General features: G+C 42.7%; 1 protein-coding gene, 3 long non-coding RNA genes, 1 other non-coding gene and 1 pseudogene across 9 annotated transcripts in view; 4 read left to right on the top strand and 2 right to left on the bottom strand.

Moving 5' to 3' along the window:
- The first annotated feature begins 14,860 nt into the window (after positions 1-14,860).
- LOC139036016 (uncharacterized) lies at positions 14,861-18,580 on the top strand. Its single transcript, XR_011488700.1, has 2 exons — positions 14,861-14,912; positions 15,574-18,580. It is a non-coding gene; the product is annotated as an uncharacterized lncRNA (long non-coding RNA).
- Positions 18,581-31,225: 12,645 nt separating this feature from the next.
- On the top strand, positions 31,226-31,332 carry LOC139036146 (U6 spliceosomal RNA). Its single transcript, XR_011488878.1, has one exon. It is a non-coding gene; the product is annotated as a U6 spliceosomal RNA (small nuclear RNA).
- A 56,066-nt stretch (positions 31,333-87,398) lies between these two features.
- On the bottom strand, positions 87,399-255,860 carry LOC139036015 (uncharacterized). 3 transcript variants are annotated; one of them, XR_011488694.1, is made up of 6 exons: positions 253,286-255,860; positions 244,541-244,783; positions 201,991-202,124; positions 198,037-198,127; positions 89,707-89,820; positions 87,399-87,578 (listed from the first exon to the last, which is right to left on the bottom strand). It is a non-coding gene; the product is annotated as an uncharacterized lncRNA (long non-coding RNA). The 3 variants fall into 3 exon arrangements; XR_011488695.1 differs by lacking the exons at positions 87,399-87,578; positions 89,707-89,820 and adding an exon at positions 187,469-187,718 and having other exon boundaries at positions 253,286-255,859; XR_011488696.1 differs by lacking the exons at positions 87,399-87,578; positions 89,707-89,820 and adding an exon at positions 187,743-189,114 and having other exon boundaries at positions 253,286-255,859.
- Positions 189,947-190,980, top strand: LOC139035942 (eukaryotic translation initiation factor 2A pseudogene; annotated as a pseudogene).
- Positions 222,291-243,117, bottom strand: LOC110140484 (uncharacterized). 3 transcript variants are annotated; one of them, XR_011488698.1, is made up of 4 exons: positions 241,907-243,117; positions 229,856-230,040; positions 228,723-228,960; positions 222,291-224,038 (listed from the first exon to the last, which is right to left on the bottom strand). It is a non-coding gene; the product is annotated as an uncharacterized lncRNA (long non-coding RNA). The 3 variants fall into 3 exon arrangements; XR_011488699.1 differs by lacking the exon at positions 222,291-224,038 and adding an exon at positions 229,269-229,315 and having other exon boundaries at positions 227,768-228,960; XR_011488697.1 differs by lacking the exon at positions 222,291-224,038 and having other exon boundaries at positions 227,768-228,960.
- Positions 255,861-265,819: 9,959 nt separating the features above from the next.
- Positions 265,820-288,358, top strand: part of TMEM72 (transmembrane protein 72) — a 24,175-nt gene continuing 1,636 nt past the window's right edge. The window contains exons 1-5 of the mRNA XM_020898919.2: positions 265,820-266,269; positions 280,609-280,675; positions 282,378-282,449; positions 283,970-284,109; positions 285,544-288,358. The exon at positions 285,544-288,358 is cut by the window's right edge and continues 1,636 nt beyond it. Coding sequence (XP_020754578.2) covers positions 266,200-266,269; positions 280,609-280,675; positions 282,378-282,449; positions 283,970-284,109; positions 285,544-286,022 — 828 coding nt within the window. The 5' untranslated portion in view covers positions 265,820-266,199 and the 3' untranslated portion in view covers positions 286,023-288,358. The remainder of the gene's footprint in view (positions 266,270-280,608; positions 280,676-282,377; positions 282,450-283,969; positions 284,110-285,543) is intronic.

Here is a 288,358-nt window from a genome sequence, read left to right as displayed (position 1 = left end):
CCCTTGTCTCTATCATTTGCCTTTTATTTCTAACATTAAAAAAATGTTGGATGAAGATTGAGCAGGCAAGCTCATCAAATGTGTGTGGGGAAAGACACAAAGTTTATAAAGGATATTAATGAGTTGCCTCCAACAAAAAAATATAGGAATGTTTTTATCTAGTTGTCTTCTTGCCAAAGAGTAAATTTATGTTCATGGTAACATTTAAACAATTTTAAACTTATACAATATCTCATTCCAGATACTCTAATCATAGCTGTCTTGAAACAGCAATTATTAATGGCTTCTTGTATACTCTTCCATAAAACTTTATGCAAATGCAAAGGTGTAAAGGCATATGTATATGTGTGTATATTTAAATCTATATTTTTCTACACAAATAAGAGCAAATTTATATAATTCTTTGTTTTTATTTTTCTGTTTTGGTCAATAAGTGCCATTTTTATACATCAGAGAAGGAAGTGGAATTTGACCCAAGAATATGGATTTACAATGTCCCCAAAGGCTTCCCTGGTGTTTCAGATGGTAAAGAGTCTGCCTACAGTGCAGGAGACCCAGGTTCGACCCTGGGTTAGAAGATGCCCTGGAGAGGGAAATGGCAACCCACTCCAGTATTCTTGCCTACAGAAGTCCATGGACAGAGGAGCTTGGTGGGCTACAGTCCACAGAGTCGCGAAGCGTTGGACATGACTGAGCGACTAACTAACATCCACAAAAGGGAAGGACTGGAGAAGAGCCAGCTAGCAGCTTTCTCCGTGACTTGGGGTTTGGTACAGCTATAGAGGGCTCAACTTGGTATGTTATGTATTACAACAGCTGTGGCACTGGTGTTTTAAATGCATCTGTGACCTTAAAATTGGATTAACAAAATGATGGCATCTGAACAGAGAAAGTAATTATTCAAATCTCACACTTGAGGAAGAAATAAATTGGAACTTAGAGCAAGAGTAACCAGGATGGCAGAAGGGACTGAAATCATGTCAAATGAGCTCTGAGTGACGAGCTGAAAAACTGTATCAACTAAACAACAACATCCCACCACCACCACCACCACCACTAGATATCCATGAGACAGATGATGAGAGTCCATTTATCATTTTTATTTTATTTTGGTTAAGGTAAGAGGGGTCTTGATGGCTACATGAAGGTGGATGGGAGAGGGAGCATCTTACACAGGATCTGTTGTGTGGATTTAAGATCACTGAGAGGGGGCTCCACCAAGGCCACTCAATGTGGAGGTGGGTACTACCACCAACCTCACCCAGTGGTGGGTCCCCTGGCTCTGAAGGTATTCACGTGTAAAGATAGTCATGTGAAAGAAAATCATGACATGATATTTCTCAGTCTCTGATTTCAATAAAACTCCTGCTCTATTGGACTGGTTGCTTCCCAGAAAAAGTTGTATAGAAATTTCAAGTTTAGAAACACTAGCTTCAAACAAGTTAAGCTGTATCTTTACTGCAGACTTTCCCAGGAAGGAGCTAAGAATGCACTATATCACAGATTGATTAGACAACGTAACATTTTTAAAAGCATGGGTGTCCACCCTTGTACAATATAACAGAGACTGAACACTTTCAGTGTTCTAGCCCACAGTTTGGGAAACACTGCTCCAGCACAAGGAGGCATCCTTGAATGATCATCTGGGTCTTTCTTTTTTTTTTTCATCTGGGTCTTTCTAAGCCTGCAACTGTGACTTCAGTTGAGTATGTGTCTACAAGACAAGCGAAGTCACGTGGTGGACCTCACAAATCAGGAACAGCAGACATTAGGTGTGTGCTTCCCTGTGTCACAGGCATGCTGACATGCTTCATGAATATTATCTCATCTCACACTCAAAACAAGCCTAAGAGGTGGGTGCCTGTGATCAGATTCATTGTACTCTTCCTCTTGAAGGAACAGAGAGGTCTCACAGGATGCCCCAAGGCACACAGCTAGGAACTTGAATCCAGGCTGAGTGCTTTGGACAGTGTGCTATTAACTGAGAGGAGACATCAGGCACTAAAATTAAAAAAAAAAATAGGAGCAGCTGTGAAGTATATATCTTCCTGGGAGAATGCATGATCCAGTCTAACTGGAGGACTTTGGCTTCCAAAAAATAAAGACATAGAATGTGTGAGTCTGTGGGAGGAAGGGAGGGCAGAGCAGGTGAATTCTCAGAACAGAGAGCTGCCTGTTCAATCAATTTGCAGCTTCAACATATCATCATAGACCTGCCACAGCGTCTGCTGTTCCACCGTTTGAAGTAGATTTATTTGATAAAGATAGACTAAATCTCGGAATATCATTTCATATTATTGAAAATTACCTAAGAGGGAGCATCAGTCATTTCTATGCTGGCAGAAATTACCCTTTGCATCACTGTGTTTATGATTTCTAGCTGAGAGTGGAGGTTGGGAGGAAACATGAAGAGAAAGTCAGAATATGTTTTATTTGAAAGCCCACCAGGAGTTCCATGTGGCCTGTACTGGTCATCAGGAGAGGCGGCCAGGAGATAAATGTCTTATCAGCCCAAGGGAACTTCCAGATGCTGTGGGGTTCTAGAAAAATGGGGTGGCGTGCTCCCCAACACCTCCAGCCTGTCCGCTTGCATCTAGCTCTCTTTCACTGGGTGCATCTCCCAAATCCAGCACGTTCAGGTGTAGGGGAACAGGGACAGATCTGCTCACCATGTGCCCACATGTTCTGCCTCAGAGATTTCAGAAGGATGACCAGCAAGATAAGATGAACTGGGGCAGGGGGTAGGTGTGTCCCCTAGGAGGGCAGCACATGGTAGAAGCCCCAACCATGGCTCTCCCCCACCCCCACCACGGCATACTCTCCACACCTGCATCCTGGGCCTCAAAGTGATGCCAGCTCCAAGGACCAGTCTAATGATGTCTCAAGTTAGGCATTTTGCCTTAGGCCTGCTTGTATTAATACCAGACTTTGCTTGAGAGCCAAGAAAATATAGATTAGCTTTACCTTCCTCATGGCAACCAGTGTTTATCTTAAAGATGGGAGGGGAAAATCTGGAACATGCTTCTCTTCTCATGCTTTGGGAAAGCATTGGTGCCATTAAACATTCCCAGACTTTCGATCCTCCCAGCCCCTCACCCCATGCACATAGCTCAAAGCTCGGGGAAGGGGCACCATCCTGCCAGCCTTCTGAGAGATATATCTCTCCGAGCTCAGGAGGGACCAGCTAGGCTGCGGCCAGCCTCAGCACAGAGCTTTTCACTTGAACAGGAACTGTCAGGATGTGTGAATGAAATACAGAGCAGCACTCCGAAAGGCTTGCAGAGATTTATGGCATATTTCAGACCACAGAATCTTGCAAAGTAAGATCCGAAAGCCTGTCTGAGCGAAGCAGGAGAACTGGCCATCATAGGCGGCTCATCGGGAGCTATGATTAATTTTGCCTTCCTCCACATCAGTTCTTAAGTCTCCTGGGTGATCTCTGTTACTGGGGGTCCTCAAGCCCTTTGTCCTCCTTCCCCAGGTCTGGTCCTTCAGGTAGCAGGGTGACTGAGTGAGAACACAGCTGACTTCTAGGCAGAGGGCTCTTGAAAGGCCACAGCACACTCACCATGATCTGGTGAAGCCAGAGGGAGCAGTCGAGGGATTGCAGACATGGCCAAGCCCTGAGGATAGATGGCTTCTTGTCCTACAGATCATGAGGGCTATGGGTGGAGATGCCCTCAGGCTTACTTGAAGAGAAAACTTTCTGGACTCCAGAGGCGGGGATTTTCTGCAGTGGCCCAAGGATGGGCTAGTCACAGTCTCATTTAGAGGGCTCACTTCATTTCCCTTTTTCACTTTCATCCTTTCAGGAGTGTACAATAGAGTTTTTCAGTCTCCACAAGAAGAGATGATGCTACCAGAGACCCAATGCAGATACGAGAATCCAGCCATCTTCCAAACCAATTTATAAATATAAAACAATGTCTAAAACAGTCTTCTAGCCATGTTTTCCAAAGCACAATTTTTTTCATAAATATCTATTATTTATTAATGTTAACAAAGTAATGAGTTTTTTTATTTAAAATGAATAAATATTTTAAAATTTTTCAGTTTCAGGTGCTAATATGGTAAATGTTGATCAATATAACCCACATAAACAAAAATTATTTGGCTCCTCAAGAATTTTTAAGCATATAAAGTAATCCTGAGAGTAAGAGTGAATTGAAGTGAAAGTTGCTCAGTCGTGTCCAACTCTTTGAGACCCCATGGACTATATAGTCCATGGAATTCTCCAGGCCAAAATACTGGAGTGGATAACCTTTCCCTTCTCCTGCGGATCTTCCCAACCCAGGGATAAAACCCAGGTCTCCCACGTTGCAGGCAGATTCTTTACCAGCTGAGCCACAAGGGAAGCCCAAAAATACTGGAGTAGACAGCCTATCCCTTCTCCAGCAGATCTTTCAGACCCAGGAATTGAACTGGGGTCACCTGCATTGCAGGCTGATTCTTTACCAACTGAGCTATTAGGGAAGCCCATAAAGAGAGTTTCCCAAGTGGAAATGCCAGAGATTGAACCCGGGGCCTCATGCACGCTTAGCATGTGCTCTTCCACTGAGCTACACCCCCTGACATAAGAAGATTCTGAGAACCAAATGTAAGAAGTCTGAGAACCATCAAAGGTGGATGGGGCTGAACTGGAGAAGACTAGATCAGAGAATGTTCCACACAAAATAGTGTGGGTAGGGAAAGGCTCTCATGGGGTCACTTGATAAGAACCAGAAGTTTTCAAATGTTTCTAAACCACCTGGGGGTGGGGGACAGGAGGCAAAAGGCCCTGAAGACAAACGATCTTCTTCCCTGCAAAGGGCTCATTAAATGTGAAATAAGAATGGGCTAGAAGGCTCCCTTTTTTTTGTTGTTAATCAGCAGTCCCTGAGCAGAAGAAAGATGAGATCGTCAAACTTCGCTGGCGCCCCCTGGGGGAAGATGTGAGCATACCACTATCTTTTACTGGGTTCCTTGCCCTGACTTGAGATTCCTCATGGTGGTGAGGCCTTAGGGGTACTGAAGAAGGAAGCCATAAGCCCAAGAGATCCACTGTTCTGTAACAAATGTCCCCAAAACTTGCAGTTAAGATAACAACCATTTTATTACATCTCATGACGTTATGAGTCAGGAATTTGGTCAGAGCTTAGCTGGTAATTCTACTTCACATGGTGTTGACTGAGTTCCCTTGGTGGTCCTCAGTTGGTGGCTGGGCTGTCCAAAAAGTCCAAATGTCTTTACTCACATGCCTGGTGCCCACAAGGGGACAGATGGAAGGGTGAGTCCAGCTGGGTCCCTCCCCTACTTCAGCAGTGTATGGATTTCTTCCATGTCACGTGAGCCAGGGCTCTCAGAACTGGCATGTGTCACCCACATGTGTCAACCACTCTGTCACCACTCTGTTAGTCAGGGTAGACACAGACTAGTCCACATTCTAGGGGAGAGTACAAAGGGCCTCCTCTTGAAAAGAAGCGTGTCAGAGAATGTACAGGCATCCTGAATCAGCCACAGCCACCTTCACATCTCTCATTTACTTATTCATGTAGGACTTACTGAGTCCTCACAATATATAAGGTTCCGAGCTACATGATAGGGAAAGGGGTAAGATAACACTAATATTTATAGCTTATGTGCCAGTCACTAAACTAAGGGCTTTACTATGTTGACCCATTTCATTCTTGCATTAACCTATTTTATGATAAAGAAACTGAAGTTCAGAGAAGTTGCTCAAGATAAAAGGTAAAACTCAAAATGGACCCAGTTTGTCTTGACTTCAAAGCCTGTGTTCTTACCCCTGTGCTAGAGGGTCTTGAGTGTCTAATTTGACACAAGTCCTGCCTCAAGAAGCTCATTTTTTGTGAGCAAAGTAAGGTATATAGACAAATAACCACAATAAGGTAGTAAGTGATAAACCAACAGCTACAACAGTGTTCAATTTGGCCTGTCATGGGAGAAAGAGATTACTGTTTGTTGTAAAAATAAGAGGTTTTATAGAGAATAGTTCACACATCTATTTCTGAGTAAAAAATGAACTTAGTGGCTTAAAACACCATCTGATTATCACTTACCATTCCATTAGTTGACCTGGAAGTTTTCCTGTTCAGGTGGTATTGACTGACAGCCTGGGAAGCGTGGCTGGGAGGTCAGCTAGGGCTGTCAGCTCAGCTCCTGGATTCCTCAGTCACTCCTCAGTTCTCCCTGTGGCCGCTTAGGTTGCTTCGTGGCACACTGGCTGGATTTTAGGAGGAGCAAAGCAAAGCTATCAGACCGAATAAGTGTCATCCCCAGAACTGGACAGAATCACTTGTGTTTCATTCTATTGGTCAGAGCAGTTACAAGCCCAGTCATGTGACAATGTGCATGGGAACTTCACGAGGGTCTGGACTTCAGAAGGTGTGTTTCACTGGTGTCATTGAAGCAATAGTCTATTAAGAATAAAGAATGTAAACTGATATTTGAATGACGGTAGTATCCTTTTCTCCTGTTTTTATTTTGCCTCCCACTATGGTTGTTTCCATTTTAACTATTTGTCATGTAAGTGTAAAAAAATAAACAGTAATGTGTTTTAATACTAGAAAAATGTGAAAATATAGATACCATAATGAAGACAAGCGGGGTTTTGACAGGAAGCAATGGGACCATTTGAGTCTTCTCTCTTTGTCAAGAAAGAGCAGACCAGAGGGAGAGACATGAACAAAGGAGGGGAAGTGAGGTGGTTTTTCATAGAAAAACCAGTGAGTTTGTCCATTGAGAAGGAAGCAAAGAGAGATAAGAGAACAGGGAGATCCAGCCTTGAAACACCAGTAAATATAAACCTTTGTCTTTTCCTGGTATCCCGGGCTGATTTCCTGATTTCAGGTAGCTCCTCTCTATATGATGGCTCAGAAGCCAGAAACAGTCCATCTCATGATGTTGCCATCTTCAACTCAAGGCCTCCGAGATGCTGCCGAAAGGGAAAAGCTAGGTCACTGGACTGTGCAGTAGGTTTTACCACTAGGTGTGCATGTGGGCAGGATCACTGTTTTCTTTGACTGGAGTAGAGTTAGCATCCTATCTTGTGAGGTTGCTCCTATCATGGTCCTCTGGCTGAGGAGAGCTGGCTTTTGTTGGGGTGTGTTTTGTCTGTGACCATTGGTACTTCTAGGTAACTGGCTTCTTCAGCCCCATGTTTGGAAAACCTGAAGAACTAACCACAATGTGGTCCTTGGTTCCCAGGTTTCTTAGGTGGTCTTCCTACTCTCTATTTTATAGTCCACCTAACATTTGTTTTCTATATAAGGTCTGATGTTTCTAGTTTTACTTAGCAGGAGGAATATGTACTTATAGTAAAGTACTTTATCTTTCCACAAGAGGAAGTCTCTTATACCTTTTAAATATGGTTAATACTTACATATATAAATATTCCCTTTGTTCATAAATAACTAGTAGCATAATATACACTCTGTCTTGCCCATCTAGCTTTGTTCACTTCAAAGTAGATGTTGGACAACACACAATGCAATATGTAGAGTTGTTCCTCACTTCTAATTACTTCAGATTACTCCATTGTGTGGGTGAACCCAAAGCTTCTCATTGACAGCCATGTGTGTCCATTTTAGTCTTTTTGTGTGAAAAATAGTTCCACAGCGAATACCCTATACCTACACTTACATCTTTTCATACTTCTACTCTCTTGGGATAAATTACCAAAACATACGTAAGTTCACTACTTCTTCATAGTATAACGTTTGAGGTTTGTAACTGACATATTGGGAAGGTTTTGGATTTTAGTCTTAATAGAAACACGAATTGGCACAGGCAATTTATTTTCATGTACTCTAGGCCAAGTTAAATTATCCCTCTAGAGTTCAGTTTTCTCAAATTTATTATAATAATAACTACCATTGTGCATGTCTGTTAAATTCTGAAGACTGTTTTAATTGCTTTATTTATTTCACAACAGTATAAGATTGAAACTCATTTTATAGTCAGTGATTAGAAAGATTTAGAAAGGCTAAGAAAGTAAAGGACAAACTCTGGGTGCAAGTTCAAGCGTGGCTGGTGAAGAAACTCAGGATTTTCCCCTGATCTTTGCCTTCTGTGTTAAAAAAGGAAATAGTACTGCTTGTCTCTCAGGGTGTTACAAGGATCAAATGAGGTATTAGCTATGAAAAGATTTTTAAACCATGACTTGTAAAGTACACATTCATCATGATAATTTCTTACTTTCCTTGAAAACACTTTGGACACCAGTGTCTATTCTCACTACAACATTTAGTAATCTTCCCATAGAGCAATCTCTCATGCAGGTGGTTAAAATCACTTATTTCCTGACTCCATGAATCACTTTCTTTTTAGAGATGGTACTCTACACATTTTCTCTTCTCCCCGAGGACGTTGCCCTGTTCACTTCAAAGCCCCTGTGTTCTGAATGACGCATTATCTCCCTGGAGGTCTTGTCATGGCAATGTGACATCCATGTGAGACCTTTCCCATGTCAACTTACAAGAGCCAAAACCACTTGGGTGAAGTTCAAGGGTGCTTAAGGAAAAGGAAAAGAATATGGGTATGGGTGATGATGCTGTCTTCCAGGCTGATATGAATTAGGAGTGGGAGCGGGATTCTGGAGGATTTTTTGGTCTTTGTTCATTCTTTAGCAATGGTGCATCAAGTGTGTATCTTTACCCACCATCAATTAACCAGGGGAAACAATTATTGTTACTGGAGATAAAATAAAGCTGGTCCAAACATGAATCAAATTAATACTAATTCTCTGTTAAGTATTTATAACTTAATGATTGTTCTTCAGATGCTATTTTCAACTGTAAGAAAAATAACAAGCACAACAATTCAAGCCCACAAAACATGACATGTTGCAGATGAAAAATGGGCAAAAGGTCAGTCTCAATTAAAACAATCTGTTATTGTTTTCTGGTGTTCAGCTAAGCCCTTTATTTTTCAAATGTTAAACTGAAACACACATAGCATGAGTTTGGCACTCGGCAGCCTGCTCTCCTCACTCTAAAGCCCTGCAGATGGTCTGGTGAACAAGGGTTTTTCGAGTTCTTCCCTCCTCATTCACTCCTTTTCTGCCAAAAGGCTTAAACATTATGTTACTACTGAAGAGGATGCAACACAAGCAAATTGATGCTTTTCCTTTTTAAACTATGGCTGCTGTTCCCCTTTTCTGTATTGCATGGACCCTGCCATGTGCAGAAGGGACCACTCAGTCTGGACCAAGTCCAGGTATCTTATCAAGATAAAAATATTTTTTTTTTGCTAATTATTTAACATTTCCACCTTTTCCCCACTCCTGCCTCATTCCCATGACATTCTAATGAAACAGAAGACACACAAAATGGTGGCACTTGTGTGGTTCCAGAAAAGTTCAGTAGTTCCAGAAAAATGTTACTTTTCTATAATGTCCTATTATCATTTTTTTAAATGGGCAATCAGCCCCTTGTCCAGTCAATTAAGAACTGATTGTATTTGCAAATATTGATTACTCCCTTATATATGAAGCAAGGGGCTTCCCTGGTGCTCAGACAGTAAAGAATTCACCTGCAATGCAAATCGATCCCTGGTTTGGGAAGATCCCCTGGAGGAGGGCATGGCAACCCACTCCAGTATTTTTGCCTGGATAATCCCCATGGATAGAGGAAGGTGGCAGGCTATGTCCATGGGGTCACAAAGAGTCTGACACGACCGAGCAACTTAGCACAGCACACCACACAGTGCATATGAAGCAGGGTGCCCTGCTATGGTCTTTGCTTTGTTTACCTTTATGTTGTTGTTATTATTGTATATTTTCTTTTCTCTTTTAGTGGGTGTAGAACTCATAGGATTTGGGAGAAAATGCCAGTTTAAATCTGAAAGTCTTTTTCAGTTTTTTCCAGATAGTTTTTAGTTTTTTAAACACTTTCGGTTAGAGGACTGAGACTCAAGAGACCGTAGGAAGGGACAATGGCCTGAAGTTCACTTGATGCTAAAAGAACCAATATGTACAAGAATGGACTTAGGAGGGCATGTGTGAACTTTGATGGTGGCTTTGCAAGCAGCACTGATCTAAGACTTGGGGATGCCTATGGTCCATGATACAGGGAGACAGGCAGATGGACGGTGGGTGGCCAGCAAATACTGTGGAGGACCATGGAGGGTGGTAGGTACTGAGAAGAGGAATATACAGGGTCAGAGTCACTCATTGCAAAGGAGATCCCCGCTATTACACAAATCTTGAGCACGATTTTTTCAAGAGCTAGAAAAACATGTGTCAAATTGCGGCAGAGACTATTAGGAATGGAAGTAGAGAAGGCCAGGGTCTGCTGGAGGTGCTGCTGAGGAAGCTGACGAATTGCACAACTTTACAGAGGTTGGAGGTGAGGTCTGCTGGGCAGAGATAAGCACCCTCAGCCCTGGGTCCTCTTGAGGGATCCCAAGGAAGGAACCTCAGGGGAGCTGAGGTCCTACAGGAGCGGGGGCTGCCTCACAGCTCTCAAGGCGAACGTGACCCAATTTGCACACAGGGGTGGTGAGGCCTGGAATGTTCTCATTACCTATTTAATCCAGTTCTCAGAAACCCCCACAGGGTGGGTATTAACAACTCTATTTTAGAGATGAGTAAACGGACAACCAGAGAAGTTGATCAGTTTTCCCAAAGTCACAGACCTAGCAGGTGGTGAAGCTCAGGTTCAAATCTATTTTAATGAACAGTGTGAGGTTTTCCTCTTCCGCTCAGCCTTTCATGGGGAGAAAAGCAGGGGGAGAGACACAGAAATAGCAATGAATGCCCTGAGGTAGGTTGGACGAAGCTTTCCGTATTGTCAAAAGCAAGGTCCCTTACTTTATAGAGTATTTAATCTAAAAGAGCTGGAAGACCAAACTTCACCTCCCCCCCCACACCAGTTTCCCCATGGAAAACACTGGAAAAAAATAGATTATACAATCTTAGTGGGAGGCAGGTGAGCACAAATATTCTGGAGTTCATGGTGGAAGAAATAGGGGTGCAGTGTGTGGGCATATGCTCAGTTTTGTCTGACTCTTGAGACTCCATGAACTGTAGCCCGCCACACTCCTCTGTCCATGAAATTTTCCAAGCAAGAATACTGGAGTGAATTGCCATTCCCTTATCTAAGGGATCTTCCAGACCCAGGGATTGAATCCACACTTTTGCATCTCCTGCATTGGCAGACAGATTCTTTACCACTAGCGCCACCTGGAAAGCACTAAGGGTGAAGAGTAAAGAGAAGATGTATCTCCTGCCCACCATTGAATAGCTCTGTGATCTGATAAAGAAAACAGTTTAACATCCTCTAGGGGCTCTGTGTATTTATGACAGTCCAATCGTGATATTTTCTCACTGCGGCCAATGCCCTTCCAGGTACCACATAGAGACAAGTTGGGAGCTGCCATTTGAGACACTGAATGGCAGTTTCTCAGTATCCTCTGAGCCCAATGGAGCTGAGGAACTTTCCATCACTGAATGGCCCCAGCAAGAACAATGAATTTTCAGACTTTCACTGGGAGGAACTGTGAGCTTTAAACTAGGTCCATTCAGCACAAAGAGTGGGTTGACGGCGAGAATGGCTTGTTTTCTTTCAGAACATGACTCATGCTGAGTTTGTCCTCACCTGCAACTCAGAAGGAGCACCTGATGGTACTGATCTGCAGGAGAGGGGACTTTCTGAGCAGTTCCTCTCTTCCTGAGGTCAGAGGACCACGGCAAATCAACAGTCAGAAAGAAAGAAGTGAGTCCCTGTTGCCTATCCTGCTGAGCTCTACGGAATGAGAGGCAATTCATTAAGAAAAGGAAGAACAGTTTTAACTTTGTCTTCTGAACCTCACATGAATTTATGGTCCTTCTTACACAGACCCTTCTTTCACTAGCATCCATCCCATAGGGATGTAAGCTTCTCTGATTCCCTCCCTCTGCTTCTGCATAGAATGGGAAAAGGAAACATGGGGCATCCTCCCTTCAGTGAAGGAGGGAGGGACAACTCAGCTCCTGTGTTTACACATAAATAGCAGGAGGTTTGGCAGGGGCTGGGCTAACGCATATGCCCCCTTCAGGATCCTTGCCAAGCCCTGTGCCTTTCTGGGAAGGCTGGAGGGCACCCATTGCGCCTGCTGTTGTGACGGTTTCTGGGGACAGACTGTACCTCCTACCTTTCCTCCCACGACAGATTGTCTCCCCTTTCTTCCCAAATCAGGGTTAATTCAAACAAATTTTAGACCTTGAAATCAGACTCAGGACAGCCATGATGTACCTATTTAGAAAGGGGGATATTACAGGAAAATGTCATTCTAAACACGGTTTTTTAGCCTAGACTGAAATTCTTTCCAGATGCCTGCACACAGCTTGGCAGAGGCTTGTAGGAGCTCTTTTCATATGCACCCGTGGACTCTAACTCTAGCTTGCTCTCAGTGTAGACTGCCCCAAGGGGGGCATCACTCATGTGTGTGTGTGTGTGTTTGTGTCTGTGTGTGCGCATGCGCGCATGCATGCAAAATGCGGGTTCACTGGCATGCAACTGCTCAGACTGGGATCTCACTTGGGTTTCTAGCCTGTCTTACACAACCCTCTGCTCCAGTCTCCTCACTCGTGAAATAAGTCAGTGTGCTGGGTTCATGGTCTCTGGACCACTCTGGGGTGCTGATCTACAAGTAACTTGTTCCCTGCTGAATGCTGTAACCAGGGTTTGTGCTAGACTATTCAGAAAGTCCCCAAAGGCATGTCCCCTAATGAAATGCATCTCTCCAGCCCCATGTGCATCACCCCATGTGAGCTTAGCACCCCTGGACTGATGAGGCACGCCTGGATGGAGGCTCTGATGTGTCACTCTGGAAGTTCCTCGTAAGTGTCCTGTGCTCACCATGCCTCCTTCCCTGATGGTGTCTTTCTTGGCCCCACTGCCCCCTGTACTAATTGCACCAGCATCCTCTAGGACAAACCTTATGTCTGGTTAGCCCCAAACATCTGGCCTTGGTGGTCTGTGCAGGCCTAGGATCCCTTGGAACAGAGCATTCAGACTGGCCACCATGTGCCCTGTTAGACTTCTGTGGGTATTGATGGGTGTGCCAAGTTTATGAAAGGCTGGCTGTAGAATGCTCAGAACCAAGAGTCTGGTCAAGACTCCTTAGAGAGGTGATGACACCCAGAATTATGATATTTTCTGGACAAGTCCTGGACTTATGTGAGACTGGATCTGGCAAACTCCCCAGCAGGCTCAATCAAGTGGCCATAGACTCTGGGGAAAACTGTATCCTGTCTGAGCCATACTCAGGATCCTATCCCAGCCTAGCATCCCTTCCTCTGCAAAGTTCATGCCCAGGACAAGGGCATACCAGTTCAGAAGGAGCACAATTCATTGTTCCTCTGTAAGCATTTATTCCTGCTGGAACTCGGCTGTCTTATCAAAGAAAAACCAGAGATAGATACATCAACCATATCGAAATCTTTAATTACTGTGTTTTATGAGTTCAGCTGCTAGTTACGTCCTGGCTCTAAAAAATTACACTGGAATAACCAAGTGACTATACCCCAGGTCCCCCTTTAAGACTTCAGGCTTCCTATTGATTTCAAATGTTCAAAGCAGCCAAACTCATTGCCACAGATGTTGGCAGTGGCTATCAGGAGGGACTCACCCATCAAGCTAGCCATACCATGCTGTGCAGCTCACCTTGGGGTCCCTGAGGTCACCTCGGGGCCAGTTTTGCCCAGGGCTTGGGACTTTCCACTATCCCACCATTATTATTCCATTTTATTTTCCGTATTTCTCTGTCCCTTCTTAAGGGCAGAATTCTGCTTTGCATCTTTGAATCCCTGGTGACTTGCATGATATTCAGTTTATAGTAGATGTTCAATAAATGCTTTTGAATGCATGGATAAACAGATGGTGGTTATTACTTTGCCGAAAAGGCTAAGAGCTTGAAACTGCTTGTTTAAGGCTATTGCAATCATTATGGGCTTTATTCTTGCTTGGGCCAGGAAATAGGCATTTGATCCTGAACCTTGAACATTCAGCTCCTCTTTATTCACGCATCAGTACCCATGGATGTAGAATGAGATCACTGGGATAAAGAATGCTTCTGAGTCCCAAAAACCTGCTATTCTGGGCTCCATGTCAAATGATCTCAACTCTGTCCGACCAGAAAATACATTTCACCTCATTTCTGTGGTAGGAAATCACCTGACTTTCCTGTCTGCCTCTTTGGAAGACTTCATGATTTGAGGCAGTTAAGAACATCTGCCTGGAGTGAGCCAGACTTGAGCAAGGAGCCCCTATGCATGTAGTCATCTGTGACTCGATTGTCTTCAGCAACAGGCCTTTCATTCTGCGGCCTTGTACACACACCAGGCAGCACCACAGCCACTGCACTATAGACACATTCACCGGCATCTGTAGGATGGAGCCTCCATTCGCAAATCACTGAATCTGGCATCCTGGCTCCTTGCCTGAAAGGAAAAGTCTAACTTTGCCAAATCCTATTTTGGTGACTTGATCTGCAGAGCTTCAGGTCATGAAAGAAAGAGTGGCAAGCCAGCCCAGCACTCTGGACCCTCTGTGTGGGAATGCAGGCAGAAGGTCAGGGAGGAGGGGAGCCTGGCTGCCTCCACAGGGGCCGTGAGCCATACCATCTTCTGTAGGTGAGTCATCCTATGCAGTTAGCAAAGTTCAAAGACACTGTGACCTTAGGATTTCCAGGAAGATAGTGATCAATTTCAATTCTTGTTCTATTCTGTTGATAAATGGATACACAAATATTGGTTCTATTTCTCTGGAAAACCTTGCCTAATACACAAGGTAGGGGTAAGCAAAGTGTGTTTAATCATTCACCCATCAAAGGCACCATCTTGACTGTCTCCAGCCTTTACCTATTATAACTAAAAGTGCTATGAACATTTAGGTACAGGTGTTCACAGGCACACATCTTTTCACTTCTCAAGGGTAAGTGACCAACAGTGTAATTTCTAGGTTGTGCGGTAGTTGCATGTTTAGTTTTGTAAGAAATTTTCATACTCTTTCCAGAGTGGCTGTACATTTTACCTTCCTGACAACACCAAATGAGTGAATGAATTCCTCTACACCCTTTCCAGTATTAGGAGACTTCTAATTTTTTTTTTTTAATTTTAGCTGGGACTATAAATATATAGTCATATCTCATTTTGTTTTTATTTGATTTTTTCCTAATAGCTACTGCTGTTGTGTATCTTTTCCTGTGCTTATTTACCATCTATATATCCTCTTTCAGTGAATGTAAATTTCTCTTTTGTCCATTACATAACTAGATTTTTTTTTTTTTTTTTGCTGTTGCATTTTGAAGATTCTTTCTATATTCTAGATATGAGTACTTTTTCAGACATCTGATTTGGAAATATTTTCTTCCTATTTTAGTTGTCTTTTCATACTCCCAACAGTGTATTTTACAGAGAAAATATTTCAAATTTTTATTCAGTTCAGTACATCAAATTTTCCTATCATGAACTGTGCTTTTAGTGTCAAGTGTAGGAACTCTTCATCTAGTGATAGTTCCAGAATGGGTTCCAAATAGGAAAAGGAATACAACAAGGCTGTATATTGTCACCCTGCTTATTTAACTTATACGCAGTGTACATCATGAGAAACGTTGGGCTGGATGAAGCACAAGCTGGAATCAAGATTGCTGGGAGAAATATCAGTAACCTCAGATATGCAGATGACACCACCCTTATGGCAGAAAGTGAAGAAGAACTAAAGAGCCTCTTGATGAAAGTGAAAAAGAAGAGTGAAAAAGTTGGCTTAAATCTCAACATTCAAAAAACTAAGATCATGGCATCTGGTCCCATTACTTCATGGCAAATAGATGGGGAAACAATGGAAACAGTGACAGACTATTTTTGGGGGGCTCCAAAATCACTGCAGATGGTGACTACAGCCATGAAATTAAAAGATACTCACTCCCTAGAAGGAAAGTTATGATCAACACAGACAGCATATTAAAAAGCAGAGACATTACTTTGCCAACGAAGTTCTGTCTAGTTAAGGCTATGGTTTTTCCAGTGGTCATGTATGGATGTGCTGCTGCTGCTGCTGCTAAATCACATCAGTCGCGTCAGTCATGTCCAACTCTGTGCAACCCCATAGATGGCAGCCCACCAGGCTGCTCCATCCCTGGGATTCTCCAGGCAAGAAAACTGGAGTGGGTTGCCATTTCCTACTCCAGTATGGATGTGAGAGTTGGACTATAAAGAAAGATGAACACCGAAGAATTGATGCTTTTGAACTGTGGTGTTGGAGGAGACTCCTGAGGGTCCTTTGGACTGCAAGGAGATCCAACCAGTCCATCGTAAAGGAGATCAGTCCTGAGTGTTCATTGGAAGGACTGATGCTGAAGCTGAAACTCCAATACTTTGGCCACCTGATGCAAAGAGCTGACTCGTTGGAAAAGACCCTGATGCTGGGAAAGATTGAAGGCGGGAGGAGAAGGGGATGACAGAGGATGAGATGGTTGGATGGCATCACCGAGTCGATGGACATCAGTTTGGTTAAACCTCGGGAGTTGGTGATGGACAGGGAGGCCTGGCATGCTACAGCCCATGGGGTTGCAAAGAATCGGACATGACTGAATGACCGGACTGAACTGAACTGGAGTTCCAGAATAATTTCTCCCATGCTTCTTTCTAAAGGTTCTACACTTTCAAATTTAACATTAATCTGTTATCCATTTCAAATTAATTTTTCTGTAAAGTGTGAGTACTGTGTTGAAGTTTATTTATTTTTGTTGATGGATTCCAATTCTTCTAGCATCATGTGTTGAAAAGGCTATTCTTCCTCTATTGACTTGCTCTGGCAACTTGGCAAATCAGTTAGGGATATGTGTGTTGGTCTCATTGATTTAGTGCCTTGTATCTACCAGTACCATGCTCTCTAGATTACTGTAGTTCTAGAGTAAGCCTTAGCATAGAGGGCCTATTTCCATTTTGCTTTTCTTAGCTTGATCTTTTTTTAGTACTGTGCCTTTACGTTTAAATTTTAGAATAATATTGTCTATCAGTACAAAAAGAAAAACTTCATGGGATCTCTATACTAATTGCACTTAATCTATAGATCAATTTGGGAAGAACTGACAATTTTCTGTTGGGTTGACAGTCATAAGATTCTCTGCTACTGTGTCGTTCCTCTGGCCCTGGGGTCCCCAACCAGTACACCATCCTACTTCCATCTCTATGGTCCTCCTTTGTTTGTCTCTTGTGTTTATTTCCAGGGTTTATAGTTGTATTTAAGAGGCAGTGGGCAGAGAGAGAGACATGAATCTACCCCATCTTTTAAGCAGAATGATAAGGTTAGATATGTTTGTGTAAACAAAAGGCAGTAGTCTGGAATCAATCGAGTCTGCATTCAGTACCACCCTTCCTTCTTACTCAACTCAGGGTATTTGTGGAAGCCTCCCTAAGTGTGTTTCCAATCTGTGAAGTGTGGAGCCTGGGAGGTTCTACTTTGTAGTATCTTTGTGGAGAATAAATGGAATCATGGGTCTAAAGTCCTCAGTGCAGTGACTGACATGCCAGTTATTGTTCACACAATTGGTGATTCTAGAAAGATATGGGAGGAAAAGATTGGAGCAGGATTAGATTCAGAACAGAGATACGATGAGGAAAACTTGTAATTGTCCAAGCAGAAATGATGAATGCCTGAATCAAGCCAATGATGGCAGGGCATTTCTTCCTGTAAACGTCACATGCTGGGAATACCAGCTTGGTCAAATCACATTTGCAGGATTCTTAGACAATCAAAAACTCTAAGCACACATTCCTCCCTTGTATAAAAGCATAGCACTTGGGACAAATGCTCAGGAAATTCCAGAATCCTTAACATTTTATGACAAGCCTCTCTGAGAGCTCTGTGGGGGCAGATGAGCTGGAATCCAGAACTGAGATTTAGGTTGGGCCTCCTTAGAACTACAACTAATAAGTGGCCATGTTATGAGGCCACAGTTGTCCCAGATCCTTCAGAACTTGGTGTTGAAAGCCAGCCTGTCACCAACTCTTAGGGGCTGTCAGGGTAGGAGCAGACCCTTCCCAGATGAAGACTGAAGACTGGAGAGAGTAGTCTTGCAATGCTAGTTCTGTTTCCTTCAGGGAATAAACTTTTTTGAGAATTTTCATTGAGATCTGTGCTGAGTCACTTCCTGTCCCTAACCTTAACCAGAGCAATCTGGTGCACTTGATTGGAGTCATGGCCTGGGTTCACAAACCACTCACTAGTTGTGTGACTCTGAGCAAATCACATCATCTTTCTGAACATCAGTTTTGCACCTTTAAATTGAGAGTGCTAGTATATAGATGGAACCACATGATATCTGACCTTATAATATTGGCTTTTTTGCCATGGCAGCTATTCAGTGCTACGCGTGTGATAAACTGATATAGAACTGTCCATTTACACTAATGTCATGCTAATGTCAACTTCCTGGTTGTCAGCTTCCTGGTTTTGATATTGTCCTATAGTTACATAAGATGTACCCATTGTGGGAAGCTGAGTAAAGGGTACAGGGGACCTCTGTGTACTCTTTGAAACTTCCTGTGACTACATAATTATGTCAAAATAAAAGTTTTTTAAAAGTTAAGAAAATGGCAGTGATGGTGTTCCCTTAGTAATTGGTGTGAAGATTGGACATGATAACAAATGTAAAATTGTTGTGTAAGCTAAAAGGCAGTGTGTATTCAGGTATGTTTCCTCTCTACCCCAGTCCTGGGGTATGTGTGTGTGTGTGTGTGTGTGTGTGTGTGTGTGTGTGAATGCATTCAGAAGCTGGACAGCTGAATATCTACTTTGGGTACTCTTTCCTGGAGAGACCTGATCTCCAGGTTAATAAAGGAAAGAGAATCAGAGGCAGGGTGGGGTTAGACCCTGCACCGAAGCTTTACCAAAGCACAGTCCCGCAAAGATTTAAGTGCAGTGACATTTTCTTTTTCAAGTATGTGGGTGCTGCAGTCAAAACACATACCCTTGCAGCAGCAATGGATTTTGAAGTCAGACCTGAGCTCTATTCCCCTCTTTCTCACTTTTCAGCTATCTGTCTTGGGACTTATCACTCAGCTTCCTCCTCAGTTTAGGGACCACATGCAGTGATGAGAGTGGCGTGCCCAGCACAACATCCAACCCAGAGTAATAAACATTTATATCCTTGGTGTCCTACTGGCTCCTTCCATTAGCACATGGGGTGATAGGCTGGGTTACAAATTTACAAAGAAACTCTGCTTCCAGGGAAAACAATTTGGCCTGAGCTCCAGGAGTGTCTTAATTCCCGGAGACAACTGGCAAAGCTGTCCATGTGGACAGACATCAAGAGATCTGGCACATTCTGTGATTATGAGGGAGTTGTTCTGCAAACCGGAGTGGCTGAATTTTGCCATGTGGTTAGAATGATTAAGACTGGTTTGAGCAAGGCAAAGCCACAGATTTTTTACAAGAGCAGGTCTTCTGGTCCTAAACAGCCTCAGAGTGAGAAGGGCTTGTGTGTGGTTGGGGCACGCAGCCTGTATCCCTGACACTGCTGCTTTCCAATTCTGTGGCTGTGGGGGATTAGCAACATCTGATTTGGCACGGGGCCTAGACCTCTGGCACTGAATGTGTTGATCGCAGAATTGTATCATAAGAAGGCTGGATGGATGCTCAGCTCCTTCCTTGCAGAGGAGGGGAAATGAGGCTAGAGAGAGGAATAATTAGTCCAAGGCTGTGAAGTGCAGGCCAGAGCCAGGGCTGCCTGGCTCACTCCAACACCAGGCTTCCTTCCATTGTAGAACAAGGGCTTTGCTCAAAACGGTGGGCTTACTGTGACACACCCAGGCCCCTGGACTGCCAGTGGGCCCAGCTGCAGCTGAGTCTGAGCTGGCCCTGAAGTGAACCACCAATCCCAGCTTTTTTCGGTCTACGCCTGGAAAGCCAAGGGGAGAGCGAAGCTAACTCCCAGCATCCAGGAAGAGGAGAGGAGTGGGGAAGATGGCGTTGTCTCCTGGCTCAGTGAGGGCCCCACCCTCTGGGCTTCACCCCCCCTTCCAGGGCGGTGGCCGTAACTCCACAGGCTCCCACACAAGCACCATGTAGATGCTCGTCTTCCCTCTTCAGAGGCCCTTCACTGACGAAACTCTCTCTCCTCCTCATCAAGGCTGGGTTGATGGTGGTTTAGTCACTAAGTTGTGTCCAACTCTTTGAAACCTCTTGGACTGTAGCCCACCAGGCTCCTCCATCCATGGAATTCCTCAAGCAAGAATACTGGAGTGGGTTGCCATTCCCTTCTCCAGGTGATCTCCCTGATCCGGGAATCGAACCTGGGTCTACCACATTGCAGGTAGATTCTTTGCCATCTGAGCCACCAGGGAAGACCAAGCCTGGGTTAAGTCCCTCTTTTTTGTGCTTTCACAGCTCTCTGGACATGGCAGGGGCAATGTCTCCCTCAGTGACTTAGTCTGAGAAGAAAAGATTGCGTTGCTGCTTTCTATACGTTCCATACTCGAAAAGTATCTGGCTCCTGGCAGTCATGTGACAGGTGTTTGTCAAAAAAGGTTAGTGGGCTGCAGACCTTCCCAGTTAGGCTCCAAGTCTTGAATGCTTCAACAAGTAGGATTTGGGGATCTTCTTCATGAGCCTGTGGCCCAGAGCCTCTGTGCCTGGCACTCCGGCTGAAAGAAGCTAACCTACACAGACACAGCTAGCTCCCTGGGGTCTCAGTGCATAGGATATCCCGATTAAGACTAGAACAAGGGGCGGCGGGAGCCGGGCCCAGAGGCGCCGGGACGGGCCGCGGGCCCTCAGGACGAGGTGAAGATGCTGGAAGCAGATCTGGTTTCAAAAATGCTTCGGGCTGTTCTGCAATCTCAAAAGAATGGAATAGCATTATCCCGGCTCCAAGGAGAGTACAGATCCCTAACTGGAGACTGGATTCCTTTCAAGCAATTGGGCTATCCTACACTAGAAGCCTATCTGAGAAGTGTGCCAGCAGTTATCAGGATAGAGACTAGTAGGTCTGGAGAGATAACCTGCTATGCCGTGGCCTGCACAGAAACTGCAAGAATTGCTCAGCTTGTGGCTCGACAGAGGAGTTCTAAAAGGAAAACTGGTCGGCAAGTTAATTGTCAGATGAGAGTAAAGAAAACCATGCCGTTTTTTCTAGATGGAAAACCAAAAGCAACCCTCAGACAACCAGGATTTTCTTCAGATTTTTCTGTCAGCAAAAAACCTAATTCAACACTATTAAGAAACAAAGGAAACTCTCTTGGAGTTAAATCTGATGCTGAAATGCTGCCTTACACATTACAAACAGCTATTGGAAATGAAGTATTCAAAGATGTTCCAGTGCAGAGTCATGTGACCATGTCTACCAACAGCAGGTATTTCAGCTTTGTCTGGCTAAAAGGAGAAGTGTGGGGAACCTAGGATAATAAGTCTTAAACATGTGTGTTCAGGTGAAGAAGGAAATACTTTGTTTTGTGCAATGTACACATATGAGTAGAGAAATGCATCGTTACTAGTTTCTCCACTTTTCCTGGCTGCCTAAACATCATTTTCTGAATGTCTCCATTTTGTATTTGCTGTGCATTGTTGGTAGTCTCTGCTTGTAGTGTTCATTTTAGATCTCACAAATTGTTCTGAGATGCTACTTCGCATAACTTAGTTTGGCTGAAGATCTCTCTCCCAATTAGTTTTGTAAGTTTTAAATAAAATCTCATTGATTTGTGTGCTCTATTGTGTTCCAATAATCATATCCATAATGCAGTAGCATTACACACCCATGCATCAGAATACTGAACTGGAAGTAATACCACATCCTTAAAGTTTTTGTTTGGATGCTGCCATTCATTGGCCAGGTGAAATAACTGAAATTATTTCATCTACTGGGGCTGTGGTATCCTCATTTGCCCAATAAAAATGTTAACTCAGTGATCTCACAGTTCCTTTCTGGCTTTGAATTTTATGGTTTCATGAGGTAATTCAGGTGAGCAAACTACAACATATGGACCAAGTCTGGCCCATTGACTGTTTTCATAAATAAAGTTTTATTGGAACACAGCTACATTCCTTTGTTTATATATTCTCTGTGGTTGCTTTTATACACCTGCAGAGTTGAGTAGTTGTGCATAGACAGTATGGCCTGCAAAGCCTAAAATATCTATTGTTAGACCCGTCACATCAAAAGCTTGCCATCTCCTGGTGTAGATGAGTCAGTGTCACGTTCTTCCATCCTATTTGTACCTATACAGAACAAATTTTTTGTATCATTTTCCTTTACATCAATGCTCAAAGATTCCATTTTGTATAAAAGATAGTTCCCCTCCCCCTAAGTGATCCCTCCACACTAGAATATTTAGAAAGAAAGAATATTTTTAAGTAGGCAAAAGGGTATTAGTTTTTTATATTTTAGTATTTTTTAATAAAGCAACCTTTAAATATTTTTCAAAAAAAAAAAAAAAAAAGACTAGAACAAGAGAGGGAACCCAAACCTCTGGACGACGACGCCTCTCATGCCAGTTCACTGGCAGCTGCCTTGCTCATGGCCCTTGAGGGGAAAGAAGCCTGAGGTGGGCTCATCCACAGCAGGGAGCCACAGAGAGACACCTGATGTGAGCATACAGTGAAAGACCCACGAGGAGTGATTCCAGGGCAGCCCGGGGTAGAAGGTAACCCTCCATGTTGCAGTTACCATATGAGGCAGGCCTTTTGGGGGTGGGAGCCTCACTGGTGCTTATGCAGGCTCTGGGGCCCCTTGGGTCAGAGAACCAACACTGTGTGTAGCATCATCCAGAGATAGCCCTTGACCTCACCACGGATGCACACATGCCCTGTTGCTCCCCAGACCCAGGATTCTTTCTTTTTTTTTTTTTAACTTTTTATTTTGTATTGGATTATTCAAGGAGATCCAACAAGTCCATCCTAAAGGAGATCAGTCCTGGGTGTTCATTGGAAGGACTGATGCTGAAGCTGAAACTCCAATACTTTGGCCATCTAATGAGAAGAGTTGACTCATTGGAAAAGACCCTCATACCGGGAGGGATTGGGGGCAGGAGGAGAAGGGGATGACAGAGGATGAGATGGCTGGATGGCATCACTGACTCGATGGGCATGAGTTTGAGTAAACTCCAGGAGTTTGTGATGGACAGGGAGGCTGGCGTGCTGCGATTCATGGGGTCGCAAAGAGTCGGACATGACTGAGCGACTGAACTGAACTGATTGCTGATTAACAATATTGTGATAGTTTCAGGTGGACATTGAAGGGATTCAGCCATACATAGACAAGTATCCATTCCCCCCTAAACTCCTTTCCCATCTAGGCTGCCACATAACATTGAGCAGAATTCCCTGTGCTATACAGTAGGTCTTTGTTGGTTACCCATTTTAAATATAGCAGTGTGTACATGTGTCCATCCCAAGCTCCCTGACTATCCCTTCCCCCTGGCAACTGTAAACTAGACCCAGGAGTCTTGAACTTCATCTCCCAAGTGCTCTCTGGCCTCATGTTGTTTGCATGTTCAAGTCCAGGCTCTGGTCTATCCTCTACCTGGTCCCATTGACCTCCTGGACACAACTTCTGTCACATTCTCCTTTCTACATCCAAATCCACCACCAGGCTCAATAGTTGCTGTGTTCTTTCAGGCCCCAGGTCTTTGTTCCAGGGTCCCACTGCCTGAAGGAGACACCCCTTTTTACTCTGCTCAGTTAAACCCTCCTCTTCATTCTTAATGACCCAGAACAATGTCACCTCCACACAAACTCTTCTGCAACATCCCATTGGAATGAAATCTCCCTTTTCTGGCATGCAAACAGTACTTCTGTGTTCATTTTATAACACAATACTTCATGCTGTGTTAGTTAGATGGTTATAACAGTCTATGAGCTCCCTGATACCAGCTGAGATCCATTCTCTCCTCCTTATTCCTGATAACTTGGCTTGAAGTGTGGCTCAGAATCAGGGCACAGCAGGTGAGTAAACATGTGAGTGATTGTAAGGATAAATGAGAAAGATGAAAAGTCTGTTTGGTTATTGGAGGCACCATGGGGAATCTTTGCAGGCCGGAAGACTTTTGTAGGGATTTCTGGGCATGGTATCCAAGATAACATGGTATCCAAATAGCTGGTAATTGTCTCTATGGAAACTTCCAGGGACACCAGTGACTGGTGGAAGTCCTGGAGGAAGGAAGCAAGAACTGGGGCGGGAGGTGGGAGTGGGAATGGGATCCTATTACTGCTTCTCAGAGTGGCAGCACTGTGAAGTGCCCATCCATGTCTGGGGTATAGAAAGATAGGCGGCTAGGCAGTCTTGGGCTTCTTTTCCATGGCTTAAAGAAGTTCAGAAGAGGGGGGTTCAGGATGAGGAACACATGTACACCCATGGCGGATTCAAGTCAATGTATGGCAAAACCAATACAATGTTGTAAAGTAAAATAAATAAATTAATTATTTTTTTAAAGAAATTTTCATTTGTTTTTAATACCTTTTTTTTTCTTTTCCTGAGAAAAAAAAATATGGATTAAAGCATTGTTGATTCCCCTGGAGCCCTGCAGTCAGCATCTGTGGTCCACACCCTAATTTGATGGCTGTGCAGGGAGGTGGTCCCCACAGCTTCATGATCCCCACACTTTTTCTGGGCTGCAAAAATATGCGGACTTGACCTAGTTTCAGAATCAGTTATAGACCTACTAGCAAGGACAAAAATGCATGATGATGTGGTTACAAGGACTTGGAGATCAAACAAGAGTTCCCGGTACAGTTTGAGGAAGGCAAAAGGAGCCAGATACAGAAGTAATGGAATGAAGTTTTGTGCTGGGTGACCCCAGGCCAGTCACTTAGCCACTCTGAGATTTACATTTTTATTTTTCCTGTAAAAAGGCATCCTATTTCACCTAATAATCATGTGAATCCCTGCCCGAGTTCCTCCCAGGATTGTGAAAGAGCAAAATCAATGTGAAACAAGATGCTCTCTTAAACAGGGAGAGCTCTGCAAATGTGAGTCATCCTTAGTTAGACATGGCAAGGCTGCTATGAAACTGTGAGGTTTGGCCTAAACATTAAATTCTGGAATTCTCTTTCTAAAACTTAACTTTAAAGCAGATGGAAACACAATTTTTTTTTTTTTTAGTGAAGGAATAAAGCCCCCCAAATGGAGAAAGCATGCCTGCCTGCTTATCTGGGAGTGCCTGTTGGAAATCTACAGGCATCCTGTCGATTTTGAATATAAATCTGAGTCGTTCCTGCACTTTCCTTGTTTAGCTAATTCAATTTTGAAGTAGATTTTGTTTAGACAGTGATTATCCATTTGCTCATTTAATTTAGGCTCTCCTGCTTTTCCTTTGTGGGAAACTTAAGGAACCTTCTCCTGTGCAGACACCCTGAGCACCTCTGGGTTCAGCCAGCTTATGGGAAGTCGGGAAGCTGTGGTCTCCATGAGAGCCCCCAGTACTATAGTTAACAGGGAAGCTGCAGTGAGTGTGGGGTTGCCAAGCAGATTCTGGAGTGACATTTTCAGGAAAGAAGAGAAAACCTAGTCTCTGAGCACATATGTTTATGTAGACAGATCCTACAAAAAATCTTTACCAAGGTCTGGAGAGAAGCCTCTTGAAAGTCCCTTGGACTGCAAGGAGATCAAACCAGTCAATCCAAAAGGAAATCAACCCTTAATATTCATTGGAAGGACTGATGCTGAAACTGAAGCTCTAATAGTTTGGCCACCTGATGTGAAGAGCTGACTCATTAGAAAAGACCCAAAAGCTGGAAAAGACTGAAGGCAGGAGGAGAAGGGGATGACAGAGGATGAGATGATTGGATGGCACACCAACTCCATGGACATGAGTTTGAGCAAACTCTGGGAGATGATGAAGAACAGGGAAGCCTGGCATGCTGCGGTTCATGCCAGAGTTGGACTGGCATGGATTTGGACACAACTGAGTGACTGAACAACACAGGTATGATGCAGAACCTGCTGGGGCTGGATCACCACACTGACCCCTGCATGGTTCAGCTGTGTGGGGTCAGCTCATAGCCCCCTTCCTGTGTCCTGGAGGAGAAGGATCTCTTGTGACTACTTAGGCAGGGTTTTCTATAATGAACATTTTGATTCCCCACCAGACATTCAGGTTTCTGAAGCTTTGTCCATCAGAGCTCCATTTCTTTGGCAGGGAAAGTTCTAATTTCATCTGTTCTCACCTTTGTCCTGGATCTATCAAATAGTCTAGCATTCCATAATTATATAACTGGTCTTCAACTAACTCTAAAGTTATGTATAACTTGCTTCTTTGCCCCACAAAAGTTTTCTGGCATTTTCAATATCTGTGTCTCTGAGCATCAACTGATAAAAATGTGGTCACAGCCTAGGGCCTTGGTCACAATAGTTCTCTACTCATTAATTTATTTCCTCTTTTTCTTTATTCTACAGAAATTATTGAGTATTTCTATGTTCCATGCCCTACTTTAGGCACTGGATCTTCAACAATGAACCAAATGAGCAAAAAGTTGAACCAGGTGGAGCTCACATTCTGGAGAGGACAGGCAGACCACAGACAAGTAAAATATGCTGGATGTCAAAGAGTGAGAAGTGATATGGAGGAAATACAGCAAAGAAAGGGAGAAGGGAGTGTCTGGAGTAGGGTTTGCTGTGTTAGGAAGGGTGGTTAGTGAAGGCTTTCCTGAGAAGTTGATATTCAAACAAAGGCCTAGATAAGAGAAAGCAGCCCATGCAGGCATCCAGATGGGCTAATTCATTGTCACTCCAGGGACCCATTTAACAATGTTTCTCTGTACTAGACATTGCTCAATGCAAATGGGATCAGAGAGGACCAATCTGGAGCCTGGAGGCCTCTTCTGTCTCACGCATAAAAGGCCACAGCTTGGGATCACATGATGATCACGTGGTTTGGCAGATGCTCAAAGCAGGACTGATCCACACTCAGAGATGATTCTTGGGCAGCACTTTTTAAGTTTCCAGAGCTATAGAGGAGTTCCGGGGCAGGAATAAGGTATCTGCAAAGCTCTGAGGACATTCCAGCAGGACTCAAAATTCTCAGTTATTCCATGGGGAGCCAGCTCCATTACCAAGCAGCACAAGTTACCAAAGCCTCCTTCTCTTGCCTAATGCTATTCTATCCCTCAGATGAGGAGAGGTTGCGTCACCAAGTCAGGCTGAGGGTCTGGGATGAGCAGTGCCAGGATGGGAACATACAAGGTTGGCTGGCTCTGGATGGGCTCTTTGGGGACAAAACTAAGACACTGACTTAGTCCTCTTGAAAACTGGAGCTATTTACATGTACCTATGGCTCCCTTCGGAGAAGGCAATGGCAGCCCACTCCAGTACTCTTGCCTGGAAAATCCCATGAATAGAGGAGCCTGGTAGGCTGCAGCCCATGGGGTCGTGAAGAGTTGGACACGACTGAGTGACTTCCTTGTCACTTTTCACTTTTGTGCATTGGAGAAGGAAATGGCAACCCACTCCAGTACTCTTGCCTGGAGAATCCCAGCGACAGGGGAGCCTGGTGGGCTGCCGTCTATGTGGTCGCAGAGTCGGACACGACTGAAGTGATTTAGCAGCATGGGTGCCTTGAAACAGCAGGATGTTAGGAATGAAGGCACTCAAGGAACCAGTTATAGTCTCCCTTAAATTTTTATTCATCAGCATCACTGACCCAAACAGCATCATCATATATGTAAATAATTTGGAGGGAAACTAACTGGAGAAAGTTTAATGAATACTTTCACTGGAGCAAAAGTCTCTCATAAAATGGGGAGTTAAACTTTGAAAAAGCCACTGTGAGAGTGCTGTTTGGAGCAGACATTCTTAATGCTGTCAGCATCTCCTGTGTTCAGCGGGTTGGGTGGAGATGCCCCTCCTTACACTTCGCCCACCAGCATCTCTGGTACCCAGGGACTGGGTGCTCACTTCTCCTGCTGGCAGAGCAGACAGACCAGGGGAGGTGAGATCTCATGCTCCCAGCGCAGCCCTCAACTTTCCCATTGGTCTAGGTGTGTCCTCAGTCTTTCTCAAAGGTTCCCAGCTGGGTGAATCCCAAATTGTTCACATGAATCACTTGCTCCCTAATTGGGCCTTCCTTGGCTTGGCTTCTCTCCCTGTCCTCCTCCCCTACTCCTACTCAGGCATCCTGGGGTCAGATCTCAAATACCTTGTGTGCGTTCTTGTGTGCTAGTCCCTTTAGTTGTATTTGACTCTTTGCAACCCCACGGACTGTAGCCCATCAGGCTCCTCTGTCCATGGGGATTCTCCAGGCAAGAATACTGGAGTGGGTTGCTATGCCCTCCTCCAGGGGATCTTCCCAACCTAGGGATTGAACCCGCATCCCTTATGTCTCCTGCATTGGCAGGCTGGTTCTTTACCACTAGTGCCACACCTGGGAATCCCAGGGAAGCCCTACCTGCAGCCAAATCCTCAACTCGGGGTCTGTTTTCAGAAACCTCAAACAAGAATGGCAACCATTTCTGTATTATAAAGTTGTGTTCCTGAGAAACAAATGCCACAAGATTCATATATGATTCGTAAGAAAGCCAAGAAGTCACACTAACATTACTGAGAAATAAAAAGTGATAAATCCACATCCATCACTTTTTGCTGTATTTTGTGATAATCTCAGACATATCTCATGATTTTCAAGTGCCTGCTATAGATGCAAAAAATCTTAATGAAGAAACAAAAATAACAACTCAAATCCTATATGAAATTGATCACTCACTAGGATCAAGTACCATGTGTCCCAAGAACAAAAGGTTAATATTAAGATGTAAAAAAATGCAGCCAAAAAGACGCTGAAGTAATTTGATGAAAATCAACATTCACTTTTTTATTCTAAAACAAAAACTAGGGGGGGAAAATGAGTGATTTTTTGGCCATGCACTCTAGTAAACATTATCTTTGTACAGATGAATTATATGTAATTATAGTTATTTTGTAAAAACACAAAAAGAGAACAAGCTAGATGCCTATCATATTATGATTTGCTTTGTCTTGGGGTCTGTTAAATAAGATATGAATTATAAATAAGAAGATACTTTTGGAAAACTGTATTCAAAGTTGACCATTTTAGGACAGCATGTGAATAAACTCAAGATGATCAAATCTCAGAGAATAAGAATTTAATAAGGTGGCCCAAATTTTTTTACAATGATAACCTTTCCACACACAAGCAGTTCTTAATTAGGAAATACAGCACAAATGGAGATGTTATTTGCATATCAAAGAACTCAAAATCTCTAGTGGTGAGTCTGATAAAATAGGTGTAGGATCTAAGTAATGAAAACATTTCCCCAGAGATGTAAAAGAAGGTTTAGGTAAATGCAGAATCTTCACAGGTGTCAGAAGCTTAGGACATCTCTTCCCAACTGACTCCTCATTTCCATGTAATTCCCGTTAAGGTGTTGATAGAAAATTCATTGGAAGAAGCAATGCTTATAAAACGTCCATTTCTGTTATGAAGACAGAGTCTCATTGAAGAAAAGTATCCAGCTCAGACGGTCTATACTGGGAGAGTCAAGCAGACGTCTAGAAACGCAGAGACTTGACCATACTCAGCAGGAGCAGCTGGCGGTGGGGTTGGGAGAACACACCAGTGGAAGGAGAAAGGTGTGGGGGAGATGTTGCATTCAGTGTCAGGGATCACTTGGCTCTTGGAATAAAAATAAATCTTGGAAAGAAGAGAGGTAGTTTGTCCAGTTGCTTTTTTTCAATTTTTATTTTATATTGGAGTGCAGTTGATTTACAAAGTAAATAGTCGATTTTGTATTAGGTTCAGGAGTCCAGCAAACTGATTCAGTTATACAAACATATGTAGCTCTTCTTTTTCAAATTCTTTTCTCATTTAGTTATTACAGAATATAGAGCAGCGTTCCCTGTGCTATACAGTAGGTCCTTGATGATTATCTTTTTTAAATATAGCAGTGTGTATATATTCATCCCAAATTCCTGATCTATCTCTATGCCTACCCCATCCCTGTTCTCTAAGTCTGTGAGTCTGTTTCTGTTTTGTGAATAAGTTAATTCATGTCATAGTTTTAAGATTCCACATATAAACAATATCATATATTTGTCTTATTCTGTCTGACTTACTTCACTTAGTGTGATAATCTCCAGGTCCATCTTCTTTTGAGATGGAAGGAAAGGCAGAACTTAGGGACACAGGTGGCAGAGGCCCTATCATCACTCAGCCTCCGTTGTCTATACTTTTATTTTTTAATAATTCAAGTTATACATGAACATGTGCTTGAAACCTCCAAGCAATATAAATGAAATACAAGTTCCCCTTGATCACATTACCATCCTAGTTTCCTGTCCAGAGATGGTCAATTCTTTTAATCTTGTTTTTAATCTTGCGTCTTTTGTTTCTATCTATAAATAAACATTGACTGTAGAAATATACAATTTTTGCTGTGTATTTCTTTAATTTTCTTCTTTTGAATGAGATCACACTGTACATATTGTTCTGCAGCTTGCATTTTTCTTCTTAATGTAATGGGAATAATTCACCTTAGCACCTTCAGAACCATCTTCTTATTCAACTGCTGCATAATATTCTGTGGTAGACATATGTCAAAGTCATTCAACCATTTCTCATCCACAGGGAGATAGGTTGTTTTCAGTCATTTGAAATTACAACCACTCTGTAAAGGATATTTTTGTGTATATCTCTGTGTGTAGGTTTTTTTTTTCTTTTTTTTTTCTGGAGAGTTAACTGGAGGCTACAGTTTTCTCAGGCAAGGGGGAGGTTGGAGCCACAGGGTGTGGTCAGGGAGAGAAGGGGGGTTGAGTGAAGAAGGTTTGGATTTGGTTGGTGGAAACAGGAGCAGTGGGTGCACAGGCAAGGCAGGTGGGAGGGGTGCTGAGCTTAGACACTCCTGGGCTCATCCTCGCCAGAACCAGGGTGCCAGGGTAACATGTTGTTGGGAGCAGAGGTTGGTATGGCTCCCTATTGGAACCACCCCTTAGTCCTGAGAACTTGATGGGGGTTCACACTCCCTGATGCAGCTTGGACCTCTTGAATCAGAAATTCTGGGGGTAAGGTCTGGCCATGCAGCCCTTAACCCAGCCCTCTGGGGGATTTAAATGCACTCTAAAGTCTATGAGCCACTGTTTAGGGATCTCCATGGCTTTCAAATCTACTTCTGCTTTATTGACTATGCCAAAGCCTTTGTGTGAACCACAATAAATTGTGGAAAATTCTTAAAGAGATGGGACTACCAGACCACCTGACCTGCCTCCTGAGAAATCTGTATGGAGGTTAAGAAGCAACAGTGTGCTCGCTTCGGCAGCACATATACTAAAATTGGAATGATACAGAGAAGATTAGCATGGCCCCTGCACAAGGATGACACGCAAATTCTTGAAGCGTTCCATATTTTTTCTAAATGTAAGACCAGAAACTATAAAACTCCTAGAGGAGAACATAGGCAAAACACTCTCCGACATAAATCACAGCAGGATCCTCTATGACCCATATCCCAGAATATTAGAAACAAAAGCAAAAATAAACAAATGGGACCTAATGAAACTTAAAAGCTTTTGCACAACAAAGGAAACTATAAGCAAGGTGAAAAGACAGCCCTCAGATCGGGAGAAAATAATAGCGAACGAAGCAACAGACAAAGGATTAATCTCAAAAATATACAAGCAACTCCTCCAGCTCAACTCCAGAAAAATAAATGACCCAATCAAAAAATGGGCCAAAGAACTAAACAGACATTTCTCCAAGGAAGACATACAGATGGCACAAAAACACATGAAAAGATGCTCAACATCACTCATTATCAGAGAAATGCAAATCAAAACCTCAATAAGGTACCATTACACGCCAGTCAGAATGGCTTCAAACCAAAAGTCTACAAGCAATAAATGCTGGAGAGGGTGTGGAGAAAAGGGAACCCTCTTACACTGTTGGTGGGAATGCAAATTAGTACAGCCACTCTGGAGAACAGTGTGGAGATTTCTTAAAAAGCTGGAAATAGAACTGCCATATGACCCAGCAATCCCACTTCTGGGCATACACACCAAGGAATCCAGATCTGAAAGAGACACGTGCACCCCAATGTTCATCGCAGCACTGTTTATAATAGCCAGGACATGGAAGCAAACTAGATGCCCATCAGCAGACAAATGGATAAGGAAACTGTGGTATAGATACACCATGGAATATTACTCAGCCATTAAAAAGAATTCATTTGAATCAGTTCTAATGAGATGGATGAAACTGGAGCCCATTATACAGAGCGAAGTAAGCCAGAAAGATAAAGACCATTACAGTATACTAACACATATATATGGAATTTAGAAAAGATGGTAATGATAACCCTATATGCAAAATAGAAAAAGAGACTCAGATGTATAGAACAGACTTGTGGACTCTGGGAGAAGGCGAGAGTGGGATGTTTCAAGAGAACAGCATCGAAACATGTATATTATCTAGGGTGAAACAGATCACCAGCCCAGGTTGGATGCATGAGACAAGTGCTCAGGCCTGGTGCACTGGGAAGACCCAGAGGGATCGGGTGGAGAGGGAGGTGGGAGGGGGGACTGGGATGGGGAATACATGTAAATCCATGGCTAATTCATTTCCATGTATGACAAAAACCACTGCAATGTTGTAAAGTAATTAGCCTCCAACTAATAAAAATAAATGGAAAAAAACAAAAAAGAAGCAACAGTTAGAACTGGACATGAAACAGCAGACTGGTCTCAGTCAGGAAAGGAGTACATCAATGCTATATATTGTCACCCTTCTTATTTAACTTATATGCAGAGTACATCATGAGAAATGCTGGGCTGGATGAAGCACAAGCTGGAAGCAAGATTGCCAATAACCAATAATAATTCTCAATCAAGACTGAGAAATATCAATAACCTCAGATGACATCACCCTTATGGCAGAAGGCAAAAAAAGAACTAAAGAGGCTCTTGATGAAAGTGAAATAGGAGAGTGAAAAAGTTGGCTTAAAACTCAACATTCAGAAAACTAAGATCATGGCATCTGGTCCCATCACTTCATGGCAAATAGATGGGGAAACAATGGAAATAGTGACAGACTATCTTTTTGGGCTCCAAAATCACTGCAGATGGTGACTTCAGCCATGAAATTAAAAGACACTTGATTCTTGGAAGAAAAGTTATGACCAACCTAGACAGCATATTAAAAAGCAGAGATGTTACTTTGCCAACAAAGGTTCATCTAGTCATAGCTATGGTTTCTCCAATAGTCATGTATGGATGTGAGAGCTGGACTATCAAGAAAGCTGAGCAGTGAAGAATTGATGCTTTTGAACTATGGTGTTGGAGAAGACTCTTGAGAGTCCCTTGGAGTGCAAGGAGATCCAACCAGTCAATCTTAAAGAAAATCAGTCCTGAATGTTCATTGGCAGGATTGATGTTGAAGCTGAAGCTCCAATACTTTGGCCACATGATGTGAAGAACTGACTCATTTAGAAAGACCCTGATGCTGGGAAGATTGAAGATGGGAGGAGAAGGGGACAACACAGGATGAGATAGTTGGATGGCATCATGAACTCAATGGACATGAGTTTGAGTAAACTCTGGGAGTTGGTGATGGACAGGGAGGCCTGGCGTGCTGCAGTCCATGGGGTTGCAAAGAGTCAGACAAGACTGAACAACTAAACTGTAAATCCATGGCTGATTCATGTCCATGTGTGACAAGACCCACTGTAGTATTGTGGAGTGATTAGCCTCCAACTAATAAAGATGAATGAAAAATAAAAAATAAAAAAATAAAAAAACAAAACTGAAACTGAAATGACTCTCACAGCACCCAGGAAGCCCCGCAACACAGCCCTCTGAACCCTGTGATCATTCCTTTCTCCAGATACCCTTCCCCAACCTGCTCATTTTCTTACATGTTCCATTGTTTGGGATTCACCAAAAACTGCTCACACATATTTTCTCAGTTGTCATTGTGACATTTTCAGGAGGGCATAATTATCCCCAGCTGGAGTCCTAAGACATTAAGCAACTGCCCAAGATGACACAGCTAGTTAGTAAGGGCAGGGCTGGACCCACTTCTGGCTGATGGTCCGCCATTTCACATGGGTACTCAAAGCCCAGCCTCAGCCTAATTCATATAGCCCAGTCCTTCATCCTCCCCCCCAACATTCTCTGTTTACATCCAAGCTAGGCAAAGATGGCAAAGGCCCTGATCTCTTTCCCCATCCCACTGCAGAACTGCAAAGAAACTTTTATTTCTCCAAGTGATTCTTAACTATTCTCTCTACTAAATCTACAATAATTACTTACAACACTTTGATGGGAGACTTCTGGGTGAATTTAACTTAATCTCTTCTCTCTTTCTCCTTTGCTGTGCCCCCACCTCACACGTGGTCGGCTCTCTGGACCAGTGTCAGAACAACACCTAGAAGGCTGAGTCCTTTCTAGTGTTGGGGGCAGTGTGGGGACATGGTGACCATCATTGTGTTGGTCAGTATGGGCTGCTTCTTTCTCAGGATGGTCAGGCTGAGCTGAGGCTGCCCAGAGGACATGTCTCTCAACTCTTTAGATTCACCGTTAAGCCTATTGGTATGGAGAGGCTGGGGAGTGGAGTGACAATTTTATACAGAGCCTCTCTTCTCTCAACACCCCACCACCACTTCTGCCTGGCTTTTCTAAGGAAGAATCAGTTCTATAATGATGGCTCATTCTCTTTTAACTCTCTACGAGGAAAAGGGATTGACTGGTACCAGGGACCACTGATGGGTGTCTCCCCTCCCCTCCCCTCTTTGCCATCCTCTGTCCATCCATTCTTACCACTGGAGGCCCAGCTCACCTGGTTTCCAAGCCCTGCACTCTAAGGCCTGGGTATGAAGGACCAAAACTATCCCCTGTTTTGTGTTTCCTGACAGACTAGGGGCACCGCTCCCAGAGCCCTCCCCATAACAGGGCTCTGGGGTGAGGAGCACCTTAAGATGCACAGACAGCGCATGGAGCAGACCATGTCATCCACAAGAGATGGATCTTACAAGCTGCCGTCAAGGCCAGAGCGGGCAGACACTGTCCAGGCATCTCCTGATGGCTGTTTCCTTAGGAAGCTGTAATTGCCGAGCGGCAGCCCTTTCCGTCTGCTCTGAGACGTCTGGTAATCCCTGGATGAACATTTTTCTGGCGCTCCTGTGGAGCATCGCTCTTCCCCTGCTCAGTACAGATGGTTGCGGCCGATGGCTAGAGATAAGCAGGTAACAAATCACCTGCTGTAAACACGTACAAAAATAAGCATAAAGGAGGGAGCATAATAATGTTTATCATCTTCTTACAAAAACACACCAAGGGCCGTGGATGAGGTCCAGGTTTAAATAAAGTGACACCAAAAAGCGTCCTAGGTTCTATACAGTGTGGGGAGCTGCCACGGGGCCAGAGGACTTGGGCCCACATGGGAGGACCAGTGTGCTGTTTCTCTGGCTAAGCTGATCATCTGGGATGGACAGGCATCCAGACTCTTAGACCGCCAGTGCAGGCAGGCCCACAGGTGGGTGTCCTACTGAGCTATACTCTTTCCAGACAGAGAGCAAGCAGGTCTTTGGGAAAATGAAATTACCTGTGTAGCTGACTCATCCATCCAGATACAAGAAGTGATATTTACACAGATACATTGAGGACCACGGTGTAAGGAACATCTGTAATTTCACAGCCAGAGCCCAGGATGGTTACCTGTGCCTCTGGCAAGACAAATAGAGGTTGGTAACCATGGCCTTCTGATTACTGTCCTGGATGTCAAAAGGAAGCCCTCTTAGATGCCTCTTAAAAATATATATATTTGCATATATATATATACATGCGCTTTAAAAATCATCAAAAACAGCACAAGAGGCAAGAGATATTCCACAGGCAGGTGAATCAAAGTTCTTACTGATTTGAACTATCAGAAACAAAAATGAGTTATTTGAATTTAATTTAAAAGGAAGAAAAAGAGTGGTTGGCCATTGGGATGAAATTTTTAAATATTTATGTGATTTTTTTGGCAATTGCTCTGGTTTGTCCTTAATATCCTGCCTGGTACATCTTCTGTTCGTAGACCATGAAAGAAGAGCCTCTTCTCACTCATTCCAAAGAGGTTTCCAGAGCTTCTCCAGGCATTTCCAAAGTGCTAATGTTTTTCTAAAGAGATAAAACTGGGTGGTCTGGAGGGAAAGTTAAGCTCCAGTTTACATTACTCCCCAGGGTGCAAACAACAGCCTCTACTACCTTCTCTTCCTCTCCTCCTTGGCGTTCAGCTAAAGGCACTCCAGTCAGTCACTTTCATATTTTCTCCAGACTGTGGGATGTTTCCCCTAATGGAATTGAGCTATTTTCTTGTGGGTGAAGCTAAAATTTAACTCAGTTGCCTATAGAATTCCAATGGTTTAATTCAGGCGACTGTTGGAGTAAAGAGAACATGTGAAAACAGAGTCCTGGAGACAGCCCATTTACACTGATCAAAAAATAAACTCAGAGAGGTGAGCCCTGTGCAGGGCTAAGCGTACTCCAGGGACGGACTCCACACTCAGCACATTGTGTGTGGCACTAGGTTTTAGTGTTAAAATGTTAGGTGTATTAGACCTTGTCACCAGAAGGGTTCTGAGATGCTGCTGTTTATTTTGGTTCCTACATTTCAATTAAAAAACAATGCATTGTCCCAGTCAGTCGCTTGTTTAATCATGAGATTATGGGCCATCATAAAACCTTCATTGCTCTCATATTTCTTCTTGGCAGAGTAGAGAAAAGTTAATTTGGGATTAGGTCCAGAAGCATTTGACCAAGCCTTCCTGCCATTTATTATTCCAAAGGCTCTGACAGTGCTAATGAATGTCTGAAGTTGTGTATCATTTTATAAACTCACAGCTCCCCAAGTTGGTGCCAATTAAATCTCCAACGAAGGACAGTTGAGGGCCCATCCGAATAAGAGGTAGTGATCCTTTTTAACAACTTACCAAAGGCTTGGCCTGAACTGAACGCAGCAGTGTGAGACTCAAGGGGGAGGAATCAGCTCCTTCAGGGCCCCTGCTGAGTTCTGCAAGGGTTTCTGCTACTGGAGACAACATCCATCTGAGCTGTAGTTAAGGAGATGCAGGCGGCGGTGGTGATGGGGTGCATCTAGCCCCAGGCAGCCACAGAGAGAGAGTAGATACTGACACATTCCCATGTGTTGGCTGGGAGCTCAGGTTTGGAACTGTCTTCCTAGAAATTGGGGGTGGGGGGCAGATTAGATATACATAAAAACTAGATGATAAAGTAAGCTCTAAGGTCAGCTGGGCACATCCATTTTGGAAGAAGTGATCTATCTCCATAGGAACAATTAGTGAAGCTGATAGGGACAGTTTGCATTGTGTTTTAAAAATGGGACAGTGCATTGTGTTTTAATTTGAAATGTCAGCTGTGGGCAGGTGGATGATCTGTCACTCAGCTAACTCACCTGAAGAGTTATAGGTGCAGTTATAGGTCTGCACCCACAGGAATAAATTGGGATTTATTCCTTGCTTTTTAGTTCCTTTCTGTTAAAGTAACAGTCTCAGACTTCATCTTCCCATTCAGACACCAAAGGGCAGACCACAACTGTGTCTTGAAAGACTACCAGGGAAAGGAAGATCTGGGTGGGAGGGAGGCATTCTGCTCCAGAATGGTGTGCAGGGACCATCTCCCCATCTCCTAAAGGGTTAACAGTCAACACCTCTTACAGCCTCACGCCTCAACACAATAACTCTCTCTGGCTTTAGGATGGAATGCAAGTTGACTAAAAGTCAAAGTTGAGTTGAACAGTCTGATTCTCCCACAAATATTTGCACAAGTCCCACACAGAGATGGGGGCTGCAGGGACAGGGGGTAGTGAAAGGTGAAGAAAGCCAGGTTTCACACAGCACAGCTGGGTCATTAACAAAGGAAGAAAGAGGGTCAACCATTGGAGCCACCAATGGAGAGTAAGAAATATTAGAGGCTGTATTTCTCAGGATGTGGTCTGTCCTGATTCCCCATCCCTCAGTCCCTGCGAGTTTGGGGAGTTCCAACAGTACATAGAGGACTAGGTAAAGATGAGGCATGTACTAACAGGTGGGAGCAGCTCTCTAACTGACTCAAAATTCAATATCAGGTTTGCCGTTCTGTTTTCTTGTGGGTACAGTTTTTTTGTTTCTGAGTGGATAACAGACAGTGAGAGAAGGTTCCAGAATACCATCTTTCCTCCTCTGGAGAAGACTTTGCTTTGTTTCTAGATGCAAAAAATAACAAACAAACAAACAAAACAGGCTGACAAATGTGCTGCCAGATCTCATCACATTGGCTGGTTTGGAGGACAGTTTCCCCAGGTTCTGGCAGTCAGTTGGCTGTCTTTTCATCTTGAATCAGTGAGTTTCTATCATTTTATGATTTGCTTTCATGGGCATTTTGTTGGGGAATTGAAAGAGATTGTTTCAAGCCCTTCTTACCAGATAACAGTTGAAATTGGAACCTCATACATGCAATTGCAAAACAACGTGGCCAACTTGAACTTCTATAATCCATAGAAGCATAATTCAGTGGCCAATTGCCTAAGTGGTGCACCACCAGGCCGTCCCTGCTCTCTGTCATCCCCCACCTTGTGTTTTACTACTTCTCCCAGCATGACTTTTACGCTGCATCCAGACAACTCATTATTGCTCCCCGTGCTTTCCACACTCCCTCAACTTTGGGCCCTTGTACCTGTTGGCTGTTCCTTCTGGAAGGAGCTTTTCCACTCCATCTCCATCCCTCTATACAGCACCCATAGGAATGTCTCACACCATATACCACACTTGATACTTTTCTCCAGTTTCCAGTCCCTGCTTCAGCCTGGTTGTTTATGTGTGGATCATTCACATCGTATGGATGTTTAGCCATGAACACAGTTCCTGGGTCCAGATCATGCTCTTAGAACCTACCAGGACCCACAATGCAGAATTTTCCATGTAAGACATTCAGCTAATCTTTACTAATTAAAGGAATGAAAGCATTCCATAGAGCAAAATGACTAAACCCCATTAGATTTCTTTGAAACATGTGCTGGAGCGTTTTTAACCCACCCAGTTTTATTCTATTTCATACTCTCCCATCCCTTACCTCAATATGTGGCTTCTCATGTGTATAGACTGTGGGATGGGGGGGCAGGGTTGGAAAAAAAAATCAAATCTGTATATTTCCCTTTTACAGTGTGTGAGACATACACACCCATCATAAGTATAAAGAATGGTGGATTCTACTGAGCAACTGAATATATGTAATGAGCCCCTGCTAGCATTTATATTTGAGCTTCATCTGTTTTCCTGGGTTGAGCAAAAAAGATGAGAAAAGCAAAAAAAAAAAAAAAAAAAAATGAAAGTGTTAGTCACACAGTAGTGTCTGACTCTTTGCAACCCCATAGAATGTATCCCACCAGGCTTCTCTGTCCATGGGATTCTTGGCAGGAAAACTGGAGTGGATTGTCATTCCCATCTTCAGAGGATCTTCCCGACCCAGAGATTGAACCTGGGTCTCCTGCATTGCAGGCAGATTCTGGAAAGTGCTATTAGTTGAGGGGGACATTTTATAATTAACCAAAAGAGGTTATTTTATAGTGCATCAAGTTTAAAAAGGAAAAAAAAAGATCATATACTTCTAAAGTGTACTTCAAAAGATCTTAAGGGTAGTGTATTAGTCAGGATTCTCCAGAGATATAGAAGCAATAGTGTGGATAGATACGAAGATAGAGATATACAAATACATTTATCTATCCATCCATGGGTCTACATAGAGAGAGGGACAGAGAGGGAGACACAGAGACAGAGAGACAGAGAGAGAGAGACAGAGACAGCAACACAGAGCAAGAGAGATTGACTGGTTTTAAGAAACTGGCTTATGTGATTGTGGAGGCGGGCAAGTAACAAATTTGCAGGGCAAGCTGGAGATCCAGGGAAGAGCTGATGTTGAAACTTGAGTCCAAAGGCAGTCTGGAGGCAGAGTTCCCACTTTCTTAGGAAGTCAGTCTTTTTTTCTTTAACTGATTGGATGAGCCTTCCCCTGCTTCCTGCCCATTACAGATGGTAAACTGCTTTACTCAGAGTCTACTGACCTAAATATTAATCTTATCTAAAGAATACCTTCATAACAACATCCAGATTGGTGTTTGACCAACTATCATGGCACTGTGGCCTATAAAATTTAGCACATAATATTAGCCATCATAGGTAATATAGGTTCATATATTATTATATATATATATATATATATATATATATATATATATATATTTGGGGGGGGATTACTTTACTTGAAAAAAGAAACTCCAGGTACACTGTGGAATTCTCAGATAATTCTCTGTTAATATCACTGGTCTCCACAGAAAGATTTAAAACTATAAAAATGGGAAACCTGGGTCCTGTCAGTAGCGATAAAAATTCCTGTGGAATGCCATTGAGAGATCAGACATTTTTGTTGTCTGTGTACCTGCTTCCCAGAGGAGATCACCTTTGTCACTGCAGCCCTCAGGCCTTAGGGGAGGGAGCCTGGAATATTCAGGAAGGAGACTTTCCCCCAGGTTAATGACCCACAAGCCACATCTGAACCAGGGCATTCACCCTGAAGAGTGTGTGCAGAGGGGCTGATCTGGGAAGAAAGGTGTAAACCATGCCAGATGCAGACTTGAAAGTTGTCAGAGATGGCAGGATGTGCTTTAAATTTCACCAGGCTATTAGTGGAGGAGAGAGGTCCAGTTTGTGCTATGAGGCTCAGAAGGCAGAAGGTGTGAAAACCATGGAGGACGGTGATGTATCTCAAGCCAACACAGAGCACTTTGAGCTCTCAGCTGTGGCGCACACTTTCCCCGCTGCTTAGGCTGCTGGACCACCTGTGGGCTGTGACAGCAGAAGGCAAGGCCACGTGGTCCTTGAGATCCCTTCCCCATTATGTGACCTGAATGTGGTGGTCTGGATAAAGAATCAGAAACAAACGTGGGAGGTGTTTCTAATGAAAGATAGAGCCAATTTCATAGATGTTGGAGAGTTGGAAGGTCAATTCCAGTTTGGACATGCTAAGTGTGAGGGCTAAAATGCCATCCAAGGGGTATTGTTCTATAACCCAGTGCAGATGAGGCTTTGGAAGGGAAGTGGGAAGGTGGGGTTAGATTAGTTTCGTGGTCATTTCTCAGAGGACAGTGGGTTAGAAGGTGGATCAGATATTGCGGAGGCTGTGTTATAAGGTGATGAGGGAGAGCAGAGAGCCAAGAATCCTACCATACTTCCTAGGGGTGAAGATTGTGGGTCCCCATCCAAATATCACCTGACCTATATCCCAGTAGCGGAGACCTTATGAGAGCTCACTGGAAGATGTGCTAAAAGTGGTGCCATCTTGGTGCACCTTAGGAGACAAAGAAAGAAAGAGGGAAGAAAGGAGCAAAGAGAGAAGGCTTGAGAGAAAGAAAGAGGAATGGAGAACCATTTGACTCTTTCATATATACATATATATATATATATATATATATATATATACACACACTTATATATAGCTAATTAAGAAATATATTGACTATTTTCCAAAAATTTGAACACTTTATAAATGTATAATCTTACTAGCTATCCTTCACCTCTGTTTTCTTCTCCTTTGACTTTCCTGGGGTTTAAAGCCACAGACAGGGCTGGGTGACCATCTCTATATGGCAGCTTGGCTTTGCTTGTAGGATGAAGACAGAGTCTCACAAGCTGATGGAGGGAGATGGTGAGTTCTGGGCCAGTTGGTGTGTGCCCTTCCTTTGAGCCCTGGGAACTCTGAGAATAATGAGTTACTTCTTCCCAGGACTATTATTTATTGCATCTTCAGAACAGATTTATGAATGTGTCACTTGCTTAAAAGTTGTCTTTTCGTAACAAAAGAGCAGACATGTCCTGTGTCAGCACTATCAAACTATGGGAAAATGTTCAAAGGAAAAAGATGCTTATGGTTATATCCTAGAACTTTGATTAATAGAAAGATACATATTAAATGAACACTCATGAACTTCCAGGCTCTAATATTCACACTTTTGCAGGTGTGGAAAATGAGGCCAACAGACTGGAAGTGATGTGTCCACAGTTATGTTGCATGGCCAGGTCATCACTCAGTCCTATGTTTTCTGATGTTAAGGATAATATTTATTGCTGCTGCTGCTATTGCTGTTTAGTTACTAAGTCTGACTCTTTGGGACCCCCTGGACTATAGCTCACCAGGCTCCTCTGTCTATGGTATTTCTCAGGCAAGAATACTGGGATGGGTTGCCATTTCCTTCTACAGGGGATCTTTTCAACTCAGGGATTAAACCCATGTCTCCTGCTTGATAGGCAGATTCTTTATCACTGAGCCACCTGGGAAATTCATAATACTTATTATTCCTGTAATAATAGCATATTATGCTCATAATCCAGTAAGGGCCAAGCTCCATAATGTATGCAAAGTTCAAAGGCAATGGCATAGAATTCATGTTGAGTGTTGAAAGATGGAGTGGAAAACACAGGGTCAGTCTGGGAGAGCATGGCTTTTACTCAGTGCCAGGTTCTCCTAGCTTCTTCCTTTCACACTCAATAAAAGATGACCTCCCTCAAACAGATGTGATTCCTGTTAGGAATCAGGTGATATTTTGGTGATTTTGATATTTGATATTTTCTTATAATGAAACCCAGGAATGCTTAAACACTAACCCAAAGCATAACAATGCCTCTCTGTGAAATTCTAGAGGGCAATACACGCTCAAAGCAGTACAATCAGTAGTATGTAGGCTGATAAGCCCCCACAGAGGACTGTCCGGAAAACTAAGCCACAGCCAGTGGTGCAGTATTTCCTCCCCTTTAAGCCCAAAGAGTGTCTGCAGCTGACTCCTGAACGCAAAGCCTGAAACAGTCATGAGAACGGTGAGTGTGACTGAGAGGAAAGTGAGGAGGGGTCTGCTGGAAATTCTGAGTAATGACATGTGGACTAGCCTATAGTTAGGGGAACCTGGGGTGAGAGGAGGGGCAAAGGGCAAGGTGGGGAAGAAGACAGGGAGTCAGGGAGGTGAGAGAGTGTACAGACTGCAAGAGGCATATGGCGAGTGGGGAATGGGGCTTGGCCAAGAGCAAATCAGAATTGAAATATTACTGATATTAGGCCCTTGAAAAGAACACAAGGAAAAGGAAAAATTTGAGAATCTCAAGAGGAGGTAATTAAGTTCTAATTGAAGGCAGATTCACCTATTTGCACACATTAGGGCCAGAAGTCCAGCCCCTACAACTCTTTGTAGGAGGTGGGGGAGGGGAGATTCAAGAGCGAAGAGATATATATATATACCTATGACTGATTCATGTTGTTGTATGGCAGGAACCAACATAATATCTTAAGGCAATTATCCTCCAATTAAATATAAATTTTTACAAAATAAAATTAAAAATAAGACTTGGTTGCTTGTGAAAGGCAAAGAAGAAAGGCATGAAATTTCCTCTTCCTCCAGCAGTGGTCACAGGAGAGCAGCCTCCTCTTAAGTTGCACCAGTGGGTCCACCCCTGCTACCCAGCATCTCTCCTCTGTGCTTGCTTGCTGGAAGGTCTCACCTGCTTAGATTGCTCTTTTACACACACACCCCTCCATGGAAAGGGAAATGAGGGAATCAGTACCAGATGTGCACATGCACGATGGATGGATGTGTTGGGATGCTTACTTGTCTCTGCTCACCTCATAACACAGCTGCTCCTTTCCTTCAGGGCTAGCCATCTGTGGCTCGGTGACAGTGGACTGGTTCTGCACTGTCAGCTTTGCTTCCGTCTATGTGAGTTACGTGTTCCATCGCCTGGCTGAGTTTTGCCCTCAGTTGACTGTGGAAGGGCACCAGCCCTCTAGAGAAGTGTGTTAAAGAGAGATGCCCTCAGATACTGTCTGAGGAGGAAGGATTGGTCATTAGAAATGTGGGAAGCATGAGAGATGATAATTAGAACATAGCTTATTCCCTGTATTTCAGAAATTGGCAACAATTTGTTAAGACCTCGTCATCCCTGTGTATTTAAATTTGGCAATTCAAAGCTTTCTTTGAAAATAATTTTCTGGGAATGGAGAGTATTGAAGTTTAGAGTTGGAAGGAAGTAGAATAATTAACTTATGAGAGAGAAAAGGAAGAAAGAGATTATCTGGTGTGATTAGCCTTTTCCAGCTCTCTCCCCTATTGTACAGACGAAGAAATAGAAGGTCAAAATTATAGTTTTTACATATAAATTCAGGAAAAATCCATTACAAATAAAATGTTTATACACACTATATCTAATTTTTCATTTTTGAAAGACTGTCAGTTTTATTAATAATTTAAAAAGTAACTTACGTGAGTGTACACAGATCTTTTCCAGAAATTCCCCCAATTTATTCTGTTATGAAATGTGACTGTCTCAATATTCACAATCTATTCCTAGTTGGGCCACTAGGTCATAATGTAATTCTGTGATTTTTTTTTCTCATTTATATTCATCCTCCAGTAATCATGAGGATGAATATAAAAGAAAAAATTCACAGAATTCATCCTCACGATTATTGTGCTTCCCTCATAGCTCAGTTGGTGAAGAATCCACCTGCAATGCAGGAGACCCCAGTTTGATCCCTGGGTCGGAAAGATCCCCTGGAGAAGGGATAGGCTACCCACTCAAGTATGCTTAGGCTTCCCTTGTGGCTCAGCTGGTGAAGAATCTGTCTGCAATGTGGGAGACCTGGGTTCTATCCCTGGGTTGGGAAGATCCCCTGGAGAAGGGAAAGGCTACCCACTCCAGTATGGCCTGGAGAATTCCACAGACTGTACTGTCCAAAGGGTCACAAAGAGTCAGACACAACTGAGCGACTTTCACTTTTCACTTTCACAATTATTATTTTTCTATGGATAATTATCTACGACTCAAAAGAACAGAAAAGTATCTTATGTTCATGATTTGGAAAACTTGGTATTATTAGTGTATCATTAATACCCAAAGTGATCTACAGATTCAGTGCAATCTCTATAAAAACCCCAATGATATTTTTTGCTTAACTAGAAAAAGCCATCCTATAATTCATGTGAAGTCTCAAGGGACCCTGAATAGCCAATACAGTAGTGAAAAAGAAGAACAAATTTGGAGGTCTCACACTTCCTAATTTACAGATGTAGTACAGAGCTAGGGTAACCAAAATAGTATGGTACTGACATAAAGACAGATATATAAACCAATGGAATAGAATAGATAGCATAGAAATAAACCCTTACACATATGGTCAAATACTTTTCAAGTAGGGTGTCAAGCCCATGTAATGGAGAAAGGACTGTCTTTTCAAGAAACGGTGCTAGGAAAATTGAATATATATTTATAAAAAATAAAGTTGGGTTCTTATATTATATAGTTAACTCAAAATAAATCAAAGACCTAAACACAAAAGCTAAAACTATAGCAATCCTAGAAAACATAGAGAAAAATTATGACTTTGGCTTTAGCCATGATTTCTTGGATACAACAACAAAAGTACAGGCAAAAAAAGAATAAGTAGATAAGCTGAACTTCCTCAAAACTGAAAACTTTTATGCAACAAAGGACACTATCAGCAGAGTGAAAAGGAAACCCACAGAATAGGACAAATATTCATAATCATACATCTGATAAGGAGTTAATATCCAAAATATCCAAAGAACACCTACAACTCAACAACAAATAGAAAAACAGCCCAATTTTAAAATGAGCTGATGGCTTTAATAGATATTTCTCTAAAGAAGATATACAAATAGCCAACAAGAACAAGAAAAGATACTCAATATCATTAGTCTAGGTAAGTGCAAATCAAAACTACAATGAGATGCCACATCACGCCTACTAAAATGGCTATTTAGAAAACAGACAATAATAGCAAGTGGATGTGAAGAAATTGTAACACCTATACATTGTTGGAGGGACTGTAAAATGGTGCAGCCACCACAGGAGACAGTTTAGTAGTTCCTCAAAAAACTAAGCAGAATTTCTCTACGACCAAGTAAATTCTCTCCTAGAAATATACCCAAAAGAACTGAAATAGGATTCAAACAGATGCTTATACACCAATGTTTATTATAGCATTATGTTCAATATCCAAAAGGTGAACAACCATAGCAGCCATCAAGAGATAAATCAATAATCATATATATGCAATGGAATATTATTCAGTTATAAAAACTGAAATTCTGACATGTGATATATGCATGAACTTTGAAACATAATGCTAATTGAAATAAGCCTTATAAAAGGACAAGTATTATCATATGCTTCCCTCCATATAAAATAAAAAAAATTTATACGGATAGAAAGCAAATTAGAGGTTATCAGGGGCTGAGTAGAAGAAGGGAGGGGAGAATTACTGCCTAATAGAGTTTCTGCTTTGGGGTGATAAAAAATTTGGGAGAATATATGGTGGTGCTAACTATAAAACACTGTGTAATGCCTCTGAGTTATGTAATTAAAAGTGGTTTAGATAGCAAATTTTAGGTTATATATGTTTTACTATAATATCAACAAATTTAAAATGCATTCTCAATAATAAGTGGGCTCCTCTTTTGAAAGAAATTATGCCACAAGGAACACTGTGTTTTGCCTCTACACTCTTCTGCCTACTAATGGTGTAAACTTGGGCAAGCTATTCACCCTTTCTGGACATCAGATGCAATTTGGGTTTAATGATGATTTATAGAGGATTAAACATACAAGTATTCAATAGGTTTTATTAATATGTATGATGTGTTGTCTGCAGAGAGTCCTCTTACTAACATATAAAGAAGGAATAAAGTATGATGATAACAAACTTCCAATTTCTGTTTTTCTGTTTTAGACTTTTTTTTTCTTCTTCTTTTTAATTTGAAGCCCTTTTTCCCCTGGCCAAATGCACACATAACCCAGCTTACACTGGAAGGGTTTTATTGTCAAGATAATTTTTTCCTTATTGGCAATACATTAATTTCCACTGCTATTCTGAGGGCCCATTCCATTTCTCCATGTCTCCAAAGTGGCCCCAGAGCATTAGCCTGTCCTTGTCCCTCTTAGGGGCAATGAAGGAATTCTTTCCTGCAGTGTTACTGGTGAAGATTTATTTCAAGTTTCTGAAGGGAGGTCAGGTAAATCGACCTCCAATATACCCTTCAGCCATGAGATTCAATGATTCTTGGATTCTAAAACCTACTGAAGGAATGAGATATGATCCACTTCTCTTTGCATCTGTCCCCCAATAAAACGAACAGGACAGGGGCCCCAGGTGATTTCAAATCTCCTTTACAGGATAATGGAATTCAGGTTTTTGTAGATACTGATCTTTATGACTCTTCTTTATGCAGCTTAAGAAGGTCTGACCTATTATTTGGACCAAAAATCTCCCCTGAACCACGTCCCTTCTGATTTACATCCAGTTCAGACACATGGTGCTCCTTCTTAACTATATTCTGCTGGGGAGAGAAAGGAAATATGAACTGTGACAAGCTGCAAATGCCTTCCATTAGACTTGCCAGACTTGAGAAAGGCACGCAGGACTTTGTGTGGCCCTAATTACTGTGTTCCTTCCACCCTCCTGGTTTCTGGAAGAGCCCTGGGTGTAACCGGCAGCAGGTAGGCAGTGTCTTCCTGCAACCCCTTTCCCCACAGCCCCACAGTGCCCAGTGTAGAATCACCAGGGCACCCTGTCCACACTCAGACCTGACTCAGTACTTTCTGCTCTTTTGACTTCTCCCAGATAGAGTCTCTCAGGTCCCTCAAATACAACCTACCTGCACAACCCTTCGGAACTTGGTCTCCCACTTACTAGGTCTTCCCTGTCTTTTATTAGCTCCTCTGATTTCATTCTGGTCCCTTCAAAACTATTCTCCACACAGCTTCATAGTACTAATTGGAAAATTCAAATCATATTATGTTCACTGCTTTTGTTAAAATAGAATTCTTACTTAAAATGATGCAAAGTATTTGCCTGGTGCCATCAAAGCAAAATATATAAAACCAGATATATTTCACTTGTATTCTGTCTAAGACTTTCTCTTTTATGTTCACAGGTGAAACTGGTCTGTGAAATCCTCCACCTTTTGTGGTTCTTACCCAGCTTATTAAGGTAATGTGAGAAATATTTCCTCTTTATCTACTTTTCTTGAACATTTTTTGTAAGATTGGAATCAAAATTTGTTCTCCTCTTTTCTTCTTCCTTGTTTTCTTCATAAGAAGTTTTTTTTAGTAAACATTTGATTTAAACCTTTTTTAATCTTATTCATAATTTGCTTAGTAAACATGTTTCTCTATGAACTTGATTATTTAAATTTAGATGTTTCTGTACTTATTAGGATACACATATGACTATTTTAATTAGAATTAATTAACTTAAATATTCAGTTCCTTACTCACACTCAATAGCCACATGTAGTTAGTGGCTTCCATACTGGAAAGTACAAACATAGACTATTTCCATCATCACAAAGTTCTATGGACAGCACTGGTGTAGAATATCCTTTTGTCAGGTATTTTCACAGCTGGCCTTTTTTTTTTTACCCACTGTATCCTAGCACACATCTCCATCAGTAAGTCCACAACCTCTACAATGCCATCACTGTATTTTATTTTATTCATAGACCTACCACTTTCCAAATGAATCTTATTTATCTGTCTTCCCCTGTTATTGATATATATAGTTCATAAGAACAAGGACTTCTCTGACTTTTTTTTACCGCTGAATCCTCAGAGTATAGAAGAGTGCCTTGGAGAGAGGAGTTGTTCAAAAACTATATATTAAGTGAAGTAGATTGAATGATAAGGGAACTCCATTGATGGCAAGTTAAGATTTTTACATTAAAAAAGACATAAATTTATACATAATAGTATCTTATCTTTTTAATCTATAGTGTCCCTTATTTTATTCTAAATAGTTTTCATCTGCGCCTTTTCATTCTCTCTTACTTATGTCATATTTGTCAGGCACACCAGAAGTTTGCTTATTTCATTGATATCTTTCAAGAAAAAACAACTTTGACCTGACTAATGATCGCTATTGTATATTTGCTTTCTCTGTCATTAATATCTTCTCTTACTTTAATATTTCCTTCTTTTTGCCATCTTTGGGTCTATTCTGTTAATCTTGTGCTAACTTCTTTTTCTTTTAACTTAGTTCAATAATGTAAGCTTTTTCTACTTTCTAATATAAGTAAAAATATTTAGATCTCTTTTGATGTAATGTTTCAGCTAAATACCATACATTTAGATAGGCTATACTTTCATTTTCACTATTTAAGTATTTTTAAGAATGTTCATGTCTCCTTTGGTGTATGAGGTAGTTACAGGATTGGCTTTTGTTTAATTGGTTTTTGTTTTATTTTTAGTGGTTTATTTATTATTATTATTCCAAAATATATGAGGCTGGTTTTAGTTACCTTACATCTTGGTGAGGAAAATCTTTTCTGCATGTTACAAATTCTTTGGAATTTGTTAAAACTTGCTTTAAAGCTTGATACTTGGTCAATTAAAGCACATATATACCATGTGTTCTTGAGCAGAATGTTTGTTTAATTATTGGGGACAGTGTTCCATATGTGTCCATTAAATTTTTAATTTGGAATTTATTGTTTTTCCTCACCAAAAGTGAGGCTGGGGTGACCCTCATAGAAAAGGAAAAAAAACAGGAAAAAGACAGTCCCTTCTCTTCTAACCTTGGGCTCTTCCTCTAGCGCCATCTGGTGGCAGAGTTTAACAGGGGGTGGTTGGCCAAGAAGAAATGGAGTTTTAGGGTCCATCCCAGTCATCAGAAAACCTAGTAAAGGAAGCTGAGTTCAGAGCAGAGAAATGATGTCTTAATAACTGGCATACATGCTATGGAATTAAGATTATGATTTGTTTACTTGTGTATGTCTGGTGTTCCAAAATATTTCTGCAAATAGCAGCGAACCATGAGAAATTCATCATGGTGGATAAAATCGTTCATCTGGATTTGTAAGAACAACACTAGAGGGAAATAAAAGCAGTGATTCGATAATTCTTTTGAAAATTTAGTCTTTCCTGTGTCTTACCTTTTCAAATACCTCTGTCAGCTCATTTACCTCTGAAGTGTTTCTTATTCAGCAGTAAAAAACCTTTATGTAATGAAATAAAAAGAATTTTTACTAGATGGAAAAGTCTCCAACATAGTTTTAATTTATCCATATGGTCCATATCATTGTATCCACACTGTGTTTCTCAAGCCTCATTGATGTCATTGATCATAGCTGTTCACAGCCTAACTAAAGAGGCTACCACCATACTTTGTGGGCTATAACAAGGCATGGCTCATTTATACTCTGGAACAACATGCTAAGCATGTGGAGGCTGCACAAACAAAATATAACCTACTTCAGGGGACTTATAATTTGACAAAAGAGGAAAGACATGCAAAGTTAACTGTAATAGAAATATTCAATCATTTTTCAAGACACTATTACATTTCCACATTCCTTCAGTCCAAGATGCTAGTATAGTGAGTAGCGGGGCTTCCCTGGTGGTTCAGATGGTAAAGAATCCATCTGCAATACAGGAGTCCCAGGTTCAATCCCTGGGTCAGGAAGATCCCCTGGAGAAGGGAATCACTACCCACTCCAATATTCTTGCCTGAGAATTCCATGGACAGAGTCCTAGAGTTATCCAACTCTCTCCCTGGCTCATAGCCAATCAGTATCAGATGCAATTTATTTTCACTGCAGTGTCTCTAGGAATTCCCACTTTTTTTCTTCCCAATACCTCTTTTATAGGACCTCACCAACCCAAGCTCCCGTCACTGTCCAGTTTGGCTTTCCTTTTCAGCCTTATCTCTTGTGCTTTCCTACATCTACCCGCATGCTGCTTATTTGCATTCCTTGGACCTTGTTTCTGCTGCCTCCTATCCTTTACCACTGTGACCAGAGAAAGAAAGAATGATTACTCATTTACACATATTTTGGGGGAAAAGCACTTTTAGGAAACTATTCCCAGGGAATGCTCACATTTGAAAGGGATTCATCCTGATTACCTTATCCAGTATTACAATTTGGATGTCAAAAATGATTAAAAAAGACATTTGAAAGAGTTCATTTTTCCATTGTCTGGAAAAAAAGTACTGAGTCTTTATTACTCACAATTCACAAAATAAATACCCATGTATTTCACAAATGCTTCTTTGGAAATTTTATAATGCTTCCAAGCACACTTATGTAATTTGCAGGGTCTACTGGCTCAGAGGTAAAGAATCTGCCTGTAATGCAGGAGACCTGGGTTCAATCTCTGGGTCAGGAATATCCCCTGGAGGAGGGCATGACAACCCACTCCAGTATTCTTGCTTGGGGAATCCCATGGACAAAGGAACCTGGTGGGCTGCAGTCCACAGTGTAGCACTGAGTCGAACATGACCGAAGTGACTAAGAGGCAGCAGAGCAAAATAAAAATGTAAGACCCCTACTTTCAAAAAAATCTTTAAACTTTCAAGAAGGCAAAATTTGGGCATTCCAGTTCCTGAGCTCAGAGCCTTCCACAACTGCACAGGTTATATGCCCAGGAACCCAGCCCTGGCCCTTCCTTTATATGCTTGACTTTATTCCATGGGAATTATAAGAAATATGAGCTAAGTGCAAGACTTAAATACATGAACTATGTTACTATGAAGCCCTTGATGTTTCCAATAGAGGCAGACAATCCTCTTGGTTAAGAGGACAGCACCTAGAACAAGATTGTGTGCATCTGACCCTAATGCCACCTCTTACTAGCAGGTTACTTAGCTTTTCTGCAGCTCAAGTTCCTCATTTGTAAAGTTGGGATAATAAGAGCCCCTCACCATGGGAATTAGTCCTGAATGTTCATTGGAAGGACTGATGCTGAAGCTGAAACTCCAATACTTTGGCCACCTGATGCAAAGAACTGACTCATTAGAAAAGACCCTGATGATGGGAAGGATTGAGGGCAGGAGGAGAAGGGGATGACAGAGGATGAGATGGTTGGATGGCATCACCAACTCGCTGGACATGAGTTTGAGCAAGCTCCAGGAGTTGGTGATGGACCGGGAAGCCAGGCTTGCTGCAGTCCATGGGGTTGCAAAGAGTCAGACATGAGTGAGCCACAGAACTGAACTGAACTGATGGGATTCTTATAAGGATTTAATGATTTAATACAAGTAGTGTGCTGAGGACAATTCCTGGGATGTAGAATGCTCTATAAAATTTGGGCTATTAAAATCAGAAAACGTCTGCTTTTACTTTAGCTAAATACTTTCAATATGTAGCAACATTTTATTACAAAGCTTGAAGTACCAATTAGAAAAATCAAGCAAATTACAAAGTAGCACAAATTCCACTTAGGGCACTAGGATCAGGCATGAAAAAGAAACAAGTAAACTTTGATCCCAAGTCTAAAATAAGTAATTAATCGGTTGATTGATTTCATTATTCTTTCTTTTTAAAGCATTCACTTTTGCCTACTGATTACCAAAGAGTTGGAAAGGCATGAATGAACAGAGCAGAATCCCAACTGTTAGAATACAATGTGCAACACCACAAGGAAAGTAAGCAAATACCACTCAGAATGCTCAAAGGAAAGCACTTGGCTTAGTCCTAGATGATAGTATAATGGATAGAATCTGAGACGTCTTTTTAAAGATGATTGTTAAACTATCTCTAAAAAGATGAACTGACATCTCCCAGGTAGATTCATTCAGGGTATAGAGTATATTCAAAAGACTAAAACATAGACAGAAGTCACAGGAAGTTTAATGGCGTATAGGGAAGGGGTGGGCAGTGAGACAAGTCACACTTGACAAAGTGACTGCTTGGAAGGCAATGATTTCTCCTTGTTTGAACAGCATCATGACGCACTGGGATCTTGTCCAGTGACTATGATCCCACTCTGTTCCTCTACCCAACTGATCCATAGGCAGATGCCTGATTCAAGCTGTGTTGAGAAAAAGTGCTCTTTTTTGTTGATTTGATTTTATTTTTGCAATAGAGGAGATACTTTGCACTGGAATGCATGCTAAAATGTTAAGTCACTTCAGTCGTGTCCGACTCTTTGCGATCCTATGAACTGTAGCCTGCCAGGCTCCTCTGTCCATGAGGATTCTCCAGGCAAGAATACCAGAGTGGGTTGCCATGCCCTCTTCCAGGGGATCTTCCCAATCCAGGGATCCAACCCTTGCCTCCTGCATTGCAGGTAGATTCTTTACCGCTGAGCCACTGCTAGACCCAGTATCAAATAGAATTTAGAATTGAAAGGCTGTTTTAATCTCTGCTATTATAATATAACAACTAAATTCAGGAATCTATCCCTTGGTAGACTGTATATGATACTTTCTATTTAATCACAGAACTTAAACAGAAATTTTGGCATTAATGGTAAGAAGGGATTTTTGTTTGATAGGTATTTGCATTAGAGAAGGTAAGATTTTTTTCCCATCAACTATCAACTATTTGACTCTAAATCTACACTGAGTATTTCACTTCAAAAAAAAGTAAATCTATTTTTTAAAAAATAAGGGGGAAAAAAAGGAAAAGAAAAAATGCATGGAAGAGATCCAATCTTCTTGCAAAAGATAGATGACTTCTTGTGTTGATTTCTACCCTTGTTCTCAACTCCCTGAGAGCTTCCACGCTGGATTCAGCACACCACTACCCCACCTCTACCCCGCCAACTCAGTTTTCTGTGGATGATTTGATAAAAGCCTGCATATTGAGTTTTGGCATGATTTCCAATCCATTTTGTGGTGATCTCTGTTGGTGGAATTTTGTCAAACACTGCTTTCAGAATAAAGCAGAACACCAGGATCAGGGAAGAAAGGAAGGGGATGTGGGTCCATGTAACATAAGTCATCTTGCCTATCAGTATCTGAGAGCACATGACTTGGGTGAATTGTGGGTGTTGAGTTCTTGTCATTGTGGTCACCAAAGACCTCTGGCAAAGTTGGCAGTGCCAAGCCCTTGCTGATGTCAGGTTTTGTACTCCCTGGAAACCGTAGATGAGCTGGCAACTGCTGTTTCCTATCAGATCAATTTGGAGATTAGTTGGGAAAAGTCCATTTTGGGGTGACCTAACGCTGGTCATGCCAAATGCCTGTGAGATTAAATAGCTGCACAGATATCTGTCAATATATACACACTAGATAAGGATCATTTATGTATAAACACAAATCAGCTTTCAATTATCTTTGACAGAGTTGTGGCACAGTTAATAAAAATTACTTAGGTTCACATTTGGACTGAATATAGGTAGGTAGACTCCTGCGTTCATGGAGAACAAAGCTTGCTCTTGGTAGCCAACACTTACTTCCCAGCTTTACCATCTAAACTTCTCTGTGCTTCAATTTCTTCATCTGTAGAAAAGAGGTAATCATATTTATCCTCTCTATTTCATATGGGACTTTGGCAGTTCAAATCATTGAAGGGAAACTTTGAATTTTAAACCCAATTTATTTTCTCTTTTATAGTTTGTACTTTTGTGTTCTATCCAAGGAATATTCACCTAAAACAAAATAACAAATATTTTCTCTAGGTTTTACTTCTAGAATCTTGTGTCTTAGGTTTTATCTTTAGGTCTATGGTCCATTTCAAAGTGATTTCTGTGTGTGGTTCAAGGGAAGAATGGAAAGTTTTGTTTCATTTAATTTTTTTTGAACCAGGTTGGTCTTTTATTCTAACATAGTTTGCTAAAATATTACCATTTCTCAATTAATTTCTCTGAATATTTTTGGAAATCAATTGACTATTCTGTTTTATCAATCTATTTGTTCATCTTACACCAGTTCTACATTGTCTTGATGACTTGAGCCTTACAATAAGTCTTAAAACTGGGTAATGTGTCCTTCAACTTGGCTCGTTAAAGAAAACATTGCTAAGAAAATGAACAAACAAGCCACAGAGAGGAGAAAATATCTGCAAAGCTAACGTGATCAAGGACTTAGGTGCGTGTGTTAGTCACTCAGTCGTGTCCAACTCTTCATGAGTCAATGGACTGTAGATTGCCAGGCTCATCTGTACTTGGAATTTTCCAGGCAAGAATATTGGAGTGGGTTGTCATTCCCTTCTCCAAGGGAATGACCAACTCAGGCATTGAACCTGGGTTTCTTGCGTTGGAGGCAGATTCTTTACTCTATGGGCCACCCGGGAAACCCAAGAACATTGGAGTAGGTAGCCTTTCCCTTCTTCAGAGGATCTTCCCAACCCAGGAATTGAACTGGAATCTCCTGCCTTGCAGGCAGATTCTTTACCCACCAAGCTACAGGGAATACTGTGGTAGTGATTGCACAACTGCAAATATTTGTCAAAACTCACAGAACTATACCTAAAAAGACTGATGGTACATGGAAATTAAACCTTAATAACCTGATTTTTTAAAAAATCATTAAGTAGTTGACCTGAATGCCCTACCACATAAAAGCACTTGTTCCAGCTTCAGAATTTCCTACCTCCCTTTGAAGAAGGAAGAGCCAAAATTTCCTGTGTGGCAAGTGTGACTGTGATCTTAGGCAAGGCTATATGATCCCTACTCTTTGTGTTTTAAAACATTGGACTTTACCTTATTAATAATGTTTAGAGCACTCGTAGATATATCTGTCTTATCTATCTGTCCATCTACCTATGGAATCATGATGGCTTGTAAATGGGTGAAACCATTTTAGAAAACAGTTCCTCTTTAACCAATAAAGTTGAATATTTACCTATGCCCACAATTTTACTTATTTATATGTCCTTAAACAAAACTTTCACACAAGAGGTTCATAGCAAGACTACACGCAGAAATTCTGAAAACAATCCAAAGGCTTATCAGGAGGAGAGTGCATGAATAAACGCTGGTGCATTTACACAATGAAATGTAAACAAACTAAAGAGACGTGCTATGATATGAATAAACTTTAGAAAGACAATTAAACGTGAACATAAACCTGGGAGATTATATATGGCATCATGTCTTTTAATAAAGTGAAAATAAATTAAATACAAAATACAATTTTAAGGAATGCAGAGGGATGAAAACTAGGAAGAAAACAAGGAAATCATGGAAACAATGCACCAGCAGAGGCGGCAACAGCAGAGCCAGCGAGTGCAGACGCCTGCTTCCTGCTCAGACTGGTTCCCGCAGCAGTGGTGCCAGCAACACTGGGGTCATGGGCTCTGCACATTTTGCATTTGCTTCTCCAGTTTTTTTTAATTAGAAATGGCCTCATGCAGCTTCTAATATCTGGGTTAACTCACTTTTCTCCTTTGGCTACTGTATTTCCTCCATCATATTTGTAACCTTTCGATATGTGTGCTCAGTTGTGTCCAACTTTGGCTGTAACCCTCCAGGCTCCTCTGCCCATGAAATTTTCCAGGCAAGAATGCTGGAGTGGGTTGCCATTTCCTACTCCAGAGGATCTTCCTGACCCAGGGATTGAACCCAGGTCTCTAGGGTCTCCAGAATTACCAGGCAGATTCTCTACCAGTAGCACCACCCTAGTCTCTGTATTAAATCCTATCCTCAGAAGCAACCTAAGTAAATTTTTACTTTCTGGATAAGACATCCACTTTCTGGACTCCACACAGTGGATGTAAAAGGACATCAGGAAAATTCTAGCCGAAAGAAACCTGCTGCAGAAAAAGGGGCTTTAAGTAAAAAATAATTGTTATAGCACCCAGAGAGTCACTGCTGCTGCTGCCAAGTCACTTCGGTCGTGTCCGACTCTGTGTGACCCCATAGACGTCAGCCCACCAGGCTCCCCCATCCCTGGGATTCTCCAGGCAAGAACACTGGAGTGGGCTGCCATCTCCTTCTCCAATGCATGAAAGTGAAGTTGCTCAGTTGTATCCTGCTCTTAGCGACCCCCATGGACCACAGCCTACCAGACTCCTCCATCCATGGGATTTTCCAGGCAAGAGTACTGGAGTGGGGTGCCATTGCCTTCTCCGAGAGAGTCACTACAAAGTGATAAAATATTCAAGAGTCAAATTGCTATAAGAATTTTAAGTGTATCTACACCTAGTATAATACTCTCAGAATATGCAAAGTCAATTTGGTAGAATTTGAGGGAGATTTGAAAATCATCAAAGTATTATGATTAGGAACTTCAAAATACTTCTCTTGATTATAGATATGTCAGGAAGATAAAAACTAGCAAGGACATTGAAAATGTAAACAATTCAATTAAATTTGTGTCCAGCACTTAAAGAAAACAGATTATTCTCAAGTACACAAGGAACATTACAAAATTTGATCAGGCAATAGGTCATAAAGAGGTCTTGATAAATATCAGGTGTATGTATTATATAGTTCATATTTGTCGATTGTAGTAAGTTGAGCAAATATCTAAACTTATCTAAACTTAAGGCCTTGCATATTTAGAAAACTTTCAAAAACATTACTAATAGTTTATGATTTAAGTAATAAATTATAATGAAAATTTTAAATTTCTAGAGTTAGACAACAATAGTATCATCAGCATTCAGAGTAGTGCTATGAAGAAAATTTGGGCCTCTAAATACTTACAAAAGAAAAAGAGAAAGGCTAACATTTAAATGCCTAAAATCACAAAATTAGAAAAATGACAACAGGATGATCTACAAAAAAGGTGCTATAGCAAAGATGAATGTGGTCAAGCTGTGTCATAGGTAAAACAAAGCAAAATCAAAGCAAAAAACTAAAAAATAGACAAATATCTATCGTGACAATAAAGGGAAAACAAAAAACAAATAATATTTTGAACGTGAAAGAAGACATAAATCATTTTAAATAGAGATTTAAAATATGATAGATGCCAACAAATTTAAAAACAGAGAAAAACGAAAAAAAAAACTTAACAAAACTGACACTAACAGAATTGAAGCAACAGTTATAAATCTTCTGAAAAAGAAAAACAACATAGGCTTAAATTGTTTTATCAGTGTTTGCATATGCTTAGTCGATCAGTCATGTCTGACAATTTAAATAAAATTTAAATTGTATTTAAATTTTAAATACTACCTATTGACCACCAACAAATACTAGAAAATCTAATTTAAAAGACACTGATATTGAAAATGGTAGAGAGTATCAGAACTTAATAATAATCCTAACAAAAGCATGTAAGTTTCTGCAGGAAGATTTAAGTGGCCTAAGAGATGTTTTAAGTGGCCTAAAGATGGATCGACTAAATGAAGAAGGTTGCTGTGGCCATAGAAACAAAACAAATTGTTAAAATGTCAATTATCTAAAAGTCAATCTATTGATTCAGTATAATTTCAACTCAAATCCCAGCAGGGTTGTTCTTAAAACTTGACAAGCTTGATCCTGAGATGCGTTTGGGAGAATAAAGTTCCAAGAATAACCAGACTACTTCAAAAGAAGAGCAGAGAAAGGAAACCTTTAACCCAAATATTAACCCATAATAATTAAGACAATGTAGTACTGACCCCAAAGTATATCATCTAAGAGAAAAAATAAAGAGCTCAGAGACAGTTGTGCACACATAAGGAACTTTAGTGAGATATACAGTGTACCAGATCAATAGGGGAAAGAAAGGAGTATGCAAAATGATTATCCAAGTAGTTTAAGCTATTGTCAGCTGAGCCCTTTATTTAATGGGGGGAGTGGATTTTTCTAGCGCAGTATTCATTAATTATTTAAAACACAGGTTATTTCTTAAGAAATTCAAGAGTCAGGTTTGCAATTTGCTTACAGATGGACTCAGAAAATCTCCTTAAGAGATGAGAGGAGCCGCAGCTGTTGAGGAGTATTTGTTGCTAAACCCTTGAGTGCAGGGCAGCTCCCCAGTGATGGAGCCTGACACTCCCATTCACAGGACAATGTGCTCTTCCATGTAGCCCTTTCCAGCAAGCTGTGACCCTGGACAGAAGGTCTCTATCGAGTTTCCCCAGATGGGTGATGCCTGCAGTTTATCCTGCCCCTCCTCTATCAGCTGTATTCTGCTATGGCATCAACTGGAAGGAGAAGCACCATCACAGCTCGGACAGGAAGTTCACATCTAGCTTCAGGCCAAGGACCCTGGGCCGAGCTCACCTTGCAAAGACTCTGAAGTGATTGTACTCCTCCTTTGGGGATGGTGAGGTCTGCAACCACAACCAACATCTCCTCACAGAAATCATAATGGAACACAGGTCCTCCTGCATTAGTTCATTCACTCATTCACCCACGATTCACTATCAGTCATTCAATAAATGTTCATTGAGTCTTGCCACTTACTGTGTTCCAAATGTGGCAAATGGAGGCGTTATACCATAATACGGAACTTCGCTTCTCCTAATTCATCAAACCAAGAAGTAGAAAACTAATTGAATTTCCGTGGAAGCCGCTGAAGGCACCAGGGATTCTCCCTGTGCCAAACTCTCCAAAATCATGTGATCTGAGTGGGAGTGACTCGGAGGGCAAGGATACTACCGCTTAGCACACGAGTTCCATAGCACTGAGTAACTACCTTCAGGGAACCAGGGAAAGTCTAATCACCTGCCCTCCTCCCTCAACCAGGAAAATACGGGGCAGGAGGTGCCAGGCCAAAATATCTTTTGATGCTCAGAAAAATTCTTTCTAGAGCTATTTATGTGCATGTGTGCCTGTGGGTCTGGGTTTAATAAAATCCTGTACAACAGCCAAACTATCAAAATGTTTAGGAACCCACAAGTATGTGGCTTACCTCCTAGAGTTTTTCATGTCATCAACAATTGAGATGTTAGAATCACCCAGCTAATGTGAGAGACAGCCGTGGTACAACAGGGCGGGCCCTGATGTGGCATCAGAATGCTGGGTATTACAGAGCTTCCCAATTGCCATGGTTCCCCAAAGGGCCCCCTAAACCCTGTGGTTCTCATGTTCTTCCAAAAAGGGCCATTTCCAGGGTGCTGAACAGGCCCACACATCCTAGTACCTTGTTCTTTAAACTCTAAATGCATTTACTCCATCCACTGATTCGAGTAAATAGAAGACATAGAAGTGGTGGTGGAGGGAACTGCCTTTCCCACTCCCTCCCATGCATCTTCCTAGATGATATTATGTCTTCTGGGCCACAGTCATGGTCATCCATTCTGTGTGAGCTCATTTATCTCAGTTAGTCCTTTCTGGCAGCCCATGTGTCTTCTGGTGCCTCATCTCTTTTCCGAGATTCTACTTGCAATTCCATTTTTTTCCTACCATACTTACTCTTTCATGAAGCTCCTCTTTTTTATGCTCCCTTTTTAAGGGAGCAGTTGGCCTTACAGGTAAAATGACAGAAAATTTTATTCACTTCAGTTAGCGGCTGGAGAAGCACAGTGCAGAACCCAGACTTCTGAGGAGCCCACTGCAGGACAGAAAGTGGAGAGTAAAGTGGGGCTGTCACAGGACTCAAGGGAAGGAAGAAAGGCAGTTATTCTGCAACTGTCTGAATTTAAATTTTCAGGGAAAAGGTGAGATGTCTAAATAGGACTTTAGTGAAGGTTTTCTGTCTGTTATGCTGTGTAAAACCTGTGCTGTGTCTTCCAGATAATTTAGGATAAAAAGCTGGATCCATTCTCTTGGTTTAAGGGAATACACAGATGTTTCTTTAGTGAAGACATAGATGCCAAAGGCATCTTTTTATTTCCTTCTCTTTTCTTTTTCCCTCCCTCCTTTCCTCCCTCCCTTCCTTCCATTCCTTTGCAGTTCCATGTAGGATGACTAAATTTTTTATATTCCTAAGAACAAAGCAGTCAAAAGTCGAACTCGAAGTGATATAGCTCGGATCCCTTCTAATGCAAGACCCAGTGTCTTGGAAGACCAGACACTTAAACAGTTGTTTCAAATAGTAGCTCTGCACCTAGATTACTCTGTATTTTTGGATAACTCATTCAACTTTTCTAAGCCTCTATTCCTTCACTTGTTAAGTGAGGCACTCTAACAATGGTCCATTAGATTATCATTGTAAGGGCTGAATAATAAAATACATATATATTTTTAAAATGACAGGGTGATTACATCTTAAGTGACTCTTATAATTCATTTCAGTGCCTTTTCTTGAATCCTCTGATTTAAATTTGCAGAACACCTATTTGAAAACGGCCAGTGACGGCAATATTTTATTCCAGCTTGAATGAATCCGTGTCTGCACATGGGCCCTGGGCCTCCCTGCTCAGCCTTGGCTCTCAGCACTGCTGGTATGTTGCTGTGTGTCACAGTGATCAATGCAAGGAGGAGAGTGCACTGATCCTGGTGTGGAGGCAGGGAGTTCTGCCAAAGCCATCTGCTCAGAGAAGTCAGAGGCCACAGACAGAGAAATGTGGTTTTAATTTTTTGAGCTAAGAAGTTTTATAAAATAATTTTCCCCATTTTTTGATGTGAGGCCTGAAGGAAAATAATAATAAAACAAAACTGGAGGAGAGAAGGTTATTTGCCAAATGACATCTTCCCTATTCTTTCTGCATCTATTCCTAGAAAAAAGAATTTGAAGAGTACAGGAAAAGTGTTGGCAGTGTACCAGACCTCTTTGTTTTGCTCCTCATCATTGTGAAAGCAAATTTGTTTTTGGAGCATGAGAGGCTAACGCCCCCACCTCACTGCTGTCTTCAAACAGTGAGTAAAGATAATGATGGTGACATTTATTAGGTGCTTATTGCATGCAGGCACAATGAGCACCTTGCCAGAATGATGGTGTTCAATCCCTGCAACAATCCTAGGAGGCTGGCACAGAGAGAGGACACCCAGGCCCAGGGTGTAAGTGGTAGAGCCGAGGAGATTAAGAGGTCTTTCTTATTCCTGAGTGCACATTCTTTTTTTTTTTTTTCCCATTTATTTTTATTAGTTGGAGGCTAATTACTTTACAATATTGTAGTGGGTTTTGTCATACATTGACATGAATCAGCCATGGATTTACATGTATTCCCCATCCCAATCCTCCCTCCCACCTCCCTCTCTACCCAATCCCTCTGGGTCTTCCCAAAGCACCAGGCCCGAACACTTGTCTCATGCATCCAACCTGGGGTGGTGATCTGTTTCACTATAGATAATATACATGTTTCGATGCTGTTCTCTCGAAACATCCCACCCTCGCCTTCTCCCACAGAGTCCAGTGAGTGCACATTCTTAAGCACAATGCTGCCTTTCTGATTTGGGAATTACAAACTAAGCTTAAATCCTCAGACTGGAAGTTTGAAATGCTCATCTCAGAACCACAGATACACAGAATTGTATGCCTACTCATATTGCCCCAGTCCTTTGAAAATCATGATGTTTTTTCTTCTTTTTATAAAAGTAAACATTTCATTTATTTATTTGCGTTTATTTTCTGGCTGCACTGGGTCTTTGTAGCTTTGTGTGGGCGTTCTCTAGTTGCAGTGAGCAGCGGCTACAGTTGTTGTGATGCATGGGCTTCTCACTGCGGGGCTTCTGTTGTTGCAGAGCACAGACTCTAGGGCACATGGTCTCAGCAGGTGCAGCTCGCAGGCTAGGTCTTGGGCTCAGTAGTTGTGGCACATGGACTTAATCACTGCATGGCATGTGGAGTCTTCCTGGACCAGGAATCAAATCTATGTCACCTACAATGGCAGGTGAATTTCTATCCACCGTGCCACCGAGGAAGTCCCCACAATGTTTAAGAATGGAAAGCCAAGGCAATGGAAACCCCTCTGAATTTTTTGTTTTAAAGAAGAAAAATAAATTTTCACAGAAAATCCAGTAGTATCCCTTTCTTTGATGTTATTTTATTGCTCTTCTTGGTTTTTGGAAGAATGAACTAGGAAGTAAAAGTGTTTTGCTGGGGAGAGGATTTGTTACAGATCTAAGCTCATTGAAATAGTCCAGTGAGGACCAGAAGTCCCTCTGCAAAAAGAGTTGCCTGCCACTGCACCTAGTCTGCTAATTGCTCTGACCAATTATGAAAAGGGATATTTCACGGATTTGTGTTGGTAAAAGCCCCAATGAAGAATGTTCATGGAAACTCTCCTCACCAGTCTCGTTTCACTGACAGATGGCCTTTCTTCCTTCTCTGCATAGTGCATCCTGGCAGATGCCCATAGGAGGTAAGTACTGCCTGGAAGCACCCCCTCTTCACCACTTGTCTCTGCTCCTCCACCAATTCTGTATGTGCTTTCCAAGACTCTGCTGTCTTTTCCCCCACACTTATTTTTGCCAGTTGTATTTGTTATTTTAATTACAGACTCTAACATTTTGTAAATTGATGAAGTATGAGGATGATAAAATACATATGTGAAAAGAGTTGTTTTGGTGAAAATTATCACATTTATCAAATCTAAGACACTTGTTGAGTTTAGGTCACTATTTTATGTATAATTTAGAATGAAAGAATATTGACAATTAAACCATGCTATACTATTGATTATACACTATTCCTGTTTCAGAGAATTTTAAATGTGGGAAAAAAATTTTTTAATTAAAAAAATTTTAATGTATATTTTATATTTGTATATATATGGGCTTCCCTTGTGACTCAGATGGTAAAGAATCTGGTGCAATGTGGGAGACCCAGGTTCGAACCCTGGATTAGGAATATTCCCTGGAGAATGGCATGGCAACCCACTCTAGTATTTTTGCTTAGAGAATTCCACAGACAGAGGAGCCTTGCAGGCTAGAGTCCATGGGATTGCAAAGAGTCAGACACAACTAAGTGATTACACTTTCACTTTCACAATATGTGATTGTGAGTACACAATCACATATTCCAATTTTATCTCAATTACACAAATTAAGTTAGCATGTAGGAAATTTGAATGAAATAATATGGTAAAAATAGTAGAGAATCAAAATCTCTATAAAGGAAGTAAACCTAAAGCATGAGACTTCAATATTCATTAGTGTTTTATCTTCAGTTTTGATTGACACTAGATGCTTGCAAGTTTTGAAACAAGCTTATTAAGATTTGTACATTCAGTTAGTACAAATGACTTGTTAGTCATTTACATAACGTATACTAGAGATTTGTCACAAGTTAGGTTGCAGTGTTGAAGGAAAGAAGTTCCTTCTTGTAATTAGAAAGGATCCCTTAAACTGCACTCAGCTTAAGACATCCAATTTGCAAGAGATTAAAACCATTATAATAATGTGGCTTCAAGGAAAGTAGGTTTGATAAGGAAAATAACCTAAGTTTCTATTTCCCATTTAATGTGAATTAGAATTCATAAAATATGATAAGTTAAATAATTTGGAAAAACTCTACAATGAACAGACAATTGTGACCAAATATACAGATGACTATTCACAAACACTGTGTGCATATATATATATGCACACACATATATACCATAGGCGACACATATAAGAATACTTATTACAGAAATTGGAACCAACATAATGCTCATAAACAGAAAAGAGGATGAACAAAATTTGGAATAATCATGTAATAGAATATTACACAGCAGTCAAAACTGATAAGAGTGAAAACAAAAGTTTGGATGAAGCTAAATAATATTAAATGATAAAAATGCTTCAAAATTACAGCATAATGTTCTTCTTAAAATTATAAGTAATTAAAACAAAACTACACATTTAGTTTTTGAAATACACATTATGTAATAAGACCAAATAAATAGGAAATTAGTTAAGAAAGACATGATATTCAGAATGGTGGTTAACCTGGGTTAAAGGGAGCAAGGAGTTGGGAAAAGGGAGAAAATATGGCTTGATGTAGTTTAAATCCAAAATGTTTGTTCTTCTTAAAGGGTGGTTAGTTCCTGGGTGTATTATATTATAATTAAAGGATTAATTGAATAAAGGAAAGCCATGCATTATGGTGATGTGTTAGGAACCAGGGATTAACCATTTCTGTGCAACTGAGGTCCAAGGAAATAATATGTGAGCCAAGTGGATTTCTAAGTGCTAGCATTTGAAAATTATAATAAAAATTTATGTTGTATGTTATTAATTTATGTGATATTTAAAAATACTTTTTGGATGCAGTTGCTTGTTGGACATATGTGTTATAAATATCTCCTCCTACTCTAAAACTTGACTTTTAAAAACAAAATCTCTTAAATCTTAATATAGATTGACTTATCATTTCTTTTCTTTCATGGTCAGTGGTGTTTGTGTTATTTTTAGGGGGGAAGAGACCCAATACCTTTCTTTATGCCAAGCTCTCAAATACATTTTATATTCTCCTCAAGTAGCTTTATGGTTTTACACTTCACATTTAGATCCAAAATCTATCTGGAATTTACATTTTTGTTAGGTGAAAATAGTGGTCTAGTTCCATTATTTTTTGCCTACTAATATGTTGTTAACTGAGTACCTTTTAATGACAAGACCATCATTTCTTTCAATAAACTGCACTATTACTTTTGTCACTGAAGCGTGAGTTTGATTTTGCATGCTCTGTGACATTTTGTTGGTCAGTTTGTCTTTTTTGCACCATTAATAGATTTATAATATCTTGTGATATCTGATAGGGTAAGTTCTCCAATTTGACTTGTCTTCTCTAAGATTGTTGTGCATATTCCAGATTCTTCAGATTTTTGTATGAATTTTACAATCACACATGTATATGATTGTAATTCATATATATATATGTACAATCATATATGTCTACATTGTATAGACCAAGCTTGCATACTGTGAATAGTTCACTTAGTCATAGTTCACTTAGTCATAATGTAGTATTATTTTTACATATTATAGTATTTGATTTGCTAACATTTATTGAAGGACTTATGCATGTATGCTTATGAAGTGATTAGTCTGTAGTTTTCCTAACTTACAATGTCCTTGTCAGGTTTCCAGATCAATATTTTGCTGACCCCATAAAAAGACCTGCTGGTCTTACCCTCCCTTCTTTACAGAGCTTCTCTTTCATTTGCTCCTGTTGACCCTGCGGTGCTCAATTTGGATCTTACTCCTAGTATTTTCTCCTCAGTTCAAGTTTCACCCCTGAACAAGGGTTTCTCTGGTGGCTCAGAGCGTAAAGTGTCTGTCTGCCATGCAAGAAACCCGGATTCAATTCCTGAGTCAGGAAGATCCCCTGGAGAAGGAAATGGCAACCCAGTCCAGTACTCTTGCCTGGAAAATCCCATGGACAGAGAAGCCTAGTAGGCTCACAAAAGTTGGATATGACTGAACGATTTCACTTTTCACTTTCTTTCAAGTTTCATCCCAGAAATGAGCCTCTTTTGGTTGTCTTGAGAATCAACAGGGCCCAGAACCCTCCACAAACCATTTGACACTATTATGGCCCCGGTACTCATCCTCAGGTTAAAGCCTGCAAAAGACCCTTCCAGTGATGTCTGGTGGCTTCATAATAACCTAGATGATCAGCTGTAACTCTTTATACTTTAGAGATTCTCTACTTATAAATGTGGCCTTCCCTGATGGGTCAGTGGTAAAGAAGCCACCTGCCAGTGCAGGAGAAGTGGGCTTGATTGCTGGGTCAGGAAGATCCCCTAGAGAAGGAAATGGCAACCCACTCCAGTATTTTCCTGGGAAATCCCAAGGACAGGGGAGGCTGGAGGGTTACAGTCCATGGGGTCACAAAGAGTCAGACACGACTTAGAGACTAAAAAAACAACAACAACTTATCAGTGTAGCCAAATACCCCTTTGCCCTCCCTCCACTATCTCCTATGACATTTTAAGACCATGAAAATCTTGTTACAACTGACGGTTTGTCTCCACCCACTTATACTTTGATATGTATCAGGATATCTTGTCACTGAGTATTAGACTTAAAATTGTTTGAGACATTTTGACTTTTGTATCCTGGGTGACCCCAATGACTATTTGGAGGGGTGATCCAACACATGGAACTCTCAATGTCTTAACCTTAACCAGTCGTCTTGCTGCTCAGCTGTATCCAACTTCAGACGTCCATACCAATGGAAAAATCTGACAAACATATAAAAAAATGCCTCATGGCTGAAATCTTAAATTCAGTGTCACATTTGTATCCTTCTTACTCTCCTTCTCCCACACTCTTATTATAACTATTGTTTAAATTCACAGAGAACCCAAGGTTGTTTTTCTCTCCATGTTCTCGCAGTTAGACTTTCTCTTTCTTTCTTTTTCTCTCTCTCCCTCCCCTCAGCTTACACCAGGGCTACAGATCATGATTAGACTGGAAATTCCATGAGAGGCATAGCCATCCATTTCCCCCAATAGTGCACATGAAGTTGGACACGTTTTAAACTCTCAGTAAATATCTATTGAATGGCTAGCACAATCTCACAACTGTAGACCAAAATCACCATAACATGTTCTGTTTTATTCAGTGCCTTGCATTTTGATTGTAACTTGTTTTGTTTGCTTTTGACATATTTCTTCTCTTATTCTCAGTAGTTATTTCAAACTTCTAGTTTCAAATTAAATCTCTTACCAACCACTCATTCTCAAGCAATGTTATTCATTATTTTATTCATTGATTCAACAAATCAGATGCCAGAAACTCTTATATTAGGAGCTCAATAGTGAGCCAAAGAAGACATGGTTCAAGCTCTTGTGGAGCCTATAGTTTAATGGAGGACACAAACATTAATCAAATAATTCGGTGAAAATTATAATTAGGATACATTCTCTGAAGAAGAGGGACTTGGTTCTGTAACACCAATAATAAAGCAAGCTAACCTAGGTAGGAGCATTCCAGAAAGCTTCCTACAGAATACCGTTTGGATGGCACTCCAGTGGGTGTGTTGGAATTAACTAGAGAGAGGCAGGTGAGTAGTGGACAGACTCCTGCCCAAGTGAAATACCACTTTCAAAGCCCTGATGGCTTCCTTCTATGTCTCTTGACTACACAGATTAAAATATACAAATCCAAGGATGCTAGTGTTCTGGCCTCTGGCATCCCAATTCCTCACTTTCCTAATGTACCCATTGGTCTCTCATGACCATGTTAATAAAAATCTGCTCTAAGAGATAGAATTCCTCTCCAAGCCCCTTTGGCTCATCCAGTCCCTCCAGTGACTTCACCACACTTTTTCCCCCAGATGTCTAGATTAGATAAACATATTTGATTTTGTACTTCTTCAAGCCTCAGTTTTCCTACTTATCACATGAGCGGTTTAGATTCTGGGATCTCTAGGCCATTCTCAGTCCCAGCAGCTTCTGAAAGGAGTTCCCTTCAGCTGATAGAGGACAGTGGCATGTACACAGTGTTTTGCAGAGAAAGGAAGCCCGCTGTCCTGATGCAGGCCTGCCCCGCCCGTTGCCCTGTATCTCTGGGTCTCCACTGTGTCTACATTCCCACAGCCCCTGGCGACAGCTTTTCTCTTCTATAAGTACAGGATGAATCAGGTGTCGACAGAAATCTGCCGAGTATTTGCCCTTTTGGACAGTGGGAAATGAAAGCAGTCCCCTGGATAAAGCTTACTAAACTGAGGGACAGACTGGAGCCAGGCTTTAGGAGTCAGGCAAGGGAAGGGGTCAAGAGACCCTTCCCCCAGGGGCCTAGAAAAACACATCCAGGGCTGGTCCTGTCTCAGTTTCCGTGGTTTTCACCATCAATCCCCTGGTTAAAACACCCCAGAACACGTTAAAACAAACAACGCTGTTACCAGGTATCATTAGCCTGAAACAAAAGCAAAGCAGCTACTGCTATCTGTTAATTGATTCCAGAAGTTAAGCATTGTACGCTCTTATCCTAAGGATTTAGGGCAAGGTCAGAGGCAGCTGGGAATATACTTTCTTTTTGGAACAGTAAGTCTTAACGTAGGGGAAACTCTCTTAATTTCAAATGTACAAGTTCTTCTCTCCCAAGTTCCTTTTTATGTCATCACTTCCCCTCCCCCATGGACATCCCGCCCTAAGGAACATGGCTCCCACCCCACTTTTCTCCTCCAAGTTGGTCCTTGCTCCTCACCTTGCTCTCATTTCCTCTCCCTCTCTTAGTGGTCCTCTCTATCTCTCTCCCTAACCCGATTCATGCCTTCAACCACTTCTCAGACCTCATCTCTGCTGGTCATCTCTCCTCCACTTTCTTTCCCATCACATTTTGCTTATTATGCAGGGAGAAGGCCCAGCATTTTGTGTACTACTTCCCTGTTTACACATCTGTCCCCCCCACCAGACTTTGAGCTTGCCAAGGGTAGGAATCACATTGCGTGTTTTTCAACAGCATATAGGGCAGGACCCAAGATGTAGCGGTCATCGATGAATATTTGCAGAATTAAATCATTCTTACTCAACCCTTCAGCCTGGGAAATGGTTCAGGAGCAGCTGCTCCCTTATTATATGGATGATGTTTTGGAAAAGATCAGCCAACTGGCCTGTTCCTCTGCATCTGGCTGTAGGTTTGTTTTTGATGCCCTGCTCCAATTATGGATGCAGAGCCTGAAGCTCTGGGCCCAACTCTGTCTCAGGTTGCAACTCAACTCCATGCACGGGGCCCCTCTGAAGCTACCAGGCTCCTTCCCACAAATCCTCCTCTTAAAGAGCATCTCAACACTTCTTCCCATGGAGTGACCCAAAGCGTGACTCTGCAGATGGAGTAGCCCGACCAGGAAGTGAAGAGAGTTTTGGCTGCAAAGGAAACAAAAGAACTTATTCTCCCAGGCTCTCCAGGGAGCCCTGGCTAAACAGTAATGAGCCCAGATTCTGTCTCTGCTCAGGAACCATGGGGCTGGGGCTGGGGGTTTGGGGGCTGAGTGGGGACAAAGATGGGGCTGCAGAGGGGACCCTCAGGCAAGTTGTTGGGCTCCACTGGACTCAAGGGGCACCAGCTGCAAAAGAACAGCCCTGCAACCTGAAATCCTAAAGATTTTTAACCCAAACAGTTTATAAACCCAAATGTGAAACGGAGATCACTTTTACTTACCCTGACCCACTTATTCTGAGATGACTTTTTTTTAATGGACTGGAAGACAAATCCAAAACAAATTCCCTCGTGTGCCAGTAGTCTGTGTTAGCTGAGGTAGGTGGGAGACGGCTCTCCCAGGTGTGGAAACCACAGAGTCTCTTGGGCCTGTGTTTTCAGTTATGTTAAAATCCTCAGGCTTAAGCCCATTTATCTGTATTTGTATTTTAAAAGTGGACATTTCCTGTTCTTTTGAAGACTTAATTCCAAGTGTTCCGGATTTCTGGTGTGTTTCCACAAAATATGGTGGAAAAATTTACTAAAAAGAGTTCAAAGCTCACAGTGAATTTTCCTATAGGCATGTACACCTTGGCTTAAACTTTAAGGCAAGCAGGGCAGAAAGGACAGCATAGCTAGAACCCACTTAAGCGAAACTTTTATTTTGGAACCTGTATTTGGAACATTTGTTGAATCCATAACCATAAACACACTGACCCAGATGTATTCTTCACTTGTGTCTTTCTCCAAAAACAAAAAGGATAGGATGCTTGTCCTCCATTGCAACCCCAACTGTTATGTAAACTTAGTCAACATTTACCAAGCAGTTTTCCTGGGTGAAACCCACTTCAGACCCCATTTGAAGATGGGGATACAGAAATACAGAAGAAACTTACAGAACTGAGGGGAACAAAGAGGGAAATTTTGAGAAGAAGGTCAAGATTGATGTCCTGGATGTTTTTCCTCAGGGAAGGAGCCAGGGTGCAAGTCATAAGTTTTCCAAGAAAAACTCACAATAGCTCTTTAAGGACAAAGGCAAGGGGTAGGCCTTTACCAAGTGGAAAAAAAGGATGGCATTTGGGAGAGAGAGTAGACCAGTACCTTTGGGAACGTGAAATTGCAAGTATCTTCAAAAGTGGAGGAGACTGAGATGACAGGGTGGGTGAGAAGACAAAACACAGCCCTGAAAGAGTTGAATTAGGAGGTAATAAAAATTCCAGACAAAGGCATCTGGGCATTGGGGAGACATTGCTTTAAGCAAATAACATGTTCAGATTTGATGGTAGAAAGACTTCTATTATGCAAAGCTTTGAGCACTTATATCTGTGAATGGTGTAGGTGATGAATAGGAGGGTAAGATGCTAGTCACAGAAAAGCAGAGAGGAAGTAGTTGTAGACAGATGGGTTCAAGATAGCAAAGATGACAGCAATGGCCTTGGGAGAAAGAAACATTTAGAGCAACAACGTCCAGTCCCAGAAGGATAGGGTGAGGAGTGGGAAGGATTCAGCAATATCTTACAAGGTTTCATACTGATAATGACCTTTGTGACAGTGATCATGTCATGATGACAGTTCGTGTTCATAGCATTTATTATGCACAGCTTCAAGCACTTTATATCTATGAACTCATTCCAGCCTCCCTAACCTTGTAAGTAGGCACTGCACTTATCACTGTTTTACAGTTGAGGAAACTAAGGCATGGAGAGATTGAGTAAGTTGCCCAAGCTCACACTGTAAATGGTGGACCTAGGATCCAAACCCACATGGTCTGGTTTCAGAAGCTACAGCTTTGACACTCACCAGATATTTGATTAGAGATGTAGATTACAACCTGAGGAGAAGAATATGACTTCAGCTTTGGACAAGTGAGATCCAGGTGCCTGTTCACACTGGAAGACATGTGCAAGGGCTACTGGGAATGCATTAGAGCATCTCTAGTTTACAGAACTGCCTTCACACAGGAGACCCACAGGCCTCTAGAAAAGCAGTCAATGCAGCCAAATTCCCAATTCCCACTTGGGCTCTGCCAGTTACTAACTGGGTCAAATCACTTCAGTCTGGACCAGTCTCATCTATGAAATGGTCATAAAAACACTACTTAATGATACAATGCAGATTAAATAAGACATGCATATATAGCTCCAGGGGTAGGCTCTGGTGTATTGATGTGGCTGATGAGTATCTAAATCCCCTCCCAGGAGTGTGGTGCTTCACAGGAAGTTATCTGATACTTAAAAGATTTGTCTGGAATTAAGAGTTGCATGATCAAAACCATCTCCTTAAAGTCAGGAGAAAGCTCAAGGATGGTTTAGTGATGTAAAAAATTAATAAACAGAAACCTCAATTAAGCAGAGTCAGGGGACCAGAAGGAAGAGCTCTCATGCCCTACCAGGATAGCAGAGCCCAACAGGAAGAAGAAAGACTCCTCTTTCCTGGCAAGAGCTCAGCCAATGAAAACCCATGAACTCTATGGTTACTCTGGCTCTCCTAGCTTTCTTTTCTCCTCTATAAAAAAGTTCTCCTTCCCTTGCCATTTGAGGACTTGCATGTGGCTCACCATGGTTGCAGACCCCAAATTGTAGTTCTCTGCTGACCCAAGATAATCCCATCTTTGCTGACTGCCTATTTACTTCAAGTCAACAGAAATAACCAACCCCATGCTTTCTGTTCCCCAATAGCAGCCTAATATACGGAATGGCCCACTCTGACTGGCCCATTTCCTGGCATTCACAGGTGGCCTACTATCTGTCTGGCATCACTACCAGTCTCCAGGAACACAAAGACCACCCTTCTGTTTCCACCAAGGAATGAGGAAAGACAGAAAATATCCCAGGGAGAAGTGTCTTAGAAACAACAGTTTCTAAGTTGCATCCAGAAACAGAGTTAACATCCTTCCCTGCCGATATGGGCCGTGGAAGAAGGAAAGGCCAAGTCAACTTCTGTTAGCACAACAGGCACTTTTTTTTCCCCCCTAATTATTTTTATTAGTTGGAGGCTAATTACTTTACTATATTGTAGTGGTTTTTGCCATACATTGACAAGAATCAGCCATGGATTTACCTGTGTTCCCCATCCTGAACCCCCCTCCCACCTCCCTCCCCATCCCATCCCTCTGGGTCATCCCAGTGCACCAGCCCTAAAAACTTGTCTCATGCATCCAACCTGGACTGGCGATCTGTTTCACACTTGATAATATACATGTTTCGATGCTGTTCTCTCAGATCATCTCACCCTCGCTTTCTCACAAGGGGCACTTTTTAAATGAAGTACAGCCTGACAGTGCAAATAAAGTGCTATCTCTTGAAACATGGCAAATGTTTTCAGAAATAGTCTCAGAAAATATGCACAGAAAATACATACAAGGATTTAGAGGATAAAACTGGATGGAAACATCATTCAAAAATCTAGATGGAATGTCCAGTTGAAAGGTCTGGCCATTTAAAGTAGCAATATTCAAGGTGGTTACAGTGGAAGTTAAGGGAAGTTAAGTAGAGAAGTCCACCGTCTTAGCAAGAATCAGTTTGGGTAACAGCCATGTTCCTGGGTCTTGACCCCAGGTCTCTGACTTCTATCCTAAGTGCTCTGGCAATCTTTGCCTTGCTTTTGGTCCCTGGACCAAAATGTGGTCCAGGGTCAATGTGGTGCAGGCCTTTCTAAGTGTTTCAAGGCTGCCCTGTTTATGCCTGATCTTGGCAAGAGCACAATTCTAGGAGCAAGTGAGATTGCCCTTCTTGGTTGGGAATTGTGATCCATGTGCCCCTTGGGAAGAAATAAGAAACACATCTTTCTGCTCTAATCCTGTGGAAGGTACCTGGAAAAGCTTTAATTTTCATTCCTAGGAAGTGACACTGTTCTCTCCTTCAAATATATACAGGAGAGTTAAATTGCTCCTTTAATATGTTCATTATTAACAATTACATGATTAGAGCAATTATAGTGGACAATTACAGTTTTTTGTTTACATAATTTTAACTTTGTTATTATAGCACATACTTGTTTTCTTAAAATGATGCCATCTTTTCATAAGGTTTTATTATTCATATCTTAGTGATATTCAGTTTATCTGGCAAAACCCAGTACACCCTCAGCATCGCTAGGACATTCCCCTAAGGTTGTGATCCAGGACTGGTAGACTTCTCCTCTCTGTTCCAACCACTGATTAGGACTGATATCTGTGATGGCTATGGGTTTACATGACTTTTTCTAGGAACTAGGGCATGAACCCACTGAGCATGAGAAGACTGTCTTTAATCATTACAGTCTCAGGGCTGCTACAGTAATCAGCTCTCACTATGTCTTCATTCCACTAGAACTGACTTTTTAATCGAGTTCTGCAACTGGGTGCACTACTGATACTATCACAATAACCACCAAGCTCAAATCTTGCCCTCTGTCTGAGGCTGGTTCCAAAAACCACAAATTCCATATCTGATTTTTTATTTAAGATCTTCCATTTACAGGAAAATGAAAAATTTCCAGCTTACACAAATGAGTGTGAAGCCCAGTGTCCAAGAAATAGCTTATATTAACTGCCTGGAAACACTGGGCTGGTAAGACATACCAAGTGCAGCTTTTGGAACGTGCTCTTGCTTCTAAAAGAGAAACCCTACGCATGCATGGGTGGTCCCTTCCACATGTAACAACTTAGACTTTAAGATCTCCTGCAACACTTGGAGCCCTCTTTTAAAAAGACTGTAAAATGAATGTTTGGCCCATACATTTCACGGGCCACTTGGGCAACAGCCAATTGTCTGCCATAAATGGGTCCTGTTATTCCAGTGCAAGTTGAAGGTCAACTGTCCCCCTTAAGAAACACTCCAATTCCTGGTTAATGACTCCCCACCGACCCAGTGGTAGAGAAGGCTTTCTTTGGGAATCTCCATCTTCCTAATTCTCAAGAAGGCTTGTATTCAGGAAGTCATTGCTTATCCTTGAATCATTTGCAGTGGAATGCAGTTATACTTCGCCTACTTGGCAGTATTAATAAATTTGATTTTGGCAAGAAAAGATGGGTGTCCATGGACTTTCACTGCTAATATTAGTCCTATTACTGCCCTATAACACAGTAGTACTATGGATTGCTACAATCAGATTGCCTACTCGATGCCAAGCCCATGTGCTTTACCACAAGAAGGAGGAACATGTTCTTATTATTTACAGTTTATAGACAGGGAAACTGAAGTTTAGAGAAGTTAAATATTTTACCAGGAGTCATACAGCTAGCAAGAGTGGTGGCTAGTGCTCCCAATCAGAGCTATTTACTGTAAATATTATACTCCTGTAAACATTTATTTACTATAAATATTATACTCTGACTCAATGGACATGAGTTCAAGCAAGCTCCAGGATATGCAGAAGGACAGGGAAGCCTGACATGCTATATACAGTCCATGGGGTCACAAAGAGTTGGACACGACTGAGCATTTAGCAACAATTATACTCCTGAATGTTATGACACACTTCCAAATAAGGGGGTGCAGGTGGGGTTCTCAGAAACAATCTGAGGCTCCCCAGGTTGCTCAGTGGTAAAGAATCCACCTGAAAATCCAAGAGATGTACAAGACACAGCTTCGATCCGTGGGTTGGGAAGATCCCCTGGAGGAGGGCATGGCAATTCACTCCAGTATTTTTGCCTGGAGAATCCCATGACAGAGGAGCCTGATGGGCTACAGTACATAGGGTCACAAAGAACTGATACAACTGAAGTGACTTAGCATGCATGAAGACACAATCTGGGGGGCCTAGTGCTGCAAAGATGTCAGTCTAAACATTGGGCACTAAAACACCACATTCTGCCCCAGAGTCCTCACCCATTCCAACCGCCACTCACTAAACATATGATACAGTTGGCTGTAAGAGAAATCACACAAGGAATTACTCAACTACTCAAAAAATACACTATTGGAAAAACAGGCATTCTGACAGTGTAGGAGAATGTTATCTTTGTAGACAAAGGGTAAAATCACTTGAAAGATAAAATGGTTATTTATTGCATTTTTCCATGCTTTACAATTTATTATATACATTCAGATTTGGAGATTATATGGTAATGTGAACCCAGATATCTCAATCCACAATTTCCAGATTTCTATAGAAAGGATTAGCAGAATGTAAACATAGACATCACCACCACTGGCAATAAAACAGAGTCATATCTATGCAGAGAACATTTTGCTACAAATAGAACAGATGTGTCTGGATTGGAAAAGGCAGAGGACTGACTCCAATTTCCCTTCTCTAAAAGAAGACATCAGGGAAGAACTAAAACTCCTGTCTCAGAGGAGTAAGTGTTGGCTAGAAGGGAAAGGGGTAAAATCTACTTTGGGAGAATTCCAGAACAAACAGCACATCTACGCAGAAACCCAGAAAGCAAAGCCTCCTCCTTTTCAGTGAGCAGTTTGGGGGATAGAAACCCCAATTTTTTCATGGCTATTTTGTAACTCTTTACAAAGTCAGACCTGGTAGAATAATCAGTGGTTAGATCATAAGCACAGAGTGGAGAGATCTCAACGGATGATGGACAGTATTCGAAGAGATGTTGTAAATCCCACCACATCTTTTCCTGGACAGTGTGGGAGGCAGGTGAGTTTAAGAGATGTGCCACAGGTGGGATTCCCGCCCCCCCCTCCGCCCCCCCGCCCAAATCTGTGGGAAGGACCTAACAAATTTAGATGAGTTTGAGGAAACGTGAGAATGACAAGAGTATTAAGCCAGCTTCCTGAATATGGTATGAGGAGGAAACTGCACTCTACTAAGCAGAAACTCTTCCTCTGGCAGGCATGCGTGAGTGCTAAGTCACTTCAGTCATGTTCGACTCTGTGTGACCCCATGGACTGTAGCCCACCAGGCTCCTCTGTCCATGGGGTTCTCCAGGCAAGAATACTGGAGAGGGTATTCATGCCCTCCTCCAGAGGATCTTCCCAACCCAGGGATCGAACCCCACTCTCTTATGTCTCCTGCATCGGGAGGCAGGTTCTTTACCACTGACACCACCTGAGAAGCCCTCCTATGGCAGGACATGTGGCCAAAATGATGTGAAAGAGCTAGTGCACTAGCCGAGGGAGGTGCTTGGAGAAATGCCCAGCAGTGGTGGTGGCTCCCCACAGCTGCAGTCCAGTAGCTCCTGCAATCCTAGGGAGGGCAGTGTGGAGCAGATGGAACTCAAGAGTCCTGGGATTAGAAAAGGGGAGGAGGCCAAGGGTTGGGATATCATTCCAAAGAGATAGCAACAAGGTTTGTCATTAGCGATTTTGACTATTACGACCTTGAAGGCCAGGTGGCGCTGGTAGCAAAACCAGGGATTTGACAAAGATGGAGGCCAATGTAAAGTCTTATTCAGACTCCATGTGCACACACAGAGCCCTAACTACCCCACCGCTAGGGCCACAAGGACACAGAGTCACCCGCCCCCCAAGACAAAAACACCACATTGTAAAGAGTAGTGGGGAGGGGAGGAAATAGGAAAACCAACATTTACCCCAAATACACTATTTTGAAAAAGAAGAGATTTGGATGCTGCTAAATGGCATGTTTAAGTAACCCTATCCAACATCCTCAGTACTCACCAGGGCAGGGAATTGTGAGAAAGATTAGATCAGTTATGGAAAATAATGAAATGTTTTTCTGAAACTAGTTTAAGATTGTATGGGGAAATTTCTGCCATAATCTCACTAAGATCTGACCTGTGCCAGTACCTATTATATATAATCTGAGATATATATTTAATTTATATAGAAGCATAATTCACTCCCTTCACCACTATGATCACAGAGAACTTAATGAATCCAAGAGAGTTAGCTTAAGAAATTTATTGAGAAATCAGAGAGTGATAAAATATGGAAATTAGGCTAAAGATGAGAGAGTTTTGAGGGAAACGATACATTTGTCTCTTGCGGGGCAGCCGAGTGGTGTGAACAATGTGTACCCATCACTATGCACACCTTTCCTTCCACAGTGACTATTTCTGGGCTGAGCATTTGATTCATGGTTACCTCTCCTGGGAGATCTGGATTTTTGTTCAGTGATTGTGGGAAGAGGTACGTCTGGATGGGAATGAGAACAACTATAACCCTGAATGCTGCTGGAAACTACCTTGAAACCAGCCTGGAGATGAAGGCAACACAAGGAAGGGCGCAGAGCCAAGGGTGGGAACTCTTCCTATTTCTTGCCTGACACATGAACTCCCACTGGATTCTTCAGAAGCAGAACCAATATATTTGATTTATTATTTAAGCTAGTTTAGGTTGCACTTTCTGTTATATTCAATTAATACAGAAAGGGGGGAAAGATCCAGAAGATTGAATATATATTTAACAAGAAACCCATAAAAAGAAAACAAAGCAGATGCAGTTAATGCAATAATATGAGAAACAGTCAAAGACGACTTAGCTGAACTAAAGTAAAGAAACCTCAGTTAGAAAAAGTTCGCTAAGTACTAGCAAAATTAATTAAAATAATCCTGTGCCTAAGCATTTATTTTCTTTTAATTTTGAGGATAAAAAAACCCAGAAGCCTCCAAGAAAGACAAAAAGAAGAAGCCAAGGGGGAAAGAAAGGGGGAGAGAAAGGAAGTGGGAGCAGGAGGAGGAGGAGAGTAGAAAAGGGGAAGAAAATTCTAAAGGAACAAAAATTCAGGCTGGCTTCAAACTGCTTGCAATTCTAAGAAAAGACATTAGAAAAGAGTCCAGTTTTAAAGGAAAAATAATGATAAAAGAATTAGAAGACTCTATGCTTAGATAAGGGACTTCCCAGGTGGCGTAGAGGTAAATAATCTGCCTGTCAATGCAAGAGACCTTGAGATCCCCTGGATGAGGGTGTGGCAATCCACTCCAGTATTCTTGCCTGGAGAATTCCATGGACAGAGGAGCCTGACAGGCTGCAGTCCATAGGCTCACACAGAGTCAGACACGGCTGAAAAACTTAGCACACAGGCATGCTTGGATAAATTGTCTACTTGTGCAAGAAACTTACATTTTTGTTTATGAAAAGACCCCAAATTTGAAAATAATGTAAGCAGGATGCACCTGCTTACATGGGAAGATGGGCCCATGTACTGGGGTTACATAGGAACTTCATAAAAATATTGGTGGAAAAGGATGAAACTCACATTTCTAACCAGAGCTCACTGTAAATAATTATATGTTGAAAGTCTATTAAATAACTGTTGTTTATTAAAAATGATATTATACTAATATATTATGTTAAATAATTACATGTAATGATAACATTTGAATATTAATCTCAATCTGGATATAAAGTTCCAACACAGAGAAAACTGAAAAGAAAAAGAGTTCTGAAATAAATAATTTAGATACTTTGTACAGTGTTTCAGAGCATAGAAACATAAATTGCAGGGGAAGGGAAAACATTGCAAATCATAGCTAATAACAAAATCTTACAAAGATGTGACAGAGAAAAAAGACTAAGCAATCCTGTTTTTTAATCAGTGGAATATGCTAAGTAGAATAACTAGAAATAGAACCCAGAAGATAATTCAAAGAAGTACACATACTGTAAAGTACCAGAAACTACACCATGCATTTATCAAACTCCATTCCTTTTTCCACCTGTGCACACAGCTATAATACATTTCCCAGCCTGTTTTGTATCTTAGGTGGAATCATTTTGTATCTTAGATGGAATCATGCTTCTTAGATGGAATCATGACAAGTTCTCACCAGCAGAATGTGAATGTGGTAGGGAGTGTCACCAGCCACAGGGGTGGGTGTTTTGTCCTTCAATCTCTCTTTCTTTCCTGCCACTGGCTAGAGTTAAGGGATACAGAAAGGACTCTATACCCCCCAGAAGATGGTGGCATCTCCAACCAAAGAGCTTGGGGCTCCTAAGTGACTGTGTGAAGCAGAGTCCCTCATTAACCAGCATTTGATGAACAATAGAAGCAGGAAACACTTTACTGCGTTAAGTCACTCAGAATATGAAATTTTTGTGACAGAAAGTAATCTACTCTATTAAAAGCACTTATCCCAGCATTTTAAGAATGGTTTAATATAAAAGTAAAATAATATATTACAATAGGACATTAAAGAAGACAAAGTATATAATTATTTCATTAGCTCTGAAGAAAGCATTTAAGATTTAATACCCATTTCTGATAGAAAACTATTTTTTAATTTAGAGAAACTATGAATAAACAGATATGTATTTTCAGTTGGCCACAAATACATGAAAACCATATTCAAACCAATTGTACAACACAGTGGTACAGTTTTAGAGATATTTCAATTAAAGACAAGATAATAATGCCTAAGAAAAATTTCTAGCCACTGCGTATGGCAGGAAACTTAAAGGTTGTAATCACTGGAAAGGAGACAAATATATAATTCACATATGCTAAAAACCTGTAACAATTAACTGAGAACTTTTAGTTAATAATAAAATTCACCTTGGTGGCTACATACAACAAACATACAAATTCCTGAGAATCTTAATGCATCAGAAATATTCAATGAGAAAAACCCTATAATGAAGATACATGTTAAAACAGAAAGGAGAAGGAACAAAGAAGAAAGAAGGGACTTGGGAAGAATATAAAGAGGAGAGTGTAGGATGTATATCTGAGAGATTTTAAACATTATTGAGTAACACAAATAAAAATAGAATATATTGAGAAATATGACAGGCTGTATTCTAGTTAAAAAATGCAATAGTACACAATTTCCAAATCTCCTCAAAGAATATCCATAATACTGTATCCTAAAGCACTTTTTCCCTATTAGGCTTTGAGATGATTATATTTTTTTCTAGCGGGTTTTATGTAATATTGACTTTTTCTTCATTGAAGATGTATTTTATGAGAAAAATTAAACTAAAGAATAGAGTTTAGAAGGACAGTTACTTTTGAGCAGATAGAAATGTTTAAGGGGAAATGCTATTCCTGACCTGCCTGTGTTAAGGGCTTCTAGTCTTGTTCTACTCCACATCCAAGCAACATTGTTCCAATGTCCTCAGAAATCTCTCCTAGGCATAAAGGTGCTCCCCTCTTAGCTCTGGCCCCCTGACTCTGCCACTGTTCTGCAGCCTCCCTGGGATTTTTATTCCCTGTCCCTGATGGAAGGAGGTTGTGTTCTTCTGTCCAAGAATGTTTTGAATTCTGATATGTCTTTAGTTCTATGCTCATGATCCTCTGCATCGGGCCAGGCTCTACCTGCCATTCCAAGAGAATATCTTAATTTCATTAGAAGAGAAGGAAGAAGCAGGCAGAACAGGGACTCTCTGCTCCCGCCCAGATCTCAGGACAGTTTCATTTCTGGTCCCAGAGAGATTTTGACTATCCTTTGGCCAAAAGTGGCTTTTAATCTGAACACCCCAAATTTCTTTCAGAGGAATGTTCCAAGATTAATTATTTTGATTTCTGGGAAAAATCCTCCATGGCCCCTAAACACACTTTCCTTGCCATCCACAGTGGTGTGTATTGGCCCTGGGAAGCGTCCCCACAGTAAGCAGTGATTTCATTAAGGATTGAAGGAAACCATGGTTTTGATTCTCAGCTGCTTTGCACTACGTGGTTTGCCTGAATTACTTCAGTGCTCTGCTGAGACTAGATGAGCCAAGAAGCAACTGAAATAGGCATCAGAAGAAATTCCATTGTGACTTCGTATTATATTTTAATTAAGTTTTACTTGTATATATATCTTTGGCACGCTAATATACTTGAATGGTCTTTTCAAAGAATTAGTCATTTCAGGAATGCAGAGGGAATACAATTTTTGACCCATCCTTCTTACTTTCCAATTGAGTTGACTGTGACTTGGAGAGGTTTAGTGACTTTGCTAGAGTCACACAATGAAAGGCAAGCCCAACTCTGTGACATCAAAGGTCTATCCCACTAGTGAGGAAGGGGCTTTGTAAGTCACCAGCAATAGGAACATCATAGCCAACAAGGTCATGGACTTGCCACGGTCCCAGCCCTGAAACACTTGGCGTGACTTGGCACAGTGCTTACTTTAGTTTCTAATCTTGGTCAGCCACCCATTCAGCTTGTCTGGACCACTCTTCTCTTTAGCTTCAGGCTTGGGGTCTGGGCTCTAGATTGCTGCTAACTTTTTGTGGTGAGATTAAACTCCAGGCCTCCTAATTTTCAGAAAATAGTTATCTGTTTACACCACACTCTTATCTTCAATGACACTGGTTATAGAATTGAACCTGTGGCATGTAGCTTTCCAGAAGCCAGTGTTTCATGAGTTAGAAATAATTCAAAAATAGTTTCCTCCGGTTGTTAATCTAGGACTTCATTTCTCCTTTTGGCTAAAACTATCATTGAAATAAAATGTAGACTATTAGGGGCTTCCCAGGTGGCTCAGTGGGTAAAGAGTCCACCTGCAATGCAGGAGATGCTGCTTGGATCCCTGGTTTAGGAAGATCCCCTGGAGGAGGAAATGGCAACCCACTCCAGTATTCTTGCCTGGAGAATCCCCATGGACAGAGGAGCCTGGTAGGCTACAGTCCATGGGGTCACAAAGAGTCAGACACTACTAAAGCAATTGAGCACCCAATAGTCATGTAGACTATTAGGGCAGGTTTATTTGGGTTCACAAAGAGGAAGACTGACAATCCCTTGCCAAGCAGTTCAGGGAAGGGTGGGAATCCTGCAGCACCTGAGATTCCAAACCCCTTGTGCTGGTAGATGGACCTGGAGCCCTGTTCAGTTACTGTGTGATACAGAGCAGGATGTGGGTGGGCCCATCACAGAACATCGTCCTGCAGAATTACAGAGGCCACTTAGGCCAGGTCTCCAGGGGTTAAGGGTGCTCCAAGATTCCCTGCCACCCTGCCTATGCACACACAGGGGAACTGAGAGCTGTCAGTAAAGACTTGGGAGGACCATCTCAGCAGGAGACCATTTAGGCCCCCATGATTCATCTTCAGAACCTGGCATGTCTGCCCACTGCTCTTAGACACATTTCAGCATGCTGTTGGGACTTAAAACTTGGCACATGAGCTTTCTCAGCTCTGTTCCAAACTGACCGTGTCCTTCGCCTAAACCAGTCTTCCCCTGATTTCAGTGCCTTTCAATTCTTGCGGTGCTGCCTGAAATGACGACATCAGAGCACTCAGCACCCTTTCATTTTGATATGCAGACACCACAAGAGGGGTTAGAATGTACCAAGACATTGACTGGAATCTTCAGATGATGTTAGTTCGGACTGTAAGAGTTTTGTGAAATGTATGGTGTGAGGAGGAGGTGCTGTTGGAAAGCCCAGAAGATAAACCTTGCAACTTCTCAGTGGCTTGGGCAAGAATGCTGACACCAGGCTGCAGACACCTCAAAGTGGGAGCGGGTGGGAGACGACACAGCTGATGACAGAACTGGTACAAGATGGGGTCCGAGGACTGAACTGAGTCTGAATACAAGATGGTGGAATTCCATGAGGTAGTGGGACTCTTCCAACGCAGAAACAATGTCTTAGTCACTCAGTTTTGTCCGCCTTTGCGACCCCACCAGGGAAACCCCTCCCAACACAGAGTGTCAAATATTATGGATGAGGACTTCCCTGAAGAAAAGGAAGACAAAACAACTGCTTTTTACCTGCACTAGCCAGACCTAGGCTGAGATTGATATGTTAATCCACCCCCCCAAAAAAAACCCAATAAGCTGATAAATGCATAGAAACAGGGCATGAAGAAAATCTAAATGTTTAACTTTGAAAATATGAGGACAGATAGCCAAAGTATTGCTCCATGGCAGGGGAGTTAGACCACGATTAGCCAGTGAATCACGTTCGTGCCCCACCCTCCCCTACCCTTGTGGCCAGAAGAGATGCAGGGCCCGCGTTTCTGTCTCCCTCAGAGCCACGAGTAGCCTCCTTGCCTTCTTCATCACACTCCTGACAATCATTGCCAAATCAGTAGAAACCAAGACAGAGCTCATTTGTTAGTCTGAGGTCAGCATTATCTTTGGAAGTAAGAGGGAAGAACTAATATCAAAGGAGAAATTCTATGGAGGGACAGATTTTACTCAACACAAAGGACTTTTTTAAAAAAAAAGAACAATTAGAATTGCTCAACCATGGCATGAGTTTACTTTGTGAAGTAAGCAATCTTTCCTGTTAATTTTGAAAGGAAATCATTTAACCATTTGTCATAGAGAACTCTGTGTGGTGGGGCATTGAAATGTGACATCAAGGCTCCTTCAAACTATGATGCTTGTGATTAAGAAGAAGATAATACAATCTGCTGTAATTCCAACCCCGCCTCCTACCCCTGCCCTCCATGCAAACGTCCAGGCCTCCAGACTTTAAACTGGAAAAGTCTCCAGATTTGTGGAGCTTTCAGAAACCAGACGATGTTCTCATCCAAGAGGATGACACAGTTGAACAAGGATCCTAATGGATCCCTTAAAGAAGAGAAAGTCAAACTATAGAAAGGAAGGTGACTTAGTGTGTTCTGGATCCTTCTGAGCAGTGAGGAGAACGGGACCATTTAACGAGACCTCTGGATTAAAATTAGCTGATGTTTGAGCATGTTTTCTTTCATTCACTAGCAGTTGGCTGGGCACTTTCATCCCCACAAGAAACCTCAATACTGATACTAGTAGTGCCATAATTTACAAAAGAGGGAACTAAGGCAGCCGAGTCAGTTGTTGGACACGGGTCTAGCTGATGCTAGGGCACCTTCTTGTGGCAGAACAGGGAAAGGAAATAACTGCAAAGCCCTGGTTCTAGGAGCCAAATACAATAGACAGATGACTCAGTAGACCTCAAGCCTGGAAGAGTGGATTTGAGAAATTGTCACAACCATCTCTTTCTGTCCTATAAACTACATCATTTGTTCAATCACAGCAACCTGTTGTAACCTTGTGGGGTTCATCTCTCTGTCTTCATCAAGCACCACAGATCCCAGCCTGTAGCAGGACCCATAGCAAGTGTGATAAATCAAAACTACAGAGGGGAGTCTGGCCAGGTGAATGTCCACATTGGCTGCATGTGAACTTCACAGGGGTGAACTTTTGAAGATACCCAGGCCAGTGCCTCACCTACTGAGTGGTGTACTTTTTGTCACTTGTCAGATACTTTGAAAGCACAGAACTGCCACACGTAAGTCCAGCCAGACCGTAGAGAGTTTATTCCTTTGCTCCAGTCCCTTTTTTCTCACCTAAGCCTATAGAAGTTTCTAACTAAAGGAAAGCAGTATGATTTTAACTTTTTTTTGTTGTTGTTCACCCCATGAGTCATGTGGGATCTTAGTTCCCCGATCAGGTATCGAACACATGCTCCCAGCATTAAGACTGCACAGTCTTAACCACCAGACTGAACAGAGAGATCCCTTACTATGTATTTTTAACATTATCTATAGCATCTTTTTAAAATTAACTTATTAATTTTAACTGGAGGCTAATTACTTTACAATATTGTGGTAGTTTTTGCCATACATTGACATGAATCAGCCACAGTTGTATACGTGTCCCCCCGTCCTGAGCCCCCTCATACCTATATCCCCATCCCATCCCTCTGGGTTGTCCAGTGCACTGGTTTTGAGTTCTCTGCTTCATGCATTGAACTTGGACTGATCATATGCTTTAGCATCATTGTTCACTCACATTCCTCTTGTTAAGGGAGTCTGTCTGGTTTGGGACCCTGAACTGGTCAGCAAAATTTAATTTCCTGTTGGTAAGATTTAAAAAAAGAATTCTTAACAAGAAATAAAATTTCATGTTCTCTAATAATCTCACTGGATCTTCAGGGCCTCTGCATGTCAAATGCCTGTTGCAAACTGATACTCTTATCACTTTGGAGAAACAAAGTTCCCCTGAAGGGATAGACTTTTGGCAAGTTTGACCTTATTGTATTTTTCCAGAAAATAAAAGTTAAAATGACTATGAGTAGAGATGGCTTAAGACAAGTCAGAGACCTGAACTCTGGGTTCCTGGACCAGCAATCTAGCCATTCTTCTGTGAACTTGCCCAAACCACAGGATCCCCTTGGGACTCTAGTCCTCTCTATAAAATGAGGGGAAGCTGGAAGGAGATTCAGTTAGGACCTTCCAGCTCTGACATCATCAGATCATGAATCTTAATGAGGAAATCAGACAAGTGATCAGCACAATCTACAAGGCATGTTGCAAAGTGGGGGGAAAAGCTCTTTGGATTTGGAGTCAAATGACTTGTTTCTGCCCAAAGCTAGATGACCTTGAGCAAATTTGGTTTATCGATTCAATCATGTACATGAATTATGTGAAGGTGTGAAACTAACTACAAGACCTTTTGCAAAGTGAACAAGTTGAGACCTGAAATTCATTTAAGTTCAAATTTGCTTCCTGCTTCCTAAATGCCCATGAGAGTTTACTCTTTTGTTTGGGAAAGTCCTCAGTTTGGGGTGAACCTAGATTCACCATTAACTTGCATGTAGATCTTGAGACAAGTTCCTGTGCAGGTTCCTATTTGGCAGAGACCTGCTGCTGCCTTTTTGAAGACCTTTAACTTGGCGGGGGGTGGATTTTTTTTCCTATGGTTCTCAAAACTGCAAGTGTATGGCTTCTCTTTTTTAGCAAGTAGGCAAGTGTATGTCTGTGTGCACACACTTCAGTGATCACGTGCTTATGTTCAAGCAGTCAGCCCCAGAAAACCTGGGGAAGTGGACCACATGATTGGATATGCTGGCCTGGGCACCATATTTGATCCAGCCAGGGGGTCAGAATAGATGCACCCGATTCGCCAAACCACACTCAGACTGGACTAGCATCAGTCTGCAGGTAAAGTTACTACTGAGTGATTCCAAATATGTTGTTTTGGGACTGTTAGGTTCTTAGTATGCTGGTACAAGATCACATTCTTGTTGTCAAGGGAGAAAACTTCTGTTTCCAAAGTATAGATATTCTTAGCACCAATCATTTTAACCAATCTGTGCTCCTTTCTCAAGTGCAAGGGAGTTGCTTATTTAATGGAAATGGGACTGTGATACCAAGAGCCCAGGAGGAAGGTGTAATACTGTAAAAGTCAGTGGTACCAGAGTAACCTGACCCTGAGCTCAGGCTGCGGCTACTCCTTACGCCAACACCAGACTACATTCTTGGGAGTTAAGATGCTGCTGGGAAGATGGATTGATAAGGTGCTTTAACTCCTGCACATCTGCATGGCACCAATAATCCCAAGTGTGGCTGGTTCAGTGGAGGCCCTCCATAGCTGGACCTAGAAACCCCAGGTCTTAGTACATGTATGACTCAGGAAAACAGGAGCTAGAAATTGTTAATAGGGTTTTGTTTTTTTAATTGGAGGAAAATTGCTTTACAATATTGTGTGGGGTTGTGCCTCCCTCCTCTCCTCGCACCCCATCCCCCCCCTGTAGGTCGTCACAGAGCCCCAGGCTGGGCTCCCAGTGTTACACAGTCGCTTCTCACTAGCTATTTACTTTACACATGAAAATGTCTACATGTCAATGCTACTTTCTCAATTTGTTCCACACTCTCCTTTCCCCGCTGTGTCCACAAGTCTGTTCTTTTCATCTGCATCTCCATTCTTTCCCTGCAAAGTGATTCATCAGTACTATTTTTCTAGATTCCATATAGGTGTGTTAATATACTGAACTGCCCATCACCAAATCTGCTGCTTTTCCCCGTGTGAAAGGACATGCCACCACTCAGGAAACTCTGGCACCAAGTGTGGGAACCATACCTGCTTTCTGCATATCAGGAGATGGACTCTGCTACACTCAGGTTCTCTGAGATTGCTCATTGGGAGCCCCAGGGTCTATGCCAGGAATCACCTTCTGAAGCCAACTCTTTCCAGAGTACACTGCTTGGGAAATTGCCTAATTTGAAAAACGTGATCACTTTTAAACCTAGTTGGGTTATCTTAGCCTTATTATAAAGATGATTTGTAAAACATCTGTGCTTCATATGGACAAAGCCAGGGAAAATATTCAGCTAGGAGCTACATTCGTTTCACATCTGCAACTAAAATGCTCTACGATTATGTTCTCTCTTGGGAAGAATCCGTCCATATGGCCACACGGGAGAGCGGAATAAAATATGTTGCACCTTATTTTCCTATTATACACTTGATTTTCATTAAGGCTCCACATACCTCTTTCTCATGATTTATTTAATGTCCTCCATATTTCTCAAAAGCAGACAGCACTGTGGTATATTTTGTCTCTCCATGAGATAGATAAGGAAACCAAGACACACAGACTGACAGTTACTTCTCTCCACATGATCCAAGCGATCTGAGATAAATCCCCTTCAGCATCTCTTGCTCTCAGGACAGTTGCTCCATCCACTTCAATGTCAAATATGATCGCATATGCATAGAATCAAAAGACAGAAAACACAGATTCATATTATGCAATCAATATATGTTTCCTAGCAGGGCACTAGCTCAGCAGTTATGAGTCAACAGGCTTGTCTTCAAATTAATTCATGCAAAATCTGCTTTATGGCATGAATCAACCTCTGTCATAAATCTATAGATATTAATACAAGTATTTTTTTCGAATCAATCACCAAGTGCTGAATCAAATTGTTTAAAATTATTCTAATTATCTATAAAATGTCTAGATGATGAAGTTCTCAGATAGTCTTCAAATCTTCACACACAGACAACTGCCTATAATCTAAAGAACTTATTGGGTAATAAAAAGTTCCACAGAATTTATTTACTTTTCTTTCATAGAAAGCTTTGAAGAAGAAACTTTATCTGTATCCAAACTAACAATTGGGATTAGATGACAATATTTATTGAGCACTTCCTGTGTGCTAGACAGCCTGCTCAACACTTTGCATTAATAAACTCATTTCTTAATAGTAACTCAGCTTGACACTTTCCATTAATGACCTTATTTCTTCCTCATGATAATCATGAAAGTTGGGGTGGGGGTAGAGTAGGGTTGCACTCAAGGAATAATTTGCATGAGCTCCTAGATCTAGAAGAACCAGGATTTGATTCTAGACATAACCAATTTAATTTAACCTCTAGATCTGCACTTTCAATACAGCTGCTATGCCCTATGTAGATACTTAAATTTAAATTTACTTAAAATTCAGTTCTTCAGTCACACTAGCCACATTTCAAGTGCTCAAAAACTGCTTGAAGCCCCTGTGACTATATTAACAGTATAAGTATAAACCCTCTCCAGCATCACTGATAGCTTTATCAGACAGTCCTGAACTAGAACATACTCCATTTCTTGGAGACTACTGCAACCTAAAGAGAGTCACCATTTGTCTCCAAATCTCCTCACTTATCTTGGGGTTGGAGGCATGGGACGCAGGGGTGGGGGTACCTCATTTATATCAGAAGGCAGCTGTACAATGTAAATTTTGGAAATAAATACATTGGCAAATCCCAATCCTCCTTGTCCTCTAAGACCAAATACCACTTAACTATTATACTGTCTATGATTTTTTCCCAAATTCCCTTCACTTCACCCAGAGAAGAGGAGAGGTGGGGAATGGGAACTAATGTACTGAGTTCCAATAAGGGTACATACAATCTCCTTTAATCTCTTCAGTGGTGTACACAGGGTGTATTATTATCCCCAATTGCCCATGAGGAAAAGAACTTCAATTACTTGTTCAAATTCCCAAATACAACCCGACCCTTGTCGCTTATAGAGTAATAGCGTTGTTAAGCCAAGGGTTCTTAATTCTTTCCTCCTCCTCCTTGCATACCTAGGTAATGTACAGCCTATGCAACCTGCTCCCAGATTGTTACTCAGAATTATAGGGAATAATGGAAAGTATATTAAAATGCTTATAAACAGAAATAGCATTACTATGGAGATAACTGTTCTATTAAAATAAAAAGGTAAACTATTTATAAATTTTTGCATTTTCTGGATAGTCTGGACTGGAAGTCACAAACCTGAATGCCAAGAGAAATTGTGCAGAAAAGGTAGATGAATGGAACGAATAGCTGTGGGCCTTGGTTAAAGCAGCAGTGCAGTATCATCTAGAACTTCTTAGAAATGCAACTTCTCTTTCCCTGGACTAATAAATCAAAACATTGGGGGTGGCACCTGCAATCTATGTCTTAACAAGCCTTGTAGGTAATTCTGATTCAAGTTAAGATTTGAGTACCCCTGATTTAAGCAGTAAGAATTGGTAGTGTCATGAATGCATGATGCACACTCCCTCTACCCAGATGGAACTGCTCATTACCTTACTGGAATGAAGGTCTAATGGGGCCAGACCTTCTTTTTCTTAGGATTCGAATGTCGTGGAAGTGGAGGGGTGTCAATGTCAAGTGGAAGGGGAGGATGACTGTAAGAATTAAGACGCATATGGCAATTTGGAAGCTACTGATATCTTCTATTGTATTTCTCTACAATATTTTTAGTAAACTAAATGGTATACAGATTAGTGCTAAATTTTAATTTTCTCATTATCTCTAATAATTTGAAACATACCCTCTTAATAGTATCACAGCAATTCTTGGTCTCCTTTAGAATCTTTTACTACATCCAGATTCTGTTCCAAAGTTACTCATTGTTAGTACACGGTTTTCAGGACTTCAGTAGCACCTATCAGTTAATAAAGTCACAAAAGATATGTTATAAGATACAAAAAATAGGTCATATTCTAGTAACACTAAATATTTAATAAGATCATCTATATCACTAAATTTCTCACAGAAGTTCTGTGAGGTCTGAAAGAGAGTGGTGGGAATTTCCATTTATCAGCTAAAGCAGCGCTGCTAAGAAACAATAAAGTAAAAATAGTTTGCTATGTGTTTGGCGCCCCCTAGATTAGAAATTATTTTAATTTTCTACTTTCATGAAAACTTTGGGTTCCTCAAAATACTTTCAATTTTGTACATAAACTGAAATTTTATTAGTAATTTTAAGTAAGCTCTGTTTCAAATTGGCCTAGTGTGATTGGACTACGTTAGAGAGTTTTTCTTTCATAAAAATTTTATAAATTGCTTTCAGTCTACAAAAGATAAAAATAATAAAATACACATTTGCATATTAACCATTCAGATTAATAAACAAAGCAAAACAAATATTGTTGAAGCTTTCTGTGCGCCCATTCTCACTCCCATGCTTTTTCCCTTCTCCTAGAGGTAACTTCTCTTCCAAACATGCTATTTTTCATTCCCTTTTTTCTTTTACATTTTATCACACATATGTGCATGTCTCCAAAATGTGTTATATTCTGTTTTGCATATTTTTAAACATTTTGCAAATGGAATTGTTCTGTATGTGTATTACTGAAACTTGCATTTTCACTCACTGTTATGTTTGTAAGCTCTAAGGTTGTTGATATTTGCAGGTCTAATGAATTTATTTTCATTACTGGAACATGTTACATGAGAAGGAATTCATCAAAATTTGATCATAATTTCTTTTGCAGATATGATTTTTAGCTAGCTCCAATTTTGTGCTCTCAGAAATGCTGGTGCCAGTATTTTCTATTCCTACTGACTCTGCATATGGTGTTTTTTCAAGTTACATAGCCCAGAGAGGAATCGCTGGGTTATAAAACACTGTAAATGATTTTTTTTTTCATTAATTAGATATTGCCTTATTGTTTTTCAAGTGCTTATAACTGTTTACATTCCTAAAGTAGAGCATGAGTGCTCTTTTTTGAAATGTTTATTTTCTAATATTTCATGTTGTCAGACTTTAAAATATTTTTGTTGATCTTATAAGTGTGGAATTTTTTTTAAAAAGAATAAACTTTATGTTTATTATTTATATGCAAGTTGAACTTCTGGAAGCTAAGCACGAATTTGACCACAGGAAAACTTTGTAATAAAGTTCATTTGGTGCCTCCTTGCATAACATGATGGAAAGAATCTTCTCCTTTATTTTTTAAAAGCAACATTAAATTCCTGGTTATAATGCTATTTGCATACTAATTCAAAACTTTCTACACAAAATTAACATTGTATATTTTATATTCAGTAAACAATATATTATTAAATATTTTAATTCTATGGATATTTTCCTTTCTCCAGGTGATTTAAAAACTTAGGAAGGCAAACACTACATACAGTAAAACAGAAAAGTTACATTCCTATTAGGAAAGAAATAGGAAAAATAGTTTCCACTCCCTTTATATAGCCTTTCCCCAACCACAGTCGTTTCAAATTGATCTGTGGCTGCCCTTTTGGTAAATACCCTCTTTTGTCCACTCTCCTTTCTCAAGGCACCAGAAAAGAAACTAAACATATTCTTATATGATCGAGCAATTGCATTCCTCAGCAACGACACAAAAGAGCTGAAAAACTTATGTACCTACAAAAACTTATACATGAATATTTATAGCAACTTTACTCAATGTTGTCAGAACTTGAAAGCAATGAAAATGTCCTTCAATAAGTTAATGGATAAATAAATTTTAGTACATCCAGGAAGGGTAGTATTGAATATTATCGTTGTTGTTTAGTTGCTAAGTTGTGCCCAGTTCTTTTGCAATCTCATGGACTGTAGCCTGACAGCCTCCTCTGTCCGTGAGATTTCCCAAGCAAGAATGTAAGAATGGGTTGTCATTTCCTTCTCTAGTATATCTGTCCAACTCAGGAATCAAACCACGTCTCCTGCACTGGCAGGAGAATTCCCTGCCATTGAGCCACCAGGAAAACACAGTACTGAATATTATTCAGTGCTAAAAAGAAATGGTCTATTGAGCCATGAAAAAATATGGAAGAAACTTAAATGCACATTTCTAAGTGAATGAAACCAATAGGCTACACATACTGTATGATTCCAACTACATGACGTTCTGGAAAAGATAAGACTATGGAGACAAGAAAAAAGAAATTCGTGGTTTCCAGGAGTTGTGGAGGGGAAAATTAGTGAAGCACAGAGGGATTTTAGGACACTGAAAATACTCTTTTTATACTATAATTATTGATACACTTGTCCAAATCAATAGAATGTAAAACTTCAAGAGTAAACCATAATGTAAACCATGGACTTTGGGTGATTAGGCCATGTCAATGTAGATTCATCAACTGAAACAAATACACAACTCTTGTGGGGAATATTGATGATATTGATAACGTGGGAAATTATGCTTGTGTGAAAGCAGAAGGTATATAGGACACCTGTGTACCCTCCTGTCAACTTTGCCTAAAATTGCTCTAAAATTAAAATATCCTTTGAAAACAGAGGCAAAGTGAAGCAAAAGCAATGTAAATGTGGTTTGATGAGAAATAACATATGGTGAGACTTTTACACAATGATCATTAAAAAGGAATTCTAAATAATGCATCAATATAGCAACATATTTTTAAACTTCCTTTTAAAATAACCACAAAAAGATGAAGGGCTTGCAGTAGAAGTCATCTGGAAATCAGCGGCCATGTCTGATAAGTGGCCTCTAACGTAGTCAGGACAGAGACGACAATGGCAACCCACTCCAGTACTCTTGTCTGGAAAATCCCATGAACAGGGAGCCTGGTAGGCTGTAGTACATGGGGTCGCAGAGTTGAACCCAACTGAGCAACTTCACTTTCACTTTCCTGTATTGGAGAAGAAAATGGCAACCCACTGCAGTGTTCTTGCCTGGAGAATCCCAGGGACAGGAGAGCCTGGTGGGCTGCCGTCTATGGGGTCGCACAGAGTCAGACATGACTGAAGCAACTCAGCAGCAGCAACATAGTCAGGAAGAGAACCACATTTTTCTGAATGTTAAGAAGGGCCTAACAGATGCCCAGATGGAATTTTCATGTTGTCCCACACGTTTCTGAGGCTCTATCCATTTTTATCAAGATTTTTAAATTTATTTTTTATATCAGATAATTTCAACAAATCAAATTCACTAGTTATTCTATTTCATAAACTGTTTAAAATAATTTAATAGATTTTTCATGTCAGCTATTAAAATTTCCATTAGCTTAGCTTATTTTTTATAATGATTATTTATTTATAGAGCTGTCTTATTTGTGTAACTACTGTCATTATATTTTCCTTTAATTCTTTAAACATAATTTAAAAAAAAAATCTTTTAACATATGAGACCTAGAAGTCTTTGTTGGTACAAAGCAACATCAGGGGTCTTAAACTAAACATGGAATTAGTTTCTACTGACTGCTTTTTTTTCCCCCCTGAGTCTGGGTCATACTTTTCCATTTCTTTGCATGTCATATTTTTTGTAGTTCAAAAATGGAGTAATGAAATAATAGATTGTAAAAAGTCTGGATTCTGAAACTTTTTGGTCTTAAGAGGGTTTGGTTTGTTTTGCACTAACTTGCCTAGACTTGGCTGTAGTCTCTGCCTCCCTGACAATAATGGGGCCACTGACGATTTCCTATCAGCTTCCCCAGTGTCTGAGTAACGTAGGAATCAGCCAACAATGGAGACGAGTGTGTGCTCAAGTGTAAGTCTATGCTCAAAATGTAAGGCTTCCACTCTGCAACTAGAGCAGTGTGGAAAGGGGGGCACTTTCAAAGTTTAGGCAGTTTCAGATTTGCCCTGGCTTTTACTTTCCCCAGGACCTTCTTATATCTTCCATGACCTGCATACATAGATTTCCTGTCTTCCAAGGATGTGTAAAAAGTATTTAACTCTTCTATGGCTCTCTAATTTTCAAAATATTACCCTTAAATTTCTAGCTGATCTGCCACTCAATGCAAACAGGACTAACAGGTTAGCAGAGCTATGGATTTTCCATATTTTTTTAATTATACTTTTATTGACACCATAAGCCATGAGTTTTCACCCTTTACTCCAAATCAAGTTAACCACTCATGGCAGCAAGGTTACTGGTTTTCACAGCTAGTACTGCCTTGTAAAAACTACCACAGCTGAGTTGGTGGTAGGAAGATTAGCAGAAGATTCAGGCAAACAGCCTCAGGCTCCCACAGTTTTTTTGGGGGGCGGTGGGGGGGACTTTCTTGTGGCTCAGCTTTAAGAAGAAAGAAAGAAAGCTGAGGGCCGAAGAACTGATGCTTTTGAGCTGTGGTGTTGAAGAAGACTCTTGAGAATCCCTTGGACTGCAAAGAGATCCAACCAGTCCATCCTAAAGGAAATCAGTCCCAAATATTCATTGGAAGGACTGATGCTGAAGCTGAAACTCCAATGTTTTGGCCAGCTTATGTGAAGAACTGACTCATTTGAAAAGACCCTGATGCTGGGAAAGATTGAAGGCAGGAGGAGAAGGGGAGGACAGAGGATAAGATGGTTGGATGGCATCACCACTCTATGGACGTGAGTTTGAATAAGCTCTGGAGTTAGTTATGGACAGGGAAGCCTGACATACTGCAGTCCATGAGGTCACAAAGGTTGGACAGGACTGAGGTAGTGAAGTGAACTGAACTGAACTGAATTTGTGGCTCAGTTGGTGAAGAATCCACCTGAAATCCAGGAGACCCTGATTCAATCCCTGACTTGGGAAGATCCATTGGAGAAAGGATAGGCTACCACCCACTATACAGTCCATGGGGTCACAAAGAGTCAAATATGACTAAGGGATTTTCACTTACCCACAGTTTTTACCCAAGCTTCGGCAGCTCTTTATGAGTAAATGCTTAATTTGCTATATGCTTCTGGTCAATCTCCAGAAGCCTGAAATACTTGCTTTTGATAATTTTGTTTCATTTTAAATTTGGTTTTGTGGGGTACAGAGTTTGCCATCCACTTTTCCATAGCCAGAGTTCAGTTCAGTTCAGTCACTCAGTCGTGTCCAACTCTTTGTGACCCCATGAATCGCAGCACGCCAGGCCTCCCTGTCCATCACAGACTCCCGGAGTTTACTCGAACTCATGCCCATCCAGTCGGTGATGCCATCCAGCCATCTCATCCTCTGTCGTCCCCTTCTCCTCCTGCCCCCAATCCCTCTCAGCATCAGGGTCTTTTCCAATGAGTCAACTCTTTTCATGAGGTGGCCAAAGTATTGGAGTTTCAGCTTCAGCATCAGTCCTTCCAATGAACACCCAGGACTTATCTCCTTCAGGATGGAATGGTTGGATCTCCTTGCAGTCCAAGGGACTCTAAAGGTCTTCTCCAACACCACAGTTCAAAAGCATCAATTTTTCGGTGCTCAGTTTTCTTCACAGTCCAACTCTCACATCCATACATGACCACTGGAAAAACCATAGCCTTGACTAGACGGATCTTTGTTGGCTAAGTAATGTCTCTGCTTTTTAATATGCTATCTAGGTTGGTCATATCTTTCCTTCCAAGGAGCAAGCGTCTTTTAATTTCATGGCTGTAGTCACCATCTGCAGTGATTTTGGAGCCCAAAAAAATAAAGTCTGACACTGTTTCCCCTGTCTCCCCATCTATTTCCCATGAGGTAATGGGACCAGATGCCATGGTCTTAGTTTTCTGAATGTTAAGCTGTAAGCCAACTTTTTCACTCTCCTCTTTCATTCCATAGCCAGAAGTCCCAACCATTTTCATTTATAATATAGATACATTTACTAAAATTTCCTTATGATTTATAATCTTGTGGGATGTTTTTTAAAGAAATCCTTCCCTCTCTCCCTTGGATGTTAAATATGACCTCTCATATTTCTTCTAAATGTACTTTTCTTTATTAATTTAATTTTTCATTCACTTGGAATTAACTATTGTGTAGGGTATGGCATAGGTTCTAATTGCACTTTTTGTTTATGGAGGAATTATTTTATGCTGGCATACCTCTGGGCCAATCAACATGGTCTTTATTTTGCTAACATCTTTACAAGTCATGATGGAGTTCATTCTCTACCTTATTTTGTCCTCTTTGGCTATTTTTGGCTGCATGCTCTTGCACATAAACTTAAAAGACAGTTTATCAAGTCTGTAATAAGTCTTGTTGGACTTCCTAATGCAGTTGCATTATCTATAAATTAATCTTAGGAAAAATTTTATTTTCAAAATAAATATATTGATTTAAATTTTAATATCAGTTTTATAGCATTCTCCCTAACTAGTTGGAGCATGCATAGGAAGATATCAATAATGATGATCATCAACTCTTAATAACAACAATGTCGTTTATAGACTTTGACTAACATATTTTAATGTTTTTTTTTTTACATTTTAAGAGTTTTTTCATCTTATTATTATAGTGAGTAGGTGTCCAATTTTAAAAGAAAAAAAATAGTTATTTTAAAAAATGTGTTAACGAGAAAGTGACTTAGAAATTAGACTAATTCAGGATCAGTGACCTCTGTGATGAGGGTAGAATACGTACATGTGATCAGTTCTTCTGCACTGTGGTGGCAATGTTCCCAGACCAATAGAGAGTAGGCAGTTTTGTGGTTCTGATAAGCCACAGTTTTTCTAATTAAGAAAAATTGGATTCAAATGCTGGTTCCTCCACTGACTTTTTTTTTTGGCCACGCCCCAGTGTGGCCAAAATCCCAGTACAAGCGGATCTTAGTTCCCCCTTGTGCGTGTATTCAGTCGTGTCTCTCTTCGCAGCCCCACAGACTGTAGCCCCAGGCTCCTCTGTCCATGATTAGTTCCCCTATTAGGGATCAAACCTGTAACTACTGCTTTGGGAGCACAGAGTCGTAACCACTGGACCACTAACGAATTCCTTTCCTTTATTCTTTTGATCTTCTATTTTCCAATAGCATGAGATCAATAATCTCTATCCCTAGGATTTTTGTCAGTTTTAATGAAACAAAATAATGTAAATCAAAGTCAATTTGGCTTTACTTAAACCCCCAATTCCACACCCTTGGACATCAATCCATCCCCACAATTTCTGCTGATGCTTTAAATTTAAACTTGCATAGTTCTCCTATGCTCTGTTCCTATTGTGCTGTCTACTTTGTCCTCACATAAACCCAAACATGAACTTGCAATTATTTATGAATTTCCATACAGTTGGGTCATGATGAATTTTATAAAAATTTAGGCAGGGCTCAAGTGCACTGTCTTCTGCCATTTTTGCTGATTCTCTAGTGTTTAAACTCTACTCCAAACTTCATACCACAAGGATTGGCCCAGAAACTCAATAGCACATCGGTGCCAACAAAAATAAACAAAACAGGCAAAATCAAAAAAATAAAATTAAAATCACCTTGGAAGCTGATTGTCATTATGAAATGTCATGTGTATATATTATGTGTATGTGTCAATATCAGCACAGTGAATGTCCAGACACTAGTTATAGCAAATGTTCACTTTTTCTTCCTTGTTGGGTCATCACCTTATAGCAATATGAGAATCAATTTTAAGAACCCATTCCCTTAGATAAGTTATTCCTCTTAGATAAGTTTCAAAGGCCATGTCCTGACTCCTTTTCTCTTTCCATCCACCTCACTTTGATCCTGTTGGGGACAGCTAGTGGCAATATCTTAGTGTCCCAGAAGCATAAATGCCTTCTCTGGCCATGTTTTTTTAGTCTCAGCTATCACAGGGACTGAAAAGTAGAAACAGGACTTGAGGGTTATAGAACATAACTCTGTTTTTGGAGACAGAATTGTGTGGTCCTTGCCTTGCCAGCCCATCTGTTCAACATTAGCCCCCATTAAAGTGAAGTTGTCATGTTTTGTTCATAATGAACCACTGTGGTTGGAGCAGAGTTTTTTGGGTCCCCTAATTCTAAAGAGTTTGCTTACCACCAAGGACATCTCTTAGCATGTGTCAATGTTTGCAGTCCTCAGGTTCACTTAGAATCCCCTTCTGTGGGCTGACAGAGACCCAGGACCCCACATGCATCCATGGGCTTCTCTTCTTAATGGCTTCTAGACTTAATGGCTGAGTTCTGCAATCATCCAACTCACAGTGGAGAAATGAAATCAGAACATTATTCTTGCTCCTGGCTTCAAGCTGTGAAACAACTACTTTCTATAGTGGTCTACTGGGTCTACCGTGTCCCCACTACTGTGTAATCATTGTTTATAATCTTTACAACAGATTCTTAAGATTGGTCTTATTAGAGATCATTTTACAGCTGAAGATATGAAATCTTAGAGAGTAAGTGATGAGCTAAGATTTAATCCCACTAGAGCTGGCTCTAACCATTTACCATGTTCCCGGCCATGAGCATACTATGAACAAGTGGGCAGCACTTGGCATGCTATTTCTCATGAAATAGCTCACAGGGCAAATCAGTGGGCATGCTGGGACCCAAGCCCTCAGGCTTACAGCAAGAGATTGTTATTTTCTATATTAGTTAAGGAAGTTGGGGAAGGGCTTGAAATAAGATTCAAACATCAGCATTTATAAGCTGTTTGATTTGGGGCAAGTCACTTCGTTTGAGTGCGAAAATTATCTCTTGAAAATAAAAATGAGAATTCTATGCACTTATGTGATTGCCATCAGGATCCAGTTCCTCTCCCTTTAAGATGCTAGATATTCAGAGATTGCAAGGGTGCCAACTATATGCTCATCACACCACCCACCATTCAGGAAGGTCCACATCTCAGTACATTCACGTCAAGGCCAAACTTTCTATTGCTTTTCAAGTTATTATTTCCACGTTTGGGGTTTGCAGCCTGACTTTAATTCTCAACATATCTGTTGATGCCCAGCAGACTAAAGTGATGCCCAGCACACTAAACAGAAGTGTGTTTGCTTGGAGGCCAAAGAATATTCTTGAACTATAATGAAGACACAAGCAGGAGCCAGTGAGTCATCACAATCGGCTGAAATTAATGTGATGAGACTAGATAGGTAATTAAGACCTTTATTGTCCAAGCAGAAAAGGAAATAACCTTCCATGGCATCACCCTCAACATCCCTACACTAGGCTGCCTGGCTTTGATAGGCTATCATTTCCCTCCAGCTGCAATGGCAGCTCCAATCCTCAGAGAGCATCTGACCAAGGTGTGGGCTCTCTTGGAGCAAGGCTCTTTCTAAGCCTCTCATGCAAGGCTCTCTTTCTAATCCTCAGCCCAGCCACTAGGCTCTGACAGGCATGAACACAAAGCAAGTTTGAGAAGTGTTTATCCTCTAATCGGGGGGCCATATTCCCACTGTAACTCTCACTTCTCCTTTGCCATATCAGAGAGATCATGCTTTTATGGCCTGGCAGGTATTTATGGCACCTCTGTGGGTTGATTAGGCTCAGCTGGTTTTATTTTACCTTTCAAAAGATACATGGAGCCTTTTGTGTGATTTTTTTTTAATCCTTCAACCAGGAGACAAAGCAAACTGGAGGAAAAAATGTGGTCCTGGAAAAAATCAAAGGATGCTCTCCAATTTGTGAAATGCCTTTCTTTTTGTAATTCAGTGAGTCTGGGGGGGGGTGTGGGGGATGTCTCTTTATGGCATCTCACTTCCAAAGAGTGAGGAAGGGGCTACAGGAGGAAATGGGGATGAAGGACTTGACTTGTACCCAAGCCCATAAAAAGGCTGAGGGAAAGAATAGCTTCCACCAGAAACAGATAGATCTTGCCGCCCCAATCCTGCACGGCAGAGTTTGGAATGTTCTCTGTAATGTGTCTGCATCAAAGCCTGGCTCTTCAGCTCCCTGATTTATCTGGAGGGATTCATAGGATTAATGGCCTGATCTGGGAAAGCTCACCTTGCACTGTAGACGCAGTGGAAGACATTTCAGGGATTATTGAGTCAAGGAGTAGTAATAATAGTGTAGTGGTAATTGTAGTAATAACTGTAAGTAATTATTATTTGTTCTGCACCTGGCAATCTGATAAGCCATGATCTTATGTAATCCTCACAATGATATTACAACATAGGTTAACATTACATTTAATGTCTTGGCAGAAAAACTGAAAATCTGAAAAATCAGTAGCTAGCTTAAGATCATCTTTTTTTGTAACTAGCAAAGCCAGAATTTACCAGCTAAATTCAGAACAAGAGGCTTCAAGCCCCATAGTGTACTGCTGCTGGGTAATTAATACCACTAATAAATGAGCTATGCAAACTCTGTTGTAAATGGTAAAGCTCTCCCCAGGGCAGGATGTTGGTGCTAGTGCTGTGATGTATGTTGATGCCAGCTTGCCAGCTGTGAGTCGGACTCATCTGGCTGTGCCCATTAGCATTTGAGAAAAAGCTGTTGTGTCCTTCTGGCCCCTAGCACTGTTCAGGTCCTGCTTCTTACCCTTCATCCTGAACTCCCTTTCTTCTCAGCCTGACTTTCTTTCTCTGAGGCCTGCATCTGAGGTCTGACTTTCTTTCTTTAGCCTCCTTCTGATGGGTGATCTTTCTTGACTGGCCTTGAATGGCTTTTGGTTGGCTCCACCTGGAGGCAGCGTTCTTAACATGCATGCCTCTGCCCCAGACTATAGCCCATCTCCTGCCTGAGGCCTCTCACAAGTACATCTTCCATGTACCTGATTGCAATATGGTCTCCCAGTCTTCACCTTTGCCTGTGGTCCCTTCTCTACATGAAACTCTCTCTCTCTGGAATATTCTACCTTCTCTTGACTCAATTTCAATTTCTCTTTGGCCTCAGCATCTGAACCTGTGAGCTGGGTTGCTGGCCCTGCATGGGATCCCACACTGCCCCATGTTCACCCACACTGTCCACTTGTCAGATTCCATCATGTTGCAGCTTGACAATAAGGGAGAGATTGGAGTCCTCCTTGCAAGCAGGGTCCAGGTGTTAGAATGACCCAAGTCTTAGCATAGGCCTGGCACATAGCAGGTATTCTCTTGACAAGTACTTAATGAACACATGGTGCAAACATGAGTGAATTCCACACTCTGTATCAAGTCCAGGACCCCAGAGTCCCTACTTAATTGTGTTAAGAAAACTACACTTCCTCCCTTAACTAGAGTCCTCATCTGAGGATAATGAGAGGCTCAAAGATAGGGCAGCGTCCTGCTGGCAGGAATTCTGCTTCAGTTCAGAAAACAAAAAGTCCAAGTGCATAGTCTACAACCAGAGGCTTTTTCTTTAACTTTTATTTTTGAAATTGATATAAAGCTACAGGCAGTTGTATAGAATGTATAGGGATGTCCTGGATGCCCTTCATCCGGTTCTCCCAGTAGCAGCATCTTGTGTAACTACAGTACAATATCAAAACAGGGAAATGACATTGGAGAGTTCATTAATCTTATTTAGATTTTTACCAGTTTGGCATCCTTTTTTTTCTTATTTATTTATTTATTTGGCTGCATCAGGAATTAGCTGCAGCACACAGGATCTTTGATCTTCCTTGTGGCATGCGGGATCTTTAGTTGCAGCATTCAAACTCTTAGTAGTGATATGTGGGATCTAGTTCCCTGACCAGGGATAGAACCCAGGCCTCTGCAATGAGAGCATGTAGTTTTAGCCACTGGGCCACCAGGGAAGTCCCACCTTTGCATACTTTTATTTGTGTGTGTACCTGTGTATTCTACATGATTTTACCACCCTAGGCAGCTTATGGGGCTTCCCTGGTGGTTCTCTGGGTTGTGAAGATCTCCTGGAGAAGGGAATGGCTACCCACTCTGGTGTTCTTGCCTGAAGAATTGCATAGGCAGAGGAGCCTGGCAGGCTATAGTCCATGAGGTCACAAAAGAGTCAGACATGACTGAGCAACTAACACTTTCACTTTCACTAGGCAGATTACAGTAACCACCACCACAATATTCAGAAACGTCCCATCACCACAATGCTTCTCTGTGTATCATTTCTTTGTAGCCCCATTCATCCCTCTCTCCATCCCTAACCCCTGGCAACCATCAATCTGCTCTCCATCTCTAAAATGTTATTTCAAGAATGTTATATAAATGGAACTGTACAATATGCAACCATTTGAGATTGGCTTTTATCACCCATCATTATTCTTGTGAGATCATTCAAGTTGTTGTATGTACTGAAAATGTATCTGTTTTTATTGCTAAGATAGCACTCCATGGTGTAGATGAACCAATTTTATTTAACCAATCACTCCACAAAGGGTATTTGGTTGTTTCGTTTTGGCTATGACAATAAAGCAGCTATAAACTCATGTGCAGGTTCTTGTGTGACCATAAGACTTCAATTCTTTTTTTTTTTAATGAAAGTTTTATTGAGATATAAGCCACATATCTTATAGTTCACCTGTTTTATTTTATTTTATTTTTTTCATTTATTTTTACTAGTTGGAGGCCAATTACTTTACAACACTGTAGTGGGTTCTGTCATACATTGACATGAATCAGCCATGGATTTACATGTATTCCCCATCCCAATCCCCTCTCCCACCTCCCAACCATAAGACTTCAATTCTTCGAAATTAAAAATCCAGAAGTACAACTGCTAGATCATATGATAGTTGAGCATTGACTGTTTTCAAGAAACTACCAAACTGTTTTCCAGAGTGACTGCAGCATTCTAACTTCCCATTAGCTCAGCGTTCATGATCCAGTATCTCCTCACCCTCTCTGGCATTGGACATTGTCGCTATTTCTTTTTTAATTTATTTTTTTTTAATTGAAGGATGTGCTTTACAGAATTATGTTGTTTTCTGCCAAACATTAACATTAGCCATCAGTTCGGTTCAATTCAGTTCAGTCACTCAGTCGTGTCTGACTTTTTGCGACCCCATGAATCTCAGCGCGCCAGGCCTCCCTGTCCATCACCAACTCCCAGAGTTGACTCAAACTCAAGTTCATCGAGTCGGTAATACCATCCAGCTATCTCATCCTCTGTCGTCCCCTTCTCCTCCTGCCCCCAATCTCTCCCAGCATCAGGGTCTTTTTCAATGAGTCAACTCTTCACATGAGGTGGCCAAAGTATTGGAGTTTCAGTTTCAGCATCACTCCTTCCAATGAATCAGCCATAGGTATACCTATATCCCCTCCCTTTTGTACCTCCCTTCCATCTCCTACCCCTTTCCACCCCTCTAGATTGATACAGAGCCCCTGTTGAGCTTCCTGGGCCATATAGCAAAGTCCCATTGGCTATCTATTTTACATATGGTAATATAAGTTTCCATGTTACTCTTTCCATGCATCTCACCCTTCCTCCCCTCTCCCCATGTCCATAAGTCTATTCTCTGTGTCTCTTTCTCCACTGCTGCCCTGTAAATAAATTCTTCAGTACCATTTTTCTAGATTCTGTATATATGCATCAGAATACGATATTTATCTTTCTCTTTCTGGCTCACTTTACTCTTTATTGTAGGTTCTAGATTCATCCACCTCATCAGAACTGACCCAAATGTGTTCCTTTTTATGGTTGAGTAATATTCCATTGTGTATATGTACTACAACTTCTTTATCCATTCACTATTTTTTTTATTTCAACCTTTCTAATAGATATGTGGACTTCCCTTGTGACTCAGCTGGTAAAGAATCTGCCTGCAATGTGGGAGACCTGGGTTCGATCTCTGGGTTGCAAAGATCCCCTGGAGAAGGGAAAGGCTACCCACTCCAGTATTCTAGCCTGGAGAATTCCATGGACTATATAGGCCATGGAGTCACAAAGAGTCAGACACAACTGAGCCAATTTCAATAGATGTGTAGTTATATATAAATATGATTTTGATTTGCATTTTCTTAATGGCTAATGGGGTTCTCAAGGCAAGAATACTGAAGTGGTTTGCCATTCTCTTCTCCAGTGAACCACATTCTGTCAGACCTCTCCAACATGACCCATCTGGCTTGTCTACGCCACACGGCATGACTTAGTTTTAGCATCTACATCATGAGAAATACTGGGCTGGAGAAAGCACAAGCTGGAATCAAGATTGCCGGGAGAAATATCAATAACCTCAGATATGCAGATGACACCACCCTTGTGGCAGAAAGTGAAGAAGAACTAAAGAGCCTCTTGATGAAAGTGAAAGAAGAGAGTGAAAAAGTTGGCTTAAAGCTCAGCATTAAGAAAAGTAAGGTCATGGCATCTAGTCCCATCACTTCATGGCAAATAGATGGGGAAACAGTGGAAACAGTGACTGACTTAGTTTTTCTGAGCTCCAAAAATCACTGCAGATGGTGATTTCAGCCATGAAATTAAAAGACACTTCCTCCTTGGAAGGCAAGTTATGACCAAACTAGATAGCATATTAAAAAGCAGAGATATTACTTTGTCAACAAAGGTCCGTCTGGTCAAGGCTATGGTTTTTCCAGTGGTAATGTGTGGATGTGAGAGTTGGACTATAAAGAAAGCTGAGCACCAAAGAATTGATGCTTTTGAACTGTGGTGTTGGAGAACTCTTGGCAGTCCCTTGGACTGCAAGGAGATCCAACCAGTCCATCTTAAAGGAAATCAGTCCTTAGTGTTCATTGGAAGGACTGATGTTGAAGCTGAAACTACAATACTTTGGCCACCTGATGCAAAAACCTGACTTATTGGAAAAGACCCTGATGATGGGAAGGATTGAGGGCAGGAGGAGAAGGGGATGACAGAGGATGAGATGGTCGGATGGCATCACCGACTCAGTGGACATGGGTTTGGGTGGACTCCAAGAGTTGGTGATGGACAGGCAAGCCTGGCGTGCTGTGGTTCAGGGGATCGCAAAGAGTTGGACACGACTGAGAGACTGAACTGAATTGAATGGCTAATGAGTTTGAACATAATGTCATATACTTATTTGCCATCCGTATATCCTCTTCAGTGAAGTGTCCATTCATGTCTTTTGCCCGTATTCTAACTGGGTTTTTCTTTTCTTTCAGTGTTGGATTTTGAAATTTCTTTATATATTCTAGAAACTAGTCTTTTGTCAGATACATTGTTGACAGATATTTTCTCCCAGTCTTTAACTTGTTTTTTCTACCATCTTCATATGCTCTTTCGTTGAATGAATTTTTAAAATTTTTATGATGTACAGGTTATGAATTTTTCCTTTTATGAGTCATGCTTTAGTGCCAAGTCTAAAAAGTCTTCAACTGGCCCTAGGTCCAGAGAATTTTCTCCTAAGGTTTTTTCCTAAAAGTTTAAAAGTTTTACCTTCTATTTTTAAGTCTACAATTCACTTTGGGTTAATTTATATAAAAGGTATGAGATTTAGGCTAGGATTCATTTTTTTTGCTGATGGATGTACAATTATACCAGCACCAAGCATGAAAAAGTCTATCTTCTTATCACTGAATTGCTTTGACATCTTTGTTAAAGATCAGTTGAACTTATTTGTGTGGCTATTTCTGGATTCTCTTTTCTGTCCCATTGATATTCATTCACCAGTATAGCACGCTCTTGGTTACTGGGTTATTCTTCAAGTAGTTTTTTTTTTTTCTTCAAGATTGTTTTTGTTCTTATAAGGCCTGTACCTTTCTGTGTGAATTTTAGAATAAAATTCTCTATGTTTACAAAAAATATTGCTGTGATTCTGTTAGGAATTACATTGGACTTATATCTCAGTTTGGGTTAGGGCTTTCATTTTTCTGCATTTCCCTCCAGTTCCTATTATCCTTCCTTCAGAGCTTTAATGCTGGGGCACAGAGTGAGCAGAAGGAGTAGAGCCTATTCTACACCATGAGAATGTTCTGCTACTACTTCATTCTGAGCTGGGAGTGGGCTGGCCAGGGTAGCCCTGGATCCTAAGGGCAGAAGCAACACTTTCCTGTAACCTCCCCATCTCTCTGCCCCAACTGCAGGGTGCCTGTGAGTGACCTGCATCTAGAGTGGCATCGCCTCATCTCTGCCATATCAATCATAATCCCAGGTGAGGTAGGGTCTAAGCTGCATTTCATCCCTTTCTTCTCATGGCAAGACAAACTTCTGTCCCCTAAGTATGGTGAGGAATCAATAAAGGCACCAGCTTTAAATGGGTCTTTTGAGCTCAGACAGCGTGCAAATCTGTGGCCACTCTGACACAGTGACATTGGAAGGGCTCTTCTCTCCATTTTCTTGTCATGATGTAAGTCTTTTCCATCCTGTGTGAGACTAGAGAACAAAATTAGTCAGGTAACGTGTGCAAAAGAGTTAGTAGCTCAGTCGTGTCCTACTCTTTGTGACCCTATAGAGCCCACCAGGCTCCTCTGTCCTTGGAATTCTCCAGATAAGAATATTGGAGTGGGTAGCCATTCCCTTCTCCAGGAGATCTTCCCAACCCAGGGATCAAATTCAGGTTTCCTGTTGCATTGCAGGAAGATTCTTTACTTTCTGAGCCACCAAGGAAGCCCAGTCAGGTAATACTGAGCTCTAAGATGACAACAAATTAACTCCTAAATGCTCCTGGCTTAATGAATATTTCTATGTTGCTTCCAGAAAGTTACATTTGAATCTGATGGCCTCTTTTTTTTATGGAGCAAAACCATCTGGAAATGTGATTTTGAAGCTTGCTGAATAGGAAAGAGAGAGCTGAAAAGAGAAGTCAAGACTTTATACAACCTTAGTTCGGAAATGGTGCACATCTCTCTTGCTGTGGTTCACTGGCCAGATCTATTCAAATGGCCCCAGGCTAACTTCAAGAGTCAGGGAAATGCAATTGCTGTAAATAGTACACATCCCTGCCAATAACAATGCAGACTAAAATTCCTTTCACCCGGAGGTAAAATTGAGCTTGATTTAAAAGAAATGAAGTCATCTGACAGTTTCTATGCACTCATTTTGAGGCTGATTTTTTTTACCCACGCCATATGTTGTAGGCTGAGCTACCTTAAGTTGAGGCATGCGAATGATACAGCTTGAATCTGTTTCACGCATATATCCACACAACATTCACTTTGAGTCATGCTAATGCTATTGTTTCATCTTCTTTAAAATACTCTGAAGAGGGAGCAATGGTCAAAACAAGGATTAACCCCACATAAAAGTCAGGTTTCAGATGCTGACTGTCCTCTAGGAGGTGTAAATATAATATTCCAAGACAGCCAGGCTGCTGTCTGCTCTACTTCATTACCAGTGCAATTGATGTCCGCAGACCAGAATCTGAACTACCGCACATTAAATTCAGTCTCTGGATTATAGCACATAAATGAATTTTTTTTTCAAAGCCTTAATACGTTCATTTAAGGACATGCCTGTGTCTTTAAGAGCTGGATAGAGTCAAACAATCTCAGGTGACTATTTAAGCAACATTGTTGTTTTAATAATCATTGGCATTGTTCTTATCTAATTTTCCTGGGGACAGTTGTTGGTCAAACAGGGAGAGACTGGGGGAAGAAATGAAACTTGAGGCCTCCCTTGGCTAGAACTTGGAGGATAACAATCCACCTACATGTGAAGTGCCCGTTGTCCGGACTGGTGGAGGTATTCTATTCCAGAAGCAGAGATTGGTGAGCTGGACAAACTGAGTTATTTCCAAATACCACTTCCAGTTTTTCTTGATGATATTTATAAAATTGTTTGGGACATATCCATTTTTCTTTCTTTCCTTGAACTTACTTTTTAGTATTAATATCCCTCAGTGTCCAACATGAAGCTTCCAGCTTTGATGCTTGCCATTTTGACAATGAGGCAGGGCAGAAGCAGGTAGTCCTTCTGGATGCTTGTTCCCATCTCTTCCTGTCATGACAACCTCTCCTCAGATGGGTTTACTTACAGGTACAGCTTTTGAGTAGCCCTAAATTACATGTCTGAAACAAAAATGTGTTTTGTAGTGAAGTGTGACTAACTTTATTTGAGGGTCAGCTCTGCATCTGACATGAGGGATGGAGGGGTTTGCTTCCCTCCACTCAAACCACCAGGGACGTAGGCCAGCAAGGGGCGGTGCCCTCCCAGGGGGAGGAAGCAATCTCCTTGGCACATACTTAACACAGCAAAGGCCTCTGCCACAACCCAGCTCCAAAGTTGTTGGAACTTCAGTGTCTGGTCCTCAAAGCCAAGTTGTCACATCATGAGGAATCAGTTTGCAAACTTTTCATCCAGATTTCAGTATGAATCAGCCATTGCCAGTATATCTATAGTGGTTCTGAAATAAGTGATATGTGTGTATATACATACATGTATATATACATACATATATATACATGTACATGCATATGCATGTGTGCATATGAACACATGCATCTTTCATGTGTATGTGTAGATGCACACATGTACATCTATGCATCTGTATACACATATATAAATATGTGTTTACGTATATATGTCTGCATGCATGTGTGCTCAGTCACTTTAGAAGTGTCCAAATATTCTGTGACCCCATGGACTGTAGCTTACCACTCTCCTCTATCCATGGGATTTCCCAGCAAGAATACTGGAGTAGGTTGTCATTTCCTCCTCCTGGGGATCTTCCCGACCTAGGGATCAAACCCGAATCTCCAGTGGCTCCTGCATTGCAGGCATATTCTTTACCACAGAGCCACCAGGGAAGCCCCCTGCATGCGTATGTATATATAATTAGAGGGTGTTTGTATTTAACACAAATCAGATGCTTGTTTGGAGTATTAATATATTTCCTTTATGTTTCAAGGCCGGAAAGAGCATGTTTCCAATCCTATGTGCCAAAGGACTCCATGGAACTCATGAACACATAACTCTGAGGCAAGTGCATTTGATTGAGAAAGCATATTCGCCTCTTGTGATCAGTTTCTTTTGACTCCCAAGGGCACCACATTGTATTAGTGAGATATAAACTCCATGGAGCTCTGTCCTGTCCCTGGATACAGTGTCCACACCCTACTTTAGGGGAGGAGGTTGCCCATGCAATAGGAAAAAGGATGCCTTTTTTTGAGATCTGGAAATTGTTACCAAGCTTTTATCGATTCTATTCTCCTCCACAGTTCAGGCATCAGAAGGAAAACCATAGAAGGTAACCTCTGGCTGTATTCTCTTTGGAGCTCAAGACACAGCAAAGTTCCTAGGGTGGAATTTGAGTAATCACACCCAACTGAAGGCAGCCCTGGAGGTAACTGGGAACTCTGAGACTGTGGGGGTGAAGGGGCAGATGAGTCTCACAGCATCCTTCCAAATTTAGGTTTCAAGAGACAAACTATTTTTCCTTGAATTACCTTGGCATATTTGGTATTTGCAATTGCAAAGGTCTGAGCCTTGCTATTTGTGCAATTTCGCCTGGAAATAGAGACCTCAGCACTTCTAGGGTCAGCTGTGTGTAAGCGCCGTGGCTCTGCATACCTCATTTCTTCCTAGTCTTCATAAATTTCACTGCTGTCAGCTCAGTTTTATTCATGGGAGCTAACACAGGCAGCGGCCAGGAAGAGCAGAGTGAGCCAAATTGTCCATTTGAATCTATTTAGCATCTAATACTGAGAAGTAAAGAAACTGAGGGAAGGGGGGAAGGAAAATGAGATGCTCTGGTGGAAACCTGCTAAACACTGAGAGTATTTGGCAGGAGAACCTCAAATAAATCATCAGTGGTCTGCACCTCACAAGGAGACACTTTGGTCCCTGGAAACCTTGGTGGGGGGGTGAGATATGGGGTAGAAAAGCAAGTCAGTTCTCAGGGAATGTGGCGAAAGCACAGGCATCCCCAGAGTCCTTACACAAACCTCCATTCCATGCATCACTCAAGTCAGCAATCCACAAATCTCTCATCTGCAGACTGGCTGCAGCACTGCAGAGTTAGAGGGGGTCATATAGGATGCCACTGCTGGACCTGGGCAGATGCTCCACAACCCTACTGCTGGCCATGCTGCCTCCAGGACCAGCCAGCTCAACCACCGTCCTCCCTGAGTGCAGTGCTCACCACTGAATCCAGAGACACATCAGCTACATGAGTAGGTTAGACGATTGCCACTTTTCCTGAAGCACAGGTAACCATACTTCCTTGCACTTAATATAGCAATAGCAGTAATAACATTAATACTTAATGACTTCTATATTCTCCTCTTTATGTAACCAAATATAAATTTATTAAATACTCATTAAAAACTCTGATTTTCTAGAACCTGTCCTTGAGGTTCTAAACTGATTGGGAAGGCTATAGAGTAGAGTAGACCAGTAGAATTGACCCTGCATTATAGTTGTTTAGTGAGGAAGTGAACATTAACTACTTTTCCAATAAAAAATTAGTTAAAATTAACTAGTTTTCCATACTTAGTAGCAGCCTTATTTTAAAAATCCTAAAGGAAATCAATTTTGAATATTCATTGGAAGGACTGATGCTGAAGCTGAAGTTCCAATACTTTGGCCACCTAATGTGAAGAGCCAACTCTTTGGAAAAGATTCTGATTCTGGCAAAGATTGAAAGCAAAAGGAGAAGGGAATGGCAGAGAATGAGATGTTAGAGAGCATTACCAACTTAATGGATATGAATTTGAGCAAACACCGAAAGATAGTGAAGGACGAGCGAGCCTGGCGTGCTGCAGTCCATGGGGTCGCAAAGACTTAGCAACTGAACAACAACAAAAACAAATATTTTAAAAACTAAAAATAAACAAGTGAAATTAATGTTACTATACTTTATTTGGTCCAATATCTAAAATATTATCATTTCAACACATAGTCAATATAGAATTATCATCAAATACTTTGCATTCTTTTTTCAGTATTTTCTACTATATGCTACACTTATACTCATCTCAATTTAGGTAATTTTCAAGGGTGGGTAGACTTTTATGCTTTACAAAGATAATTGCACTGGGCGTAGCATTTTAACTGGACAGTTTTTTTTTCCTTTATTGCACACACACACACACAAAATGTTATTTTATTGTATTTTGGCCTGTATGGTTTCAGACAAGAGATCTGCTATTATTTTTATTGTTGGTCTTATGGATATAATGTTTTCCTCCCACCTGGTTACTTTTAGGAATTTTTCTTTGTACCTGGTTATAACAATCTAGTTGTAAAATCTGTGATTTGATTATTATATGTCTTCATGTGATTTTCCTTCTGATTCTCCTGCTTAGTTAGGGTTCATTGATTTTTATAGGACTTCTGGGTTTGTGGTTTTCATCAAATCTGTAAAATGGTCTGTCATTTATGTTTTCAAATATTTTTCTCTTCCTCCTTCTAAATCCTTCCCTTCTGGGACTCACATGTTAGAGCATTTCATATTGTACCGTGGTTCACTGAATCACTGTTTTTATCAGTCTTTGTATCCTCTGGGTGCTTACTTGTAGTTTTTATATTGCTTTGTCTTCAAATCTACTTTTCTTTTGTAGTGTCAAATATGCAACTATTCCCACCTAGTGAAATTTTCATTTCAAATGTTGTATTTTTCATGCCTAGAATTTCCAGTTGGTTTTTTTATATCTGCCATATCCCACATCATGATCATATTTTCTTTAAACATTTGAACATATATTTATAATACTTGCTTTAATATCCTTGACTGCTAATTCTATCATTTCTGTTATCATTTCTCAATGATTACATGCATTGATTAATTTTTCTTCTAATGATGAGTTATATTTTTCTGTTTCTGTACATGTATAGTAATTTTTTATTAGATGTCAGACATTGTGGATTTTGCTTTTTAGTTCTCCAGATTTTCTTGTATTCCTTTAATGAGTGTTGGCTTTTTCCTGTAAGGCAGTTAAACTACTTATAGAGTAGCTCAATCCCTTCAAGTCTTATTTTTTAAGATTGTCTAGGACGAGGTTTGAGGAACTTAGTGTACTCAAAGAATGCTTTAGTCCCATTTCTAGGAGTTGACACTTTTGAGATCTCTATTAACTGACCCATCTATTCAGTGAGATTTTCCACTCTGGGAGGTGGGAAATGGGGTGATTTCCAAGCCCTGTGAAAGCTGTAAGGAATTGTTTATCTTACAAGTTGTCTATAGTTGTTCTTTTCTGGCAATTGTTTCTTGCCTGGAGTCAAAAGTTTTGCCACACACACATTTAGATTAGTATTCAGCCAAAGACTCAGCTCAGCTTTTCTGGAGCTCTTTCACAGTGTAACTCATTATTTTATGGTATTTTGTTCAACAAATTCTAGCTGACTGAGTCTTCCTGAACTCTGAGCTATGACTCATAAACTCAAGAGACCACTAAGCTCTATTTGAGTTCCTCCATCCTATACTGTGGTCTAGAATTTACTTCCAGGCAGAAGGTCAGATGGCTCATCAGACTTGCCTTCATTGTTTCTCTTTTCTCAGATGTCATAGTCTGGTTCTGCCTATTGTCCAGTGTCTAAAAGCAGACATCTCATATATTTTTCCCAGCTTTTTAAAACTGCATAATTAACAGAAGTCACTTCGTGGATAAATACAGAAGATTTTTCTTTTAACTCAAGCTCCTTTTAACTTATTCCAGAAATATCACCTAAATTGTTATTTCAATATGGTAATTAAATTGTTATTACACATATTAAAATAAGTATATATACTAAAATAACATCATAATTATTAAGAGAAAAGTATGAATTTGAATACCAATTGTAGTCTACTTGAGGTTCACTAGGGACATAACTACCATACTTTGGGAAACTATATAAAAATTTTTTAAGCTTTTAAGACAAAGTCAGCATTTATACAATAGTGCATGCATGCTAAATTTCTTCAGTTGTGCCCAACTTTTTGTGACCATATGGGCTGTAGCCTGCCAGGCTCCTCTGTCCATGGAATTCGCCAGGCAAGAATACTGGAATGGATTGTCATGCCCTCCTCCAGCACAACCTCCTGACCCAGAAATCAAACCAGCATCTCCTGCGTCTCCTGCATTGGGGCAGGCACTCAGCCTGCTTTATGGTCCAACTCTCACACCCATACATGACTACTGGAAGTTTTTCCAGTTTTGACTAGCTTTGACTAGACAGACCTTTGTTGGCAAAGTGATATCTCTGCTTTTTAATACACTGACTAGGTTTGTCATAGCTTTCCTTCCAGGGAGAAAGCATCTTTTAATTTCATGGCTGCAGTTACTGTCCACAGTTAATTTTGGAGTCCAAGAAAAGAAAATATGTCACTGTTTCCACTTTTCCCACATCTATTGCTATGAAACAATGGGAAGAGATGCCATGGTCTTAGTTTTTTGTATGTTGAGTTTTAAGCCAGCTTTTTCACTGTCTTCCTTCACTATCATCAAATGGCTCTTCAGTTCTCCTTTACTTTCTGCCATTAAAGTTGCAATCTGCGTATCTGAGGTTGCTGATATTTCTTCTGGCAATCTTGATTCCAGCTTAGGATTCATCCAGCCTAGCATTTTGCATAATGTACTCTGCATAGAAGTTAAATAAACAGGGTGACCATATACAGCCTTGGTGCACTCCTCCTTGGGAAGGGCATTATTCTGCTTACCACCCATACGTCTCTGAGAATTTCTTCTACTGATACTGCTTGGATTTCCTATAATTCATTTTGTTGCAAAGCAATGTTTTAAAAACTAGTGTAGTATCCACCACTATCTATTTTGCAAACTGTTGGTTCTTCCCTACATTATCAATGTTCCTCTTGAAGTAATAAATATTATAGACTATATAATGATGAGTTTGGTGATGCTAATTGCCATTTTTTGTGCTTTGTTATGTTTCATGCAAAATGACAAGCATCATGAATGTTTATAGGTAGTATACATAATCTAATTCAATTCTCATGATACCCCCATGAGATAGAGTGTAATTATCATCTTATGGATGAGGAAGCAACTTAAATATTTATTAAATGATCACTGGGCTTCCCTGGTGGCTCAGTGGTAAAGAATACACTTGCCAGTGCAGGAGACACAGGTTTAATCCCTGATCTGGAAGATTCCACATTCCAAGGTGCAGCTAAGCCCTTGTGCCACAACTACTGAGCCTGTGCTCTAGCACCTTGGAGCCACAACTGCTGAAGCCCTCAAGCCCTAGAACTCATGCTCCATGGCAAGAGATGCCACTGCAATGAAAAGCCTGCTCACCACCACTAAAGAGTAGCCCCGATTCGCCACAACTAGAGAAAAGTTTGTGCAGCAATGAAGACCCAGCACAGCCAAAGATATAAATAAATAAATAAATAAATAAATGATCACTACTATTACTGTGCCAAATGAAATCTTAGAAAACAGTCAGTTCAGTTTAGTCGCTCAGTTATGTTCGACCCTTTGTGACCCCACAGACTGCAGCACGCCAGGCTTGCCTGTCCATAACCAACTCCCGGAGCTTACTCAAACTCGTGTCCATTGAGTTGATGATGCCATCCAACCATCTCATCCTCTGTCATCCCCTTCTCCTCCTCCCTTCAATTTTCCCAGCATCAGGGTCTTTTCCAGTGAGTCAGTTCTTCCCATCAGGTGGCCAAAGTATTGGAGCTTCAGCTTCAGCATCAGTCCTTCCAATGAATATTCAGGACTGATTTCCTTTAGGATGGACTGTTTGGATCTCCTTGCAGTCCAAGGGACTCTTAAGAGTCTTCTCCAACACCACAGTTCAAAAGTATCAGTTCTTCAGTGCTCAGATTTCTTTATAGTCCAACTCTCACGTTCACATCTTAGAAAACAACTTATTTTTAAAAACAGTGAGTTCTAAACATCACCATTTATTCACAATTTTGTCTGCCTAACTATAAAATATTAATGGTCACAAAAGTCTCAAATCTTCCAATAAATAGGGAATTTTCTCAAAGTTATACTGACTTGCATTCCTATCTGACAGACATTAGAGCTTTTCACCTGTTTCTTTTTCGGGGCTCTAGCTCATTCTTTCTGATGCCCTACTTCTCAGACCTTCCTCTTTACTTTGAGATTTCCTATTTTGAGTTCATCTCTCAAACTGTCTCTTTTGCTCCAGCAACCTCACCCAAATATCCTTTCAGTTCAGTTCAGTTTGGTCACTCAGTCATGTCTGACTCTTTGTGACCCCATGAATCGCAGCACGCCAGGCCTCCCTGTCCATCACCAACTCCTGGAGTTTATCCAAACTCATGTCCATCAAGTTGGTGATACCATCCAGCCATCTCATCCTCTGTCATCACCTTCTCCTCCTGCCCCCAATCCCTCCCAGCATCAGGGTCTTTTTCAATGAGTTAACTCTTCGCATGAGGTGGCCGAAGTATTGGAGTTTCAGTTTCAACATCAGTCCTTCCAATGAACACCCAGGACTGATCTCCTTTAAGATGGACTGGTTGGATCTCCTTGTAGTTCAAGGGACTCTCAAGAGTCTTCTCCAACACCATCAAAAGCATCAATTCTTCAGTGCTCAGCTTTCTTCACAGTCCAACTCTCTGTTGTATGTATTATGAACATAAGATTACCTCTTTTTCCTTCTAACAGGTAATAATCATTAGTTTTTGTTGCTTGAAAATCACTTGAACCCTCTACTTTGATAATACTTGACTTCTCTTCAAATCTCATACAATAAAATATCCCAGATCTGCCTGTTATTTCATTTTACATCTTAGTGAGAGTTTTTTTTTGGCTTGTGGAGACCTTGGCTTGAAGCTCAAGAAGTAGAGAAAAATAATCTTTTTTGTTTAATTTAAATAATCTTTTCCCACTTGGGATAGCATTATTCAAAGTAGAGATGTACTGTAGAAGTGAATTTTGCTATTACAATGTGAGAGTATGTGACATATATCAAAGATGCTCCAAATCCACAGGCAATTAGAAAATGCTGGAGCCACTGGAGTGAAAACTCCACATCAACCACAGGCCCAGTTGGTCAAGTAAAGAGTGTCAGGAAGTGCAGCCCAGAGCCCATTTACTCATTTCTCTTTTCCCTGAAGCTTTTACCAAATACCTCATTTATTACAAACTGAACTCTTCAGGCCAGAAATCACAGAACAGTCACCATGTCCTCCTTCAAAGGGGGCTTATGACCTAATAGCTGCCAAACTCAGTTCTTGGTTGAAAGTGTTCTTATAAGAAAGCCCTGAGGTGGTGGGTGGAGTGGGAAAGGACACGTACAAGCAGTCCTATGGAAGTTCTTGAGCTATTAATATTTGTGTGATTCCTAAGGTACTACAAAATGCAGAAGAACAATTCAGCTTTAACTTTTATAATAATCCTTTAAACTAGATGAGATATGGCTTGAGTCACCCTAGGAATGGCCAGTGACCCCCTCAGACTTGGCGCCTTAATTACTGTGATCTTACCTCTTAGCCTGAACATCTGAGGACACCCACATTGCATTGGATATGGAGAATCATTTTCACCTAATTATTTTTGAGCCACATCTACAGATGGTTTAAATTGTGGTAACTTCAGGACAATGATAATGTTCAAGATCAGAGAAGATTTGCTGTTTCGTGTACAAAAGGGAAGATTAGCTTATCCTTGTATAAGGGCAAAATTTTTTCAACAGAGTATGTGAAAAGTATGGTTTTCTTCCATGAAAAGGAAAAAGAAGATCTGTCCTAGGCAACAACTCACAGAAAGTCTGCTGAGGTAGGAGGAAGGATATACAAAACCAGGGAGGTTGAGACTCTACTGGGCACTCTATCAGAGGTAGAGAAAGTTGCCAACTATAGGAGAAGAGTTGGGCCCAATGAAGTCACAAGCGTGCTTACAGCGGCTTAATGGAAAGCCTGGGAGATGGAGACAGTCCTGGAGCACCAGGCTGATGAAGGCAGAGGTCTTGATGTCGCCAGATAGGGCTCTCTGGTCCACTCCAGCTTAAGTTGGGCAGTATCCTCTTGAAGTTGTTTGCTCAGATCTTTATGGTATTTTCTTCCAGTAGCCAAATATAAAATTCTAGTCTTGGTTTTTATTGCTTGGAAGCTGGCTCTTCTGAGCTTCCCATCATGCATACATTACTACTCTTGATGGTGTTCTACAGGCCAGTGAGGTTCTGTTTTTGTTTATTTTCTTTTTTTCCCTACTCCACAGATTTTACTATCTCTATAGACCTGTCTTCTAGGTTATTAATTTTTTGTTTTCAGTTCAAATCTGTCTTTAAGACCCTTGTAGTGATTTTTTTTCTATTATTAAGATTGTTCAACTCCAGAATTTCTATCTAGTTCTTTTTAAATAATTTCTATATTTTTACCAATATCCTGACTTTACCTTGTATTTGGTTAGATGTTATTGTCACACTTTTCTTTAGTTCTTTAGATATGGTTTCCTTTAATTCTTTGGCAATATTTATAATAGCTGATTTTAAATATTTTTCAACTAAGTCTTTGAGGGACATTTTCTATTGCCTGCCTGTTTTGTTACTGGGAATATGATATATTTACCTGTTTCTTTGCATACCTTATAATTCTTTTTGTTGAAAACTGAATATTTTAGATATCATGTTCTAACAATTCTGGTACAATTCAGATATTTCCACCCACCTCTTAATATTTGTTGTTGTGGTTTGTTGCTGGGTAATTTTTTATGTTGTTGTTGTTTTTTTTTTTCCCTTGTTTCTGCTTATTCAATGACTTTCCTAAACGAATTCTGCATTTCCTTTTAATTAATTAGTTGACATTTATAATAAAAATTTAAATTATTGAAGTAAAATTTTAGACCATGAAACCCATGCCATAACAAAGGTAAGAAAATAACACTATCTAAAACCTAGATTTAAGGAAAGACATTTTTCCAAAATAATATTTTGAAATTTAGGATAACTGACTTCTTGATTAGCCACTGAATGTCATCAGTATTTGAATGATAATTAGATTGAAAGAGTCAGACACCATGGAGAGCAGACTCTCTCCGTGACTAAATTTAAGTCAAGCTACTATGAGTCTTCTTTCTGATTAGTTGTTTACCTTGGGCTCTGTTCTTGGCCAGTTTATTCCAACTTTAACATGAATCTTGCTTAATCAGTTTACTGAAAATCACCCTTGATACCATATCATCCTGGCCTGCCTAAAATCCTAAGTTAGTTTAGCCAAGAATTACCTACCTCTTAGTAATTCTGTTTTAGCCACATGATCTGGGAAACAAACTCACTCAGAGGGACCATGCAGATAGTGGACTGCAGTTTATTACAGTGGTGGGCCCAAGACAGAATCTCCTCTTAGCCAAGTACCCCGACCAGTTTTTGTGAAAACATCATATATCCTAAGTGTACATGCTCAAACCCACCTCCCCAAATTCCCTGAAACTAGTCTGAACAAAGGAAAAGAGAGATACAATTGAAGTTAACCCGTGATTCATATGCCATAGGCCTAGGTAGTTAACAGTGGACAATTATCAATAGGCCTCTGGTCATATCCCAATATGCATAATAGAATGTATGATTCTTTTCGGTTACACAGATAATTAGGGTATTCTTTTAGGCAATTGGAGAGTCTAGGTACAAGCCCTGGGCTCTTCCTTCCGGGGGCCTGGTTTTCCAGTTGGTATGTCATTTCCACAGATACTGGGCAATAGCTCAAAGCCCACAGTCTGGCCCAAGATGGAGTCCTGCTTTCAAGATGGAGCCTGTTCTGTCTGTTTCCTCCTTCAATTCCATCTATGGACACTGCCTCCACCTTGATCCTTAGCTAAAAATCCCCACTTTTCCATATTGTATTCACAATTGAGTCTGATCTCTCTCCCCCTAACACAAAACTCCATCACTGTAACGCTCCTTAAATAAAGTCTTTCTTCCTATCTTTAGCAAGTGTCGTGATAATTTTTCAACAGGAAGTCTAAAGAGTTACATACATCAGGCAATAGCTGTACATGACTGCTTTATAGCTGTCTCTGTGAGGAAAATTTGTTCTTTCTCCTGGTCACCTCTTGTTCTGCCATTGACTCATAAAATATGGACATGAAACATAAATATCCCCAACCATGAGGTGGTGATTCAGCAAAATATGGAATATAGTTCAATTGCACTTTGCTGTATCTGCCTTGACTCCAACAATTGTTCACATGCAGAGAACACGTATGCCTGGGGCACCACAAGTCACTTTCCCTCCAATATCCTTCATGGACTACCAAGAGCAGTGAAAATGTACAGTGTGAAAGACATTTTCAAAATAGATGAACTTCAGATTAGACCTTAGTGTGCCTCTAAGTAGTATGAAAATGAAATTATCCAGAAAGCAATTTGCAACTTTAGTGAACTCCAGAATACATAATAAATTCTATGCATTGGCAAACTTCAGTGCAAGGTTTTTGGAAAGAGAATATTTAGGAACATCAAAACTACTGGGCTGCTTGGCTTAGAGTTCTTGAGGACTGCTTTAATGATGACCCAAGCACTCTCCATTCCTGCAGACAATTTAACATACAATTCAAAGCTATGTGTGAAAAGCCTTCCCTCTCCTCCTCCAGCCAAACTCATATGAAGGAATATGGAAATAGCCCAGAGCATCTCCTCAGGGGCAAAAGGAAAACATTTGTAAATGTTTTTCCACCACCCAAGTTAGATGAGATTCTCACTGGGGCTGCTTGTAGGGAAAAAAAAAAAAAATGGAGAGAACGATTGTTCTGTCCAAGGCTAAGAAAGGAACACATCAAAATGGGTGCCTTCTCTCCATTTCACTCCTGGAAACATTAAAGCTACAAAAAATGCTGTCAGATATTTATTCCACTAATGAAATATAGATGAGATTGTGTTGTCATAAAGCACTCCACCAGCCTCCTTTCTTAATACAGAGAATATCCAGGCAAGAATACTGGAGTGGGCCTCCTCCAGGGGCATGGCACACACATATCTATTCATGTGTGTACACACACACATATACACAGACAGATCTAACATGACAGATGTATTGGTTAGTTTTCCCCAAAACTATGATGTGATATGGAGGTTGGGAAGATGTCTGGCTATTTCTTATTGAATATTGAGGTATAAGGGAAAAACTGTGGCATGTCTTTGAACAAGAAAATTTTTAAAATCTTTATTTGTTAAACATTTAGCATGTACAGTATGTAACTGGCGGTGTGAAATTACAAAAGCACAGTATTTCCCTTTTAGGACATTGTTACTTTAGTTGGGATAGAGGGACATGTAAGGAAAATGTGTTAAACATCCAACTAATTGGAATACAAAAGTCAGCAATCTCAAGGCCATAAGAAAACCATGAAACATGAAGAAGTTTGTCAGATGCTCTATTCCTCCTCCGGCCATAATCAATTTTGAACCCAGTGCTGGCATCCTCCTACTGACCACCTTCCTTGACCACCAGACAGACTCTCCTTCTTCTAAGGGTGGCTTTACCAGTAAAGCAAGACTTTTCGCCCTCCTGCTTCACCTCTGGGTAAAACAGAACCAATATTTTGAGTTGTCTCTCTGTACTCAGAGGAAGCTATGAACCTGGCCAGAAAAGCAAGAATTTTCTGTTTATCAGTCTTATTGCATGAAGATCAAATAGTTTAGGGAGCATTGCCCTAAATTATTTGGGCCTTCCCCCATGGTTCAGCAGTATAGAAGCCACTTGCAATGCAGGAGTTGCAGGAGACACGGGTTCTGTCCCTGGGTTGGGAAGATCTCCTGGAGGAGGGCATGGCAACCCACCCCAGTATTCTTGCCTGGAGAATCCCATGGACAGAAGAAACTGGCAGGCTACAGTCCAGAGGGTCACAAGGAGTCAGACACAACTGAAGTGACCTAGCTTACATGCACGCCCTAGACAATTAAGTTAGTCCTAGCTCAGCAGTTCTAAAATGGTGAGCAAGAACTGGAATTCAGCAAAGGACTAGAATTTCTCTGAGACTTTATTTTGGTCCATGTATAAGAAATTTCCTCTGCCTGCTCTGGAAAAAGTCAACTCAAAGAATATTTTGAATAGTAATGGAATAAGCAATTAATTCTATGCTAGAATCAGTTCTGGAGAAGGTAATGGCAACCCATTCCAGTACTCTTGCCTGGAAAATCCCATGGATGGAGGAGCCTGGTGGGCTGCAGTCCATGGGGTCACTATGAGTCGGACACAACCGAGTGACTTCACTTTCACTTTTTACTTTCATGCATTGGAGAAGGAAATGGCAACCCACTCCAGTGCTCTTGCCTGGAGAATCCCAGGGACGGGGGAGCCTGGTGGGCTGCTGTCTATGGGGTCGCACAGAGTTGGACACGACTGAAGCAACTTAGCAGCAGCAGCAGAATCAGTTCAGTTCAATTCAGTTGCTCAGAGGTGTCCAACTCTTTGTGGCCCCATGGGCTGCAGCACATCAGGCTTCCATGTCTATCACCAACTCCTGGAGCTTGCTCAAATTTATGTCCATCAAGTCAGTGATGCCATCAAAACATCTCATCTTCTGTTGTTCCCTTCCCTCCTGCCTTCAATCTTTCCCAGCATCAGGGTCTTTTTCTAAGGAGTCAGTTCTTCGCATCAGGTGGCCAAAGTATTGGAGTTTCAGCTTCAGCATCAGTCCTTCCAATGAATATCCAGGACGGATTTCCTTTAGGATGGACTGGTTTGATCTCCTTGCAGTCCAAGGAACTCTCAAGAGTCTTCTCCAACACCACAGTTCAAAAGCATCAATTCTTCATATGAAATTATAAAATAAATAACCCTTAAACATCATATTTTCAATAAAAGATGAAGTATTTAAAAAGTAAAGCATAAAGTAGCATATAGAACATGGTACCAAGAAAACACACAAAGGCAATATATTTTACAGGATGTTATGATTACAGGAGATCTTTATATTCTTTTTCATTATAGTCTACTTTTTTCCAAAATACGTATATGTTAATTTTGTGATCAGAACCCAAAAGCACTTAACAAAAAGAAAAGAGAGAAACATGGTTTAGGATGAGCTATCTACTACTTACAAAAAAGTTAACTAAAGCATAAATATGTTCTCAAATTTACAATGAAATACATATTATAACACAAAAGAAGATATCATACATCCAGAATAAACCATTTACTTTCCCTAAAATATTAACAAAACACTTAGTTAAGGAGACCCCAAGTAGCATCTGAATTTGAATATTTTCCCAAGTCCACCTCCTATGGTATATCCTTTCTCTTTCTGATTGTGATCCACTCTGGTGCCTGAGGAATCATAAAAAATCTGGTCACTTCTTTGAATCAGAGCTGTAGAACCAATTGAGAAAACTTCAGATTGCCATTGTGCAAACCTACAATTTTCAAAATACATTCCTCAACCACAAATATATATGGGGAGAAAAGTATCTGTTAACAGACAAAAGAAGAATTTTCCCAGGGACAGAAGTGTATTACTTATGAATACACTTTGGTGGATGTATTTGATTATGAAAATGAGTCACTGGTCATTTATTCATTTATTTTCTTTGCTGGAGATTGAGCAAGTTCGTGGTATAAAGTGGCAAACAAAAACGATGCAAGCCCTATTTTAATGAAAAGTCTACTTTGAGAGATAAACATGAAGAAACAAACTATAATTGCCTACGGTGGGGAATTGCGTGAAACCCTCGATGGCTTCATTTGAATATGGTTCCAGGCAGAGAGATTAGACTGATTATTGTTCTCTGTAACGAACATAGCTCTTTGGAGTCAAAGACAACCAAACTATGGACACAGAGATGGAGGTTTTAGGAGGTCACACACGGTGCTTAAGGTCACCAGCATGGTGGGAGGCAGGGCCTAGGGGAAAAGACCACCACTGAAAGTTTCTCAGGGATGGAAATGTCTGTAGGAAGGACATTTAAGAATAGGGAAGTCTACCTTCAGGTCTGAGTTGTTTAGTGTACTTTTCTCACATATAATCCTCTACACATAGCCTTCAGGTGGCACCACCTTTAAGAATAAAGGGATCGTAGTAACATCCAAAGAAGCATCATCACGCGAAAAGAGAACAGACGCTGGAAATCAGGGCCATCTGTGAGACAGAAAGTCAGGCAACCCCAAATGCTCAGCCAAGAGAATTGGAAGACACATATATCATTATGTGTGGCCGGGTGGGGGCTGACTATGACTAGAGTCAGGAGGAGACACAAATAGACTGAGGTACCCATGAAGTCTCCAAACACACTTAAACAAAACTAGAGACCCCTTCGCCTTTACTTTCAGCCAGGGTCCTCCCCCATGCCTCCCTTGGCATTGCCTTAGACTACTCCTCACTCTTGATATCTGTAAAGCCTGCACTTCAGTTCTTTCCATTATGTCATACTAATAAGTGGACTTATGTGCTCATTTTCCAGACTATTTTGTGGCAGCAGTTGGAGTTAGGCTGATCCTTCTGTGTTTCACTTGCTTTGCTTCTTAGAAGAGGTTTCTTGGTTTCATTCTCTCTTTTATGTGTCTACTTGTTTCTAAAATACTGTGAGATGTAAGAGAATTTGCATCTTTATATTAATTTTTCCCTTTATGCATCCTTTATTAACTCAATATAACATTTTCATGCTTTTAGCTTCTGGTTAAAGGTAATACATTTTGTGGGTTTTTTTTTTTTTTTAGGTAGTACATTTTGTATCTCAATGTTTTTCTCATGATACAACCCTGTGCTTCTCACTGACTCTGAATTGCTTCCCTCCTTGTTCCTTTGACTTTCTTCTATTCATGTGTGTTCAACATGAGATGGAGAAGAAGGGGGCTCTTAGACCACTTTCCAAATTTCCAAATATCTTACAGACTTCTCTTTCTAGTTTAGTCTGTCATTCCATATGTGTATTATCTTAGTTCAGTGACTTGTAACTTCCTTATCTTACCAACCAACCTAACAGTCTACCCTCTTTCAAGACAACTGATCCCCTGTTACATAATACTCTCTGAATGTTCTCAGTTCCTCTCAACATTGTCTATTTAACATTCTTCCCCAGTCACCTGCTATGATTTCTAAACTTTTACTACATTTTATTAACTTTTTCATAGACCTTTCTAATTTAAAAATTTTATTAAAAATATCTTTGGGTCCATGCCCATTTTCCAAATAAGATGGAGTAAGAGGAGCTAGATTTAGCCTTCACATTATAACAAATTTTTTGAAAAAAGACAATTTATATGAACTAACAATGTTTAGACACTGGACAGCAGGCATCCTAGGACAAAAGCTCTAAGTCTATAATTGCTCCAAGTTGCCAAATGGCTTAAAGATGCTAGATGTTCTGAGCTGCAGTGGAGGAAGGAAAAAAACAGGAAGAGCATGGCAGTCTCCGTGAGCTTAGGAGACAGAGCTGGGAGCTCCAGCTGACCAAGGCAGCTAGAGTTTTCTGGGACGACTGCTTTACAGAGAGGGCCCCAGAGATCAGCAGACAGTCACTTAAGTCTTTAGCTAAGGCTGATCAGCTCACCTGTGTTAAAATGATCAGTGACCAGGATTGAAACCATGTTCCCCCTGGTCAAAGTAAAAAACTCCCGTAATGCATGGGGGATTAAGTAGAATATTCAGAAGCAAAGGGACAAAATTAGCTTCAAAGACCAACCTAACAAAATTTAAAGCAAAGTCTAAAAAATCAAATGGCTCAGTGATAAAGAATCTGCCAATGCAGGAGACAGAGGAGACACAGGTTTGATCCCTGGGTTGGAAAGATCCCCTGGAGAAGGAAATGGCAACCCACTTCAGTACTCCTGTCTGGGAAATCCCATGGACAGAGAACCCTGATGGTCTACAGTCCATGAGGTTGCAAAACAGTCGGACATGTTCATTTCAGTTCAGTTGCTCAGTCGTGTCCTACTCTTTGCGACCCCATGAACTGCAGCACGCCAGGCCTTCCTGTCCATCACCAACTCTTGGAGTTTATTCAAACTCACCTCCATTGAGTCGGTGATACTGTCTAACTGTCTCATCCTCTGTCATCACCTTCTCCTCCTGCCTTCAATCTTTCCCAGCATCAGGGTCTTTTCTAATGAGTCAGCTCTTCGCATCAGATGGCCAAAATATTGGAGTTTCAGCTTCAGCATCAGTCCTTCCAATGAACACCTAGGACTGATCTCCTTTAGGATGGACTGGTTGGATCTCCTTGCAGTCCAAGGGACTCTCAAGAGTCTTCTCCAACACCTCAGTTCAAAAGCATCAATTCTTCAGCGCTCAGCTTTCTTTATAGTCCAACTCTCACATCCACACATGACTACTGGAAAAACCATGGCCTTGACTACACAGACTTTTGTCGACAAAGTAATGTCTCTGCTTTTTAATATGCTGTCTAGGTTGGTCATAACTTACCTTCCAAGGAGTAAGCGTCTTTTAATTTCATGGCTGTAATCACCATCTGCAGTGATTTTGGAGCCTAGAAAAATAAAGTCAGCCACTGTTTCCACTGTTTCCCCATCTATTTGCCATGAAGTGATGGGACCGGATGCCATGACATGAGTGAGTAACTAAGCAAAACTGTTTCCACACAACTGAACTACATTTCAGAGCAAAGCTCAATAATAATTTTAATGTACTTCTTATTTTTAAGGAATTATAGATTCACATGCAGTTGTGAAAAATAAGATAGAGCCTGTGTACCCTTTATGCAGTTTCTCCCCATGGTGACATGAGGCAAAACTATAGCACAAAATGACAACCAGAACATTGACCTTGATAAAATCTACTAATCTTATTCAAAATTCCCCAGCTTTACCTGTATTCATTTCTCTGTTTATATGTGCATGAATTGAGTTCTGTGAAATTTTAACATAAGTGTAGGTTTGTGTACCCACAAAAGCTTACATATAAAATAATTGCAGCTCCACAAGGACCTTCCTTGTGTCTTTTTTGTAAGCATGTCGGTCTCCCTTCTGCACTCCTCCTTCCTGTCCCTAACTTCTGACAACCACCAATTGGTTCTCCATTTCTATAGTTTTGCCATTTCAAAATGTTATTTAAATAGAATCATATAGTATGTAACCATCAGAGTTGGTTTTTTTTTTCAGCATAATATTCTGTAGATTCAACCAAGTTGTAGCAGATATCCACAGCTTGTGTACATGCATCTGTGTGTGTGTGTGTGTGTGTGTGTGTAAGTGTGTGCATGTTTGGGTTTTTTTCTTTAACAAACAAGCCATGCTGAGTGGTGTCAGATCACTGCTTTTCCGCTAGTTCACAGTGCTGCTGCCCTGATGTATTTTCTCTGTGTGTGTATTTGCTAATTTTTATTAATTCGAGTTTTTCTTTAGATAAATTTGACTTTCTTTTCTGAAATTCAAGTTTGTCCCTTACTTTGTGGGGTAAATTTTTTAAAGTTAGTCGACTACTACTCAGCCACAAAAAGAAACGAAATCCTGTAATTTGCAGGGATGTGGATAGACCTAGAGACTGTCAGAGAGAGTGAAGTAAACCAGGAAAAGAAAAAACAAATATCATATAATGTTGCTTAGATGTGAATTCTAGAAATATGCTGCTGCTGCTGCTGCTAAGTCGCTTCAGTTGTGTCCGACTCTGTGGGACCCCATACACAGCAGCCCACCAGGCTCCCCCGTCCCTGGGATTCTCCAGGCAAGAGCACTGGAGTGGGTTGCCATTTCCTTCTCCAATGCATGAAAGGAAAAGTGAAAGTGAAGTTACTCAGTCGTGTCCGACTCTTAGTGACCCCATGGACTGCAGCCTACCAGGCTCCTCCATCCATGGGATTTTCCAGGCAAGAGTACTGGAGTGGGTTGCCATTACCTTCTCCAAGAAATATGATGCAGATGATCTTATTTGCAAAGCAGAAATAGAGACCCAGATGTAGAGAATAGACATATGCATAACAGGAGGAAAGGGGAGAGGGGATGCATTGAAAGAATAGGATTGATGTATATACACTACCATGCACTACTATGTATAAAACAGGTAACTAATAAGAACCTACTGTGCAGCCCAGGGAACTCCACTTGATGCTCTGTGGTAACCTAAATGGGAAGAAAATCACACAAAGAGGGGATATATCGACATGTGTAAGTATAACTGATTCACTTTGCTGTACAACAGAAACCTACACAACATTGTAAAGCAACTATACTTCAAAAAAATTCATTAAAAAAACATTTATCCAGGAGGAGGGATTGGAATGGGGAAGACATGTAAATCCATGGCTGATTCATGTCAATGTATGGCAAAAACCACTACAATATTGTAAAGTAATTAGCCTCCAACTAATAAAAATAAATGGAAAAAAAAACAGATTAAAAAAAGGAAAAAAAGCATCTATATGTCAAGCTATAAAAAATAATGTCATTTGATAAGCATAATTGTTTATGGTAAAGTTGACATATATGTATTCAACACATATTTCTTTTCCCCTGTTAAACAGTTCATTTTAATTTTTTAAAAGTAGCTATTTTGTGAAGATATGTGATCCAGAAAGGAAAGGTATCATGGGAAGCCTTATTTGAAGCTATTTAGAACAGATATATAGATAGATATAGATATATATAGATGGTCTTACTCTCTCTTTCTCCAACTGAGTCATACGTTCAAACTTCTTCTTTGAAAGGTTAGGGAATGCTAATTTTTTAAAATACTAAGTGAAGAATCAGGTTCTTATTTTTTCAAATATCTTGGACAAATCACATATGTTTAAAATTTGTTCTTGTGTTTATTAGTTTTGCAAGAGAAGGCATCATCTTACACAGTGTTTATAATCAAAAGCAAATCATTTGTAATCTAAAACAAATCTTTTTTTTTAAAAAAAAGGAATTTTGCAAAAAAAGATGCTTTTGGTCTTTTGCAATTCTCTTTGTACTTTCTCATTATTGAGTAGTAGCCTGTGGCGTGGATGTGCCAATGTTTTTCAGCACTCACCCACAGAAATGCATCTGGGTTATTTCCAGTTTTGAGCTACTGTGAATGAAGCTGGTATGAACATCCATATAGACTATTTTTATGAGAATGTAAATTTTTATTTCCCTGGGAGAAAATCCCAAGAGACAATTGCTATTGAATCATATGGTGATTGCATTTAATTTTCTAAGAAACGGATTTCCCAAAACCATTTCACACCCCTACCAGCAATGTTAGAGTGATGCAGATTGCCAGCTTTTGTTGTGGTTATCACTTTTATTTTAGCCATTCTATAGGTGATATCTCACTGGGGTTTTAATTGGCATATCCCTTATGGCCACATATGTTGAACCTCTTTTCATGTGCTTGTTTTCTGTATATATAAGATTACTCAGTGAAATCCATTTTTCTGATTGGATTCATTGATTTTTTTAACTGTTTAATTTGAAAGTTCCTTATATATTCTAGATAATAATATTCCATTAAATATGTAGTTAAAAAGTATTTACTCCCATTTTACAGCTTGCCTTTTCATCTTAATATGGCAAAAGCTTTTAATTTTGATAAGATCCTATTTTCAATTTTTTCTTTCATGGATTGTGCCTCTGATGTCAAGTCTAGTAACTCCCTACCTTCAAATCCCAAAGATTTTCTCATATATTTAACTCTAATAATTTCATAGTTTTGCATTTAACATTTAAGTGTATGATCTGTTCTGAGCTAATTTTTGTAAAAAATGTGAGGTTCAGGTCAGTGTTCAGTTGTTTCAGTACCCTTTACTGAAAAAGTTATCCTGAATTGAATTCCTTTTTAATCTTTATAAAAAATCAATTGGGCATATTTATGTCAGACTTTTTCTGGTTATCTGTATTTTGTTCTGTTGATTTATTCTTCTGCTGAAGTCATTGTCCTGATTACTGAAGCTACAAGGCAGTCTTAATATCAAGTTGACTAGTTTCTCCACTTTATTATTCTTTTAAAAGTGTTTTAGCCACCCCACACCTTCGCCTTACCACTTCAGTATTAGAATTAGTTTATCAATGTCTACAAAATGGCTTGCTGTATTTTGATTGGGGTTGTGTTGAATCTGGACCTTGGCTCAGATGGTAAAGAATCCGCCTGCAATGCGGGAGACCTGGGTTTAGTCCCTGGGTTGGGAAGATCCCCTGGGAAGGACACGGCAACCCACTCCATGCCTGGAGAATCCCCATGGACAGAGGAACCTGGTAGGCTACAGTCCCTGGGGTCACAGAGAGTCAGACACAACCGAGCAACTAAGCAGTGCAGTGTTGAATCTCGATCTATAAATCAATCTGGGAAGGAATGACACGTTGACAACATTGAATTTTTCAGTCCATGAACACGGAAGAGCTTTCCATTTCTTTGGATCATTTTTAAACATTTTTTTAGTGTTCTGTATGCATATAGACCCTGTTCAATTTTTTTTTTTTAGATTTATCCCTCAGTGCTATATTTTTTGTGCTAATGTATTGATTTTTAAAAAATTCAAATTTCTATTGTTTGTTGTTAGCAGAATACTTTTATCATGAATGAATATGGGATTTTGTTAAAAGACGTATTTTTTTTTGCAAAAAGTTCTACTTTAAATACTGTAAGTATTATAAATATATTTTATGTAACAAAGGTAAGACACAACCTGGCCACTTTACATGTTTGAAACTGAAACAAATGTTTTCTACTAGTGAGTCCTAGTCATGCTAACTCTGTACTTGATACTCTCTACACAGTTCAGATACATGGAAAATGTAATTGTGCTGAATGTGGATATATCACACCCACAGAGGATGGATTTAGAAATCTGTCAAACTTGTATAGAGCCATTGCTCAGATAATCTAAAAAAATGCCATGTAAACTTCTGGTAATTTACAATCTATAAATTATAGATCATTTTACTGTAGGAGTCATAGGAGAAAGGGGGTATTTTGCAGTCCTCAAAATCATCATGGGGCAGGTCTTGTGGAATTTAATCCCATCTCCAGTGTATAGTTTATAGCATTAGCATACATTTGGTGCTGACAAATATGTCCATAAGACATTTGCTCAAATTTCAAGAACCTTTTGGCATAGACAAATGTCTTCAAGGACATTTGGACAGGACCAAATGGTCTTGTAAATATCAAGAACTTTTTGGCATGAACTGAATGTCTTATGAACATTTGGACAGGACAAAATGGTCCTGTAAATACCAAGAAGGCTATGGTGTGAACCAAACGTCTTATGGGCATTTTGAATGGGACAAAATGATCTTGCAAATATCAGGGAACTTTGGGCATGGATCAAATGTCTTATGGACATTTTGGACAAGACCAAATGTCCTGCAAAGAATTTGAGGAGAGATGTCCTGTGCCTGTGTACATACATATGGAAGGGGTGTTCATGAGGAGAGAAGAAAGGTTTATTTCATCGCTTTATGACACTATCTAAGTCATTTTAATAAAATCTATCTTCACGTTTCAGAGCCATGGAGAAAAGATCCATTGTTTTTGCCAATGTGTTTTCCAAGGACCATAGACACTTCATCTACAAGAGCACGGTATGTTTTTAATGGGTTGGTAGAAAACAGTATTCATATCCAAACACAGGGTCAATGGTATATTTGTCATGCAACTTGGCCTTGTATTTGGAGTTGAAAACTGCTGCTGTCAAAGGAAATGTTTAGATGATTCAGCCAAGAAGGTGGTTTATTAGTTTTGGCAGCAGACAACAGGTGAATATTTCTTGGAGGAGAGAGGTTTTATACAATCTGAGAGAGACTGTTTATACAATCTGCCCAGCCATGGCCATGGTTATTTAGATTGATGAATTGGACAATATTTCATTTCTCATGAGCCTGATGACCTCTACTGATGGGTTGGTGTTGCCACTATTTGTTTAACACGATTGGACTAAAGTTCTCACTTCAACAATATATTCTTCAGCTCCCCTGAGGAGCAACATCTAGGGTCTGGGGCATCTATATGTTCTGTGCCAATTTGGCAGGAGAGTGCAGAAAATTCCTGCTGCACCTTTTTAATGAGCTGGAAATTCTAATGGCTGCAGCTACTCTGGCTATAAAGTGTGTTTTATCACAAGAGTATATCACAGCATGGTGAATATCAACTCCCCAGGGACACTGGATATACTCTGTATGCATCATAAGGAAGCCCTTATCCACTCTGAGACCCCAGTTTGATTCCTGGGGTCAGGAAGATCCCCTGGAGAAGAGATAGGCTACAAACTCCAGTATTCTTGGGCTTGCCTGGTGGCTCAGTTGCTAAAGAATCCACCTGCAATGTGGGAGACCTGGGTTTAATCCCTGGGTTGGGAAGATCCCATGGAGAAGGGAACGGCTACTCACTCTAGTATTCTGGCCTGGAGAATTCCATGGATTGTATAGTCCATGGGTTTGCAAAGAGTCAGACATGACTGAGCAATTTCACTCTCACTTCCATCCACTCTGATGGGAGAGACAGGTGGATCTGTGTGACATGTTTACTAGTATGCAAAATACAATCACACAAACACTAAAACAAACTAATGGGTCTATCTGAGAAGCCACGCGGTATGTTTAACAGGTATTTCCATGCAACAAGGACATCTGGATTCTACTATCAGTATTTACTAGCATTGTGACTTTGAAAGTCTCCTATTCTTAGGGAAACTTGTTTTCAGCCTGATATGTAAAGGCATTTGAAGAGCTGGCCTCTAAGCTATAATTGAGGCCTGATAACTAAGATAACTTTTTAAAATTCGAAGCAAATTTCTTTTATCATAGAAAAACATAAGGCCATCACAAGAAAAAAAAGTTTTCAGTGGAGAAGTAGTAAGTATCAAAAGACTAGAGGTCTTAGAGGTCTTTGTGTGTTGCAGAACGAAAATAAGGCTGAGGAATGGTTTCCCCCTTCTTCACTGACCCTAAGCCCAGGACACATCACTGAAATGTACTTAAGTTCAGTGTCTGCATCAGGGAAACTGGAGCCACACACCTGCCTCACCTTGACAGGAGGGGCTAATGAAGCTCATGAGTGAAGACATGCTATTATAAAGAGAAAATACTGAACGTGAATTCTTTGTAGCGTCAAAAGAGAGTTTGTTCAATTCAGCCCATAGAGACTCCATATCCCAGTTTCCATCTTTACTGGGACCATCGTGTATAAAAATAATCATTCTAATCCTAAGAATAGTAATTCTAACAGCTCCATTTATTATCAGCCAGATACTAAAGTGAAAGTGAAATTTGCTCAGTTGTGTTTGACACTTTGCGACCCCATGGACTGCAGCCCACCAGACTCCTCTGTCCGTGGGATTCTCCAGGCAAGAACACTGGAGTGGGTTGCCATTCCCTTCTCCAGGGGATCTTCCTGACCCAAGGATCAAACCCATGTCTTGCGCCTCCTCCAATGCAGGCGGGTTCTTTACCTTCTAAGCCACTGGGGAAGTCCGCCAGGTACTAAGCACGGTGCCAAATGTTTAAATGCTTTGTCTCGCTTAATTCTCACAACTCAGCAAGGACTGTGTCATCAACCACAATTTACATCTGAGGTACTTAAGGTTTAAGGCAGTAAAATACATGTGTAAGTTTCCACAACTGACTATGGTGAAAGCCTTAACTCCAGCACAGCCCTTCACAAAGAAACAAGGCTGATTATAATCTTTGAACTGAAAAACCTTACCCAAGAGTAAGAAAAGTTTACAAACTCTTGAACTCAACTTTTGGATATCTTTTAATATTTTGTAGCACATCCCGTTACCTACGCAACCCCTCTCACCGATGCATACCTCTAGGCAGTGACCTATCTGAGGAGGGATGTGGACACACGGTACGAGGCAGGCTAGCCTTGACTCATCTTATCCTCTCATTTTTCCTCCACAACAATCTATGACATAAAAAGGGCACAATTTCTAATACTAGTTTTAGAGATGGAAAAACTCAGGCTTAGAAAGTTTTCATTTGATATCTCTTCTCTCCTATCCTAAAGAGTCATCCTGCTGCCAGTTTCTGTTCTATGTGAAATATTTTTATTTTGAGGGTTTGGAATAAGACTTAAGTTAAGTAACGAACCCCTGCTGATTCTTTCACTGCACTGACTTCACTGTTATCATTTTCAATGACCCTTTCAAGGGAGAAAGTACATTTTTTTTAAGTGAACCAAATTAGTTTAGTCATTTCCATTATTCATTTTCAATTATTCATTTTCAGGTTAGCTTAGTCTTTTCTGTTATTCATTTTCCACCCTACAGCTGTATGGGCTTTCTGGGCCCACAAGTGGTAAAGAATCTGCCTGCCAATACAGGAGACTCAAGAGACATGGGTTCAGTCCCTGGGTGGGGAAGATCTCCTGGAGTAGGAAATGGCAACCCACTCCAGTGTTCTTGCCTGGAAAATTCCATGGGCAGAGGAGCCTGGTGGGCTACAGTCCATGGGGTTGGAAAGAGTCAGGCATGACTGAGCACACACACAAGGGAAATACACACATTACTTTTTTCTGAACTTTTGAGTAAGTTTCACGTCTGAGGACAGTTTTCTAATCGGTCAAGATGTGAGGCTGTAACCGTTTCTCTTTCTTAGACACTGATCAGTCCCAGTCACTCTCCCCACCTGATGAGAGTCCCCTGGCCTTGTTCCTGCTGAGCGACTCAGCCTAGATATGAATGCCTTCCTTCCAAATGGTCTGTACTGTGAATGATACCATACACTATGTTCTATATATGACATTACTGTGTACCATACACACATGCACATATAGAAGACTGCTTTACCATTAAATGAACAGTATTTTCAGTCATAACGTTTCATGTATATGTGTATTTACATATACATGTACTCATGTTTTATATCATTACCATGGCAATCTTGCATGAATCCACGTAGGTCATGCTCACAGGTAAGGCTTGAAACACTGATCCAGGTCTTGGCTGAATGCCTGTGATGGTTCTAGAATGCAAGAGCATGGGAGGCCATCTTTCTTTCTCCTCCCTCTCTCCCTGCCTCCCTGGCGAAGCTGTCATGCGATTTTCTCATCTCCTCCCAAGTTCTGATGAAGTAAGAAGGCTTCAGGCTCCCCACTCAGGATACAGCAGCAGAATAAAAAGCACCTGAGCTAGAGTTGGCTCCTCAGCGAAGGGAGTCTTATCATGCAAGTTGCAGTGATCTGTCCACTTCTGTTTGGGTGTCACCCTGGGAAGGAGCCTCAGGGAACTGGCACCTTTGGCTATCCTTCCTTCTGATATTAGTGTAGGCAATAAACTGTCTTTATCTGACAATGATTGTGTCCCTTTACCAGTTGAATCTATCAGACCTTAACCTTTTCCTTATGCTTGACAATGTGTATGTTTTAAATAAAAAAGAGACACTGGAAAAAAAAAAAAAGAGACACTGTCACACCTCATCCTTCTCTGTGCCCAGTCCTTGTTCCTGAAGCTATTCCTTTCACCTTTTCTGGCTTTGGTTTATCTCTTCATATATTAGAAAACATGAAAATATTTCCATTCCTTCTTTTGCAGTGCTGGGCTAGCGTTCACAATGAATGTGATGACTCAGCTTTCTTCATACACCCACTTTGCTCATATGAGCCTTTTTCAAACCTCACTGTTTATTTATCAAATATTTTTGTAGTCCTTACCATTGCCAGCTACTCTCTAAGTGCTTTTTAAATACTTACTTATTCCATCTTCATAATGACTTTGAGGTTAATGTCATTTCTAGCTGTATTTTACAGATGAGAAAGGAAAGGTGCAAAGAGTCTAACTTATTTACTCAAGGTACTAAAGCAGTTACCGCCAGAGCTCAGGTTTGAACTTAATAGCTGACAGAAGACTGTAGACTTGAAAACATTCATCTCTGTCACCTCTCTTCGTTGGTATATCAGGTTATTTGTTCATTTATCATACATGTATATTACTGTTGCTTGTTCTGTTTCCCCTCACGAAAGATAAAAATGTTAGTCTCTTTTTCTCTCATTTCTACTTTCTAATTTCTGTCAGTTTTATGTTGTCAAGGTTTTAAAAGTCTCTGCTTTTTGTTTTATGATGATAATTACATTTTCCATACTTTGTCTATGGTTGAATTCAAAAGGTAAGAAATGATATTTACATTGTTTTTACTAAAAATATTGTTCATTTCATGGTAAAGTGGTCTGCTAGAATTATATCTCTGTATGGTCTCATGATACCATCCCTGGACAGCACATTTTCATAGCACTGAGATAAAATATATTTGGTTTTCTTATTCTGCATCAATTGCTTGAAATACAGCACATTTGACTTTGTTTCACATTTGGGCCACAGTTTTCAAGCTCTCTGTTTTTCTTGGATTTTCTAATTGTCTTTCTTGTTTTTCCTTTGTAAGAAGAATAATATGCCTTCAACATAACTTCAATTTCATCCAAATCCTCAATTATAATGTCTATGGCATGAAATACTCTATTTTTTCTCCAGAGAGATCCTTTTTGGAGTTTTCTGATTTGCTGCTACAATCTCAAAGCCTGCTGTCTTGGTAAGCTGCAGAGCTGTCATCCCAAGACTTTTATTTACTACATCTCTGGGTCTCCAGGCTGTTCTGAAGATCCCATTTCTATTTTTGCTTCTTTGTTTCTGGCTTCTCATTTTGTTGGAGTATAATCTTCAAGCAACATTAGCCACCAACTTTTCCCTCAGTTCTCTCTGTATATGACTGCTATTCAGATGTTTTTTCTGTCTCACATATTTTGTCTCATATTATCTGCCTTTTTGTCCTTTTTCTACTACATCTTGAGATTTACTCTATCTTCCAACATATTTTTTTGCATTTTAAAAAGCTTTTTATTTTGAGATCATTGTAGATTCACATGCAGTTGTAAGAAATAATAGAGATCTTATGTATTACCAGTTTCTCACTTATGATACTATCTTGCATAATTATCATACAATAGAACTATCAGGAAATTGACATTAATAAAACCTACCAACCATAAAAGTATTTCACCAGCTTGATATGTACTTGTTTGTTTATGTATGTATGCATTAGTTCTAGGCAGTTTTACTGTGTGTGTTGATTTACATGACCACTGCTGCAACCAAGACAAAGAACAGTTCCATCACAAGATCCTTGATACTCTTTTACAAGCTCATGCGTGTGTGCGTGCATGCATGCATGCATGTATGGTGAGTTGCTCAGTCATGTCTGACTGTTTGTGACCCCATGGACTGTAGTATACCAGGCTCCTCTGTTCATGGAATTTTCCGAGAGAGGATACTGGAGTGTGTTTCCATTTCCTACTCCAGGGAATCTTCCCGACCCAAGGATCAAAACTGTATCTCTTGCATCTCCTGCATTGTTAGGAATATTATTTACCAACACCTTCTTTTTCCTCCCCACTTAGCATCTGACAAGCACTAATCTGTTTTCCATCACTATAATTTTAAATATAGCATTTCAATAAATAATATAGTACTTTTAAAATGCTTTTTAAGTAGGACTATACAGTATGTAACCTATGATGACCTTTTCTGTTCTTTTAAAAAGACCCAATTGTGTGGATCAATAGCTCTTTTTTATTGTTTCTTATTCCATGGCATGGATGAATCACAGTTTTACTGACCATCCACTGAAGGACATTTGGTTATTTCCAATGTGGGCTGTTACAACAAAGTTTCTAAGAATATTCAGGGACAGATATTTGTATGTTTCCATTTCTTCGGGATAAATGCCTAAAAAGAAATTGCTAGACCATGTGATAAGTGTGTTTTTCACTTTTGTTACAAACTTCTGGTTCTAGAGTGACTATATCATTTTATATCCCCACCAGCAATGTAGGAGTGATCTGGTTTTTCTATATCCTCATCAGCACTTGGTGTTGGTACTTTTTTATTTTACCCATTTAAACTATTTGGTTTATAGTGATATCTTGTGATTTTGATATACACGTTCCTAATTTGAACTGTGGTGTTGGAAAAGACTCTTGAGAGTCCCTTGGACTGTAAGGAGATTCAACCAGTCCATCCTAAAGGAGGTCAGTCCTGGGTGTTCGTTGGAAGGACTGATGCTGAAGCTGAAACTCTAGTACTTTGGCCATCTGATGCGAAGAGTTGACTCATTGGAAAAGACCCTGATGCTGGGAGGGATTGGGGGCAGGAGGAGAAGGGGAAGACAGAAGATGAGATGGCTGGATGGCATCACTGACTCAATGGACATGAGTTTGAGTAAACTCCGGGGGTTGGTGATAGAAAGGGAGGTTCTTTATATATTCTAAACACAAGTCTTTATTCTGTATATACTCTAAGTAGAAGTTTTTGTTCGATATGCAGTTTGCAAATACTTTCTCCCAGTTTTCAGCTTGTCTTTTCATCCTCTTCAAAGAGTCACAGAGAAAAAGATTTTAGTTTTGATGATGTTTAGTTTATCAATTTCTCCTTTTAGAGATCCTGCCTAGTCTAAGAATTCCTCACCTAGCCCAATGATCATTCACCCAGTGAAAGAAAGATCTTTGAATTGTTTCCAGTTTGAGGCTACTACTAATAAAGCATTATCAAAAAAGTTTTACAAATAAATATGTGATGCATTTTGAGTTAATCTTTGTGTAAGGTATGAGGTTTAGGTCAAGGTAAATTTTGTTTATTTATTTTTTTGCCTGTGGATCCCTGGCTGTCCCAACACCATTTATTCATTTATTGAAAAGATGTTATTTCCTCCATTGAATTGTCTTTTCACATTGATCAGAAATTAGCTGGGCATGTTTGTGTGGGTCTTTTTGTGGGTTTTCCATTGTGTTTCACTATTCTATTTCAGAGAGTGTGTCATCAATCATGATCTTCATTAGTCTCTCATATCAAGATGAGGCAGGTATTTTGATTTCAATTGCACTGACATGCTCACTGAGGCTCAGAGGGTTTTGGTGATGTGACCTTACTATATGGGCAATAAAGAAGAGATGTTCTGTTCTAATGCTTACCCCATGCTCATTCTGCAGCCTGTAAATGCCTATTATCCTCTGTGATTTCACTGAGTCCTCCCTTTAACAATGAAGCAATACTTCCAAGCTCATTCTATAAGCCCAGCATTATCCTGACACCTAAATCAGGCAAGGCCACTGCAAGGAAAGAAAACTAGAAGGTGATATCCCTAATGTACATAGATGCAAAGTACTAGAAAACTGAATTCAACAGCATATTAAGAGGATCATACACCATGGTGCAAGTGTGGTTCACTATAACACAAATAAATAAATGTGACATGCATCAGATATAGAATTAAAGATGAAAATCATATAGTCATCTCTATAAATGCAGAAAAAAACATTTGACAGAGTTCAACATCCTTTCATGACAAAAGCTCTCAACAAATTAAGTATAGAAGAAAATGTACCTCAGCATAATGAAATCCATATCTGACAAGCACACAGCTAACATCATAATGATGACAAGCTAAAAGTTTTTTCTCTACAATCAGAAACTTAAGACAAGGATGCCCACTCTAATACTATGTGATCTCATTTGTGTGTGGAATCTAAAAAGTCAAGCTCATAGGACCAGAGTACACCAGTGATTGCCAGGGCTGGGGCCAGTAGGATGGTGATCGTACTTCTCTGGCAATTCTCCCCAGAGAAGGGGAGATGATGGTAACAGGGTGCAAGCTTCCAGTTATAAGATGAATAAGTTCTGAGGATCTAATATACAACACTGTGATTATAGTTAACAAAGAAACATTGTATACTTAAAATTTACTAAGAAAGCAGGTCTTAAGTGTTCCCATTACACTCAAAAAAGTAACTGGGTGAGGTGATGGATGTATTACTTAACTCAAAAATGGTAATCATTTCACAATGTACCTATGTATATATATCAAATCATCACCCTATACAGCTTTAAAGAATCACATTGTGTAACCAAAATGCATACAGTGATATTTGTCAATCACACTTCAGTAAAGCTGGGGAAAAACAATGAACTCACCATCAAAACTAAACCAGTAGAAACAAAGACACAAGGATAAGATCCCACAGTAGACTTTGAACACGGAACCATGCATGATTTCATATGTTTGCTACATAAAGTTTGAGCAGCAGCAATCTCACAGTTCTCAGCCTTATTGCTGGTTACTCATTGTTCCAAAACACATCCAGGTATTTTGCCTGAATCAGGACCTCAGCATCCCCATTTCAATGAGTCTGATATCCAGGCTGCTGTGGTAAAGAAATGCCTGTCCGTAAGCGCTTTGGAGGGGACAAGGCACAGTGTATTCAGCCCATGACCTTCCCTCAATTTCCTGTGGAGAAGCTCTGGAAGGAAGGGCACTGTTTCAGTGAGCACTGTGTGGACAAGTCAGCATGAACCACAGCTATTTTTGCAGTTATCAGTACTGACTATGCAGACAGCTGCAAGGAAGAGATCTGCCAGCTGTGATTTATTTCCTGCTGCATCTCCCTTGGTATACTCTAAAAACAAAACATAAGCAATGTTCACTGTAGGGAAGAATAGCAGACACATGAGAGAATTTTCTTTTTTGCTGCTCAAATCTGATGGCAATTGGTTTAAATCATGCTTTTCCTATTGATTAATGTTATCTTCCATTTGGAAGTATTCATCCTCTTGATTAAATAGAAAACATGAAATTTGAAATTATTTTGTTAATAGACACAGAATCTAAAAATAAGAGACTCTCAAGAAATGAAACTGTGTGTTTTACCTGAATTATAAAATGAAAAAACTATGCGTGGCTTACAGATTGCTTTAATCTAGACATTAGCTAGTGTTCTCTGGCTTATCCACATTTTTAAGTTTCTTGAAGCAGGACATATGAAATGATTGCTAGTCACATATTATGCATTCTAACCTTGGAATGCCTATATATTTGTGCAAATGAATGTTTTACATATTTACTTTTGCAATCTGAAAAGGGCTAAAATATATGAACTGCTTAATGCTCATTTAGTTAGGAATCCTGTAAGTATTACAGTTCAGAAATTTCTGCACGATTTTTTCTTGAATTACCTGGCAGTTCCTGATTCACACCATGGGGCCAGATGATTTCAAGCTGGGCAGGGTGGTAAGCCCATCCCACTGTCATAAATAGCCAACCATGAAGTGTGGCTCCCTGTGATTACTAAACCTAAACCTGCATTTCACATGCCACTTTGAAATTTTCCGCAAGCCTGACTTTACGACGAGAGATACAGTCCAGATTTTCAGTTCTGAAGCGAATTTCCTTATATATTTACAAAGAGCAGTGCCAAGAAGCTGAGCTCTGATGAAACGTCCTCCTTAAGGGCCTGACTCGCTTTGCGAAACATCCACTGAAAGGATGCGCTCAGAGGAATTCAGACATCGTTCCATCTCTGGATCTTCTCCAACTAGCGCACAGGCCCGTTTGGCACCAGTTGTATCCCAGCTTTCCCAAAAGGCTCTGGAAAAGCTCCAGGACCTTATTTAGGCTCTGCTTCTGCATATGGATCAGAGCACCAGGAAGGAATCATGGAAGACACCGGCCTTGGGAAACGGAGCTGCAGAAGAAACCAGGAGGAGATGGAGGGGACACGTGCATTCGCCGCGTTGGTTTACAGAGTGACCTGGGAAGCCAGGTTGGACGCAGGGACCTTGTCCTGGGCCCCCAGGAGGGAAGAGCCAGATGTTCAGCTGTGGCTCTCAGGTGCTGGTATTCAGGAACTCCATGCAGCCAGAGACCCCAGAAACGGATCGTGGTCATCAGAGAAAACAAGGAATATAATATGCATATCTATGTGCACATAACATCAAATAGAGACTCAGAGACAGAGGGTATGATTGTTCTTCAAGAGCCAGTTAGTTGATAGATGGAAAGCTACCTGAGTTTTAATTCCTGGGTACCAGACTATGGTAATGACCTTCAGCAAGTCTCTTACAACCTCTGTACCTCAATTTTCCTTTCTGTACAAAGAAGGCACTGGATAAAGCAGCCCTTTAGATAACTTCTAGTTCTTTCATTTATTTGGACTTAAGAATATTGGAAGAGGGGCTTCCCTGGGGGCTCATTGGAAAAGAATCCACCTGCCAATACAGGAGACACAGGCTCAATCCCTGGGTCAGGGAGGTCCGCTGGAGAAGGAAATGGCAACCCACTCCAGTATTTTTGTCTGGGAAATCCCATGGACAGGGGCCTGGTGGGCTACAGTCCATGGGGTCACAAAAGAGTCAGATATGACTCAGCAATTGAACAACAAAAAGAACATTGGAAAAGAGTCATGCTTCCAATGGCATTGTCAATTACAAATCCTCAGCAATTCATAGATCACCATAAGTAGAAATGATACAAGTGATACAGATGTATTAATATATCTAAAACAGATATTCACTTTTCTTTTATGGAACATAAATTATAGCTCTCAAGCCTTCTTTTACACACATTAGCAATTGCAAAATATAGGTTAAATGATAAGAACACAATAAAATGCAGTTAATAATTGGAAAACCCATAGCTACTTCCCAATCAATTAAAAAAGTTGAATATTCCAGAAAATGAGCAAAACATTTGAACTGGGAAGTTACCAAAGATGCAAATAGTCAATTAACAAATAAATATTTTAATAGCTCTAACATAAGTGCTAATTCATAAAATAATATATCCCTGTCATCAGTGAAGTAAATCAGCCAAATACAGGTAGAACTATAAATTAGTTCTGTTTTTAATTTTCATAGAGAAATTAAGTAATAGAAAGCAAGAATATTACATGTACACACTGCTGTTTATGAAATGGATAACCAACAAGGTCCTACTGCAAAGCACAGGAATATAAAGCAAGAATCTTAGGTGTACACACTGCTGTATTTGAAATGGATAATTTACAAGGTCCTACTGTATAACACAGGGAAATCTGCTTAATGTAATGTAGCAGCCTGGATGGGAGGGAAGTTGGGGGAGAATTGGAGACATGTATATGTATGGTTGAGTCCCTTTGTTGTTCACCTGAAACTATCACAACATTGTCAATTGGCTATACACCAACATAAATTTAAAAGTTTAAAAATAAAGTTTAAATGTAATAAGTCCTTTGAGTCAGAAATTCCACTCCTCAAAATACATTCTGAAGAAACAATAAGAAGTCTCCATAATATGCATAGAGTTCAGTGAAGCATATGCAATGTTCAGTGAAGCACTGTTTACAATATTAAAATGTTAAAAAAATTTAAATCACTAAATTTGTTTTGATACATCCAAATGCTGCCATTAAAACTTTTGATTTGAACACTCTTAGCAATATTGAAAATGCTACAATGGAAAATGAAAATGGAGGATATATAGCATGATTCCAGTTCCATAATCCAGTTCTACAACTGGTCCTCCTATGCATGGAGAAATAGGTTCCAAGACCCCTGTGGGTACCAAAGTCCACAGATGCTCAAGTCCCTTATGGTGTAAAATGGCATAGTATTGTCAGCCCTCCCTACTCATGGGTTTAAGGGGTAGGGGGGCTGATTGTATAAAAACAAATTAATGTGTAGTTTTATTTTGCTTTACTTTACTCTTTTCCAAATCCCCAGCAATGAATGTGCATTACTCTATCATCATAAAAATAAATATTATTTTAAAATGAATCAACATTGAAAAATCCTTCCATAATGTCTACTCCATCTTAACATGCCCTTATTCTATGACTGAGCAATTCCACTCCTAGGCAGATACAACAATGCATACATATGTTCACCAAATTTTATATCTTATAGCATTCATAGCAACACTATTTATAACACCCCCTAAACTGGAAACTGTCCCAAACAGCCATTAGCAATAGAACAAATTGATAAATAGTGGTATATTCCCACAATAGAGTACCATAAACAGAAAGAATGAATGATGCTTAGCTACACACAACGATGCAGATGAATCTCACAAATATCATGTGAAATGAAATGAAAGAAGCCAGACATAAATAGCACATACTTTATGATTCCATTTATATAAAGTATGAAAACTGGCCAAATTAACTAAGTCATTGGATACTCTAGGGAAGTATTTGGGGAAAGAGAGTGCAATGGCTTCAGGGTACGGTCAGGTTCAGTGTTTCCATCTGAGGTTGTGCAGTCCCTGGAAATCCATCCAGATGTACCTCTCTGTGCCCTTTTCTGTGTATCTATTATACTTCAAGAAAAGATTTAAGTGTAGATTAATGAAACATTTAGCTAATACGGTGGAGGAAGTAGGAAAGATGGGAAGGAGAAGAAAGGAGCGAGATAAACGCAAGCCTGGGTACCCGAGAGAAGAATACCTTTTCCAAGTGATAGAGAGAGAGGTTAGGATAGGATGTGGAAAGGAGGGGAGGAGCTGACCCACTGTTGTCCTGCGGTTTGCACAAGAGCCTCGGCAAAGGGCCGTGACCTCTCAGCCACTATCCTCCGGTAACTCACACCAGTTCATTGACACTCTTTTTACCCTTGCCATTCCCTTGATCTGGAAGACTTGTTTTCTCAAATCTGTCTTTGGCTAACTCCATTCAAGTCCTCAAAGCATTCAAGTACCACCTTTTCCAAAGGGCCATTCACTGACCACTTATTCAAAAGAAATAACCTCCCTCCAACCACACTCTCAGCCTCTAGTCCTTACTCCTGTTTTATTTGACCTTATAAAAATTATTGCCATGTGTAATTAAATTGTATACACACAGTAGAGAAGAAATGCAGATGGATATTGATATATAGGTTTAGATACAGATATAGACATTTGTTTGCTCCACTAAAATAATAGCTTTGCAGGGACAGGCACTTTATCTTCTCCCACTTTTCTCTCCCTAGTGACTTCCATAGTTTCCAAAATATCAAAGTACATGTTGAAGGAGTATTGTTCCCTTGGGCCCCACTTCTCATACCATGTGGCCAAACTTGCGAAGGTGCCGATGTCATCTAAATGGAAATAGCCTTTCTTGGTGAGCCTTGCTGCTCTCTGTGCCTTGCCCTCCTTGGGAGCCCAGCGGTATTCTGAGCAAAGGGTGAGGCCATGGTTGCAGCTTCCCAGGATAATTGGAAACAGACCCAGCAACTGCACACACTGAAGTTAGGAAAGTGGTTGTTTGGAGAATGATGGAGCACTAAGTGCCTTTGTGTTTTTGTTGGGCAATCTGAGCTGCTGGACACATTTCATGCAAAGGGTCAGCATCATACTTCTCAGGAACTCCACTTGAGAAATAGTAGATGAACAGAGGTCAAGATAATCTGAGTCCACATGGACCTCCCTAGTACAGGGGACTGGTATAAAATCTTGTGAAGTGTTCTCAAGGGGTTGTGTGTAGTCAATGTTCAAAAATTCCCAGAGTGTTTGGTTCACATGTGATTTCCTTATTTCTGTATTGAATTACAACAGCATGAAGGCAGCCATCTGAGGTTCTTATTACAGCTGGGGGAGCTCAATGGGTCTGTTCCAGTTCTGGGATATAATATTAAAATTTACCTATACGTTGGCTTGTGGCTCAAGTAACTACCTCATTTGACATTTGTCACAATTCATTGAATTGGACAGGGCTTTATAAGCGTTCCCTTTTGCAGATGTGGAACCTGAAATTCAGAAGTGGGGGCTCATTTGCTTAGTGTCATCCCTGTTAAGACAGTTGCCCCATGTGGCTGGATATACTTGTTAGGTCATCGCCTGTCGAGATCAAAGCACAAGTAGATGGTGCAATTGAACCTCAAATATTTCTGCTTTAAGAAAACAATAAAATCCTTACCATTTAGCATGTTTTTCCTTTTCTTATCTATTCTTTCCTTCCATTTCATAATCTGGTCCCTAGACTTTGTGTATTTATATTTTGAGGCTTCTTACAGTTCCCCCAAGTCTGAATCATTTTAAAACAAGACAAAACAGGACGAAAAGAGCAGACAGAGAATCTCACTTTTCAGTAAAATCTCAGCCTTATTCTTAGTAAGTATATCTGATTGCCATTTATTTTCATGGCTTTGCCAAATAATTATATGGCTAACAACTTGGGCTTCCCTGATAGCTCAGATGGTAAAGAATCTGCTTGTGATGCAGGAGACCTGGGTTCAATCCTTGGGTTAGGAAGATCCCCTGGAGAGGAGAATGGCAACCCACTCCAGTATTCTTGCTAGAGAATTTCATGGACAGACCATGGGGTCACAAAGAGCCAGACACGACTGAGCGGCTAACACTGCACTATATACATAACAGCCTGAAGCTAATGAAGACTCCCAAATCACCTAAAAATTTCACTAGGCGCCATGAATTTAGGGAATATTTGACTTCATAATGCACTCCTAGGCACTTCGACTGTGTCTATAGACACTCAACATTTTCATAATCAGTTTACTTATAAGGTCAATTCTTTCCTTCTGTCTTATTTGACTATCAAGTGTTCTAACTGTGCAAACAGGCAGTTATTTTCTAGACATTCTTGTTAAAAAACCACCATAAACTCCTTTAAGTTCACCCTGTGACCCATGTTATCCTTTGACTGTTTCAGGCCTGACCAGCTCTGGGCTAATACAATCTAGAGCTCATCTGTAGGACCATCAAGGGCTGAGGTTACAAAAACCCCAGTGAGCGGCTCCTTGACACCAGCAGAAGCCGTTGAATTTGGTCCTGCTGTCCTGAGCTCTATATCTACTGCCTTTCTTCCATGTTGTGCAGATTTCACCTTAGCCTGTTTGTCCAGCTCTTATGCTTTTGTTTCTAGATTAGAGTCAAATTCCCCCAGTGATATTAGAACTCTCTCTTGACTTATGAGGTCATTTTATCAGGTGTCGAGGTGCCTTTCCAATGCTGACCTTCTCTACATCCTGGGCCCAGTTCCCTCCACTGTAGGTCAGATTATGGAAATATAACTTTACCACAAGCCCATTGCCTATGCCCAGAGATTCCTGATACTGTAGCTTTCACACTTATTATCTCAATAAAGCTCATGAGACACCAGCACCACTCTGGACCATCATGCCCTCTTCAAAACTGTGATACGAATTATTGGGTATCTCCTCTATGGGTAGGAGACAAACCCATATCCAGAAATGTTCTCTTAATTCTAGATGCGCTTTGTCCAGCTTGCTCCTCAAGCCCAGCAGGCCTCGTGGGGAAACCTATATCTCTCATAGCATCTGCATCCTCCCCCATTCTTCTGCTGCCTGTGGAAACCCTATCATAAAGGCCCAGGCCAAACTCACCTCTTTCGGGATGCTGCTGGATCCTTTGGCTGCTCTGACACTGTATACTCTTTGAGTGGTAACTTTATCCTCCTTATACTGTAGGCACTTTGCATAGTCAGCTTACTTAAGGATAAGGACTCTTGTTTATCCAGTGATGCTCTGTGTCTGCCTTATCCTGGTATTTCCGGCCAATGCGCTGATATTTGGCCTGCCTCATCTTCCAGTGCAAAGCAATTAGAAGACATGGAATTTGTATAGAAAAGTCCTCACACTGACTAAAAGTGGTGTTTTGGAGACTTCCCTGATGACCCAGTGATTAAGAATTTCCCTGTCAATGCAGGGGATATGGATTCAACCCCTGGTCAGAAGATTACAATCCCACACACCTCTGAGCAACTAACCCTGCATGCTGCAATAAAGATCCCACATACCACAACTAAGACCCAAGGCAGTCAAATAAATTAATAAGTAAATATATTTAAGTGTTGGTTTGAAAGTTTCAGGGTGTTCTTAGTTAGTGTGGCTGCTATAACACGTACCATAGATCAGGTGGCTTAAACAACAGGAATTTATTTCTCAGAGTTCTGGAGGTTAAGAAGTCCAAGACCAAAGCACTGACAGATCCAGAAACCGGTGAGAGCCTACCTCCTGGTTTGTAGGTGGCCATCTTTCACTGTATCTTCACACAGTTGAGAGCAAAGAGAGAGACTCGATATCTCCTCCTCTTTCTAGAAGAGCATTAATCTCATTTATGGGGACTACATCCTCATGACCTAATTGTCCCCCACAGGCCTGACTCCAGTACCATCACTTTGGTGATTAGGCTTCAACATATGAATTTGGGAAGTGTAGGTAATTTGGGAAGGTAAGGACACAGCCCATAGCACATGACTTCCAGGCACTCTGGGGTGTCAATATGCCCTGGAAAACCACATGGAGGTGGGGGCAGTGTGGTGGTGAGGGGACTGCCCATCAAGCCATGTGGTCAGGGTGTCTTGGGAGACTGAGTGCAGAAAGTATTTAGCACAGGGCTTATTCTGCATTCTATGGCTCACTGGGTCCTGTGAATACAGCAATGTACAGCACATGGTCTCACAGTTACTATAGGACACATAAATGACTCTCACCATGACACCATATGTGTAAAAATAGAGAAACTTGTGATATACTTAAGGCATAGAGGGAGAAAAAGCATTTAGTCCAACCTGGAAGTTTGGGAGTACTGTCTGGGAGAAGTAACACCAAAAGTGAGTTTTGGACTTCATTGGTGGTCTAGTGGTTAAGAATCCACAGGCCAATACAGAGGACTCAGGTTCGATCCCTGGTCCAGGAAGATTCCACATGCTGCTGCTGCTGTTGCTAAGTTGCTTGGGTCATGCCCATAGATGGCAGCCCACCAGGCTCCTCCATCCCTGGGATTCTCCAAGCAAGAATACTGGAGTGGGTTGCCATTTCCTTCTCCAATGCATGCATGCACGCTAAGTCACTTCAGTCGTGTCCGACTCTGTGCGACCCCATGGACAGCAGCCCACCAGGCTCCTCTGTCCACAGGATTCTCCTGGCAAGAATACTGGAGTGGGTTGCCATTTCCTTCTCCAGTTCCACATGCTGTGGGACAACAAAGCCCATGCATCCTAACAATTGAGCCAGTGCGTCTAGAGCTCTGTGACGATAAGACACTGCAAAGAGAAACCCATGCACCATAACTGGAAAATAGCCCCACCCATTGCAACTAGAGAAAGCCCATGTGCAACAACAAAGATGCAGCACAGCCAAAAAATTTTTTTGTTTAAAAGGAAGTTTGCCCAGGATGACTAAAACTGGGACAAAAAAAGAAAAGCAAGATGGGCATTGTGAAAAGAAATATCGCCAGCTTGTTATGGGTTGAATTGTGCTGCTCCAAAACACATCTGTTGGAGTCCTAACCTAGTATATCAGAATGCAACTATTTGGAGATGGGATCTTCAAAAAAGTAATAAGTTAAAGTGAAGTCATTAGGGTGAGCTCTAAGCAGATATGCCCAATATCCTCACAAGAAGGGGACATTTGGACAGAGAGAGCCATAGGGAGAATACCACATGAACACAAAAATGGCCATCTGTTGGTCAAGGAAGTGGGACCTGAAAAAGATTCTCCAAAACAGTTCTCAGAAGGAAGCCACCCTGTCAGCACTTGGATTTCAGAGTTCCAGTCTCTAGAACTGTGACACACTACATTCCTGTTGCTTCAGTCACTCAGCTTGTGATACCCAGCCAACTAATTCACACTATGAGCCATTTGAGATGACTGTCAACAGTCAGGTATCCAATCCTAGACCCCATCAGACTGGCCAGGTCCCATTTATCCATCTCATGCCCATCAGCTTGTTCCCTGGACAGGTTCTGCTGCTCACCAGCCCCACCTTGCTTTGTCTGAGTCTGAAGAATTGGTGACCACTCACTCACCACTGTCAGCAATCAATCATTCTTAACCAGAGCTCTTTCCTTATTACCCATCTTCATTATCTAGTCACATAAACAGCAGCAGTGCAGCGGAAAGCACTTAGCACCTTGTTCACAATATTCTGATGAAGAATATCCAGCTTTTAAGCTTATTCCCCGAAGCCAGATCTTGTTCTTGAGAAAGATGAGGAATTCAGGATGTTGGATTTCATTATCTATGGTCTTTGGCCCACTAATCTAATCTTTTATTATCTTTAGAAAGCTGGAAATGAATAAACAAACACATGCCTGTTCCTACTCAGAGCTGGATAGCTGGTGTCTATAAAACAGCCCATCAGCAATCCTTCTTTTACTCTGAGATACTTAGGAAGCAGTGAAGCATTTCTTCATCATTAAATCAAACTGCTCAATTCTACCCACTGGGTCTGCAGGCCACAACAATAGAGGCTCCGAAGGGGAACTGCTCCTTTGCCTTAATTCTATGCTGGATCCATTCCCACTGTGCACATTAACAATCCATCAAGAGAGGACACGGTCTGTTGATGAAAAGAATGGGCTGAATGGATGCCACTCGTTTAAGTAAGTGCCATAATGGGAGTGTCCATTGTGACTATGTGTGGTTCCACCCAGCACAGCCCATCTTCAAACTGAGATGCCTGTGGGCTTCCATGACAAGAAGGTACCTGGTAAAGAGAGGTACCCTTTGTTCTCCCAACACCCTATACTAACTCACCCAGGCTGACCCAGTTATTTCATGCTCCTGACCCTAACACTGCTTGCCCTTCTTTTTTCTGTTCCTAGTCCCACTGTTTTCTTTGGCTGCTGATGTAGGTCTTTCCAGTTCAGCCCCTAAACCTCAGAGACCTCTGCCTTTCCTGCTCTGCCACCTAGAATGGGACCCCAGCGCAAACAGCAGCAATAGCCTTCTTGGCCATGCCTTTCCCTAGGGAGGGGTTGACCATTGGACTCTCCCGCATGACTCCAGGAGCATCCCATTACTAAGGAAGTGTGATTTGACTGGTAATTCTTTTTTTTTTTTACAACAGGTTTTATATATCTTTTAAGAAGCTATTGTTTTCATTTTGCTCTTTAAATATTACCTTTCAATGAGAAAAGGAATATAGGAAAATGCTTGTGTGTTACATCTCCACACCTGAATATAATCCTTCATCAATGATTTACCATGCATACATATGAATTTTTAGCTATGTTGTCCATTAGGAAGCCACTAGCCACATAGAGCTTTTCAAATGTACGTGATTTCAAATTAAATAAAATTTGATATTCAGCTCCTTAGTCATACTTGCCACATTTCAATTTACTGTTCAAAGCGACATGTGACTAGTGGCTGCCATATAAGTAGAGATTGATGCTGGAGCGGCAGCGAGCAGTGGCTGTGCAGCGCTGGAGCAGCGAGCTGCTGAGAGGATATACCCCACGTCTAAGGTCAGAAAAACCCCAGTAAGATGATAGGCACTGAGAGATGGCATCAGAAGGCAGACAGACTGAAACCACGATCACAGAATACTAACCATCTAACTAAAAACTAACTAATCACATGGACCACAGCCTTTTCTAACTCAATGAAACTATGAGCCATGCCATGTAGGGCCACCCAAGACAGACGGGTGATGGTGGAGAGTTCTGACAAAATGTGGTCCAGTGGAAAAGGGAATGGCAAACCACTTCAGTATTTTTGCCTTGAGAACCCCATGAACAGTATGAAAAGGTAAAAAGATAGGACACTGAAAGATGAACTCCACAGGTCAGTAGGTGCCCATATGCTACTGGAGATCAGTAGAGTAATAACTCCAGAAAGAATGAAGAGACAGAGCCAAAACAAAACAACACCCAGTTGTGGATGTCACTGGTGATGCAAACAAGGTCTGATGCTGTAAAGAGCAATATTGCATAGGGACCTGGAATGTTAGGTCCATGAATCAAAAACATTGGAAGTAGTCAAACAAGAGATGACATTTTAGGAATCAGTGAACTAAAATGGACTGGAATAGGTGAATTTAACTCAGATGACATCATATCTACTACTGTGGGCAAGAATCCCTTAGAAGAAATGGAGTAGCCATCACAGTAAAAAAAAAAAAAAAAAAACTCTGAAATGCAGTACTTGGATGCAGTCTCAAAATTGAAAGAATGATATCTGTTCATTTCCAAGGCAAACCATTCAATATCATGGTAATCCAAGTCTGTGCCCCGACCAGTCTGACCATTGGACACATATGGGGGAGTGTCCAATGGTTGAACTTCATGCTGAAGAAGCTGAAGTTGAATGGTTCTATGAAGACCTACAAGAACTTTTAAAACTAACACCCCAAAAAAAGATGTTCTTTTCATCATAGGGGACTGGAATACAAAAATAGGAAGTCAAGAAACCCCTGGAGTAACAGGCAAATTTGGCCTTGGAGTACAAAATGAAGCAGGGCAAAGGCTAATAAGAGTTTTGCTAAGAGAATGCACTGATCATAGCAAACAGCTTCTTCCAACAACACAAGAGAAGACTCTACACATGCACATCACCAGATGGTCAACACCGAAATCAGATTGATTATATTTGCAGCCAAAGATGGAGAAGCTCTATACAGTCAGCAAAAACAAGACTGGGAGCTGACTGTGGCTCAGGTCGTGAACTCCTTATTGCCAAATTCAGACTTAAATTGAAGAAAGTAGGTAAAAACACTACACCATTCGGGTATGACCTAAATCAAATCTCTTATGATTATACAGTATAAATGGGAAATAGATTTAAGGGACTAAATCTGATAGATAGAGTGCCTGATGAACTATGGACGGAAGTTCGTGACATTGTACAGGAGACAGGGATCAAGACCATCTCCAAGAAAAAGAAATGCAAAAAAGCAAAATGGCTGTCTGAGGAGGCCTTACAAATAGCTGTGAAAAGAAGAGAGGTGAAAAACAAAGGAGAAAAGGAAAGATTTACACATTTGAATACAGAGTTCCAAAGAATAGCACAGAGAGATAAGAAACCCTTCCTCAATGGTCAGCACAAACAAATAGAGGAAAACAACAGAATGGGAAAGACTAGAGATCTCTTCAAGAAAATTAGAAGTACCAAGGGAACATTTCATGCAAAGATGGGCTCAATAAAGTACAGAAATTCTTCTTCTAACAGAAGCAGAAGTTATTAAGAAGAGGTGGCAAGAATACACAGAACTATATAAAAAAATCTTCATGACCCAGATGATTCTGATGGTGTGATCACTCACCCAGAGCCAGACATCCTTGAATGTGAAGTCAAGTGGGCCTTAGGAAGCATCACTACAAACAAAACTAGTGAGGTGATGGAATTCCATTTGAGCTATTTCAAATCTTAAAAAATGATGCTGTGAATGTGCTGCACTCAATATGCCAGCAAATTTGGAAAACTCAGCAGTGGCCACAGGACTGGAAAAGGTCAATTTTCATTCCAATCCCAAAGAGAGGCAATGCCAAAGGATGCTCAAACTACTGCACAATTGAACTCATCTCACACACTAGTAAAGTAATGCTCAAAATTATCTAAGCTAAGCTTCAACAATACATGAACTGTGAACTTCCAGGTGTTCAAGGTGGATTTAAAAAGGCAGAGGGACCATAGATCAAATTGCCAACATCTGCTGGATCATCGAAAAAGCAAGAGAGTTCCAGAAAAACATCTATTTCTGCTTTGTTGACTATGCCAAAGTCTTTGACTTTGTGGATCACAACAAACTGTGGAAAATTCTTCAAGAGATGGGAATACCAGACCACCTGACCTGCCTCTTGAGAAATTTGTATTTAGGTCAGAAAGCAACAGTTAGAACTGGACATGGAACAACAGACTGGTTCCAAATCAGGAAAGGAGTACATCAAGGCTGTATACTGTCACCCTGCTTATTTAACTTATATGCAGAATACACCATGAGAAATGCTGGGCTGGATGAAGCACAAGCTGGAATCAAGACTGCCAGGAGAAATATCAATAACCTCAGATAGGCAGATGACGCCACCCTTATGGCAGAAAGTGAAGAAGAACTAAAGAGCCTCTTGATGAAAGTAAAAGAGGAGAGTGAAAAAGCTGGCTTAAAACTCAATATTCAGAAGACTAATACCATGGCATCAGTCCCATCACTTCATGGCAAATAGATGGGGAAACAGTGGAAACAGTGACAGACTTTATTTTGAGGGTCTCCAAAATCACTGCAGATGGTGACTGCAGCCATGAAATTAAAAGACGCTTACTCCTTGGAAGGAAAGTTATGACCAACGTAGACAGCATATTAAAAAGCAGAGACATTACTTTGCCAACAAAGGTCCATCCACTCAAGGCTATGGTTTTTCCAGTGGTCATGTATGGATGTGAGAGTTGGACTATAAAGAAAGTTGAGCACAGAAGAATTGATGCTTTTGAACTGTGGTGTTGGAAAAGACTCTTGAGAGTCTCTTGGACTGCAAGGAGATCCAGCCAGTCTATCCTAAAGGAAATCAGTCCTGAATATTCATTGGAAGACCTGATGCTGAAGCTGAAGGTCCAATACTTTGGCCACATGATGCGAAGAACTGACTCATTTAAGACCCTGATACTGGGAAAGATTGAAGGTGGGAGGAGAAGGGGATGACAGAGGATGAGATGGTTGGATGGCATCACTGACTCAATGGACATGAGTTTGAGTAAATTCCAGGAGTTGGTGATGGACAGGGAGGCCTGGCGTGCTGCAGTCCATGGGGTCACAAAAAGTCAGACATGACTGAGAGACTGAACTGAACTGACAGGACATTTGTATCACTGAAAATTCTGTTGGACAGCACTGGATCTGTAAAAATTTTTGTCTCTGTGCTTATGTGATGTGTACCTGTTTTTCTTTTTACATAAATTTATGGCATGGCACATTCGTGTTTTAAGTATTTTTGTCAGTAAGTAATATCTTACTGATTTTTTAATGCCACTGTGTGTATAATGCCCATGTCCTTTTAGCACCTGCCATTTCTATATTGATTGAGTTTAGATTGTTCCATTTTATTTTATTTAATGCTTGCAATTACAAGTGAGGTGACAACTAACATCCTTGTACATCCCTGTACCCGCCTTTGTATGAATCTAAGTGATTATTTTCCTAGAAGAGTTAAAAGAATTTCTAAGAAGCAGAATTCTGAGTCAAAACTTATGTCCATTTCAGGTATTACCATTACTAAAAATTGCCCTTTAAAGCAGCTATATCAATGTGCAGTTGCTTTAATCCCTTCCCTTTTCATTGCTAATTTTATCAAACTTTGAAAATTTCACCACGCTCATGGTTTTAAATGATATCATTACTGCTTCAAATGGTTACTTCTAGATAAGAAATTGATTATGTCAATACAAATTGCTGAAAATTTTTATCTCCTTTAATGTGAAAAGCCACTTTAAATATTTTGATGATTTTTCTATTTGTGTTCATCATTTATGAATAAAGGAGGTTTTCATGTATTTAGAATATTGGTCTTATACTTATTACATATGTTTTAATATTTACTTATAATTTTTTCAACTTTTTAAGGTAATATCTATACTTTTACAACATTTTAAAAATGTTTTTGATTTTACAGTTTTAAATGTTGTCATCATATTTGTCAGTCTTTATGAGTTTAGTATGTATTTCTTATTTTAGGTCTTTTTACTCCTAAATCATAAACATCCTCTCTCCTAAATTATTTTTTACTTTTAAAATTACTATTGTTTAATTCTATAACCCATCTGGAACTTATTTTTATGAATGATACATGAAGTAAAGAGCTAACCTCTTTTTTAATGTTTATTTAACAGAATTATAACTAGATAGCCCATTTCTCTCAATTGACTTTAAATCTTATTATTTTCCTATGTTAACTAACCCACATCTATGTGAACATGCCTATACATTCTATACTTTAATAAGTCTGTCTATTCTTGAACATTGTTTTATTAATACATTCCTTTTCTTTATATTAAATTATGATAGACAATAAGGAAAATTGTTACTTCTGTTCCTTCTTCAAATTACTTTGGAGATAGGAATCAGAACTAGAATTTTATAATTCGTAAAAAGACACTGTAACATTCTAATGAGTGTTGAATTGAAATTATAGATGTCTTAAGAAGGTATCGACAGATGGCTAACAAACACATGAAAAGATGCTCAACATCACTCATTATCAGAGAAATGCAAATCAAAACCACAATGAGGTACCATTACACGCCAGTCAGGATGGCTGCTATCCAAAAGTCTACAAGCAATAAATGCTGGAGAGGGTGTGGAGAAAAGGGAACCCTCTTACACTGTTGGTGGGAATGCAAACTAGTACAGCCAGCTATGGAGAACAGTGTGGAGATTTCTTAAAAAGCTGGAAATAGAACTGCCATATGACCCAGCAATCCCACTTCTGGGCATACACACCAAGGAAACCAGATCTGAAAGAGACACATGCACCCCAATGTTCATCATAGCACTGTTTATAATAGCCAGGACATGGAAGCAACCTAGATGCCCATCAGCAGACGAATGGATGAGGAAGCTGTGGGACATATACACCATGGAATATTACTCAGCCATTAAAAAGAATTCATTTGAATCAGTTCTAATGAGATGGATGAAACTGGAGCCCATTATACAGAGTGAAGTAAGCCAGAAAGATAAAGACCATTATAGTATACTAACACATATATATGGAATTTAGAAAAATGGTAACGGTAACCCTATATGTAAAACAGAAAAAGAGACTCAGATGTATAGAACAGACTTGTGGACTCTGGGAGAAGGAGAGGGTGGGATGTTTCAAGAGAACAGCATCGAAACATGTATATTATCTAGGGTGAAACAGATCACCAGCCCAGGTTGGATGCATGAGACAAGTGCTTGAGCCTGGTGCACTGGGAAGACCCAGAGGGATCGGGTGGAGAGGGAGGTGGGAGGGGGGACCGGGATGGGGAATACATGTAAATCCATGGCTAATTCATTTCAATGTATGACAAAAACCACTGCAATGATGTAAAGTAATTAGCCTCCAACTAATAAAAATAAATGGAAAAAAAAGTAATAAAAAAAAAAAAAGACTGATGGCAAGTGTGGTACCCACAGATTTTACCCACAGTTTCTAAATCATTGTATTCCAACTTGGGGCATAGCACTGTAATGTGGTCATTCATGGTAAATATTTAAGGTAAATATTACATCTTGCAAGTGTCCCATTTTCACAATGAACTGTGTCCAGACTGATGTCTCAGCTATATTTTTAAGAATTATTTCTCTGTTTGCTGTGAAAATGGTTTCTGCAGGATGTGATATATGAAAGGATTCTCTTCATTGTGAAGTGGGTTGCTTATCTGAAGTGATGTTGTGTGGAATCCCCCATAGGTGGATCTAACAGTCTAAACCTTAGGTGGTAATGTCTTTTCTGAAGGCAGAAAAGACAAACCTACACCTAGGATACATGTTAGTCAAGGTCAGGGTGATGCTATGCCCCTGCCAGAGTGAAGCATCAGGTTTGATGTAATCAACTTGCCACCAGGTGGCTAGAAGGTCTTTGTGATGGAGGGTGCTGATACCACATTGTAGGTTAGGTGTTACTCTGTTCCAAGTAGGTTAGCATTAGATAGATCAGACCTGGCAAGTAGGAGCCCCTACTTTTGAGAAAGCCCATTCCTCCAGAACCTCCATCCTTGTTACCATAGCAACTGTGCTCATGTACCAATTGTGCCAGCACTAGGGTTGTCAAAGATGTAAGCTGTCTGAACTCAGCTGGTTGAGTCATTCTCACCACTTGGTTGTTTGTGCCATTTCTATTGTGAGTGGTCTCAGTGGACATTAACATGTGATACAAAGGTCTTCACACTTTCCCTTTCCATCATTCCATACACATGCATGTTCCTCACACTTTCTCGTTTCCAGTTTTTCAGGCTTTCTCCATCAAGGGCCTTGATGAACAAGCCAAGGAATTTGAAATGCTCATAAGTTTACTTTTAACCTTGCTTAGAATATTTTCTCTTTCTGCACATAATTATGCAATAAGGTGTATTCTTGTATGCTAAATTGCTTCAGTCATGTCCAACTCTTTGCAACCCTATGGGTTGTAGCCTACCAGGCTCCTCTGTGCATGGGATTCTCCAGGCAAGAATACTGGAGTGGGTTGCCATGCCCTCCTCCAAAGGATCTTCTCAACCCAGGGATCGAACCCATGTCTCTTATATTTCCTGCACTGGCCGGCATGTTCTTTACCAATAGTGTCACAATTGAGAAGCCCATGCAATAAGGTACACTGCCCAAACTGTGCATTTCGAGGCTCTTCTCTCATCACTCAAGACTACTCTGTGTGCGTGTGCATGCTAAGTGGGGCTTTAATGCACTACACAAGGGATTGTGACTGTTCACTTAGGTGTATGCTTTCAGTCTTCTGACTTATTTCGATTGCATACATTAAGCAATACACTTGCTAGCTACTCTATATCTTGTCTCTAGAGTACCATTATCCGTCAACCATATCTCTTTTTGCTTTTTAGAGCCCCAGGGCCACTCTGATCTTCCTGATCATTATGATATCTGTGCCTACTTTGACTCTGATGTCATCAGACCAGTTGTCAGCTGGCCTCTAATGTTTTTTAAATCTATAATCACCATCATTACTAGGCATCACAGTTTCCTAGCAGCATCTTCTATCATCAATCTGGCCTGTAAAGGACAGCCATCACTGATGCTAGAACCAGAACATTTCTTATATCTCTGGGATAGAGTCATAGAATTTTTTAAAAAAATGTTCATAGGCTTAAAATGAATTCTCTAATGTGGTGCAAGTGTAGGAAATTATGAATAAGCTTACTGATGGGTATAAAGAATGCAATTTTAACATTTGTCTTTAAAATTCACTTTCAATTCAAATGTTTTCTGGGGAAATTCCCTCATGTGGTATGTCTCTTGTAATGGAACAGAAATCAAAAGGAAATTGGGATTTCCTCTACATACATTTGACAAGAACATTCTATACTTAACCCGTGTTTTCTAAAAGTTCTCCAATTATAAAAAGTTCTCTCTAATTGTAATAACTCTTAATAGAAGGAGTTATAATAATAGATAACCTTTGTTGAACATTTGCTGTGTGTCAGCACTGGGCTAGACATTTTAATTGCATTATTTGAGAGAAATTAAGGAGGTTTCAGAATGAAAGAGACTGGGCAGAGCAAACCATCACTTGAGGATCAGCTGACTTTATAAAGAGGACAAGACTCTCTGTAACCTCTCAAATAAGGGAATTAGAGTAAGGACTCCATTAGAAAACACATATCACATTGAGCAACAAGAGACCTTTTTAAGACCCAGGTCCTCTGGAAGGATGATTTATTTCAATTTATTAAATTCAGCTTTCCCTTCTGGAGATGCTGTGAAGGGAATCTATATATGTGGAATCTGTTTTTCCTCTGCATCTATTACATAATACCTTAGGAAAATAGCCAGCTTTTCTGACATGGGAGGACACATATAAGGTAGTTTGCCTAAATTCTAAGTTGGGTGAAGCCTTTGAAATTCACTCTGAAGGGCTCTGGGTGCAATTCCAAAAACCCAGACAGCCCTCAGAGCAGCAAAAACTAAGGCACAAGAACAGAATGGTGCACGGGACTGAGTGGCAGAGTGAATGTTTTTCAGTATGGTTAATGTCCCTCTTGAGCAATGCTAGGTAAACCAGTGACTTGGGATCTATAATTCTGGAATTATAGTCCCATCTTGCTCTGTTCCTTCAAAATACAACTTCCAACTCCTGGAAATGGTAGGATAAAGAAGCAATTTTCCTACAACCCATATGACATTGCTGCTGTCTAATAGGCTGAGAAAAGTGAGAAAGGCTCTCTTTTCTTTGGAGGCAGGACATTTCAAAAGAGCCACTGCCTACCTTAAGGTAAAGGCAAACTGAAAGATGACTGCATGCCATGAGTTTAAGAATCCAAAAAGGAGACAGATTAGAAGGAGCACAATTCCACAGCAAACAGAGAGATAACTTTTACATGTGCGTGCATGCTAAGTTGCTTCAGTCATATCTGACTCTGCAATCCTATGTACTGTAGCCCACCAGGCTCCTATGTCCATGGGATTATCCAGGCAAGAATACTAGAGTGGGTTGCCATTTCCTCCTCCAGGGGATCTTCCTGACCCAGGGAATGAACCCAGATCACTTATGTCTCCTATATTGGCATAGGGGGACAACAGAGGATGAGATGGTTGGATGGCATCACCAACTCAATAGACCTGAGTTTGAGCGCGCTCTGGTAATTGGTGATGGACAGGGAAGCCTGGCTGTGTTGCAGTACATGACATCACAAAGAGTTGGACACGACCGAGCGACTGAACTAAACTGACATTGGCAGGCGGGTTTGTTACCACTAGTGCCACCAGAACACATGGGAGACCAGCCTCAATTCAAGGAATCATACCTTGAATCTACCTAGGGCAGATTCCATGTGATTTGCCCTAGACTTCTATGCCTACCATAACACATTGCCATGAACAACACAAATTCGTCATCTTACTGTATTGTAGGGTGGAAGTCTGACATAGGTCTCACTGGGCTAAAACCCAGGTGTCAGCAGGACTGTATTCCTCCTGCAGGCTCTAATAAGACTATTTCCTTGCATTGGATCCATTTTCCAGCTTCTGGAGGATGCCCCTGGCTAGTGGGCCCTTTCTCCATCTTCAAAGTTTATAATATTTCACTTTTGACACATTTTACCTCATCCTGTTCCTATCATCACATCTTTTTCTCTGGCCACAGCCATGAGGTTCTCCAATTTTAGGACTCCTATGATAATATCTCCCCATCTCGAGATCCTTATCACATCTGAAATGTCCTTTGGCCACTAAGATAATATATTCACAGGTTCTCAGAATTAGGACATGGACATCTTTGAGGGTATTCTTGTGCCCACCATATCACCCAATGTGACATATTATAAAAAGTTCATGATGCTAATGAAAAGTGAGATGGTTACATCTTAAAACAAGTAACTGTGTGCCTCGGTTTTATTTACAAGTCAACTAAAGATATCCATTACGTGGTCAGGTTTCATGTAATGTATCCTAATGGCAGTACGTTATCTAGATCATCTGTCTGAGGAGGGATCTCCTGGGTTTCTCACACAAAGGAACCACTTTTGGAAAGCGGGCAGTGTAAGGGTGCAGCAAGCAGATGCAGTGGGTCCTGGGAAGCAGGAGCCAGGGAATGGCAGGCAAGCCAGGTTGGGGTGGATGCTCAGGATTGAGACACAGGGCTTGGAGCCCCAGGGGAGGGGCAAAAATGAGGTGCAAATATTAATGCATATATATGGAATCTAGAAAAATGATATTGATGAACCCATTTGTAGGGCAGAAATGGAGATGCAGATACAGAGAACGGACATGTGGATGCAGTGAAGTGAAGTGAAGTTGCTCAGTTGTGTCCGACTCTTTGCAACCCCATGGATTGTAGCCTACCAGAATACTCAGTCCATGGGATTTTCCAGGCAAGAATACTGGAGTGGGTTGCCATTTCCTTCTCCAAGGGATCTTCCCAACCCAGGGATCGAACCCGGGTCTCCAGCATTGTAGGCAGATGCTTTACCATCTGAGCTACCAGGGAAGCCCAGTAGGACACAGTAGGGGGAGGAAAGAGTGAGGTGAATGGAGAAAGTAGCATCGACATACATACACTACCATATATAAAATAGATAGCTGGTGAGAAGTTACTGTATGACATAGAGAGCCCAGCCTGGAGTTCTGTGATGACATAGAGAGGTAGGTTGTGGGGAGGGAAGGGCAGCTCAAGAGGGAGGTGACATATGCATAATTACAGCTGATTTGTGTTCTTGTGTGGCAGAAACCAGCACAACATTGTAAAGCAATTTTCCTCCAATTAAAAAATAAATTTAAAAAAAAAGAGATGAGCTCCCGGTAGATTAGGAGTCCCTTACTTGCACTCCTTCTTTCCCAAACTCTGCCCCGTCTAGGTGGCTTCCAGTTCTGATAACCCCAGCTTTTCACCCTGTCTTTTCTCAGCAGAGTATTCTTTCCCCAGACTCTCATGCTCTCTCCCTAGACTATTAGGAAGGTAGGAAAATTGTGTTACTTCCCTGAGAGCTGGAAATACACGGGCTCAATTGTAGCTGATATTTCTCTCTTGAAAAAAAAAAAAAAAAGCAATCCAGGTCTATTGGCCCCCAAACGCATATTTCAAACATGATTAGAACAATTTTTTTTTACCAAAGTAACTCCTTTTACTGTAAATTACAGACAATCTGATATTCCATCCCTAAAGAATTTCATATGAATCTGTAAACATGTTCTGTAAGCATTTTTCTACGAAGTCAAATCCATAATTCCAACTTAACAGAGTTAACAGTAATTTCTTCACACCAGCTAGTATCCAGATCAAGTCCATATTTACTTACTGTCCAAAAATAGTCTTGGTGGGTCAGTCACTACCATGTTTCAACCCATGGCTGCATGCTGTGTTGCACCTTGAATAAAAGACCAGAATTTGTGAGGAATCTGGTTCACATAGCACTTGGCTTCCTGGAGATACTTTGGAATTTCTCGGAGACTGTATTTAATCCATTACAACACTGAAGGGCTCAAATTTGGGCCCTAAGTCTTTTTCAAAAAGCAATTCAATAATGACATGTTTCCAGTGAGTTGATCACTGATGGGCAATCAATTCTGAACATTTTCATTAACTCTTCTTCAAATCCTCCCACAGCATCAAGCATTGTGAGTAGCCACCCCAATCTCTAGTGGCAAAGATTTTGTCTGGAGATCTTCTATATTTCACCTCAAAACTCAGAAGGTGTCTATGCTTATGAGGAAAGGAGGACATCTTGAGTATTTTGGGTAAGTTTATAAGCGCCAGCCAACATAAGATCCTGGGCCAGCTGATGGCACATCAGAGAAGGTAGAGGATGGGGAGGCTGATAGACTTCGAGACAAGTTTGTTCCAGGGTCCAGGGCTCTGAAGGATCTGAAGTAGTGACTTTCTCTGAGGTACTCCGAAGTTAGGGTAATTTGACATGTCCATTGCAAACAGAACACGACCACAATATTTGCTGTTAAACCCTTTTATACAAGCTGGTCTCCCAACAAAAGAGGAATTCTGGGCTAACCTGAGGAGTCATTTCACCAGATATAAGGTTTTTGGATGGGAATCAAGACTGCTGAGAACAGGCCAAACCTTGCTCTTTGGTCAAATGGTTTCTTGTTTATGGTGCCCCGCTGGCAGCTAAGATGAAAACCAGGAACCATTTTGCCCATCAGCGAGGCTGGAAAACATCTGAACTACTCAACTGAGCAGAACCACAGAAAGGGTATTTCTGTGATTGACATCTTCCACAAAAACTGCCTCCAAAGAATGGATTTTTTTTCAGAGTCCACCAATCCGTCTGAGGCTGGTACTTATGGGCCTTTGGGTAACTCTTTCCATGCCCAGATCTGATTAACCTGACCCAATGGTAAGCATGGTGGGAGGCTCACTGCAAGAAGACAAAGAGATCAGATCATGAGGATGAGCAAGTGAGCTCAGTAGCGGGGAAAATAGCACAGAGCACCCACGGATAGTGTCCTCAGAGCTCTGGGCTCCTCACAGGTGGGAGAGGTAGGGGAACTATGACCAGAAGGGCCACAAATCACAAGGAAGCACCAGAGGAGGATGCAGGGAGTGTATTAGAATGAGACAGCTGACTAAGAAGGTGGGACCAGACTCACCTTTCCTGGCTCATCCCTGCCGGATTTCATTAGTGCTTTAGGTTTGGGGAACAGAAGGAAGAAGAATTGAAACCGAGAGAAGCAAAGCCAAAGAATGTTCAAACTACTGCACAATTGCACTCGTCTCACGCTAGCAAAGTAATGCTCAAAATTCTCCAAGCTAGGCTTCAACAGTTCATGAACCAAGAACTTCCAGATGTTCCAGCTGGATGTAGAAAAAGCAGAGGAATCAGAGATCAAATTGTCAACATCCGTTGGATCATAGAAAAAGCAAGAGAATTCCAGAAAAACATCTGCTTCATTGAGTATGCCAAAGCCTTTGACTGTGTGGATCACAACAAACTGTCAAAAATTCTTGAAGAGATAGGAATACCGGACCACCTTACCTGCCTCTTGAGAAACCTGTATACAGGTTATGAAGCAACAGTTAGAACCGGACATGGGACAACGGACTGGTTCCAAATTGGGAAAGGAGTATGTCAAGGCTATAAATGGTCACCCTGCTTATTTAACTTATATGTAGAACACATCATGAGAAATGCTGGGCTCGATGAAGCACAAGTTGGAATCAAGATTTCCAGGAGAAATATCAATAACCTCAGATACATAGGTGATACCACCCTTATGGCAGAAAGTGAAGAACTAAAGAGCCTCTTGATGAAGTGAAAGAATAGAGTGAAAAAGCTGGCTTAAAACTCAACATTCAAAAAACTAATATCATGGCATCCAGTCCCATCATTTCATGGCAAATAGATGAGGAAACAATGAAAACAGTGAGAGACTTTATTTTCTTGACTTCAAAATCACTACAGATGGTGACTACAGCCATGAAATTAAGATGTTTGCTCCTAGGAAGAAAAGCTATGACCAATCTAGACAGCATATTGAAAAACAGAGACATTACTTTGCCAACAAAGTTCCATCTAATCAAAGCCATGGTTTTTTGAGTAGTCATGTGTGAATGTGAGAGTTGATTCCCACCCAAAAACCTTTCTTTCCATAAAGAAACCTGAGCTCCAAAGAATTGATGCTTTTGAACTGTGGTGTTGGAGAAGACTCTTGAGTGTCCCTTGGACTGCAAGGAGATCAAACCAGTCCATCCTAAAGGAAATCAGTTCTGAATATTCTCTGGAAGGACTGATGCTGAAGTTGAAGCTCCAAAACTTCGGCCACCTGATACAAAGAGCTGACTCATTTGAAAAGACCCTGATGCTGGGAAAGATTGAAGGCATGAGGAAAGGGGGACGACAGAGGACAAGATGTTTGAATGATATCACTAACTCAATGGACATGAGTTTGAGCTAGCTCTGGGAGATGGTGAAGGACAGGAAAGCCTGGCGTGCTGCAGTCCACGGGGTTGCAAAGAGTCAGACATGACTGAGCAACAGAACAACAAAGAAGGTGAGGCAGCAGTTTGGAAGGGTAAGATCATGGGCAATCTGGGTCCTTCCTATCTCTGGCTAAGGGCCTTGAATGCAGGTCATCGACTCTGCTAAGCTTTAACTTTAGGAAGAAAACAATTTGTTTGCCTACCCTAGTTCAGTTCAGTTGCTTAGTTGTGTCCAACTCTTTGTGACCCCATGGAATGCAGCATGCCAGGCCTCCCTTTCCATCATCAACTCCTGAAGCTTACTCAAATTCACGTCCACTGAGTGGTGATGCCATCCAACCATCTTATCTTCTGTTGTCCCCCTCTCCTCCTGCCTTCAATCTTCCCCAGCATCAGGGTCTTTTCCAGTGAGTCAGTTCTTTGCATCAGGTGGCCAAAGTATCGGAGTTTTAGCTTCTGCATCAGTCCTTCCAATGAATATTCAGGACCAATTTCCTTTAGGATGGACTGGTTGGATCTCCTCGTGGCCCAAGGGACTCTCAGGAGTCTTCTCCAATCTAGTGCTATAAGCATTGATCAGCTCCCCGGAGCTATGATGGCCACACTGCAACTCTAGGTCCTCACAATGGGATGCAGTTCCAGAGATATTGGGAACATCCTAGATATTTTTCTTTTTTTTTGGCCTTATTCTACTCTATGCATCCACTCCAAGTGTACACATGCTGCTGCACATATGTGCCATTTGTACACAATTCACCTATGTTTCCCTTCAGCATGCATTAAGTTTGACTAACTCAACAGACTTTGTAAAAGTGAAAAACATAAATATTTTGTATAGTTGTGGTTGCAAGATCAATATGTATAAATGAATATGTAAAGATAAGAGAGATATTTTACAAAGTAAGAATGTAATCAGAAGTAAATACTTGGGGAATGCAAGAGAAAAAGAAAAAGTAGTGCCAAAAATTTATTCTAATTGAATATTCGTAGCTCATTTCCAGCTGGCAAAAGATGCCACAAATAAAGAGATGAGAGATAAAACATGACACTCCACTAGAATTGGACATCACTCAGAAAATCTGTTCCTTATATATTCACAAGCTATGTGAGTTCAGATCTCCATTTTTCTTGACATTTAGAAATTGTCTACACATATGAAGGCTTGAAATGCTTGTCATTTGAATTAGTAAAGTTTTTACTTTTCAGAAAAGTCTCCACTGTTCCTTCATGTCAGGCTTTGAAGTGGAAATTTCCTCTGGGTGCCAATTAAGACCAAAGAGACAATATTTTCAACAGCCAAATTAACAAAAATTTAAATGAAGTTACCTTAAGATAGTTCTAAACTTTGCCAGCTCTGTTATAAATTGGTATAATCTTTCTGGAAAGTAACCTGAAATATCCATCAAGAGTCTTAAACATCCCATTTATTTTTAGTGCATTATTTCTACTTCTAGGAACCTAGGAACTTGGACAAATACGCATGAATAATACTTTCATATCCATATGATTAAATTTTCACCAACTCTAATGATGAATTAATCGACTCTAATGAATTAGGTCTATATTTATTCAAAGAGAATAGTGCTTGTTATATTCTGATGTGAGAGAAAAATAATTTTTAAATTATTTTTAATTTAGAAATAGTGCAAATACTGAATTCCTTATGCTATATATATATATATGTGGGCTTGTGTTTGTAAGTGTATCTCATTGATACATATAAGTAATGAACAATGAAAATGAACTGAAAACAAAATTCCATAAGCATGTCTACTAAAACTGCAAGTAATTCCACTTATTTTGGTGCTTTCAATTATTTGAGATCTCAGACTATTTGTTACAGCTATAATTAAAAATAATAAAGCTGTTTTCATTTGAATGCACTTATGGTTAAAAATTCAGAAAATAAATGAGAAATACAAAAATAAAAATCACCAAGACAGTCCCCAAATAGAGATAGTATCTATATGTATTTTCTGTTTTTCATTCCAGATTTAGATGTATTCAAAATAAATGTGAATGTATAGATTCAAAGTAAACCTGTATTTATTTCATTAAGATACATATAGGTACCCAAATGTCAATATGTAATATTTCAGTCTGAAATTTTATTTTGATTGATACATAACAGTTCATCAAACTGACCTGACTTTTATTCATGCAAAAATTCTCTTCTTGTTAAATATTTAACTTGTTTGCAAATATTTTGCTACTCTTAATAACACAGTGATGGAATCTTTGCACATATATGTTTGGATAAGATACTAGAACAATTGATAAGCTAAAGTACATATGCATTTAAAACTATATATTTGTATGTATATACATTTTTATATATAAATAATCAAATATACTATATAATCATATATAAATAAATAATTGATGAACTGAAGTGCAAGAACATTTAAATAAATAAATAAATGTATATATAATCATCAATTATTTTTCAGAAAGTTTACATCAATTTATAGCCCCATGTTGAGAATAACAATGATAATTATGATAAGATTAGTTAATGCTAGGTAGCATTTACTACATGCCCAGGAACTTTTCTAAGAATTTTGCATGCTGATTCTCATTCTGCCAAGAACTCTTTGAGGATTATTAATCCCATTATACAGATGATATACTGAAGCACAGAGATGGTGACAGCCAGTGACTAGATATCAAACCCAGGTGGATCTGCTCATGTTACCCTGAGCACTCTACTTTAAGGCCTGCCTAATAATACACTGTTTTTCTTTTTTTTTCCTTTTTGAACTTTTAATTTTATATTGGGGTACAGTTAATTAACAATGTTGTGATAGTTTCAGGTGAACAAGGGAAGGGGCTCAGCCATTCATATATATACATGTATCCATTCTCCCCCAACATCCCCTCCCATCCAGTCTGCCACATAGCATTTAGCAGATTTCCTTGTGCTGTACAATAGGTCATTGGTAGTTATCCATTTTAAATATAGCTCACTGTGTTTCTTATATATTGTATTTTTTCCTCTAGGTTTGTTCTTTGTTTCTAAACCGCATATTGGTAGACCGACTTCCACAGAAATTTCACTTTTTATGCAGTCATATTTATCATTTTTTTCATTTGTAGTTTCTGCTCAGATAATCTGTGTAATTTATTTTCTACATATTTGATTCTAATGTGCTTTTAGAAACAGTTATTTTAGTCTATATGAAATATAAATGTAAGTTGTGAGATAAGAATCCTACTTTTCTCAAGTGGCAAAGTAGTAAACCCAATGATCACTTTATAAATAGAAGAAATAAATTTTCTTGTAAAATGAATAGCAACAAAGGCCCAGAGGAGTATGAAGCCAACGCTGGGGAGAAATTGTAAGGAAATGGTCTTTTCTTTAAAATCCAAACCCCATGCTCTAAACAACACAAGGAAGACATGCTCCAGAATAAAAAGTCTTGCTGATGACAGTGATCAGAAATTACCCTCTATATCCTGTATCCTGAATCTTTCTTCCCTATGGAGCCTTCACCTAACTCCAGTGCAATCCTCAGACTTTCACCCCCCACTGCATATGGGACATCCATTTAATTTTTTTGATAGCAGACCCTTTCCTTTGTTTCGTTTGTACCATGGATTTGAGTAGCATTTTCACTGAGAACTTATTAAAAACCAAAAAGACACTGTGGGCAGTATAAAGTAGCACAGTTCTGCTGCTGTCCTCAGATCTTGCTCATTACTATGAGAAGGCCTTTGCACCCTGATACGTGGCTGTCTGGCCTGGGGAACTAGCTCACATTTGCTCTCATGGCCACAGTTTAACTCTTGGCCCAGTCCCTGAGGCTGCTTTCCTGTCCCCCAGCTTTATCTTCCCTGTCAATATTCAAAAAACCAAGAGTGGGCTCTTGTATGTGTGGCTCATCTCAGCAGAGCCTGGAGAACCAGCTGGGCTTTGTGTGGATGAAACTTTGCACTGGGACTTTCCTGGCTAAGTGGCTAAGCTGAAGCAGCTAAACTAAGTGGCTAAGTGGTCCAGTAGCTAAGACTCCACACTTCCACAACAATGGATGTGGGTCCCGTCTCCGGTCCCTGGTCAGGAAACTAAAATTACACGCTGCACAGTGTGGCCAAAAAAAAAAAAAGAGAAAGAGAGACACTGCATTTCCCATAGGTGGAAGCCAGCCAGGAGCTGAGGCCCATGGTAACTGTCTAGTCCTTTGCTTGACGGCATTACATTCCGCATTTATTTCCAACCACACATTTGTTTCATATCACTTTCCCCTTTTGACCCATTTCAATTCAAAATTTACCACTCATTTTGTCTTATACCATTATCTCTAGCATGTCTTAACTCATTATCATAGTTTGTGGGTGTCCAGGAATATCCCATTAAGTGATTTAGAATGCACAGGCACTTTTAGAACTAAGCCCCAGTGTCTTAGGGAAACTGTTCCCCTTAAAAAATGAATAAGACAAACTCTTTATAGTTAAATGTCCTTCATATACTAGGCATTTTAAGTATTATTTCATTTAATGATCCTACAGTTTCTCTGAGACGGGTGTTATTTCCATTTTACAGATGATGAATACTAAGGTCAGAGAGGTTAAGTAACTTAAAGATCCAAGATCGTTGTTGTTCTTTAGTTGCTAAGTTGTGCTTGACTCTGTGACAGGATGGGCTACAGGCTGCCAGTCTCCACTGTCCATGCAATTTCCCAGGCAAGAATACTGAAGTGGGTTGCCATTTCCTTTTCCAGGGGATTTTTCCCAACCCAGTAATTGAACCCATGTCTCCTGCATTGGCGGGTGGATTCTTTACCACTGAGCCACCAGGGAAGCCCAGTCTAAGATCACTCAGCTTATAAATGGTAGAATAGGGATACAGACCAGATAGGACTTTCTCTAAAGTTAATATTCTTTCTACTATGCTGCCCCTTGAATCTCAACTATGGGAGCGCATCTAGATTTCATTTGTGGTGAAGAAAATAAAGGTCTTGAGAAACACTAGCAGTCAATATGAGGTAGCATGAAGTCTTGTCCCCTTATCCTTAATGGACAGTTTATTCTTTCAGTTTATTGGGCCATTTATGGTAGTTGCATGTCTTAAGAGCTTCAGCAAGAGGTTTAAATCACTTCAATTTGAATTTTAAACACAGGACTGTGTTTAAGTCCAATTTCCTTAAGGGGGATTGACAAGCAGGAAAGAGCGATCCCTGCCCCACGGACCAGTAGAAGGGCCCTTTCCTTGAGGTATACAGCTCAGAGTAGACTAAACTGGACACCAGAGGACCAGGCTCCAATCCAGACCCTGCTACAAGAAGCTCTTGTAAATCCAAGGCTTCCTGAGCCTCAATATCTCTCTCAGTAAAATGGAGAGGGTTTGACCATTTGGAGGATGATGAGTAGATTTTAATTCCCATGCCAGTTTTATACACGTGGCCATAGCTCCCTGGAACACTGTGTTGGGAAGGATTCTACAGCTTAAGGGAAGGAGTCTGTGCTAATTCCTGAAGTCGACCCAATTTGGACACAGAAGATCAGAATGCTGGCATCTTCAGTCTCCTAAATCTAAGAAACCACTAAGTTCCCTTTAAGTTATGACACTTGTGGCCATATAAATCTACCCCTTTGTTCTTGTCTAAATTCAACAGCCTCATTAACATAAGTCCTCCTGGACAGTCATGCATACAGGACATCACAGGACATGAAAACGTGGAGGCTCATAAGAGCTGGTCCTCACTGGAGAGGTGCAGGAAAGTTAAAAGGAGAAACGCTTTCAGGCCCCCTTCTCACCCTGGAGCTGTTTTGGAGGAACGCTGCAGTATTTGAAGCTAAGAATACACTTGTCTTAGGAATGTTGATTTTCTTCAGTGGTTCATAAAAATGTAAAGCCTTGGGCTTTCACATTAAAACAGGGTAGGAGAAAAAGAAAAATGCATTTACATGATATTTTAAAACTAAGGCAGTTCAAGGAAATCTAGTGCTTTTCCAACCTGCTCTGCTCCCAAGAACCTACATGATCTGCTCCTTTTCTGTTAGCTTTCCTTCTGTGGAAAACTTGGAAAGTACCCATAGAAAGAGGAACAGGAAAGTGATAACCAAACAGCTCAATCCGGAAAAGAGATACTGATGGAGGCCCCAGGATCTTGTCTCTACTTGGAAACAGCAACACTTGACACTAACAGCCAGACTGTGACCTCAGGAAGCTCTAGGGAAAAGTCTAGACCCCAGCTGGGGCCTGTGAGATGTTGTAGCATGAACTCTGTTAAGTAGTCTCCCTAAAATGGGGCCATTGTGCTGATGGAAATGGCAATGTCTCTAGCCTGCATAAATGCATGGCTATTCATTAATTGTAGTCTCCATCTTCCAAACAGCCTTCAGGTCATTATATTCATTTGGCAAGCATTTATTGAGAATCTATTATACTATGTACCAAGTATGATACAAATTCAATAATCTACTTAATATCCTACTGGTATCTCAGATCCATGACTGCCTTGAACCTTGTCTTCTTTTGTATGTCCATCTGAGTAAACACCACCATCATCACCCCAGGGTCTTAGCCAAAATACAGGCATCATTCTCCTCCCTACCCCCACCCTCCTCCGCCCCAGTTCATTCTTCATCACTGAGTCAATCTCTAAGCCCTGTCCATTTTAGGACAACTCAGAATTGAGTCAGAAAGAGGCCTTAGGTTGTCTTATCTCTGTGTTTTGGAACTAAGACTTAGTCAGTCAACAGCTGCTGCTTCAACTTCAGTTGTGTCCATAGATGGCAGCCCACCAGGCTCCCCCGTCCCTGGGACTCTCCAGGCAAGAACACTGGAGTGGGTTGCCATTTCCTCCTCCAATGCATGAAAGTGAAAAGTGAAAGTGAAGTTGCTCAGTTGGGTCCGACTCTTCGCAACCCCATGGACTGCAGCCTACCAGGCTCCTCTGTCCATGGGATTTTCCAGGCAAGAGTACTGGAGTGGGTTGCCATTGCCTTCTTCACAGTCAACAGCATCTGCCTCCTATTCTGAAAGCATAAACCTCTGATACTTTCCCATGGGCTTGGCAAGCAAGTCATCCTTTTCCCAGTTTGCCCCGGTGCCAACAAGGCTGAGTTCCTCTGGGCAACAGCAGTGGAGTTCAGCCCCTTTGAGCATGGCCAGTGTTGCTGAGGGTGCAGGGCAGGTGGGGCCCTTAGGTGGGGCAGGTATGGCCACAGAAGTTACACCAAACCAGCCCTGAGTGTTGATTTTGGACAATGTCCTACCTGGCGCCTAGCTTCCCTGGTGCCTGATCAGTGTCTAACACTGCTTCATGGTCTTCCTAGTGGTGCTTTGAATTATCCAGCAGCCTTTCCACAAATCCCTTTTCTTAGTGTAATCAGCCAGAGTCAGTTTCTGTTGCATGCAAACAAAGATTTTGCCCAAACGAGTATCAGAGTGCTGGGTATCATTTCCTGGTGAAGAGATGGGAGGGGACAGAGCCCCAGATGACACCTGGGGTGTGGTCATAGCAGTAAGGACCAAGACAAACAAAGCACTGGCCAGGACTCTGCAGCAACAGATGGAGCCAGGCAGAGAAATGTGAAATCTGGACAAATATTCACAGTGAAGCCTTAATGTCATCTGCTTGGAGTTTGTAAGCTTTTAAACCTGAACTCCTGGGCCAGCTACCACTGTACCCTAATTACATGTGACTCCACCGATGTTCTCATCCCTTTCCTCCCTGACATCTCTTGGTGAACCCAGGGTCTGCTAGAACCCGGGCATCAGGTCCAACAAGAAGCCAGTGTTACAGGCCTGCTGTCCTCTCCTCTTGTCAGTATATCTAAGGGTTATTTTGAGTATTTTTAGGATAAGCACACAAAGATGTGAGACCCTCAGGAAGAAAAAAAAGACGCCTACAAAAATACCTCGTATTATTCAGAGGAATTCAAACCATATGTTTATGCTTCTTTTACTGATTCTTTTACAAGTAAACCGTTAAAATGCACTCCTCTAAGAGCTGTTTGATGTCCCAAGAGCTCCCAAACATTTTACAAGCTGTTTTTCTTAGAACCAAAGGATGTGTTCAACTTACCTAAAAGATTGTGGAAGGCACCCAAATCTGAAGGATTCCTTCACAACCTTTGAATTGGATGCAATAAATTGCCTGACTCTAACTCTCCATGACAGATGAAATTTGTAACTGTCCTTGTGAAACCACTGATTTGGTTTCTGGGAGCATTAGAAAGAATGTCCTTGGAGGGAGCCAAGACCTTAGGAAAATTGTGACATTTGTAAATGTGGCTTTTCTGATGCTGAGTTCCTTTCTCTCAGCTGGAAGTTGCTACGGAGCAGGCAGAAAACAATTGAAGTCCAACTTTCATAACCTGCTCGTCTCCAGGATCTCCTTCTCATATTTTCTTTTGAAGATTTGTTTAACAAACAAGTGCCATTTCTCTTTCTGTTCTAACCAGCAGATAGTAATCATCTCACCTCTGTGGCGGGCTGTGCTTAGTGTTGAGTTGTGTCTGACTCTTTGCGACCCCATGGACTGTAGCCTGCCAGGCTCCTCTGTCCTTGGGATTCTCCAGGCTAGAACACAAGAGTGGGTTGCCTTGCCCTCCTCCAGGGGATCTTCCTGACTCAGGGATCGAACCCAGGTTTCCCCCATTGCAGGCGAATTACCATCTGAGACACCAGGGAAGCCCAAGAATACTGGAGTGGGTGGCCTATCCCTTCTCCAGGGGACCTTCTGGACCCGAGAATCAAATCAGGGTCTCCTGCTTTGCAGGAGGATTCTTTACCAGCTGAGCTACCAGGGAAGCCCCATCTTACCTCACACAGTAGGTCTGAGTCCGTCTGAGAGCAAAGATCCATTATAGCTTCATCAGCCTGCCCTATCTTGTTGAGACTCAGTGTATGACTTCCTTTGGGCTCTTGCAGAGAACATTATTATTATTCTACTTCCACTTTCTAGGGCTTTTCACAGACATATTTCTCTCTCAGGTATTAATTTTTTATTCAGACAAAAAATACAATAGTGGCTTGAACATCTCACTTTGTCCAGAGATTTAGTCTTTGAAAATTCTCCATGAATTCTATTTTTTGATATTTTACTGAGGTGTAATTGACATATTATATTAGTTTCAGGTGCACAACATAAGGATTCAATATTTGTTTGTATTGTGAAATGATCAACACAGCAAATCTAGTTAACATCTGTCACCACACACTATTACAAATTTTTTTCTTGTGATAAGAACTTTTAAGACCTACTCTTTTAGCAACTTTCAAATATACAACACAGTATTATTCACTGTGGTCACCATACTGGACAGGACATTCCCACGACTTATTTATTTTATAATGGTAACCGTGAATTCTCTTAAGCCTTACATATTATTCTAACAACAGCCCTGGGACCACCTTCTCAGCAATCCATCATCCAGGTAAGATAAGTGAGGCTCCAGGGGAAATTAAGGACAAAGCTGAGACTCAGGGTCCTGGGTTTAAAAACCACTGCACCTTCTAATCTGGGGGTCTTAAGCATAATATACTTAATGGAGCTCAATAGCCAATCTACCCTATGAACATCTATGATTGAATCAGCAAAAAAATGAGCAAATTTCTAGCACTAAGGAAACCAGAGAGGATTTCAGCTAGTTAGATGTCTAGCTGAGAGATGGGCATCTAACTAGTCTATTTTAAGATTAGCCCAATGGGAGAACTATCCTTTCCAGTGAGCTGATGAAAACCTTTAAGACCAAAGGGAGAATACAAGTAAGACTGAGCAGGTTCATTCTACTTTAAGAAAATACAAACTAGTCAAATTAATAGACTTCTGGAACTGCATAATTGTGTACAGAAAAAAAAATAGCCTTGGGCACCTGGATCTTTTCACAGTGGAAGAACTGTTTAGAGAAAAGTCAACACTTGGCTGTAATTACTGGTTATCCAATACTTTGCAAAAGCCCTCGATGTTTGCAGTGCCAGAGTGATCTGATGTGAAATATAGCTTCGATCATGCCTTGGTACAGATGACAAAGAACACAGTGCTCTATCTGGCTCCAGCCACGCTCCTGCCTTCCTCCATGTCCAGAGCATAGGAAGAGGGCGACTTAGTGAACTGGGCAGTTCCAGTCCAGTTCTTGAAGTCCAGTCCTTGAAGATCCAAGAAAGCGTCCTTCTGAGCCTTGTGACCAGCACGCACACGGAGCACACTGAGCCCTATTATAAAAGTCCCACCAGCTTCAGCTTAATGTTCTTTCATCCAGTCTAATGTCTCTTGATGAAGAAAGAGAAGCATTACATCTGAGGAGTCCTGCTTTCTGCCTCAGTTCAGTTCAATTCAGTTCAGTCGCTCAGTCGTGTCTGACTCTTTGTGACCCCATGAATCGCCAGGCCTCCCTGTCCATCACCAACACCCAGAGTTTACTCAAACCCATGTCCATCGAGTCGGTGATGCCATCCAACCATCTCATCCTCTGTCGTCCCCTTCTCCTCCTGCCCCCAATCCGCCCCAGCATCAGGGTCTTTTCCAATGAGTCAACTCTTCGCATGAGGTGGCTAAAGTACTGGAATTTCAGCTTCAGCATCAGTCCTTCCAATGAACACCCAGGACTGATTTCCTTCAGGATGGACTGGTTGGATCTCCTTGCAGTCCAAAGGACTCTCAAGAGTCTTCTCCAACACCATAGTTCAAAAGCATCAATTTTTCGGTGCTCAGCCTTCTTCACAGTCCAACTCTCACATCCATACATGACCACTGGAAAAACCACAGCCTTGACCAGAAAGACCTTTGTTGGCAAAGTAATGTCATCTGTCAAAATTGACCTCTTCACCTCCAGCCATGGGCTCATACTCTCCTTGAAATTCTTATTCAAAATGTCACTTTAAAAAAAATGTAAAGGACTTGTTGACATCCTTAGTGTGATGATCACTGCCTCAGATTATCAAAAGTTCAATACCACCCATGCCATTCCAGAGGGGTCACCCAGCTCATGGTCAGTTTCTCATGAAAGGGAGTCTCAGAAGCTATTTCTTTGTCCACGGCCTCAGCCCTGAGCCTCCTTCATCTAGCACCATGTTTTCATCCAGTTCTCTAATTCCCATATCATCCAGTCTTATTACAGTTTTCTTACGTAGGACTTAGTTCTACCTTCTTACCTAACACCTTTGCAATACACACACACACACACACACACACACAGGGCTTCTCTGGATCTATCCTCTGTTGTATGTCCATAAATACTCATAACGTATTATTTTGGTGATGCTTGTTGTTTAGAGAAAGCCCTCACTAGTTCATCTGGGGTTCAGATGAAAACCTTGGCCAGAGCATCTTTTTCTGAGATGGTGCTCCCATGTGCAGGTCCCCATGCCCATGGCTGGTCCCTAAATATCCTCAACATTGAATGTTATTCACAGTCACAGATTTAGGAGTTGGAGAAACTTGTGTCTCAATCGTGCCAGCACTGCATTATGCCTGTGAGACCTTGAACAATTTCTCAGTCCTCTGGTCCAATTTCGGTTTAACACAAAGACAACTTGCCTGTTCAAAGTGTTGCTGGCAAGGATTAGATGAACCTAGCTTTGCCATTTTTTTCCCTTCTGTGCAGTCAGCCTCCTGTGCCCACATTCAATGCAGCGTTGCTCAGGAGCAGCCCTTGGTGACTTCTCTTGTCACTCCATGGTCTTGTCCCGAGTGATGCCACCCAGGTCCTCAGCGTCACTTCCCACCCGCAATCAGGTGACGCACACATGTGTACCTCCAGCCAGGCCCCTTCTCTGAGCTCTGGATGTGGATATTGCATAACCAACTTGCCGCTTCTTCCTAGGTGACCCAGGAACTATCAAATCAGCACTTCCAAGACTAAAGGTGACATCCAGACTTCCCTGTGGCCCAGTGTTTGGGAATTTGCTTGCCAATGCAGGGGACATGGGTTCAATCCCTGATCCAGGAATATTCCACATGCGGAAGTACAACTAAGTCCGTGCACCACAACTACTAAGCTAGCACTCTAGAGCCTTCAAGTCGCAACTACTGAAGCTGCATGCCTAGAGCCTGTGCTCCACAATGAGGAGTAGCTTCTTGCTGCAACTAGAAAAAGCCATGTGCAGCAATGAAGACCCAGCACAGCCCAAAATTAAAAACAATTAAAAAAAAAAAATAGCAAGGAGGCATCCCCCCTTTATTTTTATTTTTTTTATTTTTTCCATTTATTTTATTAGTTGGAGGCTAATTACTTTACAACATTGCAGTGGTTTTTGTCATACATTGAAATGAACTAGCCATGGATTTACATGTATTCCCCATCCCGGTCCCCCCTCCCACCTCCCTCTCCACCCAATCCCTCTGGGTCTTCCCAGTGCACCAGGCCCGAGCACTTGTCTCATGCACCCAACCTGGTCTGGTGATCTGTTTCACCCTAGATAATATACATGTTTCGATGCTGTTCTCTTGAAACATCCCACCCTCACCTTCTCCCAGAGTCCACAAGTCTGTTCTATACATCTGAGTCTCTTTTTCTATTTTGCATATAGGGTTATTGTTACCATCTTTCTAAATTCCATATACATGTGTTAGTATACTGTAATGGTCTTTATCTTTCTGGCTTACTTCGCTCTGTATAATGGGCTCCAGTTTCATCCATCTCATTAGAAGTGATTCAAATGAATTCTTTTTAATGGCTGAGTAATATTCCATGGTGTATATGTCCCACAGCTTCCTCATCCATTCATCTGCTGATGGGCATCTAGGTTGCTTCCATGTCCTGGCTATGATAAACAGTGCTGCGATGAACATTGGGGTGCATGTGTCTCTTTCAGATCTGGTTTCCTCCGTGTGTATGCCCAGAAAAGGGATTGCTGGGTCATATGGCAGTTCTATTTCCAGATTTTACATCCCCCCTTTAAAAATAAAAAAGAAGGCAACATCCCCCACCCTGCTAATCAACGTCCTCTTTCTCCACGAATGGCAGCACCACCCACCCACTTCTGCAAGGCATAGGCCTCCCCTCATCACCTGATTTGCCCACTGCCTCTCCAGACACAACCTTCACCAAGTATCACCTACCTACCTGCAACAGCAAAAGGAACTCTTGGGCTATAAAGTTGCAACCAGCTCCTCACACTGTTGATTTATTGATACACTTCATCCACTCATTCTCTTGATAAATATTAATCGAGTGCCTACTAGTACATTGCTGATTTCTGTTGCCTTGATTCTTAGTAGTTTTAAACACATAATTGAAACATAAATTATACTTAGATAGCATCTTATAGGCTCCAAAGGGCTTTCTCATTTCTCATAAAAACACAGTGGAGTAGGAAAATGGCGATCGATAGACCCTTATTCATATAAGCCAACAGAATCCAACTCACTCAGGGCTATACCACAAAATCCCATTGAGGCTAGGATGGAATCCAGACAGCAGGTCTCTCGTTCATTGTACTTTCAACTCCACTACTCTGCTCTCTCCAGCAACTCACCAGGTGCCAAGTTAATTGATTCTCCCTCAGAACCTTGGCTGGTGGTTCCCAAATTTGGCAAACATCAGAATCACAAAGCTTTTGTTAAAGAGGAGGGTTTTGGCCCTGCCTGCAGAGTTTCTGACCCAGCAGGTCTAGGGTGAGCTTGAGAATCTGCATTTCTAACAAGTTCCTGATGCTGCTGCTCCGGGGACCAACAGGCTGAAAACCACTGATGTGGGCTGACTCGTCCACCTGTGTTCTTGTGCCCATTTCTTGTCACCTTCTTTGAGAAGAAACTTGGCCCTACCTGTGTTTTCTGCCTTGACTCACCTTTGAGCAGAGACAGGTGTCTTCCATATAAGGACCATCCCTTATTTCTTGACATTGACAACAAGACCTGCAATTGTGGTCATATGGAGGGGCTGCTTGGTTCTTTAAGCTTTTACCACTGACTAAAGAGGTTTGCCACGTGGGTGCTTGTCAAACCCCACTGTTACAGCCTCACTGCCTTTCAGAATTGTTCAAAACATGGCTAAGGAAAGCAAAGTTTATGGAGAATTTAGAGACTCTTGCTCATCCTTTTCTCCAAATACCCCCAAAGACTCATTACTGTATTGAGGCAAACCAGCTGATATCCCCCACCTGGTCCCACCTGGCCCCCTAGTATGTCCTCCTCGGCACAAGGCCGTGAGAGACACTGGGTTAGTGACCTGTGCATTGAGCTGGGCCGTCACGCACATCCAGGGCCCTGCAGGAAACGTCCTCTGAGGGTGCACTGTGTGAAGCAGCCTCATCGCTGGTCCCAGGGGAATGTCACTCCTGATTTGTTCCCAGCATCATTGTGCTTCATGAGCGGATGCCATGGCTTTGCCTCACAGACACTGCAGCTCTTACATTACTAACTGTTTGTGATCACCTCACCTCTTGGCCACTAGAGGACTTGGCACCAGCTCTGTGACCCTCCCTAGAGGTCTATGGAACGCCACCTGCCTATTTTTCCCTTGTTTCATTATCACACTTATTTGGAATGTGTGGTGTTTTGTTATGCTATATGACAACTTTTGACCCTTCCTGAAGCATGACAGATATGGGAAGATGGGTGGAAATGTGGACCAACAGCTGAAGAGGCAGAGTGAAAATGTACTGGAGGGTTCACTGCTGGTCAATGGCAAACACCCTTCCCACAACACAAGACACAGCTCAGCACAGCGATGATGAAGGTAAATGCCTAGACCAGGGCCTAGAGGGCAAACCGTCTGATTTTGTTTCTGACCTTCAAGATGTCATGTTTGAAGGGGTTTTCAAATGTTACAGACCCCAGATGTGCCATTTTTCTGGTTAAATTAGACCGAAAGTATTAATCACTCAGTTGTGTCTGACTCTTTTCAACCCCCTGGACTGTATGTAGACTGCCAGGCTCCTCTGTTCATGGAATTTCCCAGGTGAGAATACTGGAATGGGTTGACATTTCCTTCTCCAGGGGATCTTCCCAATCCAGGAATTAAACCTGGGTCTCCGGCAAGGCAGGCAGATTCTTTACCATCTGAGCCACCAAGGAAGTCCCAAATTAGCCTAATAAATTAATTAGTACATAAATGAACCCTAAACTGGCTCTGAGCTTTGTGAACTAATATTTTCTGGTAGTATTGTAATCAGTATGATGTTTTCCAAAATAAATTTGTAAAATGTATTAAATTAAATGCAAAGGTTTATACTGGCCTTAATATCTAACATAAATATGAAAAAAAAAACATTCACATGTAGCTCATCATAGCAGTATTTCTTGTTGCATGATGAAAAGGCTAATAATGACATATGCTATATGAAATACTGGATTTCCATGGTAGCTCAGTGGTGAAGAATCCACCTGCCAAGCAGGAGACAAAGATTCGATCCCTGGGTCAGAAAGTTCCCCTGGGGAAGAGAATAGCAACCCACTTCAGTATTCTTGCCTGGGAAATCCCGTGAATAGAGGAGCCTAGAGGGCTACAATTGATGGGATTGCAAAAGAGTCAGACATAACTTAGTAGCTAAACAACAACAGCAATATATGAAATATTAGGGAGTAACCAAGTATTGATCAACAAAACTATACTGCAAGGTGAAAAATATAATTTAATATTAAGTAAAATCAAAGTCATAAAGCTAATGGTCAGACATAATATCAACTATAATAAGAAATATTCTCAGAAGAAATAACAGTGTTTATAGTAATGAGATTTAGAATAATTTCATCTTGCCTCTATTTTCCAAAATACTTTATTATGTGGTTATATTACTTTAGTAAAGTAAAGTATATGAAATAAAATTTTAAACATTACCACTGAGAATGGAAACTTAAGTTGTTCAAGAGCATAAACAGGCAGCCCACAGGCCCAGGCTCAGAGCACATGCAGAGATGCCAGAAGCAGACAGAAGTAAACAAAAGCACAAACGTGGCTGCCGTATGGGCAGTGGCTGCCAGACCCACAGGAGGGTCAGGGGAAATGAGCGTCCAGTGTGCCGGAATCTCCAAGTGTCCATGAGTCAAACTTGATACACCAGCTGTTGGTCTCAAGCTCTTATTGTCACAGGCCATAATCTCGGAGAACACTTAGCTCCTCCCACCAGGCTGTGGTCTAAACATTGCTGGCTGGACTTTTCCACTGAACACAGATGCCAGCCCACAAGTGAAGAAGAATTACATATTTGAATGTGAAGCAGAATTTGTCTCATTTCAGGTGTCTTTGATTTTCCAAATCTTGGGATGATAAATATTACCAAATAAGAAGCATCATCTCAGAACCACATCCAGGGATGTGGGTAGTGGGCAGGGGCCTTCTCTTTCCCTCTTAGCTCTTCTTCTGCAAATAATACTTTGAGACCAAGTGATCCTGGGAGGAAGCATACTCTACAGGGAACACAGACATCCTTAGGTTCTCAATGACTTTCATGGACTCCTCCTTTTATTTTCTCCTACTTCTTACCAGTGGGGTAACTTCTAATATGTTCTGTTTTAAAGGGAAGCTTTCTGCTCTGTGGAAAACTCTAAGTTGTGAAATGGCATTCCTGAACCATCCTGAGTGGGCTGGATGCTGCAGAATCTCCCAGGCCCAGCCAAATCCATTGATATAAGACAAATCAGAGAGTCAAGATTCCTCATCAAGACCCCATATCTGATGAGCGTCATAAACTTGGGAGCTCTAGGAAGCCCAAGTCAAAGATGAACTCCAAGCAATGGCTGCATTTTCCAAGGGGAATGCCTTCCCCTGAAGTGAGAGAGTTGGCAGCTCCATCAGTCAGTATGGTCCTGGTACTGACCTAAGAAGGAATGGACAGAATTTATCCACCATGACTTTCTCAGCCACGGCCAGGTTCCATGAACCTATTTCACTCAGTATTCACTCATGTCCTTTGCAATCTGAGATTAATGCTCCAAGTGAGAGATTCTGAAAGCAAGATATCACAAGCTTTTGCCATCTCATTCTTATGCCTCCTATAATCCTCAGACTCCCATCCCCTGAAGTCAGGTACCAGCAACCCACATTGCCTGTGAAGTAGTTAATACTTAAACCAGGTCAAAGGATGCATGTTGTTCTTAGCTTTGACAACCTGAAAGGGACTTCCCTGACCATCTGGTAGTTAAGATTCTGAGCTCAGAGTGCAGAGGACACGGGTTCAATCCCTGGTCAGGGAACTAAGTTCCTGCATGTGGCATGGCATGGCCAAAAAATAAATAAACAAATAAAAGTTTAAAAATAAAGACCTGCAAGATTCAGCTTTACATCCTGCCTGAATGCCCCAGGTCACTATATCCCCAAACAAACCAGGCAGCTCTTAATGAAATCTCTGGGCAGGGGAACACAATTTGTGTTTTAATTCTCAGTTTTCTTGAGGGAAAGTAACGTTTCCCATTGTCCCCAGTGAAGTCACCAAAAACTCTCCTGTTTTTTTCCTAAGCTCCATCTTTCCAGCCTCTTCATCATCTTTAGGACCATTCCCAAGAAGGCCTCTGGCTTCTCTAAATCTCTCTTAAAAGCCTTCCTTTTGTGCTAAATGAAAGCAAGCTGACACATTCCCTGGACCCAGAAGTCTCTAGCTTTGCATGGCCTGCAATTTTTCAAGAATGAAAAAAAAAAAAAAAAACACAATAAAAAACGCATGTCTTTGAGGAATGAGTCAGAGGCATTAAAGTAACTCCTTGTGCAGGGGACTGTCTCCACAGGCTTGATACCTTGGCCCTGCTCTAGACATTTCTCATACTGGGAAGAGGTCTGAAATGTTAATGCCTTGGGACCCTGCCACAGTTTACAAAAAGCACCTTCTCCTTCAAAAGCTTCTGTGTTAACCAAAAGTGATTAAAACCAGGTCCTTGCCAAGGGTGTTCTTTCACAGTTCTGAACAAGTAAGGAAAAGCAGAGATGATTATCCGACCAGCCCGGCAGAGATTTGCTCCTTTCTATAAAAATATACATGCTGACAAAACAACAGCTGTAGATTTACAATTTGTCTGATTTGATCACCTTTCAGCACAGGAAAACCTGGCTTGTACACTCCATTAGAGGGGCTGCTGTGGGGACTATCATGGGAGACAAGGCCCAGCCTGGGACCCAGAGCAGAGATCAAGCTCGGATATCACCTGAAACATCACTCCCGAGATTCGGCTGGAATGTCCCAGGCCCCCAGGAAAGGTCCCTTGGTTTCTATGTTCCTGCAGCCTCATGGCCGACTCTTGCAGCACATTGTGGGGTGTGTGGTGATGTGTGCGTCTGTCCACCTCATGCAATAGCTTGTGAGTTCCTTGTTATTTCATTGGGAGCCCATTAAGCTTTTTCTGAATCACTAAGGGCTTTTCCCTGGAAAGCCGAGAGAACTTCTCTTTCTTTTAAACAGACGTAAAACGGGAAGAATCAGTACCTTCCTTTTCATCCAAACAAAGCAGTGCTCATCCAGGCTACTGACAACATCATCTCAGGCAAACCGTGAAGATGTTACAGGTTCATTTCCAGAAACAACAACAAAGCAGACAACACAGCAAACCTAAAACAAGTCCCAAGAATTTTTTGGTCCCTCAGTATCATAAAGTTATGTTTATACTATACTGTAGTCTATTAAATGTGCAATACAGGATCATGTTTTTTAAAAAGTGTACATATCTCCACTAAAATATATTTTATTGCTAAAAATGTTAACAACCATCTGAGTCCTTGGTAAGTCATAATCTTTTTACAATAGTAACATCAAAGATCACAGATCGCCATCACAAGTATAATAAAGAAAAAGTTTGCAATAATGTGAGAAATACCAAAATGGGACACAGAGACATGAAGTGAGTAAATGCTGTTGGAAAAAACGGTGCTGATAGACTTGCTTGATGCAGGGTTGTCACAAACCTTCAATTTAAAACAAACAAACAAAAAAAGAAAAATAGCTGTTTGGTTTGGTTGGGGATATTGGACCTGGGGGCATACAGGCAGGATGGAAGGCTGAATCTTGCAGGTCTTTATTTTTTTGTTTTTATTAATTAATTTTTTTTTGGTCATGCCATGCTACATGCAAGATCTTATTTCCCCCACCAGGGACTGAACCCGTGTCCCCTGCATTGGGAGCTCAGAGTCTTAACCACCGGACGGCCAAGGAAGTACCTTGTAGGTCTTTAAAAACAGGAACAATGTATGAAACACAATAAAGAAAAGCACAATAAAATGAGGTCTGCCTATAATTGTAAGACAGATCCAAAGGCACTGCTTCTTGTGGGCAGAATTCAACTAAAAAGTTCCCAGTTCATCAATACTGAAGATGCAAGAATGCCAGACAGGAGAATGGATGCTCTTGTCCAGCACCTCCGCCCATCCAGTGGTACCCACCCTCTCTCCCAGAGACAGCCTTAGGAAAGAATCAGTTCAACTCTCCACCATAGCAGAAATCAAAACCATGCAATTTAAAACAATGAGGTGCTATTTCCAGTCTATAAAATTAACAAAGTTTTAACTGATAATGACAGTTTCCATAAGGCCATGTTCTAATAAATACTCTCTTACACTACTTTGTGTGTGGCGGGGGTGGGGGAGATTTATTGGTGCACATTTTCCAAAAATCAGAACATATTCAAGGATCTTAGAGATACAAAAAGATACATGCTTTAACATGTCCACTGAAGCTTTATTTTCAAATAAAGAAATTTAAAACGAACTCAGCTATGAAATAAATGTGGTGATGCACTAGTACACACTAAGCTGTGCAAAGTATACACTAAGTAAAGTTTGAAATTTCACCATCTCGACACAACTGAACTTTATTTCTTACTTAAAGTCTAATATATGTTGAACATCTCCAGGCAGTTTTCCCCCAAGCAGAGACTCTTAGATCCATGCTGCTTTCATTTGCCATCTGCCATCCGCCGTTACTGATGAGGGGACAGAAAAGCCTGGGGAGCATACTGGGTTTTTTCTTTAATTATTCATTTGCTTATTTTTGGCTGTGAGGGGTCTTGGTTGCTGTGCATGGGCTTTTTCTAGCAGCAGCAAGCAGAGGCGACTCTCCGTGTGGTGCACAGGCATCTCGTGGTGGTGGCTTCTCTTGTGGAGCACAGACTCTAGGCATGCAAGCTTCAGTCATTGCAGCACATGGGCTCAGAAGTTGTGGCTACCTGGCTCTGGAGCACTGGCTCAGTAGTGGTGGCGCAAGGGCTTAGTTGCTCTGCGGCATGGGAGATCGTCCCAGATCAGGGATAGAACCCGTGTCCCCTGCATTGGCAAGTGGATCCTTAACCTCTGGACCACCAGGGAAGCCCCTGGGGAACATACTTCTCTGAGAGCAGTGTGGTTCTCCCTCATCTGCACTTGCAATGTTTTACTAAGCTGTTCATACAGAATCATGTCACAGGTTCTCCACAACATTTCCTCTCTCTGAGCATCAGGGAAATGTGGGTTTCCAGATCTCCTCTGCAGTCTGATTGGACCAACAGGTTGAAATTCTGGACAATGGGATATGGCACCTTGGCCCTTTGTGCCTAGGACAGCACTCCCGGTTTATTTGTCTTTGGCCAGTTTTGCCTTGAATTTCATGACTTTATATTTTCCCCATTTAGTCCTTCGTACTATGTGTCCCCAAACGAGAATACAAGGCTTCATGAGGAGAGGAGTTTGGTCTGTGCTGTTCACTGCAGTATTTCTGAACTAGACTATATATACATATGGGGGGCGGCGGGGACAGGTAGAAGGAAGAGGTGGCGAGAAATAAATAATAAATAAGTAAATTTTCCACACAGTGTGCTTAACCACTGAATGAGGACACATAAAATGGTTCAAAGGATAAAGTTCTGGTCAAGGACAAATCATTGTATGAGACAGCTCAGAGAAGAATCAGGGAAAATGGCATTTTTCTTATGTGAATCTTATTTTTATCCTTCCATATGAGCGTCCCATTCACAGCTCTGTGATCAGCCAATTAGCACAAAAGGCTAGTGACTTCCTGGGTGTGGATAAAAGCACTCTGGGCTGGGGCCAGGAGACCCCGGGCCAGTTATAGCTATGCCCTGGGTCTGAGATTTTCCTACTGTGAAATTAGAGGGCCAATACCATAAAACACTAAAAGATTCTAAAATTCTTCAGGAAATGAATTCAATATGTATAATTGAGATATTTCTATTTGGAAAATGGACTCCAAGCAGATTTGTTGCATGAAAGCATGTTTTGATAGCATTCTCTTGGTATTAGCATACAACAGAGAAGTGATCGCCGTGTCAGACCAGCAAGACTGATATTGAGAACCCTTTGTTGAGGTTAGAATACTGTTCTATATGATTTTCTAATCTTGGATTGCTGACACCAACTTATCAAGTGGGACACTGGGGCACAGAAGGCCTAAGCAAGTATTCAGTGTAAGAGAGGCTACATGCCCAGCTAATATTCAACCCTCTATAAAATCTTGACCTAACTTGAGTGAATATTGGACTCAAAAGGCACAGCCTTTTGGGAGGTCATGCTGCTTCAGAAGAAAATAAATAAGTGCCACAAGTCTTTGCTCTTCTTCACCAAACTGTGGCCTAAATACCAGGGCCCTTTAGAAGACAACAGGAATGACAGACAAGTACCAGGTGGAAACAATTAACCCAAAATTCTATCAGCCCAGGTGGCTCTGGCCTAGACACTCCATCTCCATCCCCCAAACCATTATGATGGATAAAGAAGGCCAGTCCCCCAAAGACAGACATTTGAGATTCTTTGAGATTCTAGGTCATGCCCTCATGTCACCTTTTAAAAAGAACCAGCTTGAAGCAGGGGGACCTTCTTTGAAATTCTGTTCCCTGTCCCAAGTGGACCCTGCAGGCTCCTGTTGGGCTATTCATTTAATAGGAAGCAAAAGCAAATGATGATGGTGTGAGGTTTTAGTGCTGCCTCTCCCTTAAATGATAGGAATTATCGTCCTACCCAGAAAAGAGAGCTATATTCAGATAGTCCTGGAGTCAACATGGCCACCTCCTCAGTGTCTGGCCTCTACAACCTAGCTTTCCAATGTCCTTTCAGAGAGGCGTAATAATGGGGCCTGCTCCAAGGAACCGATTGGGAAAATACAGCTTCTGTGTTTCCAGATGAAATCTGCCCCAGGACCTCAAAATACTCAGAGGAGCAATGGAAAGAACTCTGCACTTATTAGCTGTGAGAACCTTAAAATGAGAAGCCACTTGAGTGCAAAGGTAATGCATAATAGAATATCTGCATTAGACAAACAAGATCACTGGGAAGAGAAATAAAATTGTACCTGACTAGATCAACACACTAAGGAAGGAAAAAAATCTAGACCAAGTGATGTTTATTACAAAGGTAGTAAACAAAATGGAAGAAATGAATTGCTCAGTATCTACATCTGAAGTCAGTGTGTAAGGGCTGAATTTCCTTATCCAAATGTGAAGATATTCCGGTAGCATAGGGTTAAAATTGTGCATCAAACCATCTAGATAACAAAAACTGACATCAAAAGCAAAATTATGGAGGAGCATAACCTCCACAATGATAGAGGAGATATATTTCCTATTACCTCCTGCTGCAAAGTAGAGAGGAAAAGGCAGACTGAGCAGGGGCCTCAGACCTGAAGCCATAATATGGTGGTGAGTTCCTGGGATTTTCTTTTGAATTCATATGTTCTAGATTAGGTGCTAGGGAAGACAACGACCTGAAAATGCCAATAGGTACAGAAAACAAGGGCTCGCCAAGAAAAGCCTTTTTTTTTTTTTTTTAACAATTGAAGAAGCAGAATTAGGGTAGCATCACAAGACCGAAAAGATTTGACAGGACACATGGACAACAAGAAAGTGATTTTGTTCTGTTTTCTATAAAGAAGTTAGCATCACCTGAATTCCCAATATCCTAAGATCTTCACCATTAACATTCTAGAACCAAACTTTCTTGTATAATTTTAATCACACACACATGCATTTTATTTTCCCACAACTGGGGCATTCATGCTGCACTCTCTAATACCTTGAAGGTAGGCTAGGCTACAGCCAAGTCAGGCAGGGCTGGCTGGGTGCTGGTCTCCCTGGGGGTAATTGGGGACCTCTGGTTGAATCCTCAGAGCCTGGTATTCCCTGTGGCCCAGAGCCAGGCAGGTGAGACTGCCTTCCCAGCCCTGGAACAGAACGGGCTGGGGTTATGCAAAAGCCAAGAGAAAAAAGTTAGAGATGGAGTAACTGAGATCCATCCTTTTTAACAATAAAAGAAAATCCAGTTGTCTTTCTACAGGCCCTTAAGAAATGAGAAAAAAAACCCAGAGGCTTATACTGACACAATACTTTACTTAAAAATCAATTGTCAAACGTTTTTACATCAAACCAATCCCATGGATAGAGGAACCTGGCAAAGTACAGTCCATGGGGTTGCAAGGAGTCAGACACAACCGAGCAACTAAGCATGATAAAGCCCAAGGAAGTGCAAATATCCTACAAAGACTCGACTAATTCTTTTGCCAGACCCTAGTCAACTTAGCAAGCAGACTAGATGCAGAGCAGAAATGGAACCAACCTGGAAATGAAATGAGGACAAGGAATGTGCTGGCAGAGGACTGAGGATCAGTCTCCTGGAACCATAACCCACCAGGGCAATCAGAATCAGCCAGCCCCTCAGTAATCAAGAACCCACCACCACACAGAACAAGAAAAAAGACAGCACCTGTAAGAAAATGTCCTACTAAAACCGAGCATTCTGTGTTAGTGTGGTGGTGATTATTCTTCAAGGGATGTGTATGAGTGTTTGTATTGTTGTTGTTTAGTGTCTAAGTCATTGTCCAACTCTTTTGTGACCTTGTGAAGTGTAGCACCATCAGGCTTCTCAGCCCACGGACTTCTCCAGGCAAGAATACTGAAGAGCCTTGCCATTTCCTTCCCAGGGGATCTTCCCAACCCAGGGATTGAACCCAAGTCTCCTGCATTAGCAGGCGGATTCTTTACCACTGAGCCACCAGGGATGCCAAGCGTAAGTGTGCATGCACTATTTGTATGTACTTATAATTTTTTGACTCATTTTTTTTCACTTAGTAGATTTTGCTCATCCTCCCTCTGCATAGATGTAGATTAACTCATCCTGCTTCATCTGCCAAGTGAATTAGGAGTTCACTGCAGGGCTGAGTCATCGGGTTGGTGTTTCCTGGTTTATGGTGTAGGCCAGAGTCAGCCAAGGTTCCCTGCGCCCCTGCTCACAGGGGTTCAGAGCTTGCAGGCACATCTTTCTCATTCACACACAGGCTGAGCAAGATGAAGCTCAGCAAGCCATTAGCAGGGTCTCCAAAGTCCTTCCCTCCGACCCTGCTTTCTGCATGTTGAGTGTATTACAGGCTCTCTGCAGCAGCCTATCCCTTCCCTCTGAGATCCTGAAAATCTGGAAATCGCTGGCTCCAATGCTGTCGGCTTCCTATCATCCAAAACTTCCTTGATGTCTCAGGGCCATTTACGGAATCACTTTCCATCTTCCAACGGCTTTGCAGACATTTCCTTAATTTCTCCTCTTCAAAGATAAACACATGGGCCCAACTTGAAAATGTGAAACTGGAAAATGTGGATTCTCAAATCATCAAGGGAAGACAGAAGAACTTGTTCAAAGACAGACCCAGGGAAGGGCATGATGTAGCCAGAGAATCTTAGGAACATAAATGGAAAGAGCAGAGGACAGTGGGAACATTTGTTTAATAAGCATTTACAGAATGCCTTCCAGGTGCCAGGTTTCTGCAAAGTCGCAGGGGAGGAAGTGAAAGGGACAGCCAGGGGCCAGAAGGTGCAGGACTTTGGCAGATCCACGTGATATTTCTTCTGTGGTATTAGGATTTTCTTATCATGTGATGATTGAAGTCCCTAACCAGACCCTGTAGTATCACTGGGAGCAGGCACCATACTAGTCTAGCTTCATGGAGTGAGAGGGGCAGCCACAGAAATGAAGCCCTTGGCAAGAAGAAAGAGTTCAAATGAGTGCAAAGTTCCAGTAAAACCCAATTTTTTAAATATTTTTTAAAACTTTTCTTCCAGTTTTATTGAGATATAATTAACATATAGCACCACAAATGTTTAAGGTGTACAGCATACTGATTTGACTTATATATCTCATGAAATGATTACCATAATACATTTAGTAAACATTCTTCATCTCTTACAGACACAAAAGAACAGGAAAAGAAAAAAATAATATTTTCCTTGAGATGAGCACTCTTACAAAAGGCTCTAATAACTTTCATATAAAACATATAGCAGTATTAATTATGTTAATCATAGTGTATATTACACCCCTAGCATTTATTTATCTTATAACTAGAAGTTTGTACCTTTTGATCACCTCTGTCATCATACAAAGATATTACATTATTATTAATTATATTCCCAACACTGCATATTTCATTGCTGGAACTCATCAGTAAAACTCAATTTTTAAATAAAGTTATCAGATCAGAAATCCAAACAGTGAGCACTTAAGAGCAAGGAGGTATATAAAATAAGAAAGTGCTGCACTCGGCACTTTTTTGAATGGATGAGAGTTATGGCCATTGTGCTTTCAGTGCCTGGGAAGGGTTATAAATAGCCAGGGGGAAGGGATTTTCCCATATGCTCTATCAAACACACTCACACGCACACACAGACTTGAACACTCTTGATTTTTCAGACATTCCAAATTTTAAAACAAATAAGTTATTGGAATAGAAACATGAAGTGTGCCAAGTTTTCACCAGCAACCAAAGGAGCCAAAAGTATGAACATGTGAAACTTCAGGGCACAGACCAGGAGTCTGACCCTTGGTGGAGAGAGCGGGTCCCCCTCAGAGCCAGGCAAGGGAGGACAGGCATGTGAGGGTGGGTTCCCACGTAGGAGCCTTGCTTCAGTTATTGGACAGAACAACTGTATTGTGATTATCCACCCTTCCTGGAGCTCCCAGACGGCTCCTTCCGTGGAAAGGTCCAGCCTAGCTTGGGGAGAGGAAGCTCTGGAAAGTTGGGGAGCATGCTTATTCCCATTTACACTGGTCTCTGGGACCTGAGAGGTGGGAGTCAGTTCAGGAGGGACACATGCCCCTTTACAGCCAGTCTTAGAAGGAGGCTTCTCCAAAGGAGGGCAAGAATGGCCAGAGTTAGAGACCAAGGTCCCTGGAAAGGAAGACAAAAGACCAGTCTGGAGGCAAGTCTCGGTGGCTGTTGTGATGTGTCCCCTTGCTTCATCTTCAGGCCGTTCCTACTGCCACATGTCTTCCCCAGATGACCGTTCTACAAGCTTCCAGGTGATTCTGATCTGGCCTGAGACCCACTGATTCACAGAGTTCTCCAACTGGAGAAAACGCACAGGAGAAGGAGACCTAGTCAGAGGGAAGACCAGGTCAGGGATTGACTTTGGTTCTAGTCTAAACCACAGACAAGGAAAATTAGAGCTTTCTTTCATTCAGGGTCCCCCATCTAGGAAAAGAAAAAGTCAAGTTGAGGGAATTCCTTGGTGGTCCACGTGTTAGGACTCTGCACTCTCACTGCAGAGAGCATGCTCTGATCCCTGGTCGGGAAACTAAGATCCTGCAAGCCTCACAGGGCAACCAAAAGAAAAAAAAAAAAGAAAAGAAAGATTAGTGAATAGGATTCAAGTTGGGAGCAATAGTTTTTTTTTAATAAAAAACCAAGCTGGGAGATATTTCAAGGTTACACAGTTATGATGACTTCCACCTACACATGATTCAGTCTCGTCCTGGAAATGATCAAAGGAAATCTGCTTATAAAAAACAATGCCACAAGAATAAAACCAGAAGGACAATTGGGAAAGAGGTGTTCTCGTGCCTAGGGGCTGCTTTGCCATGCTTGGAGGGCATTTGCAGCACAATAAGCAATTGAAATAGGTATTTATCATTCATTCATCTATTTATTCTTTAATTAAATGCTATTTTCTGAGTATGTTGGGAACTGAGGGCAAGGGGAGAGACAGCAATCAATTCATTTAACAAATGTATACCGAGCACCTATTGCACATAATAGTTGTATGATTACTGTGTGTCATCACTTGGATTCCAGTCACATATGGGTACTGTCTATGTTCCAGGGGGTAAAGGTGCACGTGCGTTTGTTAAATTTTGTCTATACCCCAACTTTGGTGTACCTCATGTAGGTTTAGCCAACAATCATCCCTGTAAGGTTGATAAGGTTATGATGCTATGGAATAAAAAAGTCACTGCTGTGTTGGGATGGCTAGAACAATTTTTAAGACAGGAACTTCCTGCGACAGAGAACAAATGATGTGTTACTTCACAACAAATGGAGAAAATGTTGTAATCTGTTCAATTACCAAAGCATATAGCCCCAGTTACGGTGTAATTTGGAATTCTAGGTCAACTGAGTTTTACACTATTTATGGATTTATGCCTGCCAAAGAGATGGTTTTCAACTTGAAATGTGATACAGTGTTTGACTTTGGAACTGGTGTTCTAATGCAGCTTATTCAGTTCTCATGGCCATATATTAATGCTAGTTAGATTTAGAAATCTGAGGGACAAAGGCAGTCATGAGATATTCTAAAATGCAACACTATTTCTAAGCCACTAGCCTTTGATGCTACATATTTTGCTTGGTGTCCAGATGGGGAACACATTTTTATCAGCCTGCATGCTCCCAGCTTGCGTGTTAATAATGGGTACACGCTTTGGTATTATGCCAGCTTTATCCTGGCAACTATTTTTGGATGGACTATTTCCAGTGAAAACAACTGCTTCCCAAGTAGTTTTAAGTGAAGTACCCAATTAGGAACAGAAATTTGCAATGGTTGATAGATTCTCAGCTTTAAGAAATAAACTAATCATCAATTCCAAGCTGCCTAAGAAGCTACTCCAGAATAAGAAACCACAACCAGGAAATGATAAGCCATTACCAAGAGCAGTCTTTAAAAATCAAAGGAAATATGAGACTAAGAAAGCTGCAAAGCAGGAAGTGACTAAAACCAAGACTTGGCACCCACCCCTGCCCCCCCAGAGCACCCCACAGAAAACTCTGTCTCCATTAACATCTGGAGACCGTGAGACAGATGAAAAATTCAAGATCCTAAAGGAGACCCACAAACAACTGAACCTTGAAAGAATAAGCAGCAACTGAAATATGACTAGAAAAACAACAAGTTGGAGAAAATTCAAAAAGATATCACCCTTCTCCAGAAGCTGGAAGATTTGGAATTGGTTATGTTAAATATTTAGAGAAGGCAAACTGTTAGCATACACCAGGAAACACATCCTGTGTACTAAACCTGGTGGAGCACCCTGAATGTCACCAGGCCACCACAGACCCACCATGTATGGCTCATCTATAATGCAACCATTTAGCCAAGCTTTGACATACAAGTGAAAATGAAGTGTTAGTCACTCAGTCATGTCAGACTCTTTGCAACCACCCCACGGACTATAGCCCGCCAGGCTCCTCTGTCGGTGGCATTCTCCAGGCAAGAATACTGGAGTGGGTAGCCATGGCTTTCTCCAGGGGATCTTCCCAACCCAGGGATGGGTTGCAGGAGGATTCTTTACCATTTGAGCCACCAGGGAAGCCCTCAGTTAATAATGTCCACTAAGGCAACTTTCTCTACCTTTCAATACATGTTGAAGAAAAGAGAGAGCAATTTCTTAGCTAAGCTCAAGATATTGAAAATCAAGTATCATTTTTATTCAGTATAATTTACCATGCATGGGGAAAGACATTTTAAATTTAAATAAATGTAACCCATTTGAGGGCTTTAAAGTAGTGCAAAACAAGCCAGGTGAACAAAAGCTTGAGAATGAATGTTTTCTCCTAAACCTGTACTAACTCACTAAGTTGATCAGCATAACCTCAGAGTAATTTTGTAGAAAAGTGAATTGCTTTATAGCACAGTTCTTTTGAGAATCCTTAAAATTTTAATTTTTAAACCAAGACTCAGGCTTTGCTCTATCCAGTGAGGAACCCCGAGAGCCTGAATACATGGGTGTCATTTCCCCCTCACAAAAGGAGTTTCAGCAATCTTTTTAGTGGCCTTGAATGGTCAGAGATAGAGTTGGACACATAATACTGGTATGTGGAAGTCCGCATTCATTTATGCATATGTATTTCATGCCTCCCATGAGCTAAGCTTCGTCTAGACATAGTCAAGATATAATAAAATGTACCATGTGGAGTCTGTCAGGAAGGAGATAAATGATATGTTAGTTTTTAGCAGGTAAAAGAACTCAAAAGGGCTAAGAAACAAACACACACAATAAAGAGAACATAGAGAAAAAAATACAAGGTGGCAAGAAAAGGATCCCCAGAGAAACTGCTTTGAGAAACCAGAGGGAGGGAACCACTCGCCCCTGACTGGTGATGACACTTGCGAGGGAAGCCCAGGAAGTCGGGTTTCCTCTAGCTCTGAATTCATGGAGATATGATAACAGAGATGCTCTGCAGAAGCAGGGCTCTGTGAAGCATCCACTCGAGGCAGATGATGGCTGAAGTTTGTGGGGAGGGTACCATCTGCCCACTGAGCAGTAGGTCTTCCCTGGTTTTTCTCCATTTTCAGTTTTTATCTTGAATCTAAATTTGAGTTGCTTGCCCTGTTGCAAGACACAGAATTTCTTTTTGAAACTTTATGCAGCTGATCCTAGGTACCACACATATTGTACCTCAATTCTAGAAACCATGCTTCTTCCCCATGTGGGTGGCAGGAAGCTATCCTTAAACTTTATAATGTGGAAAGCAGGCTGACAAGGGAGTGTGTTCCTGCTGTCATGCTCTTTATTTCTGCATTGATCATGACCAGGCAAACAGGATGCCCGTGCCATAGGACACCTTCAGACTGAGATTACTGGGAAGGAGATGCTTACTTAGAGCAACAGCTACTTAGAGAGGTAGGAATCTCTCCTAAAGGGAAAAGGCAGTTCTCCTACAAAAATAAAAGCTCTCAAGGCAAAAATTTCTTGCCATTGCCCAGGGAGGGATAATAGAAATAAAAGGCTTCATTTCCTTCCTGCATATCTTAGTAGAAGCCACCCAAGCCAGCCAGGGCACTGGTTTCCCAGCACAGAGCCTCTGATGAGGTGAGCCAGGCACCGCCTGGAAAGCAAAGGGCAGCTTCTACTGAAGGGAAACAGATCTTCCCGTGAGTTCTCAAGAAAGTGCTGGAATTCCTCCTTGCACTGCTGTAGCCCTGTGACCCACATCCTTCCCTTAATTCCTTGGCTGAAGAAACGGCAGGAAAAGGTTTCGCTTCCCTCTGCTCCTGGAAAACCATTTGAAGTCTGGTTCCTGTCATCCTTGCAGCCGGGTCCTTTCTCTGGGAGAAACTGATTGAGTAGGGTGACCAAGAGATTTATTCTCAGGCCTGAAACCAGAGACCAAGGAAGGGTCTGGGAAGGCAAAGGAGAATAAGAATCATGTTGAACTTCATAAGCTCTTTTTGTGGTTGGTAGGGGAATTGAGGAGGGAAGAAGAGAAAAGGAAGATGTTCCTGCCTTGCTTCTCCTCCACTCCAGCTAGGAAACCATACACTGTTCCATCCTGCCCAACACCTGCCTCAGCAGGCTCGGGATATTGATGGGAATGTAGTGACCGAGGTAGCATATTTATCATTCACACTGTCTTAGAATCAACTGCATGTGATCCCGGGCCTCCTTGGAATCTGCTCTCTATCTATTCTGTAATCAGAAGCTGTCATTTTGTTCACATACAGTTTACTAAGTTATTTCACATTTGTTCACTCAAATCAGTTTACAATGTGGAGAAAGCACCAAGGGGGGACTCTGGGCTCTAACAGTGAACAAGAGACAGATGGCTGTGTCCTCAGGGAGCTCGCAGCCTAGTACAGAGACAGGCATGAAGAAAGGTCTTAAGTCCAGGATGTTGTGATAAACGTGAAGAACACAAATAGAACCTAAGACGCAATGTGTTAGTAATTCTATGAATGCATATGGGTGTGATTCCTAAATTAAAAGTCAGAAAGGGAAATAGGAAGGAGTGCATTAATCCCTGGATACAGGGTCATCTTTGGAGGGATGACAAGGTTTTGAAACTGGCCGTTTGTGCATGGAAGAGCATATACTTTGAATAGTTTCACTGCAGTTTGGTGGGATGGCTGACCAACAATGATACTAGTGACCCTGAAATGCCAGGACATGTAGTCCTTTTCTCTGAGTGGTTCGGTTGTTACATGAAAAACCCTACAATTTCCTATGTTGACAGTGGAAGTCTAAGGATGTCTCTAAATCTGTTAGCAACTAATTTAATTTTCCTTTTCTCACCCAATTTTGTTTGCTTGATGTCTTCAAATACAGAACCTCTTTGTTCCCATTTCTTTAGCAAAAGAAATCTCAAGCATTCACTTTGGGTGACAGAGGTGGCTATATAGATTGTGGCACCAAGTGCAAAATTAAAATGTGGTTCCCCTTGTTCAACAGCTGGGAAAAATGCTGTCAAAAGTTCTTAAATATAAAGCTTTTCCCTTCTTCCATGATATGACCTCTCCTGAAATCATTTAGAACTATAAATTCAAGTTTGTATTAATTGTCATTACTTATTTTAAAAATAAATACTTATTTAGAATTAATTGTGTTTTGGCTGACCACTATTCCCTGTATTCCAAGTCTTCTTCAAGTTTAATTATCAATATTTTTGCTTTATTTTGCTGGAATAGAGTCTCCAAATTTTCTGGTAAGGCCTCTCACTGGTAAACTTCCAGAGTTCTTAAAAGGCTTTAAGAAACTATTTTTCCCTAGTATTTATTTGTTTTTATATTGCTTGGGATAGAATTCCAGTTAAAAAGTCACATGGCGACAATTTTGAAGAAATTGCTCTATTGCTTTCAGAAATCCTCTCTTGCTTTTAAGAACTATAACTCCAATCTGTTCTTATTCCTTTATAGAGAAATTACATTCTCTCTTGTTTTGCTTTATTAGCCTTTAGGAAACTTTTTTCCTGCAATATCACCATAGTGTGTACATGTGGTTTGTTCATTACATTTGACCTACTTAACACCTAGTGGGCTATTTAGATTTGAGGACTCATGTCTTCATTTCTGAAAATTTTGTCCTCTGTTATTTATTCCTCGCTTCACTTCTCTGCTTTGTTTTCTTTCTTTTTTCCCTCTTACAAATTGAATTAGGCAGAATTTGGAATAATATGATAAGTCTCTCTGTCTCACTATGCTCCTTTAATACATTCTGTTTCCTTGTCTTTGGGGCTATATTTTGGAAGAATTCTTTGTTGACATCTTCCAGCTTACAAATTCAATTTTCCACTACATTAATTCTGCCCTTTAACCCAGTTTTTTATATCATTGACTTTATTTTTTTTTCTCCAGATCTCTGAGCTTTGAAATAATTTATTTAGAAAATACTCTCATCCATTTTTACACTATTATATCATTTACTAATGTTAATTATACTTATTCTAAGGAATGTTTTGATGCTTTTAAAGTTTATTTCCTGAGGCAATATCTTTTTCATGTTATTTTTAATTTCAGTGTACTTTCAAAGTAATTTTACATATCATTCTAAAGATGCTGATTTTCTTCCAGTGTTTTTAGGTTCTTTATGTTTGTTTCCTTGACTATGAAATAGATGGATACATATTACTGCTGAGTTAGGATTGCCAGATATGTAGATATAGATATATGCTGGATTTAGAAAAGGCAGAGGAATCAGAGATCAAATTGCCAACATCCATTGGATCATCAAAAAGCAAGAAAGTTCCAGCAAAACACCTACTGCTTTATTGACTATGCAAAGCCTTTGACTGTGTGGATCTCAACAAACTGGAAAATTCTGAAAGAGATGGGAATACCAGACTACCTGACCTGCCTGCTGAGAAATCTGTATGCAGGTCAAGAAACAACAGTTAGAACTGGACCTGAAACAACAGACCGGTTCCATATAGGGAAAGGAGTACGTCAAGGCTGTATATTGTCACTCTGCTTATTTAACTTATATGCAGAGTACATCATGAGAAATGATGGGCTGGATGAAGCACAAGCTGGAATCAAGATTTCTGGGAGAAACACAAATAATCTCAGATAGGCAGATGACACCACCCTTATGGCAGAAATTGAAGAACTAAAGAGCCTCTTGATGAAAGTGAAAGAGGAGAGTGAAAAAGTTAGCTTAAAACTCAACATTCAGAAAACTAAGATCATGGCAACCAGTCCCATCACTTCACGGCAAATAGATGGGGAAACAATGAAAACAGTGAGAGACTTTATGTTGGGGGGGCTCCAAAATCACTGCAGATGGTGACTGCAGCCTTGAAATTGAAAGATGCTTGCCCCTTGGAAGAAAAGCTTCCCTGATCAACCTAGACAGCATAATAAAAAGCAGAGACATTACTTTGCCAACAAAGGTCCATCTAGTCAAATCTGTAGTTTTTCCAGTAGTCATGTATGGATGTGAGAGTTGGATTAAAGAAAGCTGAGCGCCAAAGAACTGATGCTTTTGAATTGTGGTATTGGAGAAGACTCTTGAGGCTCCCTTAGACTGCAAAGAGATCCAACCAGTCAATCCTAAAGGAAATCAGTCCTGAATATTCATTGGAGGGACTGATGCTGAAGCTGAAACTCCAATACTTTGGTCACCTGATGCAAAAAACTGACTCAAAGAAAAGACTCTAGCACTGGGAAATATTGAAGGTGGGAGGAGAAGGGGATGACAGAGGATGAGATGGTTGGATGGCATCACTGCCTCGATGGACATGAGTTTGAGGAAGCTCCGGGAGTTGGTGATGGACAGGGAAGCCTGGCCTGCTGCAGTCCATGGGATCATAAAGAACTGGACACAACTGTGTGACTAAACTGAACTGAACTAAACATATATATATAGATAGATACATATTGAAGAAATGGCATATGTCTTCCCAGGAAGACAGTCTATTCTGGTATTTAATATTTCATGTATTTTGGGTGATCGACTAACCAGCAATGCCAATTATTAACTATTTGACTTTGAGTAAATTATTTGTCTTTTCTGATACTCAACTTTCTAATCAGAAAAAATGGGTACAGCATAAAAATAAGATTAGGATTAAGTATAACCTTGCAAATCTATACACTAGTGCCTGGCAATAGTAAACAATAGCACAAATGTTAACTGGTGTTTCAGTTGGTTCAAGTCAGAACCCAGGAGTGGGAGAAGTTGACCTCCAAAGAACGGAGTCACTTACAGTAGAACTGGTAATGCGGATGATGGATGAAATATTTTGATAAATAGGAGATGTCCAAGTGCCTTGCTCACTGTCCCCCTCATTGAAACCTGCCACTCCACCTCCATCTCTTATCCTGAAATGTCAGGTGGGAGAAGACTTAAGGAACTCCATGCAGCCCCAGGCCTGGCAGGAGAGTCTATAACCGCTGGGTGTTGCAGCTTTCTGCTGAGGATAGAAACCCAGAGCGTGCCCTGGGATTTCCGTCCTCCTGGCCCATCTGTTTTGTGTTTTTGTCTTGATTTCCACTGGTAGCTTTCGAGGACGGCAGAGCATCTTCTTTCCTCCCAAGAAATAAGCAAGGCAAACTGTAGCCAAAATCAGCAGCTGCTGGTGTGTTTAACTGGGACAATAATCTCCCAGAGCTGCCAAGGCTATATGATAGAAGGGGATCGAAGAAGCTTGAGGTTCTCTTCCCAAGACATAAAGTAAGTTTTAATACCAAAAAAATCACATCACTCACTTCCACACAGGAGACCCCCAGGTGTTTTTCAGAGACACTGTCCAACTATTTGTGGTGGGCTGCACTGGCCCATAAATAAATCTCCAATTGTTTCTACTTGCCTGTGTTTTCTCCATTGCCTAAAATCTCCTTGTAATGGAATTCTCGGGACATCCTGATAGCAGGAGAAACCTTGCACCCGGCCACATCGTTTTCTAGACTAACCATCATTTCTGCCCCCCAACTCTAAAATCAATGTGTGAGTACAGACTTGGTGCCAATCTGTGGACACTGGGTTTGTCCAGGCATGGAGAAGGAGACACAGTGCTGAGAAGATGGGCTGGTGACCTTGGATGTTAATCAATGCTACCTGATAGCAACTAGCTCCTCAGTTACAATCCTGGCATTGAGAAACTAAACTGGGTCAGGGAAAGTCATTCCCACCCCCATCCTCACATTCCAGTCCTGCTCCCTTCCCTTCACCTCGCCCTGGAGGATTTAGTTAAGTTAAATTGCACCACCCCCCTTCCCCAACCACCACCACACCACCCTGCCGCTTGGACATCCCTCTCCAGCCAAGGGGCCAAGAGACAGGATGACTGCAGGGCGGGAGCAGACTTACATCTCTCCAAGTGTTGGAAGGAGCAGATGAGTCCAGCTGAGATCTCTTCTTCTTAAGTGCTTCCAGCCCAGCCAGTCTGGAGAGAGCAGGTCTGCAAACAGGAGTGAACAAGGGTCAGAAAGGAAGGAATAGCCTCTGGAGCTAATGCCAAGGCTGGAACCTTGCACCTCCAGACCAGCTTTAACTGGAGATTAGTCTGGCATTGGGTCAAGAATAAGATCCTAAATTGGAGCTGAGTGCTGAGCATCCAGGCTGAGCCACATAGCAAATCAGGCCAGCTGACATATCACTGCCCTGGCTGGGTTCTCCTCTCCCGAGGCCAGCTTGTTCCCAGTGCTGTGGGACTGTCCTTCCTACTATAATCTCAACCCCATTCCCAGAATTAGGCCTTATCCAGGTCTCTCTGGGCTTGCCAGTTGGCGCTAGTGATAAAGAACTCGCCTGCCAATGCAGGAGACTTGAAGAGACACGGGTTCGAACCCTGGGTCGGGAAAATCCCCTAGAGGAAGGCATGGCAACCCACTCCAGTGTTCTTGCCTGGAAAATTCCATGGACAGAAGAAACTGATGGTTCCATAGGGTTGCTAAGAGTTAGGCACAACTGAAACAACTTAGCACGCATGCACAGGTCTCTCTCCTCTTAGGGAAGGGCTTCTCCTGACAATGGCCAGGGCTTTGTATGCTACCGGTGACTACTTCAGGATTGCAGCTATCAAATTTCTCTTTGATCCTTCCATTCAGATATTCCATGCCTCCCACATCGGGACAGTTTTTACAGTTTCCCAGACTGGACCTGGGTTTCCACTTGCTCTCAAGAGGCATGGAGCAGAGGAAAGTGCTTTCACTAATACCATTGCCACTGCCTTACCATCTCAAGCCAGCAATATTCTTCTCTCAGCCTGAATAAGTCACCTGTGAACCTCACCTCCGATATTATCTCCTCCAGGAGTCCTTTCTTGCCTCCTCCCTACTTGGTTTAGGTGTCTGCCCTGCCACCCTGTGTGCCCCCTTCCCTCCGTCTTACACTAATTGACTTCCTCTGTGATCTTGTCTGTGTTCAACACTGGACCAAGAGCCCTCAGATCATAAGGACCTTGTCTATCCTGCCTTTTTAATGTGATGTTCCCTCACTCCTAGCTGACACAGTAGAGGGCAAATAGATAGTATATCCCAATGGATATACTCTATCACTCTGGAATTGAACTTATCAAAGATGTAGGTAAGACTACTCAAGATTAAAGGAGGCTAAACACAATCTCTGAGTCTGGTTTGGATCCTGGACCAGAAAAGGGGCATTTGTGAGACAATTGGTGAGGTTGGCATAAGGTCTATAGAGCAGATGAGTGCCACATCAAGGTAATTTCATGATTTTGATCTTTGTACTCATGTCATATTAGATATAGAGATTCCCAGGTGGCTCAGTGGTAAAGAACCCACTTACCAATGTAGGGGACGTAGGTTCAATCCCTGGGTTGGAAAGATGAAAGGTCCCCTGGAGAAGGAAATGGCAACTGACTCTAGTATTCTTGCCTAGGGAAGCTCATGAATAGAGGAGCCTGGCAGGCTGCAATCAGTAGGGTTGCGAAAGAGTTGGACACGACTGAGTGACTAAACAACATATTAGATGTAACATCTGGGTTGGGCAAAAAGTACAGAAATTCTGTGTACAATTTTTGCACACTTTTATAATATAAAATCATATTAAAATATATAAATGTTAGATGCTTAGTCATGTCTGACTCTTTGCAACCCCACGAACTGTAGCTTGCCAGGCTCATCTTTTCATGGGATTCTCCAGACAAGAATACTGGAATGGATTGCCATGCCCTCCTCCAGGGGATCTTCCTGACCTAGAGATCAAATCCAGGTCTCCCACATTGCAGGCAGGTTCTGACCATATTAATATATATAAAATTACATTAAAATATAAATTAACAAATGTAAGCAAAGAAAAAGTACAGCTTAATTAGAAAGAATGAGATCCAACCTCAGGATTCCCTCTAAACTTGATTTTCTTAATAAATTCAACATAGTTTGTCTTTACTTCTGCTCTTCTCTTTCCTATGAAAAGTAGAAACTGCATGTTTAAGGTGGAGGAGAAAATCCTTATTCCTGAGTGTCTGCCTGAAAAGGCTGTAGGTACATAGGATGCAGTGGTATGTTGGTCCCCAAAGGCCTGCTCAGTGGCATCAAACCAGCACACCACTTTTCAGATGAATTTCTTATCAATGGGCAGACAAGGGCCAGTTCCAACCCACTGGCCTGAGCATCCTTCAGCTGGATGTGGGCGGAGCAAATGATTCCACTGGACTTGAGCAAACACTGGACCTACTTCCTACAGACCAGCCTAAGTTTTAACCTGCTGAGAAGGACAACGCCTGAGATGTTCTTGGGAACGGGCTTCACAAACAGGGACGAACACCAGAAAAGAGAAAACCCCACACAGCATGCTATAGTCCAGCCCCCGACTCAGAGCTCCAACCCCTGCTTTTCATCCTCAGGCCAACCCAACATGGGTCACATGCCCTTGTCTTCAGGGCATGGGTGGGACTGTCTGAATAGGGATTGGAGCCTTCCCTTCCAATGTTAGGAATGCAGGAGGGGCTGCAGGTGAAACTCCACGCCTGGTTCATCAGCTTGAGACTTAAAGCTGAACAAACATCCTCTGCCGACCAAGGCCAGGCTCAGCACCCTCCGTGAGCACAGCATGGTTTTGCCGCCCTCCTTCCACGCCTCAGAGCCATTCGTGAGGCACCATAGCCAACGCTCCTAAACAGACATTCGTGCTCGGAGGCAGGAGACCCAGCATGTGCCCACCTGACTCCTGGAGAAACGGAGCCAGCCTCGGCTCACGCACCCAGGGTGACATGGTGACTGCTTTCCCACAGGGCTCCTGCTGGGGTTGCTAACGCAGAGTGAGATGAAATCTATCCCCTGCAACTTCTACCTACAGATCAAAGTTCTACCCTATAGTGACTGCTCAGAACCCATTTGTTTTCTCTACCACACTGTAGCTTTTTAAATATCTGAAGACAGACATAATTTTTCTCCCAAGTCTTTTATTTTTTTCAGACTAGACAGCCCTATTGGATTCCACAGTGTTTCCACACATCTTTATACAACATGGTTTCTAGATTCCCTGAGATGTTCATCTATCTCTTGCATTTATTTTCAAGGTTCTTCCTCTAATGCAAAGGACAATTAGAATACTAAGTTCCAGACCAAGTAGCCAGCACAGAGGACAGGAGAACTCTCTGTTCCTCTGATCCACACTCTGTTCCTCCACTGATATAGTCCAAGTTTTCCTTCTTAGCAACACGTGGTGACGCTGGCTCCCACTGAAGCCGTATGACACCTAAACTCCAAAACATTCACCACCTGATACTTACCCAATTAACTTCCAAATGAAAGATATTTTATGTTGTCACTGTTCATTTTGTCTCTGCAGTTAACACAAATTTAGCTCCTACTCATGGACCTCCTAAGGACACTGGAAGACCTCCCTAAAGAAATGTGTCATGGTGGGTCCAGGTATGTTGCCTGAGATGGGAGAACATATCAAAAGGCAAAGTATCAACATTACCCAGCTCACCAATAAGGTCTCACTTATTCCTAGTAAAACAGAGCAAAGAAGACCCTAAAGCACTGAGATGTGGAGATGAAGCCATAGGAAGCCAGTGGGCTCCAGAGGGGATGGAAGGATATGTGAGGGACTCTGAAGGCAAGGGATAGCCTCGCATGTATGAGCACTTGGAAGGGAAATGGGAACCAGCAGATCTGCGGGCCTGGAGGAGGGCTTGGGTGACACAGACCTCTTTCTTCACCTCCATCCACAGTAGCAAAGACAAAGGCTTCAGGCTGGCTTAGCTACTTCTAGAAGAAAGCTTGTTAAGGAGATTGAATGTACACCTCACAAAGGATCTGATTTACTGCTCCTGAAAAAAAAGGGCCAAACCTTTTTCATCTTGATAATATCCAGACTCCCAGAGGGGCATCCATTCGTTTCAATGAAAGACAATAATATCTCTGCTGTGCCACAGTCTGCAGGAGGCACCACCACTCAGGAAGACAGCACCAGGAAAACACTTCCTGCAAAGACAAAGGACACATTAAATTGATCCCTAACAAACACATTTCAACTGCAGTGACCTGTCAGAAAGAAAGGCAATGTGTTGGCTTTTCTCTCAGCACGTAAAGGAAGTCCTTAAAGTGGAGCGCTGGGATTTTACCAGCCAAAGCATCAGCAGGAAAAAAGACATGGTAATCTTGACCTCCTGCAGGATTCCACAGATTTCAAAGCGTCCTTGCACATGAGTGGAGTCAGCTGTGGCCAAGTGGTTCCATCAATAAAACATCCATGGATTAGATGGTTGCTAGTCTAAGGCTCACTGTAGGCACTTCTAGATGGTAATAAGAGCTAGGTGGTCTTGTGTACACCCTGTGGTCCCAGGAGGGGTGCAGGCTCCCTCCTGAGCAGTCTTCATCTTGTGTTGACCCAAAGACATGGTATTTGGCAGATGTTTTACCCCTTTTCTGGTTTGAAGTTGTGACAATTTGTTGTTTCATTAAAATTGCTCATTTTCTTCACTTTCCCTTCTTAGATTTTGTTGTTATTTCAGTAGTATTCAAAGCATCTTTAAGTCACAAACCTCAGTGTCTAGAGATTACTATTTAATTAACAGGAAAATTCACAGTATACTGAATATTAAATGAATGTATACTAATTAAAAATAAATGGCCTTAATGAAAGGTAAAGCTTCCAAACCATTCTGAGAGTAAAACACAAACAAACAAAAAATAGTCAAAATTTAAGAAATGTTGCAAAATTTGAGAAAAGAGTAAAATAGTAATAATAGCTGAGGGAGGATTTACTCTAGGTCAAGTGCTATTCTAAATGCTTTTTATACTAATATTAATGTTAGTATGTTAAATAGCAGTAATATTAGACCATTTGAATTTTCACAGTTCCATGAGTTATAAGTTTTGAAGAAGATAAACCTTAGACTCAGGAAAAGTAAGTGGCTTTCTCATGGGGACTCCTCTAGTAGCTTTAGGAGATGGAATTTGACCCCAGAGCCCATATCCTTAGCTACTATGCTCTACCGGTTTTCCCTCAACACAGTCTATTAAACACAAGTCATAAAATTAGACTGTAGAAATAAAACCAAAGGTATAACTGGTTATAACGACTATTATTGAGTAGATATTCTCCCTCAGCTCAGGTCAGTGACAGCCACCCCCTGATTCAGCTATTATCTGGTTCTGTAAGGAGAACGCTTCTTATCTGCAGCTTCTGGAAGCATCTGTGCTCAGGGCTGAGTTAAAGGAGAACATCTGGCCTCCTTCCCTGAGAGAAGGAAGGAATCTATGAGTGGACAAGGATCCAGGCCTGCATCTCCAGACAACAGGTCTTCAGAATAAAGAGAAAGCTGGCCAAACTCTGATCATTAGGGAGTGGGAAGGGGAGGAGAAAGGGGAAAAAAATCCTTTCTCTATTGGAGTATGGAAAGTTTTTTTGTTTTTTATTTTTCAATATGTGAATTAAAAACATAAAAATTGGCTCAGTTGACCTACCTCCTCCCAAAGGCAGAGAAAACATAAATATGAATGTGGACTGTTTTAACTGCTGTGTAGCAAATTTAAAATTTTGTAACTCACAGAATGTCAGAGGCAAAAAGGTAAAGGCCATCAGGTGCATCCCTTCATCTGACACCTGAAACCTGAGTGGGGGAGGCCTCATCCACGGTGATGCCACAAATGTGAGCAGCAGACACGAACATAGTACCCAGAGCTGAACCAGGGACCTGCTGGGAAGGAAGAAATCTCCAGGCTTCGTGTGGATCAAGATAAACCAAAACATCAGCCTTGCTGCCCCCAAATCTCTGACTGGTACCATTCATTTGGATATGTCAGGAAGGAGCAGAAGTAAAAATGATAGCCTTGGGGCCACAGAGAAAGGAAGGCTGTGTGGCCAGAGCAATGAGACGAGCTCACAGAACTCTTTCATGTGTAGCACTGTGCTCATATTTCCATCCACAGAGTCCATCTTTCAAAATTTTGATGAGCCAAACTCCTGCCTTCACCGCGTCTTCAGCCCAGACCAGCTCCACGTTCACAGAGTCTGCGCCTCCCACCCCCCCACGGTTTCATATCCCTCCCACCTGCTGTTTCATGCATGAGGACAGTGACTGTCCTGCAGTCTTCATTAGCGCCTGGATCACCGGAGCCCCCGAGAAATACTGGCTGAATGGATTAATCTAAACTCTCATCATCTAGGATAAGAATAGCATTCCCATTTTTGAACAAAAAAACTAAGGCTTTGATTTTTTTTTTCTCCTCCTAAGTGTAAGAACTAGGATTTGGTTCCAAAGCTTCTAAGTGTCTTCTAAGCTTCTAACATGCTACATGCTCAACACAAAGTTAGTTCTTAAGTTGCAAAGTACTGCCTTCACCATTTTTTAATTTTTTTAAAATTGAAGTATAGTTGATGTACAATGTTATATGTTATAGGTGTATAATATAGTGGTTCACAATTATTTTATCTTGAACTTTTTGTTTTGTATTGGGGTATAGCTGATTAGGAAATGGCAACCCACTCCAGTATTCTTGCCTGGAAAATCCCATGGACCGAGGAGCTTGGGAGGCTACAGTCAGTCTGTGGGGTCTCAAAGAGTCGGACACGACTGAGCGACTTCAGTCATAGCTGATTAACAATGCTGGTGATTCGCAATTTTTAAAAGTTATATTCCATTTATAGTTAATATAAAATATTAGCTATATTCCCTATGTTGTACAACATATCCTTGTAGCTTATTTCATACATGCTAGTTTGTACCTCTTAATCCCCTGCTCCTATAATGACCCTCCCTGTTTTCCTCTCTCCATTGGTAGCCACTAGTTTGTTCTCTTTATCTGTAAGTCTGTTTCCTTTTTGTTATATTTACTAGTTTATTTCTTAGATTCCACATATAAGTGATATCATACTGTATTTGTCTTTCTCTGTTTGATTTGTTTCACTTAGCGAAATACCTTGCAGTCCATCCTTGTAAATGAAAAAATTTACTTTTTACAGCTGAGGAGTATTTCATTATACAGACATGCACACACCACATCTTTACACATTCACCTGTGGATGGACACTTAGCTTGCTTTCATATCTTGGCAATTGTAAAGGAAGCGTTATTGATCAATTTGCTAAAAATCAATTTTCCAAAAGCCAATTTATAAGGCATATCAGATGAATATCTTAAACACAGTGAAGAAGATTGCTGCAGCTGCTTTGCTGATAAAAGCAGAGGCAGGGGTAGACGCCTTGGCCAAGGCAGTGCCATGTAGAAGGTCGGGTCATAGAGTCACCAAAGGGGCATGATGGTAAGCTGTATTTAAGGGCAAAGCCACCCACTCATGTATAAAATGATGTGTGCAAAAGAAGAGAGAACTAAACTTTGCTGCAAAATCCACAATCAGAGAGCAGGTCATTCTGTGATTTGGAATTCCATCACTTGATTCTCAATGAACTAACCATTGGCAAAATATTTTTCAGTGAACTGTGCTGCTCCCCACAAAAGACCCTAAGAGAGATCTATACCCTTGGCTAGCAGAGCATTCACTTTGGTCACCTACCCAAGTGTAGGAAATTTAAAAACAAGTGAACTTAGCTCTCCACAGTCATCTCTTTCCTTATCCCACAGCTCAACTCTTTTGAAAAGAAGGCTGATGTCATTTCTGTGATATATTTAATCCTTTTTCTTGTCCATTTCCATCTTCACTAAAACATCCTTTCTTCAGGTTGCTTTCTCCCTCATTCTCTTGTTCTCATCCTCACCCTCCTGCTAATTCTTGTTCTTTCTTCCTATAAACAAGGATATAAATTACCACTTAGCTTGAGCTGTGTAGTGTATCCTTGGTCTTTATGGAGACAGCATGTTCCATAATGGATCGCCTTTGTGGAAAAGTGCAATCCCTGTAATTAGGAGCACTTTGATGGAGAACTCAAGCTCTATAACTCAGGAGATCATAAGCATTTCTGCTCTGGTGAAGTTCAGTTTAATGCAAAAGAAACATGTGTTTCCTGTCCCTTATTCTAAATCGATTGAGCCATTTGTCTAATTTAAACACTCTATAAATTACATACATCCTCCAAAGATAGGGACGAGGTCGACATACTTGATATATGTTTTTTCATATGGCTTGAATCCATCACTGTCTTCCACAAGGCCCCTTAGCTTTATCCTGAGTGGACGGAGGCCCCATAACTCTCTGATCTACTCCATTTTCTATGACACCCCTTAGGATTCTTGTTCAGAAAATTTGGCCAAAGAATTATGTCTGAATTTCAGTAGGCATGGATTGTAGGATAAACTAGTGCTGCATCCTTCACTATCCAATACGTTAGTAGCACAATCATCAAATTCTCTCCTACATCACTTCTCACTTTGTGCCTTATTATGGGAGACCTGATGAGGAAAAAGTCAAAGAAAGTAGACTGGGCATGGCTGCTTCTGGCTTAGCTTGAACTCACTGCACCCCTCTGATTCCTAGCAGGTATGTTGTGATTACCATATGAAAATGGCAGTTCCAGAAATCAGAGAAATCCAGGGATCCCTCAATAGAAGGTGGGACATTTCAGAGAAATGAGTAGACACCCCACTCTCTTATAGCTTCTCATGTGTCTGTCAGGAAAACAGAGTTTGGAAAGTTAAAAGCAGCTTTATTCAACTCCATAACAAGTAGGGGTCTGGATCATTTAGTTTCTGCCAATCAGATGACTTTTTACATTTTAATTTGAAATAGAATTGAGTAAATTCTGTAAATGGACTATATACACCTGCTAAAAGTGAGATTGGCAGAGTACATTTTTTTTTAAAAAAGAAATCAAATATATGTGGTCCATAAGATAGTCACTTCAACTATAACAATACAGACAGATTGAAAGTAAAAGAAGGAAAAAGATTTATCATGCAAACAATAGAGAAACAGAAGAAGCTTTATTAATATCAGATAAAGTAGATTTTCAGAGCAAACATAATTACCAGAAACACAGAGAGGCATTATTTAATGGTAAAAAGAGTTGATCTACCAAGAAGACATAGTAATCCTAAGTGTGTATGTGCCAAACAATGAAGCTGCAAAATATGTAAACTAAAAAGTGATAGACCTGAAAGGAGAAAAACAAATCAGTAATTACAATTGGAAACTTAAAAACCCATTTCAAAAATGATAAAATAACAAGACAGAAAATGGACAAGGACACTGTCAACCAATAGGAACTAATGGGCATTTATAGAACACTTTACTCAACAGCAGAATATACATTCTTTTCAAGTGCCTACAGAACATATGCCAAGTAGATACTATCTTCGGCTTTGAAACTGGGTTTAAGAATTAAAATCACAGAGAACGTATTCTCTGACTACAATAAAATCAAACTAGAAATCAATGACAGAAAGTTCCCAAGAAAATCTCCAAACACTCAGAAACTAAACAGCACACTTCTAAATAATCATATGAGTCAAAGAGCACATCTCAGTGGAGACCAAAACTATACTCAACTAAATGAAAGCAAGCATATAACATCAAAATTTGTGTGACACAGCTAAAAGCAATGCTGAGGGGGAAATATAGCACTAAATGCATATATTAGAAAAGAGAAAAACTTTGAGTAATTTAAGCTCCCTCACCCCCTAAAGATCCTGGAAAAAGAAGACCAAAATAAATCCAAAGCAAGTTTCTGGAAGTAATAAAGATAAGAACAGAAATCAGTGAAATTGAAAACAGAAAATCAATGGGGAAAACAATGAAACAAAGTGCTTTGGAAAGACTGATGAAATTGACAAATAACTATCTAGCAAGATGGACAAATTAGAAAGAGATAAGACACAAATTTCCAATATCAGAAACATAACAGGGGACATTACTATAGACATTTCATACACATGAGAGGGTAATAAAGAAATACTATGAACAATTCAACACACATAAATTTGGATAGTTAGATAAAATGGACCAAGTCCTTGAAAAGGACAAATTATCACAGCTTACCCAGTATAAATAAATAGTTTGACTGGCCTATAGATATTCAGGAAATTTAATTTCTAATTTAAAAATCCCCCACAAGAAATTGCCAAGTACACATGGTACCACTGGAAAATTCTACCAAATGTTTAAAGAAATAGCAGTAATTCTATACATCTCTTCCAGAAAATCCCTTAAAAAAAAGAATCCCTTAGAATAAATGGAGTAGCCCTCATAGTCAACAAGAGTCAGAAATGCAGTACTTGGATGCAATCACAAAAATGACAGAATGATCTTTGTTCATTTCTAAGGCAAATCATTCAATATCACAGTAATCCAAGTCTATGCCCCAACCCGCTGAAGAAGCTGAAGTTGAACAGTTTTATGAAGACCTATAAGACCTTCTAGAACTAACACCCAAAAAAGATGTCCTTTTCATCACAGGGGACTGGAATGCAAAAGTAGGAAGTCAAGAAACATCCGGAGTAACAGGCAAATTTGGCCTTGGAGTACAAAATGAAGCAGGGCAAAAGCTAATAGAGTTTTGCCAAGAGAACACACTGGTCATAGCAAACACCCTCTTCCAACAACACAAGAGAAGACTACATATGGACATCACCAGATGGTCAATACCCAAATCAGATTGATTATATTCTTTGCAACCAAAGATGGAGAAGCACCCAACAAAAATAAGACTGAGAGCTGACTGTGGCTCAGATCATGAACTCCTTCTTGTTAAATTCAGACTTAAATTGAAGAAAGTAGGGAAAACCACTAGAACATTCAGGTATGACCTAAATCAAATCCTTTATGATTATACAGTAGAAGTAACAAACTGATTCAAGGGATCAGATCTTATCAACAAAGTGCCTGAAGAACTATGAACAGAAGTTTGTGGCATTGTACAGGAGACAGAGATCAAGACCATCCCCAAGAAAAAGAAGTTCAAAAAGGCAGAATGGTTGTCTGAGGCGGCCTTACAAATAGCTGAGAAAAGAAGAGAAGTTAAAGGCAAAGGAGGAAAGGAAAGATATACCCATTTGAATGCAGAGTTCCAAAGAATAGCAAGAAGAGAGGAGAAAGCCTTCCCCAGTGATCAATGCAAAGAAATAGAGGAAAACAATAGAATGGGAATGACTAGAGATCTCTTCAAGAAAATTAGAGATACCAAGGGAAAATTTCATGCAAAGATGGGCTCAATAAATGACACAAATAGTATGGACCTAATAGAAGCAGAAGATATTAAGAAGAGGTGGCAACAATACACAGAAGAACTATACAAAAAAGATCTTCATGACCCAGATAACCATGATGATGTGATCACTCACCTAGGGCCAGACATCCTGGAATGTGAAGTCAGGTGAGCCTTAGGAAGCATCACTACGAACAAAGTTAGTGGAGGCAATGGAATTCCAGTTGAGCTGTTTCAAATCCTAAAAGATGATGCTGTGAAAGTGCTGCACTCAATATGTCAGCAAATTTGGAAAACTCAGCAGTGGCCACAGGACTGGAAAAGGTCAGTTTTCATTCCAATCCCAAAGAAAGGCAATGCCAAAGAATGTTCAGACTACTATACAATTGCACTCATCTCACACACTAGCAAAGCAATGCTCAAAATTCTCCAAGCCAGGCTTCAACAGTACATGAACTGTGAACTTCCAGAAGTTCAACCTGGATTTAGAAAAGGCAGAGGAACCAGAGATTAAATTGCCAAAATCCTTTGAATCATAGAAAAAGCAAGAGAGTTCCAGAGAAACATCTATTTCTGCTTTATTGACTACACCAAAGCCTTTGACTGTGTGGATCACAACAAACTGTAAAAGTTCTTCGAGAGATGGGAATACCAGTCCACCTATCTGCCTCCTAAGAAATCTGTATGCAGGTCAAGAAGCAACAGTTAGAACTGGACATGAAACAACAGACTGGTTCTAAATCAGGAAAGGAGTACATCAAGGCTGTATATTGTCACCTGTTTATTTAACTTATATGCAGAGTACATCATGAGAAACACTGGGCTGGATGAAGCACAAGCTGGAATCAAGATTGTCAGGAGAAATAACAATAATCTCAGATAGGCAGATGATACCACCCTTATGGCAGAAAGCAAAGAAAAACTGAAAAGCTTCTTGATGAAAGTGAAAGAGGAGAGTGGAAAAGTTGGCTTACAACTCAACATTCAGAAAACTAAGATCATGACATCTGGTCCCATCAGTTCAGTTCAGTTCAGTTCAGTTGCTCAGTCATGTGTGACTCTTTGCGACCCCATGAATCGCAGCACACCAGGCCTCCTTGTCCATCACCAACTCCCGGAGATGACTCAAACTCATGTCCATCGAGTCGGTGATGCCATCCAGCCATCTCATTCTCTGTCATCCCCTTCTCCTCCTGCCCCCAATCCTTCCCAGCATTAGAGTCTTTTCCAATGAGTCAACTCTTCGCATGAGGTGGCCAAAGTATTGGAGTTTCAGCTTCAACATCAGTCCTTCCAACTGGTCCCATCACTTCACAGCAAACAGATGGGGAAACAATGGAAACAGTGAGAGACTTTATTTTCTTGGGCTCCAAAATCACTGCAGATGGTGGCTACAGCCATGAAATTAAAAGACACTTGCTCCTTGGAAGAAAAGCTATGACCAATCTAGACAGCATATTAAAAAGCAGAGACATTACTTTGCCAACAAAGGTCCATCTAGTCAAAGCTATGGTTTTTCCAGTAGTCACGTATGGATGTGACAGTTGGACTATAAAGAAAGCTGAGGGCCGAAGAATTGATGCTTTGGAACTGTGGTGTTGGAGAAGACTCTTGAGAGTCCCTTGGACTGAAACAAGATCCGAACAGTCTATCCTAAAGGAGATCAGTCCTGAATATTCATTGGAAGGACTGATGCTGAAGCTGAAACTCCAATACTTTGTCCACCCGATGCGAAGAACTGACTCATTGGAAAAGACCCTGATGCTGGGAAAGATTGAAGATGGGAGCAGAAGGGGACAACAGAGAATGAGATGGTTGGATGGCATCACTGACTTTATGGACATGAGTTTGAGTAAGCTCGAGGAGGTGGTGACAGACAGGAAGCCTGGTGTGCTGCAGTCCATTGGGTGACAAAGAGTCGGACATGACTGAGCAACTGAACTGAACTAACTGAACTTTCCAGAAAATAGAAGAGGAGGGAAAATTTCACCAAAATTTTAAACTTCTATTAAGAAAATGATAACAAAAGCTTTAGGGTATGAGAAAAGAGTCATAAATCACATATACAACAAAGGACTAATATCTAGAATATATAAAGAAGTCTGAAAACTCAACAATAACAATAATAATAATAGTTGAATTAGAAAATGCACAAGAGACACAGAAGCATTTTAACAAAGAGGATATACAGATTGCAAATAAGCATGTGAAATGATATTTAAGATCATTAGCCTTTAGGGAAATGCAAGTTAAAACCACATGAGATATCACCACATACTCATCAGAATGACTAGAATTAAAAGTAGTAACACCACAAAACGCTGGCTTGGATGCAGAGAAACTGGATCATTCATATATTGCTGGTAGGAATGTAAAATAGTCAAGACACTTTGGAGAACAATTTGGCAATTTCTTAAAAAACTAAAATTTAACTTCAGTCACGTACACTCAGTTGCTTAGTCATGTCCAACTCTTTACAACCCCATAGACTGTAGCCCACCAGGCTTCTCTGTCCATGGAATTTTCCAGGCAAGAATATAGGAGTAGGTTGCCATTGCCTCTTCAGGATGCAACTACGATATGACCCAGTAATTATGGAGTTGAATTAAATTAATTGATTAAAGGCTGACACCTGGAGCAATGAAGACTAATGTTCACATAAAAACTTGTCCACAATACAACTAGAGATTATCATACCAAGTGAAGTAAGTCAGAAAGAGAAAGACAGATACCGTATGATATCACTTATATGTGGAATCTAAAATGTGGCACAAACAAGCCTATCTATGAAACAGAAACAAAATCAAGGACATAGAGAACTAACTGGCATCTGCCAAGGGGACATGGGGTTGGGGAAGGGAGGGAATGGGAGCTTGAGGTTAGCAAATGTAAGCTTTTATATAGAATGGATAAACAACAAGGTCTTACTATACAGCACAGAGAATTCTATTCAATATCCTATGATAAACCATAATGGAAAAAGAACATTTTTAAAAGAATGTACATATATGTATGTATGTATATATATATATATACATATATATATATATATAACTGAATCACTTTACTATATAGCAGTAATTAACACAGCATTTTAAATCAACTATACTTCAATTTTTTAAAAAAAACTTGATCACAAATATTTCCAGCAGCTTTGTTCATAACAGCTAAAAACTACAAACAATCCAGATGTCCTATAGCAGGTAAACAGTTAAATACATAAGGTATATCCATACCGTGAAATTCTACTCAGCAATAAAAAAAAAAAAAAACTGTTGATACACACAGAAACCTGGAAGAATAGCCAGAGAATTATGAGGAGTGAAAAATGCCAATCCCAAAAGATAACATACTTTATGATTCCATTTATATAACATTCTTGTGATGAAAAAATTATAGAGAACAAAATAGTGGTTTCTGGGGGTAAAGGAGCGTTGGAGGTAGGAGGGAGTGGGCATGATTAAGAGGCAACACAAAGCATCCTTGTGGTGATGGAAATGCTGTGTCTTTACTGTATCAATGTCAGGCTTCTAGGTGGGTGGGATATTATACCATAGATTTATGGTATAGATGTACCACACAATCTGTTTATCCACAGGAGAAAACTGAGTAGTGTGCACACTGTGTATTATCCCTTACAACTTCTTGTGAACCTACATTTATCTCAGAATAAAAGTTTAATTAACAAATTTTGAAGTATTACCTTACCTATAGGCAAATGGAAACAGAACAAAATGAATTAATGAATAAATGAACTCCATTAATTCTTTTCACTACAAGTTGTCTTGCAAGAACTCCTCAGAGTCTGTCCTGAATAGAGACTTTCAACTCTACTCAAATAATCTCCTTATCCTAAAGATGGAATCAAAGTGGCATTATCACCATCCAACTCAATAAACTGCACATTTTATCCAATTCACCTCTTTCTTTTTCAAAGTTCAATCACTTTTTTATCTTATAAATTCTTAAGGCCTGAAGCAAGGAGTCTTTAGACATAATTATTTCACTACTGATCATTAGAATAATCTAATTCAACTCAACAAAACTTTATTGGAAACAAGATTTATTCTTTAGAAATGTTTGTTGAAAACCCCTACTACGATATTATTACCAAAATGAAAATGGGAAGGAACCGTCTCTCAGTGGCTCAGTTTTCAAACCTAAACTCAGTAAGAGTCCCTTTTGCTTTCACTTCCATCTAATACCTTGATTCAGGTTCTAGACAAGCTGTATATGTGCCCACATGCACAGCACATAGGAAAATGAGTCCCCTCCCCCACCCCCTGCTAATGACAAGATTTACTACTGTGAGTCAGGAGTGACCTTCACAAACAGCTACCCTGTGGGCTAATTAAGCTTAGAAAGAGGAATAAAGCATTAAGTAGGCTGAGGGTTGCTGTTGCTCTTGGCAGACATTCCACACCATTCTTCTCAATGAATCTGTAGACTCCATTACATCTACTGAGGGGCCATTTTGTAGTCCATATAACCTGTCAATCTCAGACAGAAACAAAGTCAGAAATCCTAAGGCTCACCAGCTGATGAAACTCAAAGCTTAAAACCCTAGACAGATACCATAACTTCTATGCTCTGTAGATCTGGAGCCTTGATCCCCAATCAAGTGCTTTTCCATCTTCTTGAGTTTCCTTTAATGGTTGTTAGTTTTTTGTTTTTCCCTAGGAATGATCTTTAATCCATCCAGTGGTCCCCTAAAGGGCTTATTTCCACCCAGAGAAAAGACAGTTCTCTATTTCGAAATGAAGCCATAAAATTTGACAATTTCCATATCTAAAAATTAGACTAGGTTGAGCCCACTGTGTCCTGGGTCAAAGAGAACTAGACACAGCGGGTGTTGGAAAGCCATCCCTGCCAGGTGATAGGATGTTGTCCTAAATCTTAGCATCACATACTCTATTTGGCACCCCACCCATCCACTGTTTTGCTCCAAATCACTACCAAATATGTCCAGTCTCTATGACTGGATTTCTGCTCTGTCTCTGATTTTTGTATTCTAGTCCCCATTTGGCTGTGACCCAGATTTTTCTGGCTGTCCAGGCCTCTTTTTCTACAAGGGCTGAAACCTGACTCCTTTACCCCCCAGCCACTGACAACTCAAGATGTTATCATTCACCTGATTTTCAATGTTGACAGTTAAAGAGTCAAGCTCATGTTTTCAGAATGCCATGACACAGAAATTCTTGACTTTTCTGCACTCACAGAAAAGGAGAAGGTAATCCTGATTCAGATTTATCTTGGACTAGTCTAGACAATGGGGACAGTCAAGTCAATTTAATTCAATAATAATGTCTTGAGTGCTCACATGCACTTTTCTAGTTACTGGAATTGTAAAGATTAATATGACACAACTCTTGCCCTCCTGAAGCTTGTTGCTAATTGGGTAAACACACACACAGATCTTCCATCTCATATGGTAAATAATTTGATAAGATACAGACTTATGGATCATTGAGAGTAGGACATGGATTCTCCAGAGGAAGAGAGAAGCTGTGTACAGAGGAGAAGCGACATGACAAGGGCAAAAACGGAGAAAGAGGTCCCCCAACACTAAAAAGGGCACATCAGGCAGATTTATGTAAGCTGCAGGTGGGCAATGACCCACTTGGGGCACCCCAGGAAGGAGCAAGCCCTCACAAGGGGCAGCAGTGTGGCAGCCTCAGGGAGACTGGATTCTCACCCTCAGCAAAGAGCCCCCACCTCAAGCCTGGCATGGAAGCCCAGTACTGTCTGCTACCCAGGAGGCAGAAAAGAGCCCAAATGGACTTGGGCAAGGAATGAATCAAAGTGCACATGATGAACAAGAAGAATCTTCCCAGATGTTCTGTTGAAAGTAAGGTCCCCACAAGCCTTCATGGAATTTTGGAGTGGGTGGAATAAACCCTAGAGGTAGAGAAGATAGATTTTTCTGCCAGCCTTAGCAGAATTGGGGCTTAAAGCCAATTATAATTGATTTTATAAAAATAAAGCACTATGACCACTGAGTGTGTGCGTGTGAAAAATAAACACTCTCTAGAGTGAGGAGCACAGAGTCCAGAAGTTGTTCAGAGGCAGGCACATGACACAGATGTAGAGTCCAGTGAAATCTTCTTGGAGAAGCTGATGAGTAAACTGAGTCTTGAAGAGTGGCTTGTAGGCTGGCAGGTACAGAGGTGGCACATAGGAGACCCAGGTAAGATGAAGCACGTGGAGGGTGGCGACTGGAGAAAAGCTCCGTAGAGGGGCCCCAGCAGGTTTGCCGATGGGCCCAGGCCTACAGCCCTCTTAGGCTCCGCCTGCTGCTGTTTTCTGGTTTCTGTTTGTAAATAGCTCCCAATATCTTGCACATGTTTGTGGGGTCTACTCCAGCCCTATGTCTCCTCTTCAGGAACTATCCCAGAACTACTAGCCAAAAGAGCCTCTCTTTTACTTTGTCATTAATTCAACATTCATAATCTTTCTCCACAGCTGGGCTGATAGAACATTGAAACATTGACAGGTATAGCTTAGCTGTAACTAAGCTGTCTTGGTGCAGATGGGAGATTGAAGGCCAGAGAAGGGAAATGACCTACCACTTGTCACCCATCTAAGTGTGGGTGGAGCTGAAATCTGCATCCAGGTCCCTTCATGGCTGACCTGGCCTCCTTGGTTAGCTGCTTTTCATGGCTTATGCAGCTCATTCTCTGTGGGTGGACCCGTCCCCAGGCTCCCCTCAGCGCTGTGTGTCATGCCCACTGCACTAAAACTTCACCACTGAAAGGGCCACAGGTTTCCAGTGGTAGCTTCTTTTGGGCATCAGTGCTGCCATGTTGGGAGTTCATGAGGATGCAAAGAAATGACCAGAAATGGCACCAAAGGTCTCCCATCTCAGGGAACGAAGATGCCCAGTGTCAGGGGAAGAGAACCATATCTTCTTCAGCAACAGAAATTACCTGGGCAGGGGGAGGAATCAGAAGTGACCTGCTGTTTCTTTTCTTATTCTAAAACCACGTCTCCCTCCCACTTTGCTCGTCCTCTGTCCTCCAATTCTCTGCTGCTGCCACCTAGGGGCCATGTGACAGGAAAACTATAGGAAGACTATAAGTCCAGGACAGAAAATGTGGCTCTTATCACTGAAGAAGCAGCGTGGGCCCAGTGTGACCCTTTATATCCCCCTTCTGGAGTTGCCTGGCAACCACCAAGTGCAGAACAGCAGACCCCATCCATCCCCAGTGGAATCCATCACCATGGTACAGTGGCTGACAGCAAACCCAGCTTTAGACACGCACTCTTCCTAAGAAGGGGAACAGGAGAGGCTCAGATTCTTGGAAAGCAATGAAAACCTTGTTGATGGAGAAGCCAGTAAAAAGGAGAAGAGAGACACATAAGCCACGTGGAGGTGTCCAGTCCTAGGTCCCATGCCAGGCAAAAGCTCTCAGCCAATGGTAACTGTGAGCTGAGCTGGAGAAGTCAGCTTAAAGACAGCGGGGGCAGTTCCTTGATTTGGGCTGGAGCCACTCTGGGAAACCTTCAAAGAAAAGGAAGGAGTGAGCTAGCTGGTACATTGCCAACTGGAGAGCTTCAGAAATAGACCTTTCAGATACTCCCCAATTCAGATCTTTATGCACTTGCACTGATCTAGTTTCATGCTAGAGTTACCCAAACAGAGATGCTAGGCTATGATGCTATCTCTAGACTGTTACAATTTCCTGTCCCATGGAGCGTATAGAGTTACCTGGAAGGGCGGCAGTAAAATTGAGGAGGCAGGGCTGGTAGAGTAGGGCTTTGGGGGGAAGCCTGGCCCTCAGAGTGCTCTTACACCCCAGTTATACCATTGCCTCTTTAGAGCTGGAAGGGGCTTGGAAAGTGAGGTGGTATTGAAACCTGTTCACAAATACACAAATTCTTTGAAATCCCCCGTAAAGGAGACCAAACCAGTCAATCCAAAAGGAAATAAATCCTGAATATTCATTAGAAGGACTGATGATGAAGCTGAAGTTCCAATATTCTGGCCACCTGATGCGAAGAGCCAACTCATTGGAAAAGACCCTGATGCTAGGAAAAATTGAAGGCAGGAGGAAAAGTGGATGACAGAGATGTTTGGATAGCCTCACTGACCCAATGGACATGAGTTTGAGTAAACTCCAAGAAGACAGTGAAGGACAGAGAAAGAGAAGCCTGGCATGCTGCAGTCCATAGGGTTGCAAAGGGTCAGACACAACTTAGTGAGTGAAAAACAACATTGTCAAAAAGTGGAGTCTACTCCCTCCCCCGAATATGGGTCAGTCTTAGTGACTAACTTCTAGCAATTAGAGTATACCAGAAGTAACTTGAAAGGCTAAATCGGAAAAGTTGATATACACCTTCTACCTGATTCTCTCTCTCTCTCTCTCTCTCTCTCTCTCTTCTCCCCTCCCCCTCTCTCCCTTCTCCTCTCTTCCTCTCTGTAAGGATGCTGGCACCTGGCACCCAGAAGCCCAGCAACCACATGGAAAAGCCACAGGTGGGTGTGCGGGAGAGAGCCCTCCAACAGTTTCAGGCCTGGGCTGTGCAATCTCCCCGAATGGTGCTCATAGACATGGAGCAGATAGGAGCTGAACAAGCTGAGTCAGGGCCAAACTGCAGATTCATGAGCAAATGAAAAGTTGTTGATTGAATCTACTAAGTTTGGGAGTGCTTTATCACACATCAATAGATAACTGGACCAGAAAGCTCCCTGTTCCAACTTCTCATTTCTATATTTGGAAATGAAGCCCCAGGGGGCAATGTTTGGTCAATGTTGCCCTGAGATGAAATGGAGCTCCTGCTCAGACTCCAGCTTTCTGCCTGCCTGGCCAATGTCGTGTCGACTGCCTGGCCAGTGCCGTGTCCTCTGCCCAACTTGAGGACACCTGGTCTGTGTCTGCTGGCTGAGTACTCCCTAGAGGATATGTGGTCTGTGTTAGCTGGCTGAGCGCTCCCAGGAGAATATGTGATCTGTGTTAGCTGGCTGAGCGCTCCCAGGAGAAGCAGGAGATGGGGAGGGAAGCATCTCTGTCCCACCATGTGGCCTCACCTAAGCAGCCTCTGCCTTCTCATACAGATGTGAGACACTGGGCTGGGCTCAGTTAACTGCCACAGGCTCCTGGGAATGGGACCTCTTTGTAGGACACTTGGTTCTGTTTGCGTAAAGGACCCTGGAGGCCCAGCAGGGGCTGGAGAGACAGAGGTAGCACCTTTTACTAGGTGTCTGTCTGCACACTGTGAGGCAACCTCACACAGAGGCGGAGAGGATGAAGCTGTCTCCAGCCCTGGAGAGGCTACCTGTGTTGGGAGAACCAAAGGTCAGGGACTGTGCATTGGAGCCCAGAGTCAAGGGTCAATAAGAGAGAAATAGCAGTACAGCTTTATTCACATCTTCTCTGTCTGGGCATTAAAGCAGCATCCAGTTCCCCCCACACACATAAACAAGACATCTTACAGAGAGCTTGTCATTGGAAGAAAACTGCTGTGCTCCTTGGTGGATGCTGAGGGAATTCACTGGCTATGAGGGATGTGGTGGAGTCAGTGGGGTGGGAGCAAAGAGGCTGGTCCTCTAGGGACCACTAGGGTCCAGAGGAAAGGCCCCCAAACCAAGAGGCAGCTCTCGATTTATTATGCATATACTTCAGTTTGCATCTTGTTGGCTAGCAGTCCTGGCACCAACCAGTCAATCAGCAAAATTGCGCTGAGTAATCACTGTTTGCCTAGGACCCTCTGGGCACCAGGACCAAGAGGGTTAGGCTCTTTGAGGAGCTTCTGGACCCCCCAGAGGAAAGCTAAAGGTGAGTGCTCACACACAGTATGGTGAGTGCTGAGTGCACGCTGCCCACTCAGGGCAGGGTCAGAGCTTGCAGGGAGGATCTGCGCTTGTAGAAGCAGAGACGGGGCAAGGGGCGGGGGGTGCGCATGAAAGCCTTATTAAAGATGGGGCCACTGGAGCTTAGAAACAAGCTGTCGAGCATCCTCTATGTGTGTGGCCCAGGACAGGAAGCGCGACTCTTCCACAGACCCTCTTCACCTGGAAGAAAGAACCCCAGATCCGATCCCACTGTCTCACCACCTCCGGGAGGTGAATCCACTTCCCTCTGCTGCACAGTAGCCCTCTGAGTATCCAGTTCATGCTGTGACCCTCCCATTTCTGTGTATCCATAGATAGTTATTAAGCACACATTCAGCCCCAACACTCCAACCCTGCACCCTGGGTCAGCACCTTCCCCAGCCACCCACAGCCCCTTCACAACCACTCATCACATGTGGACCCCCATCACCCAGCCTTTTCACTGAGCTCACACACAAGGAGGAAAATGGGGGCAGAAGGACCTCTTGGGAGACTCCCCTCCTATGATGGACTGGGGTGAGGCAGTGCCATGATTCCCCAGTCCCTCCCTCAGCTGGGGCTCCTAATTCATAGGACTGGATGGGTTCACTGGCTCCCCACAGCTCCAGGGGGACCCTGAGCCCATAGACACTGGAGGTCAGTATGGTCTCTGGGCATGAAGCGCTCTTTACAGAAAACAGAGGCTGCCTGACCACAGGGAGTGCGGGTACCCCCTGGTCCTCCAGATGGGCTAACGTCCCTGATGCTTCTGGGTAATAATTAAGTCAAGGGGGACCTTCCCAGGGAGTGTCTCTCCTCACCAAGTGGTGAGGGGTGGCCTCATGGGTGCAGGCAGTAGAAGAGATTGGGGGATGGGGAAGGGAATCCAAGAGCTGGATTTGGCCAGTGCAGGCTCTTCTTTCTAGGCCTCTTCAAGAGCCCATCCTATGCCCAGTGGGAGGAGCTGCCCAGCCTCCTTAGGTGCGCACTGAGGCCTGGGGCTCTGGAATCTTCAACGAGGCTCCTAACCCTGCTCTACACACTCACTGGCTCCGGGAGTTTGCAGAGCAGGGGATAAAGAGCAGACTCTCCTTCCATCATGTTAACTTGCCATAATTTAGCATGTCTGGGTAGTCAGCTGGTTGGGCTTACAAGGCTGCCAGGATGTGGGGCAACCTCCCTGATCCAGCTCAAATGCCCAGTTCTTCATGAAATTATCATTGTTTTCTTTCATTCTGCTTTTTCACTTATCACAGGAGCTTAAAATTATATCATTTTAATGAAAGGTGGGGAGTTCCAGCAGAGAGACCTGAGCCATTTCCTGCATGGCCCCTGTCATTCACCCAGCATTTGCTCCCAGGTCTCCTGGAATCCCACAGCCCACAGGGTGTCAGTGATCTGAGACCCTGCTAGCAGATAAAGAAAAGAAGGGAGATTAAATTCTACACCAAAGTGAACGGCTTGTCAGTTTAAACCAATGACAACAAAGTTACATTTTACTAGGATTGTTATAGCTCACTGGAGAATTAAAGAATAAAGGTGGTTTTCTGTCTGTCTGCCTCTCTCTCTCTCCATCTCTATCTTTGATTCCAAAAGCTGTAACCAAAAGCACAGCACTCTTCCTCAAAGCCTATCATATTCCCTCTGCCGTGGATCCTGCAAAAAAGCCAAGGTTGCACAGGCAAGAAGCTTTTGTGAAGGGGGAGAAGGTGGATCCTGGTGGCCCCATGTGTTCACCTGCTGCAGGACCAGATTTCCTGCCTCACTCACAGCATCCTCCCAGAAAAGACAGGAGAGGGAACAGGGTCACTTGCAGCGCCTGCCCTAAATGGGAAGGGGAGACCAGAAACCCTGAGATCAGTACCTAGAGGCAGAGAACACAGGAAGAAGCTGCCCAGCTCTCCACCCAAGGGACCAGGCTCCTCCCAGGGGGGCCTGGGGGAGGGAAGGAGGGAGACAGAACCCCCAGGGCTGCAGCTGCTGCCACAATGGAGCCATTGAAGGGGATGTGGCAGAAGACTGTCGTGGAGCGGGGAGGAGAGCCCAGAGGGAGGGGGCAGCCAGGAGAATTCACACGAGAGGGTCCGATGTCCAAGGAGCTGGAAGGAAGGGACTGCAGTCTGGCCTCCTGACCTTTAAGTCAGCCCTCAATGCCACAAAGAGAAGCAGGCTGGACTGCCAACACCACCTCGTGGCTCAGGATCGGGCGCAGCCCTGCATCTCATTATCTGTCCTGCCCCCAGAGGCATCAAATGCCTGTTGTTCTCGGATTCCCTGCCCTGCTGCCTTCCATATCCTTGACTGAAGCACGCGTTGAAGGCACAGTGACCACAGGAGAGGAACTGAATGGAGACCCCCACTCCTGTCCCCCTCCTCTCTTCTTCCTCCTGTCCCCAGACCCCTTCATCATTGAAAAACCCCAGCTCTTCAATGGCCTTGGGGGCTGGAGACAGCATTCCTCCCCTCTCCTCCCTGGTGCAAGCCCACAGCCCTGAGGACATACCTGGTCCATGGATGGGCATGGATGTGAGAATACCATGTGGTCCCCATGGCTTACACCAGGCTCTGCATCTAATTTGCTGTGTGCCTCGGACAAGGCCTCTCACCCTTGGACCTGTAGGTCTAGCTCCTGTACCCTGAGGAGGTGTGAATGGATGATCCCAGGGCCAGCATTCACTTCTCTGAGTTGATGACTAGCAGTTGGTTGACTAAATCCTCTAGCAGGAGCAGGTTTGTGTTTTTAGCCTCCTGAACAAGGAGAAGAGGGCGTCAGAGGATGAGATGGCTGGACGCATCACCAATGCAATGAACATGAACTTGAGCAAACTCTGGGAGATGGTGAAGGACAGGGAGGCTTTGGCGTGCTGCAGTCGATGGTGTCGCAAAGAGCTGGACACGACTGGGTGACTGAACAACAACAGCAAACATCCCTTACATCTTCCTACTCCTTCCATTTTCACCCACACCATTCATTTCATTCACAGCTGTCATCCTCCTTGCCTGGATCACTGCAATATTCCCCAGGCTTCCCTTCCTGACCTGCTCCAATTCATTCACTTAAAAAAAAAAAAAATTAGTGGGACTTCTCTGATGGTCCAGTGGCTAAGATTCCATGCTCCCAGTGCAGGGGTCCCAGGTTTGATCTGTGGTCAGGGAACTAGATCCCACATGTCACAACTAAGAGTTTGCATGCCGCAACTAAAAAAGACCCCAGGTACCACAAGCTGCCTGGCAAAGCCAAATAAATAAGTAAATTTTTTTTAATTAAATTAAAAAAAAAAACCAAACCTGATTGCGTCACTCACCCCCTACCAAAAAATCCCTTTTTAAATTTCCCATTATTTTTAAGCTACAGACCCAAATCCTTCCCAGGGCCCAGGAGGCCGTATGTGGTCTAAGATGGCCTCTCAGCCTTCTAATTACTAATTACCTTCTTCAAGGTCAGGGTCCATGCCTGGTTTTGCTCTTTAAACTATTTCCAGTTTGTGATTTCATCTTGAGTTCCACCAATAACATTAAAAACTGAATGAATGAATGCATACAAGTTAAAAGGAGGCCAGTGTCTCTCTGGGAGGTAAACGGAGAGCTCCCTTTGCCCCAGGCATGCCCTGTCAGTCTGATGCCTAAAGTTCCATTGGGGTTTTCCAGGTGGCTCAGTGGTAAAGAACCAGTGCAAGAGATGCAGGTTCGATCTCTGGGTCAGGAATATCCCCTGGAGAAGCAGGTGGCAACCCACTCCAGTATTCTTGCCTGGGAAATCCCAAGGACAGAGGAACCTGGAGAGCTACACAGTACACGGGGTCCCAAAAAAGTCAGACCCAACTGAACTACTAGACAACAACAGCAAAGTTCCATCAAAAACTAGACTAGATCCCTCCCAGGTCCCTTCCAACTCTACAGAGTCTTTGTTTCAAGAGACACTCATGCAGGCTCCCTTTTATTGGGCAGCTGCGACGTGAAAAGCACCTTGTTTGGGGTGGACCCTGAATGAGTCTGCACCCCAGCTGAGACACGTGGGATTTGGCAATGCCTCTGCTCAGCCAGTCACTGCCATGATCTTCATGGGACCAGGAGCCTCCTGAAAAACATTGGAGCTATCTGTCTTTCAGCCTTGAGATAACCATGTTACCAGCGGACACTGTTTCCCCAGGGGAAAAACTTGCTCAAGCCAAGGAGATAGTCAGCAGCACAGATGTCCCGGAGGGCTCAGCGATGCTTCCGCATCTGCAGGGGTGGCATCTGCAAGAGACCTCCTTCCTTGAGTCCTCCCACACCATAGGCATCACCAGGCAGCCACCCATCTTTCCTGGCCCACTGGAACTAGTCCTGTGGCCAAACGGTCAGGACCTTGTCAGATTGGCCAAGGCCATGGGGGCCCTGCTGGCACCAGCTCTGGGCTGGGAAGACAGGCTGGGGCTGAGGATTCAAAGTCAGAATCAGAAGAACCTGCCTGTGAATGAAAAGGGAATGGTGAAATCCGGAGAATCATGAACACATTTCCTGAGCACTTTGTGGAAGGAGATATCTTGTATGTGGGAATCTCTCTCTTCTTCATGATCCCACACAGGAGACAGCATGACTTTCTCCACCTTGATGATAGCCCCAGAGGGACAGACAGTCTCTGAAGCCAAGCTGGCTCTTTCCACCGCTTCTTGTGCCCACTCAGTCATGTCCGGCTCTTTGTGACCCTATGGACTGTAGCCGACCAGGCTCCTGTCCCTCCCGCTGCCCGGGGGGATCTTCTGGACCCAGGGATCAAACCTGCATCTCTTGTGTCTCCTGCATTGGCAGGTGGGTTCATAACCACTAATGCCTTTTCTGTTGCTTCTTGGTCCTAGATAAACATCCTAGGTTTATCCAAAGAATAAACTCATGAGCCAGCAGAGACGTCTCTTCTTGAAGCTGCGTGGTCACAGGCAGCCATATCTCCTTTCTGAGGTCCATTTCCCTCTTCTCTGCGATGTGCAGGACTTCCCTTCTCCAGGGCTGTTGAGGAAATTACATGATTCTCACACAAAGCTTGCACTCGACAGGTCACCAAGACACATCTGTTACCCACTCCCTTCCTTCTGGGCACCTTGACCCCTTTACAAACAGAGCCATCAGACAAGAGATGCTCTGCCAGGCCCTTTGGGTGCTGCTATTCACAGGTCTGTAAGAAAGACCCTGGGTCCACCCAGGACTGCTTGCTGCAAGGAAGCCTGACATGGGTCCTTGTGGACACAGAGGAGCCTTTATTCTGATGGACTCTTGATCTGCCACTCTGACTAAGCCCATTGGTGCGTGGGGGTGGGGAGGGGGATAAAGAGAAAAGTCTGAAGGAATGCTAGGGAAGGAAGAGAAGCCAAGTGTCTGGATTATGTGACCCCGGGCTGCAGCGCTAGGATGACTCTCAAAACATTCTCCTTTATGAGAAGCTGGAATGTGAGTCACACTCCGCGCTCCCCCAGGGTGGCTTTGCTGAGCAAGACTGCAAATTGTTCAGCTAATTAACTAGCGTTCTGAGCTCAGCCTCAGCCCAGAACCGGCCTGTGCCTCAGGTTGCTCCTGGGATGGATCCAAGGGGGCGTACTGCCCCCTGTAGGCAGGAGAGAGAGCTACGTGGAGAGGGAGATGCCCTGGAAAGGGAAAGGAGGCCCCCAGTCTTTCAACTGTGGCCAGGAGATAGTGAATAAAAGAGCAAGTGGCCCAGTGTTGTTCTGTGTACCAAGACCCATTCATCTGTAATGATTGGATTCTTAAAACAATCCTGTAAACACAGCAGAGCAAAGTTATTTTTTTTACTAAATAGAAAATAGAAGATCTTAACAAACCCATCACAAGCAAGGAAATCGAAACTGTAATCAGAAATCTTCCAGCAAACAAAAGCCCAGGACCAGATGGCTTCACAGCTGAATTCTACCAAAAATTTAGGGAAGAGCTAACACCTATCTTACTCAAACTCTTCCAGAAAATTGCAGAAGAAGGTAAACTTCCAAACTCATTCTATGAGGCCACCATCACCCTAATTCCAAAACCAGAGAAAGATGCCACAAAAAAAGAGAACTACAGGCCAATATCACTGATGAACATAGATGCAAAAATCCTTAACAAAATTCTAGCAAACAGAATCCAACAACATATTAAAAAAAATCATACACCATGACCAAGTGGGCTTTATCCCAGGAATGCAAGGATTCTTTAATATCTGCAAATCAATCAATGTGATACACCACATTAACAAATTGAAAGATAAAAACCATATGATTATCTCAATAGATGCAGAAAAAGCCTTTGACAAAATTCAACATCCATTTATGATTAAAACTCTCCAGAAAGCAGGAATAGAACGAACATACCTCAACATAATAAAAGCTATATATGACAAACCCACAGCAAGCATCACCCTCAATGGTGAAAAATTGAAAGCATTTCCCCTGAAATCAGGAACAAGACAAGGGTGCCCACTCTCACCACTACTATTCAACATAGTTTTGGAAGTGTTGGCCACAGCAATCAGGGCAGAAAAAGAAGTAAAAGGAATCCAGATAGGAAAAGAAGTGAAACTCTCTCTGTTTGCAGATGACATGATCCTCTACATAGAAAACCCTAAAGACTCTACCAGAAAATTACTAGAGCTAATCAATGAATACAGTAAAGTTGCAGGATATAAAATTAACACACAGAAATCTCTTGCATTCCTATACACTAACAATGAGAGAACAGAAAGAGAAATTAAGGAAACAATACCATTCACCATTGCAACAAAAAGAATAAAATACTTAGGAGTATATCTACCTAAAGAAACAAAAGACCTATACATAGAAAACTATAAAACACTGATGAAAGAAATCAAAGAGGACACAAACAGATGGAGAAATATACCGTGTTCATGGATTGGAAGAATCATTATTGTCAAAATGGCTATACTACCCAAAGCAATCTATGGATTCAATGCAATCCCTATCAAGCTACCAACGGTATTTTTCACAGAACTAGAACAAACAAGTTCACAGTTTGTATGGAAATACAAAAAACCTCGAATAGCCAAAGTAACCTTGAGAAAGAAGAATGGACGTGGAGGAATCAACCTGCCTGACTTCAGACTATACTACAAAGCCACAGTCATCAAGACAGTATGGTACGGGCACAAAGACAGAAATATAGATCAATGGAACAGAATAGAAAGCCCAGAGATAAATCCATGAACCTATGGTCACCTTATCTTCGACAAAGGAGGCAAGGATATACAATGGAAAAAAGACAACCTCTTTAACAAGTGGTGCTGGGAAAACTGGTCAACCACCTGTAAAAGAATGAAACTAGAACACTTTCTAACACCATACACAAAAATAAACTCAAAATGGATTAAAGATCTAAATGTAAGACCAGAAACTATAAAACTCCTAGAGGAGAACATAGGCAAAACACTCTCCGACATAAATCACAGCAGGATCCTCTATGACCCACATCCCAGACTTTTAGAAACAAAAGCAAAAATAAACAAATGGGACCTAATGAAACTTAAAAGCTTTTGCACAACAAAGGAAACTATAAGCAAGGTGAAAAGACAGCCCTCAGATTGGGAGAAAATAATAGCAAACGAAGCAACAGACAAAGGATTAATCTCAAAAATATACAAGCAACTCCTCCAGCTCAATTCCAGAAAAATAAATGACCCAATCAAAAATGGGCCAAAAAACTAAACAGACATTTCTCCAAAGAAGACATACAGATAGATAACAAACACATGAAAAGATGCTCAACATCACTCATTATCAGAGAAATGCAAATCAAAACCACAGTGAGGTACCATTACACGCCAGTCAGGATGGCTGCTATCCAAAAGTCTACAAGCAATAAATGCTGGAGAGGGTGTGGAGAAAAGGGAACCCTCTTACACTGTTGGTGGGAATGCAAACTAGTACAGCCACTATGGAAAACAGTGTGGAGATTCCTTAAAAAGCTGGAAATAGATCTGCCATATGACCCAGCAATACCACTTCTAGGCATACACACTGAGGAAACCAGATCTGAAAGAGACACATGCACCCCAATGTTCATCGCAGCACTGTTTATAATAGCCAGGACATGGAAGCAACCTAGATGCCCATCAGCAGACGAATGGATGAGGAAGCTGTGGGACATATACACCACGGAATATTACTCAGCCATTAAAAAGAATTCATGTGAATCAGTTCTAATGAGATGGATGAAACTGGAGCCCATTATACAGAGTGAAGTAAGCCAGAAAGATAAAGACCATTACAGTATACTAACACATATATATGGAATTTAGAAAGATGGTAACGATAACCCTATATGCAAAACAGAAAAAGAGACTCAGATGTATAGAACAGACTTGTGGACTCTGGGAGAAGGCGAGGGTGGGATGTTTCAAGAGAACAGCATCGAAACATGTATATCTAGGGTGAAACAGATCACCAGCCCAGGTTGGATGCATGAGACAAGTGCTCAGGCCTGGCGCACTGGAAAGACCCAGAGGGATGGGGTGGAGAGGGAGGTGGGAGGGGGGACCGGGATGGGGAATACATGTAAATCCATGGCTAATTCATTTCAATGTATGACAAAAACCACTGCAATGTTGTAAAGTAATTAGCCTCCAACTAATAAAAATAAATGGAGAAAAAAAAAATTAAATAAAATAAAAATAAAAAAAATAAAAGGGACTACTTGCTTGCAAAAAAAAATAAATAAATAAAAATAATAATAAAATAAAATAAAATGATGTTTATTCTACAAATGGAAATAATACATATTCAAATGAGACATTCTGCATACCCAATTAACAAGATTTAACGAGTTGTTTGATGTTTAGTTAAGTGTTGGCAAGAATGCAGAGAATCAAATATTCTTATACATGTTTTGTTGCTATCACCCAACATTTTAAATGTTTAAAAGTAAACTACTTTTACTTCTCGTCACATACTTGTGTCAGATACCACAAGAAATACTTCCTTACGCAGACAAAGATATCTACACAGTGCACATGGAGAATGGATCCTGGCGTGCTACAGTCTAGTGGGTCACAAAGAGTCAGATGCAACTGGAGCAACTGAGCATGCAGTGTAAGAACAAGAAAAATATGAACAGCCAAAATGTCTATTGATAAGGAAGAGATTAAATATATTTTAATTTAGTGTGTACTACAGACACACTAGGGAAGATTTGAGAGCCTTTAAAAAGTAGAAGACCTATAAAAATCTCTAAGACACTTTTAGTTATAAAACAATGTTTCTGAAAAATACAATCGTATAATAGTATTTATACAAAACATGACATTTGTAACTGCGTATAAGTGTAAGAAAATGCTTTTCACATTTGACTGTATATACTTTTGTATTGAGTTAATCTACAATACAGGGGCTTCCCTGATAGCTCTGTCAGTAAAGAAATCTGCCTGCCAAGTGAGAGACTTGAGCTCTATCTCTGGGTCAGAAAGATCCCCTGGAGAAGGAAATGGCAACCCACTTCAGCGTTCTTTCCTGGAGAATCCCATGGACAGAGGAGCCTGGAGGGCTACAGTCCATAGAGTCACAAAGAGTCAGACACAACTGAGAGACTAACGCTTTCACTTCACCAATCTTCAAAACAGAGGGGTGTATTTCTGTTTTACTTCTGTAGTAAATGTATTTTTTAGTTAATTTTTATTGAAGTAGACTTGATTTACCATATTGTGTTAGTTTCTGCTATATAGCAAAGTGAGTCAGTTACACACATGTCCTCTCTTCTAGAGTCTATTCCCAATAGGTCATTACAGAATATTCCATAGGAAGACACTGAAGCTTAAACACTGTGCAGTCTGCATGGCTCCGGAGTCTGGGTAGGGAGGCGTCAAGGCAGGCTGGCAGCTCCTCGGGCGGGCACCATCCCCACTCCACCACACTGCCTTCTGGGGACTTTACTATCTGTGAATCAGAGGTTATGGGTAGATTGTGAGGATTCTTCCTGAGGTTTTTACAGAGCTATCATCAGCCTATGTTGTCTTATTAACACATCCCTGGAAACAATGGGAAGAACCAGATGAATCATGAGGTAGAGTTCATTACACTGAGTTCACACCACTGTCTGCAGGGAGATGGCTGCAAACCCACTTCCCAAAGGGGCTGGTCAGCCAGCTAACAGACACAGGCCTCTTCCTTCGGAGAAGGAAGGATGAAGTAAAAGGAGAAGTAAGATGCTATGTAAGTAAGATAGAAATGTTACTTTTGTGTACCTATTCTCCATCATTTTTTGTAGCTGCCCTTCCTCCAGTCTGCCTTGCTGGGAGGAGAACCAGGACCAGTGTAGCAGGAACACAAGAAAATCAAATAGTCAATATTCAGTTTGTTGCCCTCCTAAACTGTCTCAAAACTCACATATCAGACAGTAATGAGAAAAGACAAAAAGCTGATTTTCAAGAGTCCAGTCCTGCTAAGACAATTCAGGCCTCTAAAGAGGACTTCCCTGAGGGATAACTTTCTTCCCATAACAACAGATTAGAGAGAAGAAAGAGGCCGGTCTAGATCCAGGGAGAACAGATGAGCATCAGCACTTGGACTACAAGGAAGGAGGAGGGGGGCTAGGGGAGAAGGTCACAAAGGGTCAGTATTGAACCTTCCACCCAGCACCGGGGAGCCACTGATCAGACATCACCTGGGTTGAAAAGCTAAGCCAGCTGCTGTTTTCACTGCTGACATGTGAGGTCCACCCAGGGGCAGCGGTGCCCATGCTGCATGCAGACTTGATTCCACCAATCCACGGGGGCTTTGCAGCTCCCCACCCAGACTGTCCCAACCCCCAAGCATCTTTCCCCACTCTCACCAGTTCCTTGAGACAAAGGATACATCCTTGATGCCCAGAGGGCAGAGATGGGGTACAATGGAAAGCTCCCCAGCTCTTGCATGTGGTGAGACTGGACTGCAGTGACCTTCATCTCTGCCACTTTATGGTAACATTTTACCCACTCCAGAGTGGAAGTCGTGATGGCTAGGTCCCAGTTTGCTCATCTATAAAATGAAATTCAGTGATCAGATTATGTTATGTTCAGTTTGACATGTTCAGGCTATGCCATTGCCCAGTACCTGCTACATGGACACTCCAAGGAGACTGGTCCTGCCCACTGTCTTTCTAGGGGCCAAGGGACCCATTCAGACCATAGGAACTAAAGTCACAGTCCAGGACTGGCTAAACTTGGGGCAACAGATCAAAGATCAGAGTAGCAAGGGCTTGCCAATCTCTCTCTGGGCTCTCCCTCCCTTCCTGGTGGCTGGCAGGAAGTGGCAGGGAGAGGCTGCCCTTTGTGCTTTTTGTTCACATCATCTCAGATGCCCTTGGCAACATTCTGCAATAAGGTTATAAATGCAAGCTGAATAAATCTTTCCTCAGAATAGGAGTCCCAAGGATAAACGATAGCAGAATGTGTGAACCACTCTTAACTTGGAGATAACTAGCAAGGTGCCTGTACATACATGGGGCTTCCCAGGTGGCACCAGTGGTAAAGAATCTGCCTCCCAATGCAGAAGATGCAAGAGATGTGAGTTCGATCCCTGGGTCTGGAAGATCCCCTGGAGGAAGGCATGGCCACCCACTCCAGTATTCTTGCCTGGAGAATCCCTTGGACAGAGAAGCCTAGTGGGCTATAGTCTATAGGGTTGCAAAGAAACAGACACAACTAAGAGACTGTGCCCTATATTATAGTGCATTCAGGCTTCTCACAGTGTCCTGGAAAATCTCTCTCTCTCTCTCTCTCTCTCTCTCTCTCTCTCTCTCTCTCTCTCTCTCTCTCTCTCGCGCGCGCACACACACACACACACACACACACACACACACACACACACAGAGCCAGGTGCTGGTTGGGGAATCACAGAGGGTAAAGTGAGTTGACATGGCCTTCCAAGGATCCCAAAGCCCACTAAATGGTCACACCTGCTCTTTCACTGGCCCTCAATACATCTATGAGGAGCAGATAAGGAAGCAAAGGCTTGGAACCAGGAGCCGGCCCAACACATGGATGATTCAGGAAGACACTGTTGAGCTTATTAACAGGAAAAGTCATTCAGGTATTTTGCAAGTTTGATGTGAAGTTCTGTGATTCCACTTGCCTTTATCTCTGACGCTTTGTGTGTGTGTGTGTCTGTTTCTGCCTGCTTTTACTAAATGCCAGTAAAATTACAGAACACAGAGGCTTCATTTCTAAACTCATTCTCTCAGGGCCAATACTGTCTGAAGTAAATGATAAAGAACAAATGAATGCACAGAAAAAAACTGGATTTGTCAGGAAGATCTCTGGTATGTTTGCATTCTTAGCTTCCAGCCTTTGACAGTGTTGGTGCTTTGCAGACACAAGTGTGTGCTCACATACACTCACACTCATGCACACACTCAGCACATCTGTACTGAGCTATATGTGTCCCTGTCTTAGGCACTTTCTTTCCTGCAGAACAACCTTGCCTTCTCTCCCGGCTGATTATCCTTTATGATTAATGAATGGCTTGAAGGCCCATAGATTCCACAGATGGGCCTTTGATAGCGCTGCCCTCAGGATGAGCTTTAGAGCACACAGATTGGAAAGTGCCCAAACATGTCTGCGGGGAAGCATGGTGCCCAATGCATCCTCCAGAACCAGGGGACTAGGATGCCAGCCATCCAGCTCACCAGCTGTGTGACCTGAGACAAGCACCTTAACCTCTCTGAACCTCAGTCTCTTCCTTTGTAGCTGGTGATAATGACAGCACCTGATTCCTAGAGTTGGTGCGGGGGTTAACTGGTCACAACAGATCAGGGTTTAGAGCAGCATCTTTCCCATCGTAAGGCAGGAATTCCAGACCTTTCTCCTGCAGGTTCAGAACCCCAGGACCTACAAACCCACCAGCAGCCACAATCCAGACTGAATCCGGAGCCTTCAGTTATCTGAGTCTTTCATTTCTTTGTAGTTGGGCCCCTGGGAGCTGGTTCCTTTTTAGTTTTTTAACTAAAACCTCCCCATTGGGCCCATGAACCTTGCCTTTGGACCCCTGCTCATCAGGCTCAGCCTTGACTCCATATCTGCCCTGTTCAGGGGTCCACCCGTCTCCGCCCTGGTTCAGCAGCTGTTTCTCCAAAATAATTCCCCATCTGCCAAACTAGGCACACAAATCCAGTTCTGAGGCTCCTGTGGCCTCACTCAACCCACTAGGTGCAGAAAGAAGTAAACCAGAGCAACCTTTGAAACAGTTCAGAGACTAACCATACTACACGGTTTGAACTCCACTGGGCAGAGTTTTAGAAACAGTGGCCCCTGGAGAAAAGCAAATTCTCATTGTGCCAAGAGGGGGGAAATAATCCCACTCACCCCATATGCATCACGCACATGGCCCATTTGAGCATGTGGAGACTCACAAACACATGATGGGCTGTGGGAACTGGGCGCCCCCCACAGGATATGCTCTGGGTCTCACCCTGGTGCCCCGGCCACAGGGCTAGTCAGCTTGGTACTTGTGACTGTCAATACCAGAGACACCCTAAAACTACTGCAACTTTTTAAAAAGATGAGCCTATTTCTATTTTGCTTTTAAAATCTTTACTGGCTTTCAACTTTTTGTTGTTGTTTTAAATTTCATGTGGACCATTTTAAAAGCCTATATTGAATTTGTCACAATATTGTTTCTGTTTTCCGTTTGGTATTGGGGCCAAAACCATGTGGGATCTTAGCTCCCCAGCCAGGAATAGAATCCACATCCCCTGCATTGGAAGATGAAGTCTTAACCACTGGACTGCCAGGGAAATCCCTCAGCTTTTTAAAACACATTAGTCTTTGTTGTTGTTGTTGCTCAATTGCTCAATAGGGTCCAACTCTTTGTGACCCCGTGGACTGCAGCACACTAGGCTTCCCTTCACCATCTCCTGGAGCTTGCTCAAAGTCATGTCCATTGAGTCGGTAATGCCATCCAATCATCTCCTCCGCTGTCGTCCCCTTCTCCTCCTGCCTTCTATCTTTCCCAGCATCAGAGTCTTTTCCAGTGAGTTGGCTCTTCACATGAGATGGCCAAACAAAGTATTGGAGCGTCATCTTCAGCATCAGTCTTTCCAATGAATACTCATGGTTGACTTCCTTTACCATTCACTCGTTTGATCTCCTTGCAGTCCAATCGACTCTCAAGAGTCTTCTCCGACACCACAGTTTGCAAGCATCAATTCTTCAGTGCTCTTAATAACAAAAATATCACTAACAAAAATAATAATAACTAGAAATCATTGAAACCTACATGTCCAGCACTGTGCTGAGAATTTATCTCACCTTGTTTGCTGTTTTATGACACATATTAAGCAGGTAGTATTGCCAACCCACTGTACAGAGGAGGAAGCTGAGACCTGGAAATACATACACTGCTGGCTAGTGGCAAAGGAGACAAGGCCACTTCCTTCTCCCAGACTGATTTTTCTGGATGGTCAGTTGTCAGCAGGGTCTCCTTGTCTCTGATACACTGTCCTCTGCTTCTCAGGGATATGCCTGGAACCACAGATTCACTGGCCCACTGGGTAGAGGTTAGACTCAGTCGGTGAGCACAGGAGCTAGGTTCTGATGCAGAAGCGGAGACATGGCGTGTGTCTTGTCCTGTAACTGCCTTCATGGGCACCACTCTGCCTCCTCCGGCTTCTCCTGAGAATTGCCCTCTGGGTGCCCCAAGTCGGTGACACCCACAGGCAGGCAGCTCTCAGCTCTCCCAGTGTCCTGACCACACCTGTTTCGGGATGCAGGCTCCAGGGTCACTGGTGATGATGGGCTGGGTATCTGTCCTGGATGCCCTAAGGTAGTCTTATTGACCTCCACTCCCCAAGTCTCTCCCATGATTTGAAAAGCCCCCAATTGCCCATAGCAAGCTCTCTCTGCTCCAAATGCCTCCAGCGGTTCGGTTCTGCTTCCCTCAGCAAAGTCCCTCAGCAGAAGTTCACAGGATCCCAGGCACTGCTGATTGGCAGGCCATCCATGCTCCTCTCCACACACCCTCTGCAGGAGCTGTCTGCTCACACCAGGCTCCTCCCTGCTGCCCACACTGTGCTCCCCACCTGCAGGCTTCTCACTCATTTCTCCAGCGAGCCTTTCCTGACCTCAGCCTGATCTGACCGGTAGGCCTCCTGGTTTCACGCCCCGTACTTCCCACGCATCCATCCTCCTGCTTGATGTCAAACTCTATAAACACAGCAGTGATGTCTGTTTTGCACACCATTATACCGGCACAGGGTTTATAAATATATTTGCATTAATGAATAAGTAAATAAACGTTGAAAAGTCTTTGAAGTTATGAAGCCATAGATATCGGGAAAGAGATAAGAGAATATGTGTCTCTCAACACACTGTTTGATCAAGAATGCATATCGGCACTGGCTCTGATCTGGGTGGGCTCCAGGAGGTGAAAGGTGAGTCCAGCAGGTGTTCAGATCCAAGAGGGGTAAATGCCAGTTGGTCTCTGTGAGGTTGCATTCTGTTAATGCAGTTAATGACCAGTGGCATCTGCGTCCCTTTGTCCTCTAGGGTCTGTCCTTGTGCCTGGAGAAAAGGCAGTGACAGGAAGGAGCCCACTCCCAGACATCAGGAAGACTGACTCTGCACTCAGCAGATGACTCACGTAAGTTCCAAAACTTTCAACAAGAAGAGCCAACTGATATCAGTTCCTTGAACAGACTGCATAAAGAATGAGTTTACAGCACTTAACCGTTTTTCTATATTTCATCAACGTCTAGTAAAGCAAACTTTTTTTTTACTAAGCACAGTAACTGTTCCACCTTGTCATCACCATGAGCGTGAAGAAACGGAGCCTGAGAACCACTGGTCGGCCAAGCCCACGTGAGGCTGTAGCCAGACTTTAGCCGTGAAAGCCGTAAACGCGTTTTTAAACCCCATTCCATTCTGTAGGAGTTAGGCTGGAGAGTGACGGGAAATCCAGCTTTCCACACCACGTGTCCTCCGTGGTTGGCCTCAGGCAGCTGCCTCTCAGCTCACACCCTGGCCCAGGGGCTCTGTAAACTGCTGTCCTCAGGGCAGTGGCTCTGGGGCTTCCTCTCAGCCATCCAGGAAGCAAGGTTGTGAGGCAACAAAGCTTAAAGCTAAGAAATCACCAGGAGTGAACTCAAAAGCAGTGACAAAATAGGAGCCAAGAACAAGATCAAGAGAAAGGAGCCACAGCGGGGAGAAGCCACCGTGTTTCTTCAAATAATACTGGACCTCTTCTGCCCTCTAGTGGACACTAGCCACATCACACCCTCTGCTGAGAGCACAGAAGCCTAGAGCTGCCTGAAACTGGGACCTGCCGAGGAGAAAACACGTCTCAACCCATTCTCAGTTGAGTTCAGTTCAGTCGCTCAGTGGTGTCCGACTCTTTGAGAACCCATGAATGGCAGCACGCCAGGCCTCCTTGTCCATCACCAACTCCCGGAGATGACTCAAACTCATGTCCATCGAGTCGGTGATGCCATCCAGCCATCTCATCCTCTGCCATACCCTTCTCCTCCTGCCCCCCAATCCCTCCCAGCATCAGGGCCTTTTCTAATGAGTCTACTCTTCGCATGAGGTGGCCAAAGTATTGGAGTTTCAGCTTCAACATCAGCCCTTCCAATGAACACCCAGGACTGATCTCCTTTAGGATGGACTGGTTGGATCTCCTTGCAGTCCAAGGGACTCTCAAGAGTCTTCTGCAACATCACAGATCAAAAGCATCAATTCTTCAGTGTTCAGCTTTCTTTATAGTCCAACTCTCACATCCGTACATGACCACAGGAAAAACCATAGCCTTGACTAGACGGACCTTTGTTGGCAAAGTAATGTTTCTGCTTTTTAATATGCTATCTAGGTTGGTCATAACTTTCCTTCCAAGGAGTAAGTGTCTTTTAATTTCATGGCTGCAATCACCATCTGCAGTGATTTTGGAGCCCAAAAAAATAAAGTCTGACACTGTTTCCACTGTTTCCCCATCTATTTCCCATGAAGTGATGGGACCAGATGCCATGATCTTAGTTTTCTGAATGTTGAGCTTTAAGCCAAATTTTCACACTCCTGTTTCACTTTCATCAAGAGGCTTTTTAGTTCGTCTTCACTTTCTGCCATAAGGGTGGTGTCATCTGCATATCTGAGGTTATTGATATTTCTCCTGACAATCTTGATTCCAGCTTGTGCTTCTTCCAGCCCAGCGTTTCTCATGATGTACTCTGCATATAAGTTAAATAAGCAGGGTCACATTATACAGCCTTGACGTCCTCCTTTTCCTATTTGGAACCAGTCTGTTGTTCCATGTCCAGTTCTAACTGTTGCTTCCTGACCTGCATATAAGTTTCTCAAGAGGCAGGTCATTCTAAAAAGCCAGTATTATGCAGACAGGGACATTTTAAGAAAAGAAAACTAAATCACAGCAGGATCCTCTATGACCCACATCCCAGAATTTTAGAAACAAAAGCAAAAATAAACAAATGGGACCTAATGAAACTTAAAAGCTTTTGCACAACAAAGGAAACTATAAGCAAGGTGAAAAGACAGCCCTCAGATTGGGAGAAAATAATAGCAAATGAAGCAACAGACAAAGGATTAATCTCAAAAATATACAAGCAACTCCTCCAGCTCAACTCCAGAAAAATAAATGACCCAATCAAAAAATGGGCCAAAGAACTAAACAGACATTTCTCCAAGGAAGACATACAGATGGCACAAAAACACATGAAAAGATGCTCAACATCACTCATTATCAGAGAAATGCAAATCAAAACCACAATGAGGTACCATTACATGCCAGTCAGGATGGCTGCTATCCAAAAGTCTACAAGCAATAAATGCTGGAGAGGCTGTGGAGAAAAGGGAACCCTCTTACACTGTTGGTGGGAATGCAAACTAGTACAGCCGCTATGGAAAACAGTGTGGAGATTTCTTAAAAAGCTGGAAATAGAACTGCCATATGACCCAGCAATCCCACTTCTGGGCATACACACAGAGGAAACCAGATCTGAAAGAGACACATGCACCCCAATGTTCATCGCAGCTCTGTTTATAATAGCCAGGACATGGAAGCAACCTAGATGCCCATCAGCAGACGAATGGATGAGGAAGCTGTGGGACATATACACCATGGAATATTACTCAGCCATTAAAAAGAATTCATTTGAATCACTTCTAATGAGATGGATGAAACTGGAGCCCATTATACAGAGCGAAGTAAGCCAGAAAGATAAAGACCATTACAGTATACTAACACATATATATGGAATTTAGAAAGATGGTAACGATAACCCTATATGCAAAACAGAAAAAGAGACTCAGATGTATAGAACAGACTTGTGGACTCTGGGAGAAGGTGAGGGTGGGATGTTTCAAGAGAACAGCATCGAAACATGTATATTATCTAGGGTGAAACAGATCACCAGCCCAGGTTGGGTGCATGAGACAAGTGCTCGGGTCTGGTGCACTGGGAAGACCCAGAGGGATCGGGTGGAGAGGGAGGTGGGAGGGGGGACTGGGATGGGGAATACATGTAAATCCATGGCTAATTCATTTCAATGTATGACAAAAACCACTGCAATGATGTAAAGTAATTAGCCTCCAACTAATAAAAATAAATGGAAAAAAATAAAATAAAAATGGTACAATAAAAAAAAAAGAAAAGAAAACTACAAACCAATGATATCCTTATGAATACAAAAGAGAAAGATAATAAAATGAAAGAAAAAAATAATTTTAAGTCAAACAACACTTTAATGAATCAAATCCGTTAAAATCCATAAAAAGATAATCCGTCCTGACCAAGTGAAGTATATTCCAGGAATGCAAGGTTAGTTTATGATTTAAAAAGCCAATCCATATAATTCACCATATTTTTAAATTTAATTTCAAAAAAAATAAGCATCTCAATAGATGTGGTAAAATCATTTTCAAAAGTCCAACTTCCATTCCTCATAACTCCTCTAAGAAAACCAGAAACAGAAGGAACTTCCTCAATCCATAGAGGATCTCTCTGATAAACCTACTGTTCGTATTACAATTAGTGGTGGAAGTCTCAATGTTTTCCCTCTAAGATCAAGATCAAGACAAGAATGTCTGTTCTTATAACTTCTCATTTCTTTGGAGGTTCTAGTAAATGCAGCAAGGTAAGAGAAATAAATTACATTTCAATAAATCCAGGATTAACCAGAGAACAGTATACCTAAACTCCCAGTCGACTGTAATGTCTTTCTAGTTTACCTCCACTGTTAGAAGCAACAAGCTAAAAGTGTAATAGCTCCCACTCACCCTGAAAGCCAACCATAAGCTTGACATAAATTGGCACTTTGGATATGCTACCTAGAAGCTTCATTAAAGCCACAGAAGGAAAAAAATAACCTTAGTAACCTTGTTTCACTGATGAGGAAAATGTGACTCACATATGTTAAGTGACTTGCCTGAGGTGTTTAGTGAATAGTAATGGTGGGGATTCCAATTTATATCCATCTGGTTTTAAAGTCCTCACTGAAAGCTAGAATTTTTTTTTCAATAAAGAAGCTTCCAAGGAATGACCCAAAATCAAATGGTTTCTGCCAAATCTACCCACAAAAGTTTAAGTTTCTAGTTAATATTTTAAATCCTGGATCGCTATTAAATTCCATGCCTGTAGTAACTCCTGCCTAATAAAAAGGCTGTCCCAAGTCTTACAGTGAGGAAGACTGCCACCGAGTTTGGGCTAAGAGAGAAAGACTGCACAGTGGATTCTAACGCAGTTTGTGTTGGTTGGGATTCTCCAGAGAAATAGAACCGATAGGCTGGACAAAGAGAGAAAATGAGAGAGAGGAAGAGAAGGGAAGGGAAAGGGGCAGAGGAGGGGAGGAGAGAAGGGGTTTTTAAGCAATTGGTTCACATGATTGTGGGTGCTGTCAGGTTCGAAATTTACAAGGCAGGCTGGCAGAGGAGAAATTCTGGCAGGAGTTCATGCTGCAGTTGAGCTCCAGAGGCAGAATTCCTTCCTACCCAGGGGACATGCATGCTGTGTGCCATGTCACTTCAGTCTTGTCCAACTCTTTGTGACCCCATGGACTGTAGCCCACTAGGATCTTCTGTCCATGGGATTCTCCAGATGTGAATACTGGAATGGGCTGCCATTCCCTTCTCCAGGGGATCTTCCCAACCCAGGGATTGAACCCACATCTCTTGAGTCTCCTGCATTGGCAGGAGGGTTCTTCACCACTGGCACCACCTGGGAAGCCTGGGGGACGTAAGCCCTTCAAGTGATTGGATGAGACCCACACACATTATGAAGAGTGTAGAAAGTGAAGAGGAACTGAAGAGCCTCTAGGTGAAAGTGAAAGAGGAGAGTGAAAAGGCTGGCTTGAAATTCTACATTCAAAAAACTAAGATCATGGCATCAGGTCCCATCACTTCATGGCAAATAGAAGGGAATAAAGTGAAAGCAGTGACAGATTTTCTTGGGCTCCAAAATCACTGCAGATGGTGACTGTAGCCATGAAATTCAAAGACATTTGCTCCTTGGAGGAAAAGTTATGACAAACCTAAACAGCATATTAAAAGCAGAGACATCACTTTGCCAACAAAGGTCCATATAGTCAAAGCTATGGTTTTTCTAGTAGCCAAGTACAGATGTGAGAGTTGGACCATAAAGAAGGCAAAGAGCCAAAGAACTGATGCTTTGAAACTGTGGTGCTGGGGAAGACTCTTGAGAGTCCCTTGGACAGCAAGGAGAGCAAACCAGTCAATCCTAAATGAAATCAACCCTGAATATTCACTGGGAGGACTGATCCTGAAGCCAAACTTTGACCACCTGATGTGAAGAGCCAACTCACTAGAAAAGACAGATACTGGGAAGGATTGGAGGCAAAAGGAGAAGGGGGTGGCAGAGGATGAGATGGTTAGATGGTATCACTAACTTAATGGATATTAATCTGAGCAAACTCTGGGAGAGAGTGGGGGACAAGAAGCTGGTGTTCTACAGCCCACGGGGTCACAAAGAGTCAGACTCAACTTAGCGACTGAACAACAGTCTTATCTACCCGAAGTCTACTGATTAAGATAACTTTCACAGCAAAATCTAGATTCATTTTTAACCAAACAACTAAGTACCATGGCTCGGCCAAGTTGCCACATAAAAGTAACTATCACAGTTATTATCAGAAAGACAGTGTGCTGTAGAGAAGTGGGTCTCAAACTTTAGCCTGCTTGGGAATCACTTGACAGGCTTGTGAAAACACAAACCTAATAACACTTCCACTCAAGTTTTTACATCTGTTGAATCTGTTCAAGACAGACATTCAGACAGCGCAGCTGGAGGGGGAAATGGGCTGCTCTGTAAAGTAGAAAATTCCTCATGAGTTGGGGGAGTCCAAGCTGCAGGACTTTTGGTAGGAATTTCATAGAGAGGATTCAGGGAGCAGCTAAGACACTCTCTTCACTCTGTGAAGTTCTAGGAAACCCTGAATTCCATCCCAGATTCCTGGCATGAAGCTTAAAAGGAAGAAACAAACTTTAAAGAGATAGAAGGTGCCATTGTTAGTATAATCATTATGAACATCCATTATAAAAATAATACTCATTGTGCTTATGCATCTTTCATGCAGAAATCCAAAACCAGGTCATTAAAGTAAGGTCTCAGTAAGTAAGTGAACAAACAAAAAAACAAATAAAAATCTACACCTTCAGCAAAACTGTTCCAACTTGTTTAATCTGGAACTGAATGTCACATTTAATTCTGCCAAGCCTTGGCAGGGCCCCAGGCAGGGAACTGCTTGCATTCCACCAAGAAAAGCTGCTTTGGGTGCTAAGGAACCAGTAGTCTTGGTGGCTGGTGGTTTAGTTTCTATGTTGTGTGCAACTGTTTTGAGCCCATGAACTGTAGCCCACCAGGTTCCTCTGTCCATGGGATTTCCCAAGCAAGCATACTAGAGTGCGTAGCCATTTCCTTCGCCAGGGCATCTTCCTCACCCAGGGATCAAACCCAGGCCTCCTGCATTGCAGGCAGATTCTTTACTGGCTGAGCCACCAAGGAAGCCCCGTCTTAGCGGGTTCTGACTAGGGTGGCTAGAAGGCAGTGTTCTTTTGGGTGGGCTCATACGCATAAGTATAATAAGGGTCACTGGCATAGTCTCAAAGGCAGCTCCCCACCCCCACTCTCAACCTGGCCCCCACTTGTCCCTCAGCCAGTGTTACTGCTGGAAACATGGCCAGCTTATTCAGCAAAACAGAACTACATGCCTTCCCCATGAAGCTATAATTCCCATTGTATCCAATGATCAAAGACTCAAAAATCAACTCTAAGATTCAGACTAACTCTCTTTCTGGTGATTAATGAATGGACATGGCCTTAAACTTGGAGGCAGAAGATCCAAGTTTAAGAACAGGCTCGGCTCTTGGAGGAATCTGTGATTTGGAGAGGTCAAATCACCCATTTGAACCTTTATTTCTTCATCAGGAAATAGGACTGACATTCCTGTCCCTGTGTGCCCCACAGGGGGCTTTGCAGGGGGTTATTAAGATGGAACTTCTCACACTGTTCAATACGCATAGGACGTGTGATCCAAAGAAATCTCAGACTCAACTGGCATGGATGATGTAATATGTCACAAAGGTAAAAATATGGCATAAAGTGTTCATAACCATTCCTCTATCTCACTTACAGTGGTCTAGTGAATGGGGAAAGAAAGGATCCTGAATTGTTGTCTAGGGTCGGGGACACAGAGAGACCCTGCAGGCTGGGGGAGTCATCCCTGACCCAGAGGGGCTGTGTGTTCCACCAGTCCGCACCGTGGCAGCATCTCCAGGGACACAGAGGTCATCGTTTGTATCCTATTTTCACCCACATTTTGTCCACCCCGTGTGTGGAGGGAGTTCTGCCTGGTTGGTTGTCTTGCTCTTGTTTTTGAACATCTACTTACATTAAGGGAGTGCTTGATCAAGTAACTTCAAGGACCTGTGACGTGGTCTTGCTGTTTGTTGTTGTTGCTGCTGCTGCTTCTGCTGCTGTTGCCCTGCCCACTGCAGGTCATGGTCATCTTCCAGGTGGAAAGGCTTTGCTCAAATTGCCACCCCCAGTGAGTGCATGACCACCAGGGTGACTGCTCCTGGCTCTAGTCCCCAGAGCTTCAGCTCTCCTGCAGGGAAAGGAGACCCTCCCCAGCTGCGGGAATGCTCATGCCCTGTGTCTTCAAGTCTAGGTTCATTTTTATATTCAAGGACATACGAAAATTCGGTCCTCAGAAAGGATCACTCCAAAAGAAAGAAAAGCATACAATTCCCTGATTAATCAGAGCAATAGTCAAAGAATTCACTGAAACCCCAGTGAGGCCTGATTTATGAATTATAGGAGAAAAGTCATCTATCTGACCATGAGAAACAAAGTAACTGGGGAATGCTGGAGTGCTTGTTTGGGCTGGGCCAAGAAGCAGAAAATATCTAAATGAAAACTCACAACCATCTGAACTTGGCGTTTCTAATGGATCTAATGATTCGTTTATATTCAAGCCACTGACTCCTAATTAGGAAACAAGCAGCGAATTCCAGGGAAGGAGGTCCCTTGTCTTTTAGAATGGTTCAAGGATTTCCAGATGGCATACTGAAAGGTATGAGAGTGGAAGCAGGCCTGGGGACGGGAGAAAACAAGTGTGCTTGGAAGGCAAAATAAGATGCCCCACAGCAAGGTTTGAGTTCCTAGCAGCAGCAGAAAAACAAAACAAGCCCTTGTGATCCTGCTGGGTTGAGAAAACAGCCAGGTCACAGGACCCACTCCTGCAAGCCCTGGAGCAATCAACAGCTGGAAAATGTACTGAAACTTGGGAGGGAGCAGCCTGGTGACATTGAAAGGCCAGCTTGGCGGAGTTAGGGATGCCCCCACCATTTTCCATGTTGCGCACTTAACTGCAGAGAAGGAACATCTGAGAAGGAGCCCGGGTGCATCTGAGTGGGGTAGGGATAGCTGCCTTTGTGCAGTGCACCCCTGCCTAGCACAAACACCCCTTAACCAAGAAGTCACGCTGTTCGCCTCCCTGGGTCTCAGGTAGGCTGCAGGTGAGGCTGCAGGTGAGATGCAGAGGAGAGCACATGGGCTGTGGGAGCAGACACCCTGCATCCAGATTCCAGATCCCAGGGGCGCCACTGTGTGGTGCTGATGATGGCTCTTGATCTCTAAATCTGATCGCTCTCCTCTGTGAGGAGGTCAGGGGACACCCACCTTGCCGAGGACCAACGACAGCCTCATGCTCCAAGACTTAGCTGTTTGCATCCTCTCCTGTCCCTGGTTACTCTCTCAGCTGATCTCGGGGTCCTGCTTCCCTGTGGGCACTGAGGACAGGGCTGTGACTCACCTCCTGCCCTACTTATGCCCAGCATGGCCTCCGGCAGGTGGCCTTAGACAATCTCTTCCTAACCACCCCTGAGGCCCCAAATACCCCACCCAGAGCTCCAGAGGCCCATTTCTGCAGCTCAAGGAATTTCCCCAGGAGCCACCTCCCAGCCTCAAATCTCTGACACCTGGCTGGTTTCCTGGGTTCTGACCCCTGTCTCAAGTCTCGGAGATCCTCTTTTCTCCACTCTCCTCCCCCTATTCCCTTTCTTTTGCATTTATCTTTTTGCCTTCTTTGTCTCCCCTCTCTCTTCCCTGTCCTTCCTCCGTCCCTCCCTCTTCCTCCCTGCCTCCCTTCTTCTTCTTCTTCGAAGTGATGACTGATTTGCATGGCCCTCTGAGCTTTGATTTTATTTTACTCCCAAAGATACACTCATCACCTCATTCTTTACTCCCAGATCCTTCTCTCAGGGCCCTGGGTGCCTTCAGCCATGCTCCACTCCCTCCCCCAGACACTCTCTGAAAGTTGGCAACTGTGGTGAACATTTGATTTGCAAAAGTAAAGTAGAGAGCAGTGATTAATTCTCTCCATTGAGACCCTGGACATCTGCCTGCTCCAGGCCTGCTCCGCGAGCCCTCCCTTCCATCCCATGGGCAAACCCACACCCCTCCTATGCATCTTCTTCTGTTTAAGTTACTAGAATAGGTCTCTGTTACTTCCAACCACAGAACTCTCGCCACATGAGTGAGAGAGGGCAAGACACCCAGGACACCCAAGACACACCCAGGCCCTGTGTTGGAGCACAGGGCCACGGGCCACAGGGGACCCTGTCTGAGGCTGTTCCAGTTGCCACAGTGAGAAATGATTACTGCCTGAGCTGAAGCAGGAGCAGCTGACTGTGCTGAGAAGGGGTTGGATCAAAGGCTATTAAGAAGGCCAGGAAAGTTACTTCCCTGATGATACAGTGGTTAAGGCCACTTCCAATAAAGGGATTGTGGGTTCTATCCCTGGTTGGGAAAGTAACATCCCACGTGCTGTGTGGCTTGACCAAGGAAAAAGATAACCAAACAGTTTTTTACAAATCCAATTAAAAAATGAAAAAAAATAAAGAATAAGGCAGCCAGGAAAGAACTGGGTGTGGAAGATGAGCCCACCACCAGGCTCCTGGTCAGGGTGTTAGACAAAAGTTGAGCAAAGAAAGCAAGTGTGAAATGTGAAAACTTCACCTACTACTTGCTCTGGCCTCCAAGTCCATGTGGATCCACGGTTTCTCTCCCTAGATTTGCAGGTTTAAGGCCAAAGCGAGGAAAGTCTTGTAAAATGCAGGTTTGCTCTGATGCCAGGGTCCAGGAGCCAGAAAGGCTCAATGATGGTCCAGGGATGTTTTCTTCCTTGCTGTCTGCCTGAAGCTGGAAGACTTCTCTGGGTCTGGGTGACTGCACAGTTCCCAGGCCCATGAGCGGCACAGGAAATCTGGGAAGACACAGAACATGTGATAAAGCAGACAACACCTATTTCTTCAGCCACTGGAAAACAGCCACTGACCAGACCAAGGGGAAGCTGCTGATGCTGGAGGTGCCTAACAGGTGGGATTGGACAAGGCCACCCTAGTAGTGACTGTGTATATGTGTCCCCTCTTCAGAGCTACAGTGAAGACCAAAGAAAATGGAAGCATTTGATTCAGGGTGAGCCTGGGTGTCCCCCACAAAGACAACTGGGAAGCAGTCTTTGGGTGACCAGTGCTAAGTCACTTCAGTCATGTCCAACCCTATGAACCACAGCCTGCCAAGCTCCTCTGTCCATGGAATTCTCCAGGCAAGAATACTGGAGTAAGTTGCCATGTCCTCCTCCAGGGTATCTTCCTCACCCAGGAATCGACTGAACCCACATTGCTTACATCTCCTGCATTGGCAGGTGGGTTCTTTACCACTAGTACCACCTGGGTAACCAGGGACCAGCCTAAAAATGAGCTGCCAGTGGATTCTGTAATACTGAGACCAAGAAGATCCCAAAATCACATCATCATCTGAACAATGGGGCTAAGTGAGACTCTGAACAAGGAGGAGGGCAACATTTACAACACTGGGTTGCTGTACAGTCAGATCACACGGCAGATGCCCACTTGCTTGACCTTTGACACTGGAGAGCTCGCTTCACCTTTCCCAGGCTCAGCCTTCTCTCCTTAGGGCTATGGATGCACGAAGTATTGACAGAGCACTGACGCATGGTAAAGGCTCAGTGGACCGGAGCTTATATTTTCCATCTCTCTCTCTCTCCCCTTCCTTTCTCTCCAGAAGTGAGGCATTGCCCTGCAACCTAAAGTCCAAGGAGATGGCGTTCTCCTCCTGCCAGGGACCAGCTGGACTTATGCAGGTGCTGCACCTCTCCAGGACCGAGCCCCTCATCTCCTAACTTGTGGTGAAAAGAGAGGATGTGTGGGGCCACTTCTTATAAAACCACATGGAACTGAAAGTTCTCTACCGCTTGGCTCTCTACAGTCTGTGCTCACGTAGCTGGGTGGTCTCAAGGTCTCAGGAGTTCCCCAGAGGTTTTCATGGACAGATAATGGCAAGGACTGTCTTCACAGGTTAGTGTTAGTACCCAGATATCCTCGTGATAAAGTCAGCTTCAGAGTCTAAACTGCAGTGTACTCCAGGTTCGACCACACAGTATGAAAGAAAAAGTCTTAGACACTCTGGGAAAACATCACTTCTGATAAAGCTAGCAAATAGTCCCAACAACATTAATGGATATTTTTATTATGTACAACTAATAATGAGAGACAAAAAATTGTATCCCTCTTTTCCTGTTCTTAGTATTTTAAAATGCACAAAACATAATAAAATTCATTAAATGTCCCTAATAATGACTCTACTGCCATTAGTCTTGTTCACTGATGAAATTTCTATTTCCATTAAAGTACTCTTAGAAGACTTCTCCATGTCATCTCCCTCAACTCACAGTTGATAATTTATGCTGTCTGCTTCCCCTTCTGAACTCTGTGACACGTTCTGGAATTCAGTCTTGGTTAGAGTCTGTCCTGAGAAGCCTGATAAATAGTGTCTGGAAAATCCCCAGGGATGTCACGATTCTGCTGTTTTAACACAAGCATCAGCACGTTCACATGGCTCAGAGGAGGGCAGTCTTGTCACTCTTTGGTTCTAATACCAACAAGTCCCACTGCACTCTAGTACAATATGCCCACCAAAAATGGAGGGGCAGCAGCAGCAGGTAGCCAAGAGTCAGCCTGTACGGGGTTTTTACTGATGTCATGTACATCCTTCCAACACCAGGTCTCTGATTGGTTGATACCAACTGAGAGTCCAACAATTCAACTCAATTCTGACACTAACAACCCAGACCTGATGCTGATCCCACATGTCAAGGGATGTCAAGGGACATCCCACAAGACTGTCCCCATGTTAGATGCCAGCTGCAAATGAAGTCCCCAGACCCACCCTTCTACCTGGCCAACTACGGATCAGGGTCCCCCTGACACCCTCGGGTTTATAATTTGCTAGAAGGAGTCTCCAAACTCAGGAAAGTAACTCTACTTACAAGTACAACTTTATTTAAAAAGATACAAATGAATAACTGACCAGAAGAGAGGCATAGGCAAGGTGTGGGGTGGAGGCTGTACTGAGCTCCCACACCTTTTCTGGGTGTGCCACCTTCCCCGCACCCAGATGTGTTCACCAACCCAGAAGATCTTTTAACCTCATTTCTTCAGAGTTTTTAATCCAACTTGTTTTTTTTTCATGTGGGTATGATTGATTAAATTGTGGTCATCACTGATTGAAGTCAACCCCCAGATCCTCTCCCCTACTCAAAGGTCAGAAGGTGAGGTTAGGAATTTACTCCTATAATCACGTGGTTGTTTCCTCTGGCAACCAGTCACCATCTTGAAGCTCTCTGGAGCCAACCAAGAATCAATTAATTAGCATAAACTCAGGGGTGGCCAAAAGGGCCACCTTGTTATGAATAATAAGATACTTCTACCACTGCCTACAATGCGGGAGACCTGGGTTCAATCCCTGGGTTGGGAAGATCCCCTGAAGAAGGAAATGGCAACCCACTCCAGTACTCTTGCCTGGAAAATCCCATGGACAGAGGAGCCTGGTAGGCTACAGTCCACGGGGTCGCAAAGAGTTGGACACGACTGAGCAACTTCACTTTCACCACTAAGGGGCTTCCCTGGTAGTTTAGACAGTAAAGAATCTGCTTGCAATGCAGGAGACCTGGGTTCGATCCTTGGGTTGGGAAGATCCCCTGGAGGAGGACATGGCAACCTACTCCAGTATTCTTGCCTGGAGAATCCCCATGGACAGAGAAGCCTGGCGGGCTATAGTCCATGAGGTTGCAAAGAGTTGGACACAACAGAGCGACTAAGCACTCCTATCACTAAGGAAATTTCTAAGGTTTTAGGAGCTCTGTGCCAGGAGCCAGGGACAAAGATCAAGTCTATTTTTGATTGTAAACACAGTCAGAGCCAGGCTTGAAAACCTACACTGTCAAGTATCACCTGAGCAAAGTACTGTCTATGACCACCTGGTTCCTGGTCTATAAACACTCCCAAAAAGAAGAGAAGTGTTAGTCACTCAGATGTGAATAGCTCAGATCCCATGGACTATAGCCTGCCAAGGCTCCTCTGTCCATGGAATTCCCCAGGCAAGAATACTGGAGTGGTCAGCCATTCCCTTCTCTACGATATCTTCCCGATCCAGGGACCAAACCACGGTCTACTGCTTCGCAGGCAGATTCTTTACCATCTGAGCCACCGACGAAGCCCAAACACCCCCAAGACATCCTCAAACTTAAAGGTAGAGGAGGTTGTGAGCTTCAGGAAGAAAATGTGAAAATGCCAAACAAGTACAAGTTAAAACTCTCCACAATGACATTCTATTTCACACCCCATGCTGTGATGTGCAGTGCTGTGTTTAGTCACTCAGTCATGACCGACTGTTTTCGACCCCATGGACAGTAGCCCTCCAAACTCCTGTATCCATGGGGATTCTCCAGGCAAGAATACTGGAGTGGGTTGCCACGTCCTTCTCCAGGAGATCTTCCCAACCCAGGGATCTATCCCAAGTCTGCCACAGTGCAGGCAGATTCTTTACTATCTGAGCCACCAGGGAAGACCACTCCCCAAAGTGTGACTAAAATCAGACCCATCCAGATTTCTCCTACAAAGCTGTAAGTGTAGATTGCCACACCCACTAAAAAGAATTGTTTGTTAGTTTCTATAAAGTTAAAGATACATCTACCCCATGACTCAGCTATTCCACTTGGGTATTTACCACAAGAAATAAATACCTATATCTACAAAAGAGAACTGTATTTAAATGTTCATTGTAGCTTTCTTCCTAATAGAAAAAAAAATCTGGAAATTACAGGTAGTTGAATAAATGAGTGCTGGTATAATAAAAATGGATATAAAAATCCAAACAGATGAATCTTAAATTTTTAAGAAGCCAGACACAAAAAGATACATACCTTATGAATCCAGAATAATCAAAACTAATTTTTGCAGGCAAACTAATCTCTATGGACAATCTCTATAAACACAGTGGTTGGGTGGTTGAGTGGGGAGGTAAAGGGAGCTCTCTTGAAAATTGAAAATGTTCTACCCTTTGTTTTAGGTGATGGTTACACAAATACTTTTGACTATCAAAATTCTCCAAACTGAAAACTTAAAATCTTCCATTTTACTGTATATTGGTTGTGCCTCAATCTAAAGAAATCTTTTATAGCTCTGTCTACAAGGATCATGGGCCTAGGAACTGAATGGAGTTCTTTATCTGGGTGGGAAGAGGATGTGGTCTGTCATTAAGTCGTGTCTGACCCTCTGTGGCCTCAAGGACTAGAGCTCACCAGGCTGCTCTGTCCATGGCAATTTTCCAGACAAGAATACTAGAGTGGGGTGCCATTTCCTTCTCTAGGGGATCTTCCCAACCCAGGGATCAAACCCACATCTCTTGCATCTCCTGCACTGGCAGGTGGATTCTTTACCACCAGCACCACCTGGGAAGCCTAGGAAGAGGGGGCCTGGGTTGTAAGGTACAAAGTGGGGTCCATGTCTATTCCTACATCCCCAACCCTCGGTCTCAGAGTTGAATTCTTTGCCAGAGACTTGCTAAGGGTGTGTTCCCACGCAGACTCTGAATAGGGTGCCTCTGGTGCCTCCAGCACTTACTTCCCTCTGGATCCAAATCGGAGCACAGCTTTACCAAGTGTGCACAAGGCCCTCCTTGTGAGATATGAAGTGATTTCCATTCAGAGATTTTATTTTCCTGGGCTCCAAAATCACTGCAGATGGTGACTGCAGCCATAAAATTAAAAAACCCTTGCTCCTTGGAAGGAAAGCTATGACAAACGTAGACAGCATATTAAAAAGCAGAAACTTCACTTTGCCAATAAAGGTCAGTCTAATCAAAGCTATGACTTTTCTAGGATGTGAGTTGGACCATAAAGGAGGCTGAGCAGTGAAGAATTTCGGTGCTGGAGAAGACTCTTGTCCCTTGGACAGCAAGGAGATCAAACCAGTCAATCCTAAAGGAAATCAACCCTGAATATTCATTGTAAGGACTGATGCTGAAGCTGGAGCTCCAATGCTTGGTCACCTGATTCGAAGAGCTTACTCACTGGAAAAGACCCTGATGCTGGGAAAGATTGAAGGCAAAAGGAGAAGGGGGTGACAGAGGATGAGATGGTTGGATAGCATCACTGAGTCAATGAACATGAGCTTGCACAAACTCCGTGTCCATGTCCGTGTCCTCAAAGCGTCAGATATGACATGGCAACTGAACAACAATCCTGCTTGAGCTCCGAGTGGGTATGAAGGTCACCAGCCTATTCTGATTCTGTGAACAGCACAGCACTCCTGGATACAGACTTCAAAAGAAAATGAGTGGAGGAGGGACAGACCACTCGCTCTTTCTTCCGTTTCTTCTACTCATCAGTCTCCCATGCCTCTTCTAATGCCCTGCACTCCCAGGAAACAGTGTAACTGCTGTGCACATCAATCACCTTGCTGCGCTCAAGGATTCTTTTGTTTGGTTAGTTTTCATTTTTACTTTTAATATAGTTTCCAGTTATGTGCTGGAATCAATGCATGTAGTCTTGTGAGAGCTGGTTATTCAATTTTCAAGTATTTTAAGAGCTCGTCATTAAACAAAACCATCAAGTAAATAAATCATATAGTAAAATGTAATAAATATTCAAAACTCATCAGGGCCTAATTAATATATTACATTTTACTCTTACCTCTGCTCTTGAAATCATTTAGTGCACATATAATAGTGTGCTGTGTGTATCTCTTCCTAGCACTGCCATCAGTAACATCTTGTCGGTAGATTGAAATCATCCACTGTGGGAGTATTTACACTACAGAAATTGGCAAATACTACAAATAAGTGCCGTCCTACTGAAAAGCTGTTTTTAATCATTTACCTGCTAGCCACACTATTGCCCCAGAGCCCTGTGTACCTGTAAGAATTGTTGATCTTTACATTGCAGAGTGGTGTGTGGTTCCTTTTGTGTCTGAACGACCTTGCAGCTGTACATCCTGACATCTGGAGTGTCAGCAGGAGGCAGATGAGGCAGGGTGCTCAGCTGGCAGTCAACGGCACACACCAGAGGGTAATCGGGCAGCCCTGGGGTCTGCACAACCACGGGGGTGGTAAGAAGTGGGCAGATGAGGGCAATGCTGGGAAGTGGGAACGGCAGGGCTCATGCTGACCCAAGAAGGACTGAAGGAAAACTAGAGCACAGTCTGCTCTGAGGTTTTGTTGTCATAGAAGGAGATTAAATCGGGGACCAGGACTGAGAAAAGATGAGTCCCTTTGAGGAAGGAGATAGATGGACTCCAGGTTAGACGTTTACAACTGGCCTCCTGTTTGCATTTCCTGAGACAAGAGATAGGTGGGCTCCAGTCCAGGCATTTACAGTCAGCCTTCTGTTTGCCTCCAAAATGGAAGTAACAACAGAAACAGGGTAAATAGCCAGTCTTTGTCTCTTGTAAACATCTTAAGATAATAGTCGTGGCAAGAACAAAGAGGGGCAAAACCCTGTTTGCGTAAAGCTTTAAGTCTTCCCCACCCCCACCCCATCCCACCCCACCCCCCTCCAAACACACACACACACACACACACACACACACACACTTTTGGGACAAGGAAGACACATGTGCAGAAAGACTCCTTGGGGTCAAATCAGGGGATAAAGCCAGGCCCTAATGAGTCTTGCTCCTCCCAGAAGACTTCCCTTGGAGATCCATTTTGGCTGAGGGGTGGGTGCCACCTTAGGGGAGGATACTGAGACAAATAGCCAGGGGGTTACAAAGCAAGATGATTGGCCTGAGGAAAGACAAAGACTTGGAGAACTGACCCCTTATAAAGGATTTAAACTTCACAAACTCTTTCTGAGTTCACCTGAGGCCCTTTCACATGTACTTTCTTTTCAATAAACTTTTTGCTTTACCCTTCACCTTCTGCCTCCTCACCTGAATTCATTCTTGACTCAATAGGCAAGGACTAGGGACTCAGACCCTAACTGCTGCTGGCCTTGGCCCCTGTGGTCCAGGAGTTAGAACTCCCATTTCAGAAAACTAAGGTCTTGCTTCCAGCTACTGCTCGCTGCTTCTTGCTGTAAGCTGCCTGCTTACTACTGCGTGCATCCAAAATCACCTTTGAGCTGTTTTAAAACAGAACTAATGACAACTCACTCTAGTATTCTTGCCTGGAGAATTCCATGGACAGGGGAGCCTGGTGGACTGCAGTCTATGGAGTCGCAAAGAGTCGGACACGGCTAACAGACTACGTATCAGCAGCCAGAGAAATGGGCGGTACCCGTGACCATGCACACAGGGTGTCAGCCAAGCAGAGACTGGAGGAAAGGTGTTCGAATCCTTTGCTAACAGATCATTTCCCCTTGCTCAGCATGTTGTCACCTTGTTTTACGACCTGAGTGTCAGAGCTGGAAGAATGTTTGTGACCCTCAGACCCTCTCACCTCATTGAACAGATGAGATCATTAGGAGGTAAGCAGATCCCAAACCTGTCCCTCCCAGGCCGGCCCTACCACCCCTAACACACCCCAAAACCAGGGGTTGGATGGGGTCTGTGAGGCACAGCCTTTTCCTGTTCAGCAGGGGACAATTTGATTTGCCGTCAACTTTGATAGGACAGGCCCTTATGTTGGAGATAGGAGTGAAAGTGAAGGTAAAACCTCAGCCCCGGGGAGCTACAAGGATGAGAAGAAGCACAGAAGGGAGAAGAAAGCCAGTGCAGGGGCTGAAGGTGGAGCCAGCTTTCACCTCCTGCCCAGAGAACCCCAGGCCCTGGCTCTCAGCCACCCTGAGAGAGACAGGGAGAGCTTTCACGCTGGCCCAGAACTGGGAGGCAGAAGAGCTTGCAACCAGCAGGAGCAAAGCAAAAGAAGAGGGCTCCCCTGTCTAGGTCGCGAGGTGAACTGGGGTTGGGTCAGGAAAAGGGGAAGCAGGAGGCTAGGCTAGGAAGACTTCCAGCTCCGGAAGAGGGTGACTCCAAGAGGGAGGCCCTGCAGCTAGCAGGAGGGTGCTGTTACTCATGGGCAGCTCTCCAGAGGATGTTTATCCTGGTTTGGAGCATGAAAGATTTCACATTCAGGGGGTCCCTCCTCAACCACCCAGACAGAACACAGGGAGCAGAATCGGAACGATGAGAGGCACTTGTTCCGTGTCTGCTCCCTGCCATCTCAGACGACTATTACATGTATCTTCACTTGGCATCAGCATCCATGGGTACTAGGCACCACTGCAGACACAGGGAATACGGGGGTGAGTGACCCCACAAAGTCCTTGCCTTGAGAGAATGTGTATCCCAGTGGAGGCGAGACAGACAGTAAGCAGGCATACAAATGAGAATATGTATGTCTGTGTTAGGAAGAAACAAAAGGAGAATAACAGACCTGGCAGATTCCCTGCACTCTATTTACTCACCTCTAAAATGGGACTGATGTCTCCCCAGTAGGGCCATGCTGAAGCAGAGGTGGGATGTGCTGGGGTCCACGCCCCCCAAGAGGAGGCAGGGCAAGTGATGCAACTTCAACCCGTTGCTCTGGCTCTTTTTGCTGTGACCAATATATACAAAACTCACCGCTGTAAACATTTTTACATAGCATCAAGTACATTCACAGTGTTGTACAACCATCAGCACCATCCATCCCCAGAATGTTTTCATCATCCCACAGAAACTGAAACCATTAAACAACTCCACACTCCTTCTTGCAACCCAGCAACCTCTATTTAACTGTCTCTATGAATTTGTTTGTTGTAGGACCTCTTGAGAGTGGAATCAATCCTAGAATTTGCCCTTTCATGTCTAAGATTTCACTTAGCTTCACCTAGAAAAGGAATCGTTGCATGATACAGTAATTCTGTGTTTGGCTTTTTGAGGGAGCTCTCTTTTCCAAAGTGGCAGCACTATTTTCCATTCCCATCAGCAGTGCACAAGGGTTCAGATTTCTCTGCATACAGCCTATGCCTATTATTTTCCTTTTTATTTTTTTATTTTTTAGTAATAGCCATTCAAGTGGGTGTGAAGTGTTCTTTTGCTCTCTTTTACATTATCACAATAAATACTGTCAGAATGCTCCCCGCATTTATGTTCACAACATGCCTGCACTGCTCTGAGCATCATTCATTTATAGTACACATTTTTGTACAGGGCTGTCTGTATCCAGCAGTCTCTACACTTTGTACCTTATGGGTCATTTAAGGCATTGTCAAAGGTAATCCCAAATGTATAACTGTCTCTGTTTCCTTCCATAGAGAAAGAGGTAACAGAGGACTGGCAGCCTGTGTAGAGAGCTTGGTACGGTGTCACGGTCAGACCTAGGGTGTGTAAGAGCCAGTTCCAGCTCTCTCCTCCGCCCTGCCCCCACCCCTCGTGGGCACAGTAAACCCAGCGCCCAGGAGGAAGGCAAGGACAAGGGCAGCTCCCCCAGGCGTCACACTCATATTTATGGTGCTCTATTTCAAAACAACTGAAACCAGTGTGAGAGGATAAGGAACAGGCAAAATATAGAGCCTTGAAACAGACACTCTATGTCCCCCAGATCTGATCCTCTGTGATCCTCAAGCTCAAACAATAAATAACACGTGTCCTGGACCAGAACACACAAGTGTAATTTATATCTCAAAATCCAAGCGAGTTCCAAACAGCAGCCAAGCCTACAGATATAAATCCCAACTCATTCATACACTGACATTCCATGGTCTGAAAAAATACAATGAGCAAGAAGGTGCTTTCCTGGGTAAGAGCTACACACGGCCAGGTCTTGAACTCCCAGGGAGGAGCGCTTCCAGGGACTTTGTCAAGAACAAGGCAGTGACTGGGGGGGATATGTCCATGTCCTTGGCTACAGATCGTCTTCCCGTTCTGCAGGTTTTCACCTCGTTTCACAGTCTCAGGGTAACAAAGCTGGGGGATGTTGATGATCCTCAGACCCTCTCGCCTCATCACACAGATGAGATCATTGAGGCCCAGGTTTCTGTGAAGTAAGCAGCCCCAAGCCTGTCACTCACAGGCCAGCCTCTCAGCTTCAATACGTCCTCCAGTATCTACTAAGGGCAGCACCTGCCCTTCCTCAAATGGGCAGCTTTGAGATCATTGTTGACAAATCTGTTTTGTTTTTTTTCTGACATCTGAGACCCAGCTGATTCTTTTTTCAAGAGCAAAACACTGACATGCCAAGGGTTGGGCTTGAACGTGAGACCGCTTCCCTGGAAGCATGGAATACATCATCACGCCATGGCGGGCCCCAAAGGCGAAAAGCCAAATGCTGATCATAAAGCAACTGGAAACTGAAACTCCCGCTGCAAGACAGGAGAAACTGTCTCGGAATGGCAGAGCCAGCTCCCTAGAGGCGCGCACACACCCCCAAAAGCTCCTGGACCAGAGAGACGGAGCCAGCCCACTGGGGAGACCCACAGCTGTCCTGAGGAGCAGCTGCACCTCTGCTCCCCGAGTGACCTGTGTTTGGGGATCTCTCCCAGCTCTCATACTGGGGTGTCCCAGAGCCTTTCTTCTGCTACAGGTTTCCTTGGTTTGGACAAGAATAAGAGCCAGTTTAACAGAAGACAAAGAAATATTCACCGAGTACTGTCCCATGCCAGGGCTGGGCTGGGGGGCTTCATGTCTTGAAATTAAAAGGTGAGGGGCCTCCCTCCCCACAGATGGAGGTTGGAGCTGAATCTTGAGACCACACACAGCTGACAGAAACAGCTCTGTGCCCATTAGGCCCGGCCTCCAACCCTGGCTGATTTCTAATGCCAAAAAGTCCAGGCTGATCTCCTTGGGTTTAGGGCGCTGAGGCAGCCTGCTCATTTTGTTGTTGCTGTTGTTGTTCTTTTCCTTCCCAATTGATTTTAGTGTGCAGTCAGGATTGGGCTTTCCTGTTGGCTCAGATGGTAAAGAAACTGCCTGCAATGTGGGAGACCCACGTTTGATCCTTGAGTCAGGAAGATCCCCTAGAGAAGGAAATGGCTACCCACTCCAGTATTCTTGCCTGGAGAATTCTACAGTCTACGAGGTCACAAAGAGTCAGACATGCCTGAGCAGCTAACACTTCAGTGTTAAGATAGAGAGCCACTGTTAGACCATCAGTTCTCGACGTTACCTGCACATTAACGTTACCCAAGAAGCTTAAAACTAAAAAAGGTGCTGAGCCTGAGTCCCTCCCACCCCTGACCTCCCTATATTCTGCTTGAATTGACATGAGGTGACCTGGGCATCAGGATGTGTAAAAGCTCCTCTAGATGATTCCTCTGTGCAGTCAAGTATAAGATCCAATGTCTTAAGTGATACTTAGGGGAAAAGAGTCCGGGTTTCTCAAGAAGTTCAAGGATCCCATTGCCTGGGTGCTTAACGCTGTAGGGTTCTGCCCACCCTATTCCCCAGGATCAAAGTCTCTGGTTTCACCTGTTCCTCAGACACCCTTTCACACAGAGAACCCTGCAGGCAGCACTGCAGAGCTTCGCCAGCCTGTGTCATTCCCCGGAGCCCCATCCAAGGCTCTTCCCCTGCATCTCAGTTCCCACGTCCCTGAGTCGTGAGCCCAGCTGGCATCCCAGAAGACCCTGCCAGAGGCTTTTCAATTCCTTCTAGCCAATTTTCTGGGTTGTGTTACTTATTCAAGGCATCAGGAGCCTGACTTCTGAGGAAATGAAGCACTCAGTCCTCCAAGGAGTCCCCAGAGTGACTGGGAAGCACTGGCATCCCATGAGACCCTCACTGGCCATCATGCACAAGGCAGAGAGAGTCCAGCCCAGGGGCACAGCAAGGCTGGGAAGGATGGCTGAGCTGGAGCTCAGGTCTCAGCAGAGCCACCCGCAGGGCTTATTAAGCCAGCCTGGAAAGAGACTTGTGGATCTAGCGTGGTGAGGCATGTGGTGAATACCATCATCAAGAGGAGGAAGGGGTCTGGCCCCACCCGGCCTCCTTCCCAGCCAAGGACAGAGCCCCCTGGAGCCAGCAAGGAATTTCCTGTCCCTTGGCCAGCCGTGACTGATGTGGGCCCAGCAAGTCTCAGACACGCACATCACTGGTTGTGTATGATGTGGGGCTGGCACCATTCAGGACACTGTGTCCTCGCTCACCAAGGCCTCCACATCTGTGACTTACAGCGCTTCCTGGAAACCACTTCTTCTAAGGAGTCTCCCTGAATAAGACCAGCCCTTTCATTTCTCTCCCAGGGCACTCAGATCATGCAGCTTTTATAATTGTTAACTGTATACAACTTCATTCTCTTCTGTACCACCTAGCAGTGGGCCTTCTATATATAGGCTTTCTATATATTTTATTGGCAGGTACATAATTCCAGTATACTTTTGGGTTAAAGAATCAATTATTTAGCAACATGCATACTGTGGTGAAAAAATGTTTTTCTGTATACGCATAACTATATAACTTGAAGGATTTACTCTAGTATGTTAGACTAAACAATCTGGAAGGAGATACTTTCTTAATTGTTATCCTTATTTCTTTTTTCAAAATGCATTTTTATTTTTGTCCAAGTTTAAAAAAGTAACCAGGCTTAATTCAATTCAGTTCAGTTCAGTCGCTCAGTCATGTCTGATTCTTCGTGACCCCATGGACTGCAGCACACCAGGCTTCCCTGTCCATCACCAACTCCCGGAGCTTGCTCAAATTCACGTCCATCGAGATGGTGATGCCATCCAACCATCTCATCCTCTGTTGTCTCTCTGTCCTCCTGACTTCTATCTTTCCCAGTATCAGGATCTTTTCTAATGAGTCAGTTCTTCGCATCAGGTGGCCAAAGTACTAGAGTTTCAGCTTCAGTGTCAGTCCTTCCAATGAATATTCAGGAGTGATTTCCTTTAGGATGGACTGGTTGGATCTCCTTGCAGTCCAAGGAACTCTCAAGAGTCTTCTCCAACACACAGTTTGAAAGAATCAATTTTAAAAAAGATTTACTGAGCACGGCCCTGCCTATCAGAACAAGACCCAGTTTCCCCCCCAGTCAGTCTCTCCGCATCAGGAAGCTTCCGTAAGCCTCTTATCTCATCAGAGGACAGACAGAATGAAAACCACAATCACAGAAAACTAATCAAACTTATCACATGGACCACACCCTTGTCTAATACAATGAAACTATGAGCCATGCCGTGTAGGGCCACCCAAGATGGACAGGTCATAGTAGAAAGTTCTGACAAAATGTGGTCCACTGGAGAGGGGAATGACAAACCACTTCAATATTCTTGCCTTGATAATCCCACTAGCAGTATGAAAAGCAAAATATATGATACTGAAAGATGAACTCTCAAGGTTAATAGGTGCTCAATATGCTACTGGAGAAGAGTGGAGAGATAACTCCATAAAGAATTGAAGGACAGAGCCAAAGTGAAAACAGGGCCCAGTTGTGAATGTGACTGGTGACGGAAGTAAAGTTCAATGCTGTAGAGCCCCAAGCTTAATAAGGGCATGAAATAATCAGTCTTAGAGCTGCAAATAAAAGCAATAGTAACAAACAGTGATTTGTTTCTCTAATTCCTCTCCCCAATTCCACTGCCCCAAAACAAAGGCTGTCAACTCTTCTAGCAAATTCCTCTGATAGCCACTTTCAAATTTTTGGTAATATTCTTCTTGCAGCTTCTCATTAATCAGCTGTAGACATGAACTTTTGACATCCTCATCACTATCTCTCCTCCCATCTTCCTAAAACACAATCATTAGACACTTGTTTTCTTCATTTCTGAGAAATTCTCCTGTGCTGTTTCTTCAGTCCTCTTCCCCCTTTGGTCTGTATTTCTGGAACTTCTGTGGAGAAGTAGTTATCTGCTTAGCCTTAGCCTTTCTCCTCTCTCTTTTGTTCTATTGATTTTAGTTTCCAACTGTTCTATCATTTCATTCCATTTGCTTTATTTCATTTGATTCTGTTTTCTTTTCTTTTCAAAATTCTGTGCTCTGGCTATTTTTTCATTGTGTTCTGTCCTTGTTTCATGGATGTATCATCTTCCCACATATCTTTTAAGATGTAATCACAGGGCTTATTGGTTTTAGCTTCCTGCATTGTTGGCACCTTCCCTCTGAGTCTTCTGTTTCCATTTGCCTTGGGCCCTCTCTGTCACTTTGGAGCCTTCCTCAGATAACTCATGGCCCTGTGCTGTCCTTATATCTGGGACAAGGTCCTGCAACACTGACTGGAAGTTTTCTATGGAGATTTCAGGGACTTGTGGGTTCCACCAGAAGATCATTAGATTTTTGGTTCCCTGAAAGTTAGTGCCCAGGCCTTCCCTGAGGCTATTTGTACTCTCCAGAAAGAGCCCTCCAGCTGCCTGCCTGGGCGTATAGGTCTGCCTGCTGCTGTTCTGGAGTCAGAGAGGAGAAAAGGGCTGAAGAGCCCCACAGCTCAGCACAAGTCTGTCTTCTGTCCTCCGCTTTGCCTAGCCTTCCAGGGCCTGACACATTGCCACCATCCAGTTCATCTGGAGAATAGGCCTCTGGTTTCTGTTGGATGGAGAAATAGGAGAAGGGCAGGACAGAACAGAGGGATGGGGGTCCCCAGATGACAGGGGAAGGACCCAAGACAACTGCTCGATTTACAGAATTTCAGCTATCCACCCATCTTTGGGCCCACTCCTGAGCCCTGCTCTTTGGTTCTTGGTGTCTCTGGGTGCTGAGCCCCTCAGGGATTTGCAGGATAAAAGATACACTGTTGATAGGAAAAACCCACTGCAGGCAAGTAGCTCGAACCTTTCCATGTCCTGAAAAATCAGCCACCATGCCTCCATCCTTCACTTGAATCCCCCTCTCTGCTGTACTTGAAGTGAACACTTTTTTTTAAACATTTATTTATCTGGCTGAGCCTTGAAGGATCTTTTAGTTGTGGCTAATGGGATCTAGTTCCCTGACCAGGGATGGAATCTGGGTTCGCTGCACTGGGAGCGTCGAGTCTTAGCCACTTGACCACCAGGGAAACCCCAGAAGGAACACTTCTGAAATTCTCACACTGTGCTTTGATGGGAGCAGGGGCTGCAGAGATCAAAAACAATTCATTCATCAGGCAGTTTCTAGTCACATGGACTTTCAAGGATGAGTATAATGGTGAGGAGGAGAGACTGTTGCAAAAGGAAACATGTTACAGAGAGAACAGCACAAGGAAAGACAACACGAAAGTGTGTGTCTGGTGGGGCTGAGGCTGAGACCCCAGACTGTCTGGAGAAAGAGAAGAAGGGATGGGCCAAAGACTCAAGAGATGGCATGAGGCAGCTTACAGAAGGCCTGAGATACTGGCCTAAGGAGTTCAGACTTTATTCGTTAGGCAGTAAAAAATTTTGACGACATTAAGCAAAGTCATAGCTTGTAAGATATGCAGTCTCTACCAACAACTCAGGCGCAGGATGGAGGCTGGAAGTCCAGACAATGACAATTATCTGAGCAAGAGAGAGTGAGAGCTGAGCTCAAATAGGGCTAGGAGCAGCAGACAAGAGGATGCGGATGAAAAGCAATTGTGGTGTAAAACTGGAAGAACTGGAGATAGAGGGAGAGAGTCTCAAAACAGATGTGTCTAGCTTTGGTGACTAGCATAATAACAAGGCTAGTAGCCAGGATGTAAAAATAGGGACACAGGAAAATAATGGAGTGGAAATACTAAGTTCAACTTGGGATATAGCAAGTTTGACACATAGGTGACCAATATACAGGCCGAAGTTTAGCTAAGGAAAAGAGGCTTGGGCCAAAGGCCCTCCCTGGGATTAATCTCATACTGGTAACACACAAGCTATGAAATTAGAGAGAATGGAGAGTAGATGAGAGAGAAGTGGGTTCCAAAGAATGTATTAGTTAACTCTTGGTAAGTCAAAGATTATCCTAAAACTTAGCAACTTGAAACAACACACTTAGCTGGGTGAGTCTAGCTAGGAACCTCTTAAGATTTTAGTCAAGCTGTCAGCTGGGGCCACAGTCATCTGAAGGTTCAACTAGGGCAGGGGATTGCTTCTAGGCTCACTCATGTGGCTGCTGCTGAAGAGGTGTAGGTTACCCAACATGTGGCCTCTCAAGTCTATCTCCTCAAGATGCAACAACTGTCTTCCCTGAGATGGAGAAAGTGGCCAAGGTAGTGGCTCTTATAACCTAACCTCAGGCTGACATACTACCACTTCTGCCATATCCAGTCACACAGACCAACCTTCCCAATGCAGGAGGACACACTCCAAGGCGTGAAAACCAGGAGGGGAGATCACTGGAACCGTTTGGAAGCTACCAACCACAGATCACCACCAGGGAAACAGAAAAGAGGACTTAGCAAAGGACACACAAGAAAAAGAAAGAACACAAGCCCTAATGCATGAAGGATGATTGCCAAAGGCTAATGTCATAGGCAGCATTCCCAGAAGGAAGGATGTTAATAGCTTCAAATGCTGAAAAAATCCAAGAGGTGGAGCTGATAGAACACAGCCATTAGGCCACTGGATCTGGTGGTCAGCTGCCAGGCCGGCACAGTGGCAGTGACATGTACCCAGGTGGAAGCCACATTTTAGTAGGCGGACAAGGGAACAAAACACAGAGAAATAATCGGAGGGAGTGGTAACTTTAGGCCACTCTCAAAAGTCTAGGTGGTGCAGGGAGGAAAGGATGCATGTGGTTTGCAGGGGAAAACAGCATCTTATAGGATAGCTTTGTTCTTGGCTGTAGATGAGTAGATGGGAAAGGTGGAGGCAAAAGAGGAAGATACAGGTCTGAGGTCCCAGGGGACAAATGAGGACAATGATTGACAGCACAAGTGTGAGGATTAACCCTTGTGCCTCCGCTGGAAGGAAAGAACAGGTGAGGGGGAGGATGCGGTTAAGAGGAATGCAAGGGGTTCAGGGGTGCAAGTCTGAGGACCTATTTTCTTCTGCAGACGCTGAAATGAGGGGTGAGGTGACAGGGCAACTGACGAGGTCAAAGGCTTAGATCAGCTCCAGAGAGTTGTCTCCAGGGCCAGGCACTCACTTGAGTTATGCCCGTGAGCCTCCTAGTGTTTTGCTGAAGCTTCTGCAATCTTGACAGATGAAGATTCGTATACACCCACATTTCATCTTTTCTTGACTTCTCATGCTCCCCAGAGCCATCCCAAGCATCTGGAATTTTTGTGCTGCTATTAATGGTACACAATTTATGGCTATCCTGCATGATGGGGAGTCCTGTGAAGCAACCATTTATAGCAACACACAGAAGCTCTAGATGAGACCCAGGGAGAGCTGCAGTCCAGCACTGGAGACATTCATTCCCATGGACTGCCACTGGGAAGACAGCATGGACAGCTTCACCACACCCACCGCTGTTTCCTAGGATCCAGGAGCAGTGAGGAAATTAACACCCATCTTCCACCCAAAGCCCTCCTGAAAGATCTGCCCAAGGGTCCTGGGATGGTCTTCTCTCATCGGCAGCTTTGTGACAGAGGCAACTGTAAAACCAGAGAGGGCAACAGAAGGGGCCCAAGCTGAGACAAGTGGACTAAAATTCCCCTCATTTCTGTTCTCTGTAGACTTGAGCAAATGCACTTAACCCAACATGCCTCTGCTTCCTTGTCTGTAAAATGTGAAGCATAATAATAAGGTTGTGTATATAGCATTTAGCACACTACCTGGAATACTGTCAATACTAAGCAAATGTTAGTTATAATAATTGTCACTGACATCATCACTGGTTTTCACAGCCCTGGAGTCAGGACATGAATTATGGTAAATTCCTTTTTTTTTTTTTTTTTTTTTTTTGGCCATGCCATATGGCACGAGGGATCTTAGTTCTCCAAACAGGGATCAAACCTGCACAGAATCTTAACCCCTGGACCACCAGGGAAATCCCATGGTAACTTTCTTGAGTCAACTAGCCTTCCTATGGCTGCAATACACGGGGGCTCTGGTTGATGTAGCATGAAATGAAACAATATAGTATGCGAAGCCCTGGGTGAGCCCTGTTATCTCAAAGAACAGTTTCTCCTTTTACCCTGGTTCTGCATGATGTCAGGGCCAGGCTGTGCCCCAATCTGGGGTATCATTGGTTCATTGGGTAGGATCCCATGTTAATGAGCCTACATAGGGTTGGCCGTGGTGCAGTTTACTTTGTTCACTTATGCATTAGCCTCCATTTCCTGGCATCTGATCTGGACAGGTCCTTCTGACACGGCACTTCTGATCCCCTAGTAAGACCCATTTTACAGATAAGGAAGTCAAGAGGGTAAGGAATGTTCCAGGCTACACAGCTGTCAAGGGCAGAAATGAGCTTGGAAACTATCCTGGCTAGTCCCCACACTGATTCTCTTCCCTGGCCAGGCTTTCAGAGCCCACAGGTAGGTGAGCAGAAGAGGAGCTAAGCAAGGTAGAAAACCCCAGCTCTGTTCCTTTGAATCCTAGGTGATGTCACTTCGTACAGTCCCTGTCTTTATTCTTTCAGGCATCACAGCCTTCTAGAATCACAGACCCCTGGGTCTGAATCATCCAGTCAGTGCTTGAGAACTTCCCACTATGGCACCTCCCCCCACCAAGTAGTCATGAGGCTCCAAGGAGCCCATTATCTCCTGCAGCAATTCATCCTACAGATGGGGTAAGGATGGTTAGAACACCTTCCCCTACTTGGAGCTGAAAGCTTCCCCACAAAATTTCCATCTGCTAGTGCAAGTTTGGACTCTCCAGGATGCAATAACAGGCAAAACAATGTTTTCTCTGTGCAAGACCCGGGTCACACCATTGTTAGGAGCAGCGGGGTCCCTAGCACGATGCTTCTTAGACCTCTGTAATCTGAGACTCCCTCTTTGTTGCTCCCAGTACTTTTCCACACTCTTTATGCATGTTCCTCAGCCCTCCACAGTTCTCTGTTCTTCCTTCTGTCCCATCCCCTTCTTGGCTTTTCACAGGCTCCCAGGGTCGTCCCACTATTTCCCCAGGAATTGCCCCTTCTCCTTGTCCTCTGGGTCCATTTGGGACTACCAGGTCAGACTCGGATGTCTCTGCCATCTCAGCCAACTTCTATTTTAGTGTCTCTGACCCCTGGCTCCTGGCAATCTTTTCTCTAAATTCATAGAGTTCTAATCTGGCCCAACCAGATTTCTCCCTAAACCATAACCACCTCCTCCATCCCTCTAAGGGGGCAAAACCCAGTGAAGAAGAGAACCTTCAGGGATGGAAGAACATTCCTAATGCTCAGCACCATTAATTTTCAATCTCTCCCAATCTAAGCCCAGCTCACAAACAAAGAGCATCCCAATAGAAGGCTTGAAGAGCCATGAAACCTAAGTCAACCAGCTACCAACAAGGAACAGGTAAATTCAGCAGCTCCATAAAGATGTTTGATGCCCTGTTCTGCTGGGTCTGCCCTTTGCCTTACCTCCTCATCACCAGCTACCTGCCCAACCAACACAGGCATATCCAAAGGAGAGAGTCAAGACCGTCAAGCCCCGGGTTAAAGTGAGGGGGACTTTCCCAGCAGCTCATCAGTACATGCCCCTTCCAAGCTATTTGACCAGACTTGGCTTCCATATTCATTCCTCAGCCTCTAGGAAGGGGAGGCTATAACTGGGACCAGTGGGCTGAACAGACCCTGCCCACCAAGGCCTGGAAGGACTCCATGTCTTCTGAGTATGGAGGCACCAGATTTACAACATCACTGCTCTTATCAAGGAAGAAGCAAGATGTGCTGTGGGGCCAGCCAAAGCTTCCCAAGGAGCTCATGGAGAACAGGTTCCTCAAGGACATGAGCCACAGGGTGCTGACCCCAGCCCCCAGCATCTCCACCTGTGCAATTCAGCATGTGCCATAGAGAGCCAGGTATCACATCAGGAGGGCCATGCGAGTGCCAAGATCTGTTTAAATTGGGAAGTTCGGAGTTGTCTGCTACTAAAACACAGTCAAGTAAACAAAAAAATAAATATATATGTCAAATCATACATTTTTTTAACCTCAGTCTTAAAAATCACATGAACACAGATGTTCTTAAACTCATTCAAAGTGGGAAGGAAGTGTGAAAAATACGAGTTCTAGAATTCTTTATGAAATCTTGGTCAAGTTAATTAAATTAAAATAATTTAATAGAAAGAATATTTATTATATGAGGGTATATATATTTTCAACAAAGAGAAAAACAAACCATACTATGCCTAAGTTTTCTATTGTTACTAGAATTTGGTCTGGGTTTTTTTTTTTTTTTTTTTTTGAGTATAGTTGCTTTATATGTTGTGTTAGTTTCTGCTGTACAGCAAAGTGAATCAGCTCTACAAATATATATATATCTCCTTTTTTTTTTTTATTTCCTTCCAATTTAGGTCACCACAGACCATTGGTCTGAGGATTTTTTCCCTCATAATTTAGTGCTTGTTTTTGTTGTCTATCCCACAGGGCAGAGGCATAAAAAATTTCAGGAAAATGTCTGGAAGGAAAACTAAGATTTGATATAATTTGATCTATGTCAGTTAGTAAATTAAAAATTAGTAAAAGCCCACCATTGTCCAATTTTAGAGGACAGTCTCCTCCAAGCCTCCCTCAGAACATGCTTTGAGGACCATCAATCCAGGCAAACCCTCTCATTTGTTTTCTGCAAAAGTTACCAAGGCACACGCATATCTTTGGGTTTCCCCAAGGTCACCCAGTTAATTATTGACATAGAAATTCACCTCCCAAAGAATCATAGTAATTTCCGACATCACCTGTCAGGGATGCATATCAGGGATGAAGAAAATTCTGTATGTGGCATGGGCCTGAGCTAAGCATGTATGATCATGAGTCCAAACGTGCCATAGACTTGAAAGCTTTCTAATCCACCTATGCGCAGAAGAATAGAAGCTTGGAACTCATTTCAAAAGTTGTTTCTGTGATTTAAAGACACATGCCTCTCTCCCATACACACACACACACAAAGCTGCGTGCACATTGTCACCAGCAGACACTGACTCTCAGACTCTGAGGCTTGAGGCCCAGGTGTGACTCTCTGGGCCTTTCTGCTGCCCAGTAAGGAACAGCCTGGGCTGGCTCCTGGGCTGATTCCCTCCTCCCAGCCAGAAACAGTTAATTGCCAGCTCCAGGCTGCCTCCAGCCCAGCCCTAATCGGCCAGATCTCAGGCGGCCACGCTGGGGCCGCGCGGCAGCTCCAGACCAGGCCCTGGCTGTGCTGAGCAGTGAAGGCATTCTTCCAAGGTAATGATTAAGCCGAGCACCTGGCAAGCTGGGAAGGTGAGCCCTATTCACACCTTGGCCAGGCTGAGGTGGCCTGGACTGGTTTGGGAAGGCAGGGCCCCAGCGTGCACAAGCCCAGAGCTGGCAGCCGCAGCCTCCCGCTGCACACAGACGGCCTGGAACCTCTCGGGCCAGAGCTTCTGCTGCCTGCCCTGCTGGGACCCTGCCTCGCCCCCGGCACCATGAAGCAGCAGGTGTTCTGGACGGGGCTGGAATACACCTGTCGGCTCCTGGGCATCACCACCGCTGCAGGTAAGACCCTGCCTCCCAGCTCTGGTCCCCTGTGTGCTGGGCTCAGCAGACAGGGCTGCCCAGGGGGTGGGCACCAGCCAGTGGGGGATGGGCAGAAACATCTGGCCACATCTTCTTCACTTTCGTCCCCCAAACCCCAGAAACACGGCTCTTCAGGGCAGTGGCAGGTGCAGTGGGATGAGCCTGGGGCTGGGATGCAGGGACATGGTACAGAATCTCTGCTTGGCCACCCACATTCCATGTGACTTTGGGGACCCTTAGCATCGTCATCTGTGAAATTAGTTGAGGGGTACCCCTGCCTTCTTGGGGACTGTTGCGAGGTGGATGGGGGAGACCTGAAGGTGAAAGTGTAAAGGGCCGGGCAAATGTAAGAAATGGATTCCTCTCTGTATGGACATGGAAATGGTCAATGGAGTGCACCTTGTTTTGTTCAAACCACAACCCACTTCATGGAGGGAAGCTGCACTCGGGGATCCCAGGCTTCCCTTAAAGCACTATGGGTTAGGGGAAGACAGAGTTCCCCGTGCTGGACTGCTCTTTCTCACCCAGCCTGATTTGGGGGCTGCTTGACTTGCTGGGACGATGGGTGGTTACAAAAGAACCTGAGCAGCTGTGACCCTGAGTTCTGCCTGCTCACTTCCCCTGCTCGAACCCGGTCCTGAGCCCTGTGCCCCCCGTGTGGTCAGGACCTCTGTTGGGAAAGTGAGCAGGCAGCACTCTGAACCCTTAGCTCTGGGCCCCACTGAACTTTAAGGACCAGGAAGAGACACCCTCTGCTGATCAAGTCCTTGCCTTCCTACTGCTACTCACAATCTTCCATATTCATCTTGGCAAATGGGAGATGGCCCCCAGCTGATCTCAAACAGGGCTAGTCCTGGCCCTGTCACCCGGCGATGCATGGCCTGGGCAAAGCCACCTGGGTGCTCTGGGCTCATGCTTTCTGGTCTTCAGGATAAAGATAACTGGACCTGCTGGCCAGGTGTTTTGGAAGATCAAGGATGCATGAACTGAGCGTAGCTAAGTGGAACTGAGGATGTAAGCCTCTTGAGAGAAGCCCCAGGACATACTTCAGAGCTCCAAGGGGATCTGTGTCATTCCCAAGGTAATATGCTAGCAAACAGACTTTTCTTAACCCTGAGTTAGCACACGGAGGGCTGTCGTCAGTGGTCTAATCCAACCCATCCTGTTACAAAACGGAGCACTGAAGTTCAAATAGGGGTAGTGACCTTGCCCAAGGTCATGCTACAAGTCAGGGGGACAGCCGACCTGGAACCCTGATCCCTCGATTTTTAAAAGGCCAGGACTCTGGCCAAAGAGCTCCCTCTTCCCAGGGTAAGAAGCCCAATGCTGCAGGGGCACTAGAGGGTCTGGAATTGCTCTGCTGAGGGTTCTGGGTAAATGTACAAATGGAGGCCTCAGCTCCAACCTCTGTTAGAACCACCACGTGGCCTGCACCTGGAGGAAAGAGTGCCAAGCCACCTTACCATCCAGCCTGGGGGAGGGAGGTTAGCCCTAAGGGTTTCTATGTCTGGGGTTCAACCCTCTACCACTACTGATCTGGACTTTACCCTGCCATCCTCTAACTCTTGGTTTCCAAATATGTAAAATGCACCCATTTCATTTGTCAGAAATCACAGTGACACTTCTCCCTGTCATACTCTGCCTGGAGGGGAAGGGTCTGCAGCTACACACACATAGCACCCCCCCCCGCACACACACACATACATACTACACACATACAAACTGTGCCTCTGAACCACAACCCTTATTTCTTGCAGAAGGTCACTGTTAATGCAGAGAACGGACCTCCCGCTTGGTTTTGATATAGGGTCCAGGTTAAATACAGGCCACTATATTGCTTTCTAATGACCAGGCTTTCCAGAAATGGTGTTTTGGGGCTTTCTAGAGTGCTAGGAGTAGGTGGGAAGCTAGAAAGAGGGGTGTTAGTCATCTTAGGAAAATCTCGAGTTTCTTTCAGCATCCCTGAACTGCTGGCCTATTTCCAACGTGTAAGATTTACAAATTCCTTATTCCCTTAAGCCTTTTTTTTTTTCCCCTAAAATCCTCTGTTGAAAAGTCCAGGCCTTGTGAATAGGGGCATTGCTGCTGGAGGGGAAATCAGACTTGAGACAGAGGCTGTCACTTTGCAGAAACCCTGGGAAACGTAAAATAACCCTGGTCCCCCTGTGTGGAGGAGTGTGGGTATCCTAGAAACTAGGAAAAGCGTATGACCCAGGTCACCCAGAGTGTCACCTGCAGGGACCAGGCAACTCCTGATCCAGCAGCCCTTCCCAGGTTTCCCTTTCCCTCTGCAGAAGAATCTGAGGCTGTCAGCAGCTCAGAAGGCACCAGGCCCTGGGGACACACACCAGGATGGCAAGCCCAGAAGATGTGGCCAAAGCATGCCCTGTGCAGATGCTTCTTGGCTAAGCTCAACTCTTTTTCCCCATTCAGCCCCTCTAAATGAAGCTCCACTAGGATGTCCAGGGATCCCACAGGCCACTGCTGTCCCACCCCCACAACCAGCCCACACCACAAGTGGACACAGAGTATTGCCACTGCCAAACAAGGGTACACAGGCTTCGCAGATTTCCCCCCAAATAGAAGTGTTTTTAAATTTAGAAAATGAGACTATTCTTGCCTTTGGATCAGTCATAAAGTTGCCAGATCATCACAGACCCGTTCCTCCTCATTTACCATACACTTGGCTAGCATCATTCATTTGTACCCCTTTCCTGGCCAGGGAAGGCATTGGGAGTCCCTCTTTTGCTGAGATGTGTCACCAGACACACAGACACACATGTGACTGATTGAGACCACCCTGTCAGTCAAGTGCCCCCACCATCGGTCCATCCTGACCAGGCACAGCCTCAGGCAGGTGGGGTCATGGCGAGAGTGGATAGAGTTACACTGAAACAAAGGAAGGTTGACCAAACACTTCCTAAATCTAAAGACTGGCATTCTTTTTATCTGCAGAATTATATGATCGATTTTATTGAATCAAAGATTCATTAAATTCTACAGTACTTAACAACTTTCAAAAGTTTCACACACATGATTTCATATAGTTCCACAATAACCCTTTGTGTTTCTTCACCCTTCTGTCTCCCCACTGGTAACCACTCATTCGTTCTCTGTATCTGTAAAGTCACCGATATTTAATCCAACTACTCATGCTCTGTCTTTGAATGATTACCAAGCATGCTTTGATCAGCACCACCATGACTATCTCCAGCCAAACTCACTCCTGGACCTCATCTGGGGACAGAGAAATCTGCACACACTTCCAGAGGGAATTATCACAGTAGGACCTTCCATGTATGTGTCCAGAGATACGTGACTGACAACAAACTCGAAAGTCAATTATTAATTAAAGTCACTGCCACAGACTTACCAGTGTCCATGAGGACCAAGCGCTGAGCTAAATCTCATTTTACAAATAAGGAAGTGAAGGATTAGAATGTTCAGGTAGTTTGGTTAAACAGCCAGTGAATAGCAGGTCTGGTCTTCCCAGATGGCACAGTGGTAAAGAATCCGCCTGTAATTCAGGAAACATGGGTCTGATCCCTGGCTCAGGAAGATCCCTTAGAGGAGGACACAACAGCCCACTCCAGTATTCTTTCCAGGAAAATCCTATGGACAGAGGAGCCTGGTGGGCTACAGTCCATGGAGTTGCAAAGAGTCGGGCATGACTTAGCAACTGAACACACAAGCAAAGAGCAGGCCTGGGGTTGGAGACCCGGTCTGCCCAGTCACAGGGCAGTGATGCAGTGGAACAAAAGATCTGGAAGTCCATCTAGGATTCATTTAACTGGCAAACACTGACTGAGTTCCCACTTTGTGCAATGTAGGCACGTGGATTAGGACGGTATGGCCTCTAGCCTAGAGAAGTACGTCTAGGGGCTGTCAGCACACATCTCCCAAGAAGACACCACACAGCCAACAAGAAAATGAGCTGGACTTGAGATAAAGCCATTTTAAGCAAATCTTGCTTATCACAAATCAATGTGGGATCAACCTGGGGTCACTTAGGAATTTTGTGACCCATTAACCTCTTCTCTACGTAAACGACAGAGCTGCATTCCTGACAGCCCCATGCCTTGCACAGCCCATTCAAATGGAGACTTGGCTTATTAATATAGACCAGGATAAAGGAAGCATTTAAACCTAGATGTTCTCATTATTTTTTAAAGAGTACAGCAAATGCATAGTCTGACTTTAGTCCTATTTAAAACCTTTGGAAGAAAGACAACTGATGCTTCTGAGACAATCATCTTGGGCCCTTCATACTAATATCCGCTCTTCTTAAATGTATGTCCCTGTGACTTTCTCCTGCCACCTAGGGAAGCTTCATGCACTCCAACAATCTGCAGGTGGATTTATTACCCAAGCAAGACCTTATTGTTTTCAGATCTTCTAAGTGGATGTAAACTGTTTTCCACTCTGATTATTCCAGTGAGCAAATGAAATATTCCCATCTTTGTTCCACCCTCCTACCATTGGGAGATAATAAATTTGATTCAAGTATTTCTCTCTTTACTTCTTCATGCCTGTGACCTCCTTATTAGGGGCTTCCCTGGTGGGTCAGACAGTAAAGAATCCTCCTGCAAAGAAGGATACCCAGGCTCGATCCCTGAGTTGGGAAGATTCCCTGGAGAAGAGAATGGTTACCCACTGCAGTATTCTTGCCTGAAGAATTCCATGGACAGAGGAGCCTGGTGGGCTATAGTCCATGGGGTCACAAAGAATCAGACATGACTGAGCAATAGACACTTTCACGTCACTTTCCTCCTTCATAGAGTTAGAACAAAAAATTTAGAAATCCACCTAAGACTCTTTTATCTGGAAAATATTGGCTGAGTTCCCACTTTGCACAATGTGGACACATAGATTAGAATGGTATGACCTCTAACTTAGAGACCTCTATGATCTGACCAGGGAGACAAGCTAGTAAATACATATCCCAGTGCCTAGCTCTGAAGCATAGTATTTGGGAGGGTGAATCTGTGTCCCTCTCTACCACTTACTAGACATATGACCTTAGGCATGTCACCTAATCATTTTAAATGTCAGTTTTCTCACCTATGAAATAAGGATAACAAGTTCATCTGCCTTCTGGGGTCACGAGCATCCAATGAAACAATGACTAAAGCAGCAAAATTCATGGCACATAGATTCTCACTCAGTTCAGTTCAGTTGCTCAGTCGTGTCCGACTCTTTGAGACCCCATGAACGGCAGCACTCCAGGCCTCCCTGTCCATCACCAACTCCCGGAGTTGACCCAAACCCATGTCCATCGAGTCAGTGATGCCATCCAGCCATCTCATTCTCTGTCATCCACTTCTCTTCCTGCCCTCAATCTTTCCCAACATCAGGGTCTTTTCCAATGAGTCAGCTCTTCGCATGAGGTGGCCAAAGTATTGGAGTTTTAGCTTCAGCATCAGTCCTTCCAACGAACACTCAGAACTGATCTCCTTTAGGATGGACTGGTTGGATCTCCACGCAGTCCAAGGGACTCTCAAGAGTCTTCTCCAACACCTCAGTTCAAAAGCATCAATTCTTTGGCATTCAGCTTTCTTCATAGTCCAACTCTCACATCCATACATGACCACTGGAAAAACCATAGTTTGACTAGACAGATTTTTGTTGGCAAAGTAACGTCTCTGCTTTTTAATATGCTGTCTAGTTTGGTCATAACTTTCCTTCCAAGGAGTAAGCTGCCATATGGAAGAGTGAGAGAGCAGATAAATTCTCTTTGAATACAAGAAAGCATAAGAATCAAACACTTGAACCAAATAATTTGACTTGAAACCAAGACCTAGAAGAAATTTCTTTTGTGGGTTTCTACTAGAAGGATGTTATTCTGCATCAAGGTCAATATCGTCAGCAGTATCAGTGAAAGTCTGTAGGGTCCTTCCATGTAAAGGATGTCATCAGCAAAAGGCAGTATACTGTCCCAGGTGGTTTCTTAACCTTGAATCTTATAACCCTGAAGGAAGAATTAATACTATGCTACATAGCCCTTCCAGAAATTTGAAAAGGAGGAGATGGTTCTCAAGTCATTCTACGAACTAGCATTATTGTGTTATCAAAACTAGACAAAGAAATCACAAGACCACTGGTGGCCCAGTGGTTAAGACTCTGTACTTCCAGTGCAGGGGGCACGTGTTCATTCCCTGACAAGGCAGATGCCACATGGTGTAGCCAAAAAAAAAAATTTTTTTTAAGGATACCCACAAAGAAAATGATTCAAAACAGGTTAGACTTAAATGTAAAACCCAAGACTATAAAACCTCCAGACAATACGATAAAACCTTAGTAATGTGTTAGGCAGAGATGTTTTTAGGTACAATATCGAAAGTTCAATTCATAGAAGAACAAATTGATAAATTGCATAACTTCAAACTTAAAAACATCACTCTTGAAAATATAATGTTAAAAGAATGAAAAATAAATCAACAGAGACACGATGATAAATAAGCACATGAAAAAATATTCCACATCAGTAGTCATTAGGAAACTGCAAATCAAAACCGCAATGAGATACTATCACATACCTATTGGAAAGGCTAGAATTAAAAAGACTTACTATAACAAATGCTGAAGTGTTGGCAAGGATGTGGAACTCTCATACACTACTGATGGGAATTTAAGATGGTATACTCACTGTGGAAATGGTTTGGCAGGTTCTTTAAAATTTAAACATACATCTACTGCATGATCCAGGCATTTTGCTTCCAGGTATTTATCCAAGAGAAAAGAAAGTCTATGTTCATACAAAGATTGTACAAAAAAACTCATAATATCTTTATTTGTAATAGCCCAAACTAGAAACAACCCAAGTACCAATCAACAAATAAGTTATAAACCAAAGTGTATATCCACACCACTCAGCAATAGAAAGGCATGAACAATTGATACTACAATATGAATAAATCTCAGAATAATTATGATGAATAAAAGTAGATAGCAAAAAAGGAGTACATCTTGTATGATCCCATTTGTATAAACTTCCATAAAATGCAAACTAATATCGAGTGACAGAAAACAGATTAGTGGATCCCTGGGAGTGGGAACAAGGGTGCCCAGGTGGCACTAGTGATTAAGAACCCACTTGCCACTGCAGGAGACATAAGAGACACAAGTTTGATCCCTGGGTTTGGAAGATCCCCTGGAGGAGGGCACGGCAATCCACTCTAGTATTCTTGCCTGGAGAATTCCATGGACAGAGGAGATGGAAGTAGGCTACGTTCCATAGGGTCTCAAAGAGTCAGACACAACTGAAGCGACTTAGCCAGAATGTATGCAAGGGAGTGGATACAAAGGTGGGAGGATAGGATTACAAGGACACAAGGAAACTTTGGGGGTGAAAAATATGTTCAATATCTTGAGCAGAATAATAGTTTCCCTGGTATATACATATATTAATACTTAGCAATTGCACATTTTAAATACATGCAGTTCATTTCATGTTAATTACACCACAATAAGGCTGTTTTTAGTAGTAGATGTGTCAGCTATCTATTGCTAAAATAATGCTGTTACTTCAAAACCTTAGACATACAGCATAAGCTTTTTGTGTGTGTGTCTGCAAGGCATGCAGAATCTTAGTTCTTGGACCAGAGATCAAACCCACATCCCCCGCAGTGGAAGCATAGTCTTAACCACTAGACGGCAAGAGAAGTCCCCAGAAATAAGCTTTTATGGTTCACACATCTGGGTGAGTAGGCTAGGAGGCTCTGCTTATGTAGACTGAGTGCACTCACCTATCTGAGGATCAGACAGCTGTTGGTTCATCTAGACTCGCCTTCGCTTGGTTGATAAGGCCCCTCGTGCTCCAGCAGGCTGGCATAGACACATGCCTATGATAATGGCAGGGACACGGGAGGGTAGGTCCAGTTCCCAAGTCCGTTTCACATCTGTGCTTGCCTGTTACCTGACAATCCTGTTGTCCAAAGCAAGTCACACTGCTGAGCCCAGATTCAAGGGGTGAGGAAACAGACTTCTCTTTAGTGCAAGGGACAGCATTGGCATATAACAAAGGGTGTGGATACCAAGAGGATGAAGACTGGGTAGGCATCACTGCAACCTGCCAAGGCACTTTGGTCAATCTACAAAGCCAGACAAAATATACTCTCTTGGATGGTCCACTATAGTCTAAGACAGAGAATCTGGTGGAGAAAGAGGACCCTCTTGCCTTCAGGACATTCTCCCTAAACAGGCATGTGGATGCTGATGGAGGGCTCTAAGGACCACCCTATACTCTAATCTCTTCTAACTGAATATCTAAAATTTTCTTCTATAAAATCTTGGCCTCTTCTCATAGTGTCTCTGAACCCTGGTTCCTAGGTGTCTGTTGAATGGCTCTCAACCACCCAAGTAAACTCCCCCACCATACTTAGAATCTGCCACAACTCCTTCTAAGTTAAGAAGCTTGCAACCACTACCTTACTGTCTCACTGGATTCTCAGCAGCTAGTTCCTGCATCTCTGGGTTCTTAGAAATGGTGCAGATTTAGCTTTCAGGTCTACAGTCAGCTGTGACCCCTTCTGAACCATCCCCAGCCATTGTCATCAGATCAGTGTTCCCCTACCAGAGATGTCCCTACAGACATTAAGACAGACAGCAGGAGATATGCCATAGCTGTGGATGAAGAAAATCAATAAATACAACGTGGGGTGTTAAGAGGTACCTTCAGCAGCAGTGAGTATGACCTTCTCCCTCAACTCCCCGGCCATCCAGGGCCAAGACCACTGCCTGGCATGGAAAGTCAGTGAGCACGGTCCCTAGTGACCTCTGAGAAGTGTCCTCTGTTCTCACCAGGACACCACACTGAATGCAAATACAAGTGAAAGTGTCAATCACTCAGCCGTGTCCAAACCTCTGTGACCCCATGGACTGTAGCTCACCAGGCTCCTCTGTCCACAGGATTCTCCAGGCCAGAATACTGGAGTGGGTTGCCTTTCCCTTCTCCAGAGGATCTTCCCAGCCCAGGGATTAAACACAGGTCTCCTGCATTGCAGGCAGATCCTTTACTGTCTGAGCCACCAGGGAAGCTTGCATTGAATGCAAGACAGGAGTCAAAACTCAACCCAGTGGCTGAGTCAAAACAGATAAGCTTCAACCCGCCATGACGCTGGCCCTGAAGCAAAGGAAGCAGAGATCAGAATTTGTGGAGACAGCCTCTTAGCCTTAACCCTAACCCAGACAGGCCCCGTCCTCAGGAGCACATGGACAGTTAGCAGGATGCACAGAGAGGCTTACACGTGAGATGTAAAGGTAGATGGGGCTTTGGACCATTTATATCAATTGAGACTGCAGAAGGGATCTGCGAGACACGAAAATCAATGAGCAACATTAGTATACAGAGAAGAGCTCTTGAGCCACAATAAAAACATGTATTAATGGAAGGAAAGGATGAGAATAAACCCTCCCCTTTCCCCATGGCTACAGATGGGAATGCCCTGCCTCTCCTAATAATGCTATTAACCATCAACTACATTTGCACAACACTCTATAATTTACTAAGACTGAGGCTCATAGCCAGTTATGCATGTTTTATGATCCTCATTTTCTGGAATAGGAAGCAGACAAGGGAGTTACCATTTGTGTGAGGAACCGGATTCTGCTTTTCTGATCAAGCCTCCCATTCTCTTTGCCGCAGCCTAGCACACGCACCCACAATTCTGTCCAACCACACTCTGGGACCAGGGCTTTGAAATGCCTGGAAAGATGCTCTGCTGTGTGTCTGGCCCAGGCCTGCACCACAGGTCTAGAATCTCTGATCCCTGCTAAGGCTGATTAGAACAAACAGCTCAGGACAGCAACTCAGAAGAAAGCCCTGGCCTCTGGGAAAAGAAAATACTGTACTGTGGTTGGACACAGCCCAGACAAGAGTGAAAGAAACCAGAGGCCAGGGGATGAGAAGAAGAGGCCAGGCTTGTCCACAGATGCTGATTATAACAAGACTCCAGGAAAGATGCCTCCCAAGAGACTGTGAGAGGAAGTGAGATGGAGGGGTGGGATGGGCTGTGTCGGGGTGGGCTTGTAAAGTGGTTCTGTTGGGCTGGGACCAGGGCAAGAAGATCCTACAGGATGGGTGACTGGAAGGGATGGAAGGAGTCTAAGGCCCCTCAGTGGGAATGTAAAAGCCCACATACCACTCTGCCCAGCACCGCTACCATCTGCAGCACAAAGGACGATGCAACTCAGAATCAACTGTTTTGGGACAGGTTTTTCTTATAGAGATGTTATTATAATGAAGTCTTGATTCAGGAGACATGATGGCATTTGTCCCCCATATTCATTCTCAAATCGTGAGCTCTTCTGTCCCCATCCCCAGCTCATGGCGAGAGCCACAGCATCATTTGTTGGGGTGAATGGCTGATGTAAGTTGGCCCATTTACTCAGAGCCAGAGCCTGCAAAACCACAGAAGATGCGATGGAAGCACAGTCTAGGAATAGCTGCTGGGAGACACCATGCAGCCTGGGCAGGCAGCGGCCAGGCAGAAGCAGGGTCAAGACCACAAGCAGACAGACTGGTACAGAGGAAAGGAAAAACTTCACATTGATCAGCGTTGCCTCGGTGTCAATGGTCTGCCTTTGAGAACATGAGCCCCAAAACTAAGAGAATCAATCAGGGGAACCCTTGGCCCCAGTGTCAAAGGGCCTCATAAGCCTCCCGTGAGAATCCGCTACGGACCTCTTGGCCTGAGGGGTCGTGCTCCCAACTCCAGCCCCCTGCCTACTCCTCCAACCAAAGGACGTTCCTCTGTCACTGGGCTGGAAGAACTAGCATGCTTATTGTTGGTTGAGAGCTCTTGGAAGGGCGACCTCACTTCCCTTGCTCCAAAATGGGCTACCTGGAGGCTGGGAGAGCTGAACAGGCCTGAGTTAGAGGGAGGAAGACGCTGGTGTGTCTGGACCACCTGACGTCTCTCAGCACAAAACCCATTATTTTCCAAATCCAAGAAACAACTCTGGGAGATATAACTAACTCTACACATTCTACACATGGCAAACCCAGATCAGATGGGCTAAGTGCGGGCATGTGTACTAAATCTCTTCAGTCACGTCTGACTCTTTGTGACCCTATGGATCTAGCCCACCAGGCTCCTCTGTCCATGGGATTCTCCAGGCGAGAATACTGGAGTGGGTTGCCGTGTGCTCCTCCAGGGGATCTTTCCAACCCAGGGATCAAACCTTCATCTTTTATGTCTCCTGCATTGACAAGCAGGTTCTTTATCACTAGTGCCACCTGGGAAGCCCCATGGGTTAATTACCTGTCCACAATTACCCACTCAGAACCAGAATTACAACCCAACTCTTTTTCCTATTGTTATTCTCATTTTTTAAATTTTCTTTTTCTGTTTTGGCCTCACCATGCAGACCTTAGTTCTGCAACCAGTTCTCAAACCCATGCCCCCTGCACTGGAAGTGCAGAATCTTAACTGCTAAGCCGTCAGGAAAGTCCCTGTTATTCTCTCCTTTTTTTTTTTTTTTTTTTTGGTTATTCTCATTTTTTAAGCTATAAACAAGCACTGCCTCTAGCTGCTGCTGCTGCTAAGTCACTTCAGTCGTGTCTGACTCTGTGTGACCCCATAGATGGAAGCCCACCAGGCTCCCCCGTCCCTGGGATTCTCCAGGGAAGAGCCCTGGAGTGGGTTGCCGTTTCCTTCTCCAATGCATGAAAGTGAAAAACGAAAGGGAAGTTGCTCAGTTGTGTCTGACTCTTAGTGACCGCATGGACTGCAGCCTACCAGGCTCCTCTGTCCATGGGGTTTTCTAGGCAAGAGTACTGGAGTGGAGAGCCATTGCCTTCTTCGCACTGCCTCTAGAGTGTTCCTGAAACGCCCCTTTGACTACTGATGCTCTGTTTAAAGACATCAAAATAGCTCTCCATGTGCCAAAGGGTTACAAGTTAAGGAAAGGGACTGAGTTCCCAAGAACCTCTCCTGCCATCTGCTGGTCATCCACCAGGAGCCAGTGCAAATGTACAAAGACTACGGAGGTGAATGAAGGCCCTGCTTCACCCCAGAGGTGAACAACCAGAAGCATCGCCTTGGACAGACGGTCCCTTCCCCCAGGCCCTGGGTGGGAAGATCCTTACCTGGGCTGGGCTGTATTCTTGTGCCAGAAATTGGTGATTTCATTGAGCCCCTGTGATGTGCTTGGCATTAATTAACTCATTGAGTCCTCAGAGAGATCAGCAGAACGATTAGCTGGCAAATGTGAAACTGAAATGCAGGATCTGACTTAGACATCCACGATTGGTTGGCTGATTGGTTGGTTTTACTTACACTCTCTATGACTCCATCACCTCTTGCATAAAATAAGGGTAACATAGTACTTTCACATAAAACTGTTGTAAGGACTAAACAAGTTGTGTGGTATGCTAAGTCGCTTCAGTCATGTCCAACTCTTTGTGACCCAATGGACTGTAGCCCCCCAGGCTCCTCTGTCCATGGGATTCTCCAGGCAAGAATACTGGAGTGGGTTGTCATTCCCTTCTCCAAGGGATTTTCCTGACCTAGAGGCACTTTGGAAGCCCCTTAAATAAGTTAATAAATGCTAAATGCTGAAAACAGGACAGAAAACATAGTGAAAACTAAACACACGAATATTTGCCTGCATAACACACACACACACACACACACACACACACAGGTCCACAGTGGAAACCAGGAAATGGTCCATTGCCTGGAGGTAGACTTCTCAATTTTGTTTTGTAGATCCTTTACTTTCTAGATGTGTCCTTGGGAGAACTACACAAGGTCGCTGAGCCTCATCTCCATCCCTGTAAAAGGGGGCATACAGAACTCCCTGAGTCGCGGGGCTGCTGGCAGGACCAGGACACGTACAACCATTGTGTGTAATCCACTGAGTGCTCTATAGGTTATGTTAACACTGCAGAGGGCATGAAGCTGCAGGGTATCCCTGACTCTTAACCTGGGACAAGCCAGAAGGCAGCTAGAACTTGACGAGGACAGAGGCACTCTAGCCCTCAAGCACAGGGCGCACTAGAACCCAATCCCTAAGGATACATTGCTATCCCCTTCCTAGATGGAAGAGCTCTGTCCCCTTCTCCCTAAAGTACTTCTGCATCCCACCACGAAGTAAGGGGTGGAAGTGCTGGCGGCTAAGTGAGGGACTGAACCCTGCATGTCAAAAGTCAGAATTTCTGCAGTGGATCAAGAGCTCAGGTCACCCAAGTATGGGAGCTTACACAGGGAATCCACCAGTGAAAAGGGGAGGCATCACTGCCCAGGGAAGCAGCCCCCAGTGCAGCAGAGACAAACGGCCACGCACCGGCAGCTGAGAACAGCCCAGCCCTAACTCTCCGGGGAGCAGACGAGGTGAAGTCACCATTTGGCAAATACCAGTGTGGGTCATCAGAGCCTACCGAGAGAAATGTAGGGTGCATGGTCTGTAACATAGGATGCAAGGACTGTAATGTAGGGTGCATGGACTGTAATCAGGTAGGGCCAGAAAGAGATCTGATTCATGGGTCCCTACGGTGGGAAGAACATTTCCAGACAACCTGCATGCTGTCTGTGGCGTTTCTTCCTCGGGCAAATGGGTTGGAGACACGGCTGGTTGAGTGAAGCCATGAGAGTGAGGAGACAGCCAGGACCCAGCAAGTCTGCAGAGCTGGGTCTGAGATGGATTCACCCCGGACAAATGGGAGTTCAAGTATTTGAGCCCAAACACCAGCTGCCAAGAAAAGATAGGAGGCGAGATGAGGCTGAGCCGCATCTTGTTTCTGAGCAAAACCCCACAGACTTCATCAGCACTGGGTCCAAAACGATGAGCCAAGAGTGTTCGATGCAACCGCCAAGCCAGCAAGTGAAAACGAGGATATGGAAACAGCAAGAACAGCAATCTGGGCAAGGGAAGGGGGTGAGGGCAGGTCCCACGGCCAAGCACTGAGGCCCAGACACACAGCACCCATAGGCCTACAGGATGATGAGGGCCCTTGAAGCCAACCCACGTTGAGGATAGCTGTGGAGCCTGGGGCTCAGGGCCTGTCTGTGGGCTGTTTCCGGGGGCACTCAGGGTGGCAGCATGACCAATGTGGAAGAGGACAGATATCTTCTCTGGGGAGGCTGGATTAAAAGGTCTCTGGGCTTCTGCATAAATCCCCTCCAGTTCCCAGAGACCAATCCAGAAGTTTCCTTGCCCTCCTTCCCGGCCACAGCTCCCTGTGCCACATGGAGAAGAGTTCCCCTGGCTCCCAGTGCCCAGAGGATGGCTCACTCCATGGACAAGGAGCTTCCACAAGGCACTGCCATGGCTGGAGCACCCGGACCCATCCTTCCCTCCTCTTCTTCCTCCCTTAGTGCTGATCGGCGTGGGCACTGAGACCTTCCTCCGGGGACAGTTCAAAAGTCTGGCTTTCTATCTGCTGTGAGTATGTGTGCATGGGCCCCTCCCTGCCAGTATGTTCTATTCCAGCTTACCCCAATCCTTCTGCTGAGATTCACCCACAGCACCTCCCCACATCCTATGCGAGCTCTGTTCTGTCCCAAAGGTGAAAGGAATAGCAGGGGCTTCTAGAATATCCTCTTGTTTGGAAAGGACTTTAGACAGATCATCCCACAAACCGACCAATCAGCATTCCATCCATCCATCCATCCACTCATCCATCCATCCATCCACCCACCCTTCCACCTACCCATCCATCTATCCACCCACCCACTCCTCCACCTACCCATCCATACACCCATCTATCCATCTCATCAATCATTTCTTTATTCATCAAACATTAAGCAAGCTCTTTTTTAGAGAGATGGGAATCAGTTCAAAGAATTCTCTATTTGAGCTCCTCTGTATGCCAAGCACAGTTAAATGTTTTGTTTACATTATGTCCATTACCTTTGACAGAGTTATAGGAGAAGTGCACATTACATAGTCTGTTTTGCAAATTAAAAGAATACAGAGGAGTAAGCAGCTCAGCCCACATCACCAAGCCCAAGACCAGCAGGGCCCAGATTCATCCACCTGGGTCCCTTTAGTTTCTCAACCTCTCTTTCTCATCTGCCAGCTGCCTCTGCAAACGCCCTCTAGTGGGGGGGGGGGGGGGGAACCTGTGCAGCGGTGAGGAGAGCCTGGTTTCCCTTCCCTGCGGGTTCTGACAACCCAGCTTCTCAGCAGGCCACCTTGAGGGACCACCAATCTGCCTGCAGCATCACCAGGCTGCATCCTCCACCCACACCTGCTCCTGTCCACACCCGCCCGCATCACTGTGCCTCCCCAGGGCTGCTCCTCAGAGCAACCTCCTTGGTTTGCTGTTAATACATGGATCACACCCATTAGCTCCCAATCCCATTCTCCCCTTCCGGTCCATTTCCACTCTACCACTTTAGCCACTTAAAACTAGGTCCTTCTGACAATCTTCAGTGAATCCCACAGCCTCCAGCCTACACTCCTTTGTCATCCTCTGGCCTCTGTCTTATTTCTTATCCCTCAGTTTATACCCCAGGAACTTCTGACTCTTTCTCAAACTCACCCATGTCACCTCCCCTCTAAGCCATTACTCCATCCTGTAGAGTGCAAGAGAGCCTTCCCAGTCACTCCAGCATCCCCAGAGCCTGACGTTTTGCCCTGCGTGCCTCCCGAGCCTGGAGCCCCCGCCAGACAGAAGTGACTTTTCCTGGCTCCGAAGGCCCTTCATGTCTTACTGAGCCTGTGCCCGGCCACTGTGCACTGTCTTCCTGGAACCCGGAAGCAGGGCAGGCCTTCCCTCTCCCCCATGGCTGCCTAGTTAGTCCACAGTCCTGGTGACCCTGGGTAGATGGATATGCCTGCCAGTGTCCAAGCAGCAGTGTGTGGGGTCAAGGTGGTCTTCACTGCTGGCCTGTAGGTCCCTCACCTACCTCTGGGCCCCAGCCTCCACCCCACCCCCACTACCAAGGCTCAGCCCAGCCCAGCACAGGGCCTGGCATCCAGGAAGCTCCTAGTGGCTGTTGGCTGGATGGCAGGATTCGGTCAAGAAACTCCCGGTCAGTTGTTCAGCTATACACAGAAGCCCAGGAGGCCAAGGTGCTGTGGGAAAACTCCCAAGGAATGTGAAGAGTGTGTCTGGTCTCCTTCACTTGTCTCCACACAGGTTTACAGGAGCTGCCGTCTCTGTGAGCGAAGGGGCCTACTTTGTGGCTCAGCTGCTGTCCATCTGCTTCCAGTAAGTAGCCTCTGGAGCTCCCCCAATACCCCCAGTCCCAGGCACCCCAGATGCCTCCACCCATGAGCACACGACTGCGAAGTGTTATACTCCCGAAGCAGCAGTGGATGGGTTCCCCTCCCGACCCCACAGTGAGCCCCAGCCCAGACTTGGAAGTGGACTGACACATCCATCAGGGCCTGACTCCACCCAGAGTCTACTTGCAGAGTCATCCTCACCCTCCAGAAACACCCAGTCACCGTACCTGCCATCTGAGTCGGCCACCAAGGGGCAGAACCCCACAGAAGGCCAGCTTGGACCATGCGGAGCTGGGTTTGAGAACTGACTCTGCCTCCTGCCAGGATGCAAGGATGAGTCAGGGCCTTGGCCTCCAGGCCCATTTGTGGGGCAGGACTGCAGACCTTGCAGGGTCTTGGGAGGCCACATGGCCAGAGGCCTGTACCTCTGCCCACTCGTGTTCAGCTCACAGAAGCTGTCATCAGTGTGGCCAAGGACTCGTCCTGGGCCACATTCTCAGAACCTACACAGTTGGGTCTCTAGGCGGTCAGCATGAAGAGTCAGACTTCAAATCCAGCTGTCCTGGTATCTTGCAAGGCCACTGGCTGCCTCCCAGGGTCACCAACGTGAGACAGAAGTCTTCCCCCATTTCTGCTGAACACCACTGCTGAGGGACCCTTGCAGCTTCTCAGGGCAGGGGAGGGTGCTGCCCTCACCCTAAAGGGGCATTTTACCCTCTCGACTTCCTCCGTTCCCACCCTGGGCTTGTCACAAAATAATGACCACCAGGGGGCACCAATGGACCACGGTAGAAGGCTCTGGTCCCACATAACCCAGCCAGACGTTCCTGCAAAGTAAGCCTGGGCTGTGTCCAAAGTCCGCTTCAGGCCAATTCACAGGGTGAAGGAGGGGGATCTAAATGCAAACACTAACTTCCTTTGCAACTTGGAGGAAGCATCCTTAAGGAAACCTGCTCAGCATCAGGCCCACCTGTTGGTCCTTGCGTGCCAGTTTACATAGAAGCCCCTCTAGGCCGATGCCATCTCATGTCTAGGCAAGGCCCCTTTGAGCGGGGTACAGCTGGATTCCAGCCCTGTCGCCCATGTGTCCAGGCCCTTTGTACAATGCACAACCCTCACAACTGTCCCATCCAAGTGTCCCCCGTGCTGCACACCTTCACTGCACTGTGGACTCACAAGGTGCCCCTGGGTCTCCTACTCTTCTTCCCACCGCCTTTGCAGCATCCTGAGAGCATTTACCTTCCTCCGCCTAGACCAGACAGCTGTGGCTGCACGGCCTTTCCAAAAAACTGTTGGAGACCCTCTGGAGAGGCTCGGGCAAGGCCCCCTAACTGTGAAACCCACAGTGAGGAGTTTGCCTCCTGGGAGGAGTTCAACCAGAGGCCACTGCAGAGAACATGGCCATAATGGAACCCAATCCCAGACTCTGAGGGCTTTTTACATTGCTGGGACTTTTCCGGGCGCCTCCCTACTTCCTGCCAATCCTGGACTTCCTCTCCGCAGGTGTCAGCCAGGGTCCCTGGCCTACAGAGCAAGAGAGAAGGCCCACTGGCTGGGCTGCTTCCAGAGGTTCCTGGCCTACATGCTGCTGTCGGTGGCCTGCTTCCTCCACCCTGTCCTGGTCTGGCACGTGACCATCCCAGGTAGGAGCTCCAGGAGGTAGTGGAGGCAGGCAGGCTCTGGCCGAGGGTGGGCTCTGAGCACGAGAGTCTGAATCGCCCTCTCATGGGCCTCCAGTGATGCCGGCTCTAGGGCCCCACTGGTCCCTTCCTGGCATAGATTGTAGGGATGAAGAATTTATCAAGAGGCAGGAACATCCCAGGAAATGCACTTTTCCTGTAAATGTCCAGAGGTTATACCCACAAAAGCAAACTGACCTTTTCTCCCATTCTTATGTGTGATCTGACCTTTCAGAGAGAGCGAGATGATCACTTATCCATCCAAACCTTTGTGTCTCCTTAGCTCCTGCCCATTCAGGTCAGGACTCCTCAGCTGGTTTGAAAGGCACACTAAATGGGACCCCCAAAGGCCCTCAAAACCCCTCTAATTATCCCCCTCTATCCATCCCCCTCTACTCACCCTGTTAGCCAGCCCAGTTTTCTGATTTCAGAATTTGGAAATGGATGCCTCTACCTCCTGCGTTTCAATGAAGCCTTTTTCTGCTGGGACACTTCTCTCTCCTCCCTAGCTGTGAAAACTGCACCCCTCCTCAATACCCATCTAAAATGCCAGAAAGCTGACCGCCTTTGGAAATGAGGTTCAAAGGCAGAGCCTCCTCTTCTTCCCTGTAGTTTCTACCCTAGCCTCTCAGATCTATCCTCACCTCTCAGGGCCACTCCAGGCAACATTCAGTAGAGTCAGACTCAGCATGGCCAAGGTCAAAGTGAGCCACAACCTCCTACCTTTAGAGAGAGTGAGATACACAGGAGGTTCCGGCCCCGGCAGGCAGGAGAGCCACCTTCACCCCTTCCTCTGGACTAGGGGGTGCTCCCAGCAGGAGACAGAGGGGCCTCTAGTTGGAGGCTGCATGAGGGGCCAGGAGGGGAGTGAACACTGTGCCGGCTGCACCCAAAGGGATTTGCAACTTCCTCTGTGTTTACTGGAGGCGGGTGGTAGTAAAGGAGGTTGTCCCCACTCCTTCTATTCCCAGGAAATAGAAGGAAGCTCTGCTCAGCAGTCGGATCCTGATATCCAACGTAGAGTCCAGTTTGCTGAAGGCATTGCAGGTCCAGACACAGCAAGCCATCCCTGAGAGGGAGGCTGAGCACAGTGAAGGGAGAACAGGCAGGAACAACACAAGGGTCAGCTTCCTACACAAAGCGGGTCTCAGGCACAGGGTCTCCTGGCTAATGGTCGTGGTGAAGACCCCAGGATAGACTGGCCCTGCTGACATCTCCTGCTGGCCAGGCATTAGCCTGCCACAGGGTCTGATGTGGGTGTGTGAGGACAAGTTAGGTGTGCAGGCTGGAGCACTGGGGGCCTAAGTGTGGCTGCACAGGCCGCCTGCACAGGGACGGTGGGCATCTGGCTTTTCTCGAGGATGTGTCCAGCATCCTGACCTCCCAGATCTCTCCCAGGCTCTATGCTCATCATCACCGGTCTGGCCTACTTCCTGCTGAGCAAGCGGAAAAAGAGCAAAGCTGCAGCAGAGGCGCTGGCCCCCCCAGAGCAGTACACAGACCCCTCCAGCAGTGTGGTCAGCACCACCGGCTCTGGGGACACCGAGCAGACCTACACCTTCCACGGAGCCCTCAAGGAGGGACCTGGCTCCCTCTTCATCCATGTGAAGAGCATCCTGAAGGGGACAAGGAAGCCCAACGCCCTCCGACGCCCAGACACCCTGACGGAGCTGACTTTGGAGCCGGCTGACTCGCTGGCCAAGAAGAAGCAGGTGCACTTTGAGGACAGCGTGGTGAAAATCATCCCGGCCCTGGCAGAAGGCCCGGACGATGGGGACAGCGAGCCGGAGGAGACCACCTCTGACACCACCCCCATCATCCCGCCCCCCGAGGCCCCACTCTTCCTCTCTTCCCTCTCGAGCCCTGGCCTCTTCTGAGCTGCTCTTTCCAGGCTGGGGGATGCTCAGCAAGGAGTCTGTATAGATATATGGTCCTGCCAGGAATTCTCTGGTGTCCAGGGCCCCTCTGGGGAGCTCAGAGTCTTCACAGGTCAGCTCTTCAGGGGTTACCAGACATCCCCATGGTGGCTGGGCCTCTGGGGCCATTGGGCAGCAGGACAGGTCCTGTGGAGACCATGAGGGTGGCACAGGTGAAGCTCACGCTGCCTCGAGCCCTCACAGGTTCCTCCCTCCTGGACCCAGACTGGAGAAGTCCTTGTGCTTCCCTGAAGGAGATCATCACTCCCACCTCACACAAGGCATCAGCCCAGAAGTCCTGGGGCTTTTTCGGCTCCTGAGCCCGGATCCTACACTCTACACCGTCACAGCCCATCTCCTCTCTGATGTAACATAGCTCCGCAGGCCCAGCGGTGCTCCGGCAGCTTATGCATCTCAAAGGCAGGTGTTGACGACCGCCATGGTCCCGAACTCCAACTGAGAGTGTTCAGGACGGGAAGCAGGGAAGGAAGCCAAGGTGGCGAACCCCCAGGGTGGGAGCGGTGCCGAGCAGTAGGCCGCATTCTCTGCGTGCTCCAGGGCTGGCGCCAGGCAGGGAGTCACAGAGCCACTCAGGGAGACAATGCGGCTCTGTGCTCGCTTCAGGGAGAGCGGGGCTGGGACAGTGATGTTCATTCCAGAAGCATCGCTGAGGGCTCCCTGTATCCCCACCACAAGGGTTCTCAAGATTCCAAGCAGATGATGTAAACTAAAAGAGACTGTGAGCCGACAATCTTCGGCCGTGAATGCCAACATACATGACTAGGCGCCTGCTGTGTGCAGGGGCCACGGGGCGGTGCCTTGGGGACTCACACAGGCTGGAGACACGGCTCTGGGCTGCTTGGTGACTAGTAGCAGAAGAGGTGAGAAATGTATGTTTGTTCAAAATGGGAGAGAAGGAAGGAAGAGCAGGGGAAAGAGGGAAGATAGGAAAGTGGGCAGGAAACAGGCCAGCCCTGTGCCACAGAGCCATGGAAGTGACAGTTAACCCAGAATGAACAAATAAAGTTGAATCAAATATTCAGTTAAGGAAACTGCAATATATGTTTCTAAAAAGTGTTCTCTGATCCTTCAGGTGGTTGCAAGGCAGAACAGATGTGTTATTCTTCATAAGTAATCTTAATTAATGAGCAATTATATTATATAATGCTTCCCATTCATGTGTGTGAGCAAACACTAGGGTTCTGCAGAATAAATCTTAGAGCACATGCTTTGAGGTTTAGGTAAGAAACATTTGCTTATTCTTGTACACTTTTCCATATTCCCTACAAGTTATTTCGCAAATGAATGGAAATAGCCAACCAGAAGCTGGTATCAGTGTGGTGCCTACACGCAGCAGGTGTCCCAAACAAGCAGACTCCTTCCTGGGGACAGGGGTGGGGGGACAGTTCTTCTATAAAACCAAGTGAGAAAGGATTCTCTCATAAGCCCTCAAAGGTGGAAGCTGCAGAGTTGTTTCTTTAGCCGCCACCAAGGAGGAACTTCAGGAGTCACCGTCCGGGGAGAATGAGTAATATGGATCATGGGTATGTGTAGGCAAGGATTGTGCTGGATTCGTAATGGGCCAGGGTTCTCAGGCTGGCCTGCTGTGCACCCAGGGAGCCCAAGTGGGAAGGAGTTAAGGTCCCCACCTGTCATGGGGGGTGGGGGCAGAGGTGATGGGCAGAGACATCCTCACTGCACAGGCCTCTAGAGAACACGATGCTCCTACCCCGTTCTCAGCCCAAGTCAACTGAGCTAGATGGATGACTCGGTCTCAGTAAGCATCTGGGAAGCACAATCTCAGAGATTTCAGACCCCATTAGCAAACATCTCAGTTTATTAAGAGATGTTTAATAAACATCTGCTATGGCATTGTTCGTGAGGTGGGCACTGGGAGTTCCGGGTGATATTCTGAGACCTCTAGGTTTCCTGGTGGGCTTCTCTGTAAAGAATCTTCATGCAATGCAGGACACCTGGATTTGATTTCTGGGTCAGGAAGATCCCCTGGAGAAGGGAATGGCTACCCACTCCAGTACTCTTGCCTGGAGAATTCCACGAACAGAGGAGCCTAGCAGGCTACAGTCCATGGGGTTGCAAAGAGTCAGACGTGACTGAGCCACTCAACACTAGCAACTCCACACTAAGGCTTCCTGGTGCCTGCTATCAGTAAAGGGAGTCTGCTGCGTATGAAACATTAGAGGCTTAGGTGATTATGAACTTACCTAGGTTAACAAGCTAAAGTTCTTCAACACTCTTCTTGCTGACCCCACCCTACCCTTCAAAACAGGCTTGGATGA

The sequence above is a fragment of the Odocoileus virginianus genome, chromosome 7 (assembly GCF_023699985.2).
Source record: "Odocoileus virginianus isolate 20LAN1187 ecotype Illinois chromosome 7, Ovbor_1.2, whole genome shotgun sequence".
Taxonomy (NCBI): domain Eukaryota; kingdom Metazoa; phylum Chordata; class Mammalia; order Artiodactyla; family Cervidae; genus Odocoileus; species Odocoileus virginianus.
Note: the sequence above shows the minus strand (reverse complement) of the source record. Positions and strands in the feature narration are given on the sequence as shown.